Below are 222,913 nucleotides of genomic sequence, written 5' to 3'. Positions count from 1 at the left end.
TTAAGATTGAAGTCTCTTTTTCTCTTTTTTTTTTTTTTCCTGAAGTGCATCTGTTTGGCTCATATCAACCTGACCCTCACCATTTAGCTGGTTTTCATCTCACATATATGCATGCAAAAGATGCAAGAACATAAATCAAAACGGCTTCTTTGACAGGCACTCATGAAAAACATGCCTGTGCTTTTCTTTTTGCAGCCCTGCCGAATAATCTGGATCCCAGCAGGTCCCAGCTGCAGCTCTCCGTGTCAGTTGGCAGTGGATGAGACCTCACTTCAGGCTAACCTTTGCTTGTTTTGTTTGTCAGGACAAATGAAAGCAGCTGCTTTTTCACCCAGGTGGATGAGAGACACTGGAGTACATCCACAAGGGCAGCAGGCTCATGCAGAGAATGCAGCATCCCCATGGAGTGGGATCTCCTGGGATCACACAACAGCTCCTACAGCGGTTGCTTTCTACGATCAGAAACGAGGACAGCAAACCACAGTGGGCTCACTGTGAGGCCAGCTACAGACCAACAAGCTGAGCGCATTTCTAGGCATTCCCAACAAAGATTCAAAGTGATGTCAACAGGCATCACCAGCTCAATTTCAAGGTGGATGGCACAGGCAGCTCAAGGAGGAACAAGAAGATGCTGGGCAGCTTTAGTCCTACCACCTCTGTGGGCAGACATCCTCAGGAGCGCCGGGGAGATGAAAACCAGGCCAAAGCCCTGGCACAAAAGAAGCTTTCACAATTAGTACAAGGTTTTTGTTTTCATGCATAACTAAAAGAATCCTGAAGTACTTCCACTTCAAATCACCCAAGCTGATGACTGCTTTGTACAACAAGCCACCATCCCCATTCACCAAGGATGCCACCACAGCACAATGTGCTGATCTGGTTACTGATTTCACCAAACTACACGCTCTGCTACATCACTTTCCTTACGCTTTCAGTTCTCTTACATCTCCGAGGTTACGTAGGTTCATCAGCCCTGCACCACATCCTGAGCAAAACACCAGCACGAGCCAACAGAAAGAACCAAGACACTAAGGACTCAGCCCAAGTGATGGCACTAGGACATTTAAAGTACGAATGAGGAGAAATGTAAAACTGATAAGGCTATTTTGGCAAGGGAGAATATTAAAAAAAAATCAAAAAAAAGGAAAAAAATAAACACCATGGCTTCATGGCTTGAGTTACTGTGGTTAGGAAGAGAGAATAAGAGAGAGCTTTCCAAGGGAAGCCCTGGTGCTGCTTTGAAAAGGACTGCCCTGTGCCATAAAGCTTGGATAAGAGCTGTATTAAGAAGAAACCTCATCTGTCTGAACCGCCTGTGCCTCAGCAGAGCTCTCTCCAACCAGCTGCAGGATCATCTCTGGAAGCAATTTTCTCTCTCTTTCCCTCACCAAACAAACTCACATCACGACCTCCAGCACCCTGGTAGCACTGCACCTCACTGGTGCTCAGGCATATCCAGGCTCAGGCTGTACGATGGACAAGTGTTTCACGTGCAGTGACAACAAACTGCTGGTGCCCCCCACCATCCTCCTCCTCAGCAGGTTGCTGGGCTGCGGAGGCAGGAATGAACGAGCTGTGCATATTTCAGACACGCTGCTGGAAAGCTCAAGCTGACGTGGAGCTGCCCGCAAACACTGGATTCTTTATGCATTTTCTGCATGCATGTCGTAGGCAGCACCAGAAATACCGTACATATGGAAAAGTGGGGAAAATATTTCACTTGTGTGATATAGAAGGGCTCTCGGTGCCGTCCAGCCAAATCTGGCTTGGCTTGGGGCAGGAGAGCTCACTGTGCGATAGCGGCAATTCAGGAACACAGATAAGTTTGTTCTCTGTGGATAAATAACCTGTGCCCAAGCTCAGCCACTGTATCTCGGTGAAGGATAAAGACCTTGGTGGTAACACGCTAATATTTGTCTACTCGCTTATCAGACAGGAGCCTTATTACCAAGGCTAATTGAGGCAGAGATTAGATTTCACGTGTGAAGGAGCAGACAATAGCATCAGATATTCTTTGAATGCCAGTAAATAAGATAAAATGCTGTGAGTTTTCCCCTTAACAATGCCTCCAAAGAGCAATGAAAGGACACAGCAGAGCAGGCAGACAGACAGACCACCAGAACAACCTGAATGCACCCCAGTGATTTCCATGTCTCCAGTACTCACATCTACTCTAACTTCCTCTTAGTGCTGCCAAGCCACGCACATTATTAGCGTGTCGTGTTTCTTCTGTTAAGAAGCTGCAGTGCTTTCTTTTATCCTCACCTCCTCGTGCATATGTCCAAGCAGCTACAAGTAGGTCAAGCCTTAATACCGAGGTCTTAAAATTCTTCTGCTTGGAGGCAAAGAGCTGAAAATGTCCGTTTCCCCCCCCCCGAGATGAGACTACAGCCTTCCCTTAAGCCCAACTCCTATTCTTGCACGAGCAGTGCATTACATGTGGAGCCCTGAGACACGCTCAGCCTTCACCGCTTCCTGTCCAGAGCGTGAGGCTGAACGCAGAGCAGGAAGGAGCAGCCCCAGTGTGAGTTCCCAGGGCATAAAAAGGGTCCCTGCAACAACGAGCAACCTGCACGGTGAAATCACCGTGGTCTCCCTGACCCCGTACATAGTTCCCTAAAACAAGAAGGATTCCCAGCGGATTTCATTTGGTTTTGCTTTCCTAAGCAAACAGTGAAAACCATCCCAGTACCTCCAAATGAATTAAGTAGCCAATAAATCAAGAGAACAAAAGCACTTCGTTTTGGCTCACCTTCCGCCAAAGCTCAATGCCCCCACTGCAGCAACACGAAGGAGAGCAGAAGTTGCTCGCGGTCCCAAACCGCTGTCGTGCTCAACTGTGCCATCCCAGCCCTAGAAAAGGAAAAAGCTAATCCTCCTCAACACTTTATCATATTTCATTGCATAGACATCACCTCACTCTTCTCGGCCAGCAGCAACTACAAATAGCCTACAGGAAGCCACTAATTTCCTGAAAAGAGGGTTAACTCAGAATCATTGGAAACAGGGAAAACTGAAGCTGCTTCTAACACTTTGACAAGGCTAAGCATGTCATGGGAGGAAAAAAGGTTGATCAATCACGGTGCTGAGCCTGACCAGAGATCTGCAATCATACAAAATTAAAGAAGACCCCAGTTCATCCACATCATTAGCACAGACCTAGCAAAGCACTACAAGCATCTTCTCCAGCACACACGCCAACTGAAAGGCACAGTGCGTGCTCGGGTACAGTTTTAAAGTAGAACTGCCTAAAGATTGCCCAAAAATCTCAGTTACAGGAAGGAACAGAACTATCTTGAAACTCTGAGCATCCCACAAAATGAGAACATCTTGTGATGAAATGCTCTCCCCTAAACCATTACTTCAGCAGCTGAATAGTAGGAGAACCACAGAAATAACATTTGACTTCTCACTTGACCCTGCTTCCAGGAAAGCACACGCTTTGTCACTGCAGATCTTCAAACACCACCAAGTTTATACTGCATTCTGTGCTAACAGTGTAAAAATACCACTGCTCAGGAGCTCAGCAATGCGGAGGGATCTCTCTTGCTTGTTCAAACACTTATCAGCAGTTGTGCTGACAGATCCGAGGCACGTGGAAAAGAACTTCAGTGCTGTTGCTGCCAATCACTGTGTTGCTCCTTGCAGAAAAACAAACCTACGTTAAAAGGTGATGCTTTAATGACTCGGCAAAAAAATTGGTTTTAAAATGTCCCGATTGCCCCAGAACAATGGAGCACAACACCAAGAGGCAACACAAAGCACAACACGCATGCACCATCCAAAAAAGATACGAAAAAGTGATGCATGTAACTGTAATTATAATAGCAGCCCTCCAAAAGTGCAGGGATTTCACACTATCAGAAGCAGGAGGAGCAGGTGATGCACAAACACAGCCCTCCCAAGCAGCTCTGCACTGTGGGCTCTGTCACACAGGGGAAACAGTCAAGATGTGGGCAAAGGAAAGAAATGCGTGTGCAGTGCAGCACCAGCAGAGGAATCAGAACGATCCTGCAGTTAAAATGCCACTTGAAAAATCAAAATTGAGAGGGCTAATCTGACAGAAACAGAAAAAAATACGGGTCGTGCTGGTAAGGAGGATCAGCACAGACTGGGTTTTAGAGCTAAGATACCACCTCATAGTGTCAATGCTTAAAACCCCATCTATTTCTTGGGTTCGCTTGTTTGTTGTTTTTTTCCCATTAGCACACAAAATAGTGAAGATAAATGCTTTTCCCTTTCATCCACACTTGTAGAACTCCTGTCTCAAGTGCTAACCTCAGCTGCAGGAGTAGCTTCCCTCTGATCACAGCAATCTTAGCCCGTCTCAACTTGACAGAAAGCTGCAGCAAAAATATGTTTGTGTTGGCTTTTATAATGACTGCATCACTCTTTGTTTGCAACCTAATACATTCTTACTGCATTCATTTTACATTTTTATCCGCACCTTTAAGGCTCTTCCTCTTGTATAACTTGAGATCACTATCAAGAGGGTGACTCCTCTGCCAGCTCAGGATGCCAATCTCCATTTCCAACCCATTAAGAAGAAAACAGCAGCCGCTTTCATCGTTTTCCAAGAGTCTCCCTTCACACATCCAGAGAAGCAGCTTCTAAACATTTATGCATCCTTTCCACATTCTCTCAAGCTTTTCCCTTCTTTGCATAACACCTACAAAACAAAATCCCACAGTGAGGGCTGGAGGTGTGCCGAGACCCCGAGCCAACCCAGAGCCGCCTGCTGCTGTTTCACTGCCCTCCTGACAGCTCCTGTGGATGCACCTGAAGTGATGAAGCTGTTTGCAGTAGGTACTGTCTTTCTTCTGTAAGAGCCCCTGGGATGTAACTGGCCCCAGCTGCATCTTTCCCTGGTGGCATCATGGTTAAACTCCTCCTGGTGGAGCTGCTCACACTTTCGAGCTGTCTTGTAGGGATAAATAAGCTAATAAAAAAAGCACATATTGTTCGGAAAGTTCAAAGCAATCTTGGTTTTAACTGTAATGAGAGAAGCATCTCTACTTTTAGTTTGACCAGAATAATAAAGGAGAGAATGGGAGAACCTCTGCTGTTATTGTAATCTCGATGAGAGTGTTCCTCTAACCGTGCCTTTGGGAAAAGGCAATAAAAAATACCATTTTTTACCTGACACACTAAGCTCAGAAATTGAACTGAAACCCTAAACACGAGCTCTACAAACACAAGGAACTACAAGCAGAAAAGCTCTTCTGCTCTGTGATGCCCTCACAGACCTCAGCGGTGCTCCTCCAACCCGCCCCAGGTGGGCAGGATGCTCCGGACAAGACGTGCCTCTCTCACAGATGCCAGGAGAAGCCCTTCTCCACCTGGAGACAAATTGCCAAGAGTTTATCAAGAATTTCCCTAAGAGACGGACTCATCCTGCACATGAAAGGTTCCAGGACAAGAAAAACAGCCCCTGCTCAAGGAAAAGTCCTGGTTAACTCCGGTTTGAAAGCACGGCTGGTGCTTTGATGCGCTGCCAGCAGTCGCCTCCAGCAAGGAAGCCTGGGATGAGTCACAGCACCAGCAGAAGGAACTCGCCAATCTGGATTGAAAAGCAGGAACAGAACTTTGCATTTTCTCCCCGCTTTTCCTCCTCACTCTGCCATATTCATTCCTGCACAGTAATTCTGAGTAATTGCATGCTTCAGACCAGCAAAAGAAAGAAACACACCGCAGAGGCGAGGAGGGTCTGCCAAGCAGCACTTTTTTTTTTTTCCTAAAAGGAGAAAAATTGAGACAAAAGCGTGTTAACCGAAGAGGTTTTACCAACTTGTACGAATTCCAGTCTGCATAGGAGTTTATTGCATTCCACACCTGCAGAACTATAAGCCAAAAGCTCACACTGCTTCTGCATCACCTCTTTAAATACTATTTCCCCTAATCTAAATTAGTTCCAACATAAAACCAGAAAGAAGCTACTGAATCTCAAAGACAACCTCAAGAAAAAGCAGCGCAGCCCCAGCCTGCTCTCAGAGTAGGGACAAAACACGTCCCAGATTGATCCATTTTCCATTCACAGAAAACACATGGCTGAAAGTAGTCCTTTTTCTATCTGAAATACTGCATCTTAGGCTGAAAACCTTCACACGGTTCTTTTATCACACCCCCCATTACTCATCGGTTGAGGGCAACGCATTTCCTTGCCTCATTCAAACCACTGTCGCAAGCTACTGCTACTCAGAACCCTACTGAAGGAACAGCAGTGCTATCTACCTCAGCTCCACTTGGCAACGCTGGTAACAGAACTACTAATTCAACACGTTCCCTACTCACAAACTCAACCAAAATTGCAAATATCGTCTGCTGTAGTTGCTGACACGACTCCAGAAGAGCATCTGAAATCTCACTCTGTGCGTCTTTATTGTTTTATCTATCCAGCTGAACTAGTAATTTAAAGGAAACTGTGCTGGATGCTCTAATTGACCCTGTTCCCTTCCTTCCCCAGTCTGTCTCTATAATTAGCCCTTTTCCAGCTTAGCCTAGCAAACAGCAACAAGACCTTATGCAGGCACACCCTGCAGACCACAGCAACTGGCTCACATTGTTTGACCAGATCAGCATGCACACCAGCCACTTGGAGACAAAGAAAGGTGGGAAAAAACCCGAAAAACAGCAAGAATGAATGCACCTCCATCACCTTCCAGCATGACATGTGCCAGCAAACCCAAAGAACTCCACCTGCAATGTTCATCTGTTGGGCATCCCTTCCACAAACGCAAGCCAAAGCAATACAGAACCTGCTCACCTCAAGGTAATACCCAGTTGCACAACTGGCACTGAACTCACATACGTATGACACACAGTGCTTCATATTTGAACACACGTGAAGTGCAGAGAGTGATGCAGCTATGCATCCACCAAGGCACTGGGAGAACCCACACCTTATCTGCTTGAGGAATTGGAAGGCACGTAGAGAATGAGGAAGGAAAAACAAAACATTTTTTAAAAATAGTCTTATCAGCAACCAAGGAGTATTTACTTCCCCCCTTGCTGCTACAATAGGCTGACCAATGTTTTCTTTATGTTCAGGTATGGGTGCAGCAAAGAGCTAACTCAGCTTGCTGCTCCCATCTTCGCACTGGACTCAATCCCTCCTGCCATCATTCTGCACACAGAATGCACCACAGGGCGCTCTGTCTCACAGAGCTTTCTGAAGATGCATTAGCAGCACTGCCTACTTGCTGTCTAATGGCAGCTGAGACTGAAATTCTCCTCTTCAAATTCATCAGCACATAAGCTAAATATTTATTATTCTAGCATCTCAGAGCTGTAGCACACAAATATGCATACTTCCATAATTACCCCACAGCACTCACTCGCTTCAAAATGAGGTTTTTAGCACTGTGAAACATGAAGATTGCACAGAGTGGAATCCTAAAGGACTGCCAGTGGAAAAAGCCCCACACTGCCCAGACTCAGGCTCGCCCCGCGCCATGAAAACCTTTATAATTACATGTCACAGCTCAATTTTCACAGGGTGAGAGCCAGGACCCAGCTACTTCTCCTTGTGATCAAACAAGACATGCTTCTAAGTACGTATTAATTCCATCTCAAGTGGGAAGATTCTCACCTTTGTCTCTCTCCCGCTTCAGAAGTCTCTGTGCTTGTAACTCTGCAATCTTGGTCTGCAAATCTGCCAATCTCATACCTTAACATAAAAAGGCCCAACACAGCCTTGGCTATAAATGAACACAGGAGTGAGGGAGGATGGAGGGATAGGGATGGTGGGAGAAGGACAAGACCTTGCTGCAGCCTTCCAGTACCTAAAAGGAGCCTATAAACAGGAAGGGAGTCAATACAAGGGTAGATAATGGCAGGACAAGGGGAAATGGTTTTAAATTGAGGGAGGGAAGATTGAGGTTGAATACTGGAGGGGAATTCACCAAGAGAGTGGTGAGGTGCTGGAACAGCTGCCCAGAGAGGCTGTGGAAGCCCCATCCCTGGAGGTGTTCAAGGCCAGTTTGAATGGGGCCCTGGGCAGCCTGGGCTGGTATTAGATGTGGAGGTTGGTGGCCCTGCATGTGGCAGGGGGTTGGAGCTGATGATCCTTGAGGTCCCTTACAACCCAAGCCATTCTATGATTCTATGAAAAGAACTCCTTATTCAATGAAAGCATATGCTCAGCCCCATCTTAAAACCAACTCCAACATCCCCATGCAGCTGAAAATGATGTTTTTACAATGGAAACTGGTATGACTTCACTGCAATGGTCACTCCTCCTGCTCATCCTGCAGCATCCTGTCAGATACATCATGTCTCCAGACATCAAGAAGCTTGAGGGCTCTGAGAAAAGGTCATACCAAGATGTACAAAAGCGTATTCTGCAAGAAGGAATTCTGACATTAAGAAAATTAAACAGTAGCTGACAGGAGAGTCATTAATAACAGCAGGATCTAAAGCTGTAATGATCCTTCACCCAAGGAAAATTGTTCACGTTTTTTGAATACTTGTCCCCCCACCCACAAACAGCATACCTGCAAGAAAAGCACATATCCTAATGCCCCCAGAGAGCCTGCACAGGAGAGAAAGTCATCCCAGATCAAAAGTCTCCAAAAGCTTTTCGAGTCCCTACTCAAATAGATTCAACTCATAAAGCACACAGAAAAACTGCACCCAAAACACTTTAAATCCATGTCTACGTGTTGAGTTTTAATTTCAAAAGCCCCTTTTTTATTTGAATGAAGAAGCGCTCTTTCAAGGATTTCACTTTTACTAGAAATAAACATAATGCAAGAGACAAGATTGCAATCTTCCCACCAAGCATCAGACACAGAGCTACTTTCAACTTGAGGCTTAGAAGAGTTTTCTGTGTATAATTGAAAGCTGTCCATACTCAGCACCAGAGCTCCCATCAGGGCCATCCTTCACACAACAACAGCCGCACAAAACCTCTCCCTCAGCTTTAACCCCAACTTCCACAGGTTCCTGGACAAACCAAACACAAGAGCAGCGTCAGGACTTACATGCAAGGAGGGCAGCAGCACTGATGAGCAGCAAACCCTAACAAAGCACAAAAACCCCAACAGCCGAGCGGCTCTGCAACAGATGATGCTCTTTCTTTCCCCGCTTCAGTTTTCAGCTCATCTTTCTTTTCAGTAAAGACACAAAACAATTCTTAGCACTACAAGAAGGTACGCTCTTCACTGGTCCTTTTTTTGTCCTCTGTTCTGTTGCTCTTCCTCCATTCACAGGAGATGTTCTATTTATTTTCCCTCTGTTTATCGCATTGCTCACGGCAGCTGAATAGCGATGGCACTGGAGAGGTATTTAAATGAAATAAATGGTGGCAGAGGGATGGGAACAGAACGTGAGCTCATATGCATACAGTGAATCTGAGCTCAGAAACAATACTTTCAAAGGCAAGCTTTTTGTTCCCATTTTGTAATTAAAAAGGGATTTGAGCGTGAGACAACACACACAGATGCACAGCACTTCTAAAGAGTGGTAGGGGGAAGCAATGGGCAATCGCTGCAAGTAATCCTGCTTGGTAATTTATTGCCTAGAGCTACAATTACAGTCCTGCATGAAGAAATAATACTGCTGAAGGTTAATAAATTCCTTAACCAAATCACAGTGAGCTCAGAGATGTGTTTGGAGCAGCAGCACCATCAGCCTTGAGACAGGCCCTGCGTTGCAGGGAATTTTACAACTGCCTCAAGTTGAACGAGATGAGGGAAGCACAGTCAGCAGAAAAAGTTATTTCTGGTTCAGAAAATCCTACCTACAGACTCCTCAAATTGCTTTGGATAGTTGATTGTGCCTGTGATTTAGCCAGAATCTGAAGATTCTGCACCAGCATTAAGTTCCCAACTAGCAGCTTTCCACCTTCAGCTGGCAAGGAAACCCCCACGTTCCCCAGCAAAAAACGAACTGGCCTCAACCTGACCTATTTCAAGCATTTCTGGCTCTGCCTACACGCCCGTACTGAGCCCAGCCACAGAAGGCCCATACAGAACAAACCCTTTTTTCAGGGATTTGTCTGCAGCAAGCAAACGTGACCTGACCTCCGCTCCGCACCGCCCTGCTATCTCCGAGCGAACCTCCGAGGCACGGGGAAGCATCTCTGACTGTGATTATCCGAGGCGATGGCCGTGGTGAACCGCGCTGCTCCCCTGACACAAAATGCAAGCGTGTGCCTGTAGGGATTATTGGTGCAACAGTCTCCCCATAAAGCACGGCAGGATGAGCACGGCACGCATGCTCTTGTTGCTGGCTGCCGTGTTTCACCTCGCTGCAAGATGGCCTGAATCCAGAGCCAGCTGCCTCTGCTGCATCCTCCTCCGGCTTCAGCAAGCCCTGAGCCAGCACTATCTTTATACCCCGATGAAAATGAACAGAGTAACAATGGTCCTGCGTTTAAATGACGTCTGCCAAAATCCCTCTGCAAACAGGAGCTGTTCAGCTCTCCTCACCACCGGGAGCAGCAACAGAGCAACGTAACTGCCCTCTGCTCGTCGACTGATTGGCAAACTGGGGAATGCACATGCACAGCTTTTAATTCCTCAGAGAAACCCCCAAAAGGATAATTTACAAACAGAACCTCGTTCTTCCAACAGCACTAATTCCAAAGCCTTAAAAAGTTGCTTCACACCCTTTTAATCAAGCACTACATTTCTAATGGTCTATTGCATTCGATGGTTGGGTTTGGTTTTTTGTTTTGTTTTTTTTTTTTTGCACCTAATGGGACAGCATTCCACAACAATTAAATCATTTAGTAATTCCTTCCAGGGGAGGTTGTTGTCCTACACACCCAACAAGCACAAACCAACGTAATCGTTCCTTACCTCAGACAAGTCTTGCAAAACTAAAAATGTCAGTGTTACTGAGGGTTGTATTCCAGGCTACACACCTACAGAAAAACAGCAGGCTCACGGAAGTCGTCTAAAGTAAATATTTTAAGTTAACTGTTCTAAGTTCATCACTCAAAACAAAACCAACATGTAGATGTGGAATACAATAAAAGAATTCTTGGCCATCTATCAGAAAGATTCACGACGTGGGTTGGCGTGGTGCGTTTTTTTCCATGCAAGAATTTTTCAAAGATGGGTCAGACACACCGCTGCCATTAGCACTCAGCCACCACTGGTTGACACGTGGTGCCTGGGACCATGCTCCTTTCTAAAGGCCATTCAGCACAACCAATGGAATACAGCCGTGAGAATTTCAATGAGAAGCCAGCACGGATGCCGTCAGATGACCTGTGGCTGTCAGATTACCTGTGCTTGACAGACAGAAGCACAGACTGCAAACAGGCATGCAGAGAAGGAGCGACTCTACAATGTGCACGAGGTCATTTTGCAGCGCGCCAGATGTGATTCAAGGTGAGAAAACAGCAGTGAGATTCATAACTGACAGAGAAGTCCATAGATATTTCTCTTTGCTGCTGTTGCTGTTTTTAACATGAGTAAAGGCTTTCTCATCTAGCAGCACTCATCCCATTTCATTTCAAAGGCTTCGCTCAGGCTGTCGGTCACAAAAGCAGAATGAAAACCAGAAAATGCAAGTGCACAAGTTGCCACTAATCCCCTTGCAGCCCACCAGGCGGCACGTGAGCCAGCAGCGGTGCCCCACAGCCACTGCACGTCCCATCCCAAAGCCTAGCATGCTTCATCAAAAGGGCCTGGCCTGATGATTCACGACAGCCTTCAAGGGGAAACCAAAGGAACCCAGGAAACTTGGAGCCAATTCTCACTTGGAGGCTTTTCCTCCCTAGCGGAAGATGGGCTTGGCACAAGGCCCAGCCCCACCTATGGCAAAGCTAGGTGCTTCGCAGGGCCCTTAGAACACCCTAAAAGCAACTGACAACGGACACCACCAGGTTGCTGAGCAAGTCAGTACCAGAGAGCTGATCCAGCTGAGAGTGATCTCCTTTCCCTCGGCCATTAAACGCAGCCTGCTCAGATCCGCTTTCAGCAGAAGCTGGCAGCTGGATCGGCTTAATGGCATCAGGACAGCGTGGTGCCAGCATGACGGACCTGCGGGCACCGAGGGGAACCGTGTGCTCTCATTGAAGCTTCCCGACCAAGGCCAGGGATAACCCCGCTCTCCTCAGACACTTCATCCGAATCGTGGAGCCCAGAGGGTCATTTCCCTGACCAATGCAAACCAGCAACTGCATGAGCAGGATTTTGGAGCAGCGGCTTCACTGTAAAGGAAAACATCTAGAAAGAGCAATACACAATTGGGCGGCATCGAGCTTGTGGTTTAAACACAAAAAGCATTTCTCACAGTTCTCGCTCACATGTAAGAGCTTTCCATAGGTACCTGCTACGTGATTCCTCCCTGCGGACAGCTAACAGAGCTGGCATTTGAAGACAGAGCAATCAGTTCAGTGCTAAAGACTACTTTCTGCCAGGAGGCGTTCTCTTTTGGAACATTTTCTGAGGATGTGTGGTTTGCTGAGCTCACTTTTAGATTTTTGACTTCCCAGGTACAAAGGTTGAAGCAATCACACAAGCAAGAAATGTAACACCGTGATGCTCAGCCTGCCAAACACAGCAGCAAGACAATACTGAGTCCACCAGAGAAAATGAAGCCTATAGCATTTCCCTTTTTTATCTTCTGCATCATCATCTGTCAGGAGTCTCACAGTTTACACAGCTAAGTCTCGGACACCTGTGCTTTCGATCACCTACCCAAGTCTACAGACAAATTTTACAAGCAGCCAAACAAACATCCACGGTCACAGCCCCAGTGGGGACACAGCGGCGATGCTCTGCATTCCCCCTCACAGCCGTCGCAGCCGCCGAACCTGAGAGCGCAGCACAGCGTCTGCAAACGCCAACACGTAGCAGGAAGTGCAAGCAACCCGCGGGCTGCTCCTCGGAGCCAGGAGCCTTCCAGACACAGGCAAAATTCTCTCATTATCCTGCTCTTGCCTGAAGGAATGCTTGAGAAAGTATCAAATTTGCAAACTTTAAGCCACGTTTACTTTCAGAAAAGAGAGAAACCCCGTTTGCTTAAGAGGGAGTTAGGCAAATGTAGGCACGCAGGACCGCAGCCTGAGAAAATCAGGCAGCTCTTTTAAACCTCCACAATAAGAGCTCCTGACACCAACTCCTGCATGCAGCCCTGCCCCACCAGCAGCACTACTCACTGCTGTCGGCCCGACAGTGGGCAGCCCAGCCCTCTGAGCAGCTCCTGGGCTCCTGCTGCAGCCAGCAGCCCTCCTGCAGCACTCGGTTCATGACAGTGCTGCTCGAGGGCTTCACATGCAGAAGGAGCTGCGATTCTGAGTTAGTTATAAAAGAGCTGGGAGCAGGAATCTACAAATCCCATCAGACCAGCTAGGATGCTTCCACAGCAAGGCTCGACAATGCTCCTTCCCCCTGAGAAATGTACATTTACAGCAATTACACCCAACGGTTTGAACAAGTATTAGACCTTGCCAGAAGTCATCCTCCTAACCAGACACGCGCTTTTTGCTGTGCCCACCGAGAAAACACCACTCCAAACCTGACAAATGGCTTTCGGATTGCACTGGCAGCTAAAACTTCAGGAAGATGGGGTGGTCTCAGAGCTGCAAGGGCTGGCCCTGCTCCTCAGTGGGTGCGGTGCCAGGCAGTGGGAGCAATGCAGGGGATGAGAAGTGGTGCTTCCCTGTGCTCACAGCACTCCCCCTGTTGACTCCCTGGTGAGTCGGAGGATCCCTGCCGGGATCCCTGGGAGCTGGAGACCATCCCTGAGGAAATCAACGGGCAGGCAATGAGGAGCACCAGTGCAGCCGCACCTCGAAATGGGCAGCGCTGAGGCTGCACAGGTAACCCCGGGTTTCATGTTTCCCAGGCGCCTGACCTCGCATGCTTAACATTCTCAGAGGTTTTCTTGCAAAAGGGCTGAACGCTCACCAAAATGGCCACGATAACGATAACTCAGGAAGATGACATTTAGGTGCTCGGCAGAATGCGAGAGATGGAAGCTCAGTTTCAGCGTGAGAGACGGCAGCTGAGGCCACCATGGACTGGCACGGAACACAGGCGCAGTGCCTGCCCACGGGCTGTTAATCCAACACCCCATCCTCACCGCTGCACCGCCAGCATCGCGCTGAGCCCACGGACCAGGGGACAAAAGCTGACGGGCCGTGTGTCACACTGCTCGGTTCTGCCAGCCCCATCCAGCCCGCACCAAAGCCTCGCAGACCGATAGAGAAAAGCAGGGCCAGGAGCGAGGCAAGGCAAGGCTCTGCCACTGCCGCTATGGGATGTGGCTCCCACCGCCTGCTCTGTGCTGTCAGCTCCCTGCCAGTGACACCTGCGAAGCACAGCGCCGGGCAGGGACAGCGGGGATTGCTGGTGGGAGGGAGCATTCCGTTCCTCCTGGATTTTGGAAAATTCCAGAAAGAGACGGTGCCCGGAGTGCCTCCAGAAAGTGGGGGGGGGGGGGCAGAGGGTGACACGGGGATGGGAGAACAGGGATGGAAAGGGCCGCACAGGGCGGGTACCGAGATAAAGGGCTGCTGACAGACGGAGGGGCAAAGAGGAGAGGATGCAGAAGGCACGGGGGGAATATCGACACGGGGGGAAATAAAGAGACGGGAGAGAATATACACGGGGGGTGGGGGGACAGAGGGCTAAACAGAGGAGACAGGGGGCTGAATAGAGGAGGTATACGGACACAGGGGTGAAGGCAAGGGCCGCACGCAGAAGGCAGAGGGCCGCACACGGACGCGCGGTGCAGATGCAGGGACGCACCGCAGCCCCGGGGCCGCCCGCAGTCCCCGCCCGGCGCAGCGCTGTGCGGCTCGGACCGAGCAGGGGCAGGACGGGGGCGCGGAGCCGCGGTGTTCGGAGCGGGGCCGCCGCCCGCCGCGACGCGGCCGTTCCCCGCGGCGGACACGGAGCGCCTCGCCCGGCTCCCGGCGCAGATGGCGGCTGTCAGCCCGCGGGGACCGCTCCCCAACGACCCCCGCTCGCAACAAAGGCCGCGCCGGGGCGGGGGTACCGCGGTGCCCCCCTCAGCCCTCTCTCCCCTGCAGCCCTCAGCGCTCGGTGCTCACCTGGTCCCGGCGCGCGCCGCGGGTGGGATCGGGCAGCAGGGCGGGGGGTTGGGGGGGGGCGCCTCGCGTCGCCCGCCCGCTGCCCGCGCGCCGCTCTGAGGCGCGCGCCGCCACGGGGAGGGAGGGGGGAGCGCGGGGAGGGGGAGGAGTCGGCCCCGCCCGGCCCCGCCCCGCCCCGCCCCGCCTTGCCGCGCCCCGCCCGGCTCGCGTTACGACACCCCGGCGCGCTGCTTTACGGCGGCGCCCGGCGACCGGGCGATGAGGCGGCAGGTGAGGAGCGGCGCGCTGAAGGGCGCGGGGCGGCGGGCGTTGAGGGAACGGCGGGCAGCGCGGGACGGGCGGCGCGGGGCCTCGTGCGGCCGCGAGGGCCCGGCCTCAGCCTTCCGCCCGGCCGCTCCGGCGCGTCCTGCCGTTGGAAACGAAGGCGGCAGGAAGGCGGTGTGAGGCTTGCTTGTAAGGCAGAACTGCGTCATGTGCCACTCGGGGCCGGGACGTGTGGTGCGCTGCGCCCTTCCGTCTTACAGATCGCCACATCACGGCACGCTTGGGCAACGTGATTTCTAATTAAAATCCAGGAAGCTTACAGTAACCGGCAGAACGCTTACCTTTGGCGGGCCTTGCTTTGGTGACGGATATCTGGTGGACTTTCCTGCCTCGCTGGTACGCGAATTAGCGAAATCCCACGCAGGAAGCAGAGGGAATTGCCCCGGCGGCCCCCGCAGCGCAGAGCTGCTGTCCGTCACCCTGCGTGCTTCCTTCCCTTTACTCACTGCCGCTTTGCTCATCCTGCAGCAGCCCTCGTGCTGGGGGAGCGCACGGCCGTGCTGATGCCAGCCCTCGGGAAGCCCTCACAGACAGCGGGGCTGCAGGGTCACAGTGACTGCCACACCGTGCTGCGCCGCTAACCAGAATTGCTCTGAGATCGCCCAAGGGCGAAGATTGCTGCCGTGAAATTGGTGCTGTCCCACAGCCCGGCTCAGCCCGTCGCACAGCGCGCCTCTCAGCTCGCATCTGGCAGATGCTGCCCATGTTGATCCTTCAAATTCTGCTCTGGGAGACTCGCTGTGATGCTGGCTGCCTGCTGAGGAGGAACGTGAGATGTTTGTGGTCTCCTGTCAAAGGTGTAGTCGTTGTGTAATTCCTCTTCTACCCTTTCTGTCTTCCAGCTTTTGAAGTTTCCTGGAGCGCAGCGGCCCCACCGGGTGCAGGATGGACCCTGTGGTTCTCAGCTACATGGACAGCTTGCTGAGGCAATCAGACGTTGCCCTGCTGGATCCTCCGAACTGGCTCAACGATCACATCATCGGCTTTGCCTTTGAGTACTTTGCCAGTGACCAGTTCCAAGAATTTAGCGATCAGATTTGCTTTATCAGCCCCGAAGTGGCTCAGTTCATCAAATGTGCCCTTAGTCAGGAAGAAATAGCCATATTCCTTCAGCCGCTGGACCTGCTCCACAAGAAGCTGGTGTTCCTGCCCATCAACGATAACTCCAACCAGGCGGCAGGAGGCACCCACTGGAGCTTACTGGTTTACTTCAGGGACAAAAAGTGCTTCGCCCATTACGATTCCCACAGCAAGTGCAACTCTGTCCATGCCAAGCAAGTGGCAGGGAAACTGGAGGCCTTCCTGGGGAAAAGAGGAGGCAAAGCAACCTTCGTGGAGGAGAAGGCGCCGGCCCAGCAGAACAGCTATGACTGCGGGATGTATGTGATCTGCAACACCGAGGCTCTGTGCCAAGGGTACTTCAGGGAACAGCAAGAGCCTCTGCTACAGCTCCTCACCCCTTCCTACATCACACAGAAGAGAAGCGAGTGGAAAGCTCTCATTACCAAGCTCGCACAGAAGTGATCTGGGTGCTCTCAAGTCACCGCTCTCAGTGCCTGAGGGAGGTGCCCACGCTCAGGATTTTTCCCCTCAAGAAGAATGTAACTCCTTCAGCACGGTCCCAACCCACAATGCCCTCCTCACAAAGCCTTAGTCTCCTCTGGAAGTCACCGGCCTTTCAGCTTCCCACCAATGAAATCACTTGGCTTTCAAAAAAATCTCCCTGTCCATGCTGATTTTTACACTCGTTGCTGTGGCAAAATGGGGTACTAAAGAGACTTCTCCACCTCTGCCCAGCAAGCGACTCACCCTCATTAGGTGGCTTTAATTAGCTGGGGGCATTGCTGCTCCTGCCTGGTTTAGCAATGCCTGTTAAAACCAAGCACAGAATGCTTTATTGTGGACAGCCCTCATCTGCACCTCCAGCTCTGGGTGTTTGCAGCAGCAGTGCTGGAGTTCCCCCAAACACTTGACAGTGGAGATGTGTCCAGTGGTCAGACTCAAATGGAAATGCTGCAGTGAATTGCAAAATGGGGCAAAAATCGGTGTTCTACAGATAGCTGCTCCTTGCCTGTATGAAAGTATCTCTATTTTTTTTCTTCCTTTTTTTTTTTCCTCCTTTTCCACCCCTGCTTGCTCTGATTACAAATTAAAGCCTGGCTCTGAGCTGCTGGAAGATGAATAGGTGAATAGAAAGCTGAGAAAACAACTCCTAGGAAAGAAAGCTTAATTGAAATGGAAAGTGACGCTCTGTCTTTGAAGTCTTATTTTTTTCTTCATGATTTTAGGTCATCTCCATTTTGGGGGAGGGTGCTGCACCATTCCCCAACCCTCATTATCATTTGCTGTGCTTTCTGTAGCACAAAAACAGTTTTTGTATTACCCCAATTTAAAACAAACAAACAAGCAAAAACACGAAAAACAAGGACAACAAAGGGGCAGAATTTGAGGTACAAAAGCCAAAGATAACAATCTCCTTGAAGTTCAAGATGTTGGTCCCTAGTACCCTTCTGGCCACACTCAGAACACATGGGTGCCAACTGGATCGAGGAAATCCAGGTTAAAAACAACCCTCGAAAAGGCAGAGGAGTTCCTTTAACCTGCACCTCCCCACGCATCCCATTTGAGCACCAGCACAGCACGGCGATGGCCAGCTGTAGTGTGGGGCATAAATGTCTTCAGCTCCCCTTGTTTTTAAGAAAGGTAAGTAGGTGCAGCCTGACAGACTGCTCCAAACACACAAACACAGCGGGGCTCCGAGTCGTTGCCGCATTGAGCAGCCGGCAGCGTGCGGCTTTCCTCCTTGGAAAATCACCTCCACTGCTCGGATGGATCCAAAAACCCCAAAGCGGCACCAAATCCCTCGCTGAGGGAATTTCCTTTGGAGCACAGGTCCTACGTGGCCCAGCCAGCGCCGTTCCCCAGCTGTGACACCGCTGAGACGTTGCAGATGAGCTGTGCTTAATGCCAACAAATACTTGTGTCTGGTGCGGTGGCGTTAACTCCCCGTCTGTACTCAAGCGGGAGGAGTGGATGAAGGAATAAAAGTCCTGGGTCCCTTCTTTCTTGGGGGAACCACAAATAAAACTTAAAGTAAACCCGATGCTTGACTGAGTTGTGGTACTTATGCCAGCACCCAGCGGCACGGCTGTCCCACCACGTGTTCCTGTGCACCATACTGGGGGCTTTGACTTGCTGCTGGAGTCCTCCTCTTCCCAGGCACTGCTCCTGCAGCTGCTAAAGCAAAGTGGCACTACAGCAAGCCCAGGAACTGCGTGGTGTGATTGAAGCATCGCTTTAGAGGGGGATTGAGAGCAGAGTGGGCGGAGTGGAGGCTGTGAGCAGGCACTGCTAGGGGACATGAGGACAGGAGGTGATGGGAGAGAGGCTCCTGGAGTGCCTATCTGAAGGCTGTAACAGACAGCTGCCTCCCAAGCCGCCTCTGTCCTGTAAGGAGGGCAGGGCTGGTGGAAATGGCCAAGCTGCCAAGGAGGGTTGGTGCACCCTGAGCTTTTACGTGGTGTTTCTTTACATAAAGAAAAGCAAATAGGACCATCCTGGGCGTCATCGAGAGCAAACAGGCACAGAACAGGCAGGCAAACACCTGGAGGAGGAAACAACCAGCTTCCAGCAGGACGGAGCCCAGGCCTTGGGGAACAGCACCCCAACCTGGGGGAATGAGGAGCCTACAGGTGGTGCTGCAGTGCAAACACCGAGCTGGGCACGCAAGATGAAATAATAGCAAACCTCTAAAACTCATTTTTGGGCAACGAGCAACATTGAGAGGTCAAGCACCAACATCTTTTAATTAGAGAAATCCTAAACCTTCCCAGCAAAGCTGCATGGAAGACTGCAGAAACAAGGAGAGGCCAATTTCCAGTGCTGGGACATGGAAGAAATTTCTACAGAGCCTTGGGAGGGTTATGCTTGGAGTGCCCACGTGCACAGCTTCCCTCACCACCGCATGAGCACACGTGTGCTGCTGCACTGTGTTTGCAGAGCGGGCAGAGCCCTGCGGCTCCGGCTGGGCACCTCACCTTCGGGGCTGGGAAACAACGCAACCCAAAACGTGGGTTTGCTTTTTGCTTAGCAGCACTGAGAGATGGTTACGTACTTCCTACTTTGCTCTTCTTCTACCCAAGACAAAACCATTTGCCTTGAGTTCGGTCCCCAAACACACTCCCCGCTGAGCTAAAATCAGCCAGAACTGCACAAATACAAGGAAGTAATCCCAAGGAGAGCTCAGCTCTGCACGGAGAACCACTTTGAGTCGCTGAAAGAATCACCCTAGAACGGAGCTTGATGAGGTGTCATCCCTCTTTGTCCCCTTCGTACTGCATCCCGAAAACGTGCACCAGGGTCAGCGTCACACCGGCAGGGAACAGGGGCCGCGGCCGCTCGAGGAGGAGGAGGAGGAGGAAGGCTCAGCCCGTCTCTCCCTGCCGCTGCCCCCGAGCGGTTCCTGCCGCCGCCGCAGCACCGATCCCGCAGCCTTTGCTGCCACCTGGCGTAGAATTCGTCCCTGGCACCTTCCGCCCCGGGTTCCCCCAAAATCTGTCCTGGCCCCATCATTTAGAGAGACAAACGCTGGGGGACTTGTCCAGATCCCTACAGACCCACTCACTCGGCGCTGGAGAAAGGACTCGGAGCACCACACGAGCACACGGTGCCTCCCATCCAAAGGGACGCCACCATCCCCAGCCATGGCACAGGGACAGCCGGGACCACCCCAGCACTCAGCCAGGACAGGCCTCACATAGCCACGTCCTCTCCGTGCCCCCAGGGAACACAGCCAAGCACACAGGAGCACAGAGCATCCCGCTGCAAGCCTGGCATCAACACCAGGATGCTCACAGCACTGCTAGAAAAATCACCATTTATTATCATTTAAAATACGTTCACAGCCTCGAGCCGGACAGCCAGCTCTTCCCCAGGGCTCAGGGATTTGGCCCCATCAGCACTTTTAGTTCCCGAAAAAGAGGAAAAATACAACAGAGGAATCGCACAGGTATCCCCTATCTCCCCAGCACACCGCAGCACCGACATGTGAGCTCAGGGGAATGGTTCCAACAAATGGCTCCGCACGGTGACAAAGGCTGACACACGTACGGACACAACGTGACCCTGGCTGTTCTCAGCCAGGCCTTTTGGGACATCTTAACGAGGCGAGCGGGGCTAACGAAGCCTTGGTCCAGCACCATTCCCAGGCACGGGCTGCAGCAAGGACCCCCGTTGTGGAGGACCCTAAAGTGCTTTGTGTGCCCCTTTGCTCCAGGAAGGAGGGGCTCAGGGGAGCATGGCACCCCCCATCCCTGCATGTCTGGGTGGAAGCGGGGGTCACAGAGAGAAACAAAGAGCGGTGCAGCTGCATCTGCCCCAGCTTCACACAGGGCAGAAACAGCCCATCTACGTGTCACAGGGCTCACAGCGAGCCTCGGGTCATCTCTGAGCAAGAAAACCCTCATCTGGAATACAAACCAGTGATCGTTTTAGCAGCAAGTCTTACAGGGAGGCTTGTGTTCCCCCAAGCCGTCATCCCCCGGAGTGCCAGGGAGGAAAAGGATTGGCAGGGAGTTGGCAGCCATGGCCACGAGCCAGCAGATGGTCCTGCAGGGAGCAGGAGAGGAGAGTTTGGTCCCATGTTACAGCTGAGGGGACGCTGGGCCACGTGCAAGTCACAGGGTTCAGCTGGAAGACTGCTCCAGCCTCTCTGGCTCTGTACACAAAGTGCTACCGCCTGGTCCTTGTCCTGTGCAGAGGGACGGTCACCTGTGGAACAGCAGAGTGAGTGGGTGGGGAAAGCTGCTCTGTCTCCAAATATCCCCCAGCCTGCACAGCCCTGATGGTCCCTCACCTCCTGTGCCCGCGGGAGAGGTAGTCCCGGTTGAGGGAGCAGAGCTGCTGCTCCAGGCGGAAGATGCGGAATGCCAGGTAGGAGGAGGACACGACCAGCAGGCAGATCCTGGGTGGCAGGAACAGTTACAAAGCTCACGTGCATCCTGCATCCTCATCCCACCTCCCCCAGCACACTTACAGCACGATGAAAATCTTGAGGAGCTGGTAGTCGGAGGGTCTCAGCTCTGCCACGCAGCCCTGCTCTGCCTCCAGCTCCTCCTCTGTGTTTATTGCACTTTCTGCAAGGTGAGAGGAGTCAGCATGGACAGCTTCTGCCCAGTGCACCTAGCTCCTCCTGCATGGCATCTCCACCTCCTCGTGCCCAGCATCCCCAGCTCTCGTGCCCAGCGTCCCAAGCTCCTCCTGCCCAGTGTGCCCTACTCCTCCAGCCTGGCATCTCCACCTCCAGCCCAGCATCCCAACCTCTTCCAGCCCAGCGTGCCCAGCTCCTCCTGCTCAGCATCCCCACACGGGCACAGCCCTCACCTGAGGCCAGGGGCTCCTCAGAGGTGAAGCTCTCCTTGGCGCTGAGGCTGCTGACAGAGGTCCGGTGGATGCACTGGTAGTCAGCATCAGGCAGGGACAGGGACAGCGAGGCAGGTGACACCTTCCTCCACTTGCCCTCAGGGACAATCACCTCCTGTGGGGATCCCCAGGTGAACAGTGCCACCAAACCCCCCCAGGCACCCCTTGAGCCATAAGGAAGTGCTCTCCTTGCACGAGTTTTAGCAGGAGAGTCACGCAGAGCCCACATGGCCTATCCTGTAGTCACTGTCACCAGCCCTGCTTCAGCATGCAGGGATCCAACGCTGACAGCCCAGACCCCCCAGCCCTACAGCAGCACAGCCCCACTGTGGTTCAGTGATACTGTGAGCACCCCCAGAGCCACACACCAGGACCAGCACCAGCTGCAGCAGCTCCGACATCAGCCACGACAGAACAAGTGGGCTTTTGTCCCTTTCTTTTGGCTGATTCAGTCGCATGCCCAGCACATTATCAGTGCTGGCAGCTGCGAACTGCATCAGATCAGGAGGCCACAGTGAGAGCAGAGGCACTTTGCACACCGTTCAGAAGCTGTGCATCCACCACCGAGCCCCAGGGAGTGTCTGGGGGTGGCAGTGCTGCACTGGCTGCACACCTCCCACACTTTGGCCTTTGCTTTTAAAGCATCGCGACAGAGCCCTCAGCCTCCAGAGCATCCTGACCCTTACCAGGGACACGGCATCGGGCTCCTCCGTCAGCTCCTTCAGGCTCAGGCTCTTCTTACTCGAAACCTGGAGAGAGAACAAGACAGGATTAGACCGCCTTCCCTCTTCTTGCTCCAATGGGAGTTACAGAATTAGATTCTGAGGTTTTCAACTAGTGTGCTGTTATGCAAAGGAGCTGCTTTAATGCCTGCAACCTGGCATAGGGTGCTCAGAGAGACAGCGCTGCCCCGTTCCTGCAGACACCCAAGTCATGCCGGGGGGGCCTCTGAGCACCTGATGGAGCTGTGGGTGTCCCTGTTCATTGCAGGGGGTTGCACTGACAGACTTTAAGGGTTCCTTCTGACTCAAACGATTCCGTGATCTGACAGGGCTGCTTTCCATTTCCCCAAAAGCCCTACACAACACAGAGGAGATGAACCATGAAGAAGGAAAATAGGAATACTGGGAGCAGCTCCAGCACCGCTTTCCACGTGCTTCAAAGGCAGGAGAGCTCCCAGCACCTCTCCGCTCCAGCCCGAGGAGCGACGGGTTTCCTCCTCATATCAGGCTTTTTAATTCAAATTTTTACTTCGTGGCATTTTTTCCCACTATGTGAGTAAGGAAATCTGGGGAGAAGTCAGCAGTGCGCATAGTGGTGGAACAGGAATAGCCACCAGATTAGAAACACTGCCTCTCCACACCCTGCAAGGGCGAGCACAGGAACTCCGAGGGCTCTGTCCCTCTCATCTGTGACCCAGAACAGGTCACCGGGACAGGACACTGTGTGACACCCCAGGGACAGGGACAGGTCACATCCTGCCGGGATGCTGAGGGCAGGACTGGCCCTGTGAAGCTCAACAGTGCAGCCCAAAGCATGAAACAGCCAGCGGGATGCTGGGATGGCAAACAGGCAGAGCGGGATGGGAGCCACGCACAGCATTACCTGCAGGTGTGTGCAGACCCTCCGCAGCACATCGTACACACTGTCACGGGAGATGAGCGACACAAAGATGTACTGCAAGAGAGAGAAGGCAATGGGAGGGGCTCCCCTCCGCCCTGACCTCAATCCTTCCTACAGACCAGAAAACAGATTGATGTGCCCAGGAGTTTTTAAGCGCCGGTTCCCCATCTGCAGGGCAGGCTGAGACATCCTGCCCTCAAATCTGCCCCCCCATGGGAGCCATGTCCCCCTGCCCTCCCCGCACCACCTCCCTGCTCAGCTCCCCAGCTCTATTTTTGCAGCCTGCTCAAGTTTGGGGCAGATTTTTTCAGGGCCAGTTTTGTTCCCTGTGGCTCTGAGCGGCACCTGGAGTGACCAGAAGGATCCCAGGGACAGCAGCTCACATCACCTCGGCAGTGCAGAAGGGCTGCAAAGGGGCAGCTGGGCTGAGCAGCCCGGGGCCCACGCTGTGCCATGGTGCCACCGCAGAGCGCTGCCAGGAGCAGGCGCAGGGCACCCAGCAGGGCTACGTCAGCACATTTCAGTAGGCAACAAGCAGCGCATGTTAAGAGCTCAGCCACAGCTCACACTCAGCCCATTAACCAAGTTCTGTGCCAGCCTAATTGTGGCCCGAGTTTATCCCCTCCTCGGCTGTAAGAAGTTTAAAGGTTTATCAGAGCCTGGCAGGGATTGGCTGAGCTCGGACGAGTTTCGCTCAGTGTTTGCTTCGGACAGAAACAAAGTGAAATACAGAAACAAAAGCAGAACTCCACGTTTGCCCTGGCCGGCTGCCAGCACAGAGCTGTGCTCAGTTCCCCAGCAGGACGGAAGGCCCTGACACTGCAGTACCTTCCTGCTGGCGGTGGTGGTGATGGCCAGCCCGTTGGGCAGCAGCCGCGCCGTCTTGTGCTTCTTGATGAGCTGCACGGAGACCACAGGGATCACGACCTGCAGGCGAAGCACACGGGGCGTGCAATCACTTTGGGAAGGCAGGGACACGGCGAGTTACGTGGAGAGCTGGCGCTCCCCAGAGACTGCTTTGTTTTCATTAAAGGTCATGGCAACCCCCCAGCGTTAATCTCGGCTTGGAGTCGGTTTCTGCCTGACCAAAACTGCGAGAACACAGGGAAACCACCGTCCAACATAAACACAGTGCATCCCAAAAGCTCACTGCGAGAACTCCCGCAAGCAGGGCAGCAGTTAAGAACAGTCAGGATGCAATCTGCAGAGCTGCAACGCGCTCAGCCCGGCGAGCGATGTGCTGTGCCTCCGCAGATAGATTTGTTTCAAGCTGCCGACATAAATAATGCAGTTCCGCAGCCCAGCTTGAAAGGAAGTCGCTTCCCTCAAAGATCCCCGTCAGCCACAACATTAGTGGGGAACGTCAGCGTAAATCAAGCAGAAATGTCAGAAGAGATTCACACCCCCTCCAGAATCCTCTGGAACTTTTCATCTCCCTTCCAGCCAGGTTCTGCCTGGGGGAATCCTGCTCCAAAGCAGTACTTGGCTCTCCCAGGCAAAGCCTGCAGGTCACCAGAGGAAGAAGCACAGCCAGATTCAGTGCAAAGCACTGAAGGGAACGTCAGTGGCTCATGGGGAGGGTGAGGTGTGCTGCAGTGAGCTCTCTGGGATGGAGCAGTGGGCATGGGGGAAGGGCCGCGCTGGGCACCACATTACCTTAATGTCCTTCCCAAAGAGGTTGGCGTAGAAGCAGAGCCAGTTGGGGGAGATGTAAAGCCGTCCCTGGATGAGGATGTCCCTCTGCAGCGCACAGGAGCAGACTGCAGAGCAGAGCGGTGTCAGAGCCCCGTGGCCCCGCACCTCCTGCCCCGCACCGCACCGCACTGCCCACCTTTCAGCACGCTCTCCTCCGTCGGGATGTCCTTGAACAGCTTGTGGTACTGGGAGTTGTACTTGCTGGCAGCCTGCAAGAGAGCAGAGCAAAACAGTGAGGAGGAGGAGGAGATAGGAGCACTGGGGGGAGGACACCAGCAGCCAGCTCTGAATGGCTCGGGACGACGATCCCACAGACATTCCCACCGGTAGCTAAGAGCTATCTAAAGAGCTGCTGAGCCTCCACTCGCTCTCCACCGCAGCAGTTATGCTGCTGATGGATGTTTCTCCCTTCTGTCCCGCAGGCATTGCCACACTTGCTTTGCGCCCGTCGCGCCGTGCCATGGCAGTCTGTGTCACAGTCCCTCCTTGCTGCACGGCGGCAGGAGCAGTGGGCAGCTCGGCAGCAGTGCGCAAAGGTGCTCAAGTAACGCTCTATTTAAGCTAAAAGCACGGCAGAAGCTCGGTGACTTGCACTAAATCCACTCAGGCTGCGCAGGCAGGTTTTTGCCCCCTGCCCCTCCGCCAGCGCTCGTGGCACAGTTGCAATCCAGGCAAAGACCCGAGGGAGACAGCGGGCAGGAAGAAACGCAGCACAGCCCTGCACCAAGGTCACCCCTGCACCACGCACCTTGCCACCGGATCAGTGCGGCTCAAAGAGGATCAGGCTGAGCATCACCTGGGGGCAGGCCAGACACCCCCCATCACCCTGCTGCTCCGAGGGCACCGAGCTGCCCTCCGCCCCAACACAACAGGAGAAGCACCCGGCTCCCTGGCAGCCTGCCTGGCGCTCACAGCCCTCCCAGATTCCTCTGAATAATCAGCAAAATATTTTGCTAAATATACATCTGCTCTGGGACAGGGAGCTGCTCCCCGCCAAGCATAGAGCCAAGCCAAAGTGGGGCAGCCCTGAGACTCTGCTGTCCCCTGGCTGCAGGCACACAGTGCACCTGAATGCTGGCTTTTGCTGCACCCAAGCCTCTCCTTGCCGCGGGAGCAGGACACGCTCCAGATGTCCACCCGCTTGGCGTGGCTTTGGATTACCGGGCTGATCTCCCGCGTCACGATGCCAGCTGGAGAAGGTTCGGTGGCACCGTGCCTACACATCCGTGCTCCAAGCACACACAGCGGGGTCGGTCCAAGTCTGTTTGGGCAGCCCTGAGCCCCGGGGTGCTACTCTGCGGGAACAGCGGCTGTGTGCAGAACGGGTGCTCCCTGCGCCGTTCTCAAAGCACCAAACCCAACGGGGAGAGCTGTCCGCAGCTCCTTTCTGTTCTCCTATCCCTTCGGGTTGTAGGTGAGGAGAAAAGCTTTACCGCGGGCACAACGCAAAGAACCAGACGGGCTCCATAGAGAGCAGCAGGATGCGCTCGCAACCAACATTTAGCTCTGTTTTCAGCCCCCACAGAGCCCAGCGCGGAGCTCCGCTCCCCCGGCGCTCCCGGGTTCGAAGCCGCGCAGCGACTTACCGCTTCCCTCTGGCACTTCTTGATGTCCTCCTCCTTCAGGGCCTCGAGGCTGCGGGCAGAGCAAGGCGCGGCTCAGCGCGGGGCCGGCTCGCCACGACGGGACGGGACGGGACGGGACGGGAGAAGGCAGCCGGCACTCACCTGCCGTCCGGGGCCTCCGCGCTGCGCTCCCTGGACGCCGCCAGCAGCCTGTCGCGGCCCGGCATGGGCTGGGGGCTCCTCGGGGGGGCGGCCCGCTCGTGCATCGGCGCGGCGCTGCGGGAACAGCCCGTGAGCCCCGTCCCGCGGCCGCGCGCCGCCCGTCTCTCCGCCGCCGGAAAGCAGCGTCGGGCGGACAGAAAGGGGCCGCGCTCGGCCGGGGCTGCCGCCGCTCGGCGCCTCGAGGACGCGGGGATCTCCCCAGGGCCGCACGAAGCAGCGCCGTGACCTTCCGCGCTCGCCTCGCGGCCCGCCGCCGCCCGGGACGGGTCGAGGGCCGCCCGCCTTCCCCCGTTCCCGGGGAGCGGCCCCGGCCCCGCGCCTCCGTCCCGCTCCCGCCGCGGGTTCCGAACCCGGGTCCCGGCCCGCAGCCCCTACCTGCCCGGCGGCCCCGCGCTGCCCGGCGCCGTCATGCCTCGCGGCTCCACGCCGACCGTTCATTCGTCGCCCGCCGCCTAGCCCCGCCCCCGCCCCGCGCTCCCATTGGTGGCTGAGCGGCGCCGCTGAGCTCGATCCCTTCGCACCAGCGGCCCGCCCTCCAGTAGGATGAGGGGGGGCCTGTCGGACCCACGCCCCCTTGCGCAGTTGCCACGCCTCTTAAAGGGCCCGCGTCCCCTTTCCGGGTGCCCCCCTGTGGTGGCCCCCCGCCTCTCCACCCCCACGCGCGACCCCGCTGTCGCGCAGCAGCAGCACAAGAAACAGTGGGCAGGGGTGCTCAGCTCTTTATTAACGTGCACAGTGGTGCTCCACAACCCCGTACACCCACCGGAGCAAACAGGGCGCCCAGACAGAGGGAACGCTCTCAGGAAAGGCGACAACACAGACAGACACCATATAAGGGCAGGTGGCTGCATAGAGATGAAGCGTGCGTCCCCCACCCATCCTGCACCCCAACAACCAGCAGGACTCCACCTGCACCCAGGGGCACAACGAGCAGCACTCTGGTTTGGGTTTCTAGTAGGAACCGCGGAGCACACCTTTGGAGTGTAAGCCCAGAGGGGACAACCCATAACCCCTCGGGGACAGAGGGCACCAACCTGGGGGAGCTGCGGTGTGCAGCAGCAGAACCGTTTACCATGAGTGCCTACTCCTTCCCCATCACCCCACAGCCGGGGCAAGGAGAGGCATCAGCCACACCCTGAGGACAGTGCTAAGCTAGGGGGACACGGGGAGTGCAGGGCCCCGCTCTGACACAGCTAACTACAGGCAGAGAGGTCTGGAAACAACTACACACTTCAAGTATTCTGAGTGATTTAAGGTCTCTTCCCCCGCTGCTGCACTCGGTGGTGTTGAGCAACCTAAATCCACGCTAGGGACGAGGAGAACATCGCAAGCGACTGCAGGCCTAATGCATGGGGAAGGGCGCGGGGGTGGAAGAGGGGAGGTGCCGGCAGCTCATGGCACGGGCACCACCCGCATGGTGTTGGTGTAGCCGGAGCCAGGGCGCCAGCCTGTCAGCACGATCACCAGGTCCCCAGTCTTGAAGAATCCACGGGCTTTGCCTGGGGAAAAAGGAAAAAGCATCAGCACTCAGGTCTCCTCACACCTCCCTTCTCTCGCTTATTAAAGCAGAGCTGGTTTCCTGCTGGCAGCTATTTCAAAGCTGCCGTGACGAAACCACCGTCCCATTTCCCCGTTAGATGCGGTGCACTTACGCAACCGTGGTCCCTCACATTCCAACAGCAGCACCGACACTGCTGCAGGTCTTGCTGCAGCCCCCAGAGCGAGGCAGGGGCGCAGCACTCACCAACATTCATGCCCAGGTTCACACGGAGATCCACATCCTCTGCCCAGGCATCATGGGCCGGCTGCTTGCACAGCACGGGGAAGATGCCGCGGTACAGGTGTGCCTGGCGTGCTGTTTGGTCATTGCGGGTGACAGCGATGATAGGAGCCCGCGGGCGGTACCGGGACACCAGGTGTGCAGACCTGCAAGAGGGAAAAGAAGCACAGGGTGAGGCACAGCACTGCAGCACAGGCACAAGCAGAGGGGCACCCCTGCCTGCAGCACAGGCCATCTCCCATCACCCCGGAGAGCTCTGCCACTTCTGGAAGTGTGCCGGGTTGAGACCAGGGGATGCTGGCACAATATTTTGCAAGAGTCAAGTTCTACCAGCAGAGCTCAACAGTCATTGCTCAATTTAGCAGTGGGGCTGAGCAATACCATGAGGCAACAGACCCTAACGGGTTTTGCAGGTGAGACTGTCGCACCCCTGGGTTTCAGAGTGCCATCTGCATGCTTCGGCCCAAACACAAGCATTTATTTGTCTCTGTTGCTATGTGAAGGTGGCTAGCTGCCATCTATTCTGTCCTCTGCAAGCTCTCCTCGGCATCTCAGCAGGATCCCTGCAAGTTTTCACTGTTCTTGTCAACCCCCACCTCACGAGGTGGAACAAGCCTGTGTCAGCAGCAGTGTGAGGATGCTTCCAGAGGGCAGAATCCATGTCAGGGAAAGGCAGCCACCCCCAAAGTTGGGTCTGACTACAGCTCACTGATGGGTTTAAGTCTCAGAGAAGCAACCAACATTTAATCCCACGTGTTCATCCCAGCTCCCCCCCCCCCCAAAGCAGATGCACTGCTGGAAGCAATACTGAAGCAAGTGCCTTCATCTGGTCTGAGTGTGGGGAGCACGGGGTTGCTCTGATGGAGGCTGACACCCACATGCAGAGACCAGGGACACCAGAGCCTCCATACAGCAGGCAGCAAGCACAGGGTGGCAACTACAGCCTCCCCTCCCTTGGGCTCTGCTTTTAGAAGCAAAAAAAAAATAAAAGCTGCACAGCCACGCCATTTACAGCTCCATCTTTCTGACACACTTGCTAGCAGCTTCGCTAGCTTTTGCAAACCTTGTTTTCTGGAGCCAAGCTCAGCAAGAACCTGGTTCAAAAGCCCCCAATCACACATGCCAGCTCTCAGACAATCCTCCCCACACTGCCCAGCAGCTCTAACACACGCAGGTACTCCAAGGCTGTAACAGAATCCACAGCTAAAAATATTCAAATACCAGAGTTCAAATCTTTCCAAAAAGGTCAAGTGTAAGACTGGAACCTTTCACAAAGAAACTTTAGAAGGGTATCCAGAACTGTGCTCATGCAGTCGCTCCTCGTCTTTGCACAAAGTGGCTACTTCAAATCACTCTAAGCTGTAAGTTTAGGTTAAGGGTTCTTGAGGTGGGCCATGCCCAGCACGTGCACAGTCATGTTTCCATTGCAGCACTAATTCTGCTGCCAGCTCCATGTAAGATACTCAGCTTCTCTTCTAGAAAGTAGTTTGAGACTTATGGTCCACCGCCCTCTGAGCGTAGCTCCTCTAGATGGAAAGCTGCTCACAGCCAGGCTGCAGCCCTGTGCTTCACTCTCACCCAACAGGAAGAGCAGTGTATCATCAGCACAGCTGGTTCAGAAATCCCTCCCTACACAGCTTCAGTCTGCGTTGCTGCCTCACCTGCAGCCACGGTGCTGAGCTCACCCAGCTGGACACCTGCTTCTTCCACAGGACTACTCACAGGCAGGCTTTGGGAAGCTTGTAAAAACTTGCAATGCACTCATTTCCCCTACCTGACAATTCTGATTAAGCATTCTTTCTTCACCCCTCTTGTGCTTAGGGGAGCTGGGTTGGTGCCTAGAAGGTTCAGCAAGGTAGCAGCCGAACTATAGCTCTTTCAAGAGGACAAAGCCTTGATAGAAAGGACAAGACTGCATCGGCTCAACTTTTAACTCTACTGCTAACTTGAGGACTTCTTGCTAAGAAGGTGGAAGCTGCAGCAGTTTACTTTTCCCCTCCGCTTTTCCAGCCAGCAATGCTGGCAGAGGTGCTGTGCAGAGCAGGAAGAGGCAGGGCCTGGTGCTGATGCCACGCTGGCAGGTTCGGGAACCCAGTGCCACATGTGTGCAGATGTTTGAGATGTCTGCCACCTCCCCAGGAATCGTCGCTGCCAAACCTGGGCTCCGCTGCTACAGCTTTATTTCAAGGCACTCTGTGCAGGTCTCCTTCCCCCAGCTCGGTCACGGAGCCGTGATCCGAGGGAACCTGCGACCTCCTACCTTCCAGACTTGGTGAGGACAATAATGGCCCCGCTGCAGCACTTGAAGGACGCTTCCACAGCGCCAACAGCAGCGGCCTCGGTGGGATCGCAGTTCAGGGGGGTCAGGCGACGCAGCTCCTCGAACAGCTGCCTGTGAAAGATGGCGGCCTCCGCCTCACGGGCGATCTAGAAGAGCGACACGCATTCGGGAAGACAACACTCGTGTCAGTCACTCAGCACTGCGTAGAGCGAGGCGCTCAGTCACAGAGGTGTCACACAGCTGCTGCCAGCTTCTGCCTTTCAGAAGAGTTGCCAATGAGCCAAAATTGGCTTCAGCACCACCTTAATGAAGAGCAATTTGATCCTCCAAGTTTTTCTCACCAGTTGGTGGCACCTCGCCCTGCTGGGCCCGCACTCAATTGCCATTCATGCCCAACTGCCAGGCACTCTTGCTCTGCTCCTACCTACCTGCGGCCCTGCGGACACCAGAGCTGCACGCTGCTTGCTGAACGCCTGCAGTGTTAAGCGTGGTCTCTCATTCACGCAACGGCCGGCACGCAGCACGTATCTAACCCGCATGCTGGGAACAAGCATCAGTTACCTTACCCAGCCTAAGCCTCTCCCCTCTCTGAGCCCTACCTGCCGGACTCGGTCATAACTATCAGAGCTGCTGCTAAGCATTTAAAGGAGGCCTCCACCGCGCCTGCTGCCATGGCATCAGCAGGCTCCCTGTGATGTACATTGTGGCGTAAGATTTCTTCAAAATGAAGACGATGGAACATTGCGGCCTCAGCCTCACGAGCAATCTGCAGTCCCGAGGAAGAAGGGCAGAGAAGAAAAGAGGAAAGAAAAGGAGGAAAGATAGACCAGAGGAACATGAGATCACGTTAATTTGCTTAATTGTCATAGTAATGCATGCAAGAGGACACTAAAGGTCAGGCTGCGGAACACTCTTTGGCTCTCAGGTGCAATGCTGCATGTCACAGCACAGCTGCACTGCCTGCCCCACACCACCCGGCTGGCACGGTGCCTTAATGGCAGCACTCTCGCTGTATTTAGGACTCTTCTCAGAGCAACCAAACGCAGTTTGCTTTTCAGGGATTATAGCATAACCCCTCAGACCACTCTCTTTCTTGTGGCTGCTTATTTCACTTCCCAGTAGTTCTTCCCTGGAAAGGGAGATGTGCGCCCTCCTAGCTTCACCCAGTTCAACTAAGAGCCAAAGAAGTTTCACCTCCAAGTGCTGTACCAACTTATCTTTCAGAGACAGAGGAAAAAGCAGAAGCAAGCCTTCCTTACAGGGCTCTCTCACCACACAGTGAGGAATTTATGCCAGGCTCAGACAGGCCAGAGCTGCACAATTAAAGGCCTCCTGGTCACAGCCTAAGCACGTGCAACAAGCTCCATCATTTATTCATCCCAGTAGCATGAGAATCGCTCACATGAAAAGACAATTCCCATCTCAGAAGGCTGCACTCGCCCTTGACAACCTGATAAAGAAGGCTTGCAGAGACTAGAAAAGCATGCAAAGGCTGATCTTCTCAAGGTCTTCACCCCCTTACTCCCAAAGCTGAACAGCTGCCACACACTGCACTACAAGCTGATGTTAAAGCAAAGACTATAGTGCCGTTGTCATAGAAGCTTTGCACTTGGATCCCCTTTCCAATAAAAATTTTGCTACTCTGGTGCTAATGGATTATTTTTCATGATGCTGGAATTATCCCTCTTCCACAGATACCAGTTTAAGCCAAAGTAGTTAAGTGTCTTATGTCTAAATATAACAGGACATGTGATAGATAGGAACACGAGTCCAGATCCAATACACCAGTCCTAAAGCACTCAGTTTTGTTTCTGCTGGCTTCACACTGTTAGGTCAAACGGAATATGGAGTATACATCCCTGCCTGGAAACACTGCAGGCACCAGCAGGCAGGCAGCATGCCTTCAGCTCCCAGGCCAGATGCAGGTAGCTTTGCACTACACGCAGAGTGAACGTGAATTTGGTGGGAAGGCTACTTCTCCACTGCCAAGAGTCGGAATGCGACTCAGTGCTCAAGTGCTTGCTCTGACAACAGCTTCAGAAGGGCACAGCAATTCCTCACGGCACATCACAGCTGGCTTTACGTGCATGGAAACAGTTTGTGTTTGTAGTTAGCATGAGGGTAGAGACTGCAGAGTGGAAGTGAGAGGAAAGGAAGTGGAAGAGCTATGCACACTGTGGTCCTGTTAGACAGAAGGGCCACATCAGCATTTCATAACTGTAGATCATCAGTTGGAAGTGGAAGGAAGCCCATTTCAAGAAGTAGGAAACAGTCTGCTCAACATTTGGAAACTTGCTGCCAAACTCCAAGCACCTTTTTTTATTGCAGAGAAGCCAGTGAGGAAACAGCTCATTGCTGCAGAGCTCACTGGAAAATGACTGCTTTGTGAAACCACACAGCAACCCAGCAAAACTCTGGGAGAGAGCAGCTGAAGGCATTTCAGTGGAGCAAAGGGTGCAGGCCCTGCTCATTCTCAGTTCCGCTGATGACCTTCCTGCCTATGTCTACATACATTAACGATAAATCTGGATTTGCTCCTCCATAGAGCAGATAAAATCTTTCAGTTCACCTCTGTGGGCCTGGCAGAAGGAGCACCATTATCCCCAGCCCTGCAGGAAGAGGGAAGCACACGCAGGGGGGGACGGAGCCACAAACTCAGTTTGTGCTGTAGCTAACTATGCTTTCAGGCCAGAACTGCAACATTCATGGCATTAAGTTTCCAAATCTTGGTAGGAAGACTTAGCCCTCAATGTAGGGCTGAAAGACTAAGGAAGGAATTTGAGTTCACAGTTAGAATTCAGTTTGTAAGCCAGCAGTCACTGCCCAGTAGTTAAAAGTCATGTTTTATTTGCCATGTGAGAAAACAGCACTCCATACTGACCAGATAAAAGATGTTTAGATAATGCACTGCAAACAGAAATGCTAGCTCAGTGCCTTCATCTGTATCACCTGAACTGCAGATGAAACTATCATGATTCACAGCCCTAGCAAGTGGGGAAAGCCAGTACTTCTAGATGTCTGGCATCAGGATTTTTGATGAACTGAAACACAAGCTGGGTTAACGTGAAGCAGAGCAGAGCCTTCTGGCAGTTCAGGCATGTAAAAACATGGTGCTGTCGTGCAACAAACATTCCCACCACCAAATGCATCAGCTGCTGGATGCAATACCTCAAGCCTCCTCCTTCCCACCCTTCCCAGTCCCTCCCTTCCCCCACAACCTTGAGGAGTCAGCTAACACTTTGTTATCTAGAGACACTGCTTAACAAGCAGCTTCCTGACCTTGGGCAAGTTTAAGGCAATTAAAACACTAAAATGCACAAGGCATTCAAAGAAATTCATACCAAGGTAGCAGCCAAAAAGCCTGTACCTTAGCCTTAAATCAAAATGAAGGTGTTTCAATTTTTAGTTTTAGAACTAGAAGTTTTAGATCTCTGAGCACTGCAATGCAGCTCTCAGCTCTACCTGGCAGCAGCGTGCAGCATTCAATGCAAGGCTCCAGACCCTCAGGGCCACGCTAGGTAAAGCAAACCCCACAGTGGGAGCACGAACCAAAGAACTGCTGCTTTATGCCACTAGGTGCTGCCACCTAGCACCAGGCATTCACATCTCCAGGTGTGGGAAGGCAGAGCACTGCCACTTGCACCAGGGGGGCTACTCACAGCGTGCTGCATGCGCACAGCCTCCAGCGGGTAGTCTCCCTTGGCGGTCTCCCCAGACAGCATGATGCAGTCCGCTCCATCCAGAACTGCATTGGCAACATCACTGCCCTCAGCACGGGTTGGGCGAGGCTTCTTGATCATGCTTTCCAACATCTGCAGATAAATGAGTTCAGAAGAGTCAGGATACAGCAGGAGGAAGCAGCTGGTTTTGCACTAAGGCACCTCCATACACGCGTAAGGTACAAGTCAAGGTATAACCTGACTTCTGGTAGTAGGGAGAGACATTCTCCTGTAGAGGGGCCTGCTCCCTAACAAGCTCTAAATTAAAGCAAAAACACACAACACGTTTTCTTCCCACTCTACACTTACTCCTTTTCTGAAGGGCTTTAACTCACACAGCACCACAGATATTGTATTCTCACTTTCCAATTCGACTTCTCAGCACCAGAGCTTAGTCCAAGAAACTCAACTTGGAGATTTATTGCAGCATATGCTCCTGTCCCTTTCTGAGGTTGCTACTAACATGCTGTTCTGGTTGGAAACACGTGGCTGGTACATCCAGAATCTCACCTAATGACTGCCTAGAGTCAACCTGCACTACCCTAGCAGAGGCACACAATCCCACAGCAAGTACTGCTAGTCAGCCCTGCCAGTGCCTGAGGACTGTCTGCGTGTGATCTGTACTGAAGCTGCAGTGTCAGCTTCCTCCCCTCATTTGCAGTTCCGAAGGTAATCATATCATAGATCATATTGTTTTTTCAGTTCCTTCTAATGCAGCAGAATGAGTGCAACTTTCAAACGACCCGGGACACAGCAACTCGGAGCAATCCTTCTGTTAGATACAGACATGCTGCTCTAACCTGCATTTTGCATCTTATTTTTCCCCAAAATTTTTTGGACGCAGCCCAAAAGGCTCATGTAGTGTAAGGTTTTAAGGAGTAGAGCCTTCAGCAGCCAAGCCTTAATGGGGAAGACCCCAAATCCCTGAAGATGTGTTGTTAAGCCACTGCAACGCCTCTTGGCTCTTGCTTCTCACCTGCTAACAAATGCTATCAAAGATCTGCCCCAGACTCTCCGCAGCACACAAGGACAGCTGCTGACACCCTGCCAGACCCACAAACACCCAGCAGTTATACAAGCTAGCTTCGTGTTCAGAGCACCTGAGTGGCACAGATGATGGGTTTGCCAGCCCTGTTGCAGCGCCCAATCATCATCTTCTGTGCGAGGAAGACTTTTTCAGCAGGGATCTCAATACCCAGGTCACCACGGGCCACCATAATACCATCGCTGGCCTCCATGATCTCATCAAACCTGCAACAAGAGGAGAGATTCATTATCCCCTTTGTTCTGAGGGTGTCCTCCCTGCTGTCCTCCCTTTTCTGAAAGGAAGCATCACTCGGAGCCTGATGCACAGACACCCTATCGACACGCTGACCTTCCAGGTGCCATTTTGGTACCCTGTAATACCACAGCAGGAGGAAGGAACATAAGGTCAAGCCATAGGACAGTTTCTTAAGTTATACATAAACAGATTTTAAGAAGAGCAAGAGCTTATCTGAGACATTTCAGTCTAATAGTTTGTCACATATTTGGTGATTCCATGCATTAGCTCACCAGTTTGCATCCTGAGCACTGAAGTCTGAAATCACACTCACTACAAAGAGTGATGTACATTTCTGAGGAGCTACAGCATGAAAGGGCCGTGTCCTCCTGCTGCTCCAGAGTGAAGGACTTGCAGTGCCACTCATGCAAAGCTCACCTGCGCACACCCTCGTGATTCTCAATCTTGCTGATGATCTTGATGTGCTTTCCCTTTTCCCCTAGCACCTTCCTGACAGCATGGACATCGGCAGCTTTGCGGATGAAGGAAGCAAACACCATGTCCACGTTCTGCTCCACACCAAATTTCAGGTCCTGAATGTCCTTCTCTGAGACCGCAGGCAGGTCAACCGCAGCACCAGGGAGGTTCACCCCCTTCTTGCTACCAAGCATGCCACCATTTTCAACCTCAGTCATGACAAAGTCCTTGCCTGAAACAGATGCATTCCCACAGTCAGAGCATAGCAGGGTGAGCTCCCCACCACCAGCTCCCACATCCCCTCCTGCCAAAGCTGCCTGAGAACCACAATGTTTGCTTCACAGCAATCTCAGCAGAAGCACAACACTGCTCTCCTTGAGACTCCCGTAACACGTGAGCTTGTAACGTACCCGTGAGAGCACGGCACAAAACCACTGTGTGCTTTAGGGAAAGATGCCTCTTTTCCCCACCATGCAGGAGATTGGGGCTGCTTCCCTCAAAGAACTAGCAGGCTACATTTCTGCATGTGGGCATCCCATAATATCCAAGCACCTCACCCGCACCTCCCTGCATGCTCTGGAGTTACAGGAGATACCTCCAGGCTAGAGCAGATTTTTGAACCACCATGAAGGAAACACTGGGAAATTAGTTTTCCCTTGCACTACCAGTAAAGCTAGTTCAGTTTCCAACCATAAAACACAGGATCTTGTTATAAAATTTGCTCAACTCTGAGTAGGAAGTATGAATTAATATAGTTTAATAGGCATATGCATGCCCCCCACGTATTCATCTGTGAGAGGGGGTTCTGGATGACTAGTGAATGCCAGCTCAAGCTAATTACCCCAGCTGAGCCACTTTTTTTTTTTTTTTAACTATAACATCTCACTGCAGCATTAAGTCTTAGATCTCAGCGCTCATTTCTTTAACTCAGAACTTAAAGAACCATTCTGGAAGGAAGGAAGTCACAAAGATTCTTAGGGAAGAATGAACAAGGAGAGCTAGCAAATGCTGTGAGGGTTGTTACACACCTTTCTCCTTAACCAGCAGGGAAATGAGACCATCATCCACATAGATTTTGCTGCCCACATCTACAACTTTGATGAGGTTCTTGTAGTCCAACCACAGGACGTGCTCATCACAGTTTTCCATGAAGGCATTGTCCAGGGTCACTTTGAGAGCTGCGCCCTTCTTGAGCTCCACCTCTGCTGTGCCACTCTGTGTGTCAAAACAAGTGTTTCAGAAAAAAAAAAAACATGAAAAAAACAAGCACCCAGCTGCCTTGCAGCTTGCAGCAGTTCGTGCAGACTCTTGGCACAAATGCCAGACAACACATACAGTTATTTTGTTCTCATAAGATAATCCTGGTTTGGGAAAAGCAGGCCATGGGAACATTATCTAATCTCAGGCACTGGAAAAGGTGGGCATAAAAAGAAAAAGGAGTAACTTACTCCCTTGATGAGTCCAGTTCGGATTTCAGGTCCCTTGGTGTCCAGTGCAATAGCCACAGGTCTGTAGGTGATTGGGTCAGAGGCAAAGCTCTCTGTAGCCTCTCGCACGTTCTTAATTGTGCCCTCATGATACTGGAAAAGAGAGGGAAACTTTCAGCTCACTTCTACTCCACTGCTTGTGCTACATAGCCCAAACACTACTCAAGCATGATCAAATAGCAGCAGCTGGAGGACTGCATGTGTGAAAGGACAGAACAGCAAGAAAGCATCACAGCTAAGGGATGGTTGCACATAGCTGCTGTCCTCTTCCCTTCAGAGCTTGAAAGTGGAGGTGCCACACTGCCCCAGAGCCTTTCAACCTCATCCCCCACTATCAGTCCCACCAACACAACCAAAGCGAGGACGTTGCTGTCAGGCACATGGGTGGACTCTTTCACAACTCTGACTCAGATTTCCGCTAGGGATAAGGGATTTACTCAGAGGATATTACCCCTTTACATATTTGCATTTTATTTTGAGAGCTAATGCAACTGCAGCCAGAAGTTCAAGGCTCCGTCTCCGCACAGCACGCTCCAAAAACCTTCCATGGGTGCAAGAGCATTTTGCTAGTACTGCCAATTTTGGGACAGTTTCACAGGGAAATTCCCATCCCAATCATCTCAAACAAGCTTCAGATGATCATCAAGTCAGGTTGCTATCTAGTTTAAACAACACTAGAGATAAGCTTGACAGTTATGCAATACTTGGCAGGCTCCGGAAGATAAGAAATGCCCTTTCCCCTCCCTGTGGCATGGGCTGACAGCATGCAGCCTGGATCACCTAGCTGTCCTCACATCACCTGCCCTGAGATCAGGAAGGTGCATCTGCAGCAAGCCGTGCATGCCCTCAGCCAGAAATACACCACAGCTAGCTCTCAAGAGCAGAAAAAATTAAGTTTACTGATCAAGTGCACAAGTGGAGACTGAGAAGGCACCTGGTCCTTCCACATACCCCAGCTGTAACAGGCAGCACCAGAAACATGCCTGAGCAGAGCCGTGGGGCTTATCAGTCACCTGGGATGTTTTATTACTTGGTACAGATCAATGACCAGCTCCCAGGAAGTCTTCCACAAGAATTACACGTGATCGGAATGCTGGCAGGGGCTGAAGTAAAAGCAGACTTCCTCCATGAAAGAGCTTCAAGGTCTAGCATCTGGTTGCAGCTACTAACTTGAGCCCTGTTATGTGTTTTAGGATGAACATTGGAACTGAAATATGGACAGCACGCGAAAACCTCAAGCAACTGTAGTGGACAACAGAGTGCTTGAGGAACCAGATGGGAACTCAGCCTTGCCTGGTTACTCAGCTAGCAATCAAACTGGGCAGCAGACAGCAGTTGGTTTTGCTGCAATCACCTAACCTCCATCTAAACCAAATATGCAATTGGGCTGCACTTCACCCAAAGCCAAGCCACATTCCCTGTCCTTCACCTCAGCAAGCAAGCACACCAACCACAGCACTGTGCTAGGACAGCTAAGAAGGTTCAAGCTTGGCCACCAACTCCTTGCTGAACCTCCTGGCTGGGAGCAGCACGCGACCACTGAGGAGTGAAACCAGTCCATACAGCCCTTTCCATGTTTGAATTTTGGTCAGCAGCAGCCTGTGCACTGCTGCTACCACAGGCTAATGCAGTCATGGTCCAACGGTTGTGCGCAGCTAAACACCAGACCTTTTGATTTCTACAGTGCCCTGTGGCCTTTAAAGGTCGAGCCGTTACGCACCTCAGGGCTCACAGCTCACTAAGTAAAGCCACCGATAGCTGTCATTTGGTTACAGTTTGACATTTTGAAAGCAGGAGGGCAGCCAGCGTAAGAACTCAGTCTCAACGCTAAGGGTGGCATTCCGGGCAACCTGGAATGGGATCCTTTGCTCCAGCAGCGTTGCAGAGGATCTCTTCTATTTATATCAAAAAGGGCTCGTCCACCACAAGCAGTGTTGATTTCTTCTGACCTTACTCCCAGAGGATTTTTGCCCCCCACAAGTGACAAGCTGCTAGCTTCATGACTACTAAGGACATAACCTGAGCAGCTGGCTAGCCAGGCAAGTCCAGAAGCGCAATTCTTCCAGACACACACAGTAATTACTTCAGCTGACTTATCTTTTGAGACGAAGTTATTCGCTAACCACTTGCAAAACCTTCAACGGTGAAGCAGGGTGAATGACTGTGTACTGTGAATGGCTGCGTACTCCTGCGGAGGTACACAGGCAACCCAGAAGCAGCCTAGCCCTAAAGCACATGCGAGTTCACTTCCCCATGAGGATGGGGAAGAAGCAAAGGAACTCATATCAGCTACCTGGCTCCCAGATAGAGGTAGGTGCAGAAAAGGGTGTGGAAATAACTCAAGCTGCTTCCAGAAAGCATTGAAACGTTATCAGGAATGTTGCAGGCTTGGTATTTACAGCTGGCACACTTCCCCCAAACATAAAGTTTTGTCTTCCTACACTACCACAGCTGCTCTGGAGCAAGTTGGATTTCCCTTGGTCTCGTCTTGCAGAAAGGAAGGAAGGGATGAGCAGTCACAAGTTCGGGACAGCGTCAGTCCCACCCCCATCCTTACCTCGTGGGTGCCATGCGAGAAGTTGAGGCGGGCAACATTCATTCCAGATTTAATCATTTCCTTCAGCTTGTCCACAGTGCGGGAGGCTGGGCCTAAGAGGAGGAAACAGTTTGAATATTAACCTGCTATAAATAATGAGATAACCCACAAGCATCATTCATGTGGAGGGGATAACTGAGACACAGTGGATATAGACTTGCTCAACACGAAAGGAGCTCCTTTGTCTTAACTTGACTTTGGGAGCACATTTGAACCCAACCGGTTCAGACATGGATTTACTACTAGCAATAAAAGCAGGCAGACAGGCATGGGAAAGTTGTGTTGTTTCCACAGACAGGCACAGCCTTGGCAACAGATGAAGGCTGAAGCCATCCCACATTCCCACAATGAGTTTCACCAGCACAGGCATTCACAGCCTAACGTGAGCCACAGTTCCCTGGGATCTGGGAGCCACGTACCGATGGTGCAAATGATGCCGGTGTTTCTGGCAATGGTCGGCTCAGAGTCAATGTCCAGGCGGCACATGTGCTCCAGAAAGGTGTCTGCCATGGCAGCGTGCAGCTGCTGGGTCTGGATGAAAGCGGTCCCTGCATCGTGGTGCTTCGACATGGTTACTGGAGTTCGGTGTCTGCAAGAGAAGAAAATGGTGCCGTGTTTAGGGATCACCCCTGCTCACTCACCATGCAGAGACACCAACACACCCACGTGATGAATATGGAGGTAACGAGAAAGCTGCTACTGGGTCAGACTATCGTCATGTTCCTACTTGAGAGTCTTAGATACAGGCAAGACACACTTCTATTTAAATGTTATTCCCCATGGACACCACCCAAAGCTCACCTGCCTTCTATGCAGAAGTTCCCTTCATAGCTTCTCTTCATTGCCAGTCTTCCCCTGCAGCTACACAACGCAACAAAATTCAAGCGCTTCAGTGCACAGGCAGCGCGCTGCCCACTGCCTGCCCGCTCTCAGCCCATCTCTGCCAGCAGCCTGGGGACCGGGCGGCCGGCTGCTGGCGTGACTGCAGGCATGCTGCACGCGGGGACACACCTCAGCACACCAAGTGCACCTAGGCTTAACCCGGCCTTTAAGCCTGCAGATAATCAGACTTGAGTTGATTGAGCACAACGCCGGGGCAGACGATGCAAATAAGACTAAAGAATCCTTGAATGTCCTCAAGGGCCCTCTTCCAAATGAATACACCACTACTGCAGTCCACGCATTTGCAGGAGGCAGGAAGACTCCGACAGGGCTTGAGACCGGCTGCTTCTGGGAGTAAGAAACTCCGTGCTTGTCTCCACGAGATGAAAGCATCCCCAGAACAGCAGGGAAGGTTCTGAGCACACAAGAAAGCTGAAGTGAAACCCACAGTTGTGTGCTGCAATGGGAGGACCCCCACTGGGAATTCTGTCCTCAAGCAGCAATGCAGCTAGAAGCCACTTATCCTCTCCTTCCTGCGCGCCTTCCTTCTGCACTTACACCCAGGTAAGATGGGACCATGTGCCTGGGCAAGGCTCAGCTTCTTGGTGTGCTGCTCCCCAAGGTGGGGGGACGGAGTACTGAGGGTCAGCAGTCCATCCATCAGCACACTGAGCCGTGCAGGGATGCGCTCCATCTGCCACAAAAAACAGAGCTCACCGTGCACCTCCAGCTGCCAAGGGCATTAATAAACCAGCAGCTCCACTAAAGCTGGGCCGAGCAGAAGGGCGCAGCATCAGCACAGAGGTCCCCCGCCAGCCGCTCCCCCCACCTACGTGCCGATCCTCTCGCAGGCAGCCCTGACTCACCATCGCCTCATCGCTGCGCGAAATGGAGCGCAAAGACGGGCCAGCAAAAACCATAATTTGTCCTGGCAGGCGTCCTTCACCTCAGCCCTGCCAGAAGCTGCTGATTCACTCGAGTCAGTACAAGAAAGCCTGCCCACATAAAAGCCTCAACAAAGGCGCCTTATTACGGGGATGCCCGCTGCTCAGACCTGAACATGGGTGTTTCAGCCCTCTAACATCTGCTGGTGCATCCTGGAGCACCTGCTGGATAGCACAAAAAGCCTCTGCCGGGAAACTGCCTCTGCAAAGAGCAGCAAAAGGGACCGCGTGGCTTTGGGGAACAGGGTTGGGAAGAGACGAGCACTGAGTGCAACTCCTGTGCTCCCACAGCGTTGGGCAGGAGCTCAGCCTCCCTGCTTTGGAGACAGCTTCCTCCTCGTGAAAACTCCCCACCCACTCAAGTCATTTGTGAGTGTGATTTCCAAGCCCTGAAGGCTTTATGATTGTATAAAAAGGGAGGAGAGTTAAATTGCTTTGAGTCAGAATCCCCAGAGATTCTCCGACAGACTCAAGGAGATAAGAGACACAGCGACAGGGCTGTGCTGTGACCTTGCTCATGGGGGACAGAAGAAACACAGCAGCAAAATAAAATCCCAGCCACCATCTGCTGGGCTGCAGGGAGCCCCACATTCTCGTTCTTCCTCCTGCATCCCATTTGCAACGGATGCTCAAAGGGCGAGCGGTTTTATAACCCTAAGAGGAATGTCTGGCATTTCCCACTTTTTGTTTTTTAAAATCAGCTCCTCAGGAACACCTGAAGGCACTGTGAGCTGAGCTAGGAAGGGGGTGGGGGAGTAATACCTTGCAAAGCCTGATTCCCCGCACAAAGCTGCTTTGCTTTCTCGGGGCGTAACTCGGCGTAACTCTCAAATCCCCAGAGGTATCACCCCATTTCAGGCAAGGCACGCTCAAGATGGCCGGTGCCTCCTCAGCCGCTGAACATTCCAGAAAGGCAGAACCGTTGGAAGGCAGCGGGCCGGGCTGGGCAGCGGGGTGACTCAGTGCGAGCTGCAGCACCCAACCTCCGGCTGCGGCATCCCAGCTGCGCCCCGGGGCAGGAAGGAGGCACAGCCCCACCGCCATCCCCACCCACAGCCACGGAGCCGGGCGCTCAGCAGGCTGCCAACACGGCGTCCCCCCTCGCTGGGAGGGGAGGATGACTCCGACTGCGGGAGGTTGCGCCGCAGCCTTATGCAACTGCAAGATGGCCTCCCAAAGGCAGCCCTCGTGGGGCCGGCCGGGATGGGCCTTCGAGCCAGCAGGCGGGGGATGAGCGTCGGGCACCTTCACTGCGTGTTGTAACGCCGCGTCCGCCCTTCCTAGAGGACAAGGGCACGGAGCAGGCTTCAACTAAAGAAACGAAGCACAGGCGGCAAACTTATCAAGAGAACACAGTCGGAGCGTGCGCACCTTCCATCCTCACCGCGCAGCGGGCTGCGCCGGCACAGGACGGGCAGCTTCGCCGCACAGCGGCAGCGGTCAGAGCGCCGCGCTTCGGAGCCTTAGGGCAGGAAGCCCCGCAGGGCGCGCCGCAGCAGCCCATGCCGTACGTGCGGACCCGCACAGCGCGGCGCCGCCCCCTCCCCCCTCCCGGCCGCACGTGGCCGCGGCGCTCGGCCCCGGGGCACGGCGAGGTGCGCGGCCGCTCCTCAACGACTCGCAACCGTCTGTCCGAGCGTTGCTCCGGGTGCGGGGCGGGCGCGCAGCCGCGTGCTGACGGCGGCATTTTCGGCCCTGCGTTGGGGTGCGGTTCTCCGGCTGCCATCCTCCCCTCCCCCCCAGACACACACCGGTGCCAGCACGTGCTCTGGAGCCGCCCCCGGGGCAGCAGGGTGCCCGAACCCGGCCCTGCGCACCACCCGCTCCCCAAGGAGCGCAGTGCCGACTCGGAGTGGCACGTAGCGGGCTCTGCATGCCGCCTCTCCGCTTCGACGGGCGGCCGCCGTCCGCTAACAAAAGCCCCATTCACGCACCCCGAACGCTTCAAAGCCCGCGGCAGGGCGGGGGGAGGGGCAGGCGGCCACGCGGGGATGAACGGAATCCCAGAGCTGGGAGAGCACGGAGCCTCGGGAAGAGCCGAGCGGGGCCCCAGCACGTGGCCGCGGCGCCGACGGCTGACTCAGCCCGGGCGGGCGGAGCGCTGCGGGCACCCACCCAACCAACCCTCCGCCAGCGCCGCCGTGACCGCAACCGCGTGGAGCCCCCCCTCCCCTCAGCGCCCCCTCGGCGCCCTGCCCTGAACGTAACACTCCCGCCTGAACGTCGGGTCCGGCGACGATGACGGCGGCCTCGGCTGCCCGCTGGCTGCCCGCTGGCTGCCCGCTTGCCGCCCTCCTTCAACGCCCTCCCTGTGCGGAGCCGGAGGCCGCCGTTACCTCCTGGTGCTGCTTCCGCCTCCGAGACCGTCCTGCCTGAGCGCCGCCGCCGCTCTGCACGCCTCCCCGCCGCGCCGCCAAGGTGATCCCGGCCGAAGCGCCGCCCCGCGGATCCCTCCGCCCACTGCGCAACGGGGCGAACGGCCGGGACTCTTTTTTCTAGCGGACGCGCAAGCTGCGGAGGAAGCGATGTGACTCTCACGCGCAGCGCAGCCAATCAGAGGGTGGCACAGCCTGAGCGCACGCGGCGGAAGAGTGGCCGCGGCCTTAAAGGGACCGCGCTGCTCTTAAAGGGACCGCGCTGCTCTTAAAGGGACCGCGCTGCTCTTACAGTCTTAGCTCCCTTCGGCTCTCCCACCCGCGCCCCTTGCCCACGGTACCTGCAGGGATGCCGGACGGCCGAAGGACGCCGTGAAGCGGCTTCTGCTGGCCCCTGAGCCACCCCATGATGTCCCCCATATGTCACTGGGGTTGCCCCCAAGTTTGGGGGACAAAACAGGTGTCCTAGGGAGAAAAAGTCAATGCACCCACGTGGCTTGGTCACGCATAGACCCCCCAATGCGATGACATCCCACGGAAGATGGAGGTGCAGGGGAAGACGTGCCATCCCCCTGCTGCCAACCCTGTGGTCTGGGGACAGAAATAGACATCTGGGGACAAAAATAGGTGTCTTGAGTTACAGAACAGGCCTGGGTGCCCAAACTTGTCAGAAGCCGTCTTGTCAGTGGCTCTGGGTAGCATGGGGTGAGGTGTCCCCATGTCATCCCAAAAATGGGAGAGAGAGGTGAGGGCATGAGAGCACTGTGCTGGAATTATGGGGATGTCGTTCCCGCAATGTGGGGACTCTGTGCTGGGACTGTGGGGACACTGCTGAGGGCATGGGGGGACCCTACCTGGATGTTCTGCATTGGGATCATCAGGAGACTGTGCTGCAGACATTGGGAACAATGTGCCACACCGCGAGGAAGGGCTCTTTATTGAGGTCCTCTTGGGGTCCTTGTGACAGTAATGTGGCACCCAAGGTGGGCACCCAGTGCCACATCCATGTGACGCTGTGCTGGGGACACTGGAGGTACTGAGTCGGGAGCATGGGGACCCAACATGGGACCATGGGGAGCCATGGGGACCCTGTGCTGAGAACACTGAGTGAGGACTGCAGGGACCTAGTGTGAGGCTGTGGGAACCATGGGGACCCGCATGTGGCCATGAGTACCATGGGGGACCATGGAGACTCTATGCTAAGGACATTTGGGGACACTGAGCAGAGACCATGAGGCCCCAGTATAGAGCCACAGGGCATCCAATGTGAGGCCATGGGGACACCACATGGGATCATAGAGACCATGAGGGACTGTGAGACACCAGAGGGACCCTATGCTGGCAACACTGAGTGCAGGGACCTGATATGAGGCCACAGGGGACCATGGGGACCCAGCATGGGGTCATGAGGACATTGTGCTGGAGGCAGAGTGAAGGCCATGCAGGCACAACACGGGGCCATGATAGGACTGCAGGGACCCTATGCTGGGGACAATGAGGGGAGACTGCAGGGACCCAATGGGAGGGCATGCGGGACTCAACATGGGGTCATGGGGGCCACGAGGGGCTGTGAGGGACCACAGGGACAATGAGAAGTGCAGGGACCCAACGTGAGGCCACGGGGACCAAAAGCGGGCTCCTGGGGACCGCGTGCGGGGGACACTGAGTGAGGACTGCAGGGACCCGGCGCGGAGCCCTCGTGTGGGGACCCGGCACGGGGCCGCGAGCACCGCGGGGAGAGTCCGCGCTGAGGACATTCGGGGACACTGAGCAGAGCCCATGGGGACCCGATGTGGGGCCGCGGGGGTCCGCCGCCCGCCGCCATCCGCCCGCCCCGCTCGAGACGCGGCCGGGACGGGTCGGGGGCTCGGGGCCGGGGTCCCTGCGGTGACGTCACCGCCCGGGCGGCGTTGCCGGGCGACGGAGGCGCGGGGCCCTGACGTCAAGGCCCGATGGCCGCCCGCCCGCCCGGCGGCATGGAGGCGGCAGGGACGGGGCCGGGCCGCGGGCAGCGCTGAGATGGTGAGGGCCGGGGACGGCCGCGGGGACGGGGGGACGCCGGGCCGCCTCGGCAGCGGGGCCCGCGGGCGGCGCCGGGGCCGGGCCTCGCGCGCAGGCCGCGCCGCGGTCGGGGGTACCGAGGGGGGAACGGCCGCGAGCGCGGGGCCGGGGTCCGCCGTGTGCGCCTCGAGAACGCTGGGAGCCCCGAGCCGTGTGAGCCCCGCGGGTGGAGGAGGGAGGGGCTGAGGGAGCTGAGCCCTGCCCATGGGCTGGGGGGTCTGTGCGGGGTAACGGCTGGGTGCCCCCCCGGCCTGCACCGCTAGCCTGCACCACTCGATCTGAGCATCTAAACCCGCACCGTGCAAACCTGCACCTCCAGAACCCGCGTCTCTCATTCTGCACCCCAAACCTGCACCTCTAAACCTTCATCCCAAACCTGCACCTCTAAACCTTCATCCCAAACCTGCACCTCTAAACCTGCATCCCAAACCTGCACCCAAACCTGCACCTCTAAACCTTCACCCCAAACCTGCACCTCTAAACCTTCACCCTAAACCTGCACCCAAACCTGCACCTCTAAACCTTCACCCCAAACCTGCACCCCAAACCTGCACCTCTAAACCTTCACCCCAAACCTGCATCCCAAACCTGCACCTCTAAACCTTCACCCCAAACCTTCATCCCAAACCTGCACCTCTAAACCTTCACCCCAAACCTGCACCCCAAACCTGCACCTCTAAACCTTCACCCCAAACCTGCATCCCAAACCTGCACCTCTGAACCTTCATCCCAAACCTGCATCCCAAACCTGCACCTCTAAACCTTCACCCCAAACCTGCATCCCAAACCTGCACCCAAACCTGCACCCTCAAACCTGCATCCCAAACCTGCAGCCTGCAAATCTTCACCTCCAGAACCTGCATCCCTAATCCTGCACCCCAAAGCTACATCTCCCAATCTGCACCCCTACTCTGGCAACCTGGAAAACCTTCAGAACCTGCATTCCCAATCCTGCACCCTTCACCTGCACCCCAAACCTTCACCCCCTAATATACCTGCCAACCTGAATCCCAAACCTGCACCTCCAGAACTTGCACCCCTAAACCTGCTCCTCCCAATATGCACCCCAAACCTTCTCCCCTAAACCTGCACTCCAAACCTGTTCCTCAGACCTCCACGCCTAAACTTCTTCCCCTAAACCCACATCACCCAATCTGCCCTCTAAACCTTCACCCCAAACCTGCACCTCCAGAACCTGCACCCAAACCTTCACCCCAAACCTGCACCACTCAGTTTGCACCCCCAGAATCTGCACCCCAAACCTGCACCCCAAACGTACACCTCCCAATTGCACCCCAAACCTGCACCTCGCAATCTACACCCCTAAACTTGCACCCTAAGTACCCATATCCCAACATCTTTACCCACAACCTGGACCCCAAATCTGTACCCCATATCTGCTCTGTCAGAACTTGAACCTCTCAATCTGCATCCCCAAAACCTAGTCCCCTCGATCTGCACCTCGATCTGCACCCCTAAACCTGCACCCTGCAAATCTGTAGCCCCATAACCTGTACCCCAAACTCGCATCTCAAACCTGCATCCCAAAAACCTGTACCCAAAAATCTAACCCTTAACCCAAACTTCTAAACACGCACCCCCTAATCCACACCCTGCACATCTACCCCTCAGAAAATGCCCCTTAAACATGCACATCTAAACCCACACCCCAAATCTGCACCCCCAAGCCTTCCTCCTTTCTGTACCCTTAAATTGCACCCCACCAATCTGCTACCTCAAACCTGCAGTTCTCAATCTGCCCTCCTTCCTGCACCCCAAAACCTTCACTCCCAATTCTACTCCAGACTTGCCCCCAGAATCCTGCAGGCCCAAAGCTGTCCTGCAAATTTGGTCACCCCACATAGACCTACACTCCTCACTCTGCACTCCCAACTTGCTACCTCCCACCCTGCACCCCCAAATGTACGCCCACAGGTCTGCCCCCAAACCTGTACTTTCAAATCTATCCCACAAACCCACAACCCCCAAAGCAGTCTCAGTGCATCCCTTCATTTTGTGCCCTGCAAACCAGCACCTCAAACCCAACCCCCCAAAACCTGATCCCCATCCTTTTCCCCTTGCACTCTCCCTTTCCAACTTCTCAATCTGCCCCAGTCCACCCCAGCAAATTCCCCCACAACAGTCTTCCCCAAATTCTCCCCGCTGACCCTCAGCCCTCTTCCCTCAGGACCTCAAGGGCCAGTACTGGACGGACGATGACTCCGATGGGGACAATGAGTCCGAGGAGTTCCTCTATGGGGTACAGGTAAAGCCACTGGGGGAATAGGTGCCACGGGGGCGATCCTGGCCCCCTCTGTGGGGCTGTGGGGACACTGGCTGTGACGGTGCTGTTGCAGGGAACCTGTGCCGCCGACCTGTACCGACACCCACAGCTGGACGCCGACATCGAGGCTGTGAAGGAGATCTACAGCGAGAATGCTGTGTCCGTCAGGTGGGTGTGCCTGTGCTGTGACTTCCTGGGACACCTGGCTGTGACAGTGCCTTGTCACCCTGTGGTGGCACCCCCAGGACCCAGACTCACACCTGCCACCGTGCCACGTGTCGTTGCAGGGAGTATGGGACCATCGACGACGTGGACATCGACCTCCATGTGAACATCAGCTTCCTCGATGTGAGTCCCCGTGGGGCAGGGGGGATCCGGTGGGGGGGCTCTCGGGTCCCCACATCCTACTTGATGTCTCTGTGGCTGTCTCTCGGCAGGAGGAGGTGGCAACAGCCTGGAAGGTGCTTCGGACTGAGCCCATCGTCCTGCGCCTACGCTTCTCCCTCTCCCAGTACCTCGATGGCCCCGGTGAGTGGGGACGGGCGGTCAGGGGATGCCTGCGTGGCTGTGAGTGCTGTGCTGACCAGCAGCTCTGTGCCCACAGAACCGTCCATCGAGGTCTTCCAGCCATCCAACAAGGAGGGCTTCGGGCTGGGGCTGCAGCTGAAGAAGTAAGAACTAAAATGCGGGGTGGCGGGGAGGGGCAGGTCACTTTTCATAGAATCATAGAATCATTTGATTTGGAAGAGGCCCTTAAAGGCCACCAGTCCAACCCCCCTGCAATGAACAGGGACACCTGCATCTCCATTAGGGGCTCAGAGCCCCCACCAGCCTGACCCTAGCTGTTTCCAGGGACAGGGCATCCACTGCCTCTCAGGGCAAACTTCATCTCCGGATCACCCAGGTCCCACATGTCCCTGTCACGCCATGTCCTCTTGCTGGCCCTACAGCTCCAGGACAGGCTGGTCACTGGGTTTCCAAGGGGTGGAGTAGGAGATGTGCTCAGCTGAAGCACCCACCTGGGCACCCATGTCACCTCTCTGCCAGGATCCTGGGCATGTTCACATCGCAGCAATGGAAGCATCTCAGCAACGACTTCCTGAAGACCCAGCAGGAGAAGCGGCACAGCTGGTTCAAAACGAGCGGCACCATCAAGAAGTTCCGAGCCGGCCTCAGCATCTTCTCCCCCATCCCCAAGTAAGGTTCCAGTGACGTCCCCACCTTCCCCAGTGCCTTGTTTCCCCCATTTGCTGAGGAGAACAGGAGCTTCCAAAAACCCCAAAAGCAGGAAGGTGAAAATTCAGTGCTGGATGTATAGGAACAGAGGAGCTGGGCGGGAAATGGCCCTCTGGGGAGGGTGATGGTAACAAGTGTCTCTTCGATCCCATGCCCGCAGGTCTCCCAGCTTCCCTGTCATCCCGGACTCAGTGTTGAAGGGCAAGCTGGGTGCACCCGAAGTGCGCGTCAACCGCCTGATGAACCGCTCCGTCTCCTGCACGGTGAAGAACCCCAAGGGCGAGGTGTTCGGCTACACCCCCAGCACCCAGGCAGGTGTTGCTCCCTTCAACATCCTGGTGGGTGTCAACCCCGGCTCGGGGCTCTCTTTGCTCTCCCTCCCCTTCCCACGTGGCGTCAGGGGTGCATGTCCCCACTGTCCCTGCGGGATGGCCTTAGGGCCCCCAGGGCTTTCGGGAGATCCTGATGCTGTGTGAGGGGTGTGGGAAAGGGGTAATGCATCTGGCGCCGCTCCGGCTCCATCGCAGGTCGGTGGCCACTGTAAGAACATCCCCACGCTGGAGTATGGCTTCCTCGTCCAGGTGAGCACCCCACGGCACTGTCCCCACAGTCCCTTTATCAATCTCGGGGCCACCGTGGGGCTGACCCTGCGCCTTATCCGCAGATCATGAAGTATGCAGAGCAGCGCATCCCAACGCTCAACGAGTACTGCGTGGTGTGTGACGAGCAGCACGTCTTCCAGAACGGCTCCATGCTCAAGGTGCTGCAGTGCTGGGGGACAGGGGTGTGTGTCACCCTGTGTCACTGTCACTGAGTGCCTGTCCCCTCTGCAGCCGGCTGTGTGCACCCGGGAGCTGTGCGTCTTCTCCTTCTACACCCTGGGTGTGATGTCCGGTGCAGCAGAAGAGGTGGCCACAGGCGCTGAGGTACACGGGGAGTGACATAAGTGGGTGACACGAGGGTGGAATCTCTGGGGTGACCCCGTGTCCATCTTGGTGGCCAGGTGGTGGACCTGCTGGTGGCCATGTGCCGCGCTGCGCTGGAGTCCCCCCGCAAAAGCATCATCTTCGAGCCTTATCCCTCCGTGGTGGACCCCAACGACCCCAAAACACTTGCCTTCAACCCCAAGGTAAGCAGCAGGGTGGTGTGCCCCAGCACTGGGCACTGACACCCTTCTGACGGCCACCCCGCTGCTGCCCCACGTGCAGAAGAAGAACTACGAGCGGCTGCAGAAGGCGCTGGACAGCGTGATGTCCATCCGGGAGATGACCCAGGTATGTGGCAAGCCCTAGCTCTGCATCCTGGCGCCATTTTGGATGTCTGCATGGGATTTTGATACCTGTTTCCGTAGTGGGTTGGTGACAGGGTTTTTCATGGTGCTTGTGCCTCTGCCAGGGCTCCTATCTGGAGATCAAGAAGCAGATGGACAAACTGGACCCGCTGGCACATCCCCTTCTGCAGTGGTAAGACTGAGGGGTGCTAAAGAGTAGGATGGGATGGGATGGAATGGGATGGATGGGGTGGATGGGGTGGGATGGGATGGGGTGGGATGGGATGGATGGGGTGGGATGGGATGGGATGGGGTGGGATGGGATGGGATGGATGGGATGGATGGGGTGGGATGGGATGGGATGGGATGGGATGGGATGGGATGGGATGGGATGGATGGGGTGGGATGGGATGGATGGGGTGGGATGGGATGGGATGGGATGGATGGGATGGATGGGGTGGGATGGGATGGGATGGGATGGGATGGGATGGGATGGGATGGGATGGATGGGGTGGGATGGGATGGATGGGATGGGATGGGGTGGGATGGGATGGGATGGATGGGGTGGGATGGGGTGGGATGGGATGGGATGGGATGGGGTGGGGTGGGGTGGGATGGGGTGGGGTGGGGTGGGATGGGGTGGGATGGGGTGGGATGGGATGGGATGGATGGGATGGATGGGGTGGGATGGGATGGGATGGGATGGAATGGGATGGATGGGGTGGGGTGGGGTGGGATGGGATGGGATGGGATGGGATGGATGGGGTGGGATGGATGGATGGGATGGGATGGGGTGGGGTGGGATGGGGTGGATTGCAATGGAGTGAAATGTGGTGGAGTGGAGTGGGATGGGATACAACAACAGAATCAAAGAATCATTAAGGTTGGAAGAGTTCGCTAAGATCATCTAGTCCAATCATCAACCCATCCCCACCATGCCCGCTGACCATGTCCCTCAGTGCCATATGTCCAGAGTTCTTGAACACCTCCAGGATTGGTGACTCCACCACCTTCCTGGGCTGCCTGTTTCAGTGCCTGACCACTTTCTGAGAAGAAGTTTTTCCTAATATCCAAACTGAACCTCTCCTGGCACAACTTGAGGCCATTTCCTCTCATTCTATTGCTGTTACCTGGGAGCAGAGACCGACCCCCACTTTGCCGCAGCCTCCTGTGAGGGAACTGTAGGGAACAATAAGGTCTGCCCTGAGCCTCTCCTCTTCTTCAGGCTGATCCCTCCCAGCTCCCTCAGCTGCTCCCCATAACACTTGCACTCCAGACCCCTCACAGCTCCGTTGGCCTTCTCTGAACATGCAGGGCCTTAATGTCTTTCTAACAGTGAGGTGTCCAAAAATGAACACAGTAGTGTGAGGATGGATTGCGCTGTGATGCAATGGGATGAGATGCAGTGGAATGGGATGGGATGTGATATGATGGGATGTATGGAGTCAAAAGTGTTTAGGGACTAGTGGGACTCAGGTGGGACCGCTCTATCTCATCTTCCTTCTATCCTGCTCCCACAGGATCATCTCCAGCAACAGATCCCACATTGTCAAGCTGCCCCTCAGCAGGGTAAGTGGCATGGCCAGAGCTGTGTGGGTGTGAGCTGTGCAATATAAGGTGTGGGGTGTAAGGTACGGGGGGTGGGATGTGCAGTATGGGTGTAGCTACAGGTTGTGCAGCCACCGTGTGAGATGGAGGATGTAAGATGTGGGATGGAGGATGTGGATGGAATATGAGAAGCTGGAGGAGGGATGTAGATGTATGGGTATGGCATGGAGGTCTGAGGGCATGGGATGCGGGTTGTGGGATAAGGGATGAAGGACATGGGGTGTGCACTGTGGGATGCAGTATTGGGACACAAAACAGGATGCTGCAGGAAGCAGTGGGTGAGCTCCTAAAAATGCTGGCCCTCCTGCCATGGCCAAGCATCTGAAATGCGCTGAGGTGGGAGCAGGGCTGGGGGCTGCCGTGCATGATCTGCGTCCGTCTGTCTCTCCTCTCTCCTCGTCGGCGCTGCCTTTGCTCTGCCCTTTCCACTGGTAGCAGCTGAAGTTCATGCACACCTCGCACCAGTTCCTCCTGCTGAGCAGCCCCCCAGCCAAGGAGGCCCGGTTCCGCACCGCCAAGAAGCTCTACGGCAGCACTTTCGCTTTCCAGTGAGCAGCCGCGGGGCGGTGGGGGTCTGCGGGATCCCTATGGGGTGCTGCAGGGCCGGGCGCCGTGGGGCTGACGCCGGCTCTTGCAGTGGCTCTCACATTGAGAACTGGCACTCCATCCTGCGCAACGGGCTGGTCAACGCGTCCTACACCAAGCTGCAGGTACCGCTCGCCGATGCCGGTTCCGGATCCGGGCAGGTGGGGAGGGATGTGGGCAGCCCCAGGGGTGCTGTGGCCGTGCCTCGTGCCCACGCTGCCGTGGGTGCCGCGTTGCTCACCCCGGTGTTTTCCTGCAAGCTGCATGGAGCAGCCTATGGCAAGGGCATCTATCTGAGCCCCATCTCCAGTATTTCCTTTGGATACTCAGGTAAGAGGCTGCCTGCTCCGCTGGTCCCACCTGTGCTCCCATCCCGCTCCCTGCATGGCACGGAGGAGCCGCGTGGCATTGGGATACTGAGGTGTCCCAGCCACATCCTGCATCCTTCTCCCACACCGTCCTCTCCCCAGCAAATCGGGGCATTCTGATGCACCTGCTCGGTTATTAAGGGAAAAAGAACAGAGAATGGGCATTTCCTAGGCTGAAAAAATGACTTTAAGGTGACACGACAGCTGCTTCTTCCTTGTGCCGACTCCAAAAGGCACTGCCCCCACTGTGGGGGTTTGGGTTTGCCTGCAGGATGGAGCTCCTGGTGTGGCCAGGGGTGTCTGTGACACGTCCTCACCACTGTCACCCTGCGTCACCCTGGGGTGCTGCTGCCCGGTGGCGGCCGTGTCCCCAGCCCACGGTGCCAGGAATGACCGCTGTGTCATTGTCTGCAGGGATGGGGAAAGGGCAGCACCGGATGCCTTCAAAGGACGAGCTGGTGCAGAGGTACAACCGGATGAACACCATCCCCCAGGTGACGTGGCGGGGACACGGGGCTGGGGCTGAGAGCGGGCAGGGGTGACACCAGTTGCTCTCCCTACAGACCCGCTCCATCCAGTCCCGCTTCCTCCAGAGCCGTAACCTGAACTGCATCGCGCTTTGTGAAGGTGCGGGGCCGTGGGGGTGACGGGGTTGGGTGTGCTGGTGTGACAGCCCCCACATGGCGCCCCTTCCCTCCGCAGTCATCACCTCCAAGGACCTGCAGAAGCACGGCAACATCTGGGTCTGCCCCGTCTCGGACCACGTCTGCACCCGCTTCTTCTTTGTGTGAGTGCCAACCCCATCTCTGCGCTCACGGTCGCCCCGTGGGCACGGCTAACGCTTTTCCCTCCAGGTACGAAGACGGCCAAGTGGGAGACGCCAATATCAATACTCAGGACCCCAAAATCCAGAAGGAGATCATGCGTGTGATCGGGACTCAGGTGTACACAAACTGAACAGCGGGGACCCTGCTGCGGGGTGCTGAGCGACGGCCCCGGTCAGGGATGGGCGCGTGGGGTTGGCAGTGGGCGCTGGTGTGTGGGGATGCCGGAGGGTCGCAGTGGGACCACGGCTCCCCCCTGCACATAGGCGAGCAGTGGGGAGCGGGCTGCCAGTTCCCTTGTTCCCTACACCCCATCCCCGACCCCGTGCTGGTGGCCATCCCTCCTCGCGTTTGTGGCGATGGCGTTTTTATCGATGAGAAACCGAAGCAAAAAAACCCCAAAGGAATAGATACAAACAAACAAACAAAAAAAAAAAAAAAAAAGAGGAAAGCGAGCTGTTGTGGTGGCGTGAAGTTCTTTGAGCGCATCGCTGGGCTGAGGGCACAGGGAAGGGGACATGGGGAGAGGATGTGAAGGCAGAGGGATGGGGACATAAGGATGGGATGGAGCTGCGAGGAGCGGTGGGCACACGGGAAGGGATGGGCTGTTGAGAGATGCGATGCGGCCGCTCCAAAGGGATCAGTGTGGTTGTGCCACGTGCTGTGGAGCAAGGGTTGCATCACAGAGAGCATCTGCTATCTGCTGTGCTCTGGGGACACCGGAGGGACGCCGTGGGGACAGGAGCAGAGACACACCAACAAGAGCTGCACTGGACTGTGCTTTATTTCAGCCGACACAGACACCAACAATGACAGAGGTACAGACGTCAGCCCGCACAGCCAATTCCCACTGTGTGCAAACCCCGAAGAAAGCCCCTAGATGGGGGGCTTGGCAGGGTGGAACAGAGGCAGCTTCACACTGAGATTAACCCAAACTAAATCAGCCCGACAGCCCGTGCCTTGCCTGCTCCTGCTGCTCGGCCTCGAGGACAAATTCCTTTGGGAAATGGCGATTCCTGGGAAAAACACAAAGCAAAATCCCCAAAGGAGCAGCTGTGTGCGCAGGTCGGGTCCGCGTGAGTCCGCAGCATCTCCTCCTCCAAACACACGGCTGGTGTCGGCCCGGCTCGCGGCAGCCATTGCTCCAAAGAACAAACCAAGGTGACGATTTTGACAAAATAATTTTATTTCACTTCGCTTTGTTTCTGCCGAAACCTCACATTTTTTTATTTAATCGTTTTTGGCTGAAAAACAAAACAAAAAAAAAAAAAAAAAGAATTCACAAAAGAGCCAAAGAAGCAAATCGCTTCGCCGTCTCCCGCAGGCGACCAAGGGCTCTTTTGGCCACGTTCACCCCCCAAAATCCCCTCTGCGTCCCCCCCCGGCGCTTGGCCACAAACTGCCCCCCACACCGAGCCCTTGAGCCGTACTCCTCCCGGCGCCGCTCGCAGCTCATGCGCCTGAGGCGTTTCATACACTTTTTTTTTCTTCCTGTTTTTTAAGTTTGTGTGTGTGTGTGTGTGTGTGTTTTAAATTAATTTATTTATATATATATTTAAAAAAGCAATAGTCCTTTGGTCCCTAAACTCTAAGGAATGATATGACTCTGAAACAAGTAATCCTATGTCCCTGTGCCAGTGACAAGCAGGGGGAAGCGCGTGTCCCGCTGCCCTGCTCCATGGGATATATATATATATATACTTATTTATATATATCTTCTATAAGTCCAACATCCTCTTATCCTTTTTCTTCCCTCTTTTTCCCAGCCAGACGTGGAAAAAAACCACCAAGATTTCCCTTTCCAAACAAGCATCCTCCAGGTGAATCGCCCGAGGCCGGTCTCGTCCCGCTGGCTTTGGTTTATAATCCATCCGGAGCCTCTTTTCCTCATTCCTCTTGGGAAATTCATAGCAGCAAATGAGTGCTTATAAAAGGTAGCTCACATCCCGGCTGCCCGGGCCTCAGTCCTCTCCCGGCAGCAAATCTCAGCCCCAACGCCGCGTCGCTCTCCTCCTTCCTGCCTTCCTCGCTCTCTCGTTCCCGTTAAGAAACAAACAAGACCGGTTGGAAAAAATAATCAAAAAAGAAATAGAAAAGCTACGACCAGAATGGCTCTCTTCTTCGCTTTTTTTTTTTTTTTTTTTTTTTTTTTTCTTCTCTCCATCAACTCTTCCTCTTCTCCTTCCTCCTCCTCCGGGATATGTTGCAAAGAAAGAGAGTTACGGGTTTGGATACTGCACTTGGGGAAGGGGGAAGTCGGCAGACACCGCGGGACGCCCGACCTGCAAGACAGCAAACGTGCCGTGAGCGATCCAGGCAACTGCTGACCCACGAGATCCCACATCAGCGTGGTTTTAACCAAAACAGCCGCTCTTTATCCCAAGATAAACAGGCCTGCGACGCTGCCAGGTGCCTTCGTACCTCTCTGCGGGGCCAGGGTGCCAGGGGTCAGTAGGGTCTGTTGGCATCTTTCGGCCGCTTTAGCTGGACTTTTAGCCTCTTCATGCCGATCTGGAAGCCGTTCATGGCCTGAATGGCTGCCTGAGCGCTGGTCGGATTGTCAAAACTGACAAAACCTGGGGGTGAGGAACAGGGTGACACAGGGTTTGTCGCTGTCAATGCCACACCGAGCTGCTTGACTTCAACAGGGTCATGCCATAACTTCACCACGGGCCCCACGTTCCCCACAGGTGCTCACTCAGCCCAGGAACGGCCTCTGGAATGTGGGGCTGCATGGCACTGGGTGATGGCACCTTCAGGAACACGAGGTTTGTGGGGACACTGAGGTGATGGGGTTCGTGGGGACTCTGGGGGAGAGGATCTAGAGGGACACTGGGGCGATGGGATTGGTGGGGACACTGCAGTGATAAGGCCCACATGCGGTCCGCAGGGAAACTGAGGTGACTGGACTCCCACAGACACAAGGTCTGTGGGGATGTCAAGGTGAGCAGGTCTGTGGGGACAGTGAGGTGACAGTGGGGACACCAAAGGACATGGGTTTGCTGGGACACTGGAGGATGAGATCTGTGGCCACCGTTGCATCAACAGCACGAGGAGTGTGGCAGCAGGAGGGTACATCCTTCTGTCCCCACACGGTGTGGTCCTTCAGCCCCACGGTGACAGCCACCACGCCGCTCTGGGCTTTGCTCACACAACGACTTACCAAAGCACTTGCTCTGGTTGGTGGCACGATCCACAAAAACTTTGGCAGAGATGACATTGCCAAAAGGCAAGAACATCTGTGTGAGCTCCGCATCCCCGAACTCCTGGGGCAGGTGATAAATAAACAGGTTACAGCCCTCGGGACCTGGGTGACACACAAAGGACAGGGCCACACATCAGCTGCCAGGCGGGGGGCCACCGGCAGCGCGCGGAGCGCGGGATGCCCCCCTTACCTTCTCGCTGCTGCTGCGGGATGATGGGCGCTTGCTGGGGGAAGGCTTGGCTGATGGGTGCGTAGGCAGTGGGATATGCTGCTGGAACAGAGAATGTGGCACTGAAACCCCGACGCAGGATGGGGACTGGCCCCCACAGGGACGTCTCCTGCTGCTACGCATCCCCAGAATGCTGGGTTTGGTGGCACAGAGGTTCAAGCACCCATGGGCACCGCTCTGGTAGCTGCTTTCCAAAGCCTCGTCTCTCCCAACCACCTTCTATCAGGAAGCAGAGGGTTGGCACAGTGGGATGGTGCAATTGGGGTTTAAAACTCTTTTTGAGGTGTTTGCTCCCATGGTGATGGACATGGGAATGGCTCTCCCAAGGGAGATGCTGTCAGCACCAGGAATGTGCCATTACTGAGGAAGAAAGCAGCACATTCACTTGATTTTTATCAATGACCAGGGGTCAAGAACTTGGTTTTCCGGTGAAAATTTTGGAAACCAGTGCTCCTAATTAACTTTCCTCCAGCCTGTCTCCAAAATCTGCCGCAGCACCAGCGTGAGGGCAATAGGAACGCAGTGGATGGGATTAGGGGACTATGCTCTGAATGTGAATCGCCCCCATCACTGCCCTGCAGCTCCCACACCTCACACTTGCATCAAACACAGTAACGTGAGCCCAGTTCACTCCCAACCCGCAAAGAGCAGAGAGGGGAGAGAAGAAGAAGTGCAAAGCCCAGTGTGAGACCTGCATAGTGCTGCATGCCCGCGTAGGCTTGCTGGAGGGGATCTGCCACTGTGGGGCTTTGAGCTAGGAAGAAAAAAGGGAGAAGGAAGAGAGTAAGCAAAGGGAAAGCAAGGACGGCTCCCGGCACTTGCTGGGAACGTGCCTGAGCCCCGCGGGGCGCTACCTGGGTAGGGGTGGATGCCGTTGGTGTAGATGGTCTCGGAGGCGGGCTGCCCGTTGGTCTGCGGCGGCAGCGGGCTGAAGCCATTCACGCCAATAGGTGTGGCGATGCTGGGCACGGGCGCCGTGCTGATGCCAGGCGGGGTGCTGGTACCTGCGAGAGGACGGAGGGCGGCTCAGCGCCGCTGCGGCCCCGCGGCCACCGAGGGGGCGGCCGGAGGGAGGGTGGTCCTACCTGAAGAGGGGGTGAGGGGGGCGGCCACCAGCCCGCTGACGTTGAAGGCGGCCATCTGCTGCATCTGGGCGGCGGCGATGGCGGCCATGGGGTTCAGGCAGGTCCCCTGCGCCGCTGCCATCAGGGCCGCCTGCTGCTGCATGATCTAACAGGGGACAGTTGAGGAGAGAGGGAAAAGTGAGTGAGGCACAGAGGAAAAAAGGAGCGAGGAGGGTAGATCAGCACGTTCTGGCGAATTCCCCCCAAAAATCAGGTTCTGTCCCACGAGGCCCCGTACCGCCTGTGTGTAGGCCCCGTAGGCGCCGAACTGGATGGTCATGGGGTTGAAGATGCCCAGCTGCCCCGCCATCTGGTGCATCCGCCGCAGGGTCCTCTCCTTGTCTGTGTCCGCAAATTTCACCACCAGGCTGGATGAGGCGCCCTGCGGCACAGCAAGGCAGGGCTGAGCGGGGCCACGACCACATCCCCACCACGTCACCCACGGCAACCCCAGCACAGGGACACCCTGCAGCCGCAGCACCCTGGGGATGCCGCCTGGGCTGGCCGCAGCACGCAGCAATCAATGCGGGGTTTAATTACAGCCCTATTCCCTCCCGGCAGCTGCTCCCTGACCGCTGTTTCCTTTCCCCCTCATCTGCGGTGTTGACCTTCGTTGTTAATTAAACCACACCTTTCTCCCACAGCCCCGCATGCCCACCCCTGGCATGCGGCAGGGATGAACCCTAGGCGATCCCGGCAACACACCGGGATTGTGATCCAATTAGACTGATCAAATTAGCCGGTGATTGGATTAGGGGACAGCGCGGCCAGCACTTACCGGCATGGTCTGGCTGCCGTGCAGGCTGCTGATGGCGGCTTGTGCCTCGGCATGGCTGCTGTACTTCACAAAGGCACAACCTGCAGGCAGAGGGACAGGGACAGTGACAAGAGGTGTTCGGGCAACGCCTCGCTGCCAGGCTCTGCTCCGTGCTCCCACCTTTGCTGGCCCCATCGGGCCCACGCAGGATGGTGCATTCCTCAATCTGTCCGAAGGGCTCGAAGAGGCGCCGGACATCATCCTCGCTCTGCTGCTTCCCCAGCATGCCCACAAAGAGCTTCCTGTCTTCTGGAGGCAAAGCAGAGCTGTTGGCGGGGGGAGCTGCGCGGCGCCCATCCCCTTCCCATCCCCAGTGTGCAGATGGCTCACAGAGGGAACAGCAGCACCGCAAAACCCAGTGGTGAGGATGCACAGCATCCTACAATGTGTGTGCGTGGGGAAACCTCTCCTGCTGGGGGTGAGGCAGAGCTGGGGCTGTTCCTGGAGACCACGATGCCGTCCTGTACCACGGATATGCGGCCAGGAAACAAAAGGAGCCCCAAAACGCCAGCAGTGGTGTCTGTGTGACAGACCATCGGAACAGCCCGCGGTCCGTGGCCATGCCCGAGGGACATCGATAAGCAGAAAACGAGGGAAGGGAGAGTAAATAATGAGGAGTTTGTGATTACTGCCAGCATCTGCCTCGCGCGGTCACGCGCTCCCACCGTGCGCTAATGGCATCTGACAAAGAAAATAAGGTGCCCTGTCGGAGCGTTGCCGGGGAAATGCAGAAATAACGGCGGGAGGCGACAACAGCGCGGCCGTCAGCACACAGGGAATCAGTGCCGGGATTGGGGCTACACACTGCTGGTTACACATCAGCCAGCATCTGCCGAGGGGCCCTGCAGCTCCTGGGCAAGGGGCCGGAGCACCTATCGACCTGCAACCCGTCCCCAGCTAGACACCGCGTGGGTAATTTGCTGCAGGTCCTTCCAAGGCTCACCCAGACCGTGCTCAGGACCAGGTGCTGAGCGCACGCACGGCCGCACTGCACACAGGGATGGGCACAGCCAGCCATCAGCCAGCACCCGTGGTCACAGTGCAATTGCGGCGCTGCTGCGGTCCCCCAGGGCCATTTCCAGCCTCCAGGTTCCATCGGTGTGATGAGAGGATGCCAGGTCTCAGCCCTCTCCCCGAGCTACAGGCTGTGGCTCAGCCCACCCCTGGGTGCCGCCACCCCATCGCCCCCAGGTGCCTTGGGGTGGCTGTTCCTACCTCCTCGTCCCTCGCTGTCCGCCGGCTTCACCTGGATGGGGCGGTTCATCTGCAACACACAACCGGCAGCGGGCGGTCAGCACAGCGTCACATCCTGACGGACGCTGTACACGGGGCAGGGTGGGCTCTGGGGATGGTTTGCCCCCGGCCCCGCAGAGCTGGGTGTGCTTTGGGATGGTCAGATGTCCAGACCCACCTGACACAGACACGTGGTGGCTCCCGTCACCCTGCAGCGGGGCTGTACGGGTGTGGGTGTGACACACGCCTGGCACGACGTTGTGCCCACACCTGTGGGTGTGACACGTGTGCCCTGGGACAGGGGGTCAGCACTTCCCCATGGCTGTGCCTCCCCACGCAGCCCGGGGCCACCCTTCCCCACTTCTCCCCCTCCTTTTTCCCCTTTTTCTTCTGAAAAAGTGCGACAATTACGGCCGTTTCCATGGCAACAAGCGTGCTTCCCCCGCGCTGATGTGCTTGATAGGGTCGTCACGGCAACAGCCGTCACGCGTGATGGGGCACACGCCTGCAGGGCTGGCACGCGTGCAAGGAGCGTGCAAGCGGTGTGCGGGCGCTGCACCCCAAAATGCCACCGTGGGGCACCCCCAGAGCCGGGTGGGGGCAGCGCCAGCCCCGGGTGGCGATAAGGAGGTGGAGGAGGAAGGCTCAGGAAGAAGAGGAGGGCGGTTTCCACGGCAACCGCCTCGTCTCCAGGGAAACACGGGGAGGAGATGTCAGTGCGAGGCAAGGATGCTCCGGGGAGGGACCGGGCTGGGGGGGACCTCAGCCCTGTGGTGGCATCGAGGGACACAGGGATACTTGGGTCCCCACCGCAGCTGGCAGGGGCGAATTCCATTTTTGGGGGGATAAAGGCGCTGTCCCTCAGCCGACCCAGCAGCCACATTCACCATCACAACGGCCATTGCTGGAAGGCCATGGGCATCAGCCCACCTCCCCCGCGCAGCAACCGCCCCGCTCAGGCAGCTCCAAAATGAGGTCTGGGCAGCGCTGCTTGCACACACACCCCCGTGCACAGCCCTCCCAGCACAGCACCCCCTGTGCACGCTCACACCCACACGCTGCCGTGTGTCCACGTGCCACGCACACGTGTGCACACGTTTGCACACCCCTGGGGCACAGCTGCACCCACACCGTTGGTGTGAACCGGGTGTGAACGTGCGCGGCACACGCTTTCACACTCACATGTACAGTTACACGGCTGCACACCCGGCACCACCAACAGATGCTTGCATGCTCAGCCATCCCAGAGGCAGAACCGTGCCCGGAGCGGCGCACAGCGTGCGTGCAGCACCTCTGCGTGTGCACCCCTCGCACTCCTCTTGCACACCCCTTGCACACACACACACGCACGCACGCAGGCTGGGCTGCGGCCCCCCCGCAGGACGGGACCCCCCCCGGCTCCACCCGCCGCCCACCCCCGCCCCCCGCGGTGCAGCCGCGCTCCGCACCCACCCGCACAGCCCCGCACCCGCAGGGATGCACCCGGCCGGGCGGGGCCGTGCCGGCAGACAAAGGCGGGGGCCCTACCTCGATGCAGAGCAGCTTGGAGCCCGCGGGCACCCACAGCACGGGCGGCCGCGGCCCCGGGGCTGGCACCTGCGGCAGCTGCATGGCTCGGCCCGGCTCGGCTCGCTTCGGGCCGGCCCGGCCCGGCTCCACCCAAAGCGGCCCGGCTCGGCTCGGCTCGGCTCGGCCCGGCTCGGCTCGGCTCGCGCAGCGGCGCGCGCGGGAGGCGGGGCGAGAGAGGGGCAGCCGCAGCCCCACCGAGCCGAGCCGAGCCGGGCCGGGCCGGGCCGATGGGCGGGGCTACGTGAGGCCACGCCCCCCCCCCGCCAGGCCACGCCCCCCCCCGCGCCAGGGGCGGGATCCGGCCCGGGGGGTGGCGAGCTGGGGGGTGTGCAAACAGCAGCACGGGTGTGCAAGCACAAGATGGGGGTGCAAGCACCAGCACGGCCGTGCAAGCACAAACCTGCAGACGCGTACCCACTCGGTGTCACACCCATGAACAACAGTGCGAGCACAGCGTCACGGCACCAGCACCACACAGCGGTTGTGCACCGTGTGCACGCGTGTGCGAGGACACGCGGTGCACGCACTGCAAAGAGGCGGATGATGGGCACGCGTGGCACTGTGCAGGGCCGCCCTGGGGCTGTTCACTCTGGAGCCTACTGATGGCGGCCAGGCCGCGGGGGGGGGCACGTCCCTCCCAGCCGTAACAAAAGGCCTCTCCGCATGCCCAAGGTTGGTATTTATATTTACGGAGCCCGTGCTTTCCCCAGCCAAGCGGCGGCCCTATTGATTTTGATTTAGAAGAATAATTAAATATTTATTTTCACTTTGTTAAAGCTCGGGAGGTCAGAGCCCGCAGAAAGCACAGCGGCACGCAGGCGGGAGAAAAATCAATGCTTGGTTTGCGGCCGCTGGAGCAGCTCCTGTCCGTCACACTGGGCCTGCGCTGCACCCCTGGCATTGGTCACCCACCAACCCTGGGCGCTGGGGAGGGGGATTGCTTAAATGTGATGAGCCCGTGTTTAATGAAGCCACGTTTGAGCACACGCTTGGGACTGACGAAGGTGGTGTCAGACTCGGTCTTGTGGCCATGCTAGTGTTGTCCCCAGGTGCTTGACTGAGCTCCCCAGACTCCTCACAGCAGTGACAAAATCACAGCTGAATCCTTGAGGCAAAGTGATGCCTGTGCACATTGCCTTGGGCCCAGTGCAGCATCCCATGCCATCATGGGTGGCCAGTGGTAGGGCGATCTTGTGCCCCCAGCCCAAACCTCGCCCTGATTCCCTGCCGTCACTTACCCCTGGCAGCGTCTTCTGCTCGTGCAGAGCGCTCTGAGCCTTCAGGGCCGAGTCACGGGCGCAGTAGGTGAGAAAGGCACAGCCTGCAGAGATGGGGAGGCAGCATTAGTGGCCGGGAGACACCCGCAGCAACCCAAATCCCACCAGCCAGAGGCTACTGCAGCACTGGGGTGCACCGGCACCTGACCACCCTAGCACCTGGCACCGCACCGCATCACCCATCCTGGGGCCACATGTGCACAATAGAAACTGCTAGACCTCAGCTCAGCCCCAAAACGGAGTGGTAGATATGAATGCAAGAAAGGCAGGATGCAAGGAGGAGAAAAGCCAGAGCGTGCAGCCCCGAGCACAGCACCAGGGAGCCCTGCGGGAAGCCGCAGCCAGCGTTCTCCAGGAAGCGCATTTCCAAGCGTCGACGCCGCGCACCCCAGAGCTTCCTCCTTGCTGCGGATGGCGACGGCACTCCGGCTCCTCCAGCATCACGTCGCGGCACTTCAGGAGCAGGAACGTGCCTGGGGTGAGGTTTTCCCAGGCCAGCTCACACTGCCAAGCACTCAGACCCCACAGCTCGCGTTGGGGGACGGTCGGTCCCTGCCCTGGCCCCGTGCTGCCACGTCGCTCCCCATCCGAGGGCTCCTCGGATTTACCGAGGTCACATCCAAAAGCTTCGGAAAGTGATATTAAAACAGCAGCAAAACAGTTTCCCTTCAACAAAGTAAATATTTAATGAATAAAATTGACATTGATGCATTTTTAATATTGGCACAATTAAATCCGCCAGCTGATTAAGTATTAATAACTCTTAATAAGTACAATCAGCGTGCCTCGGAGGAGAGGGAGCGCAGCAGCGAAGCGGGGGGCGACGAGGATGGGGTCCTTCACCCCCCTTGGGGCAAATCTGCGCTGGTGGGAGCAAGGACAGAGCCCTCGGCTAAATCTGAGGTGGAGAGGGGAGGTTGATGCTGCGGCTCGCTTCAGCCCGAGCGCCGGGTCCTTCCCAGCAGCCTGCGTTTCCAGTGTTTACCATCTGTAATCAAGCTGGCTTCCTCCGCTCCGCTCGCCTTGCCTTTGATTTTCCTCCCTGCGGGCAATGATGGGGACAGTGCCCAGGAGAAGTTCGGAGGGCAGTGACGATGGCAGCAATTGTGCCCGGAGGCTCACCCTGAGCACGGATGGCATTTGAATTAGAGCAGCATCCGCAGTCACGTCGTGTTCCCGGGCCATGGTGGCCAAAGCTGATGCTGGATGAAGAGCAGAGGGGCAGCACGATGCAAAGCCCCCGGCTTGGGGCACAAACACGGCTTCAGAGGCATTTTAGAGGCCACGGTGCCAAGAACAAGGGAGTCTGGTGGTCACCCCACCTCATCGGCACATTGACATCCACCGGTGATGAGTTCCAGCTTCCAAAATATTCCCAACGAGGCAGGCGCTGCCCACGGCCTGGGGACACGCTGACAGCTTGCAGAGGAGCACAGGGCCCTGTCCAGGTGGCAGCCGGAGCTCCATGGTCCCACGCTGGTGCTGCAGATCCAGGCGGTGCTCCCAGCTGCGGGGGGCTCTGGCCCAGGGTGCTCCTATAGCAGCTCCCAGCCCCCAGTGAGCGTCCCCATCCCGGGGATTCGTTCCTCTGCTTCAGATGGGCGCCTCCAGCTCATGGTGCCCCACCTCAGGGGTAAATAACCCAACACAAGGGTACGCCTCCACCTCACGGCTCCTTCACTTCAGCGGTGCCTTCCCCACAGAGGTGCCTCTGTCTCATACCTAGGGTGGTACGCAGGGGCAGCTCCACCTCAGGGGTAACGTCACCTCACGGTGCCTTCACTTCAGGGCATCTCCACCTCGTAGTGCCCACCTCAGGGCCGTACCCACCTGATATCGCCCACCCCAGGTCTGAACCCACCTGGCAGCGCCCACCTCAGGGGCATCTTCCCCTCACACTGCCCACCCCGGGGACGCCCCCTCCTCACGGTGCCCAGCCCGGCCCCGGCTCCCCGCCGTACCTTTGTGCATGCCGGTGAAGCGGTCCTTCAGCACGGTGAGCTCGTAGATGCGGCCGAACTCCTCGAAGAGCGGCTTGAGGTCGCTCTCCTCCAGGTTGCGCGGGATCTGCCCCACGAAGAGCTTGATGGCGTCGTGGTCCTTCATGGCGATGGCGCCGGGCGGGTGGCTCAGCCCGTTCACTCGGCCGCTGTTCGCGGTGCTGAACGCCGCCCCCGCCGGGCCCGCCCCCGCCTCCGCCGCCGCCACGCCGCTGCCCGCCGCGGCCATGGCCGCTCCGCCGCCGCCGCCGCCGCGCCCCGCCCCGCCGGCCCGGCCCGGCCCGCCCGCCCCGCTCGGCGCCGCTCGGAACCGTTCGGAACCGCTCGGCGCCGCTCGGCTCGGCCCGGCCGCGCTCGGCCCCGCTCGGCTCCGCCGCCGCCGGCCCGCTGACGTCAGCCGGCCGGCCCCGGCCGGGCGCGAGGCATTAGCATAATGAGGCGGCGGCGGCCAATCCCGCGGGGGGGGCCCGGCCCCGCCCCCGCCCCCCCGCCCCCCGGAGGCGGTCCGCGGCCGCCGGCAGCTCGGCGTTAACAGCCGCGGCGCGGAGCGGCCGGCCGTGCTGCGAGCGTCCCCGTGCGCCGCCGAAGCCGTTCGTGCCCCCCCCGGGCCGGCGTCGCTAATCGCGATTTTGGTCTCGTTTTGGACGCGTTTCGGCACAAACAGCCGTGCCGGTATTTTTTTCCCACCCTCCTCCGGTGCCGGCCCCGCTCTCAGCTTCGCCCCGCGGCTGCCCCGTGTTTGTGCCGGGCGGTTTTGGGGGGCCGGGCAGAGGCAGCTGCCGCTCTCCGGCACCGCTCGTGTTTATTTTTAAACCCGTTGGCCCCGAGTGATTCACACGCTGCACGTTCCCGTGTTCTCCCCGGCAAGTTTTACATGACAAATCCCGGGTAAAAATAGATGTTCTCGAAGGAAGCCGCAAGGACGCGGCGGGGAAACGGGGGGACCGGCGGCACCCCGACAGATGGGCGCCCCGGCCCCAAAGGGACCCCGGCCCAAAGGGACCCCGCCTGCTGCCCTGCGGGCTCACGGCCTCGGGGCAAAGCTGCCGCAGATCGCCTGCAAAGCCTCGTAGGGGAGAAGGAGCCGTCTTACAGCCTCCTCTCGGAGCTCTCTGGGACTTGACAGCACGTCAAGCTATTATTATTTATGACTCTTGTGTTAGGAGTTACTCAAGTTAAGAGAAACGAACGTGCCAGGAGTGACAGGCGATCCTGGCTTGCCTTCAATGTCCCACCTGAACCATTGGGCCCGGGCAGAATTTGTGATTAAAAAAAAACAGAAAACAAAAACAAACAAACAAACAAAAACAGAAAAAAGGGATGTGAGCTTCCCAGAGAGACTCTGAGGAAGCAGAAGAGCATCTTCACTCAGGAAACAGCACATGGGCTCTCAGGAGCCAGCAAAAATACCCATCTTTCCCCTGACCTGGCCAGCAGCTAAACATCATGTGCTCCAGCATGCTTTCTTTTCCCCTAGAACTCAGGGGCTCGCATCACATCAGGCAAGAACTACCCAGGCATTCTTTCACAGGAGAGTGAGAAACACAAGGCTTGATGATTTAGGAATGATTTTAATTCCAAATTAATAACAACAAGAAGTTTCCAGCCATAAGAGAGAGCAAACAGCAGATCTCACTCATTTCAGACCAGGATGAATACACAAGAGTCCTGGCTTTAAGGATTTCTCCCAGAGAGATCCTCATGCTCACACTGGTTGGGATTTCCAGCAGGGCAACCCTACCCATCAAAGTACCAGAACCATGACTGTCCCTGCTCCTCAACATGCCAACAGCAGCCTCTTCTCCAAGGAAACGCGTCCAAACCAAACCACTTGGCTGCAGGAGAACCAGAAACGAGCTTCTCCAAGCTCACTACAGAGCAGCAGCAGGACAGATAATTTGGCCAAGTCCTCAGCAGAGGCCACAGCTGACTGAAGAACTGAGCTGGGACTCCATGACATCCATGCACCCAGCTCAGCAGGGCTGCGAGGTCTGTGAGAGGCTTCGAGTAGGAGCAGACAGGGTTTGGGGCAGCAGAGACGGTGGCTTGGAGACAGGCCTCCTGCTTAGACACAGCTGAGGTACAGAGAGATGAGACAGAAAGGACAGGAAGCAACAAGTGATGCAGCAGTGTTGGTGTGCAGGAGACCACAGAAGCAAAACCAAGGTGGCAGCGACATCCTGGTGCTTGCAGGCCAGTTACACATAGGATTCTCCCCTGCACACACTGCTGTACAACTGGACACCACATTCTCTTAGTAGAGATGAAATCTGGGATACTGGCAGAGACTAAGCACAGCTTATCCAGCTGAGCAGGCATCCAGTAAGCTCCAGAGACAGCAGGGTGAGGCATAGCCAGATGCTCCTCCACCAACATCTCTGGAACCAGCCTGCCCCAGAGCGGGACCTATCCATCTCCTGCTAACAAAAAGCCCTGGTGTGGTGTTCCCAAGCCCCAGCTGAGTATGAAAAGGCATCTTTTTCTCTTTGAGGTCATTTATTTATAGATTTAAAGAAACCAAAATAGAAAAAGAGGCAAAGAGTGCACGCTAAGAAAAAAAATGTCCATTGCAACAATGCAAACGCAGAAGCAGGGGTAGGAAAGGGGTCCCTTTACCATGCCAGCAGCTTTTGAGAGAGCAAGAGATCATTCCTCTGGTGTGCACAGAGACTGAGGGCAGTGGGATTCTCCTTTCAAAACCCGCCGAATTCATGATCACAGTATCCTACGAAGAGAGGCTCTGCCTGGACACCCCGCCTGGAAGTGGAGCAGAGGGACAACATTACACAGGGGACACTGAACAGTGCCTGGTGCTGTTCAGCAGGGGGGTGGCAGGAGCTGACGGATGCCATTTCCTCAGCACAAAACTCTTGCCTCTGTGGAGCTACCAGCCCATGCCAACAGCACGGGCCCTCTTCCAGCACAGCACACAGCAAGCTTTGCCCTCACGCAGGCACAAGAAATGCCGTGGACCTCCAAGGGTCTTTTCACACAGTCGAAAGCTTACCTCATTTTCAGTCCCCCTCGCTGTTCTACCCATGCAGAGCTGATCCCCTGAGGCTGTCCCTTGCACTGACACCACAAGTTGGCAAGGCCCAGCAAGGAGGGACGGTTACCTGAGAAGCTCGCAGCGGAAGTCAGCCAACCGCACATAAGCATCTTGCAGGTTCCTCACTGTTGCATTACTCCAAAGCCTCTCAGCCACAGCCCCGGCTCTCGGCCTTGAAGGAACATGGGACAAAGGCAGGTAGGTCAGAGAAAGCTTCTCCTGCAGCGCTGAGCTCCCAAACATCTCCCTGACCAAAGTCCTTTGACACATAAAAGCACATGGCTTCTGTACATCAAAAGATACATGCCTAGTCAGGTGCAGAGCAGATGACAGGACAGACCAGCATTAAACGCAAGCTGGTAGCAGTGACAGGTGGCACAGGAGTGCGTTTCATTCTTACAGACAGCCACAGAATCTCATTTAAGCCTCAGAGAAGTTGTTACTACACAAATATGCTACCAGAGGACAGAGCACCTTGAGACCAAACCAGCAGCAGTGGGTGCACATCATGCTGTGCTGAAGGAGTCGAGCTAACCCTCTCTAAACATCTCTTACCAGAGCCTGGGGGTCAAGTTGGTGACGTCCACGTATTCACCCCACATGCACGCCTCCCCGCCAATCACCAGATCCTTCTGCTTAGTGCTGCCTGCCAGGGGACAGAGCATTCAGGTGACCAGGTGTTGTAAGACAACTGCATCTTCCTGCCCTGCCCAGGGTGGGGACGGTGACAACCGAGGGCTGGCTGAGCTGTAGAGGCTGTCATTTGTCCTTCTGGAAGCCCCTGCCTCAAACTCTAGGCAGGGAGAGAGCTGAGGTGTTTCCTGCCTGCAGCGAGGGAACAGCATAAAGCCCAGGAGCCAGGGGCACACTGATTCGAGCACCTTCACACCATCAGCAAGAACGAATGACCAAAAACATCAGCCCTTGCACCACCTCTGAATGAGCAGTCAGCAGCCAAGAGGGGATGTGACATAAGGAACGCACCACTGAACTTTAAGGGCTCCACCTGGTAGGCTGCCATCCAGTCTTGCCCGTAGGAGATGCGGTTGAGGTACCAGGGGGCAGAGAGCAGAGCCCTGTAGCCAGCCTTGGTGACATTTGCCATCTCCTCCGCATACGGCAGATTGTTCTTCCACACGTGGATGATCGTGTCTGGCCTCACCTGGCCCCACAAACACACATAAAGCCTGCGTACAGCATCAGTGCAGCAACAGAACACCACCTCCCCTCACAAGAAGGGTTCCCCCAAGCCATCCCAGCTCCAAACACCACTCTGGTGAGCAGGGTTCTGCACCAGGAAGAAGCCACGACCAGTTATAACAGTGAAAGCTAGAACTACACCTGCACCCCTGTCCTGACTCATCTATTCCCTCCAAGGAAACTGGATTTTGAGCCAGGTCAAGACTCACTTGAGTGAGTTTGGCATGGGTGCTGACACCGTTCACCCAAGTGTTAGGGAACTGTGTTAGGGCACGTGAGCAGCTCTCACCTTCACTCCATTGTCAAACACCTCCTGCCACACCATATAGCCCTTGCCAAGGGAAGAGACGATGTCCAGGAGTCTGGAATGGAAACAGTACTGAGTTTAGGGTCCTCCCATCCCTCTTTTCTGGTTCACTGATACAGCTAACATCCCCCTCACAGAACTTTTTTCTCCCTCAACTCCAGGCCTTTTTGCAGTCAGTCTTCTGAAAAAAAAAACACAACTAGGTTCTCTCTTTAGGGACAAAAAGGTAGGACCAAAGGGACAGTAGAAGACATTTGTGTCTGTCACATATTGCAGATGCTGGCTCAGGATGCAGCCACCCTTACCTCTGGATGTAGTATGATTCTAATTTTGTGTAGTCTTCACCAAAGCCCATCTTCTTCATGAAGACAAGAATTTCTGGATTGGACTTCCTGTGTACCAGAGAGAAGAGAATAGAAACCTCAAGCACCAACTCACAGAGCCTCTTTCAGAGCCCAGGGGAGCAGAACACCCAAGATTTATAGGTGATCATGGCCAAGAAGCAACTGGCTGGGATGTGGGGATCCTGTGCTAGATTTCCTTCCCTCTTGCTCTCTCCTGCACATGAATAACCCTCTACTTTCCCCCTGCCTCTTCCTGACACTTAGGTGGCTGCTCCTTAAGGTACCCATCCACAAGCACGTGCTAAGTGCCCAGGCAGCAGAGCACTGTTTCGGACCCCAGTCTCCAGCCTGACCCATCTCCGCAGGAATCACTCACCAGCACGTGAAGTCCACCTCATCGCCACCGAGGTGAATGAAGTAGTCTGGGAACACTGCGCTGATCTCCTGAAACAAACTGGTCACAAACTGGTAGGTGGTGTTGAAGATGGGGTTGATGGGCCCATAGGTCCCAGAAGGATCCTTGCCCAAATAGCAGGGAGTCAGGAGGCCTGGAGCACCTGGGTCATAACAAAATCAGCAGAGTGAGAAGGGACCTAAGTGTGGCCATATCTCTTATGTCCTACATCCCAGCTGATGGCTTGCTCTTCCCCAGAGACAGCTTACGGGATGCCAAGCTCATGCCACGCTTTTGTGATCCAGATCACAGAGATCCTTCCTCCACCAGGTACAATTGCAGCCCTCCTCACACCCAAGCCCTCTGGTGAGGGTCTGTTCCTCACCTGGACCCCAGGAAAGCGTGTGCCCAGGTGTGTCAAACTCTGCAATGACTCTGATGCCACGGAGACGAGCATACTCGATTACTGTCTGCACATCACTGGCTGTGTACACATGGGTCATGGCATTGAAGGCTCCCTGGAGGAACATGAGGAATTACAGCATCTCGCTCACAAGCTCGAGGAGCATCCAGCATTCCCTGAGCTGTCTGGGGAGCTGCACAACCATCAGCATGGGTTACCTGCTTGCTAAGCTCCGGGAAAGTAAAGCTCTCATACGGGAAAGATGGATCGTCCACAATGTGCCAGTGGAACACATTTAACTTGTTGTAAGCCATGACGTCCTGGGAAGAAGCAAAAACATGGGTAAGCACACCCTGCTCCTTTTGAAAGGTCTGTCAGCTTGAGGAATCGAATGACTTCAGGTCCTGGACAACATAATATCCCCAAATGCTCCCAAGGACCTAAGAGTGATGCAGACATCTGTCAAACACATTGGCAACACAAAGAGCTGAGAAGGGCCATTAGTGGTTCCAATCACAATAAAATCCCTATTCTCTTTATATTAGAGCCAAGGGTTGAGATTTGGAAGTTTAATTCTGGCTGGTACAGATGCGGGACCTCTGCCCACTTTCATCTAACGCAACTAAGCAAAAGGCAGTGCTCTCCCCTGCCTCACAAAGTAAGCTGGGCCACAGGAATCTGAGATACCTCAGGGTTTCCTCCTCCCATGTAGGAAGGGAGCTGTGAGTGACACCAGGAGCAGATACAGATACTGCACTAGGGAGGACCAACGGCACAGAAGCATTTTTCTGTGATTCACATCTGTGTACAAAGAATTGAGGTCACACAGCTATCTCACCCCAGCCTGTTGCTTCATCTAGACACAAGTAAGCATGCATTCTCCAAACGCCTAGGTTTGGCAAGCTCTTCCTTGACGAGATGTGATTACAATGACCTATGCTCAGATCTTTAGAAATGAGCAACACACACAAAAAAGTAAGAAAACAGGAAGGCAACTCAGGGATGCTCATTTATCACAGCAGGACACCTGATTAAAGTGCTCCATCCCCCTGTGGGGCAGCACACATGCCTCCCACTACGGGTTTCCTACCAGAGTTTCCAAGATGGCTTTCAGAGGCAGGTAGTGGCGAGAGGTGTCCAGCAACAGGCCTCGGTGAGGGAAGCGGGGAAAGTCCACAATTTCTGTCTCATTGATATAGTACTGCACGAAGAGAGAAGACAGGGAAGAAGTGAGCAGGTCTGCAGGTAACACAGACATCAGCAGGAGGCAATCAGAGTCATCTTCATCCCCAGGGCTAGCAGGACTCATTGGCTTCAAGCACAGCTTGTCCTCAGGAGCCAAGGCAGACTTGCATTGCCACGGGAACCACGTTGGCCAGCCCACATGTGAGCCACCCACTCACCATGCCGTTCTCGTCTCTCCCAACAAGCTGGCTGAATGTCTCCAGGCCTGGGGGAGAACCACACACAGTCACTTTTGCAGCTGAACAGAGCTCAATTAAATAAGTCTATGGGGAAAGAGAGGCACAAAGAGATGTCCTGATGTGCAGGCAGGGTGGGAGTGACCAGCAGAAAGCTCTAAGCACACCTCACCTCTAAGAGCTCCCCAGACAGCGTTGGCATAGAGCAGCATGGAGTCTCTTGAGATATTCAGTTTATCTGAAACACAGCATCAGATCAGATGGCACAGACATTATGTTCATATTCTGCTAAGGGGCTCAAAACCTTAGCTGCAGGGGTGCAGCTGGATCAGGCAGTGATTTTGGTGGGGAACTGCATCCTTGGGTCCAAGGGAACTGATCTGGGGGTAGGGCTGTAGGTTTTTTTAAAACCTTTCCCACTGCTTTATCAGCACCCTCAGCTAAGTTGCTCCCTCCCTGTCCCAGTTTCTCAACCATACAACAAGGATCCTGCCTCTCCAGAATTAGGATTAAGTGCTGTAGGGTGCTATTTCCAACCAAGGAGCATAGAAATACCCATACTCCTGTTCCAGTCACTTCTTCCCACACCCATCCTGATTCTTACAGCTCTCCTTGGAGTCCAGGTTGGGAAAGTCATTGCAGCCTGGTGTGGCAACCGAGACGAGGAGTTCAGTGCAGGATGTCCTCCAGGGCTGCTTGTTCTCTGCAAGGCACACAGACCACAGGCATTAATTCCCCTGCTGCAAGCCTCCCAGCCCAGCCAGCAATGGGGACATCAGGCTGGTACTGCAACAGCTCCCAAGGCTTCCTGGACACCAGCTGCAATTACTAAAGTCTTCTCCAGGGAGGATGAAGCAGGAGCTCTGGCTGACCTTCCCTATCTGAAAAAGCATTTTTGAGTCCTGAATATTCATTGGCACACAGGGGAAATGTTGCCCTGACTCCAAAGGGAGGTGTTAAACCCACCCTGAGATAAGTGGGTCTGCCCATAGCTGTCCAGGAGCAACGTGGGTCACAGCAGCACCAGTTCACATCTATAGCTCTGTGGCATGGCCAGGGACAGGCTGAAAAACAGAATGCTTGGTTTTGAGTGAGCCTCATCATAAGATGGTTACCGAGCAGGCTTCAGAGAGACTGTGGCACCACCAGTATTAGGGGGAAACACAGAGAACACAGAACCTCAAACGGGGTTCAAGGAAAGAATGGTGAAACCTCTGTGTGCAGAGGAGAAATGGCTCCAAGATATTCCTCCATTCTGAGGTTTCCTCAGTTACAGACGAGCTGGTAGCCAAGGCAACCCTGCAGCCGTGCGAGCTGGCACACGGTGCACAGCAAGACCTGCTCTCTACGCCTGGCAAGGCAGAGGCTCACCAGGAACGGCCACTCAGACGCCTGGAGACATGAGGAACACCTATCTTCCCCTTCCTGGGATGAGCACCTCCCAGCACGTCCCTCTCACCTCTACCCAGATGAAGATTTTGGTTTCACTGCTGCTTTAGGGCAGAGAGTTGATCACATAGCCCCACTTCTGCTTTCATGCCTGAAGCCCAGCAGAACTAGGGCATCATCTACAAATCTCCAAAGTATTTTCAAACCCTAACAACTGTCCCTTCAAGTGCGATATGGTAACAGACGTTCCTAGCATCATTCCACCTGGGGCAGTAATTGCTTTCCCTGCCCAAGGAGAGGTAGAAAAATGCATTGAGAAGTACACTCTAAGGTCACAACCCACAGAAGCGGTGCCTCCTGCTCTCCATGGCTCTCAGGAGGGGGTGCTACAAAGCCGATCAGCTTGCACAGGTCCACAGAGGTAAGAGAGGACGGCACCGAAGCATTTGGAGGCTTTCAAGAGGACCTTAAACTTGTTCTCCTGAAAGTCCAGCTGACAGACCAGCGCTGCCCTGGCACACTCTGCAAATGGCTCAGGAGAAGATGCTGATGTCTCCTTAGCTCTCTGCAGCTCAATCGGCGCGCTTGTCTGTTCAATTGGACAGAATAGTGGCTCTCTGAAACAGGAAGAAAACTGTTTCTGTCATATACTATTTCTATTAATAGAAACTATTTCTTTCCAGTCAGGGTTTCCACTGCCTGTTATTACTAATCACTTGTGGAAAAAGGAAGGCAAAGAGGAAAAAGGCCCTAAAATTAAGCATGCAGCATGAACTTCACATATAGGAGAGCACACGGAAAACTGAGTATACACAGAGAGCCTGATGTGGCGATCACAAGAGATTGCTCCAAGTCATGGGGTGGTCAAATTTCCCTGACAGAAACAGGAAAACGTGAGTAATTACAGCAGCAAATTTAAGAAACGATGTGTTCTTTGTAACTTGCTACTTAAAATAATAAATTTTTAGAAATCAAATAAGCCAAGTGTTTCTTCTGAGTGTTTCAAACTCACTTTTGCCACAAGGCACTGGAAACAAAGCAAAGCAACTTCCATTGCTGTCATCCCTTTTCTGCTCCAATCCATGTGAAGCACTGGGGAGCAGATCTACAGCTCTTTCTGAAGAATGGAGCACAGGGCACACAGAGAGCTGCTAGAAAAGATGAGCTCAGACTTCGGAGAGGATATGGGGCAGTTGCAACACAGGCAGCAGCTTTGTCACGAGAAAAGGAAGCAAACCGCAATGCTGCTGAACTGAAGTGAGATCTGGAGATAAAGCTGAGATAAAAAGACCAACCTGACTGAAAACCTCCCTGAAAGAAATGCATGCAGGCTGGTGCTCACTGTGCCTCGCAGGGCTGGTTTGGTTCCACTTTTACTATTTGAAAAACACGAGCACAGCAAAGCACTCCTCTGCATGTAGCAAAGCAGCACCAGCCTCTGCTGGGAGACTCAGTTCAAGCAGCTGTGCCACAAGACCACAGCCTACACTTCTGTCAGCCCCAGCTGAACTAAAGAAAAGAAGGGGAAAAAAGCAACACAGGGGATTCCACCTGAGCCGGCAACGTGCCCTGAGAGTCCTGGACAGGCCGTGGTGACACCATGAGCAGATCGGGACACCAACCAACGAGTGGAAGTGGAATGAGCTGCAATGGCAGAGGTTTCCGCCGCAGCGCTGGGTCAGCTCGTGCCCTTCGGGAGCAGAGCTCCACGCGGAGTTCACAGCAGACCCGGCCAGCCGGGGAAGCCGAGCTCCGGTCGCACCCCACGCTCTCGGACAGAGACCTTTGCTTTATTGCGGTGCGGAGTTTAAAGGTTCCACTGTAAGAAGGCAGCACGGCTTCTACGGAAGCAGCGAGAGAGGAGTTCGGCTTTGGGGACCGAGCCCTCCCCAGGCGCACACCCCCGCCGCCCCTCACCTGCGGGCCGCGCCGCGGCGAAGATCAGTGCCCGGTACCGCTGGAAGGCCTCGTCCAGCACGGCGCAGCCCGGCCCCACGGCGGAGCCGGCGGCGTGCGCGAAGCGGAAGCGGGCAGGGGGCAGCGGGCAGCGGGCGGGGGCCGGCGGGGAGCGCCGCAGCTGGGGCTGCGGCCATAGCGCGGCCGCCGGACCCACCGTGGCCAGGAGCAGCAGCGCCCGCGCCGCTATGGCAACGGGTGCCATGTCCGTGCCGAGGGGAGGGCCGAGCCGCTGCGCCCGCCCCGCGGTGCGGCCTCAAGAGCGCGCCCGGCACAGGGGGATGGGGCTGAGGGCTGTAACGGGAAGCCGGTCGGCCTCCGGACCCGCCTGCCCCGGCGTCGTTCGAGGGACCGGCCCTCGGGTGGGAGGGATGGGGTTCGGCGTTGAGGGCAGCAGGGAGGTTTGGGGGAAGCTCAGCCCATATCCAGCAGCGCAGCCTTCCGCAACCACGTGGGGCACCGCGGGCTGCCTGTACGGCCGGGGGAAGCTGAACCAAAACCCAAGGATGGGCGCAAAGCAGGCGGCAGCGCCAGAGCCAGGAGGACAAAGCGTGGTGGTCTGCAGCCACTGCGGAAAAGTGAGGGGCCAGCTGAAGTCCGATGTCAGCCTTGGGCAGCCTGGGAGCACATCCCCTGCAGCACAGCTCCAAAAGGAGGTGGTTCCCCAGGATGGAGCTCCTGGAGCGTGGGCTCATGAGCAAGGCCCAAACGGGGCTTATTGGGGGCACGTCAGGGCAGCGGGTGCTCTGACAAGGGGTGCTGTGGCTTGCAGTGAATCCTTATTTCAGTTTGTGTTGGTTGGCTGTTCACCAGACTTATGTAAAACGCTGTGATCACGGCCTGCGGTGAAAATATTCCAGTCTTTCTGTGTACTCTGTTGCTGTTGCTATTTTAGGGGCCCCGATGTCTCTGGGGGATGACTCAGAGAAGTTCGTTCCTAGCTGGCCAGCGTTAATCCAGACTAACGGTCTGAGTCAGGAGTGCATCTTTACATCAGAAAGCTGATGCCTGTTGCAGAGATACCTGCGGACACCCCGTGTTGGTCTGCAAGGGCTGTCCCGTTCCAGGCAGAGTGCAGCGGCTGAGCGATGTGCAGAGAGCTGTGCTCTCCACCACGGCATGAGGTAAAGATAGAAATTGGTTACTCTGCTGTAAATGGTGATAAAGCTGTCACGCTTTGGGTCTTTCTGGTTTGCCCACTTTTGTGGCCTTTGGGCTGTCAGTGGAGCTCTGTGTAACACTGCATTTTTTTATGGATAAAGCCATCTATTACGTCTCCCAATTCCCTGTATCACTGGCTGCATCTGCATTTAATCAGGTGCTAATTAACACCACTCTTTCTCTGAGTTCTACTTTTTCCTCATCAGATGAATTGATATCCATCTCCTTGTCTTTACTTGTATCTCAATGATATGAACCGTCTTCTTCTGGATGAAGAAATCTTTCCTCCCTATTGATCTCCAGTCCCAGCTCCATTTTCTAGTTTTTGATACCCCACTTCCTACTTTCTGCTTCCTAATGCCCTGATGTTAATCTCTTCTTACCTCTGTAGCTCACACAGCTGTGACAGCCTCTTATCCCATCAAGATTTCTCTGGATGGGAAGGAGAGTCGTACTGTCCTTTCCCATCTCTGCTCAAAGCATTTCAGCCACTCCTCTGAGCACCAGCTGCTATTGACTCCTCAATGATTTTTAGCTGTGAAGATATAAAATAACCTATTCTCTCAACACTCTCTAACACTGCATTTTTTTTATGGATAAAGCCATCTATTACGCCTCCCAATTCCCTGTAACACTGGCTGCATCTGCATTTAATCAGGTGCATGTTTTGCATACAGATTTCTCTGCTGGTGAGAAGCACGTGAGCCTGTGAAAGGGGAGCGGGGGAGGCTGACTGTCCCATGGCTGCAGTCCATCCCAACACCTGCTGGAGTCCTGCTGGATCTGAGCACATGCCTGGATGTTCTGCAGCGCTGAGTCCGACCCGTGCTGCCCGCTATTAAATCTGGCTGCCTCACTTTCTGGGATCAGTTTGCTATGCGTGATCATGGAAACCTTCGCAGGGTGCTCCCAGGGCTTTCCTGTTTGTTTTGCTCTTTCAGCCAAGTGTTATCTAACACTCTTGTTCCTGAACGAAGCCAGCTCCCAGGTCAATGGGCCTGCTGCTGCTGTGGCTAGAAGAGGGCTCTGGAGAACACAGACCATCTTCTGCAACTGCCTGCAGATCTCTGACTTTAATGGTTGAGGACTCAGAAGCTTTCGAGGCCAACTTGCTTTCTCCACTTGGTTGTTCATCGATGTGTCCATCGATTTGCACCTTGACCACTGCAAGTCACGCTACGTGCTGCCACTGAATGGCTTGGCAGATGCACGTGGCAAATGAATTTCTCAGCACAGTTCAGCGGCCTTGCCAGGTGACAGAGCACATGCAACAGGAGCAAGTATGAGAGATTCAGTGCAGGAGTGAATCTCAGCTCCAGGTGCTTTGTGAGGAGGAATATTTCAACAAATATGATCTTAAAAGCAGAGTCTAAGGCAAAGTGCTTGAGGGCAAGATGTGTTAATCACTCTGAAGGATTTGGGTTCCTGACTAAGTGCCACACAGCTCAGCCAGGTGGTATTTGCACTACCAGTATTATTTGCAAAGCCTTTTTGCTCTGGATTATCTCCAGCTTTTCAGTGGCTGAACAAACCTCTGTGATCTGAGGGGCATCTCAGCCCATGCTGATGGTGCAGGTCTTTAATGGGTGTGCAGGCAGCCAAAATCAGCCCCGAGGGAGGAGAGCAGAAGCTGGGCATGGAGAAATCTCCTGGGTTTCCCTTTTTCCACTGCAGCATCTCCACAGGTCTCAGGTGATAGAGTGTTTTTTTTTTTTCCCCAGGGATATCTGCTCAGCCCCACATGGGTCAGGGAGCAATGGAGCAGGAGGGAGGCAAGAGTACCAGCACTTTAGAAGCATTTTGGTACAGCAAACAGGGGCTCAGGGGTTGCTTGTGTCAGGGCCGTGGGGCTGCATGGGGGATCATTTAAACATCAGGCTCTGCATGGTGCTGTCAGATAGAAGGGAGACTGCAGTGAGTTATTGTGGAGGCTGAGTATTCGTGGCTGCTGTCCCTGGCTGCTCTCAGTCACATCTGCGGATCTAAGCAATCAGCTGAACTGGAGTCAGTCAAGCACCCATGGATGTGCGGAGAAGAGTTCCCCTGTCTGGAAATGAATGCAGGGAGGCCCTGCTCCTGTAAATCCCTTAAGCGTGTGCTGAACTTCGTGGAGCAAGGTGATTGCAATGCAGTATTTTACTCTTGTCAGCTTCAGTGTTAACAGTAGAATCACTTGTGTAATTAAGCTCTTGCAAGAATAAAATGAAAAAGCGCCAGGTGCCTATGGAGATCTAAATCATTTTTCAGACCAAGTAGAACAGCAGTTTTCAACTTTCCTCGGTAGTTGGAGTCTTAAAATTCCCTGAGGCAGCACAGATCCCCTCATAATGAACTGAAGCAGCAGCCGTGCTTCTTGTGGGTACCATTCACAGCCAGTACAAGGGGAAAGTGGGAACCCAGGGCTCCGCAGTGACGATTGAGTCAGAAACTTTGTAACTTTTGCAAAAAGCAGGACTAAAATTTCACACCAGTGAATACTTTTAAGAGGTACGTATTAGTGTTTTAAATTTGTTTTGTTTTGGACAAAACAGACCAGTTTTGTCACTAACACAAACTGACACATGCAGCTCTGGGCACAACGAGCAAAATTATCAGTAATCAGCAAAGTGCTGATTGGTATAGAGCCAAGGAAGAAGGCTGGGACCAAAGGAGAACCACATTTGTGTGTTGGCATTCTTCACTGCACAGAGAAGATCCCATCACTGTTTATAAATGTTTGTCACTGGAACCTGTTGTGAAAAAGGAATCAATAGAGTCTGAAAGGCAACAATTGTCTGACATCAACCCTGTGCTGGGTAGGAGGAGGAAGGCAACAAGAGTGTGTGTGCTGCAGGTGTGGGGAGCTGCTGTGACTGACAGTCCTCGCCAAAAGGTGAAGTTTCATTAACGCCTGGAGATTAACTGGCACACTGTGAGCAGGAAGTCAACCTGCCTTCCTTGATATATCTATGTGCAAGAAAATGTAAAGGCATTTCTAAATGGCTCTGTTGTGTGATGCAGTGAGATTCGCCCTGTTCCCGATGTTCCGGTGGAAGGCATCATTCCCATTCAGGGTAGGACAGTGACGGTACCTCGAAGAACTGCACGAAGCAGAAGGGGCATAGGGCAGCGAGGAGGCTTCGACCTCTGCAGCGTCGGCAGGGGCCAGGAGAGGGCAGCGAGGAGGCACTCACAGCTCGGGGCACGCCGACACCCGCGGCGAGGATGCTCGGGTGGCTGCAGGGCTGCGCGCCCGGGTGCAGGGCCCTCCCTAGCAACAGGAGGAAAAAACAAATTATGACACCTGGGTAACCCTGTCCCGGAGAGAAAGGTCATCTCTGGCTACGGGTTGGATCCGCATCCAAGTGTAGCCCTGAGGAAGTTCCAAAGCTCTGACAAAGCAAAATCCTACCACTCAAGCACCTTTCTCAACTCCTTGGGGTTCATATACTTGCTTACATGTAGGCGAGGACTCATGTCACCAGCTGGATAGGACACTGAGCCCCTGGGGTGACAGTCACCCTGGGGACACACCACTGCTCTGTGACCCTTATCTGCCAGGACACAGGCAGAGCTGGGCAGTCAGCCACTGCCTGGCACAGAGGGTCCTGGAGATACGTAGTGGGAGAGGATGTGAGACAACCAACCAAGCCACTGTCACTTGACACATGAGGTGGCACCAGCCTGGCAAATGTCCAGCTGGTAAGTCTGGAGCTAAACAAAGCCGGTGTTATTTATACTTATGTAGGACAGGATGATTAATGCCCAGGCCTTTGCCATTCCAAATAAGTCGGATAATTAGGGAGCTGACTTTGTTTACTAGTAGCTTGGCATAAGGGAATGTATATGCCCAGCCCAAATATCTCCCCAGCCCCACGTGCACCCACATGTGTCACTGCGATGCACTCCTGACCTGGCCATCTCAGGGCAGCTCAGGGACAGCAGGCTGCCAGCGTGATGCTCTTGGATGGAACACAGGCCTTTGGCAGGGTCCCCAAATGCAGGTGTTGCCCCTCCTGCCTTCCTGGCGCAAAGCAGCCATCATTTTGCACTGCCAAGCACTTTCTCCTTCCCCTGGGTGCCCATGGGATCTAGGAAGAGAACAGAGCCTTGGCATGAGAGGGGTATTTGCAGGGCTTTGCACAACTGTCTGGGGAGGACATGGGGCAGTGAACTCATTGGGAGCAGCTGTGATGCTACAAAACACACAGGGTTGATTTTTGGCACTGCTTGTATATCCAAAGCTGCAGACTGGTACCCAGAAAGGTTTCCAGAGAGATTCTCCCAGGAAATCAAACACCTAACCTGCTTGGATCCCCAGGGACATCTACCTGCGTTACCCTGAACTGAAGTCCCTGACACTGTAGCTATCATTATGCTTTATGTGCTCCAGCAGAAAATAAACATCTCATTTTCTGCACGTGCCTCTGTCTGTTTCACAAGGTATTTATTGTTTGTGCTGCATAAAGATGGTGGAAGCACAAGCAGGAAGTGGGATCCTGTTGTGCCAGGTGCCGCACAAAGTGCTGCAATGACTCCTGCCCGTAAGAGCTGATGAAACTCATCACACCTACACTGTGTATTGTGAAGCAGAGTATCCCCCGCCCTCAGGGCACGGGTCATTTGCCTTCAGGCAAAGAGGGTGAATAATGTTACCACATCAGAATGAACTGCGTCACCCAGGTAGAAATAATTCCCCAGGCTAAGAGGAAGCAGAAGATTATTGCTGTGGAGGGCAAAAGGTGGCCCTGGAGTCCTCCTGGGGCTGCACAGTCTCCTCACATCCGCAGTGAACAGCAGTGGAGGATATGGGATCAGCTGGCTCTCCTATGGGCCAGGCTGCAGCCTGTTACCAAGCCAACCAGAGTCCCTTGCGCTCCCCAAACGGCTGCAAACAATAAGCCCAGCTCGCCTCCCCCATCCCTCAGCTGTACCAGGCTGAGCACGTCTGATATCGGAAATGGAGAGGTCTGGAGAAAGCCCACAGGTTGTGGGCAAGCTGAGCGGTCAGGGTGCTGCAAGATCTGAAGGATGCTCAACTCCTGCAGCATCCTAGCATCCTGGGAACCATCTCGGTGTCTGTATCTACCCTGCGAGTGTCCAAGAGAGACCCTGCAAGGGACGGAGCCACCTGGGAGCTGCAGCCCCATGTCCCTGACCTGCCCAGAGCACTCTAGAACACCATTTGCTGTTTGCAAAAGGTCTGTTTGTGACCATGTGACAAAGGCACTAGTGCATACTCTGTCTCCTGCAAAATGCCAGATTCAATAATAAACAGTGACAAGGCACTATGTGATGCTGCCCCTTTTTATAGCACCTATCCTGTGAGATTTTTTGGGGGGTTATGCAGCCCATTGGAGAAAGGCAATCTAGCCCAGCACAACTGTGAAAAACTGGGTATTTTTATCTCTGCTGACCAGACGGAGCACAGAGGCACCTGGCACGGCTGGGGTCACACAAGGCTTCATGGCTGGGAACCAGTGAAAAACATGTCAGAAACACTGCCTATCCCTGAGCCCACAGGGAGGTATTGCTGTTCAGCATTTGAACACTGTCTGCTGCTGTGTGGTCTTCCCCACAAGCAGAATTACCTGCATGGCCCATGCCAAGTCAGTTTTCCTTGGGAGCTATGTGTGGATCTGCTCTCCTTGGAAAATATCGTCTGTGCACAGAAACCCACTGCTCGCAGTCCTGATATCCAATCCCTTCCTGGGACACTGGAGATGGCATTCTGAAACACAGAGATAGATAGGTCTGATAGATCTTGCTTGTGAGGCGCTGCCCCCAGCCTGCACGGCCAGGGCAAAGCCTTGCACATCCGTTCTGGTGCTAGCACATCACTGAACATATTTTCCCTCACATCTTCCTTATAATTCCCTTTCATTTTCTCACATTCCCTTATCATTTCCCTCACATTCCTCTCATGTTTCCATCATTTTCCTTCTATCTTCCCATCACATTTCATTCACAGTTCTTTCCTTCACATTTGTCTCATACCTTCATTTCCCTCACATTTATATTGTTGCCCTAATATTTTTCTGTCATTTCCTTCACATTTCTCTTGTTTCTTTCCTTCTCATTTTTTTTATTTCCACATATTGTCTCCCACATTTTCCTGTCAATTCCTTCACCACTTTTCTTCACATTCCTTGGTTTATTTCCTTCAAATTTCCATTTCCACTTTTTTTTCCCCTCATAATTCCACTTCCTTCACATTTTCCTCCTGTTTGCCAATTCCTTCAAGCTTCCCTCACATTTTCCTCATTCACCTCACATTTCCATCATTTCCTTCACATTTCTTTCCTTCTCATTTTCCTATTTCCTATTTCCATTCATGTTTCCCTCACATTTCTTTCCATTTCCCTCACACTCCCTCATTATTTCTGCTATTTCTGTTGTACTTTCCTTCACATTCCCCTCACATATTGCATTCCTGTTTCCCTAATTTCTTTCCTTCCCACTTTCCTACTTCCCCATCTTTTCTCACATTTCCCTGCCATTTCCCACATTCCTCAGCAATTTCCTCACATTCCCCTCACATTTCCCTATTTCCTCATTTTTTTCTCTCGCATTTCTGTCCTTGTTTCTTTCCCTCACATTTCTCTATTTCCCTCACATTCCCCCCATTTTTTTGCCACTTCCCTCCAATTTTACCTTCCCGCTCCCCTCTCATTTCTTTACCTACGTTACCTACGTCCCCCACATCCCCTCACACCCCTCCTGCTCATCCCGCACAACGGCAGCGCGCACACCGCCAACCCGCCCGCCCCGCGGGCCGAGGCGGCCTAATGCCACACTCAACATGGCGGCGCGCCACACCCAAGATGGCGGCGACGGGCGGGAAGAGGCGAGCGGGGCGGCTCAAGATGGCTCCCGGCGGGGCGAAGGGAGATGGCGGCCGCCGCGCACGCGCGGCGCGTCACGCCGCAGCACGTCACGCTCCGTGCCGTGACGTACCGTGCGTGCGCGGCGCGCGGTGACGGAGCGGGTCGGCCGCGTCTCTTTGTTGGCGCTGAGGCGGCCGAGGCGCGGCGGGGCCGGGAGTGAGGGTGGGGGGCGGGCGGGAGCCTCCAGTTCACCGCCTCGCCATGGACTCGGACGAGGGCTACAACTACGAGTTCGACGAGGACGAGGAGTGCAGCGAGGACAGCGGCGCGGAGGAGGACGACGAGGACGACGAAGAGGACGAGCCCGACGATAACCTGGACCTGGGCGAGGTGGAGCTGGTGGAGCCCGGCCTGCGCGTCGGCGGCGAGCGGGACGGGCTGCTGGGCGGCGAGACGGGCGGGCTGGGCCCGGGCGGCGGCGGAGGGCTGGGCGGCGGGCCGGGCCCCGGCGGCGGCGGCGGCCCCGAGCAGGAGGAGGACTACCGCTACGAGGTGCTGACGGCCGAGCAGATCCTGCAGCACATGGTGGAGTGCATCCGCGAGGTCAACGAAGTCATCCAGGTGCGGCTCCGCTCCGTCGGGGCGCTGCGGGCGGGCGCCGGGGCCGAGCGGCGGTTGCGGGCGGTGGAACGCGGCCCCGGCCCTCCGCCCCGCCGCCCGGGGGGTCGGGGTGCCGGCGGCCCCTCCGAGCTCTTACTTCTAGCCCTATTTCTGGGCGCTTGGCTTTAGGCGTTGAGTTGAGACAAACGGCGTCGCTGCCTTAGGTAAAACCGGCCCGGCTGCGGAGCCCCGCGCTGGGGAGAAATGCGAGGCTCCGGGCCCGGCACGCCTCCCCGGCGCACGCAGCTTTCTGCGGCCGTCCGCTTTTCCTGCGCTTTCCTTTTGTTCGGGTTGACGCGGTGTTGCTCGGAGGCCCGGCGAGCGTATTGCCGGCGCTGCTCCTTGTCCAGGAATGTGGTGCGGAGCGGTGTGGGGGGGGGGATCGAATTCACCGTGTGAACTCGCGGCGCCCCGAAACCGGGCGCTTTCAGTGCTAAATGCGAGCTGCTCCGGCGAGTGGTGCTGCCCGGCGTGCGGCTGCTTTAACGTCTTTAAAGTGTTACGTGCTGTAAAGCGAGTTTATGGGAGCTTGCTGCAAACAACAGCCCCGGTGCTCACGTAGGAAATTGGTAAACGGCACTTCCGAAGTCAAAGTTCATAACTTTAATAATAGCTGTGTGTGCGTGGGACTGTGTAGAGACTCTTGCCTTTTGCCAGCGTGCAGCTAAGGAAGATCTCCTGGTCGTGGATGGATATTTCTGTGCTCCCAGGATCCTGACACGTTATTGATCTTAATGTAGGGAAATGAAGACTTGCAAACAGGAAGCAGACATGCAAACATTTGGTAACTTGAAGTTTTTCGCACTGAGGTAGTGATTAAGGTGGTGACTATTTAGTGAGTAAGGCTGTGATAATCACGAGCTGTGTTGGACAGGCGCAACCGTTTGACCTGCGTTTGCTTAAGTGAAGTGATGGAAATGTTCTGCCAGTGAGGAGTGCTGAGCAGGATCCTGTTTGTGTGTTTCCTAAGTCTGGTGGATTCACCTGCGGGTTCTTTAGGAGCTGACTTATTAAACAAGCTCCTGTTTTCTGGCCTGTGGTTTCTCTTCTTCTTTATGCTGCCCCTGAGCTGTACAACTTGAGTGCTTGGCCTCAGTATAGCAGAACTAGTGACCAGAAGTTGATAAAGGTGAAAGGACCCTTTTCTTTTTGTACCCGGGGAGGTGTGACCCTGCCGCAGCTGGCTCTGTGGGATTCTGCACAACGTAGCTGATCTGCAGAACTGCCTTGGCTGCAGCTGTAGATCTTGCTGTTGGATTTGCTGTAGTTATTTCTGGTTTAGAAGAGTGAACAAAGCCAATTTGTTTAGAATGTCACGAGTAAACCTGGGACCTAACGTCAGCTTAGGCATCACGATGCATCGGAAGAGGGTAGAAAAACATTCAGTTGTTCCAAACTCCTTTGAAATGGCACCTTACTTCTACTTCTAGTCTGTCTGGAGGTAAGTGGACCTAATTCAGTTGGTGCTTCAGTATTTGCTCATCCTCACTTCTCTTGCTTGCTGTGAAATCTTCCAGGGCTCTGTTCTGTATATTTCTTTCTTTTGGCTCCCACCCAAGATTGCTGCTGCTGCTTTTCTGGTTCACTAAACCTTTTCTGGAGTCACGTTGGCTCAGGATCCTGCTGCGGATCCTTGGTTGCAGCGCTGTGATTCACTTGTTCCAGTCTAGTGCTGAGTGGCCGGTCCATGTGTATCTCACTTTGGTTCTTGTTATCAAATGGTAAAGGTTGTGGCTGCCTGTTGTGATGCCTGGAAACTTAACTTGCTTGCTGCCGAGGCGCCAGATACCTGGAGGCTTTGGCTGTGGGGCGTGTGCCCTCTCATCAGTGGCACTACCGGTTTCTGGTCAGAAGTAATTAATAAAGCAGGCTTTTGTTTTTCAGTTGATCACTTTGCAGTTGCAATGAGAAGGAAGGGTATCAGCGGGCCTTGAAGCATCTGCAAGGAAGCCACAGCAGATGTAACTTGCACGTGCAGGGTGCCCTTGTCCTGCAGAAAACACAGTCCTGCAAGAGCTCTTCGCTGGCTGGGAGAAGTACTAGTAGAAGGAGTTGAATTTATTTGCCCATCCATTTTGCTGCTTCCCAAATGCAAGCTGTGCAAGAAAAGCATGAAGTTCTCAGGACAGGGATTTGATGTGATGAAGACTTTGCTGAGGCTGTAGCTGACTTGTGATCAACTTCCTGGCTGCAAAGCGTGTAATTTGTGCTGTTAGCGCGTAATGAAAACGGCTGCTCAGCACCGAACTGGTGCCTTTTTGTCCTGTGGCCTCCGAAGACCGCTGAACTCGCAGCGAGCTCGGGCAGTTTCAGTGTGAGTGACTCAGATGTTCAGCATATTTTGCATTCGCTTTCTTTTCTCAGGGCGTGAGTTTTCAGGTGTTTAATGATGATTTTTGCAAAGTATTTAACATTTATGCTGATGACTTGATTTGATTCTGCATTTCACACTCTTCTCCAAGCGCGAAAATAGGGATGTTAATACACCCCTAACCTTGTGCTGTGGGGTAAGAGAGACTTCAAAACTCCACCTCAGATCTGAGCATTGCTTTCTTTAAATTACACAGCGTGGAGAAACATTCCATGGGTTGCTTAGGGTTTTGTTGTCTGAGTAAGTGGGCAGATTTCTGGCATCTTTATCCAAGTAAATGGGCGTCTTTTGTCCAGCTGCTGGCAGAATAACTTAACTGTGAAAACCTTGATGTAAAGGTGGTATGAAAAGGCTTCCTCTTCTGAGAGGTATCTTCCCTCAGTTGGATGCTTTCCCTGTATTTTTCCTCTCCAAACTTGGGGATGAGGGATTGTCCAAAAAGTTTCTACCATCATTACATCTTCATATATATATATCACTGCTATTTCAATCTTTGCTGTAGATTTTCTGAAAATAAACTTGGTAGTGTTCAGAATAGCACGTTTATTTCTACTCTGAATAGAGCACGTGATGCTCAGTGCCTCTCTAGTCCTGCTTGGCTCTGCGTTTTCGCCCTGTTATAAGCTTGTGCAATTTTGGTATTTGTGAGTTGCGTTCATTTTCCCTTTTGGCCGCCCTTTTCTGCAGGCTTTGGCGTTGTTGTGATGTCCCTTGACAACGTGTGTTCCTTCTGGACTTTGTCACCGTGAAGTGTTGAAAGTGATCAGGGTGCAGCTCTGAGGTGGCTGGGATTTAAAACAAAATTCTGCGATGTCGGAATTTCTGTGCTGAATGTTTGTTCCTATTTAAAGGATATTGCTTTGGAAATAAGCGTCCTTGCTGGATAAAAGTGTTGATGTGAAATGAGTCCAAACCAGCGGACTGCTCTGAAGTTACAACATTGTGCTTGTTTGGCTTGGTAAGGAGCAGATACCCCAAATGCTGCTCTGCGGCTAAATCCAGCTCTGTTACAGCAAGCTGAATCCAGTGTGGCTCGGGAAAAGCGATCTAATTAAACACTGGCCTCACTTGCTTGGACAGAAAGTGCTGAATTCCAGTTACAGCTGAGGAAGTCTCCCCAGCAGTGGTGTAATGCAGTGCTATTGGCAACGTGTCAAAATATGTTGTCCGAAATAGGAATGACTTCCCAGTGAGCAACAAGAATCGCTCCTGTCATGCAGGGCTGTGCTGAAGACTGTATTTAATGTTAGAAATGTCATCTTGAGACACCCTGACTGCTTGAAGCTGCTTGACAAGCATTAGGTAGGAGGCCGTGGGAGGAAAGCACTGGAGGCTGATGCTGCTCGCGTTCGGGTCTGTTGCTCTGCCTGCACCAGGTGAGCTTGCCAGCCTCTGCCTTCTCATTCTGTGTGGTTAGTTATTGATGATTAAATCCAGTTGGGACCCTAAATGTTATGATGCTGGAAGGAAATGCATTGTTAAACTCCACGGTGCTGTCACACGGCGTTTATAAGGTGTTTCATTATTGGAGGAATGTGTTCAGTGTTTCCAAGGAACGGAATAAACTTCATTGTGACAAAGAGCTCCTGAAATCTGCTACAAGTCATCACTGTGAGGCTTTTGGAAATGACATTATCTGTTCCCTGGCTGCCAATTCATGTAATTCTGAATAGAATAACTTTTTTTTAGATCTATTATAAATTTCAGAACGTCAAGGTAGAAAAGCCTGTTCTATCTGGGAAGTCTCCAGAGTAAGCTAAACCTCGTGCTTCAATGACCCGTTGGCTTCATGCTTTAGCTTTCTGTTTCTCTTAGGCCAGATGTAAATCTCATGGCTGGCCATGAGTGAAAGCTGATGCCGGGCTGCTCTGTTCCCCCAGCGCTGTGCAGAAATGGCAACAAAGCGGGCAGCTCTGATGGGCCTGTGGCTGCAGGGTGGACTGGCGTGTTTTGGGGGCAGTTGCAAAATGAAACTGAAAACACTTTGTTCTTTTTTTTTAGCTCCTTTAAAACGCTTGTTTATAAACGAGAAGAGAAACAAATAGTAGCTGCAGCCATTGGTATTCCCTGTGATTTAATTCTGTTTGGCGGAACCGCAGGTGCCACACAAAGCAGAAGCTGCATTTCTGCTGTATTTTGGGGGTGGGTGAGTTGCAGCAGTGTTTGTGGTCCTTGATGTGAAACAAGAACTGTTTCTGGCTGTTAGAAGCGTAATTAAATACAAAACAATAGCTCACATTTTTATACTTATCCCAGTCTCCAACTCCTTAGTGTTATACTTGCAGGAATTAAAACCCGATAATAGGAAACAAACCCACATTCAGGATGCTTTTTGTGTTGCTGTGGCATGGCATGGGAGGGCAGTGCTATGTCTGTTCAGACCTACTTGCCCAGTGCTCTCTGGTGAGCTGTGCTAGATTTGGGAGCGTGGTGCACAGCATTCCAGTCTGACAGGGCTGCTTGAGATGAGAGCTGAGAGCTGGAGGACCGGGGCTTCGGTTTGATGTGATGCCATAAGCTCGTAAACAAGAAGCAGCTCCCCGTACTGCAGCTCTGCAGGGTCCCCCTGCCACCTGTTGAATCCTTTCCAGTTCTCTGTTTGGAAAACAAGCTCTCTCCTCTTGCTCCATGGTGAGATGAAGCAAACGAGGAGGGTTGGTGCCAGCTGTAATAGCCTGCTTGGAGGGAGCGACCTCTACACTCTGACCTGTGCTCCTGGTGTAATTGTGAGTCACAAGCCTTCATGCAAAAACAACGTTGAAGAGTCTTTTCTTTCAGGGTTGTGCTAACATGGGATCTGAGAATATTGCAGGCGGTTTTTCTCTTGTTTGTGGCTGTCTGTGCTGTGTTATTTGGAGTCCATGAAGAATGTTTGGAGGCTTGTCTGTATGGGTGTGCAGTGCTGCTGAATTTCGTGAAATCACTCCAGCTTCTGCACTTGCAAGAGATTGCAGCCTCACTTATTGTAAAGTGAACCTGCCGTGTGCATAGCTATTTGGGAATGCCAAATGGTGCATTTGAGTGCAGCCTGGAATACAGATGCTGCGTGTTTGAGGAAGGAGCTGGTGTGGGAGCATGAAGGGACTGATGTTGTCTGAGCCAGAGCAAAATCGTCGTTCTTAATTTGGTGGTGGAAATTCTGATAGTGAAATCATCGTCGTGCTGGGATTTTTTTGTTTGGTTGGGAATGTTGAAAGCCTCGAGTTTGCCCGGCTCCTGCTTTGTTCTTCAGCTTCCTTTTAGCTTTTGATCTGGAGCTGGGATGGCTACTGGCTAAATGAACGCTTTGAGAATTGCTGTTGAAGGCGCCCTAAGAAGCTGATCTTCATGTGTAACTTGGCTCAGCATTGTTTGTGCTTCCCAAATTGGGGCCTTTTAGAATCTGAGATGTCCATATAACTCTGACAGTTTCAAATGAGGTCCCTTGTTTACATGGCACAGTACTGCTGAGTAACAGGTCTGGTATTCAGGGTAGTTTGCTGCGGTGTCTGTTGTCATTCAGTGTGAGCTCAGTGGGTCACACAGGTATCTGCACCCTCACAGAGGCTGAGAACTCTTGGTCACATCAGGAATAATTTCAAATTCTGAGTCTAGGTATTTTCAGCAGTATTTGGAACAAGGAGGAGACTAATAAGCCATGCAGAGACTTTTTTTCAGGAAAAATACTGCTTTCTCTTGTGGCATAGCCCCCTGCTCTGGTCACGTTGGTGTGCCCTGTGTTATGGGTTGCATTGCAGCACCTCCTTGGCCACCTTGCTGCAAAACCAGACAGTCTGGGAAGGTGATTGTGACTCAAATGCAAGGGAGAAAAGGGCTTTCTTCCAACCCACTTGGTTATCTGGGGGGCTGAAGTACCCTCTGCCTTCTGGGGCACCGTGAACGTGTTTCTTGATGTGGGGAGGGATCCAGCTTTGATTGCTTTGTATTTTGAGGAGTTTGGGGACTGGAGAGTGGTAATCTCTAACCCTAGAGATTAAAAGCTTGTTTATTTGTTTATTGTCTTTATTGCACATGAGGAAAATTCCCTATACTTGCTATCGATAATGTTCTTTAATAATGTTTTGTTTGTTGCTTCACCAGGGAAGGGATGCCAAGGTTTAACTCTTTTCCAGCAGCTGAGCAGGACGGAGCAGGAGCTCTAGCTAAGAGGATTCTGCCTCGGCACAGCTGAAGTTCTTCTGGAGTGGAGAAAATAAGTGCAGAATGAGAAGGGTTTGTATAGTTGTGCCTGAAAATAGTCAGCTGGCAAAATAACTTCCTTGGGTCACAGTGCAAAGATTTCAAACTTAAGGCTGCTTGTTCTTAAGGAGAGAGCAGCAGGAGACTTTCTTTCCCAGATAAACAAAAAAAAAGGAAACTAGAAGTGATTCTGAAGGTTTTCACTTCTACCTGGTGCTATGAGCTGGGTTGGCCTCTGAAGGGCTGTGCTAAGGAAGCTGCATGAGCTGTGCTGAGTGCAGCTGACCTGTCTGCTTGAGCAAAACCTCTTCAGAGAGGAAGTAGTTGGTATCTGAACGTGCCTGTGATGTAAAAATCACAGGAGAGCACACTTGATTCTGCTGTTCCTGTGCTGCATGCATGCGTGGATGGGGATGAAACAGAATGAAGTACTTCTTTGGGTCATTTCCTTCCAGGTAAGGGATGGGATCGGTGGTTAAATGCACTGCTTCTTCCCAGCCAGCAGCCAGTTTGCTGTTTGACCCTGTGCAGTCACTTTGTCCTGTTTTCCTGACTCGAAGTCATAGTGGTTGAATGGTTGGCAGCAAAAGAAATCGTGTAAGCTGGAGGCTGAGCTTTGGTAGCAGATTTGGAGTTTGTATAGAGTTTGTTCTAGGTACACTGTAACTTCTGAGAGTGCTCTGGATGACTGTTGTAAACTCAGATCCCCTCTGCAGCTGATAATTTGGGATTGTGTGTGTTGTGTAACACAATAGGAAGGCAATCAGTGTTCCTTTGTCTGGCAAACAAATGTGGAGAGGGATCTGGGGGGAATAGGAGAATTCTCATGAGTGAATGGCCTCCCTTGCGACACAGGGTGAGAAGAATAACTGAAGTCTTAATGATTTACATCCTGTTGAGGCTCTGGGATCTGAGAACCAGGGAGGTGGAAGGAGTAGTTTGGAAATAGGAAGAATTAAGGACTTTGTTTTTAGAGTAAGTGAGCATATGTCAGATCTATGTCTCGAGGGACCCAATGAGTAGGCTCCCAAGGTGTCATGAGATGCCAGAATAGGAACTTAGGAGTGACAGAGCTTTGCCAATCAGTGTATTCCAAAGCTAGATTGAGTGCTGACTTGTTAATGAAGAGCTGGGAAGAACACTCCAGCATGTAGTCAGCTGTTTGGATTCTCTTCTGGGTGCTCTTGCAAACTCAGGTAAGCCCAGGCAGTAAGTTCTTGCTGTAAAATGAAGAATGCAGGTTCTCACTCTGCATTCTTCAGTTCACCCAATAGGTGCCATTAATGTGGAGCTGGTTTTTGTGTGAAGTGGAAGTCTTCAGAGTGTAATTTTACCTGGTGTGCACATCCAGAAGTATTAAGCAACAATTTCTAATTACTGTGAACATCCAATGAACAAACATGTTTAATGTCCTCGTTTGTGTAATTAGTAATACTTCTGTGATTACTTGAAAGGCTCTCTGAGCAACTTGAGGCTTTCTTTTTCAATTTTATAGATATTTTATTTAAATAGCATTTATTATTTAATGCATGTTTTATGTGCATTAGCGTATTCTGTAAAGACTCTTCTGATGCTCATTTTTTTAATCTTACTTGGGGAAGTGATGTATTTGAAACTTCCTTGTTTGTATTGCTAGGAGCTGAAATTAATAGCTGAAGATACTTTTATGTTTAACCAAGATAGCCCATAGTAAATGTAAGCGTAGTTAGGTAAGACAGTGACCATTAAGTAGAGCTTGACACGGGTCCTGGACCGTTGTACTTAAGAAGTGAAAGATAGTTTATCTTCAGCTGGGGAGGTAAGCTGCAGATGGTTTCATGGTGCTACCAGGAAGCTGCTAGGAGGCAAATGTAGTGCAAAGCAGTGCTGGTTTTTGGGATGCCTCATACTGAAACTGTGTAAGGAGCAACTTGGGGGTGTTTGGGATCTGTCATCTGCAGGCACCAGGGTGTAATTCCCTTAAATGAGAAAATGATGGGAAGAAAATGGGAAGGGTTTCTTATTCTCCCCCACTGCTTTGTGTTTTGTTGCTGTTGTGCAGAATCCCAGCGGAATGCTTCTCCAACTCAGGTGTGCTCAGGTAGCGAGCGCAGCAGATGGAGGCTGCGGTTGCGGTTTGGTGTTCTTAGAGGATGGGAATGAGAATGAGCAAATGAACTGCCAAACCCTTCATGCCTCCAGAACGGCCCTTCTTCAGCAGTGGCTTCTGTTTGAGGTGTGAACAGGCAAAATTGCTTCTCGAGTAGAAATTTTGGCTTGTGAAATGGGATGTTGCTGGAGCTCTGTTTTGCTGGTTATGGAACTAAGGCTAAATGAGTGTAATATGGTGAATAAACTGCAAAGTCATCATTATAAATGGTCTGAGCTAGAAGAGGCTTGCTGGGGAAAGGGTACTGGCAGGCTTTCCTGGTGCAGATGCAGTTTCTGCCAGGAAAAAAAAAGTGCTTTTGCAGGTATAGCTTATTTTCTATGGGGAAGTGATATATTCTATAACCAGATCTGCTCTGGGGCTTTTGCCAAAGTGCAAGTGTTGCCAAAGATTACATCCCCAAGATGTATCTGTGATCGTTTCATGGGTCTATCTAGTTTTAAAGTGTTAAGATCACTAATTCTGTCTGTTTTTGTAGGCTACACTGTGGGCACTGCCAGAGTGGACTTGCTTCTTGTTTCTTAAGGTTGACACCACATGTGTGCCAGAGCACTTACAACCAGTAGCCAGCGTGTAAAGGAGCCCAGGGCCTTTATGCAGCGATGGGCAAGTCAAGGCAGCCCAAGCAAGCTGTTTCTTTTTTTCCTAAAGAATTGTATGTGCATTGCTGCTTTGGTGAGTGGGGGAAATTTCCTCTCTGTCTGAGTGTTGTAGAGAGTGAGCAGCTTGTTAAATGTGTGCTGCTGTAGGGAAGGAACAGAATCCGAAGCAGTTAGGGCTGGAGAAGAGGGAATTGTCACATTTGGATCCTCACCAAACCGAAGCCTGGGGAGGAAAGATAAGATGAAGGATATCAAGGATTTCTGCTTCCTAAGAATTCTCTTATAAATGCTACTGGCTAAATGTTCTTCCACTAAGTCTGTATTTCTCATCCCTTGTGCATCCCTAGAGAGGTTAACAGTTGCAATCCCTGGTGGCTGTGTGTCAACACATATTAGACAGCCTGATCTCTGCAGTGAAGGGTTTTTCTTTTAATTGGGGTAGTTTTTGTTTAGCTTTCCTGATCGAATTTTAACTTAATTGATTTCTGTGAGTGCTACTCGTATGCTGCTCATCCAAGAAGTTACTTTGGCTTACCACTTTCTACTTCCTGTCTGTCTTCTCTGTTGGAAGACATTAATTATAATGTTCTGAAGTGGAAGTCCAGATTGAGGCAGAGCCTACGTAAGCAAGTTATTTATTGGGAGGTTTTTGCATAATATTTCACCTCACGAGTACTGGTGAGTCCAAGAGCTCTGACTCTGATTGCAGAAGTTAGCCTTTGCTTTTGTTCTGATTTCTTAGAAGACCAAAGCACTGGATAAGCAAACACTGCAACAGCTGCCAGGTGAGAAGCACGCATCTGTGTCCGCCGTGTCTTCTGGGTGAAGATCTGTGCACAGATCCCACGTTTTGTCAGGGTAACCATTGATTTTTGAGGAGTTGTGGGGTGAACTCGAGGCAGCCCGCGGTTGGGTTGGGTTGTCTTTCACCTGTGATAAACATCTCATCTGTCTGTGCCCTGCTGGTCTAGATGCTCTCCTAGAGCCCAGTAACAGAAGTAAAGGGAGGCAGATCATCTGACCACTGAGTTTTAACTGGTGTTGGGAGACATTTAGGCTGAATATCCATGGGATGTGATCATCTGCTTGTGTGCCATCTGAAGACAAGTCTCTCTTTCTTTAATCATCGCCTGGGAAAACTGGTGAGACCAGCAGAGGAGTGATCTGAGAGGCCAGAGGCTTTTCCAGAGAACTTCCACACTAATCCAGGAAATCAATTAGTTATTATTGTTCTGGCATACATTTGACCCTACAAGCAGATCTGCTATGGAAATTGTCACTTGGGGGTGGAGGGGGGAAGAATAAAAGCTGTCAGGAATTTACCCTTTCCAGTTTGTGTGCTGGTGCAGTGGCTGTCAGAAATGCTCTCATCATAGCTGTTTGCCTGACTTCTACCCACTTGAAGCATGCAGTGGTATTACTTCTTGAATGCACAGTGTTTTTTGTCTTCAGAAACATCCTGGTGTTCGGACATCACGACATACTATGGGATACTCTTCCAGGAATTACTGCAGTGCAGACTTTTTTTTTTTAAAGTGTAACAGATTTTTCAGTCAGATACAACTCCAGTACAGCATGCAGATTTTTAATGTACAGTAACTGATCTTTGAGAATGAAGTGGTGGTTTGGTCTGTTTGAGAAAAGCACGGAGGATATTCTTGTTTTGTGTAACTGCCCTCAGAAGAGCAGATTTTCATACTTGTTCTGTGTGGTTGTATGGCTGATGCAGCACTGATGTGCTCCCCAGGAGAAGCCCAGTTTGATACCTTCCCAGGTACACTCACAGCACCCTCCTAAGGCTTTTACTGTCTGTTCAGTGTTGGAGTGGTTTGGCCAGGTGCTTAAGCAGCAGAAAGGAAGCTGTACTATCCATAGGCTGTTCTGGCCAGTCTTGTATTCATCTGGATGAGATGTGAGCCTTCTGAATGATGTGTTCTGGGGTGAGTGCTGAAGTTGCTCGTGGGATGACGCAGGAGAACAGTGGCTGTAATGTGCACCAGATCGTACTTTGGTATGTTTTGAAGCCCTTTGGGACGTGGAAATCTGGAAAGCCTGTTAACACGGGGAGAGCCCAACTTGGATGTGCTGTGTGGTGCTTGGGAGGCTGATCTCACAAACAGAGGCTCGTTGGCAGCAAGTCCCTCTTGTCCCAGTTGTACCAACCCAGCTGTCTGGCCTTGTTTTGATCTTGGTTCTGGCTCTGGTCTGGGTCAAAGTAAACCAGCAAAGCCCCTTTGCCCAGCTTGTTAATTCCAGCTGTCATTCAGGGTCGTCGTGTTAAAAAATGCTTTCCTGTTCCTCTTGAGCCAGTGCTGTGCGTTTCCCTTCAAGCCCCACATAAATGAACTGTCTTACAGGTGTGAGGTAAGAAATGAAACAATAACCACGTGTGTCTTCTAGGCTGCTGTGGAACTAAACATAACAAACAGTGCTTCTTTCTGCTGTTGGAGATGCTTATGATCTACAGAAAACCAGCAGCTTTCTTCTGTCTGGTATAGTTGGATCCATTTGCAGTATGTGGAGGTAAACAGTAAAAGTTCAGTGTGTGTATTGTCAGGTGGGAGTGGGAAGTGATGAAGCCGTGGGTCTTTGACTTCAGGGTTGCCCTTATATAGCATAATCACTGGGCTGGATGTGGTTTTCTTCCTCTGCTGTGCAAGATCTTAAGGAGCCACTGAAATAGTAAATGACTGAATTATAAAGAGATGATACCAACACCTTCTCCTACTCTTACGGCAAGTCTTTGCGAATCGGTGGGTGGGAGGCAATGGGCTGAATTACCCTATTTTGAAGCACACCCAGCTCCCATGTGCTCCCACTCCGCTTCTCTCGGTGTGTCAGCTGTAGTCGCTTGGTGGCAACTTAGGAAACTATAGATGTGACACGTGGGGATTTCTCATGATGGGAACCACCAGAAGGAGCAAAGTACTTGGTGTGGTGCTGCCTCTGAGGGCAGTGAAACTACAGCATGCTGTGATCTGAGTGAGTTGGAAGTGGGATGTTGTTTTGTGCACGCTCAGAGAGCTCAGGTAATGTACAGGGGCATGACTTGCCCAGGGTCACAGTGCCTCAGCCTGGGGTCTTTGTTCAGTAAAGAAGAAGTAAAAGCCAAAATGTTTTTCAACTGAGATGTGTCAATTAGTGATTAATATCTCTATCAAACCGTACATCTCCTCGTATAAGGTTGATCATAGTTGAAAACATTCAGTACAGCCTTCCCCAGCACTCAGTTGTGCAAGTGTTGAGCTGCTGGTGGAGCTTGTGCAACTGTTGGAGAACACATTTGAGCATAGCAAGTGTGTCCAATGTTCTTTTATTCAGAATTAGAATAATTTAGATTATTTAGTATTACAGTGTGAATTCAGCTTCGGCATTCCCAAATTTGCTAATTCATCCCAGAGTTGTTGCTTTAGGATTTTTTTTTTTTTTTTTTCAGATTTAAAAGCTTTGTTAGACAATGGTTTTTTGTTGTGGCTTTTAATCATTAACCTGAAAACTTTCCAAAAGGCTCTGAGAAAATGTGAAGCAGCTGACTGCTTCGTTTTTCTCTCTTGAACCAATTAACTCAAGTAATAGAATTTTCTCCGAAGTTGCTTTTTATTATCTTCCTCTGCTAGAAGAGTGTGTGTTCATCAGCTAGAAACAATCAGCAAAGTGCAGATAGGTTACAACAAACTGAGATCTTGATATCAAGCTACTATGTGATGCCATCACGTAATGGTCCTAATTCAATAATTCTGCAGAACTTAATTTTCAGAGTTAGAGATGATGTGAGAAGGGCAATTAATGAGATGAAGTCAGATGTTGGAAGCCAAGGAGATGAGGCTGAAGTTGATGGATGTATTGGATATGCACTGGATAGCAGCTGGGGGACAGCAGCAATAGCAGGGAGTTAGCCTGGCTTCGTGCTGAGTTGGTTGGAAGTGCAGGAAAATGGTAAATTTGGGTGATTCTGTGCTATAAACTGTACTTCAGCGTGGCTTTGGTACGACTGTAGGATGCAAAGATCAGATCGTGAGTGGGATGTAATGTGAAAGGTTCAGGTTTCTTTTCTTAGTAAGGTTTCTGGCAGACTTTGGAGGGGGTCCACGTGTGCTTGTTGTACCCATAAGCTGTGACGTGGCTGATGGCAGCAGTGCACTGCGACGTGGATTTCTCCCAGGCCTCAGGGATGGCAGAAGAGAGGATGGGTGAGCAGTGGTGGACTGATGCGTCGCGCTGCTGTCCTCGTCTTCTCACAGAGCGCACTCGTGGTCTGTAACTGAGCCAAGCTATATTAGGTTACACAAAAGTTTTCTAGCAGCTTTTCAGAGCACTCGGTGTTCTTGAAAACTAGTGAGCCTGAAGATAAACCCTTCAGGAGATCAGCTCCTGGAAGTGCTCCATGCTTAGATCTCATCTTCTGCGTTTGGCTCCTGGGAATTTTATTAAGCTGCTAGAAATGGGTTTGTTTGTGAGATTTCCTGCAATTGTCTGGTGTAAGAATAAAGGGGAATGGATCTTCCCAAACAAAGGTCTCTCAGCACATTTGTGAAGCAATGCAAACTTTATGGTGACAGTGCTTCTGTAATGCAGTTTTGGCTAAAAGCTTGTCTTAAACACTTAAGGATAAACATACAGAGTCCAGAGGTTACCTGTATGGAGCTGGGAGGCATGAAGCGAGGAGCAGTGGTGGTAGAACAGAGCAGGTGTAAGCCTGGCAGGGTTTGCAGTGACTGAGTGATTGTTGGGGTGTTTGGCTCCTGATCGGTGGTGGCATTAATGCAGATGAGTGTTGCCTGTGCTGAGCCATCCCTTGCAGCCTGGAGCCATCCTGAGGGCAGTGGGGACGGCACACCTGGTGCATCCAGTGCTGAGCTGCAGTGAAAGGCAAGCCAGAAGTCTGGAATGGACCAAGAAATCTTCCAAACCTTCTCATGGTGAAATTGCTCCTAGTTCACCTGCTGTCAAATGTGGCATGTTGGTTATTTGGGTTATTCTCCCTTCTGTGGCACATTGCACACGGCGTTGGGAAGCCTGGGAGATGCCGTTCGATCCTGCACGTGCTCAGAGGGCAGCTGTAATTTCCACTCCGTGCTCCTTTGCTGGCAAGTGCAGTGTTTTTCACTGATGAAATATTTACAGTGGTGGCATGACACCAAGCAGATGTCTGCCTGGTTGTTTCACACAGGTGGAATTTTGACCTCTTTTTCTGTGGCAACCCGTTGCTTTCCCACCAGTTTGTGTGATGTTTCACTAGCAAGCAGAAGTCTTCATCTTTGCACTCAAGTACTTTGAAACCAGGTGCTTTCCTTCATGACTACTGGAGCAGCTTTGTTGAAAACCAAACTGGAAGCAGCATCAAGTTCGTATCGATGGAGCAAGTCTTAGCAAGCTGCTGCTAGTAGGAAATAAATCCTGCAGCTAGGATGAAAACTCTTGCCATGATTAAAGGGCAAAATGCAAAGCCATGGAATGGAAGGAAACAATGAATTCATCAATACCAAGCGTGAGGGAGATGGGAAAGTCTTCTGTTGGAGGATGGGGCTTAAGATGAGCTGTTAGTAAATGGTTTTTATCTGGAGTGAATGCTCCAATTGGAACAGCAGCTTACTCCCAGCACGTGCTGAGAAGCTGGAATCTGAAAGATGCTGTTGTCTGGAAAAACCGTGCAGCTTGTCGTGACAGATGAAGACACGAATGGATCAAGCACTGCAAACTGTCATTCAGCAAACTACTCTGCTTGGAAATACACTTTTAAACTGATGCGCTCGTAATCTTTGATTTATAATTCACTTAATGTCTTTGTGCATCCAGGTTCCTCCTTTCCCTTTGTGCCTTTCTTTAGGTGGCCAAAAAAATGGAACTCGACACTTGTGACCCAACTCCTGAAATCCTGCTGAATCAAAGAATTTCATTTCAATTTGTGCTGCTTCTTGGGAGAAGTCCAGATGTGACTTCTGGACTTTGTAGCTTCCCTCCGTATCCAGTGTGCATCAGCAAGTCTAAGAATCGTAGGATAGATACAGATGGTGAGTGTTAATACCTCCCCTAGGAGTGGGAGGTGGAATCTGTTTGAAGCAGACTGGGACCTGGCTGCTTTGTGAGCCTAAACAAAACCCCAGCTGCAGCCTGCCTGTGTCTGACTGGGCAGAGCTGGGTGTTGTGGCTGCTGGATGTTGTGACAGCATGTCTCCGAGTGCCCGGAGGATTTCAACAAAATGGCTGCGCTCCTCAGCTCTCATTTCTATCAGGATATCAACAGGCTCGCTGCCCCGAGCTGCAGCCAGTTGTCCTCAGCTCAACGTGGAGAATTTAATAGATGCCTGTTGTAAATGAGATCTACTTCAGCTCTCGTCAAACCATGTCTGAATGAAAACGGAGTGTCTGAATGCGTCAGCTTTCCCTTAGTTTCCCATCTGCTTCTGGCTGTTTCGTTCAGTTGTTATTTTATTTTTTGTTAAACAGAAGATGCTCTCTGTGAGAGCAGGCATCTCCCAGTGTGGCAGTAATCCTGTCTGAGCAGTGCTGGGGCCTGCTCGTGGTTAATCCCTGCGTGAGCATGATCGTGCGTGCAGGTGGGGAGCTGTCTGGTCAGGATGGGAGGGAGCCACTGTGTGTGTGACACCAGCATCCGCAGAATGCTTCGGTAATGCTTGCAGGTGTCCCAAGTGACTGCTGATGTTTCACATGGTGCTGCTGCAGAGCTGTAACAGGACCAGTATCAAAGCAGGGGTTGGAACCCAGTTATTTTGGTGTTGTTCTAACCGTGGATGCAATGAGTGTGTCTTAGGACCCTGGTAAGGGACGTGGCTCCTCTGTGACTCTCATTGAGGTGGGTGCTGGGATTTACATGATCCGGAGCTGCTCCCAAATAACTGAGAGAAGGATGTGTGTGCAGGCAGTTTATGCTGAGCAGCTGTTACTGGCACTTCCCAGGTGTGCCTGGCCACGAATTAGGCCAATCCCTCATGCCAGAGCTTTTTGCATTTATCTGGGACTTGTATTATGCAAACCAAGCCTGTCATCGCTGCCTCCCTCCTCTCCTTGGTCTTCCCTGCGTGACGCAGGCACGGATTAAATTCCTGCATGCAATATAACGAGGGCAGAGCAGTGTTAGTCCTCTGTATCAGTGAAACACCTCGTGAGGTTTTACATTTCAGATTGTGGATGGGCCAAGCAGCTATTTCTGGTAGGAACTTGTCGTGCTGCTGCTGTTTCCTTTTTTTTTTTTTTTTTTTTTTTTAATTCAGTTAACATTGAACAAATTGTGCTGTAGCTGCATGAAGCTGAAGCCCAGCAAGCAAGCCACTGAGAGCTACTGATTTGTGTTGGATTTGTGATGCTTGATACTCACCGCAGATCAATTTATTTCCTTGCTAACAGCATAACTTACCGTTCGGAACAAGGAAAACTTGTCTGCCTTCTCTTCTTCGAAAGAGAAAACCCAGGCACTGCACCAGTCACCCCCTTAGCCTGCTAAGCAGTTAATAGGCAGTCCCCACTTGTAGCTTTGGAGTGGTGTGGGCGAGGGACTTGAATTACCAAGTTCCTTACAGCTGTGTACATCTGTGTAGGGCAGTACATTGAGCTCTGCTTCGAGGCAAGATGCATCTTAGAGAAATGGAGATTTCCTCAGAGCAGGAGTTGTGCTGGCGCTGGGTGTTCAAACCAGGGTCACTTACAGATCAGCTTGCTTGCTGAAAGATGAATGTTCACCTTTCATTACTTGGCTCTAGAACGCGTGCATGTTCAAATGAGCTATTCTGAGTTTCTAAAGCTGCTTTGCTTCATGTGAGTTTTTTAGGCTGGAGGATTTTCTTATTTTTGGCCTTAAACTGTACTGGTATCGATGAGCATATGAACACACTGAAGAGGGAAAGAAGTGTGACTTATAGCAAAAACTGCAAGGCTAATTCTTTGTGCTCACGTTTTATCTCTGAGGCTCTGTTTCAGTGACTGTTGGTGTTGCTGCTGGAAAATGCTGTCATGCTGGTCCTGAATTCCTTATTCCTGCTCTGTCCCATGTGCTGCTGCAGCTAGCTGTGTGGTCAGGCAGTAAAAGAGACTGGGGACAGATTAGAGGGGAAAAAAGTCAATTATCAAGGTGGTAATTTGCAGTGTTGCAGCATTAAAAAAAAAAAGTTGCATTCCCGTGGGATGGTGAGTGCAGGATGTGCAGATGTGTGGCTGAGGGTGGGACTGATGCTCGGGCTGGCAGAGCTGGCTTCTGGCAGCTTGAAGTTGTAGCTATAGCCTGCAGGTTCTGAAATCACATTGCTGTTTTGTGTCCTACTTTCCAGCAGCCTCAGAGTCTGCTGAAAATCTGCCCCGAGGCAAACTTCCATTTTGGTGTCAGATGGCAGAGGACGTGCAGCCAGTCCTGGGGTGCTCTGCTGCCTGCGCTGTGTGTGAGCAGCCCTCACACTGAGCTGGAACGGCTTGGGTTTGGGGAATTAAGGCACAATTCTGGGGTGTAAGAGATGGCTTCTGTTGGGTTCCTTGGCTGGAAGGGAGAGGTGAAGTTGGAGGAAAAACTTGTGGACTTTATTTCTGGACCAGTTGTCCTTTCTGCATTGTAGCAGCATCCTGGTTTTATGTTGTGTAAGCACGTGGGGCATTGAGATGCTGGGCCTTTTCTGTCTGTCCAGACAAACTCTTTTTTCCAGTGTATGCTAACGTAATTTGTGCAGACAATATGTTATCAAACGCATTGGCATCCTTATTATTTAAAACTTCGCTTTGGATTTTCACAGTGCCGTTTTAACATGCTGAAACAGTTATTCAATTTTCTTTTTCCTTCTAGAATCCAGCGACTATCACTCGAATACTGCTTAGCCATTTCAACTGGGATAAAGAGAAGCTGATGGAGAGGTAAGCAGCCGCATCGCACGTTAATCCAGTAATAAATGTTTCGGCAGGCATGATGTGTAAACAGATGAATTGCACGGTGTGTGGCAGAAGAATCTCTTGTGTAAGCTGTAAATGTTTCCTCCTTTTGTAACTCTTAGTGGCTAGGTAACTCCTGGCTTTAATGCTAATAATGCCTGTTAGGCTTCAGAGAAGTTTCGGGAGTCAGTTGCCCCTTGGAAGAAGACATACCTTGGTTTGATTACCTGCAGCCGCTGGATTTTTGCACTTTGGACTAAAGCAAGCAGGAGCAGGTTCCTGTTATCTTGCAACTGTTTTGGGTTTGGATTTAGTTACTTTTTGTATGTCATCCTAGCATGTATGTTCCTGACTTGTTTATTCCTCAGTCTTGCCAAGACCAAATTCATCTTGATGATGAAGAGTGCTGGTGAAGTGTATCTGCCTTATCTTCACCTTTGCAGCACTAGTTTTTTTTGCATGGTGTGTATAAATAATGGCTGGAATGCTGTCTCCCTCTGAGCAGAGCAGTTTATGGCTGCTTCTCATCTTTGATGCCTAGCTCTTGGAGAGTGTTGCTGGTAAAAGTACTTTCTAGTTTGCTGGGTTGAACCCAGTTCAGTGGTAAAATTAACTTTTAGTTTTCATTGATTTTGTTGCACTGTTGCTGCTGTTGAGAAGACCCTAAGGGAGCTAGAGAAGTCTGCTTGCTTGTAGAAGCTGGGGAAAGAGGCTGGATCAGAAGGAAGGCTGCACAGTGACTTATGGGTGGTCTTTGTACCAAGTATTTGAGTGAGCACTGAAGGACTCTAGGATTTCGTTACTGCCATTTGCTTTACCCAGTGATCAGGGTTAGAGAAGGCAGGATGCCTTGCAGTCCGTAAAGCTGTGCAGAAGGAGTTGTAGTATTGCTGGTTGCTACCAACAGGAAGAGCAGGTCTGCAGCAGTCTGGCTGGTGGTTCTGGAGCTGGAATGTTTTCTGACAGGGTGAATGGTGTGTTAACATTTTCAGGTAGTGCTGGGACATCCCTTATGTTTTGTTTGGCTTAGATTTTTTTTCTGAACTATGTTTTTTTTTTTAGTTTTTTTTTGTTTTTTTTAAGCTTTTCAGTCTTTGCTTTATATTTGTTAGATTGATGACCTTTATTAGGCAGTGCCTGGAAGTATATGAAAGCTTTGTGCTGTGGCTGAATATAGTCTCCTTGAGGATATTTAAATTGACTACAGCTGTTAAACATTCAGATTTAGTTCCTTCTGTGTAACTTCTGTCTCTTCATTCTTTCTCTTTAAGGTTCTTGCACTGGTTCCTTTGGTTGGACTAAGGTTTACTCTGGCTACCTCCATCTCATTTGGAGATACCCCACAGAAGTGTATCAAACCATCATTTGTGTATTCAGGAGAATTTTTTTTTTTTTTTTGTCCTTCTCACTGAAAGTTTGCTTTAAGCATTGATTTGAAAGCAAAACAAACTTGAAGGGGGTGTCAGCCACTTCAGTGGGAGGTATTATTGTTAAAAGAAAGCTTTTACAGGTTGCAGCCAAAATATAATTAAGCACGTGTAAATATTTACAAAGGTCCGCAGGTAAACGTTTACTCTCTGTACACATTCATTAAAATACTTACCTTAATTCTATAGGATTACCCCTGTGAGAAACGTAATGTGTGGCCCTTGCTTATGCAGAACTGTTTCATGCTGCCCATAGTTCCAGTGCAGATACCCCCACTGGATTAGAAGAACACAACAGGGTTTTCTCTCTGGTAGCTATTGCTGCTTTCTGTCACTTCTTCATCAGACAGCTGTCACCAAGGCCATGGCAGCCCTCTGCTGACACCACGTTCAGCCAGGAGCAGCATGCTGACAGCTGGCTCTTGGTAGAGTGGGGAAGAAGATGTTGTAATCGCTGCAGTGTTGGGGTAGGAGGCAGGAGATCACTTGGACAGACAGGAAGCAAAACAGTCAGTGTGAAATGGTGATGGAGCTGGAAGTGAAGCCATGAGCTGGCTACAGATGGTGACTCTTCTTTTAAGCACTTGAGCTCTTATAAATTTGGCCTCTTTCACTCCTAATAACCATTAGGAAAGCTTCCCAGGAAGTTCCTGTTGTTGCCTGCTGTTTGGATGGGTTTACTGCTTGCTCAGATATAAAGTTTGGGTGCAGGTTCAGGTATTTGATAGCACACCAAGCCTGAGCTTGAGCTAAGTTGTTTAATGGTGTGTAGGGAGAGCTAGCCAGCATCTCTTTTGCCCTGGTTCATCGTGAATCAGCAGGACCTGGCAGGCAGCTGTATCAGTCTTCGCCTGTAGCAGAGCAGATAAGCTAAGTGGCTTCTTTTTTTAAAGTGCTGTGTGTTATTTACTAGGGCTCATGAGATGAGCATTTCCATATTTTAAAACGTGAAAACCTCTGTGTTGCTTTGTTGTTGCATACAGTTCTTAATAAGCGGGTTACTGCTGTCTGTGACAGCTTTATCATGAAATAATTGCATGGAGTTACTAAAGGAGCAGGTGTGTTACAGGTATTTGTTCCACTTGCAGTGAAGTAATAGCCACAGCTGAAACTCTTATCTGCTGATGAAATACTAATTATTTGACTGGGTCTGAAAGCCAGATTGGTGTTTTGGAGTGGGATAGTCTGAAGGATATAGAAGTGGGCAGTGCAGGAAATGCTCCAGTTCCTGACGTTCTACACGTGTCTTGGGGAACAGAGATGTTAAATTGTTTTGAGGAGAATTAATTCAGCATATAGCCAATGCCTGATTTAGTTGCTGGAGGTACAGAGATGCTGAAGTCCAGCACAGGTGCTTCTCTGTGTGGCTGTGTCTCTGCACTGATCTTAACTTGGTGGCTTGGCTGCTAGCTCTGGTTACCTCTCCTTACTTCTGTGTCCTGTCTGTAGGTCTGCCTGTCTCCTTTCCTTGGGGCATGCAGGTGCTTAAGGCTATTCAGCAGAACTGAGCAGGTTAAAAACTACAAAATAAAATACTGTTCGTGGCCAGGTATTTGATATGAAGATACACTGTGAGTACACTGATGCTGTGATGTTTACAGTGCCCTTTCACTAATAAATAGCCTCAATAGTGTACCAGAAGCTTTTTTTTTTTTTTTTTTTTTTTTTTTTTTTTTTTTTTTTTTTTAAATGGAGAGGGTTTTCATGTTAAGTGTTTCCTTGGATGTAATTTTATTATGCAGTTACCAACAGCAATGTCTTGGTTTTGGTAATCTGAAGAGATTATAGAAGAACTTCAAAAGTGTTTTCACTTGTGTGGCTGTTCAGTGCAAAACAGCAGAGAAAGCAACTCCATCTGTTATGAAATAAATGAACTTCATTAGCTGGTTGTATTAGTTTATCAGTCAGCTCTATTGAGCAAAATCTGATGTTGAACAGGCCGCAATGGTTCTTGAATGCCATTAGTGCTAGAATTACTGGATTTCTTTTGTGCGGAGAGAAGAAGAGCATAAGGGATTTAATTGCTGGGCCTGTGTGAATAAATACTAATGTCAGAAGGAGGGAAGAGGTGCTGTTGCCCTCCTCCAGGCTGAGAAGGAGGACCGAGTTATGAACAAGCAGCCCTTTAATAGCCAGGGCTTAGGGATGGTGCCAGAACAGTCGAGAGAATCAGACTTTGGGGTGGAGGAAAGCTCTGCAGTGAGGATAAGGCACAAAGCAAATCTTCCAGTTTCCATTTGGAAATGATTGTTGTCACATGGCCCACACCAATCTGGTGGGGTAGGAAAGGAGATGAGCATGTGTGCAGGCCAAGCAGGTGTCAGGGCATCCAGGTGAGTGGGAGAGGAGCGATGGGTGAAGGGCTGGTATAACCTGGAGCTTTCAAGGAGGAAAGATGGGAATTTAAAGGCTCTTTCTCTAGGAGGGATAATGGCATGGATGAAATCAAATAGGAAGGCATATGTTATGGATACAGAACTTTGGGTCTGTGCAGAAATACTTTGCTCAAGAGAGGAGTCGCAGAGCAGATGGAACCTGTTAATAAGTCCCTTACTGGTTAATTGGGGGGTGAATGTTTGTTAAACTTAACAAGTGTCTTGTCGCAGATCTGTTCAGAGCATTCAGTTCCAAGGAAAATCCCGATGTCGCACAGGAGAAAAACAGACAGCTGGGAGGGTCCTAGCAATGGAAGTTGTACCAAGAGTCACAACAGGTCTCATCAAAAGAGACGGAGGAGACTGTGGAGTTTCCAGTAGATGGAAAATGTAGCTGCTAGCAAGGAGCTCTTGAGAAGGACAGGCATCCCATAGGATGCAATTGGTGGATATCTGCAGGAGGAACACAGGTGAAATTGTATGAGATTGCTGTGAAATCTTGTTGGAGCTGCATTTGTTTTCTCATCTTTGATTTGAGAAGGATGAATGGAGATTGAAAGCAGCTGAGAAGCTCTGCTGGGACAGTCAAGCAGAGGAAGAGTGTTATGTGAGTAGCAGACTGCAGTGCTGTCAAGGCTGCCACAGCTACCAAATACAAAATGGTCTTGAGGAAGAACGCAGGGCAGAGGGGACCTGCTCAGATGTTTGGTCTGTGCTTAAACGCTTAAACAAGTGGAGAAAAAGGTGTGGTAATAGAAATTGAGTCATTCTTAGCCATGGAAGGAGCTGGAATAATCTATGGGTAGGGTTGAGAGTGTTGACACAAGGAGTGGTGGAGTGGTTGGAAGACTGCTGGACTTTACTCTGGAGTTCCCATTTCAGCTGTGTGTGCTTAGGGAACCCCAGGTTTTTCCTAGGCATTGTATAGAATTCACATTTTCTTGCTGCATGATGACAGTCAGAGACAAATAGTTGCAGAAATGACTTGCTGAAAGCATCCTGGCACAAGGAAGAGAGCAAATGCATTAGAAGAAAACATCTTGCGAGAGGAGGAGGACCCAGTACCCCATTTCCCTTCAACGTGGATATGGTTTGCACAGTTTCAAAGAGCAGAGCAAATGCTATGCAAAGTAGCAATGCAGCAGTTCTGAGGGCAAAACTAAGCCTTTTTTTATTATCTCTGTGTGGTTTGTTAATCCTTTGTGTGGCTGTGCTGAGTTTCTCAGCTGCCTCATTTGTTTCCTGGGGAAGTGTAGGAGAGACCAGGTGCTTCTGAGGTGGAAATATGGCCTATGGATTAAGTACCAAAATGTAAGCACCTGAATGTTTAGCAGTGCATCAGTGCTTGAAAATGTTTAAATTGGATACAGGATTTATGCATGTAACCTGAGTTAGCTCTACTGCTAGCCTTGAGCCCAGTGAAATGGTGAGCTCCTCTCTGTTCTTGGGAAACTACTGAAAGGCCAGGAAGAAGATGGGCGTTCAGAGTTGGCTGCTGATGGTATTTGGAGGGGGGAGAGAGTTCCAGGTGAAAAAACAGCTGCTGGTGTCATGGCTCCAAAGCTTTTGCAGATTTTGTGAGAGGAGATCTACCTAATGACAGTGGCTGAGCCAAGTTCCCGTTTGTGGAGATGTCCTTGAAAACAGCCCACCATTACAGATATCCCTGGTATTTCCATGAGCGTTGAGCCAACCGTAAATGCCAGCAGTAAGGCTGCATCATGGGATTTGTCTTGAAACTTTTCTTTGCAAACATAGCATCTAACTGCCTGCTCTTTTCAAATGTAGGATGTTCTATGCTGCTTGTGCTGCATACAAGAACAGTTTGAATGCTGGAAGCATTTTGTGGAGTTAAATATTTATCTGTGACTTCAGCAAACAGGCGTATAACAGAACTGCACTGAATTCGCTTGCTGAAGCTTTCTAGATATTAGTAAACCTGAAGGCAAGCCAAATACCTTGGTTAAGCTAAATCCCTCAGCAAACACCAAAGAGCAGTGGCAACCCTCGTGTGCTTCCAGAATACACCAATACCTTCAAAATTCAGTGTCATGAAAATTGAGATGTAAAGTACGTGAACTGCATTAAGAAATGTATGAAGCAGCTGTGAACCATTTTCTGTGGTGCACTGACTCACGACATAATGATCTGGAGGGCACTGCAATTGGGTGGTTTGGCAGAAATGCCAAAATTCCGTGTTTATTTTAGCGAGGATGGAGTCCTAGGATTCAGGTGGTATTACCTGAGTGCTCTTTGGTGACAGATAGAAGATAGGAGCAAGAAGAGTTAAAAAAAAAAAATGTCTGAAGTAGATGCTGCTTCATATCGATGTAACTTGCTGGTGATGGAAAAAGGGAATGGAATGGCTTGTATACTGATGATGGAAAGGAGATGTACATGGAGGCAAGGTTAGCTGGTTAATTGTCAGATCTCATTGGTTCTTTCTAAGTGCTGCAGGCAGAAAGATGCAATCCCTTGGTATTGGGAAGAGGTTGGCATGCCTGCTCGTGGTTCTTTCCAGTCTGACCCTCCTCAGGACCTCTTTAAGGTGCTGAACATATACTAAACACACTGAGGAAAATGCAAAGTACAGGAGCTAGGAATGAGCCAATCGATGGGTGTTTTTTTTTTTTTTCTTGAAGCATTGAAGCAACTTTGTGTGTTTAACTGCAGCATTTAAAAAACAAGTTCAAGGGAAGTAGTTAAACTCTCACTTTCTCCTGTGTTCTGCAGGTACTTTGATGGCAACTTGGAGAAGCTCTTTGCGGAGTGTCATGTAATTAATCCGAGTAAAAAGTCTCGAACGCGCCAGATGAACACAAGGTCATCAGCTCAGGATATGCCTTGTCAGATCTGCTATCTGAACTACCCAAACTCGGTGAGTGTCAGCATCCAGAGCGCTGGTTGGCTGCTAACTCTCCTGACTTTGCTATCTGAAGCTTCACGTTTTGGCAGTTCTGTAAGGACTTAACCAACAGCATTTGAAAAAAGCCTTAAAAACAAACAAACAAACAAAAAAACTACAAAACAAGCTTTCATTTTTTGATTGAGCTTTATCTCTAGTTTAAGCCTAGAAAGCACCATTCAAGGTTGTCTCTTAATGCAATAAACAGTGTCTTGTGGTCTGTGTAGTACAGTAGGGACCGTGGAATGATGGATGCTTTATGCATTGTCTTACTTCCTACTATGTGCCTCAACAGACTTTTTTTTTTAAGTAAACTTCAAGAAGTAGTGGTTAAGATGGAGTGGTGTTGAATTTCAGTGTTTTCTGCAAAAACCTTGGAGGATGCTGGGCTCTGGGCAGTGGGGTGGTAAAGTTATTCAGGAAAAGGCAAGTAGTGGATCAAGTGATTTTTGAAAAGGTCAGGTAGCAATTGAGACATGTAAATAAATGACAGATGAAAGGGGAAAAAGTAGAAAGCCTGACAGGCAGAGGGATTTATTTAAATAGAATGCCAGGAAAGGAAATGGCTTCTAAAAGAAGTAAATAATAATGTAAAGTAGGCAAGCTACAGCATTCAGCATAAAACCAGGTGAGTCTAGGAGTAAAATGAAGCTGTGCACTTCAGAGGATGCAGTCAGTGATATTTCTGTCCTGTTCTTTATTGTGCTACTGCACTACTTCTGTAATGGGAGAAGATTAGGGTAGAAGTACTTGTGGGAGCCCTAATTCAGTCTTTCAGTTTATGGTAAGATTGATGAGAGCACTTATTCTTTAGCTATTCACAAACACTAAATATTCCAATAGCACTGTTCAGAGATCCAGGGTTCTACTGCGTTTTGCACAGGCAAGCAACTTGCAGTTGGCTTCTCTGGGGTGGGAAGTTCAGGAAGAACAGAAGTGGAAAAGTGAGAGTCTGTCAGTGGTTTTGCCCAAAGGCAGAGTGCTGACATAAATCAGGAGTTCTTCCTTCATGGGATCTTGCCATTCCTGGTGGAGCTGTTTCAGCTCCCTGAAGTACCATAGCATTTACCTGACCTTTAAAGAATGAAACAGCCCTTTCCTAAGACTTCCACTCCTGCTCAGGGAGTGTTTTAACTTGCTTTTCAGCAGCAATGGAAACCATGATGAGCTTTGGGGAGCCTGGAGTTGAGTGCTCTTGCTGTCATGGGCTTACTTGTGAGCCTTTTCCTCACTCAGGAGTGAGCAGAGCAAAACTCAGTTTGAGGCAGAAGTAATGCTCAGTGCTAAGATAGCTATTGGGCCAGTGACCACAAGGCTTTGTGTGTCTCTTTTTAAGCCATGTGTGCTTATGATTTCCTTTAGAGAATATTTGCAAAGGAGGACCGTGGCTTGCTTTGTATGAAGAAGTGCTTTTAAAAAGAAAGATGTGTTTGAGAAGTTGTTCTATTCCTCTACCTCTAACTCCTATGTAATCACTTTTCCATGTTAGATAGTGAGGAAATAGCCATTCCATGGCCACTTAGGCTGTGGAACATCTTTGAAAACAGGGCAAGGGGCAAAACAGTGAGAAACTTCTTCCCCAAATGTCCATCACAGGGAAAGGTCCTTTCGAATTTAGGTTTTATTCCTTAATGAATTGCTTACCTTCTTTTTAGTGTAATTGTGCCCAGCACTTGCAACTGACTCTTTTAACTTTATGCTGCCTGAGAAGCTGCTGGAGAGAACTGCACAGAGCACACCAACACTTCTTGTTTTTGTAGTTCCAGTAGCATGTAAAAATAGCACTGGCCCAGTTATGAGAAGAGCAGCTCTTAACTGGAGCAGTAAGGCATTGCAAGGGAGCAGGGTTTCTCTACATTGTTAGTGTTGATTAACTTGGGGTATAGTTGAGGGAAACCTCTTGGTCTGCCTTATCCAGAAGCTGGAGTGTACAGGGAAATCAATGCTTACAGTTTCTGTAAAAGGCTGTAGTGTCTCTGTGTCTAAGGAGACCAAATTCCATTTGGTTCAAGTCTGTTTTGAAGCTGTTTTAGTCCATAGGATAAGTGAGATATCTAACCTAAAATCTCAGCTGTTAAATTCTCTGCTTTGGTCAGCTTTAACTCATTGTTTGTCCCCAGAAAAAGCTGTGCTTTTCCTGAGAGCACCTTTCAGCCCATGGAAAGCTGAGAGTTGCACCTGTTAAGAAATTTCACACTGCAAGGCTCTTAGAATGCAAGATTCTTGAATATTGACCCTGCTGTGTGCCTTTGCAGGCGATGCTAGTCTGCTTTTTGAAATGTATAAAAGGGCAAATACACCTCTGGCATCTCATCCTTCAGATCCCATGAGAGTAGGGCTGGGTGCTTCAGTCTTTTTGCTTGTTCCCTTGACATCTGCAGTCAGCTTAGCCAAAAATAATTGGGAACTCCCTCAAAATAAAGAAATGAGTTAGAAGATGCTCCAAATTCCTTGCAGCTTGGGAGGAGGTGTGGTGGCTGCCTTTTGTGCAAGCACTTAGCAAATCTTTTTGCTGCCTGAAATAATACAAAGAGTCTCAACTGAAGGTAAGCCGTTCTGGAGCACTCCCCTGTGTGTGCTTGCTGCAGGAGTATTGAAGTTTGCTAAGGATGATCTTAGTCCTTCAGATGGACTCTTCTCTCCTTAACAGTCAACATCCTGCTGTTGTTTGAGGCCCTTCTGTGGAGAATGCCAGGTCTCTTCTAATTTATGGAGATTTATGCAAGATGATGGCATCTTGGGGTGGAGCTCTTGTTTTAAGTGAGAGTAAAACGGTGTGTAAAGCTGAGCTGTGCTGTAAGTACTGTAAGCGAACTGCTTCAGGTAGTTTGTCTCTGCTCCTGGCTCTCAGTGTGAAATAAATTTCAAGAAGATCATAGAGAAGTCACTTATTTCACTCTTTCGACAGCAGCATTTTCTTCCCCACCCCCTTGTGTAACTGTTCAGCTCCAGATGCTATGTTGGCATACTCTGTGTAGGTGATCCATTCACAGGTGAAGTTGTCCTGGTTGCTGTTCCCAGCAGCTGATCATTATTGAATTTTATTTAGTAACTTACACCTGCCACTTAGCGTCCTCGTCTGATGAGCATCTGAGTTTCAGAGGGAAGCCTAGCAAGCAAGTTGGCAAACTTTGTGTGTGCATTAAAATGGAAGTGTACACACTTGTATTTCTATTGCTCAATGCTCGCTGATCTCCTCTCACAACCTGTACAGAGGGAGCTCAATTAGTGCTTGTGCATAGCAGGTATGCATATTATGGGAACTATGGGCAGCACCCGTGTGTGGTAGCAAGCCATGTGGACCAAGAGGAGGAAAAAGGACTTGGTGTTATCATGTAACTGCCACCTGTTTGGTGGTGCTGCCTTTGTTTTATTATTTTCCAAGAGTAAGATGAGGGGAGAGCCATTTTAAGATGAGGATCCATTCAAATGGGCAGACAGGATGGAAACATCAGCCACACCTTTCCTTGCTGCTAGGGCTGGGGATTCAAAGTCTGACTTTGAAAGCGTGTCTAGAGCTGTGTTAGCAGTGTTGTGAGGTGGTGATGATACAAATAAGGAGCAGAGGCTCAGATTTGGTTTGGGGATGAGCGATGCAGTCAACTGCGCGACACTGAGAAAGGTGAAATGATGCAGTGAATTTGTGGGATAAAATAACCTGATATGTTGTGTTCTCTGTCATTGCAGTACTTCACTGGCCTAGAGTGTGGACACAAGTTCTGTATGCAGTGCTGGAGTGAATATTTAACTACCAAAATAATGGAGGAAGGCATGGGACAGGTAAAATGTCAACTTGTACCCCATGTCTTCAGAAGATTCTGGGTATGGGGAAGGTTCTTCACTAAAGATTAAAAACAAACAAAAGCAACAGAAAACCCAGAAGACAGCAGTGACAAAGCCCTCATACCTGAGAACTTTGAGAGTTACAAACTGAGAGGCTGAGGGAGCTGCATGCAGTTGGTGCATGCATCTTTGCTGTGAGTGGGAGGAATCATGCTGTGCACAGCGGAACATCTGGGATGTGATGGTTAAGCCACTCGACTGTCTTTGTTATGGATTGTAGTGAAGTCTGTTGCCTTGAAATTCTTTGTGATACCAAAATAAAATAAGCAGTGTTCCTTTTATGATCTTTCTGTTTCTTTTTTCCAGACCATTTCATGCCCTGCTCATGGCTGTGATATCTTAGTTGATGATAACACAGTTATGTAAGTATTGAGAGTTGCTACTTCTTGGCTTTCCTCTCTTTTTTCATTTTGCTATTAACGTGCTATTCAGATGTTATGAAGAGCGTACAAAAAGCTGTGCAGAACTTTAATGTGCCAGTGAGGTTGGTGCTGAAGTGTCTGTTTCGATACTAAACATTTTTTGACTTGTCTAGGTCTGAAAACTCCATGCCACAGAACATGAAGGAAGGACTTCTTGACCAATTTGGTCATTAAGGCAGTAGGATAGACATGAGGAAGTCTTTCCAAACCCTGTTTAACTGCTCTGTGTATTTAGTTTCCTTCAGTTTATGTAGCAGTTTGACTTCTCACCTGGTCAACTTGCTGGTTCACTGCTTCCTATACCTACCTAGTTGGTATGTGAGTCAGAGGAAGTTGGTCCTGTGTGCTGTGCGATGCAGGGGATGTTTTATGCCTTCTGATAGAGAGAAGTTGACCCTCAGACATAAGATTTGATTAAAGGGGTATGTCAGACTGTGTCACTTGGCTCATTAACTTGTCTGGCTGAAGGATGACTGCTCACACACAGCGAAGCAATGAATTCCTTGAACTTCTTTCTCTTTTATATTGAATGATGTTATTGCATGAGTAACATCCTTCATAATACTGAGCCTTGATGAAGTTCATTTTAATTCTTCATGCTAAAAGGCATCTAAACAGGAGCTCATTTTTTCTTACCTTACTCCTTCCTTCCTGAAGTCTGACTCACTCATTGATACTAATTTGCTGTTTTTTCTGTCAGTTGCTCCCAGACTGGTGGCTTCCCATCTCCCTCTGCTAGCAGCTCTGTTACTCACAGTGTGTAGGCTGCAGAGAAGCAAACGAGCTGAAATGCTCTCGTGTGCTGTTGAGGGGTGCTTTGTGGAGTTCAGATAGTGGAAGCTAAACCTTAAGTTGTCAACTCATGATTGAGATTTTTGTTTACTGGAGTCTGAACCCAACTTGCGGTGTGGTGCATTCACAGTGGGAAATTTCTCAAGGGTGTTCTTGGTTAGAACAGTTTGTGAGTAAGATGTGTTGTGTATCTCTTCACATAGGCAGCTGAAGGTGTTGGAATTGGTGGAGACAGTGGGTGGTGGCAGTAGCAGGATGGAAGAGGAGGAGAGCAGCTCTGGCTTTATTGCTGCTGTGTGATATTTAACAGTAGGTCTGATGAGCCCTGTGATTTGCTTCATGGTTACTGTAGTAGAAAGAACCACAACCACGTGCTGTGGGATTCTCTCACCTAGAAACAGGAGGAGCTTCTGACAAGAGAACGATGCTTGTTCACTAAAGAGAACAGATTTTCCTGATCTAAATGGAACTTGATATGGAGGTGAAAGCCTACTTGTCCCTGGTCGTATGGGGACTCCTGGGATTTCTGGGGGAAGGAAGGTGCATCTTCTGTAAAATCCTCATGTTTCGCTTGAAAACAGAAGATGATAATCTGCAGCAATTCTAGTAAATGGCAGGAACAAAGACATAAGTAATACCATCTGGAATCTTCACCCTCCCCTCCAATGTGCTTTTCTCTTTTTAGTTCTTTCTCTTTTGTAAAACCTCCAGCTCTAAGCTTTAGAAGCCAAAGAGCAGTGTGTACTGTCGAGAGACATTAGAACCTCCTTATCTATCACGTAGGTTAGATAGGCCAAATTATTCATTTATTCCTTTCTCAGTACTCTGTCTCAACAGAGCAGTACACGTGTAAACTGCGTTCAAGTATACAAGTCCAAGCTGAGCAATCCAGATGACTCGCCTTGATTTGTGAGTTCTCAGCTAGCAGATTGTTTGTCGGTCTTCCTCCTCCTCCTGTTCTTGCTGAGCTGAAGCAGGGAGGCTTAGAAAGGGCCCCTTTCAGCTCTCTGGAGACCTTTAGACTAGGTGAAGGTAATCTGCTTCTAGCTCTTCTTCACCCTTGCTAAAGGTGCTGGTAATTGCTTTAAATTCACATGTAAAGTTTACTTTTCCAGCTTACTTTTCTACCTTGGCTCCTAGAAGAATGGACCCAAAGGGGGGTTTGTGGGCATTGGGAATGGATTTCATCTCTTAATTCGTCATCTTTGTTTCATTATTTGTGGGGAGAAAAAAAACCCAATAGTACTCATCAGAGCCAAATGTAGAGCAGGTGAGGGTGTTGACACAGACAGGTCTAGGGAGGTAAGCAGAGGCAGTGGGTTGTGTGCTCTATGTGCTCCATGTGCTCTGGCCAGGTGTGGCTTTACTCCTCACGCTCCAGTTCCTCTTGCGTACATTAAATGTCTCTGATAAAACTTACTGCATTTTTTAATGCTTTAGAAGTTTATGTATAGAATAAGAAAGCAAGTCTTGGAATTCACGTGGCATGTTAAAATTCAGGGTTTTTTCCCTTTTTTGATTAGTTTTGCTCTGAGATTGCAGACTTACCACAGAGAAGGGCCTGATGAGATGCTTTGTCAGTCGTTTTGTTTTTATTCTAGCACTGGGAATTTGGCTGTCACGTGCTGTGTTTATGTAATAACTGGCATGTCGTTTGTCAAGGAGCTCCTCGACTGCTCAGGGCCAGGGTTTATGCAACATCCCGAGGTCACGTGCTTTCCTTGGTGCACGTTGGCATCATAACATGCAAGAGCACACTTGATTGTGGCTGCACCCCGAAATGGTGAAGTAATTGCAGTATTTATGCGGTGTGGTTCTATCAAGCTGAACTCTGGGTTAACTTAAAACAAATACCACAAAGTGCATCCAGCTTTATGTTGTGAGGCTTTGTAAGTGCGGATGTTTCTTTCATAACTTTAAAATGTGTATAGTGGTCTTCAGGAATATATAATGAAAGAACTTACAAGATATATAGCATGGATAGTCTGCAAATACCTGCTGGGTCCCTGTGGCCAGGACAGGAGTGGTCACCGTGCTCTTAGAGGATTCCTGTCTGTCTAGTTTTCTTTGCCCTCTTCCTTCTGAGCTGACCTAAAGTTGATGTGTATACACCCTGTGTGATGTTGAATTTAAATCAGTTTTGAATGTAAACTGACTTTGGGATTTCTGGTGAATACAACAGAATTACAGCCACATTGATTTTAAAACTGAAATGGTAGCATTCCTGTGAATCCCAGGTAACGTTGGATCTATCGGAGTCAATGCAGCACTTCTTCTGAAGACTTGCAAAGGAGTTTGACACAAAGTATGGCTGTTCCGTGTGGATGAGCTGGTGAAGCTGTTTGCTCTGGTTCTTGGTCTGTCAAACTGTTTTTTGAATGAAGATCACCCTCACTCTTTAGACAGTATTTCTCTTGGACTATGTGAGCTTTCTATGTGATCTTGTAATTAATATTAGAAGTTAAATACGGTACCTTTCAATTTCATAGTAAGAATAAATAGCAAATACAAAAAAGAAACCTGCAAGCACAGAAGGAAGAATCAAAATCATTTGTCTTGACTTTCTGGTTATGTAGGGAAGAAAGGAGTGTTCTACTACAAGAATGTATTTGTTTTTTCCTTTTCTGCAGGCGTCTGATCACAGATTCGAAAGTGAAATTAAAGTACCAGCATTTAATAACAAATAGTTTTGTAGAGGTGAGTTTTGATTTGAAATTTGTGATGGCTGCCGGAGTGTTTTTTCTCTGTATCTCTGTATTGAACCAGAATGAGGCTTCTTTATAACTGTAGAGCAGGTTTTCTGTTGTGTGGTCTCTAATCAGATGTAATACAAATCAAAGGCTTTTCAGGGCTTGTTTCGTAGCTGATTTAGTTACAGCTGTAGTTGTAGGAAAATAGTCAAGAAAATCTGTAGGACTGCAGAGGTGTTATGTAAAAATACAGTGAATATCTGTAGATAAGAGATGACAAGAGCTATTCAGTGTTTATTTTCTTAGAAGCACTTAATGTTTATGGTTATTGAATGCTATCTAAGATGCTTCAGACTGAAAATCATGAAACACCATTCTATAAAGAATAACGTGCCTTAAACATTTGTCATGTGAAGTAAAGCTGTAAAATGTCTTTTAGCAAACTACTGCTAGTTTCACTGCTCCCAAAGCACCGTTCTGAGTTTATTCTGATTTTGAAGACTTACCTCTGTCCCTGTTTCCTGGTTGTACGTGTTCAAATCCACTGTATTATCTTCTTTTTCTTTATTTCGTAGTGTAATCGGCTGTTAAAATGGTGTCCTGCCCCAGACTGCCACCATGTTGTTAAAGTCCAATATCCTGATGCTAAACCTGTTCGATGCAAATGTGGACGTCAGTTCTGGTGAGAGCAATAAAGCAAAAGAAGTCAAGGTCGCCTTTCACTTAACATGTTGAAAGTGTTAATAAAATGAAATAATGGAAGCTGATACAAGTTAATAATTAGTGAACTCAAGTGTCTTTCCCAAGCGAGATCCTTTTGTTCACCTTCTTTGTTTATAAGATAGCTAATTTACTTTGCAAGGTTACCTGAGTTGCTAGAAGGAAAATAAATCCCCATTGAATCTAATATTAATACCCAGATTGACGAATGCAATGTATATCCAATTATGGAGTTATGGGATTTGAGGGTTTTTTTTAATATGGGTAAGGTTTCCTTGGGGTTTTCCATATTCTTTCAGCAGAGCCTCTCAGAAGAACTCCCATGATGTTAAGCAAATTAAATAAAAGTATAGCTGTGTACTTCATTTGCTGTTTTCCCCTTACAGCTTTAACTGTGGTGAAAACTGGCACGATCCTGTTAAATGCAAGGTGAGCATCTCAAAGTTCTTTGCTAAATGTGTGACTTTGAAACATTTGCAGTCAACTTATGTGCAAGACATGCAGAAATGAAGCACAGGATTTGCAGCTGCTCACATCGAGAAGCATTTTAGTTCACCTGTTTAGATGGTAACGTGAAAAAAATTAGAGAAGTCTTCCTGGATGCCTTTAGGATGCTTCACTTTATTTGTTAACCTCAGCCATTTGGGAAAGTGCCTGGAGGAGAACAATATTCCAGATGAGACCCTCAAGAAGAATTAGAAAGCTTCAGAAGCGAATGCTTCGCTTTACAGAGAGTGTTCCTGTACTCAGCATTTCTGCAGGTGCTCAGGGCTTCCGCAGGACTGAGGTTTGTGACATGGAGGAAGTTGGGTCCTGGTTCTGGCACCTGCTTTCATACAGCATCCACTGCTTTTCTTGTGAAGCTGTCCAAAGCTGTAAGCAAACCTGGGATCCCGTGGCCCGTTGTGGAGCTCACAGCAGACGTGCTTTGTGCCTTGAGGAGAGCAGTCTGTGCATCTCCAGTGATGAATGCAAAGAAACTTCCTTGGGGAATGGGGAAGGAAGCATCACCAAAGGTGTTGTGCGTTCTCTGGGAGACCAATCAAACCTGGGTCAGTTTGTTATCTCAGAGGTACAGGCAGGCTTTTGTGATTGTGTTCACTTGATGGAGCCGTGCTTCCTTTAAGTTTAAGGAGTAAAAGCCTGAGTACGTGGCCAGGACACCAGTGGACAGTGTAAGTCTAAGGAAAATGTTGTGACTTGATACGAAGCTAGCACAGAGGGCCTGACAGCAGTTTTTGTAAATCACTCTTAGAATAATTCTAACAGTCCTGTGTGAAGTTTTTCTTAGTTGAGCTTAAGAATTGCCAACTCACTGCTGAAGTGTTTGTGCATCAGCTGCACTGTGATGGTGCAGCAGGAAGCATCTGCAGCTAAATGGATTGCTCTGCACTGCTTCCCCACATCACTTCACTGTTCTCCCTACCCAATTTACAGCAAGGCAATCCCCAAAAGATGGGATTTGGGAATAGTAATAATGGCTTAGAGTTCTGATCCTTTCTCCTCCTGGCGTGTGTCTAGAGAGTGAGACAGAAGATTTTTATCCACTAAAGGAAGCTTTGTGAAGTCACACCTCACCTCATTGTGGTAGCACTCAGCTCATGGTGGCTGTGCATTTCTTGCCATCACCTTAATGTAAGCAGCTCTCCTGGGGACCTTTACAGTTCCTCTCTAACTTCTCCCTTGTTTTTCTAACAGTGGCTAAAGAAATGGATTAAGAAGTGTGATGATGACAGTGAAACCTCTAATTGGATTGCAGCAAACACAAAGGTGAGGGTTTTTTCCTTGTATTTTATATGCACTATCTAATTCCTCAGTTCTAGGATTGCTTTTTTTCTGTCACGTGTCATGAAGAACAAACATTAAAATGCACAATCAGTGCTTGTTTGAAGTGCAGCTGTAGGTGTTACTGCCTTGAATCAGGTTAAATAGGTGTGTTTGTGTGGAGGAGTTGATCGGAGACCCAAAGGAAACTCAGGTTTCAAGTCTTGGGGCTCCTGTCTGGCACTGGTGGCTTCCCCAAGCAAATCAATGCCTCACTCCAAGTGTGTGAAACATGTTAACACCACCTGTGGCTTGATTCGCCTGTGATAATTTACATCTGCCTTTAAATCCCCTGGGCTGGTCTCTTGAGGAGTTGTTCATTTCCGCTGGGCATTATTCCAGATAGAGCCTGGCAGAACAGCTGTTAGGATTTTATTATGTAAATGTCTTCGTTCCAGCTAGCTCAACTTTGCATGAAACTTCAGCTTGTCTGCATTTGCTCGATTTGGGAGGAATAAAAGCAAGGGTTGGCACAGCAAGGAGGAAACAAAAGAAGCAGATGCCATCAGGGCCAGGAGCAGACCTGGGTCTCGTGGCTGCCAGAGGGGTGGAAGAAGGTGGGGAGGGTGTTAGGAAATGGCTGCTTTGTTTTCTTAGCTCTGTTGTGTAACTGGTCAATGGTATTGTTTGCAGTGGCGCTGCTTCTTTCTGGGGCTGGCTGCATGTTTTTCATTGAACTGGAATGTTGTATTATGCAGAAACACCCATCGGTGAAATGCACAGTTAACAGACTGCACAGTTTCAGCATGATTTTGCTTTTTTCTGTTTCATGGGTTGATATTTGTGTGGTCCCTGCTTGGAGGCTGAATATTGCTCAATAAAACGAACGTGGCTTTTTCTGGGAATAACGTGCTCAGAGATGAATTGTAGCTCCAGAACTAAATCACATTTATTCAAAGTTTGCTTGGTCTTCAGATATTGCCTATGCTAAACCTGAGGAAGAAGAGCCAAATCACTTGGGAGGGGTTGAGTATGCATGCTGCTTTTTTAGCCTTGGGGCCCAAATATTTGGAATATTGCCATGTAGCAGCCTTATTTTTCTTGTGATTAAGCCTCGGGGCTCAGGTGAGCATCTGCTGCCCTCAGGGTGTTTCTGGTCATGGCTTTAAAAGCTCTCATCCCATCGTTTTAAAACCAGCATCTAGACTTTGCCATCGAGGAGCAATGCTAGTGGTATTTAAAGCATAGCTCAGAAGTAGGATTGAATGTGAGCAGTAATATCTGTTTTTGTGGGAAACACCCATTCAGAGGATGGTGAACAGAGGAAATGAATGTGGCCAAGCCGTGTTGGCATCAGCCCAGCTTATCTGTTAGCTCCTGCAGTCTGGTGTCAGTTGCCCTTGAACACCCCTGTCTAAGTTACTTCCTTGAGATGTAAGAAAATGCTTTGGATCTCAGGTGCATTGAGTTTCTTCGCTTTGAAAAACCTAGAAGGGGATTGGATCAGATACCGTCAGACACTATTTTCAGTTGCTCCTGCTGTCTCAATTTCTGGCATTTTTCAAGTTCTCTGAGCATGGCCCTGAGCTGCTGTCCTATCCCCTGTGGGCTCTGTTCAGGGAAGAACGCTTCCCAGCTTCTCGTGGTAGAGATGCAACCAAAAACACCAATCTTCTTGGAATGCGTGTGCTTGAAGTCTGGGTAATGCTTTGCAACAGGGGGACATGAGATAGGTTTATTCCACCTTGCTCTGGGAGGAGGAATGGGGGAGGAAACATCAAGCAGCTCTTGTATGAGAGAGTAGAAAAATGAGCTGAGTTGATTTCTGTTCACAAACTGGAGTGAAGCGATGCTTTTTCTGGTGAGTTTTGTGCAGTGATCTGAATGAGAAATGAGTTTAAGGAGCGAGTTTTGTGGTCTGCAGTAGAAGTTGGGTATTGCATGGTTGGTTCTTAGGAGGCCTCTATGCTATTTAACTTGCCTACACAAAAGATAGCAGCTCTTGCAGTAGCATGGGGTGCAGTCGGTGGCCTTGTACAAAGATGAGCTGTGTTCACGTGTGAGATCTGTAAACTAAATTAAAATTGAAGCCAATACAAGTGTTATCAAGCCTTTAATTCTCAATCTTTTTCAGACAAAAGGGTTGAATTGTTCAAGGTTTTGTGCGTTTCTTTTTCTCGCTTTGTTACACAGACTTGTTCTTAAATAGTTGCTTTCTTGGATAAGCCTGGCAGCTTTCTGGTGCTGTGTGGTTTCTGTGGCTTTGGGAACAAAGAAACCATGCAGATCAACTACGGTTGAACCTTCAAAGGATGAATGAAGAAAAACACAATTTGGATTTGTGTATTTTAGGCTCGTAAAGTGTATCAGGACTGCCTGAAAGGAGCCTAGGAGGAAGAAGGGGAACAAAACCGCTGGAACAAGGGTTTTGAAGTGGATTTTTCTATATTAGTCTTTCAGCATCTTTGAGTATTGAGAGAAGAAAGATGTTAACAATCTGGTATTCACCCAAGGCACTGTTTTTTGTTGCAAAATTAAATTGATGGTAATGAAAGTTGTTGATCTGATACTACAAGTGCCCCTGCCTTACTGCTTTTGGCTCCATCTCATTCTCTTCTGGGCTAGACAAGACCTGAACATCTAATGTGTAAAACAAGCAGTTTTTTCTTCCTCCTTCACAAAAACTATTGGGCTTTTTTACCCTCCAAGAGAGATTGTAATGGCACGAACCCATTTCTCTTTTCAGGTCACTTTTAATGCCTCAGCATGTGCTCTCACGGTACTTTGTGGAAGTCCTGCATTTGTTCTAACGCGGCAGAATCCTGGCTGCCAGCTGATCCTCCCTGGGTACCAGCAGCTAACTTTGTTCTTCCATTTCTCGCCAGCATGATGTTGTGCCAGAACCACAAACAACATTTGCCCCAAGATGTCACAGTGCCATCTTTCCTCTCACATGAGCAGGTGTTGAAAGTGCCCTGCTTTGCTCCCTAATTCTAGGTGCTGTCACACTGTACGGTTTTGTACTAACTGTAATTAAGATCAGTAGTGGATTTAGTTGAAGTGCTTCATGAAATCTGTGTGGCATTGAGGATTCATCTTTTAGGGGAGGTTACAGGCGAAGGCGTTGCTGGCAGAGCAGCTGATGAGCACCACTTGCCTCTGGGAGCCCTGGAGAAGGCTGGTCTTTTTGCCTGCACTGACCTCAGAAATGTGTTTCTATTTAGCCTTTGTTTGCAAAGTGCCTTGTGGTGTTTTATGAACATGCAGCTTTTTGTGACAAAATAGAGATTGTTCTCCTTTGCTAGGTTTGCTTGGGCTGTTGTTTTGAAGTGCAGTGTGCGAGCGTAACACCAAATTGTTTGGGATGGAACGATGCAAATGAGGTCACTTCTGCATCATGATATGATAGATAATGTGCAGAATAATCTGCTGGTTGAGTAATTTGATTTGCTGGCTGTGACTTTGCTGCACTGCTGTAACTCTCAGTAAGATCTGCCTTCCTTATCCTCCTTGTGTATAAATCTCCCTCACTCGTTTCATTATTGGCTTGAGTGGTTGCTGCTTTTTTCTTTCTGCTGCTGTTCAGACTTTCTTTTGCGTGTTCTTCTCATGGCTTTTCCTTAATTTTTAATTATGTTCAACTACGATGAGCTCATCAAGCTGGGATTTTCACAACTGTGACAGGTTAAGCTAAACTTGAGTCGTGGTGTTTGTGCAGGACTGGAAGAGTAAGAGGGGCTTCCTGGAGAAGGCAAGCAGACAGTGTACTGGTACTCTTCTGTGGAAACCATTTTTTGACTGAAGCTCACAAAACTGGATTAATTAATTAGGAACAAGCTTACCTGACTGGACCTTCATCTTACGGACAGTCCAGTGGAACTGGTGTGAGAGGGCTTGCAAAGGAGCTACTCTGCTTCATTTACTGTTTGTAGCCAGATAAGCATTAGTGGTAGGAAAGAAAGCAGGGCTGGATTGTTTTCCTTTTGTGCTTGCTTGCTGCTCAAACCTATCAGAGCGCCAAGCCAAAAAAGCCCTGGACCAAACAAAATAACCAGCCAGCTTGCGTGCGGCGTATTTCAAAGCACAAGAACAAGAGTAACTGCAAAGAAGCCTTCATCAGGCTCCTGCAAGTGTTCTGCTCCCGGATTTGGGGAATCTCATCTACGTGAGAAGCCCAGGTTAGGAACTGGACTTAGTCCTTTTGCAAGCTGCTGATGGGATGGAGTGCTGCTGTTCTCTCCTGGCAGGATGGCTGGGAGAGCAGCACTCTCCAATCAAGAGCCCTAATAGCGTTATGGTTCCCTGGCTGTGCCCTTCTTCAGGAAAACCTTGTTGGTTGTGTGATGTCATGTGCTTCTGCTGCCCAGTCCTTCATTCTTCCTCTTCAAAAGCAGACAGAAGGAGCAGAGCAAGGCTTGGAAAAGACAGAAATGAAATCATCATTGAAGAGAGGGGGAATCACTCACTGTTTTGTGTTGAAAAGCCCCTTTGGATGTCATCTTGCTCAGCCCTTCAACTCAAATATAGGCTAACCTCAATATTAGGTGAGGCTGTACTTACGAGACTTGAGTTTTGCAAGAAGGAAAAGTAGCTCAGCACACTTGAACCGTATTGGCCAAAAAAGTTGTGATCTTTCACGCGAACCTCTTCTCCCTTTCCCGTCTTCCCCTTGTAACGTATTTATCCTTTGGGATGAGTCACTTCTGATCCGTGTTGGACTCTTGCTCCTTTTGAGTTATTTTCTGAGCACTTCTCAGTGTGCAGATTCCACTGTCCCTTACAGTACCAAGAGGCAAGGTTGTATGCAAATCTTGCTCGTGGTGATACCTGAGACACCTGGAGTGAGAGTACAGGCATCGGTTGGATTGTGTCCTATATAAAAGTAGCAGTTGCAGACTGATGTGTGTTAGTTACCTCCTTTACTGAGAATGATCAATACTGAATGTTGGAATAGGAAATCGTGCTCACAGTGTCTGCTCTGGTTAGCAAAAGGTAACGATGTGTTCCTGACTGGTGCATCTGCATTATGTTACTATGAATAAAGTGCTGCAGGGGCAGGAGCAGGTGGCAGAAGAGCTGGACTGTCTTCCTTTGCTTGTAGGGGCAGCACAGGGATTTCTTTTTTTTTTTTTTTTGCTGTTCAGCCTTTGTGTATTCAGTAGGATAAAGAGAAATCTTTTCTTTTTAGTGTGCTACTTGAGTTGAATACTGTTTTAGGAAGTGGCCGCGCTCTGCTGATGTATGAGAGGGATATTTTAAAATAAAAACAGCCTATTCCCCAAAGATTTCACTGTGCTGTGCTGCTCTTTGATGTGTCCTCCTACTTGGCAGAGGCCTCATACCTGGAAAGGAAGCCCCACGTGGGCTTCTGTAGAAAAGTCTTCAGTGAGCTGTCACGTGAAGAGGAGAAAAGGAGCCTGACAGGAGGTGTAGAAATGCCGCAGGAGGAGAATTGTCTTTTTAGCTGACAGAAGCTTCTTTGAAGCACAATAGATTCTTGCTGCTAGTTTTTGGATACTTCTGGGATGACATTTTACAACTGCAGGTGTCTCAGATTGATAGCAGTGTGGTACCAGCTCACTGTTAAGCTTGTTTCAGGCTTGAGTGCTGCAGTGAACCAAACAGTTGACAGTGAGGAAAGCCAGATGCCTTCCCCTGGGCAATTATGGATCATCAATCAATACTACTGTAATTTTGGAGAAGGTTGTGAAAATAACCCATCCAGTTTACTGCTAGGGATGTGCAATAGCAGTGTAGATGAAATGTGTTGTTCCTTAGAGGTTTAGGTTTTTGGTGGTTTTTTTTTTTTTTGGTTTGCTATCCGGTAGCTCTGAGTTTTGGTATTAAAGACGTGACTTGGAAGAAGAATTTAATGATCAAAGGGGAAAAGGAAATTGGGTATTTCACTTGATATGCCATTTCTCGCTGCTATGGGAACCTTCTAACTTTAGGAGGTGGTTAAGAGGTGCCATGCCTAAAAGCCCCGGTGCTAAACCTGTTTTGCTTCCCCTGCTAACTGTACTCTGTGTACTGTCAACAGGAATGCCCAAAATGCCACGTCACCATTGAGAAGGACGGGGGCTGCAACCACATGGTCTGTCGGAACCAGAACTGCAAAGCTGAGTTCTGCTGGGTGTGTCTGGGCCCCTGGGAGCCTCATGGATCTGCCTGGTGAGTTTGGAAGTGGGCCTTGTGGGGAGGTGAGGAAGCCGTGAGAAAAAGAGCATTTGTTTGAACTGGAGTCTGGCATCTTTGTCCCTGTTACAGGTACAACTGCAATCGTTACAACGAGGATGATGCAAAGGCAGCAAGGGATGCGCAGGAGGTGAGTCCATAACCTTTGGTGGTAAGGGAAATCAGCTCTGTGCCGTTCTTTCAGGCTGTCTCTAAACAGACATCAGCCCCAAGGAATTTCCTGAATTTGGGCATGAATCCAGAAGGCACCAGCAGCTTTGAATTCTTGCCTTGTGTAAGGTTCAAAATCACTTTAGCCCATTTTAAAGAACGTGGTAACTCAGCTGTTATCTGTCGTGCTGCCTTGTCTATTTCATAGCAGCTCTTTGCATGAAGTCATCTTACTGCAGATCAGACAGCAATCCCAGCACCCTTTGGAAAATGCTCTTTGCTGCAGAGTTCTTAATGCTAATCCTGAAGTGTTTAAGCACAGCAGACTTTTTTAAGTTATACAGCATAGACTTCAGTTATTCCACTAATTATACTTGGAGACCTGACGTAAGGAGAAATTGAGAGCGAAGCTGCAGCTACATTGAACTGCTTTGTGAATATGGCTAGCCATAGCACAGCCAAAACCCCTGCTAACTTTTAATGGGGAGGAATTGCGTGCTGTGTGCTGCAGCTTGCAGAAATCATTTCCTGCACCTCTGTCAAAGTACCGTTACAGCCAAGAACCCAAGTATTTCCTGCAGCCCCACCTCCTGCAGATAGGATGGCTTGGCCTGATGCGTGCTGCCCTTGTACAGACTCTGTGCAAGTTGAACCATGCCCATGTTGTCCTTGTTCTCAGCTGATCTGTCAGTGAGAAGAAAATGAGATTAATGATTGCGTATTGAGTCATCTTGGATCTCTTGTACTGCATAGCACGTGGCATCTTCCCCTGCCTTGTAATTGACGTGCCTAGGCAACCTAAGGTTGCCCTCTTAACACAACCACCATAAATGTTTAATTAGAGTTCCTTAATAGCCAAAAAAGGAAAATCTGCTTCTGGCTGTTTGTCATGACACTGGAAGCATTTAAGCCCTCGTAACTTGAGATGGGAGGCTGAAATTAAAAACTTCAGGCTCCAGCAGTGTGATTCTAATTATTTTTGAGGCTGGGAGTGAAGATGCTGCAGCTGTGCTGGGAAGTTCACCACATGACAGCAAGCTGCAATGGGTCTGGCCCCTCCTCTGGGCACAGAATGGGGGTTAACAGTGCTGCACATTGTTGGCCAGCGAGAGGAGTGGAAGCTGCTTTGGTGAGGAAGCTTCTTCTTAGTGTTAGGAAGAGCCTTGTGAAGGGTTTACTTCTCTCGCAGCCGTTACTTTGTTTTAACTATTTGTTTTCTTTTTTCCTAATGGGAATTAACACAGAGATCCAGAGCAGCCCTGCAGAGGTACCTGTTCTACTGCAACCGCTATATGAACCACATGCAGAGCCTGCGCTTTGAGCACAAGCTCTATGCTCAGGTGAAGCAGAAGATGGAGGAAATGCAGCAGCACAACATGTCGTGGATTGAGGTGCAGTTCCTGAAGAAAGCAGTCGACGTCCTCTGCCAGTGTCGTGCCACACTCATGTACACTTACGTCTTTGCCTTCTACCTCAAAAAGAATAATCAGTCCATTATCTTTGAGGTAGGAGCAAACATGGTTCCCAGGAGCTCAGATAACAAAGATGGGTGAAATAGGGGTTTTCAGTTTGGAGAAATGGTTCTCTGCATTTGCGTGGAAGTTTTCTGAGTTTTCTGTTTGCAGTACAGCAGCCCTGCAGGGCATTGTGTAGGTGCTCTGCTGGCAGAGGAGGCGGAGCTGCAAGTTGCCACACTCTGAAATAAGAAAAAGGATCAAAGTTCTGGCTTTGAACTGGCAAAGAATGCACAAAAGCTGAAAGCTGGTGTTTTGCATTTCCCTGGTCTCTTTCTAAGGGCATTATCATTAAAATTGCACTTGGAGATTTAAATGATCTGCTTTGCAGGTGAAACTGTTAGCTGTTTGATTTGAAACAATCCTTTGCTGGTGCACAACCCAAACAGAAGGCTTCTGGGCTGTGTGCAGAACTACTGAGCAGCAGTCCAAGCTGTGCTCTGATGCTGCAGTGCTTGTACTAGGAGTCAGCAGAGGCTTTGCCAATGCTGAGGATAAACAAATACACAAGGGACACAATGGGAGATAATTTGGCCTGTACCACACTGTACTGCTAGTAAGGAAAAGACTTTTCAGGCTTGCCAAGGTATTCCAGACTGAGAACGACGTAAGACTTGCTGGTAAATACACAGATTCTGTTCTGATCAAAGGATGAAATTTCTGCTCTTTCATTCATGGTTCTCAGACCAGGTTACCTGAATATTATGCAGTTTCACTCATCCTGTTTTTTCTTTCATTTGGACTGATGAAAGAAATTTCTTCCTCCTAAAAAATACTTTTTTTTTTCTTCTTCCGTCTTTGCAGAATAACCAAGCAGACTTAGAGAATGCTACAGAGGTGCTTTCTGGGTACCTTGAGCGAGATATCTCCCAAGATTCGCTGCAAGACATAAAGCAGAAAGTACAGGATAAGTACAGGTTTGTTCCTGAACAGCTATCTCAGAGCTGCCCTACCTACTGTATTGTCATCCATTGTGGTATGCTGTGGTGTGGCGCCTCGCCAAGTTGGTGTTTTCTCCAGTCATGTCCCTGGGAAGCTGCGTGGTGTCAGCCTCCTGCTGTGCTTTGGGATCCTCTGCCTGCCCCTGAGCCACAGCAGAGCAGTGCCCTGTGCCAGCCCCTGACATCTGGTGACCAAAAGCAGTGGCTCTCCATGCACTGCACAGAAGGAGCGCTGAGGAGCAGCCAGGGCTGAGACAGACCTGCGCAGGCAGGTCTAGGGAGAACAAGGAGTGACTTTGTTGTTCCCAACCCACAATTTTGGCCTAGGTGAAGTTGCTGTAATAAAGCAGTCAGCTCTTTCCATTGTCTGTTGAGTCTGCTTGCACAGCACGTCCCTTGAGCAAAAAGCGAGTGCAGAAAAGCTGTACTGAGGAAAAGGGAGAGAACTCGGGAAGAGAGCAGGAGAGCGAGGGCCCAGGTGATACAAGTGCCAGTGCTCTTTGTAGTCCTGGGGGAATTGCTTTTGCGCAGTGGAAAAATACAAAGATGTAAAATGCGAATGAGTCACAGGATTATGACTTTTTTTTTTTTTGAGGCGTTTTGCCAAAGTCACTAAATTTCTTGCATCTAACTTGGGGAAGAAATGTGCCCAAGTAGTGTAAGCTGTAGTGATGAAGGGGGCGTGAGGACTGGAAGCAGCCATTAGCCTGCAGTGGGCCAGTAGGCCGTTGTGCTGTGCGGGCTGGCAGCACAGCTGGCACTGGACAAGGCTCACAGGAGACATTTGATAAATGGCCATTAGGCCGGGTTGGCTGTTTGCTTTAGGTCCTGTGAAACTGAATGCTCTTCTAGGAATGATTACATCTATCCAGAAGAAATTAGAGCATAATACAGCTTGAATTGCCTGAAAACAGCATCCCAAACCTGCCTTCGTATTTCTGGAAAGCCCGTGCATATCTGTCAAGCCTGTGCAGGTCCCAGTTAACTCGTTTGGTCACGTCTTAACCATGTCCTGCACAGTGCTCTTTGTGTACTGCTTATGGAGTAACAATGCAAGATTAGAACCAAGGATGTTACTGAGGTGGGCAGGTGGGGTTTAAAGAACTGGGAAGCTCATCTCCTGCTTCACAAAAGCTCTTCTGGAAAGCAGGATTAAACCCCCATCACTATAAAGGAACTGAAGTTGGGAAAGCAGGAACTGTTGCACGTTGGCTATCACATGCTTTGTTAAATCAATGGGACTCTGTGTGTGATGGCTTGTGTTGCAGCAGCTGACAGCAAGGGGAAAAGACAGAGCAGTTCTGTGCACATAAATCTGCCCCATCTGATCAGGTACTAAGCCGTGTTAGAGCTTAGAAACTAACAGTGTTAGAGCTGCTCGTTTATAGTTTGCTCCTGGAGCCTGAATACTTTCAATGTTTTTTCTGCTTTTATCTTTTTAGTTGGCTAACGCACTCAAAATGAATATGGCATCTTTTGATATGTTCCTATGAAATCCCTTTTCCTCACTATCATTCTTTCTGGTAGGACCGTACTGAAATCTGGAATCAGTTTATTTGCAGCTGTATCAGTTGAAACGAGTGTAGGTGTAAAGAGTTTGCAAGGCACTGGAGTTAGGGGGTTAAGCTTCTCTTGCAGCCAGGCCAGTCCCCTTCCTGTAGTCTGCTGTCAGTGCTTGGCCACATCCATTGGGAACCAAGCAGGGTCAGCATTCCCAAGATTTTGCCCGGCCTGCTCTGGGTTTGTCGTGCGCCAGCTCTCCTCTGAGCGCGCTCTCTCTCATTTCAGGTGTCAGTGCTAAACTGTGCTTTGGCTTTTCCAACTAGCAGCTGCCACTTCTTCATTTTTCAGTTATTAAAGCTCTATTATTCAGTTATTTCTCAGCTCTAGGGACTTCGGGGATGCTTTTGCATGGGGAAACTCTCTAAATTTGCATGATGTTTTTTCAACCAGGGACTTGGAGCGAGTGACTGGAGTAACTGAAGTCTTAATTAGCGCTGTTAACTGGCTACAACTATAAAGCCCTTCTCAGGGGATACCCCCTTTTGGAAGCAAGGCTTAATTTAGGTTTGCATTACTCAACGCTGGGAAAGAACTGTGCCTCCTAACCTGCTTTCTCTGTGCTGTCCCCCCTCTGCTGCAGATACTGCGAGAGTCGACGAAGGGTTTTGTTGCAGCACGTGCATGAAGGCTACGAGAAGGACCTGTGGGAGTACATTGAGGACTGAGAGTGGCCCCGCATTAAACGAACTCTGAAACTTTTACCATCTAGAGCGCTCATGCGATTAAAAAAACACACACAAGGCACTGCGCCTGTTACACCGCTGGTCTGTAGAACCGGGATTCTGTTTTGTTAACGGAAAATTTAAGTAAATTATATTGTAATAAAAAAAAAAAAGGTAGATAAACCATTGTACAACAGTATTCTAGGCGGCCAATAAGAGTGTGACAGACTCACTAAAAAAAAAAAAAAACCAACAAAAAAAAAAAAAACAACCCTCCAACTTTAACTTGTAACGTAGCTTCATTTTCCAAGCCGACTCCTTTTTCTTTTCTATCTTTCTTTTCCTGTGTGTAGTACAGATGAAATTTAAACAGTTTCTTGACACTGCTTTTCATGTCCAAACCAGCCATTTTGATGTACTTTGGTAAGGGGGGATGCCTCCTGCCCCCCTCCTCCTCTCTGCCCCCCCCGCCCCCCCCGTACATGGATGAATGTTGATTGGCTCCTTGTAAAGATGACTTTTTGGGGAGGGGAGGAGGGGGGTACACAGCAAGGAAAAAAACTTTGTATATGACTTTTAAAACAGAAAAAAAAAAAAAGAGGACAACACAGTATTTTTCAAAGTTGTATATAGCGCATATGCATGGACAAAGAGCAAGCGTGGCACGTGTTTGCATAATGTTTAATTACAAAAAAAATATTTATTCTTTAAAAATCTTCAAGATTATGTCTATTTGCTGTGCATTTTCTTTCAGTTTGATTTTTCTTTTATTTTTTTTTTTTTTCCTCTTGTTCTGTTTTCCCTGGGATGGGGTGGGGGAAGCGTGTGCTGGCGGAGTGACTTATTTTTGAAGGCGTTCACCAGAGAAGCTGGAGTTCTCCTCTTCATGCAGTTCCTTTACATCCGTCGTTCTGTGCCCGTTGCTGGTGACGGACCCGTCCCCCTCAGCTCCTGGCACTCGGTATCCAGGTGTGCATTGCATTCATGAAGAGTGTATGTTGTGATTCAGGATGCTTTGCCTTTTTTTTTTTCCCTTCCCCACACTGGTACTGCTTGACCTGCCCCAGCCCAGCTCTGCTGTTCCAATCCACGCACACAGGATGCTCTCGGCCTGGAGGAGCTGTGTGTGTGTGTGTGCTTAGAGTTGTTTTCTTATTTCTCCGAACTCCGAGGCAGGAAAAGGAGGGGTATTTTGCACCACTTCTCCAAAGACTATGGCAAGATTTCGGCTGTGGATCTCCTCTCCCATCCCCTCTCATCTGTCCAACGGAGCGTTCCTTGCTGTTCAGTTTCACTTACGTTATAAGAGTCGTAAACATTGAAAAGGAGAGATGATGGAATTGTCTTTGTGTTTGTTTTGGGCTCAGTTACCGGGCGCGGTGTCCCGGCCACTATTTAACACTCCATCTAGCGCAGTAGAAATTGAAATCGAGGGGGTATTTTTCAATTCAAAGGGGAAAGAACTAATGAGCTAGCTGCTGAGTCCATTTTTATGATTTCTGTAACAAGAGCTATGTTAAAGTAAACGATTGGTGGTGGTTTTATTAAATCTACTCCTGTATAGGATCTCCTCCTGTGGTATTTTTCGCCAGGCCTCGAGCTCTGTGCGGCCTCCGGGGGGAGGAGGGGCCGAGGGCGGCTCCGCAGGGCAGGGCCGGCTCCGGGGAACGCCCGCAGCGCCGCCATGTTGCGCCGCGGCCCGCGCCGCCCTTCTGCCGTCGGAGCGGCGCCGGGCGAGGGGGGGCGGGCGGGGCTGCGGGGCTCCCCGCGCCGGTTGGACGCTCCCCGGCAGCGCGGCGGAGCGCGTGAGGGCGGGGCTCGATGGAGGAAGCCGCCGTCGTGTTGAGTGCGGGCGGGCCTTAGCGCGGTCCTGGTCGCAGCCCTGAACCGACGGCCGCCCGGCCTCCCCGCGCTGCTCGGCGGCTGCCCGCCCCGCCCCGCCCCTCCCGGCGCCGCCCACCGCTCCTCTCACGGCCTCGCCTTCCCGCCCCGTCACCGCGGCAACCGCGCTCCTCCCGCCGCCATGGCGGAGCCGCAGGCCGGGCCGGTGAGCTGAGGGGAGGGGAGGAGGGTGGGCTGCGTTGGGCGCGCATTCGTTTTGCCTCTGTTCGTTTTATTTCTCTTCGCTTTGCCTCTGCGTTCGCTTTATTGCCCCCCCCCCCACCCCCAAAAAAAAAATCTTCGCCGAGTAGCCGAACTTGTTGAGAGCGGCGGGAATCGCTGGGGGCCGTGCCGCCCTGCTAACGCCGCGCTTCTCTCTTCTCAGGTTTCTTCGTCGGCAGCGGTGGCGGGACCGCCAAAGCCCCATCCTAAAAGAGGTTGGTTTTCAGATTTGGTTGTTCTTCTCGGGCTGGTTGGTCGTAAGATTTCTTTTAGAAGAAGTCTAGCAAGGATCCAGTGCTCTGTGGGAAAAATGAGGCAAGCGCCTCGTAGAATCGTGGGATGGCTCGGGTTGGGACGGACCGCAAGGATCGCGGAGCTGCACTCGGGCTGCCCGGGGCCGCCCGCGTCCTGGTCGCCCCCAGGGATGGGGCACCCGCAGCTCTGGGCAGCAGCGCCAGCGCCTCACCGCCTCTGTGCCCGCAGTGTTCTCCTCACACCTCACCTCAGTGTCCTCTGTTAGTTTAAAGCCGTTCCCGCTCGTCCCATCTGTTGCTGTCTGCCATGCGTACAGAGCCACTCTTCCTCCTGTTTTGAGCTCCCCTCAAGTCCTGGAAGGCCGCACTGAGGTCTCCCCGCAGCCTTCTCTTGCCCAGGCTGAACACCCCCAGCTCCTCAGCCGTCTCCATAGCAGAGGTGCTGCAGCCCTGGCAGCATCTCCGTGCCTCCTCTGCCCCGCTCCAGCAGCTCCGCACCCTTCCTGCGCTGGGGGCCCCAGGCCTGGGCGCAGCACCGCAGCTGGGGCCTCACGAGGGCAGAGCAGAGGGGACGGTCCCCTCCCTGCCGCTGCCACCCCTCTGTTGGTGCGGCCCAGGATGCCGGTGGCTTTCCGGCCCCCAGTGGACGCTGCTGCCTCGTCTGTGGCTTTCATCCACCAGAGGTACTTTTTTATAGGGTCTGTGCAATCACTAGCTTGGTGCTGTTGCTGGCTGCTTACTGTATGTACAGAATGCTTCTTGCAACCGGAGAGACTTTGTTTTATTGCATACGTATTTCTTGGGTTGTTAATGGATTTGATCGTCATTTATCTTTTTAAATAAAGAGTGGCATTGTACTTTCAGGTTCTGTTGATACTTGCATCTATCCACACAATGTCTTACTGTAAAAATGATCTTGAGAAACTAACATCACGTGCTGTTGATATTCCACGTTTGCATTTCCAAAGTTATGAAGTAAAAGGGATGTATGAGTGAGATCAAACCAGTCAGGTTGGGACATAGCTATCATTTGCTATGTTATTTTCTTATTTAAGGTGTAGTTCTGAAATTTGGGTTGAATCTGACCTGGAACAGTAACAATTTCAGTTACCGTTTCAAAAAGTCTGACTAAGTCCTGGTATTTTGTAAAGGGTCTCCTAGAGCCCACTCAGCTGTGCTCACTCTCCTCATGCAGATCTGCTCAATATAGAGACCAGTGTACCTGCCTGGGGGAGATTTGGCTTTTGCAGATTTCCCTTCCTCCCGCGTCCTTCCTTGTGGGGTGGCCATGCTAACTGTGTGCAGCCCTCGTTTCACCTAACTTTGTCAGCTTGCCTCTGGTGCATTGCCTGGAGTTGAGAAGGGACTGCTTTTTCTTCAGGCCTGAACTCAAGTGAAAACAGACTTTGGTTTTATCTCCACTACCAACTCCTCTGGGGTAAGGGCGGCTGTTATGTTTTCCCTGGAGGCACTGATTGACTCCACAGCGAGATGGTTTGTCTCCATCCTTCTCCATACAGATGATGACTCTGGGCCCCTCATCCCCAGTAATCCCACATCATTACCTGTGATGTTTGCAGGCTGGGAGGCTGTGCCTTCTGCCTGTTTTTTTCAGCACACTGTGTGCCTTCAGATCTCTAAGGCAGCTACAAGACTGATGGTGTTTGCCAGGTGATGGGCTATCACCGCCATGCTATTTCCTGGCTCTATTAAGTCAACTCTGCATAATTCATGAGTGAATGGAATAGCTGAGAAAGAAAGATGGGGCCATCAACCACACAGACAAGCAGTAGGGGTGTGCTGCGTGGAAGCTGCCTTCCCTCTGTCTGTGTGCTTGTTAAACCATCAAGGCTTCCTGCCTTTAAGTGTGCAGGTTTAGTATTGATCATCTGGGAGGGCGAGATGAGACAGTTGTGACTTTCTTAACAGGAGCATTTTGCAGATCTTGCTGTTTGATGAAGCATTACTTGCTCGTCGCTGTTGTTGAGGAGCTTTCTGTCATAATTTGGCATTTTGCATTGCAAGCCTGAAACTGAGCTCGATGCTTTTTTAGTGCCACCAGCACTTGTTGGGGTTTTAAGGCTGCGTGGAAGAATTGCTCTGTCCCCTTCACCACCCGATGTTCTTCCACCATCCTTGATTTGGCATCAGTGTTCATACAGCTGTGTGCCAGAGGGGAACAACTAGTAAATGGAATTCAGTTCTTAGTGTCCCTGGATCTCCCTGGAGTGCCAGTGTGATTCTTTGGTCAGAAGTAACAATCACAAAGACAAAAAAAGAAATCTAGCTTGGAACTTGTGTAATTATGTCAGCATGCCAAGGTGAACGCGGCATCTCCAGTACGTGGGGGCAGCCGTGGCAGTTCTTAAATGAAAGGGTTTGGGGACCTTTGCCATTAAGTATTTGACTGCACTGCCTTCTGTGCAGTGGGCAAAAGCTGGTCTGAGCTGCTGGTTAATCCCTGGGAAATGAGGGCAGCAGCAAGATCTGTTGGGGAATGTCGCTTGAATTTATCTCGTTGTGTCATGAAAAATTCTATTTAGAAAGTTTACCGCGTGTAACAGTGTCCTGTGCCTGTAAGTGTGCTGCTGGGGCTGTGTCAGAAAGGAGAAACAGTGAATAAAAGCAATGCTGTGTGTTCTGTGGGGAGTTTGGCTTCTCTAACCTGTGGCTGGTTTTTTTTTTCTTTTTTTTTTTTTTTTTTTTTTTAAGAAGAATATTTCTAGGATTTCTTGTTGAAGTCTCTCTTCCTACATCACGCCTTGAAGGAGCCAGGCAGATCTGTGTCTGTTGTTTTTGTGCAGAAGAGTGCTGCTAAATTTACTCTAAACTGACATTTAGGAGCACTGAATGGTAATTTTCTTTGCAGCAATTTGCCTTTTTAACTTGCACTGTATTTTCAGGAGGGATGCAAGAGAGATTCTAAAGCCAGCATGAGCGCAAGCGAGTTGATGAGATACGAAGTCGCTGTGATGTGGCAGCATATGGCCCTCTGCAAAAGGTTTGGTGCAGATTGAGTTTGTGCCTGAGCGGAACACGTGTTACAGTAACCACTGACAGCACTGTACGCAAACGGGGCAGTGTGGCTGCTGGAGTCCTAACCGGAATTGTCACCGTGGGGAATCCAGGCCGGTGCAGCTGCCTGTGTTTGCACTGGGTAGCAGAGAGGGCTGAAATAGCTGCTTCTGGAAACGGTTCGGATTTGCAAGAAGTAATTTGAGTGACGAACTGCAGATGTGCGTTTGGTCTCTCGGTGGAAGGATTGAACGCAAACCCCTGCGAGTGCCTTGCCGTGGCACTTGGGGACGGTCATTACTCAGTGAGTGACACACTGATAGCTGAGACCATTCATTATTTTGTCCTTTACCCCTGTGGGGAGAGCCACTCAGAAAGGCAATTCCTTTTGTTGCTACATCAAGATCGTAGCTCTCCCTCTGTTGATATTTTGTCCCCAAGCAGTGGGTCAGGGAATAAAGGGAGCTCTGTTCCCTGAAGCAGTGCGGAGTTAGCATCAGCCTGCCCAGGTGGGGTTTGAATCTCCTGGCTGCATTTTAAATTCATCGGGTGCTGTGTGTTTATTATATTCGACCTTTCTTTCGGGTGTTTTCCAAAAGGCTTTACTGGTTTGGATTGAACTGGTCTGGATGTGTCTCCCATCCTTCCTCTTTCCTTTTGCCACGCAGGCAGCCGAGTCTGCTTGCACTGATAGCGCTGTGGTGGAGAAAGCTCTTTTGTATGGCTGATCTGTTGGGGAATGTCGCTTGAATTTATCTCGTTGTGTCATGAAAAATTCTATTTAGAAAGGCAGTTCTGGGCTCTTGTGTTAGCTTAGTTATGGTTCAGGGTTGAGTGGGGCAATTTTTAATGTGTTTGGATTTCTACACAAATCTTAGGTTTTGTGAGATACGGTGGTGGCTTTTTAATAGTGAGATAAAAGGAATAAGTAGAAAGGTCGAATATAATAAACACACAGCAGCAAAATAGAGTGTGCTTGGGGTCACTGGAATAACGGGGGCCCGTCAGGCTGTGAAGAAGGAGGGTCCCAAATGGCTGCCACCCACCTCTGTGCTCACCCAGGGCACGGGCAGGTCGGTAATTTCCACAGAATCACAGAATTGTAGGGGTTGGAAGGGACCTCCAGAGATCATCGAGTCCAACCCCCTGCCAAAGCAGGTTCCCTACAGCAGGTCGCACAGGTCGGCATCCATGCAGGTCTTGAACATCTCCAGAGAAGGAGACTCCACCACCTCCCTGGGCAGCCTGTTCCAGTGCTCCGTCCCAATTTCCACAGAGAAGCTGATCCCTTTGTGAGCTGCAAAGGCATTGGCAGGGATTGGGTGTTCTTCCCTGACCTGGGCAGCGGGATGGTTTTTGGATGTGTGGCAGGTATGATTTTTCTGGTTTGCAGGAAGGAATTCTGATTAGCTGTGACCCTTGGCCAAGCGTTTCGGCTTCGTTTTTTCTCATTTATCAGCCAGTGGATCGCTTTAATCCTAAGTGAAGCTACGTGAGTGCTGCAGGTTTCCAGTTTGCGATGCGTTTGGAGGCGCGAAGTGCAAACTGCTGTTTGAATGCATCCGTGGCGCTGCGCTGCTGGGGATGGCGGGGCGGAGCAGAGGGGAGGAGCGCCGTGTGCCCCGCTCAGCTCTGACTGCGGGCCGTTTCAGCGGCTCATCGCTTCGCATCACAGCGCTTCTGCACAGCCCGCAGCTCTACGGCTGCTGCAGGGCTCGGGAGGCTTCGTCTCCTTTGCTGTCCTAGGTGGGTTCCTCTTCTGTCTTTTGTAATTACAGTGTCACCAGCCGGGATGTGTAGTGGGCCTCCAAAAGGGAGGAGGTGAGTCATAGAATGGCTTGGGTTGGAAGGGACCTCAGAGCTCACCTGGTTCTGACCGCGTGCAGCTCTGATGTTACTGCAGAGGAAGGTGCTGACCCACAGTTAAAGCGGTGGTGAGGTGGGCTTCTCACTGGTAACACACGGGTGCTCAGGGTCCCTCTGTAAGTGACAGCCAGGTTTGATTTAGACCTGGCTGTTGGGAGTAAATCAGCAGAGGTGGGAAGCGTGTGTTTTAAAGCTGTGGTTTCAGCCCATTCCTTTGTGCTCTTTTACCACTCAGAAAACCAAGGTGTGGACAGATGACAAAGATGCTGCGTTTCTGCATCTCTCCAGTGTAGTTTCTGTTGTTTCACTGGATTTTGGAATACTCTCAAGTGATGTTTGTTATTCTTGTCCAGCTGAATCCCACAGCAGCATTCTGCTCAAGCACTGATAGTGTTGTCCTTTTCCTGTAGGTCCTCATCCTTGAGGATGAAGATAAAGGCAGAGGGTTCCAACAACAAATAATTGCAGGTGCCACTTCCATGGGCAGTAGAATTCCCTTTGCCTGGTACTGACTTGTTGGGAAGTGCTCACGATGCTCTCAAAGTGTGACTGTTGGTTAAGAAATAACTACAGCATGTGCAGAAATAGACAGAAGTCTTCAATGAGCTGTGCTGTGGATGCATCTTGCTTTGTCCCCAGGCAGCTGACACAGATAGCTGCTGGGCATCCCTCCTGCTCCTGCCTGTGTGATGAGGGCAGGCTGTGGTGGTCCCTGATGAGCAGGCATTGCACACTGCTGGCTGGGCAGTTCCAAATTCCTGATGGGTTTTCTTCAATCAGTATCAATGCATTTCCTGAGCCAGCTTCAGAGCTGCCTTTGAACTGCTTAGAATGAAACTACCCGAGGAATCCAGATAAAAAATTAAGGATACTTCTGACTGTGTCAGAAAGGAAGGACCTCAGTGGAGGCGTTGTGTGTGTGGGGAACAAATGCATTTCCAGGTGTCTGGATGTACTGGATTGCTCCTGTTTGCCCATCTGCACACCAGCTTCTGGAGTCCGTTTCAACCTTCAAACTTGGTGTAAGAAAATGATTTCTAAATAATACAGATTAGGTGGTAATGTCATCATTGTTCTGTATGAAGATATGGTATTTTTCTCTTTACAAGTGGGTAGCACTGCTGCAGGTATTTTGTTCATTATGTGCCACAGGAGGTTTTTATTTTGGAGAAAGGCAATTGATCATTTTTTGTGTAATTAAATTGTATACAACGTTTCGCTTCATCCCTTTGGCCTCAGACCAGCAGCTCAGGAACCCCCGTGTCGTAAAGAACTGCAGGCGCTGCAGTTGGAATGTGCTGGTGCAGCTCTGCCCTCTTGTGTGTGCACATTAATGTCTGCGAGAGCACATGGGGGGCCCTGGGATGCAGCACGGTGGGGGTGTTGTTCTCTCAAGGCCATGACATGCAAGCCTGCTGCAAACTTAGGCAGTGAAAGGAAGCACCAGCTCTTGTAGCAAGCGGGTACCACTGGAGCGTCTTTTGCTGATTTGGTAATTAAGAAATATGCAACACTGGGTTAGGGGCAGCAGGTGGGGGAGGTACAGCTGCAACATGCTTCTTATAGAACCACAGCATCGTACAATGGCTTGGGTTGAGAAGCACCTCAAGCTGAGATCAGGCTGCCCAGCACCCATCCAGCCTGGCCTTAAATACTTCCAGGGTTGGGCATCCACAGCGCCCCACCACTGAGTTTCCTTTAAAAGCCCTTGGTGCTAGGCAGTGCCTTCTGTATTTTAAAGCCATTGTGTGCCCGAGGTACTGCTTATGGAGGAAATGGCAGCTCCTAGTGGGAGTCTCCAAGAATTATAGCAGCAACAGTTTAGACACCTCAGACGTGGAGCTCCAAGTTGGAGCAGGTCCCCTATTGCTAGCTATATATATTGTATTATATTATATATACAATTATAATATATTATAATATATTAATATATTATTATTAATATATTAATATTATTAATATATATTAATATTAATATATATTATTAATATTAAATATATTATAATATATATTATTATATTATATATATAATATATAATATATAATTATATATTATATATAATTATATATTATATTATATATTAGCTATAGCTAAGTGGGAAGTTGCATCTGATGCCACTCCTCTGCCCTCTCCCGTATCAGGATAAGGGGAATCACCCCAGGGACACGTCTTCCTCTCCAATACATCTGCACAGCCCAAGCTGTAACTCGAATGCCTTAATTTTCAGATGCCTAAGTTGTGGGAGGTGCATCATGCTTGAGAATGGCAGAATTGATGTGTGTGCAACCTCAGTCTTCTGTCACATTATTGCATGCTGGCTTTTGCCCAGCTCTCTGACATCATCTGTTACACAGGAGTGATGGCACCCACTGATAAAGGAGCGGCTCAGTGAGAATTTAAAGTAATAAAAACCTCCTTCACGTAGGACACAGCCAGGATTTGTGTTTGCCTTCAGCACAGATGAATTCTCTGGTGCTGTAATGTGCTTCTGTGTCGTACTCCGTGTGTTAGATGTTAAAGACTCACAGGACAGTGTTTGTAATGCTCATTGCCAACAAGAGGCGAGAGAAGAAAGTTGGAAGTGAATCAAATTTTGGGCATACAGATAGTGGAGGGCTTGCTTCTGTGGGGTGATGAGCTGTGTGCACCATGACACCTCGGTGTCTGGGACATCACCGTGTGTGTTGTGTGGGGAGACAGCAGTGCTGTTTTGTGGCTGCCTTTGGGCAGCTCAGCTCGGTGCTTTGTCCAGCAGCAGTGAGCTTTTGTGTCTCATAAGCATCCTCTATGCCTTAACAAAGAGACCCGGGTGCTGCAGAAACCCTGCTGTATAAACACTGCTGGTTCACACTGTGTAGTGACTTCTGATTTCATACAGCACCTAGCTTTGATTTATTCACCCTGTTTAGGCTGAGGCAGGGCATCTGCTGAAAACACCCGTGTGTCCCTGTAGCTGTAGGTGCACACGTGCAATTAAAGACGAGACAAACAGTGGGGAAAACTGACTGTGGAGGCAGCGTTTACTCTGGGCTGCACATCAGAACATCATCCTGAGCAGCGTGTGTGCAAAGCTGTGTTCGGAACCGGGCTCTTGTGGCAGGAAGCAGCGTGCTGTCACACACCCAGCTGCAAAGCATGCTTTGTTTGCAGGGATGAAATGAGGACAGGATCTTCTGCTCGCTGCTGAGTGGGATGTTCCAGAGGCTGTCAGGACTGCACTGCGCTGCTCTTCCTTAATTTTGTTTTACTTTCAATCAGGAAAGCTGCTTCTTACGAAAGCCTTATACCAATTTAAGTTTCAATTTCCATGCAAAACACCTCGTGCTGTAGATAGAAAAAGCCAGAGCACACATATTTAAGCCAAAGGGAGGATTAGACTGGAAATCCTGAAAGCGCTGATCGCTGCCATGCTCCTGATACAGGAGTTAATGAGAAGCTGGTCATGCAGGTTACTTTGGGAGCAACTGCAGCCAGCATTACTTCTTTTGTGGGGGAAATCTCTCCCGTCCTTGCTAACATCTCCAGCCTCCCCTGCTACAGATAGGGCATTTTGTTCTGTGCTCTGTGCCTCTCTTATTGAGGAGCAGCACTGCCAAGCACCACCCAAAGGCAGCCTGCTCCTTGCCTCCCAGGGTGCTGGCACAAGGCTCCCAGCAGGATGAAAGCTTTTCAGGGGAGAAAACAGGAGAGGGCTGTGCCAGAGGTTCGAGTCCTCCAGCATCTCCAGGTGTAGAATCCAGTCCTCAGGGACACAAGACCTGTTGTCAGATCAGCCTCTTTTTGTCCAGATGAGCTTGAGTTTAAAAGAAAACATGGCAAAAACTGTTTGAGTCCCCTGGTTTTCTCCTTGCAGCGTGTGTTGCTGCTCAGCAGTCGGCACTGCTGGTCAGAACTGATTTGTGCAGAGGACACAGGCTTTTTATGAGTTTTGGTTTGGAGGTACGTGCGCGTTACTCGATTTCACCACAAGGTTGCTTGCTGTTTCGGGTTGGAATCGTCTGTGTTGTGCCGTGACGATCAGGCTGGTGTATTTATGGCTCCTCTCCACCGCTCTGAAGGCATCAGCACTGCAGAGCACTGCCTCACCAGCTTCATGCTGCTCCCCATATCCAAACTGCTTCTGCCGCTGGCAGCATCATTGTGGCTCCGGGAAGCCCACGGTGCCCACAGACATGTATTTACGTCTATATCTTCCCCACTGTAAGATGCCTGTAGTGAATAACCAGTGCAGCTGTTGTCTTGCAAAGAGGAACATTTTATCTGGAGCAACTCAGAGCTTGAAACGTCATCCAACAGAAAGTGCACAGAAGTATGAGCTGGAACTCTTTGTGATTGCTGTGGTGTGAACTAGCAACGGGAAATGCCTTTTATTTATTTTTCTTCCTAGTGTATAAATCACCTCCAAGACCGAATTTTCAGCTCTTCCGTGTGACTGTGGCTGATGTTCCTGCAGGGGGAGGTGGAGAGTCAGAAATGTCGCCTTTTTGTTCAGCCCCGCTGCTATTAATACCCGATCGTCAGATCGCAGCCGTGAGTTATGGCTTTCCTGACAGCATCGGGATTGTGTCTGATGAGTTTTATTAACCCCAGCTGACTGTAAATAACGAGGAACCGCACGGGTCTGTCATTTGATTTAAAGGTGTTCCGGCAGCAATTTGCAAAAGGGAAACACAGGATTCAACAGGAAGGGCGTGCGATGCCAGGAGAGGGTTGCAGAAGGCTTTCTCCGTGTTTCTGTCGTGCGTGTGCATTTTGCAGGTATTTGTGTGCACAGACACCTGCAGCCTCACATATGAGTGTCACTCGGTGCAAACAGCCGCCCTTGGGCCATGATTTTCTGAACCATTTTCATCGTTCCTGAGCTCAGGGTGCATTTGATCTGCATTTATGCTGGTTTCAAACTGCAGAGCTGGGCTGGGTGTGGGAAGGGCAACGTTCCTCTATTAGTTTCAACTCAAAGCTGTAATGTATTTTCCATCACCAGGAGCTCAATTGAAGCCTTTGGGTGCCTGAGAGAGGAGGAGGATTTCTTACTGCATGTGTCTGTGCACCAGCCCAGCGAGGAATCTGTAGGGTGCTTCACTGCTATCAAAGCAGTCTGTTCTTAAATGTAAAATCCTTCACTGAGGGCTTCCTTTCTCTCTAATTTCTATCTTTGGAAAATGCAGTTCCATGGCAGTGGTGCTTGATTCACAGTAGCTGTTTGGATTTTTTCCTTTTTATTTTAGTGTTATTTTTCCTTGAAGATGCTCATCACCTCTCTCCCACCAGTTTTCACTCTTTGCCTCGCACTGGCAGCCTGTGCTGCTCAAGGCAAAAGGGAGAAGTGCGCAGCTGGTTTCCTCTCTGCCTTTCCCTTCCTATCAGCATTTAATTAAACACAGTTGTGAAAACACCGAGCTTCATTTTGGATTGCAACCACAGCCATCCCCAGCAGCAAGCCTTCCCGAACTCAGAGTGACTGTAACCCTGGTAATGGTGTCAGCCAGGGCCTCGAGGAGGCTGAGCTGGGAGTTGAGGGATGCTGTAGAATGGGAAATGAACCTCGAATCAACGAGCTCAATCCTGCTTGTGGATGTTAGTGCCAGCCTTGCCCTCTCTGATGAGGGGAGATAACACTGCTCTCTATGTAGCCAAGCTTCCTCTTGGCTTCTTTCCATGAGCAAGGTGCACTTGACTACATTTTTTTTCCTGCTAGTAGCAAAATGCTACATTAGTAAGAGACGTGGGGTGTTGCATCTGTGCTTATTTGGTTTGGAAGTAGCTGTGTACTTTCTCAAGGCTGGAGGGTTTGGCTTCACAGCATCTAGGTTTTGGGAGTGGCAGAGTCAGGACCCAGAGTAGGGCAGTCTTCCCACATCCCTGGTGCTGACTGCACTGTATCCGGACACTGACACATGTGGTAAGTGTAATCAAATACTCCTTAAAATCACTTTTCTGAAGTTCTGCCCTCTCCTTGCTTGGTGTGTTGCCTGGGCAGTAGGTTATTATGCATTTTGGCAGGGCAGCAGTCCCTTCCCCCTGGAACACAGTAGGAATCTACGGATTTCTTTGTTTGAGCTCTTACCCCCTCCCTGCACTACAACAATTTCAAAGCCTTTCATTAAATCCGAAGGCCTCTTTTTGATTGTTCATATCTAAGCCATAATTACCCAATATCAAGGTACCATTTCATAGGGGGGTTCTCGCAAGAGAGAATAACTCTGATTTGATTTCTTTCCAGTCCTTTGAGAAAATCCATAACAGGATGAATCTAGTGAAGAGTGATGATAGCGCAGCACTGATACAAACCTGATGATCTTCCCCAGGTTCTGTGGGGGTTTCCGCTCCAGCAACTTCCTTAAGGCTGCCCTGTCAGAAAGAAAAATCGCGTTGTTGGCAGTGGGTTGTGCAATCAATCACTGGCCACAGAGAGAGGGTGGATCAGATGGATTCTCAGTGGAAACACTGCAGAGGAGCTGGCACAGCCCTTCACCCAGGTACTTAGTTGTGTTTGGTGCCTGGCTCTCCGTCACCGTTGCTTAATGAGACTAGGCTGTTGTAATGCCAGAAAACAGAGGTAGGTAGGTAATTACATAAGTTATAAATCCTTCTCACTTACCAACTTCTTGGATTATTGTGTTTTCTTTGTCTGGCCTGAGAGCAGGTTTATATTCAGAAAATGCATTATTTCACCACTAGAATGGTCTAAACCACTGCTTTCCTAACCTGTAGTCCGTGCTGGGCCAGGGCTATGCAAGAAGTGGCAAAGAATAGTATCCTTCCGTGTGCTCTGCAGCAGTTACACACCAGGAACTTGTGAAGGTCTGTATATTGGAAGAGGTGGAAAATTGCTTTGCAGACAGCCTTAGGGATGTGATGAACACACTCAGCTCCTCCTGCTCGAGCCCAAGCTCCTGACCTCCCTCTGTACAGAAAGCTTCTGAGCGGCTGTCTGTGTTCCAGTGCCTAATTAGGGTAGGATTGCAAATGGCCACGTGCCCTGTGGAGCAGCCGCTGTTCCCCATCATCCCTGCTGGGAGACTGAGGGGCGCTGCCTCTGCGTCTTTCTCTGCTGCTGCTTGGGGGATGCTGCAGCTGTGTGACGTGTGTCACCTGGTTTTGTTTGTAGGTGTTTCATGGGTAACTGTTAAACTTGAAAAAATGCATAGATAGTAGGACTGGCAAAGGTTGAATCGGGTCCTTTCAGAAAGGCACAGGATGTCGTCTTCTCTTCCTCCCAAGCAGAGGGGGGACTGGCCTCAGAGAATGCAGTGACCCCTTGTGGTGGGACAGTCCTTGTCTGCTGGCTGGGGGGCAAAGGTGATGGAGATAAATGAAACAGAAGCATTTCACTGCTTTTGTGGTGCAACAGGAATTCAGATTGAGCTGGCTGTGGCTCTGCAGAGATCTGTCAACAAATGGCATTAATTCTTTGCACCTCTGAAAAGAATACAAAGCCCAGCTACCAGTGCTTTGCTGCCCATAGCCCCTTCTGGGGGGATTAGACAGGTTCTAACGTTGAGTCATGTATCAATTTCCTCACAGTTTTTGTCCTTCCACTCTTCTGTGTCCTCCATGGCATTCACACCAGCTTTGGTTCGTAATGTTTCTCTTGGATTCCTTCAGAGGAAGGGTCAAAGTGTTGCTGTTTTCTTCTTCGAATAGGCTCAGGGGCTCGACCTTCAGATTACTTGTATCTCCAGAGTAATGAAGGCACCTTTTCAGAAAGACATTGGAGTTTTTTATTTGTCTCTTTTTTTTTTTTTCTTTTTTTCCCCGATTTGTCTTGGGGAAAAAGAAAAAAGGAGGCTGATGTATTCTCAGTCAGGTGTGTTGCTATTTCCAAATGAGTTTTACGAGAGGAAGAACTCTATGTGTTTTCCCAGCTCCACGTGGTTCTCCTTGGAGACAGCAAATTGCCGGGGGAAGCAGAACCCGTTTCATCTCTGCAGATGTGGGTGCCGTTCACTTCTGTATCTCATGGTGGTTTTTGCTTTCTCTTGGTGTACCTCCAGCACAGCTCCTCAGCTGGGCTCTGCACATGGTGTCTGTGAAATGTCTGCGCCCATTTTATCCTTTTCTTTCCATTTCTGCATCATTTCTCAGCAGCAGGACGGTAGCAAAAAGGAACGACAAGCACAGAAGACAGCTCTGTGGCTCTGCCTGTCTGTGCTGTGGGCACTGGGGAGCAGGCCTGAGCCCTCTGGGTTTTCTGTCTATTGCAAGAGTTAATGGTGCTCTGTTTCTTTTTAACCTCTCGGCAAGACCTGCGCTGTGCCAGGTATCGGGCTGGAGACTAACAGGGTATGTATGTCTGGAGGGCCTTTGAACGTTCTCCATTTGAAACAGATTTCGTTGTAGTGGTAAAGGATGTTGTAATTTGAAGCTATGACAGTAGGTGCAAATGGATAAAGCGTACTTTAATTTTGACTGGAATCAAAATCTTTACAATTAAATAGAGCTTATGATGTCTGCTTTGAAGTCCGTGCTTACAGAGGGGGGTCGGAGCGGTTCTGTGTGCTCCTGTGGTTGATACCACGCGGTGCCAGGAGGATCCTGACCTGTGCTGCAGGCAGGCAGTGGGTGCCATGAGCCTTTGGGAATGCCACCTCCTGCTCTGAGCTGCTGGGAGCTCAGCCTGCAGCTCCTTGCACAGCGCTGTGGGTCTGCGTGCTGCTGGGGTCGGGTGGCCCTGCCAGCCCTGTGGCCACAGCTCCTGCAGCAATCTTTGCCTCATGTTGCCTTCTGCACCGGTGTCATAATATTGACTTGCAAACACCGAGCTTTTTTTGCCAGTTGCTATGGTTACCTTGCAGCCACCAGCATCTGAGCTGTAGAAGCGAGTAGGAAGCAATACATTCTGAGCCTTAATGAAATGCACAGCAGTGTGTTAAACTTCTAAACCCAATGTAAGTATTACTAAGCAACATCTGGCCGTGCTGGGCCGTAATTACTGCTGCAAGCTCCTTATGGCTGAAATACTGGAGTGAGGGTTATGCTATTCCACTGCATCAGATGCATCTTTCTGCCAGTAGCCTCAGCTGCCTCAGTGATGTTTCATAGTCACTTCACAGTTTCAAAGAACTGAGTTTGACCTCCCAAAGTTACTCACGCCTTGCGAATGGCAGCATCTCCAATATCTCTTCTTGTGTGTGCTGCCAGTTTCCTTCTCATTCTCTCCTAGAAACTGATTTTTAAGGAGTTTGGTTCTTCTGCCTCAGCTCCAAAGTACCAATCTAACTCATACCCCTCAAGCTGCTGCTTGTGTACCAGTTTGGAACCAATCTCATCCAATCAGCATGAGTGTTGAATTGAAATTAGTCAACGTGCTGCTGCTTGGTGCAATTGGCTCCCATAACTGCCCCAGGAGGAGCGGATGCCTTGAGCCTTCAGAGGTGGTAGATTTTTGTTCTCAGCTGAGGGCCCTGATGTCTGTGTCTCATGCAGTGCATTTTACCCATCATTTTGAGAAATGGAATGCAGCTGGGCGCTGGTTGTGTGTCCAGACTGCAGGCTTCAAGTCAGGATATCAATTGTGCTGACGGGTGCAATTGCTGTTTTCAAATTAGTTGCATTGCACTTGCAGACCAGGCAGTTCAGAATTGCTCTCATTCTCTGCTGATTAATCTGATTTTGTGTGTTCTGCTAATATTGTACCTGCAGTGCCGGAGATACCCATGCTAGAGAGGAGGAACTGGTTCATCTATCTGCTGTACGTTCGCAGAGAGTACGACGAGTGCAAGGTAGGAGTTGCTTCTGAGACTTTGCACTGGAAAGGATTTTTACTGCTGTTAGGAAATGGCAGTTTTCATGCCAGGACAGAGCCAGCTGTGCTGTGATGGGTGTCCCAGGTCACCTGGTGAGCCAACAAAGGGCCTCTCCTTTCCCATTAATCTCTATGTCTTCAAAATAACATCTGTAGTTTGAACTAAGGCTGTCCTAACCACCCCCTCTCCTTACTTCTCTTGGACTAAGGTGACTAAGAGAGAAACAGCTCAGACAAGGCTTTAATTTTCTTCATTCCTCAGCTGTGTTCAGAATTCATATGTGCATTTCTCTAGATCTGTCCACGAGCTGTTGATGATAGGTTTGGAAGCGGTAAGAATGAAAGATCTGCAAACTTTCCTTGTTCCAGGAGGTGAGTGGTGTCCTCCAAACTGATTATAAGGCAGCTCTAGTGCAGGTCTCTCAAGGGTACATTTCTACCAACTCTAAAATACATCTTGGCTATCCTAGAACGAAATTCCTCCATTTTGCATGGTACAGCACTGCACGCTTTGATTTCTCCTAGGTTTAGGGTGTAGCTTGAATGGAGTTGTTTGATTTGGGATTGCAACAATAAATGGGCTACGGAAATGGTGAGATTATTAAATGTTGTGTTTTCCTGACAAGAACACAAGGCATTGAAGGTGATGTGCCAGTGGGTGGGAGGAGGGTGTAGGAGTGGTCTGTTTGTTTTCCTAATGTGCAAAGTCGATCTGAACATACTTTTTTCCTCCTGAAACACTAGGATTGGCCAGGACTTGTCCCTCTCTCTGTTGGAAAGCTCTTGGGGGTGCTTAAGAAAGTGGTAGGCCAGAAGAAAAGCATTTAGCTTAATTAATGAAGCTGGAAGGCTGCATCATCAACAGAGCCATTTCCTCTCAGATCTTGGTTTAAATAGCTGTAAACAAAAGCTGGATTGGTAATCTAAATAGGAAGTTGCTGTCCTTTTCTGTTTCTATTTGGTCCCCTGTTTTGCATGTGTACTGTTGCCATGAAGGGGTGTAAGACTGTGGCGTGCAAAAAAAAGTGTCCAGCTCAGGGGAGCAGGGAAAACAGCCATGTGGATGCTCCAAAGGGAACACTGCCTTCTCCAATCTCCATCAGTCACCAAAGGAAGCAAAATATGGGGAAAAATGGAGGTTTTGGCACCAGACCACAGCTGGCTGGGTCACCTTCCATCCCTCTGCCCAGACACGATGCACGCGTGCTCGGAGGCCTGGATTTGTCCCAGAGAAGTTAAGAACATGCTGGATCTTTCTGCGCTCTTCAGAGGTGGCTGTGTCCCAAAGGCAGTCTGCTCTTGGATGGGCTGAGCTGCCCTCTGGGGCCTCCAGCTCTCGCTGCTGTTCTGTGGGTTGCAGATCTGAGCAGGACGCCCAAGGTGCTTTTGTGCGTGCGCAGGGCTAATATCTTCAAAAGCTAAGAAAGTCTTGTCATCTCCAATGCCTGACGTTGCTGTAAACTTACAACTCCAAAGCTGTTTGGGCGTTCACTCAGGTCTGTTAGTTTTCTTTCAAGACTCAGGTAAGAAATGAGTGATCTGTGTTAATTTTTTACTGTTAGCCCCTTTTTTCCATTCACTGCTTTCAGAGGCATCATCTCTAGCTCCCCTGTTTGCCAGTGATGTAAAGCACCTAGGAAATAGTGTTTGTTTGCTAGCATCGTCTCCCCAAAATCTGATGGGTTGAATTAACCCTTACAGTGCCACTCTGTGTGCTCTGGTGTTGCCAAACTTCTGACAAACTTCTTTTGCTGCTTATTACAGCGGCACATTGATAACGGGCTGCTTGATTCTGCTGCCCAGCATGATGCAAAGCAGATATCCTCCAGGATGAGGATGCAGCACCCCTTGCTATGCAGTCGGGGATGCAGGATTTGTGGGGTGATGTTGGAGAGTGTGGGGACCGGCCCTGCTGAGCAGTCATCATCACTCAGCTTCACATGCAAAGCTAATGAGCCGTGTGTTCTGCTCACAGCCTCAGTTCTTCCTCCTAGCTGTATTTTTTACAACAGAAATAATCTTCTGTTATGTGTGAGGGAAAGATTATTAAAATTACCAGATGCTTTTAATTAATTAAAATCGCTCATGCTGGTTGGTCTCCTGCCAACCCATCTGAATTCTGACAGCCGGTTAAATAAAGCTGGGAAGAAACGCTGGGATTACAGATCATCCTTCTCAGCTTCAGGCCTTTTGCTATGGGATTTTTAGGGTTTGAAGAATTAATCAGCTCCCTCTGGAAGGTAGCTCTCTATTGCCCTCTCTTGCTCTGAGAGACTGCGTTTGTGCTGATGGAGCAATGTAGTCTGTCTGCCTTCAGGAGATGTTCGCTTGTGTCCAAGCTGAGTGTCTGATAGCAGAGTGCTTGGTGAAGACCAGAATGCAGGCGTGTGGAGGGCTCTGGCTAGGAGATGGGTAGGTGCAGACCCCAGGGGAAAAGCACCTGGCTGCTTCTTTCTTTTCCTTCCTCTGTTTAATTCTTTTTTTATGACGGAGGCTGCTCAATAATAACTCTCCTTGCCTTCGCCCTGCTTTCCTTCTATGTGCTGCATTTGAGGTTCAGTTTCCCTTCTTGTTTTCAGAGGCAGGGGATGGAGGTACAGAGCATGCCAGATGAACAGCGGGCTATTGCTAGCCTGGGAATCCTTTCCCCCTTTGTCTCTTCTACACTGGAGCTCAGAGAGGAGGCTCAGAGAGCAGAAGCAGTGTGTTTGCTTCATGGTCCCAGTTTGCATCCTCCCAGAAATCACTTTTTTGGGGCTTCTTTTACAATTTCAGATCACGTGTTACTGTGGAATAGAGCCAGACTACACCTAAACTGTCAGCTTTATAGATGCAGACAACAAGGATTTACATTTTCATCAGTTTTCTTCCCTTCTTTTCCCATGCTCTCTTTGTTAGTTCATTCAGCTTCCATTAATTCAGCTACAGTTGCTCCAGTTCAATTTATTTCTTCACAAAGGGCTTAGAGTAGGTGCTGTTATCAGCAGAGGATGCTTCATAGATTTCTTGCAGCGTTTTCCCCAGGTGATATGTAATTATCTGTAGCAGTAGGAATGAGCAGACAAATACTGCCGGGCCTGCAGTGTTGTTGGCACTGTGCTCTTCTCAAGCTCTGACCAGTTTGCACTCTTTACCTGCACTCTTGTTGTTCCAAACACAGTCCTGTGTCTTTGTTATTTGTGTGGTTGCAGTTTCTGCAACTGAAACAAAATCCCTTTCACTAGCTTTGTTAAAATGTTGGAAGTTTACCAATTTTGTACTGTTTTCTCACAGTATATTGCAAAAACTAGCTGCAAATTCTATCTTAAAGCTGATTTTTCCAAACACAAGGTTAGATTAATCAGTATTTCAGAGACTGAGGTTACATTTGCCATATACATTTGCACTTCTTTGTTTCAGGCTGTCATCAAAGAGCAGCTCCAGGAGTCCCATGGGAGGTGTGAATATGCTGTCTACGTTCAAGGTGCGGCGCGTGAGGCCTCTGAAAGGCTTCCTTTGGCTAAAGCCAGTTACTTGTGATACAAGATAGAGAGAGCACTTGGGGACAAATGGAAGAAACAATTATAAAATTCCTGTGTAAATATGTCTGGCCCTTTTTGTAATGGACAGATCAGATTTTCTGTTTTCTCTGCATTGGTGAGTTTGTCATCAGCTCCTTGGGTTGTGGGCTCTCGGCCATTGATGCACTGCTCTTCCATTGGGTTGTGTTTTGCTGTGTGCTGTGCAATGTGTTACAGACGTTTGTTTTCTGCTAAAGCAATGTCCTTGGGTGACTCATCTTACTCTATGAGCATCTTCCACTTCCTGTCCACCCTCTGTCCTCCCAGAGGCGTCCCCAGAACTTGGCCTTGCAGTTCAGAGGGCTGTGTGTCTTCTCAGCAGTTGCCTGGGGTGGGAGAAAAGGGAGAATTTTTGGCCAAGGACATATTGCAGCCTGTAGAATTAGGAGGAGAGCGATCCAGACTGCATCTTAACAAACAGTTGGCCAGGGTTTTAAGATGCCTGAACCATAGAGAACAGAAATGTTTCCAAGCAAGCATGAGTCCTATGTGTGCGTTTTCCTTCTGCCTCAAGTTGCTGCGAGAGGGGAAGGACCAAATGGGCATTGTTGTAATGTATCTGTACTCCCTGTTCTTTCCCTGCTGTCAGAGACACTTCTCCTGCTGATAATGGGCTGATTTGCCTGGTATATGTTTTCTTACAGCTTTGATATTTCGCTTGGAGGGGAAAATTCAAGAATCTCTTGAACTGTTTCAGACGTGTTCCATTCTGAACCCTCGAAGTGCTGACAACCTGAAGCAGGTGGCACGATCGCTGTGAGTGGTGTTTGATTGTTTCACTTTGATGTGCCACCCAGGACCTTCCACGTTCTGTTCTTCTCCCAGGCATCAAGCAGAATCCCTGGCTGCTTAATTCCAAGCATGCTTCCTCCTCATCAACACTTGAGTTGCTTTCCAGGAGCGTGGGCCACCCTTTTAAGCACAATCTCTGTAATCTGCCTGGCTGCTATTGTTGTATTTTATTTGATTTTTTTCATTTGTGCTTTAAGCAAGATAAATAGCACACCAATTTCCAGATCCAGAGCTAAAGGTGCTGCCTGGAGCTGTGTAAACTTGCCCTGCAGACCCCTTTCTGTCTCTGAGTGTCCTGTTTGCTTTTGATCACCTGTGTTTTCCCTTTGAGACAAAGGCAGATGACGGAGCTTGCGGATTCATTCCTTGCATCTCCAGTCACGTAACAGAGCGCAGAATTGATGACCTTGGCTCTGAAAGGGAGCAGTGCTGACTTATTGCTCAGACTACAAAATTCTCAGGGTTTCTCACTCCAGTCTCTGGAGAACTAGCAAATAGCATCATTTCTCAGTGGCAGAGGTGGCGGTGGTCACACAGCAGGGTTTCAAAGCAAGAAAAAAGTAGAAATGGAATTGCTTTCACAGGTTTCTTCTGGGGAAACACAAGGCTGCCATTGAGGTGTACAACGAAGCAGCTAAACTTGATGAAAAGGACTGGGTAAGTGTTTTGTTGCTTTGCAGGTTGCTGCACAGTGCAGATGGTTCTCCATTTTTCTGAAAACAGCTGCGGATGCATTCCAGGCAGAGATAAGCTGATGTTGCCTGCAGTGTGAGCAGAGGAGGAGCTGCAGGGCCAAGAGGCATCACCTTTTAGCATGGGCTCTTGAGCACTCAGGCTCTGCACCCTCTGGTTTGAGGGTTTCAGCCTGCAGATTTCAACCTACACATCCCACACCTTGTCCTGGGGCACAAACAGACGATCAAGCAACGTGTTTGAATCTTGCTATCAGTATTAACATAGCCATTTATAGTATAAAGAGCTGAATTACCTTCAGGAAGGGATGGAAAATGCTTCCCTCCCTTAACATTATACACTCAGTTAGCATTAGAACTTACTTTAGTAATTGGGAATCCTTTCATAATGCAAAAAATGAAAAAGATTACCCTCAAGTTAGCTAAGAGTTACTTCTTATCTACCAAGCATTACCTGCTTTGAAAAAAATGTAGGCTGATAACTACAGGAGCAATAATTAAATTAGCTCTTTCAGGAGGGAAAAAAAAAAACCATGAAGGAAGAACACTGCAGAGGGAAGTGTGTGACAGGTGGTGAGAAGAGAGGGGACGTGGCTTCAGTTAGTTGTGGGCAGCCTTTTGCAGGTGACTTTTGCCCGCAGAAGTGTTGTTTCTGAGACAGGCTTGCGAGGTGTGATCTTATTTCTTAAGACATCAGGCTCTTGCTGACTTTTGGTGCTCAGCAGGTCTACAACTGAGGCTTGCTACAAGGATACATTTGGTATTATTCTTCTTGTCAACTCATCCTGTGCCAGTCAACTTGGAAACCTTGCCATGGATTTTCTGTGAAGTCTGTCTTCTCTTAGCTGGCCTGGCTGCCTGCAGTATGTGCTTGGCATGGCTATAGCTTTATTCACAGCTGCAGCAGGCAGCCTTCATGGGGAGTTTTGATCAGTTATTTCCTGCAGCTGGCTCGGACTGGCAGTAGGGCCAGCCTGTGCTCTTCCCTTGTGCTGTTCTGTTCTACAAGCCGCAGTAACAGGAAGCGGCTCTTTGATTCCTTACTGCTCTCCACAGATGGAGAGACTGCACTGAGGCAAGTGTTCTGCATGGATTAATGGGTAAATAAGAGAGTTTCCTATCAAAGGTCAAGTCTGTCTAAACTGGTGAAGCTTACCAGAATAGAAACGAGGAATTGTGGACCCTGCTTTTCAGCTCCCCAGGACGTGCCAGGGTGAGGAAGATGACAAGTAGCTTGGCAGTGACACTGCTGGCAATGAATTAGAGGCGTGATGGTTCCCTGAAGTGTCACCAACGTGTTTAAGATGCCAAAGTGATCTTCCAACTGTGTTGCAAACACGTTTTAACTGCCTGCGATCCTGGATTTCAGCCCTTCTGCTCCTTGACTTCTGTTTCTTGGGTTGGAAGGGACCTTAAAGATCATTTGTTCAGCCGAATGCCGTGTTGTGCAGATCTCTGTGAGTGTACAGGTAGGTGAGGAGCCACCTATAAGGGCAGCAGGCGTCAGCTTCACAGATCTCACTGGGAAATGAGTCAGAAAGCAGCCTTTCCTTCTTGTTCTCCAAAGAGACCTCTGCCACTCTGTGCTTCAGCCTCAGTGGGCTGTAGACTTGCGTGTGCCATCACATGTAAGCTCTGTGGGTTCCTGAAGCAGCTGGATTTCATAGGTTTGTTTGAACGACAAAGCCTGCTTGTGGGCAGGTACAGAGGTCTCCCTGTCCGGGCGGCCAATGACTGTTGTCAGGGGTAGGTTATGTAGTGCATCTCAAACCTCATCCTGATTTGGTTTTGTGTTGTTTCGTACAGGAGATCAGCCACAACCTGGGCGTGTGCTACATGTACCTGAAACATTTCAACAAGGTAATGCAAGTGCTCGTCTTACCGACCTGACAAATGGGAGACAGGGCTTCCAGAAGTGTCACTCTGGTAGTTCTGAGGTGGATCCTTTGCAACTGTTGGTGCCAAGGAAGCTTTTTGCTTCAGTGTTCGTCTCTGGAATCAAAAGATCATGAGCTGTGTCTGTTCTTGTCTGTGTGTTGAATTACTGAGTCAGCTGAAAAACTGTGAGCTTGGGTGAGAGTGAAACGAACCTGAGCTTAGCCTTGTAGCTGGTCAGGAGGCATTTTCTGAAGTAGGGCTTTTCAGAGAGTGTTTTTAAAGAGGGTGTTCAAGGAACCTCAAAGAGCTGCTTCAAACTAGATGGAAAACCAGCAGTGCTCCACAAAGAGCTGCCTCTGTTTCAGAGCCTTTTAAAACCAGAGTTGTAAATGTAAATGCTGCTTGTTTTGTGAGCGGTGGCAATACCAGTTCCATCTTCTGGAAGCAAGACAAGTGTGATGGTTGAGACCGCAACTTCTTTACCAGCATATAGCTCAAACTGCTGCATCTTATGCAGAGTTTCTTTGATCTGAAGGAGCACTTGCTGCCCCATGTCTCTGGCAGGACTCAGTGGGCTATGGAGTCTGTGTATTGGAGGTGTAGCAGACTCCCCTTTCCCTGCCCTCCATATGCAGGATTTATTTCAGTGTTTGAAGCTGGTTTTGCACCAAGCCTGGAGTAAAAGACACAGAGAGGCCTAGCTGGAGTGTGGGCAGTGCTGCTCATGCTTTGTAGCCAGTAAAGAACTTGGAGTGGAGTTTTGGTCCCTCGGCTGAGGTGATTGATTCCTCTGGCTGATCTGGCAATCCGTGCTTGCTGTTGGAGTAAGCACTGTAGTGAGGAATAAAATGTAAGATACCTAGGTATTAACCTAGCAAATCTGAGGCTTCCCTCTCCCAACTTCAAACACGGGAACTCTGGTCCTCTCTTCCTTGGGAGGTCACTGCCTCTCCTCTTGGCTCCAAGTATGCCACTTGGTTTTTTCTGTCCCAGAAAGCAGGTGGTTCCTGATGCAGAACTTGTTTCAACACTTAGCTGGGTTGAGTTTGCTAGCAGGGCTCTCTGAGCTCAGGGGCTGTTAGCTGTTCCCTTTCCCTAGCTGCTGTGGATTGCTTTTGGGCTGTTGCTTTGCTCTGTAATCACTGATGATGTTTTTATTCTCTGTGGTTGTGTGTTTAGGCACGAGACCAGCTAAACAATGCCCTGGAGATGAACAGACATGATCTGACTTACATGATGCTGGGAAAAATTCACCTCTTGGAGGGGGAGACTGAGAAAGCCATCGAAGTCTATAAGAAAGCAATAGAGTAAGAATGCATACATATATATACACACACACCTTTTATTTTATTTTATTTTATTTTATTTTATTTTATTTTATTTTATTTTATTTTATTTTATTTTATTTTATTTTATTTTATTTTATTTTATTTTATTTTATTTTATTTTATTTTATTTTATTTTTTTTCTATCTGTCCATGTGCCAGCAGGAATTTGATGGTGTCCTAGATTTGAATTGAGGGCACAATTAAAAAGTTAATGGGGGTTCTAGTGTCTCTGTGCAAAGCAAGCACTTTCTGAGCTCTTCAGCTGTCTCTGCTCTCAGCTGTAGTCCTCCTCCTGCTGACAGCGTGTCAGGGAAGAAGGGAGCTGCTTGAAGGTCTGCCAAGAAAAAGTGGAAAACAAATGGGCAGAAATGCCTGGGAGCAAACACGTCTCAAGCTGACTTCATAAATCCCAAAGGCTTATCTACCAAAAAAATTTCACCCCAGCTGTCTCTCTAACCCTGTCTGTCTCTCAAAAATCAATTGTTGGGTTTCGCATGCTGTTTTTACTTAGAGTGATTTGCGTTTGAAGGAGAGTGAGTAGGCAGAAAGGAGGTGGGCTGGTACACTGTGAGTTTCTCCCAGCCTGTCACCATTTCTCAGTACTGATCTGTCTTGTTTTAGGGCATTCCTGAGTGCCTGATTTAGCAGTGATTTTAAAATGTAGGCAGAACACTAAAGGAAAGCAGGAGCACGCCAGAAGCCAGAGGGGGATCTACAGTTTCTACTGGCTGTTCTCGTACGCTGTTTCCTTACACACCTGCTTTTGGCTGCTGTCTGACAGTATGTTGGGTTGAGTAGATGTTTGAACTAATCTAGAATGTTCATTACGTAAACAATCCTTGCTAAGCATCTTACCAGCTTTATATTGGTTACCGTGGTGCCCCTTTCCCTCCCTTTTCTTATCTGCCCATGACATTTTGCCTGCTGTTAGCAGCTGCTCTCTGGGTATGTACCAGCAGGCACAGCTTTTGCTCAGGTTGAGATTGATTAAGATTTGACAGCAGGGTAAGTGAGGCCACAAACGTACGGTGCCCTTTTATACTTTTTTGTTATTGTTGTCCTTTGCAGCCTATTTATTTAATCCAAACCATCTGGGAGTGGCACTGCATTTAGCATTCACAACATTGCCTCAAACTAGCAATGAGGGTTTGGGAGTTGCTTGCAGTAATTGAAAATGCTAAGGATCTGTTTCTCTCAAGCCTTGCTGTGCTGAACAGCGGCGTGTATCATCAGAGATGTGTTAAGCACCACGGTGGTGCCTGTCTGAGCACCCTGAGTTGCAGTGCAGCACAAGGCTGTGGTGAGCAGGGAGCAGCTTGGAATCTTATGGCAGAGTGAATTGCAAGTGTGGTGATGAACGTGTAGAATCCATCAGAAGCACTGAGGATTGCCTCTCATACGTGGCCCGAGAAGCTGGCAGTGGATTTACAGGATGGTTTATGAGGGGCGATGGGAAATCCCATTTTCTATTTCCAGGTCACTGATGCAGGCTCGCTGTGGAGATTAATAAAGCCACGTTATCTTATTGTGCCACCAGGTCTGTTTCACAGAGCTACCTTCACTTCCCATTAACATCCATAAGGCATTTTGGAAGCTTAGATGTACTGTTGGTCTCTGTGATGGTAACTGCTGTAGTATTTGGGTTTAATGGTTAATTTCCTGGTGTACTACTAGTGGAATGTAGCAAAGTGATTCTGTTTTTACCTTGTTCTAGAGGGGCCAATAAACAGTGCAGCTCTCTGGCTTTTGTATTTCAGATTTTCTCCAGAAAATACGGAGCTCCTTACGAAACTGGGGTTAATTTACTTGCAGGTACTGAAAACTGCTAACTAGTTATTGTATGAACTTATTTATTTGAAAAATGATGAGTTAATTTCTGTCTGTCCTCAGCTGACTTGCACACACTTCTGTATTTCACACGACAGTTTGCTTTTCCGTGTCTTCCTTTTTCCTTTTGCTGCTAACAGCAAGTTGATTTCCTGGATCTGAGCCAGAGCAGGAATTCTGTTTGGCAGCTGCCTTCATTCTGTTATAAATCCTCCAAGTACAGTCATTACCTTGCTGCTGGAGCTGTGGTCCAGCAAGTTAATCTGCTACAAAAGCAGCCATGAAATGGTTAGCACCAGTGCACCATAGAGGAAAAGAAGGGAGACTTCTTTCCATGTGAGGATTGCCAGGGGCCCTTGGGGGCACTGTGGTGAGGATTTGCAGAGCAGCAATTTGTTTTATGGCGGAGGCAAAGGAGCAGAGGAACATCGACTTGAGTTCACCATATAGAAATGTCAGAGCACAGACAGTGCAGAAACCTTTGTTTTGCTCAGAACAGTGAATCCTGCTCAGCAAAATCCATGGTTAGCATTTATTTAGTACATTACTTAACGACACACACACCTTCTTGTTTGATAATCGGAAGCACTGTAAAATTCACTTTTCTGAGTCCTTGTTTTAATTGAACCAGGAATTCTGGTGTCCAGAAAGTGTGTTCTCTTTCTGAAGCCCTTATTGCTGCACTTCTCATCCTTGCTTCTTTTCCCAGCTTGGCGATTACCAGAAGGCTTTTGAACACCTTGGAAAGGCGCTCACTTACGACCAGGGCAACTACAAGGTATCAGGAGTGGAAATGAACCGTTGTAGTGTCTTCCCATCTGCTGTTAATCTGTCTGTGCTTCCAGCTGTTGAATACAGGTGTGACTTTTCCTTGGCTCTGGTCTGGAAAGCCGAGCTTGGCATCTAGGTATCATTCCTGGCTGTGAAAGCGCTTCCCTTTTTGGACATGCTGCTGTATTTCTCTGTGCCTCCTTCTCCTCCTGTAGGACGTTAGCAATGTATAGTATGGAAACGTGTGGTTGACAGCTGATGCATGAATACAAGCCAAATGCTATTGTGAAAACACCTTTACACTTACAAATTTTACTTGTCACTGTGGTGTACTATAAATTGTTCAGCCAGCTTATTGTGGTTTAAATATAGTGTGTTGCAATCGCTTGCCTTCCCCTCCATGCATATTTCCATTAATTTGCAGTATCATCCAGTCAGTGTGAACTAGGCTAGCTTTGCTTGCTTGCTTTTTTTTTTTTTTTTTAAACTCTCCTGTTAAGTTACACCAGCCCCATTTCTGTCTGTACTTGTTGGTGAAACAGAATGGAGTGCATAGATCTGCTCACAGACTCAGGCTCCAAAGGCACCCTGCAGCCCACAACATACCCTGCTACATACCATACCGTACTGAGCACTTCTCACACTGTAGTGTTTCTGAGGCACTTATGATTGGGATAAGGCAAGAAGTGGGCCTGAGTCCCTCCTCGCCCTGACTTCACTTTGTGCTCAGAGATTCTAGAGCCCCAGGCTGTTGGTCTCGGCAGCTCCCAGAAGGAAACATGTGGAAGAGCTCCTCTTGAGATGGCTTTAGTTTAGGAGCTCTGTCCCCTTGCCTTCTTGTTGTGCTTGGGGAAGCGCACGCCCTCAGCTGGTCTCTCTCCTCCTGAAGGCTACGTTGGCAGCTGGCAGCATGATGCAGGCCCACGGAGATTATGACGTTGCCCTGTCCAAATACAGGGCAGTGGCCAGCAGCATGCCTGAAAGCCCTCCCTTGTGGAACAACATTGGGATGTGCTTCTTTGGCAAGAAGAAATACGTCGCTGTGAGTGTGCTTTCCTTTCTCCTTTCACCTGTATGAACCAAGAGCCCTGCTGGGGCAGACAGGAGGTCTCTGGGTGCACTGCTGTGCAGCACACCTCTTCCTTTGCTGCAGGCTATCAGTTGCTTGAAGCGGGCGAACTACCTGGCTCCTTTTGACTGGAAGATTCTGTACAATTTGGGCTTAGTCCACCTCACAATGCAGCAGTACGCATCTGCTTTCCACTTCCTCAGTGCTGCCATCAACTTCCAGCCCAAGATGGGAGAGCTGTATATGCTCCTTGCAGGTAATGAAGGACTGTTGCCAGGCTCTGGTGTGTAGCCAGCCTGGGAGATCAACGTGTTTCAGAGGGAAAGTTTGGGCTGAAGTAAACAAGTATTGGACACAAGTTGTACTTGTGAACAAATGACATTATTATCCTAAAAGTGAAGTCCTTGTGAAGCATCACATCTTCTGTATGTTTTCCTTTGGTACAGTTGCTCTGACAAACCTTGAAGATATTGAGAATGCAAAACGTTCCTATGAGCAAGCTGTGGCATTGGACAAGTAAGTCTTAATCATATTGGTCAGTTGATCACGTTGCTTTTCCTTCCTGCACCTGGTTTCCTTCACGTGCTTTATCCCTCCCTCCTCTGACTCTTAAGTTTGCACCAAGGAAACATTTTTGTTCCAGAAGCAGTGCAAAGCAGCTTTAAAACCTTCTTTTTTTCATTCAGTTCTGAGAAATGAAAGAAAATTTGAGACCAAACCAAAGCTGGTTTTTATTTTGCTGTTTATTTAGTGAGTCAAGAGATGATGGCTTTGGATTCTAGTCTTTCTACCTGGGAATATGGAGCAGATTGAGTAAACCATTCATCCCAGAATATTTTGTAACTGAGCTTGAGCACTGCACAGAGCACTGAGAGACTTCTGGGATAAAGCCTTTCTGAACTGGGCAGAGGGAAGATTTTAGCTGGAAAAAATGTGAGGAAGAAACCAATACAAAGCATATAAAAGGGAGTGTGGTGCAGCCCTTCCTCCTCTGTTTTACAAGCAATGTCAGTATTGGGAATCTAGCTATTAAGGTCAGAGCACCTGCTTTCAGAAATGTTAAAATGAGCTTTTCAGTATTAAAGATGGTCATTGCCATCGTTTCAAGCAGAAGAAAAACACAGTTTTGTCTCAAATCTATGAATAGTTTTGGCTGCCTGGGTCTGCTTTTTCTTTTGTTTTACTTTTCATGTTTTACCTTTCAGATATTAACTATTAGGTGATGCTCCTCCCCAGCTTACTGCAAATATTGGCATGCTTTTGGAGCAGCCAGCACAGTGCTCCTGAGCCCAGCAGTTTGTGTGCTGGCAGCAGAGCTGCAGGGCAGGCTCTTTCCATCTGCAGTCACCATGAGGTGGCATGTATTGGTGTGTTTAAAGGAATACTGCTCCCTGTCCCCTCCAGCCTAGTCCACACCAGGCTTAATTCTGGAACTAAAGGGTTCTGGAAGTTTCCAAGCCCATTAAAACAAGCTTCAGGTTTCAGAAATTAGCACTGGACGCCGTAGTGCAGTTCTCTTTGTAAATACTCTGAGATTTTTGTTGAGAATTGCATGGCTTGCATGCAGGACAGAGCATCCATCTGGTACTGGGGTTCTGCATGAGTTATGCGTCGACGCAATCGCTGAGTAGATCTAAATGTTACTGCTGCATCCATTCTAAGTGTCATTACGTCTGAGCAGCCTCAGAGGAGCTGAACCTGTATGAGCCATCGTCAGACATTTGCAAATGCATTGCAGTGTGAGAGCATTTTGCAGTCATGCATAGACCTTTCCTACCAAAATTACTGACCAACGTCCAGTCGACTTCTCTGCCTGGCTTTCCTGGTCAGCCTAGCAGGGGTGCAGGATCTGAAGATTGCTCAGACAAAGTTGTGGGTTTCTGCGCTTTGATCAGAGAGAAGGAATAGAAATGTAGCTCCACTACTTTGCCTAAGGATTTGGCAGAAGCAAGATGCTACAGCTTCAGTTTTACTGGGAAAATCAAACCCAATCAAAGCAAAAATGAACCCCAGCTGCTAGTGGCTGCTGGGAGGAACATCCAGAGACTGTAAGGCCTCGTTCAGCTGACGTGCCTTGCATTTCCCACAGTTACTTAATGGCTGAATCCCTGTCCCCACAGCCTTCCTTCCCTGGCAGGTCAGGAACTGCCTGGCCCGGATGTGTTTTGTTTTTATTGCAGGATCACTGTTCCAATTTCTCTGCTAAAGGAAATCCAATGGTTATGAATGCTATCAGGTTTCTCTAATGGTCTCTTCCTTGCAGCCCCATCATATAACTTAGTGAGGATGGATGGCCTTGGCCTGCAGATGACACTTGCTATTTATTGAGCGCTAGCGGCAGCCTTCTCTCCTGCGCCTTTCCCCAAGGAGGCGCGGTGCCAGAGACCTGCACGGCTCCAGCCGTCCCAGCCGTGCTCCAGGAGAGGGCAGCAGTCCCTCGCTCGTGTTTCTTGAGCAAAACGCACAAAGCGGCCCTTACTCTCCTGTGTGCAGAGATGCACGTCTGCGCCTCGGTCTGGCCACAGGCGGCCTCTGCTTTTCCAGGGCTGAGCCTGGGTGAGAGAGCAGGAGCTCCTGGGGCAGAGCCTGTGCCCGCCTTGCATTTTTCTGTGTCAGACAGTACCTGTGCGTTCTGCTTCTCTGGATGTTCCCCTACGGCAGCATGCACACTTTTACATTTTACCGGGGAGGGAGTGAGAGGAGGCAGGGAAAATGAATTGTAAACTGTGTTCTGTAGTGTGTCAGCCTGTGGAATACCATCAGTGAGGTGCTCCTGCTGAGCTGACCCACCCCGAGCGCTCTCCCACCAACCAGCAGAACTGTGGGTAACCTGAGGTAACCAGCACAGAGATCAGCTCTCCTCCCACAGTGAACACAAACGTGCTGTGTGTGCTGCAGGTGCAATCCCCTCGTCAACCTGAACTATGCCGTGCTGCTGTATAACCACGGCGACAAGCAGGGGGCCCTCTGCCAGTACCAGGAGATGGAGAAGAAGGTCGTTGCACTGAAGGAGAGCAGCACTCTGGATTTTGACCCCGAGGTATGTGCTTGAGAGTTGTCAGCGGGAACTAAATGGCCACATTAAGGCTGGCAACAAACAAGGGGGAAGTTTGACTTTTGAGTCCAATTATTAGGAAAAATTCTGCTTATGAGATTTTCTAAGACTGCTCTAAGTAGAGCAGTCACCTGCTGCGAGCTGCGTGCTTCATTTCTGCTCTTTGAAGCCCAGTTCTTCAATCAATACGCAGCAAGACAAGATTCCCTCTTAATTAAGAGAATGAATTAGTGGAGATGTTTCCCTCGAGCACCAAGGCAGTTGCCAGCCCCGCACAGCTCTTTTTCTCTGTTGACTTCATTGTTGTCTGAAGTGTCCCTGTCTATGAGGGTCTTCTCTTTTTGTTTTGTTTGATAAGATGGTGGAGGTTGCCCAAAAGATGGGAACTGCCCTGCAGGTCGGGGAGAGCCAAGTCTGGACGAGGCCTGCTAAAGAGTCTAAATCCAAGCAGCGAGCTGCTCCGTCAGGGAAGCCATTGGGCTCCAACCAGGCCTTGGGTCAAGCCATGTCCTCAGCTGCTGGCTATGGGAAAAGCATGCAGCTTCCATCAGGTACCTCTCTTTTGCATTGCTGTGAAGTGAAACCATGGGAAAGGAGAAGAGAAACCTCTCTCCCTTTGGTTATGGCATGTGTTTAGGGAGGTATTTACTTACTGTTCAAGGAAAGACTGGATGTTGCGTTGAGGGACATGGTTTAGTAGGAGCTATTGGGAATAGGTGAACGGTTGGACTGGGTGATCTTCTAGGTCTTTTCCAACCTTAGTGATTCTATGATTCTATGATTCTACTTACACAGAGCTCCCTTCAGCCTTATAAGGCTTAGGCTGATAGCTGTATGTGCTGCAGCTTGCTGTGTGGGAGCATCTCCTGAGCCATCGCTTGCATCCTGACCTCCTTTCACCCCTCAGCTTCCCAGGAGCAGGGCAGTGGAGACAGTGCTCACTGCAGCGACGTTCTGTCTCTCTGTGTTTTGTTTCCTGTGGTTTGTGGCACAGGAGGAAGGTTGTGTAATCCAGGCCATTTCTGTGGCACCCTAAGGACCTGCTCCATTTCTCATGGAAGCTGAAAAATAAAAACGTGGAAATTCAGGGGTTACCCAAAAGGCCTTATCATCCACATCAGCAAAGCTGGCTCGTAAGATTAGCTGTCAGCTTAGATATAAGTGTAGAAACAACTCTGGTGTGGCGGTGTCCTGCTCTGATTTTGTTCTGTAAGGAGCTGCTAACCGCTGGGAAGCTCTCCCTGAGATTGCTAAAACTGTGAGCTGAGAACTGCGCTGTGGCTTTGGTTACAGTCTGAGTACAAACCAGATGCAGTGGAACTATTTTCCCTACCAAAGCTTGAGTTAACTCCTGAGTTTCTGCTGACTTCTTGTGGCAGCCCAGCTGAATGAGAAACTGCCTCAGCTTCTTTTCAGCAGAGTTCCAACTACTGTCATGTCTCTGGCTGGGTAAGTTGCAGAAGAGTTGAGTGCTGCTGATAAATTTCATGCTAGGCAGAAGAAATCAGAATAAAGAAGAGCTGCAGTTGTTTTGTGTCTCCACGCTGCTCAGCGGTACCAAAGAACACACAGAATGTATGCAATCATCCCTTCACTTCTCTCCCCAGGTGCTGGAGCATCCACTCCCCTCGCAAAGCCTCCCTCACTGCCCCTGGAACCAGAGCCAGGCTCACAGCCAGGCCCAGAGGTGACCTCAGCGCCAGCAGAGGCCGAGGAGCAGCGGCAGGAGAAGCACAAGAGCCGTCAGGCCGCAGAGTAGGATGGGCAGGCGTGGGCCTGACCTGCGGGGCAGGGGACCCGGCCTCCTGTGACCTGGAGTGGCTTCATCCCGCTGTCAGTTAGTGTAGAGGTGGCGTTTCTGTCAGTGATTTTAGCACGAGGTCTCTGCCTGGTCCCGGGAGTCACTGAGGCAATCAGCAGAGGACACTGCGTGGCTGCTGCGAGTGCAGTCACACCTTGCTTCCTCAGGAGTGGGGAGGATGGCGGCTCAGCAGGGAGTGTGCAGCGGCACAGGAGTCAGCCAGTCCTAAATTCCAAATTCTTTGCTGAGAAACAGGGTGAATGAGGCTCAGCGAAGCCCTGTGCTCCTGTGATTGAAGTTGTTCCTTTAGAATTAGTATTGCCCAACATGGGGGAAAGGTTGGTTTCCGGGGAAAATAAAGATCTTTTCTGAGAAGGCTTGCCATGGTCAGCTTCAGTGCTGAATTTCTTTCAGTAAAGCTGCAGCCATGCTCTGAAGAACGGAGTTATGTCCTCTTTGTGAGTCTTTCAGGAGATTCAGTTCTGCGAGCTGCAAGAAGGCAAAGTAGCCCCATGGTGAGCAGAGCAAGAGATCTTAATGTCCCTGTGCTACTGAGATGTTGGAGAAACGTCTTTATTCTCAAAGAGAAAAATCTTAGCCTTCCTTTCTCCACTCCTGTCAGTTTTTTGCATCTGGGATTTATCCAGAGCTTGACATAGGCCCTCAAAACAACTGTGCTGGGGAACTAAGCTGAGCCTGTCATGCTTTACATAAGGAACCAGTAACTGGGTTAAGTAAGTGTAGTTTTCACTCTTCCTCCCCGCTGCATAGAGTTGTGCTGCTGTGGGACTTGGGATTTCGCTTTTCCAAGCAGAAAGTGCAGTGCTTTCAGCCCAAAGAAGCTGTAGCTTCAGGAAGGCTCGGCTCATATGCTAATAAGCCTGATGAGCTTTTAAAAATAAGCTCCTGTTTTTTTTCATGGTTTCATAATCGACACATCCGGTGGAGTGAGGTTTGTAATGGAAACCTCCTGCAGCAGCCTGCAAAAGCAGCATGACCACGGCCCTGGATACCTTAACGTCCTCCAGCAGCGCTTTCTGGCTAGCTGCTTTTATCCAGAGTGATGTTGATGTGTTTTTAGAGTGCAGCAGGGATCCAAAGTGTTGCCCTGCTCCCCTGGGGCCACTAAAAGTAGGATCCCTTCGCTTTGTCTGTTTTGATTGCCAAAACTACCTGCTTACCTCAAATGTGGCTTCTTTTCGTTTCATCTGTCCTCTGCTGCTTGGCTTTCTATCAGTCCATCCCTGCAGCAGCACTCCTTTAATGCTTTCCTTGTGCTAGAGCAGAAGGAATCAGAGGTTTTGTGCAGCAGCCGCCAACTGAAACAAACCAGACGAGCTGTAGTGTAATTCAGGCACAGTGCAGCTATTTTATTTGCATTAAACTTTTTACACTGCAGATCACTGCGGTGTCAAGGAGTGTCTGTGCAGGAGGCCGGGAGTACAGAGCAGGGGGGGGCTGGGAATGATCTCTAGCCCCTAAAGCTTTTGTTCGAGGTGTATTTTTCTGTAGCCATTGCTTGTCATTGTTTGGGCTTACCATAAAGGGTGGCAGGTTTGGGAAGTTCCATTCAAGGAGCAGCGGGTGGAACAGAGTGGTCACAGCACTGCTGACACAGGGAGCTTTTTTCTCCAGCTGCTTGTTGTAAGGAGGGTAGGTTTAACTTCAGGACTGTGGCATTAAGGAACTGCTCTGGGGGAGCAGCCTCATCTCATAGGTGGCCATAGGAACCAGGACCACAGCCTGCCTGAGGCACGTGAGGCTCTTTGCTCACCCAGTCCCACCTGGGCCACCTGTTCTCTTCTTGGCTGCTAGGGGCTCTTATAGGGCAAGTGCTGTGTGTTACTCATGGGGCGTGCTGCTGAGGGAGGCACTGTGAAGGTGTTAGAAATATTCCTTCAAAGGTACAGAGCTTTATGCAGATGATTAATTCTCTGTGAAAAAGAACCTTGTTACTTTCTGCTTTGGAAGGGAGCAGAAGGGAGCTTCATGTCTGAGGAGGTGTTTTTAAATATGTAATTGTGTTGGATAATAAATATTACTGCACTGCTTTGTCCCGTCCCATCTCCTCTTCCTCCCGAGGGCTGCAGCGGCAGCATTTGCATACAGAAAATTCACAGTGTATTTATAGAAGCTTTCTGTGCTCTCTAGTGATGGGAATGAGGTTGGACTGTTCCTTCAACTGAAATAAGCAAGGGGTTTTTCAGCAGGCCTGTACCAAATCACAGAAGGAATTTGGAAAGCACCACTTGCGTTCCAAAAGCCGCTTCTGGCATCAGCCATAATTCTTACTTTGGCATTGGTTTTATTTTTCCCTCCTAGCTGAAAACATAAGATGGAAAAGAATAATTAGCTGAATTTCTAGGGAAGCAGAAGCCACCCACTTTAGGACATTTTGTTTCCCTTTTCAGAAAAAAAAAAAGTTCATCAGTTAATAAGGTAATTCAAAGCGCTTACACAAGGCGCACTGTGACTTGACGTCCTCTCGGGGAAGAAACAGGAGACGCCGCAGCTCTCGAAGCCTGGGCAGCAAAAGCTCGCTTCAGCCAGGAGCAGCGGGATGCGGGCTGATGCAGCACCCAGCCACTGCCGTGTTTGCCCTCTTGTGGTCACGGCAGACGAGGTGAGCGAGGTGGACCCTGCCTTGCATAGGCCACGAGCGTTGGGGATTTCCCTCGTGGCAGGGGCAAGGACTTTTCTGCAGAGGCAAACAAACCTCAGCGCTGAACGGAGAACAGTGAGCTTTACTAAGGAATAAGTTCCACATATTGATACACTACAAAAGGACACAATACAAGTGATTCGTCTGCCAGGACTGGTTTCTATGAAAGCAGTTCCACCACAAGGAAAGCCTGCATCACCCTCTGAAACCAAACTGCACTAAAATGAGTTTTCTGCGGTGGTTCTTGAAACAGATGAGCTTTGAATCCAGTTTTAACCAGGCTGCACTAAGCAGCTCTCCTGAGAAGATCACGGGTGAGGCTTTCAGAATATTTGTTTCCCCCACTTGCATTTTAATGCAATTGTTCACCCTTAGCTGCCAGGGTTTGTTTCCTTCAGCTGCTATGAGCTCAGGGAGGGCTGGTAGCAGGTTCACCTTCCAAGGGGACAGTGACTGTTTGGCACCAATGCCTCTCTCAGGTTTCTGACGCAGAAGGCAAAATGCCCAGGCGTGCTGTTTCCAACCTGCATCTATCGAGAAGAGATTGAGAACTTAATCTGACATCTCTGAACAGAGAAGAGAGATTGTTTTTGCGTCTACAATAAAATTTGGCTAAAGAGTTTCATCAGACTCTACTGCTAGAGAGGAAGGCAGACAGGAGTGAGGTCTGGGAGTGTGAGGCTGAACATGCAGCAAAGAGGTTTGCTTCCCAGCCACTCAAACCTTTAAAACAAAGCACAAGGACAAGCTTCAATATCCCCATTTCCCTCTCAAATCTCCTCCCTGCCTGACTGTGGGATGTGAGACAGACTTAGTTAAGGGTTCTGCTCCTGCTATTTCAACTATTTCTACAGGTGTATTTAGTTTTCCCCACAATGAAGCTACTACTGTGGTATGATCATTGAGTTTAAACTTAATTCCGTACTTTTATCCAAACTTTCCCTGCTTCATGCCACTGGTTCTCCAGTCCATTAAAAACCACTGAATACTCATAAGACAAACAGGCCACAAAAGTCCTGCCAGATGCGCTCCAGCTATGTTTCACAGCAAAAACAAAACAAAGCACCCAAGCAACAGTAATGCAGTGGGGATGGATGAAAACACCAGTCCAGGGACAAGTTCCAGCCCTCCCACTTAAAAAGTACTTCAGGGGAGTTCTTTCATCCTGTGCTAAAAACCTGCTGCCCATTTCCATTTCAGCAAGGTGTGTGAAAGCAGATTGAATCTAAACTCGTAATATTTGTGTTGAGTACAAGCCAAAGTTACCCTTGGGACAGTTACCTGACTTTAAATAGCCAAAATAAGCTACCACAGCCCAACAAGCCTCCTATCAGCAAATGTTTTTGGAAGAGAGCTGGGAAGCCAAGCAGCAGGGCCAGCGCTCGTGACAGCTGTGTGTATTTGGTTTGGTTTGCTTTCCTTTCCCGCTTGAGAATCCACGCTGCCTGGTCCGATGCCAGGGAAGCTGCTGGTGGTCCCAGCCAGCCATGATCAAAGGTTACACAACGCCCCTGCTGACGGCCTCAGACCTGCAGACGGTTGTCAGGAGATGTTTTTTATTTGTTTTTTTTTCCTGTAGGAAGACTAAACCAGAGCTCCGAGTCCCGCGCTACAGTTTATAAATAATAACTTTTAAAAAGACACTGCAGAGAAAGGCGTCCAGTCTTGAGGAGATCCTGCACTGAGATACATACTGAGAGTCAGCAGGAGGCCAGCATGGGACACACCATGGGAAAACACAGCACTGACCATTTCTCTCGTCTCACAGACGAGAGAGGGAGAGGAGCAGTTAAATACATGCTGACAGATAACATTTTGCATGGCGTCCATATAAGTTCAAGCAGCTGTCAATCTTTGTCCTTACAGAGCATTCACAATGGTGTTTTCCACCAGGAGGACATCACTAAATGCCATACAGCAGCCTTGCTGAAACAGGTCGCTCCAGCCTCGGTGATCTTAACTCTCCTCCTGCTGCTCGGATGACCTACGATACAGCACAGGTTTGCACAGACACATTTAACGGTCACACTGAAAATATCCGTATGATAGCTATGGAAATAGGAACTGGAAGTGGCAGAGACAAAGCTATGCTGGAAAAGAGACAGAAAGAATACTGATGCTGTGCAATCAGTGATGGGCTGTTAGCAAAAGGTAAAAAATATAAATAACATATTAAACAATACACAGATTAAACAAGGTTTCTAAACTAGCAAGGCCATGACACTATTCAATTTGACTGATAAGACACAGCTCTATTTTAATTTTTTTTTTAATTTAAAAAGCTGTCCAGAGCAAAGACAGTGACCTCATCAAAGGAAAAAAAGCTCCCATCAGCCTTCCCTGCTAAACACTCAGAGCTTCTGAGGGCCCTTCCCTAATAAATCCATCTGAACAGAAGGCAGCAAAACTGTAGAAAACTGCACAGGAGTTCCCAACAAAAAATTAGTCTCCAGCACTCAACAGGTTGCTGTAAGCTGTACAGCACCCCATAGAAACAGCTGTTAGCAAAGGGAGCAAGCAGCGAGCCCCTGTGGCTGTGCTCTTGGGGTTTAGCACGAAGCAGACACAGGTAACGTTTTGTTGTTTACCTGACAAAAAAATAAAGCTGTCTCCCCAAATATAAACCCTGAATATCTTCACTTTCAGTTGCCCCAAGACTAACTGCAGGCAACGAGTCGAATCCTGTCAGTCACAGAAAGAACAGATACCCAAAATAATTTAAACTGCCTTGAGCCCACCTGTGCACTGAAGGAGCAGGTACAGCGTGCATCACATTTTCGGGCTCTGGCTCCCTCCGCCGCAGGGGCACTGAGGTTGAGAGGTAATTTTGTCAGGAACAGATTTCATCAGCACATGGAGCGAGCGGAAGGTTTGCTCCTGCCACCTAGCCATGTGCTGGGAGGAGATAATGCAGGAGTTTTCTATTTTTACTTCATCATAAGCAAGACAGGGCTGAGCAGCGCTGCGCTCTCCCTGGGATCCATGGGGAGGAAGCTCTCAGGGCTGCCACATTTTCCAGCACTAGCAGACAAGGCCCACATGCAGTTACAAAGAGCAGACCTCCTCCAAATGTGGATTTTGATTGTGTCCCCCCCCAAATACTTAAGACAAAGAAAAGCCACTTTTCACATTAAATATGAAAACCTCTGCACTTAAATGTGAGGTGTTCTAGCCACTGCAAAGCGACTGGAATGTATCCGATGGTTTACACCTGGAATTGTTCTTTGGCTCTTCTGTTATACCCAGAAAACACACCGCACCCTGACTCTGTTCCTATATCAGCGCCGGCTGAAATCCTAGTGATAACAGCACGGTTGGTTCCTCAGACACCGTACAGTACTGGAGACAAAGGGGACCTCGGTCTTCTACTGAAGATTTATTTCTGAATATAGCAGTCCTTCAGCTGAGATAGCATCCCCGAGTCCCACGGTCCGCACGGGATCTTTGCACACCAGAACAGGCGTGAAATGGAAGGAGATGCCTTCTCTGTGCCAATGCACCACTGGCTCGTCTGGATTTAAGGATATTTTGGAAGGAGCCTCTATCTGGGAGGTGACAAACTCCAGAGGAGCTTTAAGAAAGACCCTGCTAGTATCGATGGTTTCTGTCGCGCAGGCCTGCGCCCCTGCCGCTCTGGCGCCGGCAGCCACGGCAGCCACCTGGTTGCCCCAGTGCCCGTCCACTGTGGCGAGGATGTGGTAGGCCAGCGTGTGGAAGTGGATCCGTGTGAGATCCGAGGCCCGGTCCGCAGTCTTCCCGTGCTCCTTCAGGATCCAGAAGAGGATGTCGCTGACGGCACCCACGTCGGGGACGCCGTTCCAGGAAGCCAGGGAGGCGTGGGGACCAGAGGCTGACTGCGTGAGGAAGAGCAGCTCCTGCTCGTTCAGACCGATGGAGTTCACCAGGGGAAAGACCTGCTAACAGCAACATGGGAACAGGATTTTTTCTCTCGGAGAGAGATCGGTTCTCATCCATTCTACAGAAGTGTGTTACAGTCTGCTGACTATTGTACATCTTGTGCAATTAATTTTCTAGACACACTTTAAGGAGCAATTGAGTATCAAATCCACACGAAACATTCCTAAGACTGGGACTGGAGCCATGTCAGCTTTGACAGTGGACCATCAGGACTGGCAAGAAGGAAGGACTGCAGGAAATTTAGTTTGTTGAAATTAAAAAGCTCAAATTTAAATAGAAATCTGCAATCCTGCTAAATCTAAACCAACTGATGGTACTTGTACCTGTGGAGTTGTGACATTCTCCTTGGTCATCTTTCCCTGATGGCCAAACATCTTCACCAGAGAGAACAGAGCCCATGCTATGTCTACACAGCAAGTTTGTTGAACAGCTGCTGAATAAGCTCAGATCTGCAAAAAATGCTACTCCTTGGTGAAGGTGACCTGATAATCAACCAATGAAACTTCCAAGGAGACCACACTCTGTGAGCTGAAAAAAACAGATCTGTCCTCTGCTAAGCCCCAACTCACTGCATTGAGCTGTTAACATCAGCAGAGAAAACTCAAAGTGTTCAGAATGCATCAGCTGGCATTAAACCCACGTTCTTAATTTTTCATCAAAGGGACTAAGAGAACTAATTTCCAGTTTTCCTTTCTCTGTTCATCCACCAGGCTGTACACTGTGATACTAAAGAAAAGGAAACCCATAAAAAGAGCACGTCCTCTCATTTTTGTTACCTGATGCACAATGTTGCTCATAAAGTCCTGATCAGTCATACTGGCCAGCTCCAGGTGTATAGGAATGTCAGTAGGAATGTCAGAGATGGAGGCTACCGCCTGCAGGGGCAAAGGCAAAAACATCTAAAACACATTCCTGCTAAAGGGAATAAGAATGACTTCAAACAACTTGTGTTTTTCAGAGTTCCAGAGCTGAGCTGGGGGTTAGATTAGGTTATAATCAGTTTTCCTGCAGTCTGTTTCAGAAACGTGAGATGTCTGAAACAGCCATAAAACAGTCGATGTTAGAAGAGGAAAAAGACTAGTGCATTGAGATGGGCACTCAGGTGTGAGACAGGCAACCTGGCACAGCTCCTTAGGGCTCAAAAGCAGATGTTGGCATTTGGGTTATCTAAGAGATAACACTTAAAGAAGTCTTGATTATAACCTTGATCATCTTAGCACGTGGAACAGAAGAAGTGTAATCAGCCACTATCCAGGCTCCAAGAACGATGTCAGTCTGCCCAGCCAGCCAGTCAGCACTAACAGAGAACTTCTTTTGCTGTAGACAACCCACGGAATCCAACAAGACTAGACTGTGCCATCCTTCCAGTTTGCATTCTTCTTGTAGCATGCAGAGACCTGAAGATGTGGCCTACTTACAACTTCAAGCCTGGGAAGCCAAAAGTTTGCTGAGGCGCATTTGCTGGAATGGAAGTTAAGGAGATGCTGGCGTTTAAGTGTCTTACCTCCATAAGACGTCTGTGCCGCACCTCCTTGCTCTGGCCTTCCATCATGTGCAGTCCTGAAAGTACCACGAGATCAGGTTGAAACTCCTCCAAGCTGGACACAAACACTTCCAGCATGTTGAGGGCCCCATTTGAGAGGTCATGGGAGAAGATGAAGCGGTTGGCGTTGGGTGCCTTCGCTTGTCCCCACTCTTCACCTAGGGTGGGACAAACATTCAGAAGAGAAGCAAATCAGACCAGGTATCCAGACATTATTTTGGGGGATAGCCTGCTGGAATCTGGAGGCACGATTTCCCAACTAACAGCTACTGCCAGCTCAATTGTACCTCCATGTCTGCTTAGGATATCAACAAAGTGCAAAGTATGCTTCATTTCTGTAGGCTGTAGCACAGGAGAATACAGAACCAAAGGGATGGCAGCACAGCAGCATGAGACAGCATTTACAGTAACTGCATTACAAAGAAGTAGAGTTTCAAAGGAATGTAAGATGTCTGTTTACCTACCACAGCTCCCTGCAGCACAAGGAATTACCAGATTAGCCCACTGACAGCTGCCAGCACTGATAACTTACAGGGGCCTTTTGGAATTAATTGATTCAAAAAACCCCACGACAACAAATCAACAAACTTTAAAACCAGGAATATCTTTGCGACGCCCAGGGTTCCCATCTAGCATTCAGCCTTTGGCAAGGTACCTGCTTGATACTCCAGGATAAGATGGAACTCATCTCTTTCCTGCATGGATTCAGGTGGCACAACCACGTTGTCATCTAGTAGCTCATGGAGCTTGGGACCAACTGGGCCACAAAGGAGGATCTAGGAAACAAGAAAACCAATCAAGGATCCCCTGCCAGTATTTCAGTTCATAGAAGTAGCCATCTTATTCTCTGAAAGCCACTCCATGTATGCATCAGTCTCAAATTTGTTGATCTCAACAGCAGCTGACGAGTGAGACAGCTCTCATAGAGGAAAATGTATTCCCTTCAGTGTTTGGTTGCTCACTTTACAGAAATCTTGACTTAAGCCAGCACAGCTTTAGAACCACCCTCTGTTCACTTTCCCAACCTCACTGAGGTTCTTACACCAATCTCTTTCAAACAATGTGGTCTCCACACGACCACCTGAAAAAAGAAACCGGCTTCTACTAAAACAAGAGAGCAAAAATTGAGAGGATTAGGATGACACAAGGATTTGTATTTGTTTTATTAGAGGGAACGTGAAGACAAAAGCCAATAACTCAAAGGGAGTAATAAACTAGCAACCATTTCCTAGACAACAGATGTGAAATATTAAGAATTAAACAAGTCAGCTGTGCTTTTCAGTCTATAAGGCCAGCGACGTGTTCCGCTGTACCCTAAGAAAATCTCCCAAATCTCCAGGGATGTACTTTAAGCCTCATTAAAGATGAGCAAATAGCATGAAATTCTTGGAACACCTACCTTCAGGTCTGGATTTGCTGCAAGCTTCTGACCAATGAGAGCAGCGTTGCCTCCAACGTAAAGCTGTAAAATACAAGGGCAGGTATGGGCACTGCCTTGCTCTGATAGCTTTACACATGCTTAGTCACCTGCAGAAGACTCAAGATTGTAGCATTTCAGCAAACGTCCCAGCATGAGAGAATTCAGCAAAGCTCACTGGGGCTGATGGCAACACAACTACAATTCTGCCAGATGTCAACAGATTTCATGTTCTCTGTTTTTTTTAAACCTAAGTCTTTGTCCTCAGGTAAAGCACAACCCTCTAACGAATCAATTAATATCTAACAAACATTCCCTCTCATATCTCTGCAAGTTTTCAGGTTTGTTTGTTTGTTTAAATCAGCAAAGCAAACTAGCAGTCATTTAAAAGTTGCAACAATATTTCATCCAGTTTGCAGGCAGGGTTAGAAGTGCTACCTGTGCCCACACAACGTGAGCAGAATTGTGGAAGCTGCTTCTGCATTTGGGACAAGGAGCTAACTGGTACCAGGTAGGTTCAGAAGACCCAGTGTAACCAGAGCAAAAGAACTTTGCTTCTGGAAAGGCAGGCTTCAGGTAAATTAATTCCTTCTTTTCATCATTACCTCATCTTCTAGGGACAATTTGAACCCTGCATTGAAGTGCTGAAGCTAACTGGAGTGCTCTGAACACTTAATCCATTTCCTTCCTTGCTTTCTGCCTCATTACAAGACTTTGGAGCCTCTCTGATATCATCAACCCCATCTGGCTCCCATGAAACATGAAAATATCTCCAGTAGAATTCATATAGAGCCATCTCGGATGGACATTTTGGTCTGAAGAATGCAAGCAAAGCATGGGCTATTCTAAGCCCTGCTACTCAGTGCAGAGTTCTGTTCTTAGCTATAGCATAGCTTCTTCCCTAAATGACTCGTGCTCTCCCTAGGCAGAACAGAAGTCATCAATGATGCAGAAGATAAGAAAGAAGCTTCTCAAACCTCATCTTCATGGGCAAGACGTACCTGTGCCCCAGGGTGCTGCGAGGCAGTCTGTGCTATGTGATGGAAGGACTCTGCGTCGCTGAAGAAGCGTTCGGCAGCCGCTCCTTTCTCCATGAAGTGAGTGAATGCTTCTCTCAGGTCCTGTCTGGAGTTCAGGACGTCATGATTCTTTCCCAACCCAGGTTTAAGACCAAGTGCCTCCAACAACTTCACGCCGGACAGAACCACGTCGACGCAGGCATTGACACTGAAACAGAGAAGGAAAACACATACTGGGAAACCACTGTGTGCTGGGGCACTGGTGAGACAATACAGTGACATCACTTCCCAGCCAGCGAGTTCTGGCAGCCCTCAGGAAAAAACAACCAACCAAATGAGAAAAGCAAGAACACAGAGATACGAGTTCCCTGCAGTTCTGAACTTCGGTGCTCTCCTCTTGATGTGTTTTAACTGTGCTGCAGCACAGGGCCGAGGAGATGGATCTCTGAAATTCCAATCAATTGAAACAAGAAAGCATAAGCTGCTTATTTTCAGTGCTGGCTGTGTATGTTCTAATTTGTTTTACACCTCATTTGCTGTCCTAGGCTTGCTCAAAAAAGAGCAGGCACAATAATAACAGCATTTTTAATTCCTAGAGCAAAGACATTTTTATTGTCTTAGTTCTGGATTAAGACCCACAGGCAATTCAGAACTGTTAAAAAGAAAGCTGGAAGTATTTAAATCTACCCATCAACCTCTCAAATTTCAACTACCAACTAACAAAAAGCAGAACCACCTACATGACAGCCCATACCTGGACCAGCTCTGTTTACAAGAAGTGAGACACTTTTCAGTTGAAACACTTAAAGACCACAACTTCCAAAGCACCATCCTGAAGTTCTACAGATAGCCCACCTCCTCCTCGCAAACAGAAGAATCCAGCACCAGTTGGGAAGTTATAAGAACCGACTTAGCAGACTTGGATGAAATCACACCCGTGGCACAAGCCTTCCAGTCCCCACCCCTTACAAACTACAGCGATTTAAGCACAGTGAATCAAATACAAAGACAGCAGGAAAGTTTCTGGGCTGGAACCAGGTCCCCAGGAAACATCTAGCATGCATTACTAGTGTATTTCAGGGCAAAATTATGAGCACTTGTTCCTGTTCCTGGGTTTCAGAGAGACATTGATATAAGCAACATGTTTACTAAGCTCACATGAGCAATTACTATAGCATTTTCTGGGGCCGTGCAGCCCTGAGATGAGAAGGCTCTGGAGACATGAAGTGGCCTTTCAGCATCTAAAGGGGCTGTAAGAAAGAAGAGCACAGACTCTTAGGCAGGGTCTGCTGTGACATGACAAGGGGAAATGGTTTCAAACTACAGGAGGGGAGATATTCGCTGGATGTAAGGAAGTTTTGCACGCTAAGGGCAGTGAGGCAGTGGCACAGGTTGCCCAGAGAGGCAGCGATGCCCCGTCCCTGCAGACACCAAGGTCAGGCTGGGGGCTCTGAGCACCTGATGTGCTGTGGGTGAGGGGGGTTGGACTGATGGCCACTAAGGGTCTCTTCCACCTCCAACGTGGAACCATTGAACCATTCTGTGGTTCTGGAACTACAATTCTGTGTGCTTTCCCCTACAATTCTGTGGTTCTGTTCCTCCATCCCATGCTTCCACAACAGGGATCCAAACAATCTGCAAAACTTTCTCAATATCTCCAACCTACTCAGCATCTGTCCACAACACTCTGAGTACCGCCGCCTGCTGCATGCCAGCTCAGAACACACAGCCATTCCTCCTCGTCAGTGACCTTTGATGCATGACTTGCTCCCAAGCACAGCGAGGCTGCATCGTACAGAATAAAGGACATGAAAAACCTCAAGGGTTTTCAGTGCAGGTTGTAACACATATTAGAACAGAAATCCTCTGTGCTGTGCATCAGCTGATATGCTAAAGAGAGAAAAATCCCTTCGCCTCGCAGAGAAAAGCAAAGAAGCAATGAGCATCAGTGGCATTTTAGCCAGTCTCGCCGCAGCAAAAGGTCAGCAATCTCATGTTTTAATGATCATTAAAGACACGAGGAGACCTAAACCAAGTAACAGTTCTTTCAAGTGAGACGCTTCTAATCATCTTCCAGCTGTCTTCCCTCTCCCTGCTCTGCTAACACACTTCTTGCTTTCAATAAACTCCCCCAACAGCAGGAATGAGCTACTAATGAACTGCTTCTGCTGGTGAACTTTGAGGCCCTGGGTGTCTGGTGTGGGCATCTGTTTTATATATATACACATACACAATCAGTCCCTTTAAGGAAAGGAAGGAAGGAACAAACTGAAGTTAACTGTCTCTTCCAGTGAAGGTGTGGTGAAAGAGAAGGCATGAGACATTTGAAGAAAAACTATCTGCAACTATCTATATTCAGGGCAGAAAGTCTGCATCAACCATAACTCAAGAGCATGACAGACTGTAACACTGCATCAGCTCTGTATTCATTATGCTGAATAACTTTTTTCAACACTTGAAGGTTGAACCTCATGGTCAAAGACAAGTTATTCTGTCACGTCCTTCTATTCAAAAGAAAGTGAGTCGAGCGCTACATATAATACCAAATTTAATGGTCAGATTTAAACCCTGCTTTTCAGATCGATGTGACATTCCTGAACTTTCCCCAACCCTCTTTCTTTGCTGGTTAAAGAGTGCTGGACTTCACCAGGCACACACAGGTGTTTTAATGCCCACTGCTCTTTCCTATCCCCTTCCTTCTCTCATTTCTTCCCTTTGATTCCATTCACAGAATCAAAGAACTGTAAGGGCTGGAAGGAACCTCTAGAGATCATTGAGTCCAACCCCTGCTAAAGCAGGTTGCACAGGTAGGCAGGCGTCCAGGCATGCCATAAGTATCTCCAAAGAAGGAGACTCCGCCACTTGTCTGAGCAGGCTGTTCCAGTGCTCTGTCACCCTGACTGTAAGTTCTTTCTTGTGTTAGTACGGAATTTCCCGTGTTTAACTTTGTGCCCCCTTGTCCTGTTGTTGCACACCACCAAAAAGAGCCCAGCCCTACTCGCCTTCTGCCCTTCAGCCTTCTCCAGGCAGAACAGCCCCAGGTCTCTCAGCTTTTCCTCACACAGGAGATGCTCCAGGCCCCCACACATCTCTATGGCCCACAGTTACACTTTCCAGAAAATCTCTGCATTTTTGGAACTGAGGAGCCCAGAACTGGACCCAGCACTACAGATGCGGCCTTAGCAGGGCAGAGCAGAGGGCAGATCGCCTCCCTCGACCTGCTGCCACGTTCTTATCGCTTATCACTCAGGTAACACCGCTCTTCTTCTCCCCACCTCTACCTTTGCTAGAAGGCCTCGCTCTGTCCAACCAGCCCCCTCACACCCATCAGCGCCGCCAGCCGTCCCTAAGTCACCGTGTCAGTACACGAAACCATTTCACACACAGCGAAGCGGGGCGAGGCGTCCCGAGGCACAGCGCACAGCCCGCCCCGCCGAGCGGCCCTCAGCGAGCAGCAGCCTCATCCTATTCCATCCCATCCCATCCCGTCCCGCTCCACTCAGCGCTGTGCCACGCCTGCCGCTGGAGGCCCGCGCACGCACGGCGCCCTACACGACGGCGACCTACCCGACGGCGACGCGCCCCCAGCCCCGCGCCGGGCGGACGATGGCCGCCTGCCAGGCCGCTACCATGCGGCTCTCCAGGGAGCCGGCGCGGCTCAGCCCGCCCAGCAGAGAGGCGGAGAGGTGCTGTAGGATGGAGGGGGACGGCCGGGGACCAAGTAGGCAAAGGTAGCCCAGCGCCAGGGCCAGCAGGCCCACGCACGCAGATCGCTGCCACATCGCGCGGCCCTTCCCCCACCACGTCTGAGGGGGGAGGAAGGCGGGAGGGATGGACGCGGGGGCCCTCCTTACGCCGCCTCCGTGGCGCCCCGCCCCCTCCGGGCCCCGTCTGCCGTAAAGCCGCTTCGGGAATCGGGGCGGGCTCTACGCGAAACGCGCAGCTGCTCCCTCCCTGCGCCGTTTGCGTACCGCGGCGAGGTGCGGCTGTGCTGCGGGCGTAGCTGAGCTACGGGAATAAGGGGGGAGCGCAAGCGCTGCGGTGCTTCGTGAGGGGAAATGGCGGGAGGAGCGGCTCCGTCACGACCGTCGGGGCTTCGGGGTGTCCTGGGGCCCGAGGGAGCCCGACCCCCGCCCATGGGGCGTGAGTGCCGTGCTGTGGAGACCGAGGAGCGTCCAGGGAGCGCTGTCCCGGTGCCTCCATCAGGGCTCGGTCCTCACAGGATGGAGCTGCGCTCGTTTTCGCCTCCCTCAGGCCGCCCTTTCTCCTCCGTCCCTCGCTGCCCTCCTCCTCTATGGGCTCACGGGCCATATTTCTGCTCTGTGTTCTTCAGCCTTTTCCTCAGTAACGCAGCTCACGATCTCAGCCCCCAGCCCCGGCTCTGCCCGAGCTCCGCACGGACCGCTGCCCGCCTTGGAAGCGGGGCTGTGAGGGGAGCGAGGGGAGCCGGGCTGCTGGAGCGGCAGGAGCGTCAGCTGTGAGCCTGCGACGAAACGTGCGGGAGTTTGACAGCTGCGTTGGCTGAGGGCTGATAATTCCCTCACTCAGCTCCGTGTTGTGAATGGCTGTCACTTTCTCGAACTCTGACAAAACAAACAGTAAAGGAGATGGAGCGGCAGAAGGCTTTTGGGGTTCTTTCGGTAGGACTTTCCATTTAACTAGTTTACCCTTTTTCCCTTTGGCCCTTTTCCTGCTGCTGTATGTACCATGAAATCTTGCTGCCTTGCCCCTGGGCTCCCCAGGTGCAGCTCTTGGTTAATGTGGTGCTGCTGGAGGACACAGCCAACACCACAGGAGCCCCTAGCTGCTCAGTGCAATCAGGTCTTCACCTGTGGGAGCCTGTGTATTTATAGCCTTGTCGCAGAACATCATAATTAGAGTGCCCATAAGGCACCTGCAGCGCTGACACTGCTCAGGGACTCTGTGACTAGTGCTGTGCCACCAGAGGGTTGGACAGTGAGCAGATAACCCATCCAGTAGTGTAGTATGTCAGGGAATTAGCCTTGATTCCAATTTGGGGTGATTAGTTTTTCATCTGATGCTAATGCTGTGTTCTGTATTGCTGCTCTGAAGACTAAAGTTGTCTTTTTTTATTCCCAGAACAGGTCCAGTTTCCACATTAAACCTGCCTGGGAGGAACCACTGCTACTCGGTCTCCGCAAACTGCTGATATTCTGGCTCCGTGACCAGTGTTGTTAGTGAACTTGAGAGAGGCTGCAAAGGTAATTGAAAGATTTGTTTTATGATCTTGACTTCTGCAAGACAACAAGAAGAAAAGTTCCCTTACTGAACCTGTTCAGTCACAGAGCTAACAAGCAGTTTTGATGCATACTTGTTTTAACCTAGTGCAGATCTAGATTTGCCTGGAAAAGGTAATTTAGAGGTGAAACTGTCAGCTCCCAACCAAAATGCAGCACCCTATGTCTCGTCCCTCGAGCTGCCCACCATCCCACAGACTTCAATTAGAGGTGATGGGGAGGGGCGCAGGGCTGCTGGATTCATGCAGTGACACAGAATTGAGTAGAAAAGTATTAATTAAATTCCTGTTTAATTATCTCTCATTTAGGTCTGTGTGTTATTTTAAAGGTGTGACAGAATGATTTTAAGAACTTTTGCTGGAATACTTCCTAATATAGGAAGAGTTGGTAGATTTCAAAACAGAGTTAAAATGTCACCTCTACAGTTATTCTGCATTTCTTCTTCTTGGTTATATGAAGTCCTTTGTGTAAGAAGTCCTTTTCTTGACACAGTTTCGTGGTATGAGCTGCTTGTGACTTGGAGGGGGTGTACAACAAAGGCAGTTTTAATCAGTTTTCAGTTACTGGAAACTGAATTTGTTCCCTTTAGCAAAAGGAAGAAAAAAAAGAAAGTGAGGAGGGGGGAACTCTGTCTGCAGGAGGCAGACAAACAAGCAGGCAAATGCTTCTTTTGAAAATTAGCTATGGAGAGTTGCACACGGAGCATGTGCTCTCAGCAGCCACTCAGTGCTCACAAACCTTTATGCATGAGCTTCTTAATGACCTTACTGAGTTTGCTTTTCTGATCACAGGCTCAGTTTTGAGACATGGGGGTTTGCCAGAATCCTATTAGGCAGGAAGTGAGAGGAAAGGGGATGAGGATAGGCAAGCAGAGGAATAACAGGGAGGGGTGAAAGCCAGAGCTTTGGGTTCCCAAAGGAACTGTGGAGAAGTGTTTTTTGTAGCTTGAACTCACAAGCAATTGTTTTTACTCCTTATTAAGTTGAATTTACATATTTAAATAGAGTCATTCCTTTTGACCTACTTTGGCCAGCTTAAACTGTAGGCGTGCGCACAATGCGGGAAGGAGTTTTTCTCAAACGATGAATTCCTTTATTGTTGGTGGGATCGGTCATGCATATCTTTAGTGCCTGGGATTGAATCTTTAGCTGCACCTAATAAACATTAGGTAGTGCTCAAGGCAGGATTTGCATTGCAGATGGCTGCAGTGCTGTTGCCTCCTGTGGCAGCCAGCACTCCCATCACATTACTGCGTCTCTGCGCTCCCTTGGCTTCCTGAAGTCAATTATTCAGGTGTTGTCTGCGTGTTCTCTGAGATCAAGCCTTCCCCTGAAATCCCACACCCTCCTCTCTTTGATTGCAGGCCTTGTTTAATCCAAGTTTGAAACTCATTAGAGCAGCGATCTGTCCAAACTCATGGAATTACTGCGGATGTTTCTGATGCTTGACCTGTGACATTTAGTGGGAGCCAGTAACAGAGTACATGAGCACGATTGCTTGCTGCTAGAGGAGTGGGAAAAAGTGGAACATAGGCTTTTTGGGTGGGTCCTAGTAGTGGCCTGGAAAATTCAGAAGAAAGTTTGCACTGAGCCACGCAGATGAGCAGAGGAACTCCAATTAAAATACAGACTCTGTGCTATGCTCAGAAATTGGGCAGCATTTCCCATCTCAGCTCTGCCAGCATATCTCAGTCCTGGACTTGAGCACCCAGTGCTTCTCTGCTCCATAACACACGCTCAGCTTGGCCACCGCATCTCAATCTTGATCTGTAACACCTCCCGCTGTTCCAATTCTGGGGCCTTTTTGAGCAGAAAATACCATCTCTCTCCTAAATTGTGCCAAATTGCTTGGTTTTGGCCACAGAACTAATTTTCACTTGTCACCTAACGGGTACCTAGAGACTTTCATCTAGCAATGTCAGTGCCAGAGGAAAAAGAACATGAGAATACCCAGCCCCCTGCTAAGTCCCCTAATTATATAGTGATGTGTTAATAACAAACACGCTTTCATGTCTTGGCAGTTGCAAAACACTCATCAGTAGTGCAGTGCTTCAGAACTAGAGTCGCACAGGAAAGATGCAAGTCCCCATTTAAATTACTTAATTAGGACAAGCATTGTCTGTATCCAGGATTAGAGTTTGGAAGAAATGCTAGTGTGAAGCTGTCAGATGCCAGTTGTTTGGGTGTTCTGCAGAATCTGAGCCACCACATAAGAGCCTTGCTGTTGCAGAAGCAGTCTTTCTGTGCAGAGAATTTTTCTTCCCACTCCGCCTCATGATTATAAATCTGTCTGATTTGGAGGCCTCGCCATCTTTTTTTGAACTCAGCAGTGGGGGGTGGAACGGCTTCCATCTTGGCTGATGCATCAGGGCTGGAGCTGGGAACATCCAGATCCAAAATGATGTGCTGCTTTCAGTTTGAGCCAAATTGCTGGGATTTGCAGTGCTGATTGCTCACACCCTGTGGTGACGAGCCTGCTTTCCAGCAGAAGGCCCCAGAGCTGGAGCAAGAGTGAACCACCAAGAGTGCTGGTGGATACCCTGAGCAATTTGAGTTCTTGGCAGTGGCAGCCTGTGCACAGGAAGTATCGCCCTGTTACTGGAGGAAATGATTCAGATCATCAGAAATTGAGGGAGTCTTGACCCTTTGTCAGAAGAAGATGGGTTCCTCTGACCCATCCTTGATAGGAAATCTGTCAAGGAATGTGTGAGAAAAAATTGATTTGAGGAAGTCTTGATTGCAGGTATGAGACAACCAGGGGATCAGGTCCAGCCTGCACAGGTTCATGAAACGCAGCTGCTGCTTGGCCGATTGCTCATTGCCTTCTGTGACCAGGTGTCCTGCCTAGTGAAGGAGGGAAAGGCTGTGGATGTAATCTACCTAGATTTCAGGAAAGCCTTTGGCTCTGTCTCCCACAGCACTCTCCTGGAGAAGCTGCAGCCCATGGTTTGCACAGGTGTACTCTTCGCTGGGTAAGGAATTGGCTGAAGGGGTGAAACAGGGAGCGGTGGCAAATGGAGTTCAATCCAGCTGTGGACTGGTCATGAGAGGTGCTTCTCAAGGGTCAGGGCAGACCCTGCTTGATATTTTTATCAGTGATCTGGGTGAGGGGACTGAGTACATCCTCAGTAAGTTTGCAGATGATACCAGGTTGGGAGGAAGTGTTGATGTGCCTGAGGGCAGGAACAGAGCGATCTGGACAGACTGCATCGATGGGCTGAGGCCAATGGGATGAGCTACAAGACCAAGGGCCAGGTCCTGCACTTTGGTCACAACACCAGTGTGCATTGCTACAAGCTTGGGGCAGAGCAAATGGCAGTGCAGAGGGAAAGATTCTGGGGCTGTTGGTTGATGCTCAGCTGAACACAAGCCAGCAGTGTGCCCAGGTGACCAAGAAGGCCAATGGCATCCTGGCTTGTGTCAGGAATAGGGCAGCCAGCAGGAGCAGGAAGGTGTGATTGTCCCCCTGTAGTTAGCACTGGGTGCTAACCACGCCACGAATGCCGTGTTGTTTTGTGCCCCTCACAAAAAGAAAGTCATGGAGGCCCTGAGTGTGTCTGGAGAAGGGCTACAGAGCTGTGAGAGGTCTGGAGCACAAGTGTGTATGGGAACTGCTGAGTCACGGCCTGAACCTCTGATTAATCACCTGAGGTGAGCCATGAGTCAGCCAGAGGAGCACAGGTGAAGGCAATTCACCTGTGCTGCCGGAAGGGGTGGAGCCAGGCTGCACCCCTCCTAGACCTATTTAAGAGCTGGCTACCAGAGGGGAAGGATCTCTTCTGGAGATCCCCTCTCTTGGTGTCTTCTGGTGAGCTCAGCCGAAGGGTAAGCTCTTCTGCTTATTCTCTTTGTGATCATTGTCTACCTTGCTTGATTCTCTCGATTATATTGTGATTACAACATCTTGATATCTGTTGATTAAACAACTATATTGCAATTATAGCATCTTGATTATACACAAGTGTTACGGGGAGTGGCTGAGGGAGCTGGGATGGAGGAATCTAGGGAAGGCTCAAGGGAGACCTTACCTCTCCCTCCAACTCCTAAAAGGGAGGCCGTGGTGAGGTGGAGGTCAGCCTCTCCTCCCAGGTAGCTGCGATATGATGAGAAGGAATGGCCTCAAGTTGTGCCAGGGGAGGTTCAAGTTGGGCTATTAGGTGAAACTTCTCTGAAGAAGTAGTACTGCAGTGGCACAAACTGTCCAGGGAGGTGATGGAGTCACTGTCCCTGCAGGCGTTCAAGAAATGTGGAGATGTGGCACTCAGGGATGTGTTTACTGGGCATGGGGGGGGTGGGCTGATGACTGGACTAGATGATCCTAGTCTGTTCCTGCACTAATAGTTCTCTGATTCTGTTCTTGTTCTAGTGAGACTGCAAGTTGGTACAGCAGCACCAACTGGAAAAGGATCCTCTGGAAGTAAGGGGGAAGTTAGGAAACCTGGAAAGTATTAGCATGTGGGATGATAGGCTTAGGGGAAAATAGAGAAGGCTAGTCAATTAGAACAGCAAAAAGAAGGGGAGTGAGGTGGGAGAGGTTTCCTTTTCAAAGGTGGACAGATGTGAATGATGGGTGTGTCGTGTTAGCTTCTGAGTGTTAAATTGAGCCGAGTCTGAAGTCCCTACTTGTAAATGCAGCCCGTGTGCTGGCTTTGCTTTGGGGCCTGGCATCAGCTGCTTGCCCTGCCTGGCAGGGCTTCGGCCCCCTCCCTGCAGCAGATCTGGCTGTGAGCAGGGCTGCCGGTTGTTGAGAGCTGCAGAACAACAGGCCAGCTAAACACCTCTTTATCTGACAGGTTTGGCCCTGTAAACAGCCCTGCAAGATCTGTTGGGTGCTGACATTGTATAATGACCTGGAAGAAAGGATGGATCTACTTCTGATATGAGCAGGATAAAGCAATGCTTTAAGTGCTTTCTTCTATTCCAACTTCTTCGGCAAGGTAAAAGATGAATGACAGATGCCCAGTCTTATCTTGGGAAAGGAAATCTGAAAACAAAGCTCATGAAATATTCTTCAGTCCACTAGATCCATCCAATTTACATAGCAACTGGGGAGCGTTGTGTGGATTGTATCTCATTAAACATACTTTGCGTTCTTTATTATATACACTACAAACTCTGTTCCTGTCATGTTGGTGTCACTGAGAGTGAGTTGGTTTTAAAGGTTTGGTGGCTCTCTAGCATTGCAGCAGTGAGGGCACAGGCTGCTGCTAAACAATGTTATCAGCACGTACCTCTACCAGATGGGAGTAGCACCACCCCATCAGCAGAATTATACATCTCAGATGGATCGCTTGTTTCTGTTACCATTCAAGAAAATTCCTAAAAATTGGATCTCTGTGATGCCTTTCATTTGCAACCCTTTAGGCTTTAATTTAAGCTCTCGCTGTGGTGGAGGACTGTGAAGAAGGCTGTAGGCACGCCTGGATAGACTAGAACAGAGGAACCAAGTGTTTGCTGTCCTTAGTTCTGCTTACTTGCAGAGCTGTACGCGAGGGCATGCTGAGGTTGCTTTGCCAATGGGTAGGGCACACCTGGGTCACAGTTCTGTGAGCCTAAGTGAGGGAAGAGGCACGATCTGTAGCTGACAGCCGTGCAGTTTTACCAGCAAAGTGTGTCTTCTAATCACAGCTGTGGTAGAATTGCATTGGGTAAAGTGTGGCACAGGCTGCGCTGCAGCTCAAGGAACAGGAGGGCTGCAGCAGAGTGGCTCTGCGTTCTGACGGGCGGGCGATGTGCTGACTGATGCAGTGTGCCTTTCTGTGCTGTTCTGAGCTAGGCACAGTCTAACACTCAAACTGAAGCCCCGATTTGTGTTTTGCAATAAATTTGTGTATTGCTCTACTGAGAGGCAGCTGTTGGAAAATTTCACCAGCGAGACTGCCAACACTATTTGTATATTTCATAGTTCATATTGTAAACTACTCTTATGATCCCCGTGCCATATATATTAACCGACACAGCTCACAAACAGTGGTGTCTAGCAAAACTGTCTTCTACAGGTCTGTCTGCAGAGGTTTTAGCAACAGTATACTTGCTTTAATGAAGTTGTGGTGGTATTTTCCTTCTGCGTAAGGTGTGGAGGTCTTGGTGTAAGGTGGTCCAATGATAGTGATTGTCTGTGAAAACTGATTGGTCTTAATTGGCAGAGGAGGGCAGCTACTTCTGCTCTGCTAATCGGCAGAGGAGGGCAGGCAACACATGGAGAAGTTGAAGCTTCTCCAGAAGAAATGTGGCTGAGTAAAGTGATGTGCATGTGAAACACTCAGAAAATGTTCTATGAAACAAAAAGGAGGCAGAGGAGCAAAAGGGAGGTGAGACTGATTATATGGGGAGTGGGTTGAACAAATTTCAAAGCAAGTAGTTTCTTATGCACTAGGAATAATAGTAACTCAATCACAGAAATCCAGAACAAAATCTGTGCTATTGTAAATACTGTTTGATGTCTGTTCTGACTTACGCTACCGTGCAGATACTACTGAGACACTGTGAGCATTAAATTCATTTTCCTTTGTAGTTCTGAGGCAACTGTAGCTCCTGTGAGGGTGTGCTGCCTCTAGGCTAGGCAGCGTGTATGACAAGGAGAACAGCTAACCAGAGGAGCTTGAACTGAGCCAGGTAGATTCCCAGCAAAATGCTTTGTGGCCATGTGGCTGACTGACCCGTAGATTCCAGAGAGCTCCTTCCAAAGGCCTGCACGTTATTTTGTGCTGTTGTATTCATGTTATGAACTCAGAGATGATTCTTCATGAAAGCTATTTTGCAGTGTCTTCAGGCTAATTTAAGCGGTTGGGCTCTTCTCACCGACTCAGAGCAAAGCTCATCTCTTGCACGAGGGCTGTTCAGCTCATAGCATTGAAGGCCCACTTGGTGGCGCTCTGGGAGACAAGGCCCAGCGGGCCGGTGGGCTGACAGAGGAGAGAAAGCACTGACAGCACCTCTGTGCTGAGCGTGAGAGAAAGACTCTCCCTCCCTCATGTTTACAACTATGTAGAAGAAAGCAAAGTGTTCCATTTCTACCTTATTTCAGACATAACAGCTGATATATTTACTGTGCTATAGTTGTCAAAGCAGCTAATTGTGTCACTTTATTGTTTCATACTTTAACTCCAGCTGAAATATCAAGCATGCAGAAGAGCTTAACAGCGAGTGATGAGTCCATGTTGTGTCTCTGAAGGAAAGTGATTAGACCTGTGACTTGCTCCAGAGACAGCTGCTAATTCTGCTTGGCTACAAGAATAGTTCTGGTTGCCCGTTAATCTCAAAAAAGAAAAAAAAAATATTTTATATTTAAAAAAATAATAATTTCTTCAGAGAAGAGCAATAAGGATGATCCAATCCAGCTTCTGTACAGAAGCTAAACTAATGGCATGCTTCAGTATCAAGCAAAGATGCTCCAGAGAAATGTCATGGCAGGTTATGAAGCCACTTGTCTGGAGGGTGATCAGTGAATGATTGCTCACTGTCTCTTTCTCAGGCATCACACTATTCAGCACTGTCAGAGAGGAGATAGTGGTGCTGTGAATGTGTAGTGTGATGTGCCGTGGCAGTGCTGTGTTTTGTTGTGGAGTGTTGAGGTGTTACTGAGCATGGTCTTCTCTTCAAGTGAAGGCCTGAGATGTCAAACAGGGAGAGGTGTCAGAAAACACATCCCAAACAGAGCCCTCTTAGGGAAAGGAGCTGATAACTGTGGAGTCTACTACTTGGTTTAGCATTCAGTAAGCAGCTAAAGGTGAAAAGGACAGCTGCCCTGAGACACTACAACTACAAAAGGGCACGGTGATGCACTAAGCACTTGACCAGGTTAGCGAGTTACCCAGGTAGGTGAGGCAGGTGAGGAGCAGGAGCCCTGCGGGCAGCTGGAGTTTTGGTGGCAGTGCATGTTATTTTTTTCTGTTCAGCTGAAGTCACAGGTGCTGCAGTGCTTCTTGCTGGTAGGCTCTTGAGCTTTCAGCCGGGCACCCATCCAGCCATCCGTCACTCTTGGATTTTGTCCACGGGAAACCAAATGTGATCTGAGAGTTGCCACCGCAGCAGAGACATCAAACAGACACCTGGCATTTAATACAAACTGAGTAAATTCGATCTGAAAATAGAACCGGGGCGTGCCTTGAGTGCCAGGCCTGCTGTGGGGCTTCTGGCTGCTCCCTGGGGGCTGGGTCACAACCTTGTAGGTCAGCTCCAAGCAGCAGGCAGAAACAAATGTTTGGATGTCAGTGTAGAAAAGCCAACGTGGGGCAGCTCGGAACCTCAGGTACATTGAAAGCCAAGACAGGCTTTTTTTTTTTTTTTTTTTTTTTTCCCTCCACAGTGATGTGATCAAATGAGGAAGAATGGAGCTCTTTTGTTCTTTGTGGCACAACTGACAGATAACGTAGGGGGAGGAGAGAGTGGCTTTGTTTTTTAACTGTGAAATCCACGAAGGGCTGTGTTCTTTGTGAATTAATTAATTTTGAGAAAATGGAATATAGTGATTTGACAAAAGATTCATTTCCACCCACTTCCCAGCTGGCACCCTAGCATGGTTTAAACATAGACTGTCACATTCTTAGCACTCGTGCATGTTTGGATAGAAATAGCTTGTGAGTTTTGGAGCAGTAAGTAGAAGCAGTGCGCCCTGTGCTGCTCATGGCAGCAGGTGGGACTCGGTGTTGTACCCAGTGATATTCTGCAGGCAGGTGCAGATACACATTAAGGACAAAAGCTGTGGCAGATCATAATCATAAACTCATTAGTCTGCTAACAAGAGCTGGGAGAATAAACCTGAAATGAAAGTGTAGCTTGCTATAATAGCATGCGGCAGGCACCTGCTGGCTTCCCGAGGTCATGACTTCACCTTGGGAACTGATAATAAGCCAGCTCAGAGACTGTTAGGATATGTAAACTCCATATTTCCTCCAAATCATTTAACTATTGGCAAATCTTTAATTAGATCTACCAAAGAAAGCTGTTTTGGAGCCTTCTACGTCAAGATGATGCACCTAACCCACAGCTGATCTGATCCCTTCATGAACTGAAGGTGACTGTGTCATCTGCTGCCAGCAAATGCAGTGGCAGGACAGTGATGTCTTTCCTTTTAATGTCACCACTATCAACAGAGCTAAGATGCCTCTAAATAACACAAGAATGTTTAGCAATTGTCAGTCTCATGTGAAAAGTTCAAGCTGTATTTCAGGGACAGAAGGTCTCCCAACTAAAAGGAGATCAAATCCCCACAGGGCAGTTGTAAAATGCCACTGTTAGTGCCCTCAAAATGCCTTTAGCTTATTTTGCTGAAACTGCATGCTGCAGCTTTCATCTGTAAGACAAGAAAAGGACAAAAGTGTGCCCAGTTGGGACCCTTGGCAACTTTTCAGATCATAAATACAGCAAGGCAAAAATAAAAGGAGGTATTTCTTCTGAGCATAAGAAAATGCAGAAGACAACAGCATCAGCCAGGCTGTGCGCCCATTTTGGGTGCAATTAGAAGGAATCTGAGAGATTGTGCAAGGCAGCTCTTTAATTGCAAATATTTGATACTCTGTCAAGATTATGGGACACCAGAGAAGTCCCATTTACTGTCTGCAAGTGCTTAATATAGTGTGAGCCCCAGGAAGTGCTGACCTGGGAGTTGCGTGGCAGAAGACAGGTGTTTTAGAGAAGGGGAAAGATTCAGAAGGGCAAGCAAGGCAAAAACCTTTGTGTCTCAGGCAGGACTAACCTACACCCAGTGAATCTAGATCTGTTCCTCTGTTCACTACCTAAAACAGAAAATATATATATTTTTAAGATTCCTTTTGTCAGTTCTATGCCTTTTGATTTTTATCTGCAGTCACCCAAGAGAAATCAACTGTAAACTTCAGTACCTGGGAAGCTGGAGCTCTGCATGACCGCAGCTGTCTTAAACACAGTGAATCTAAAGGGAAGCCTTCAGGACTGTCAGAGTTCAACGTGCCAGCCTGGCACGAAGTTTGGTGGCAGGGTGCATGTGTGTATGTATATGTTCAGCGGTAGTCAAGGGCACGTAGACCTTGCCTGTGTCTCCCTTGGGCAGTATGAAGTTGACTTGTTCCTGTTCCCCTGGAGCCCGCCAAGGAGAACTTAATGACCTTTTGGTATCTATCTGCCCTTATCTTCTCTGTGTAACCATAGCCAGCAGTGGAGGAGGGGCTAACAAAAAGTGGAGAAGGACAAAGGAAAAACAAAACCTTCTATCGCCAGCACACAAAAGACCACCTGGAACTGCCACCAGGAGATCCTGTCAGTGTTAGACTGGTTGGGTTTTTTCCCCAGGACAAATCACGCGCTTGGAAGCCAGCAGGATCTGCGGAGCAGATAAATTCTTGTTCGTATAGCCTAGCAGTAGAGAGTCATATATTTCACTGTAACCACAAATACATACACTCACTGCAAGTGTGAGATGAATGAGACTTGGAGGACAGTGAAATATGCAGCCTCCTGGGGCTTGATCAGCAGCACACAGAAGGAACGTAGGCCTACCAGCTTGCTGTAGGTTTTGGAAAAGACTCTCAGCCCTGTTGCAACCAGCCAGCCTGTCACCTTAGGACTGGCTTGCACACACCCACATCTAGCCTCCCACACAGTGTGCACAGGATTTCTCATAGTGGTAAGGAAGGAAGGAGCAGTCTTCCTCAGCACAGCAAAAGCTGTGCTTGTGCCAAGTATGCTGAGCTAAAGTAATGTGTGAAACAAGGCTGGTGATGCATGAAATGGTTTGGCCGTGCTGGGATGGAGCTGGGGACCTTCTGCAGTCCCTTGCAGGGAGGAAGAAGAGAAATGTTTCTACTTTGTTTCTATGTTTGTTTTGCTTTTTTTCTTACTGTGCCAGCCAGAAAGACATTGCTCCTTGGAAGTGTTGTTCCTTGTGAAGGAAAGCTGAGTTCTCTAAGGCATCATTCCTGATAGCATGGAAGCACCAAGCTTGTTTCTTCTAGGCCTGACATCTCAGGCAGTGCTTTGTGTCCAATGTTGTTGTGTCTAAGGAAGAGGTCTGATGCTTTTCTGCATCTCCTGGAAGCGGGGCACCTCACCTTCATCCACTGGGAAGGTAAAATGGCAACTGTAGATGAGCTTTATTTATTCTATCCATGCAGTGTATCTACATTTATAAAGCTCTTTTATTCGTACCCTTGTCTTCCAGCACTTGTCCTTTAAAATAATTCCAGACCAACCAACCAAGCAACTTCCTACCGAAATAAAACATGTCATCATTTTACCATTGGCTCTGTACAAGATCTTTTGCATTTCTTCTCCTAAATCGCTCTCCCAGGACAGGCTGGGCGCGGGGATGGCAGGAGCCAGCTGCTGGGATGCTCCTGGTGTGCAAGGCTCAAGAAATACTCTATGGCGAGGATATAAGAATGGACTGCTGAGTTATTTCAGCTGTGCAGTATGATGCAAAGTGCAGTCAGACCTTGGGTGATGAGCACTCCACACTCCTATGAACAGAACTCGCCTTTATCTGGAGTGCCCAGCAGTTGGTAGAAAGCGTGCAGGCAGGCAAGGATTTGTGCCTTTGCTTGGCAAAAAGCCACAGGCCTTGGCTCAAGGTGCTGACAAGTTATCGTTAGAAATCCTGAGTGCCGCAGGGATCGGCCCCTGTGAAATGTCAGCTCTGCACATTCGGCTGCTGTGCGCCGGGCAGGAAGCTGGGAGCAGGACGGCACCCCGACAGCAAGCGGGGCGTCGGGCTGCGGGCGCTTCGGCGGCACCGCGGTGCCCGCCTGGCTGTGCGGCACCGAACCGCGGCGGGCGGCCTGCAGGAGAGGGCGCTGCGGGCCCGTGCTGCGCAGCCGGGCAGAAATGCGTGCCTGCAGAGCTTGCAGACAATGTGCAGCGCAGCGCCGACGATGACGGGCACGAAGCAGCAGCGGGGTTCACCCTGGAGCCCCGAGATTTCTTCCTTCGCGGGGCAGCTTTGCACCGAACAGCCTAAAGAGGGGAGAGAAGAGCTCGTTGCTAACCGCTTGTACAACAGGGAGCCTGTGAATTTCTGAACTGTGTTTAGTGCTTGTGATGGGCAGAGGGCTCTGTTTGCCTTGGAGGGTGTTTCTGGTGGATTAACGCGCTTTAGAGTTCAGTTGCTGCTCACCGGAAAAGCTGGTGGGTTTTGGTTCGTATGATCAGTTGTTTTTTCCTTCTCCTTCTGCATCAGTTTTTCCTGCGAAACATCCAGGCCCGAAGGTTTTTGGTAGGAAAGAATGCTAGAAATGGTCCAAATCTACATCAGAAAAGGGGAATCGTGTCACAGGCATTTGTTCTCTCCCATTTCCATGGAAACATGCTAGCAAGGACTTTAGTTTCAGGCAGAGCAGCCTGGCAAGGTCTAGTTGGCTCTCTGGGATGAGCTGCTGGCAGCAACACACAGAAAAGTGGCTTGGACTCGTCAGGTTTTGAGAGACCAGGTATACCGGTCCTTCAGAAAAACAGTGCTTAGTATATAGCATCGTAAGCGACAGATGTAAAAAAGATTTGATTCCCAGCCCCCCCCCTTCCCGTCCTTCCCTTCCTTGTCCCACTGCCCCGTCCAGTCCTGCTGAGGAAACAGCATACACCGCAGGCTACAATTTTTAATTTCCTGGGGGTGGAGAGCACATCGTATAGCGACTGACAGGCTTTTTTGTTCTGCGTCAGTCCTTTTATTAACCCCCTGCTAGATCATTCACTCTCTCTGCTTAGCCGCCCCTGCTGCGTTAGTGATGAGAGCGTTTGTAACAGCAGGCCTGCCTTGGGAGATTATGGGGATCCCGTGGACAGGGAGCAGTGGGTTGGTCGCTGTGCGTGCACAGATTGCTAGCTGCAGCTTTGCCTCCATCTGCCCTCTCTGCTGGCCCGCATACCTTTCATTATCCCTGTAGCGACAGCAGTCGCCTGGCCGATCCCCCGGGGCAGCCCCGCGTTGCCCCATTGGCGGATTTGCTGTCCCATCTGTGCAGGAAGGAGCTCGGTGGAGGCAAAAGCGACCCTTTGTCATCCCGGGCAGTTATTTCCTTTTTCTTTTGGTTTAGGCCGTTGGTGGTGGTTGGTTAGTCAACCTAATTTTGGGATGCTCACACAAGTTGTAATTAGCTGCAGTTATTCACTTATTTCCTTCCTGCTTCCCTCCCACATCACTCAGAATTCAGAAACACCCCCCCAACGCAGTGTGCCTGTGATAATTGTCCTCCAGGCCAATCCTGAACCTTTCAATCTGCGATCAATACCTTCATCTGTCAGCCACGATTAATTAAACGGAATCCCACTTTCAGGGCTTTGATTCATATCACCCCAGAACAGCTTACTATGTGCTATAATCCAGACGTGATTCTAATGCTGGCCTCGAGTGAGAGGGAGGGGCTGACTGATACATCAGAAACAACTTCATTACAAAGCTAAGCGATGCACGACCCCTTGTTGTAAGGCAAGTGCTAAGTAGGTGGCACCGTGGTCTTCTCTAGAGCCTGGCTGCTTCATTTGGGGGAATAATGCAACTGAAACCAAAGGTGTGAGCTAGGGTATTACTCTGAGAAGGGGAAGCAGAGTTGGCCCCAGTACCATCGCTTTGATGTCAGCGCCATGTGTGTGGGTGTGTTCTGCTCTGCAGAGGCAGAGAGAGGCTTTTGGCCAGCGGTTGTGGCTTTGGAATTTGATCTGGTTCTTCTGAACAGTAATTTGGTATCTGAAGGCTGTTCTGAGCTTCCTGGCTCTGGTTTGTGGTGGCCCAAGCCAGACTGTCAAAGATGCTATAGTAAAATTCTTAAGAATGGTAGAACTGTTTTTTACTTAAGATCCTTCTGATGCATTTAGTAATTCTCTTCGCAGTGCACAGAGTGGCAAAAGTGAAGAGGGGTGTGAAGCCAAGCCATGCAGTGGTGAAGCAGGGACCGAATCCAGGATTCATGGCTCCTTCTTCTTTGCTGTCTTCCTTGGACAGAAAAGGAGGTCAGATCAAAAAAGGGTAATTTGAATCTGTGCTAGGCCTTAAACCAGAGAGCCATGACCTTTTTCGCTGATGCTGACCATGTGTCCTAACCAGACAGCATTTTCTCCTATGATTTCTGGTTGTTTTTTTTTTCTTCTTTTCTTTTCCTTTTTCCCCCCATCTCTGATTCACAGGCAGGCTGTCACTGTCTCTCTTTCCCTGAAACACATCCCTTGCACCTTTACCCTCAGGACTTCAAATGGCCTCAGATCCAGCCCCGAGGAGTCTGAGGGCAGATGTTGTTATTCAGAAAGGGCAGGCATCTCAGCAAATCTTCAGGTGATAAGAGATGATGTTTTCTGGCTTCCAGCCCCCTGGTAGAAAACAAAGTTGATGATGATGCAGAGTCATGACCTCAGGACTGGGAGCAGCAAATGCTTGAGCTCTCCAGCAGTCCTCAGTGCCCAGTTTCATCTGTCTGACTATCTGGGGGTTTCCAGGATGTTCTGCAGCTTCCAAATGATAGATGTGTTTTGTTTCGTGCCCTCGTAGCACAAATGACTTTTGAATCATTACTCAAGAAGAATGCACAGGCTGTGCAGGATCTGTGCTGTACGATAGAGGGGATTGCAGTGTTTGTCCAGCACAAGCAGGAGCTTGTTCGCAGCGCTGGAGCTGTTCGGCTTGTCCTGCCTGGCAGAATTTACACCTCAGTGGTACGTAACGGGCAGAGGAAACAGCAGGAACACAAAGCACGCAGTGGGCTGGACACTGAGTTTGCCTCGCTGACAGAGCTCACAGAATTTCACAATTATTTAGCAGAGAGGAAAAGCCAATATGTGAAACTTGCAAATTAATTTGTTGGGAGTTTGTTGTGCCACTGTTGCCTTTTGCTGACGATTGGAACAGTAACAGGGCTGTTACGTTGCCTGCACTTTAAGCTTTGGTTTGTAAATAGCAAAATCTCTGTGAACAGAATGATTTTAGGTTCATGTAAGCCAAAAAAATGCCAATTTCTCTGCTACCCCCCTAGGAAAATAGAGCAATGGGATTTAATGGAGCAATAAAACACAGAGCCTTTGTGGGTGAAAAGTGTTAGCCTTAGGTTCATTGGAAGATACAGGAACAAAGGCCACTTTGCTTTCGTCAGCCACTTGAAGAGTACAGACCCCCCATCACACTCACAGGGTGAGAGGCTCTGCTGGTAAAGCTTTATTGCCAGTATAAAATGAAAATTGCCCACAAAATATAGGAGAGAAAATTCGTATCTGTGCATTTGAGTGCTGTGCCTGGTATGACATCACTGTTAGCCAATCAGCAAGCTCCCTTTGTGTCTGGCTTTCTAATAAAAGCCACTTCATCAGAGTAATTTGCAATAGTAATTTATTCACCTTCTAGGAATGACACCACCTGACTCTTAACAGGCAGAGAGAGCACACAGGGATCTCAAGGGCAGGTGCTGTAGCTATGCCCTGGACAAGTATATCTCTAACACCAATGTGCTAAGAGTTGTGTTCAGGTTGCAGTTAATATGATTACTTATATTAATTAATCGCCCTATGGTTGGGCACTCCTAAACATCCTCAGCACTGCAGAGCAAAATGTCACTGTGGCAGTGGGAGAAGGGAGTAGCACTGTGGCCATGTAGCTGGTCTCAGCACGCTAGGGCAGGGTTTGATGGCTTCCCCACGCTTTGCAGGGCTGCATGGAACAAGGTGCTGTTTAGAACGGAAACTTGGATGAATTTGGCCATTTTGAATTTCAGGTTTGCCTGAATGAGGGACAGGGAACACTGAAGTGGAGGCACGGAAAGAGAGAGGGCATCAAAGTGTTGTGTACAGCTCACTTGCCTTGTACTAAGCAGGGAAGGATCTGGAATGCCAGAGTGGTGCGGATATGGCCTCGGGCTGCTGTGTGAAGAGAAACCTCCTTTCCAAGCTGTGATATCCCACAGGTCTTCTGTGATATGAAATGTGGCAGTCCAGTATTGTATGTGAGTAACAGCCCTGTGAGCATGTGTAGGCATGGAGATGCTAAGGTATGACAGCAAGCAGCTCTAAAAAGAAGTCCCTGAATCGTAAAAAACCAAAACATTGCTTAGAGTGAGGTCCTGGAGAGCTCTGGGGCTGAGTCTGTGTTCTGCAGGTGTAAATTACCCTTACCAGACTCTGTGTAGGCAGTGCAGCACACAAAGGCACGGAATAGGCACCAAAACATGAAGACAACCAGAATAAGAGATCACTTCTGCTCTGAATAATTTGCTTTATTGCACAGTGAGAGAAAGCAGCAGAGCTGAGAACAGCAAGCAGATGCCCTGAGTCAGTCCAAGAAACGCACCAACATAACCATGGGCATGCTGGTAATGGAGATGTCAATTGGGAATGCAGCTGGGCTAAACACCAGCAGCTGATAGGTGGCAGAGTGATGGGATGTTGTCACAGCAGCCCTGCTTTCTGGTAGAGCTGGCAGCATTGCTGCCTCAGCATCACCAGGGTATCTACACAGTGTTTGGTTTTGAAATTAAAAAACAAAATCTGAATAATTCAACTAGTGCAATTAATTTGCTCTATAAATCTTCTTGCAAGCATGTTAAAGTAGGCTTTTTGTCAGGAGCTTCTCCAGGAGTTTACCCTCACCCCGTGTGCAGCATTGATCCTGGAGAGCAGGACAGCTGCACATGATGAATAACCTACCTCTCACTATTCCTTAATGAAGTGTTTAGCCAACAGTCCATACTGCTCTGATGGGGTCTATTATGATTCAGGTTGGAGGAGCCACTTAAGGAGGCACAGCCTTGTTAGCCTCATGGAAAGCTAACGAAGACCAGATCCTGTGCCTCTGTGAGTGCTGGAGGAGCGGGGAGTGCTGGAGTCACAGGCAGTAAATGTCTGCAGGGGTGAGTAAGTATTCCCCTTGGATTCCTAAGGAAATCTACCAGATATGCTTTTCAGTCTCTCACTGGGGCTGGAATGTTTCTTCAGGTATTTCTAAAACAAACAGGGCCATCTAAAACAAACAGGAGACCATGTGTGGCACAGAGGATGGCAGTGAGGAGGATCTATTCCTATGCCACAAGATGCCTTCAAGCCTGCTCAGATCTGTGCTGCAGCCAACATGATGAGTACTGGCACTTCTGAGCACTGCACAGCTCCCTGTTCAGCCAGGCCTTAGCTCATTCTCCCGTGCTGTATGGTGGCACTGGGATTTCAGGAAGGGCTTTGCTGTTTGGATCTTGCTCGTTTTGTTGGTTGAGTTGCATTCATCCTGTTTAAAGCAGTGATCGGGGCTGGGCGAGTAAAGTGGAGGTAACTGAGGAGAGAGAAGGGCTCTGGTGTCTATAGGACTGTTTTAAGTGTTGTTTATTGATTTGCTTTGAAAATATGTCCTCGGTCTCATCTGAGTGCAATGAAAGGTGACAGAACTCCAGAGCAGAAGAGTTTATAACATATGTTCTAAGAATTGCTTGTCATACCTGAAGGGAAAATGGAAGGGTAACATAAACACGCACAAAGCTTTAGGGTAATGGCTATTACTGTGCAGAGACAGCAGTCTCAGGGTCTGGAATGATCTGATGAAGTCTTGTAATGGGAATTTGGACAAAAATATGTTATACAGCCCTGATTCTCTTTGTAAATGAAGCTTCATAGGAGAATCTCAGAATTTCTGTAGCAGGTAAGTGAACAATTTTTGAAAGAGTGGGCCTTGTTGTCCTTACTGTCCTGCTGCTCCTCTTGGAACCTGGCTTCCAAATAACCTCTGCTGCTCAACCCTGAAACCAGCTCAGCACAGAGTACCTGTCAGACAAGGAGGATTGTTGTGTGAGGAGTTTACATTTACTGTCTTGTAGCACTGGGAGAGAGGCAATCACTTCTTGGGATAGCTCATTTATGAATCAAGGCTGCGTAACATCTTGCTTCCATCAGGATTTGAGCCTTAAAAGCAGTTTGCCTTTGCTGTGCACATGCAGACAGAGATAGAACAATGTCTAGACCACCTACATAAGTGGTTAGATGCCTCACCTGCTCTTCCCCATTGCTTTGGTCCTGCATTTCCAGGCATTAAAATATCTGACTCTTTGTTGTCCTCAGATCAGGCAGCAGCGAAATTGCCTCCACCTGGTTTAAGTGCCAGAATGGGTCCTGTTAATACAACCCCACTGGTACATTCCCAGTGCCCTTTTCCCCTCCCTCTGGCATGCAAGACTTACAGAGTGTCTCTACGCAGCTAGAAATGGATTCTCTTTGTTCAAAATCTCTTTGCCTTGGGCTCTCAAGGCAACTACCTAAAACCTGCAAAAAAACCCCAAAAAAACAAAAAAAACCACCCACGTCTGTAAGTTGCATTAATCCCTTCATGACAAATTGGATGCTGTTGTCAGTGACAAGTTAACCTAGCTGTTCTCTGCGTGCTGTCCATGCTTTCCAGCCAGCAGTCTCAGGTAAGTGGGCAGTTTCAGAAAGCAGTGTCTGGTCAGCTGGTGCACAGTCTAGGGTCAGGTGTGATTTTCAGGATCCCACTGTTCCAGCCCCTGCACATCACAGACACTACCCCTTCGTTCAGCACCTGGGTAGCAGCTGGGACATGTTGGATTGGCACAGTTGCCCAGCACAACTCCCTGCCAGCTATAGCTGTGATTCCAGTCTATGGCCACCACCAATGTGTTTTCCTCCTCTGGTTGGGTATGGCATTGATCCTGTCACTGTCTCTGGGAGGGTTTCACTCCCCTTTCCTATAGTGTAGATGTCAAGAGTTCAAACAAGGATATGACCTCTTAATTTGGAAGGTCTCTCTTCTTCATGGGAAACCTGACTTCCCTGTGCCTGCCCTGCTCAAATCTTCTGCATCAGTTAAGTCTTCTGCATCATATTAACTGCACCAGTGGACAAGGGAAGAGCCACTGATGCCACCTATCTGGACTTCAGTAAGGCCTTTGACACAGTCTGCCTCCACATCTTTTTCTCCAAATAGGGAAGATACAGATTTAACATGTGGATTGTTCAGTGGATGAGGAACTGGTTGCAAGATTATACCCAGAGAGTGGTGGTTGGTGGCTCAATGGCTGGGTGGGGATCAGGGATGAGTGGTGTCCCTCAGAGGTCAGTCCTGGAACAGACTCTTTAGCAGGCTCTGTTGTGATAAGACAAGGGGAAATGGTTTCAAACTACAAGAGGGAAGATTTAGATTGGATGTAAGGAGGAAGTTTTTTACACTAAGGGGGGCTGAGGCACTGGCACAGGTTGCCCAGAGAGGCGGTATGTGCCTCATCCCTGCAGACGTTCGAGGTCAGGCTGGACCAGGCTCTGAGCACCTGATGGAGCTGTAGATGTCTCTGTAGATTGCAGGGGAGTTGGACTAGGTGACCTTTAAGGGTCCCTTCCAACTCAAATGATTCTATAATTCTATGATTGCAGTTCTTTACCTGCCCCATCACTCTCCATTCTCCCAGCCTTTCTCTTTTCCTCCTCTGCATTCCCTCTCTGGGTGACCTTATTTACACATTTTGCATATGTAATGTCCTGCTGATGACTCAGAATGATCACTTTGCTCCCTGCCTGTCCTGTGCTGTCCAAATTAATTCAGTCTGTCTTTCTGACAGCACTCTGTGGATACCTACCTACTGGCTTTAGCTCAACACAATCAGTGCGAAGCTTTTAATCTTCTCTTGCTTGCTCTTCTCTCCCACCTTCCTTGATGTTTCTGAGCTTTCCTATCATCCTCCCAACACCTGGCTCCTCTCTGACTTGGCCTCCCTCTAAACATCAGGACCCTGCCAAAAACTAGCCAGTCCTTCCTGCAGAATATTTCCAACATCCAGCTCTTCCTCCCCGTCTACCTGAAATCCTCTGAGGTGCCCGGGTTTTCTGAGCAGTCAGATGACTGCCAAGCCTCTCCATTCCGCTTTAAAAACTCAATCATGCTACATTGCTACCAGCAGCGACATACTTGATGCCTACTGCTGTTATCCAGCATCTGCCTTTATGACTGTCAGTGCTCTTTAGCTCGTGTGTGGCTTTTTGTTGCATTTAAATGTGTCCTTGGGATGTACACACATACACACACTGCTGAGCATGGGACTCTCCCTCAGTGGCATCCTTTCAGCATGCTTAGCAAGGTGAGACCATGGCTTGTGTTTGCTCCTGCGATAGAGCCTATAATGAGGGTGCAAAGGCATATTACTTGGAAACCTAAATTATTAAGGCTTGTCATTTGTGTTTCTTGGAACAGTGAACGTGATACTGGTTTTAATGCTTCCAAATATTGTTCGTATGCTTCCACTTCCCAGGCACGTTGCAGTTGTGTTGCCTCTGTCAAATGCAGCAACTTTGGTTCTCCTCCCACAGATTTTCTGGGCATGTAAATGACCTAAGATAGATACACTGTCATTTTCTCATGCTGTGATTTTACTTACACCCCCTCTGTGGTACATGACAATAAAATTACCCTTCTAGTTCCTTTCCCACAGACAATCTTCCAGGCTTGCCAGTCAGCATCACGTGCACAGCTCTCCTTCAACTGCATTTGGGACCAGGGGGGTGATTTGGGACAGTCTGTTGTGCTGTATTTCACCCTTAGGAGAAGAATTGTGGTTTCCATGCTGTTTTCTCTTTCTTTCTTGTGTGTCTCTTTGATCACAAATTGACTCCTCAAGCTTTTGGAATTAGTTACCTTGCAGGATTTGCCTATCATCCTAGTGATGTTGTTTTCTGACAAGCTCCTCTCTTTACAGGCTCTGAACTCCTGATTAGCTGATGGACTGTGTCTGTGCTGTTGTCACAGATTTCCTCTTTTTCACCTGTATTTAAGTGTTACTTGGGTCTAAAATGCTTCTCAGCTTTTCTGTCACTGTCCTCTGTCACCTGGCCTTTCATGTTTTCACTTTAATATAAGAAAGATTTCAATATTGGATCCACTTCTCTCTCATTTTTGTCCCCACTGACCCTTCTGCACGACATACAAGCAGACCTGCACCAGCAATAATTCAGCAGAGAGCCTGCAGGTGCCTGCTGCACTCACCAGCGCTTGTTAACAAGGCTCCTGCCTTGAAAACACAAACAACAGAGCTGTGATATGCCAGCAAGGTCTATGTCAAATAAAGCCCTTATGCTTTCTCATATTCCTCCCCCAATGACTTTATATATAAGTGTTCGCTCTCGGGGCTGAGTTTGAGCCAGTCAAGCCAGGATTAGAATTGCTCCCAGGCAGTAAGCATTTTAATCAAATGTCTTCCCTTTTACTGCTTATCATGCAGCATGTACTGACACCAGAGGAAACGGGAGCCAGGTATCAGAGTGGACTGCCAGCTGCAAGCCAGCTGGCATGTTCTCCTTCCCAGCACAGACATTAATGGTGGGATGCTCCTGAGTGATGTCAGTCGAGTGTGGAACTGCCTGAGGAGTCCTTATCTGTAAGAAAACCACGCATCGTGCAGAGATGTGGATAACGAGTGGTTGTGGGTGTCAGTTTCTGAGCATTTCGGTATGTTTCGTGGATCTGTCAGTTCAGCCTCGAGGAGGGCTTTTGGAAAAGAGACAAGCAAGGTGCAGTAATGGTGATTTTCAACTCTTGGGCTGTGAGGGACTTCTGTAGAGACACTTTTTTTGTCTGTGGGCTGAACTGCACAGTGCAGGGCACTGCAATCTACATCAGGGAGCTTTTCAGAGGCCTGAAAACTGAGCGTCTGAGCAGACTTCAGAGAGAGGGAAGGGAGAGCAGCTATGGACTGCAGAGGATGCTAAGCTGTGGGAAAAGAAACCTCCTGATCACATGTAACAGCTCTCCTTGCTCTGCCTGCAGCAGAGAAATGACCCTTCAGGTTTATTTTCTGGATGAATGACCCAGCATGAATGCTGGAGCTTGGTGTTCCACATGCTTCCCACATGTCTTGCCCTCTAGAAGAGACAGAGAAGCACTAATGGAGCAGCACACGGATGCCAAGCTTGCTCTCAAAGCAGTAGCCAAAGGAGATCATTGTCAGCAGCTCTCAGACTGAGCCCTCCAGCTGGTCATGTTGGGGTGTAAAAGGAGCAATGACCTCTGCTTTGACTTTGGAAGCAGAATGTCCAACTGGAAACTTTAAAGAGCAGACTCACAGAGCTTTGCAAGGAGTTGCTGCACTTTCTTCATCCCAGGTCTGGCAGATGGATCAAAGCTAGTTCTGCATCAGATACCCACTGTGTACTGAAGAGAGGAAAGGATAGGGAAAGGGAAAGGGAAAGGGAAAGGGAAAGGGAAAGGGAAAGGGAAAGAGAAAGAGAAAGAGAAAGAGAAAGAGAAAGAGAAAGAGAAAGAGAAAGAGAAAGAGAAAAGGAAAGGGAAAGGGAAAGGGAAAGGGAAAGAGAAAAGGAAAGGGAAAGGGAAAGGGAAAGGAAAGAGAAAAGGAAAGGGAAAGGGAAAGAGAAAAGGAAAGGGAAAGGGAAAGAGAAAAGGAAAGGGGAAGGGGAAGGGAAAGGGAAAGGGAAAGGGAAAGAAGGGAGACGGAGAGGGAAGGGAAGGGAAGGGAAGGGAAGGGAAGGGAAGGGAAGGGAAGGGAAGGGAAGGGAAGGGAAGGGAAGGGAAGGGAAGGGAAGGGAAGGGAAGGGAAGGGAAGGGAAGGGAAGGGAAGGGAAGGGAAGGGAAGGGAAGGGAAGGGAAGGAAAACCTCATCTGGTTCTTAATGTTCTGCCTCCACATTCACAAAGGAAACAACTTCCATTTTCTGTAACAATTTCAGTGTTTCAGTATCAGTAGTGAATGACCTCCTGGTCAGATATTTCAAGAACTGTGATGACCAGCTGTAAGAGGGGACCTTGCCTTTGCCTTGTATCTTCCAGGCTTGCATAAGCTGCCTAACTCATTACTGGCACGTACAGCAGCACTGATGGTACCTGGGGGTTAGCAAGGTAAAACTTTCCTAGCTCCTTCTCCTGCCTGAATTCTGGGCAAACGGGGCTCACAAGTGCCTATTTATACAGGCAGAAAATGTCATTATTCTGTCCAATTATAATCCCAAACTTTAAAAATTAATTGAGGTAGGTGTTAAATTAAACAGGTTTTGCTTGAGTAAATATTTTCCATTGTGGAGCCTAATCTATTCACTTAATAATCTAAAGCAATGTTATTAATTTTTTTTTTGGTTTGCAGAAAAAAAGAGTCTGTTCCATTAGGAACTGCCACTGGCTTAAGAGGATTTTACTCCCTTTTTATGGTTTGACTCAAAGAAAATTTATTCCCGCAATAGGTTTAATGATTCTTAGCCAATGTTGTCTTCCCAGCTGCAATTGGGCTGTAATAAAAAAAAAAAAAAGGCTTTTGTTAGACATGCACATTCTTGGCTGTCAATAATGATTAATATTTCCCTACAAGATCATCTTATTTCTTGGGTTTGACTTAGAAGCTGCTGTTCCCTCTGAAGCTTGCTAAGGGTTTTCTCCCAGAGTGGCTTTGATGCAGCACAGGTGAGAACTGCAAAGCCTTTCTTTGTAGTCTATCTTTGCCCCTTGATTGCTGACCTGTGGCACTATGCTTTCTAGGGTCCTCTGCACAGGAATTCTATTTTGGGGTGACAGAGAATTATTTGCAAGAGGAATTTTTGAAGAATTCCATGTGGGGAGAGGCCCTCAGAGGTCCCAGTGAGGAGGACTGTCTGGACAGCTTGGTGAGCAGAAGAGGGATGTAGGGCTGACTCTGACTCCTCTCCAGTGTTGGGCAAGTCACAGAGGGCTCTGACACTCACTCAAATAAAGAGCAAGTAGTGGTAGCAAGCTAAGACACTGCCGTTAGAAGCCTTTTGCTGCAGGGCTCCATCCCTGCAGTGCTCAGAAGGAAGGACTGCATCCCAGCCACCCTCATGTGGTGTCTCCTGTTAATCCTGTGTCTGTCCCCCCTCGATGCACGGGCAATGATGGGTATATCCAATGATGGGTACATCCAATGATGGGTACATCCAATGATGGGTACGTCCAATGGTGGGTACGTCCAATGATGGCTACATCCAATGATGGGTACATCCAATGATGGGTACGTCCAATGATGGGTACGTCCAATGATGGGTACGTCCAATGATGGGTACATCCAATGATGGGTACATCCAATGATGGGTACATCCAATGATGGGTACATCCAATGGTGGGTACATCCAATGGTGGGTACATCCAATGGTGGGTACATCCAATGATGGGTACATCCAATGGTGGGTACATCCAATGATGGCTACGTCCAATGATGGCTACGTCCAATGATGGGTACGTCCAATGGTGGGTACATCCAATGATGGCTACATCCAATGATGGCTACATCCAATGATGGCTACATCCAATGATGGGTATATCCAATGATGGGTATATCCAAGCTCAGAGGTGCAGGAGGAGGATGGAAGAATAGGGCTGGGCTAGGTGGATATTTTTTTCAAGTGTTACAGCAGAGATTTTGGGGCATCGCCAAACATATGGGGATGGAGCTTCACTGAGAAAGTTTGCGTTCTAATTCATGGCTATTTTGGTAGTGCTGTAATGGTTCATAGTAATAAAAACCCTGGGAACAGGAAAGGACAAGATGCTTAGCCGGCTTAAGAGAGACCTTTGCCATTAGCAGGACATACATGCTTTCAGATGAGCTTGTCACATCAGTCCTAAATTCATTTGTGATTCATGGACTTGCGAGGCTCTCTGTGCCTTTGTCAGGCAGATCTTTTGGACAGTATGATGACACCAGAGATCTTGCATAAAGGAATCTCTTCTCTCTTCCTGTTCTCTGAAAGGCAGCTAATTTCAGGACAGAACCTGGCAGCTGATTGTAGGAAAAGAAGTGATCATCAGTACCAGCAATTAAAATTGAAGTGGAAAATGAATGAGACAAAATGCTTGGACTAGCATCTGGAGTTCCTTTGGAAAGCAATTGCAATCTGATACAAGTTGTAACAGTATTGTTAAGCTTGCTAGTGTCGGTTGATGGATATCCCTGCCCTGCAATTTTTGTTTAGATAACAGAAAGAGCTGCGTCTCTGAAAACCAAGGCGATAAGGAAAGTCTGCTGAGTCTTTGCACCAAGGAAACAGGAGGTCCTGCTTGGATTTGGTCACTGAATATGTAACATACTTCTGGGAAACTCCTGCATACGTAACGTACCCACTGGAAAACTTCTGCTTATGTGAAACGAGACATGGATATATACTGCACTGTCTTGTGAAAGCTCAACAGGACGATTACCCCTATGCATCCAGCACTGATATTAAAGAATGTCTGCTTTCTAACCCTCCAGCTTGAGTCTTAGGGAGTTTCCTGATCAACTGTCTTGTGGTATCAAAACAGTCATGAGTGGTCAGAGCCATTGTTTTACTTCCATCAGAGCCCTGCTGCATAGCAAAGAAAAGATTCCTTTTCAACAATGGCTGTCAGCACAAAGAGCTGCAGAAATGGTGCTAATGCAGCCTCGCACTAAGCCAAGACAAAGACAAACTACTTTCAGCATCATTTCAGAATCCAAGGTTAGACGTCGGGCTGGTCCAAGCAGGTTTTATGAACAGCCCTCGCATAACAAACCTGTGTGGGTGCAGAGGGGGAGCATAAGTGCTTTTTGGAAAGGAGAATTGCTTCACTTTCCAATTTCTAAAGGCTCACGATAAATCATAGCCTGAACACTCAAAAACAGAAACCCGATGGCTTTTCTGCTCATCTCGTACTGAAATAACGGGTGCTGAGGTGAGAAAGCATCGCTGTGAGAGACACTGAGTCACCAGGAAGGAAGCAGGAAGACACTAGCTTGAATTTCAAACAGTGTCTGCTGACCTCCAAAGTGGGTGAACCAAGGCTCAGGGAGCACTGGCAGAGCCCTACAGGCTAACGCTGCTTTGAAAGGACCTGAATCTGAAGGTCTTCTCACTGCAACTGAGCCGTGTGTGGGTCAGGCAATACTATTTGCAAAACTGCAGTCAGATTCAGCTTGGCAGGAGGGTTTGTCACACCTGGACCTGGCAGGACCAAGAGGTGCATCCCAGTGACAAAGTTGAGAGCAGGTGTAGATGACCATCATTTAGAACCACAGAATCTTTTGAGTTGGAAGGAGCCCTTCCAACTAATGGTTGGTTTGGTCATCTAATCCAGCTCCCTTGCAATGAACAGGGGCATCTACAGATAGATCAGGTTTATTCACTGCTTTTGTGAGCCAAGTGATTCCCGTGCCCCTCTTCAGTTGGTCTTCAGCACCAACTGTGTGAGTATGCCCTCTTTTCTTTCTCTTTCAGCCTAAGTTGGATATCAGGATAAGCTTCTTTACAGACAGGGTTGTGAAGCACTGGAATGGGCTCCCCAGGGAGGTTGTTGAGTCACCATCCCTGGGTGTGTTTAAGAACCATTTGGATGTGGTGCTCAGGGACATGATGTCGTGGTGAGTTGTTAGAGTGAGGGTGTATGGTTAGCTTGTGGTTGGACTCGATGATCTTTAAGGTCTTTTCCCAACCTGAGCAATTCTATGATTCTATGATTCAATCACTGCACCTGTATTCCTATTCCTGGATTGGTGTAACCATATCATATGTGGAGAATATGTTTTTGTGTTCCTGCTGTTCCAGCACATTACCCATCCTCACATACACCCCTCTGATGCTATTTCTGGGCTCAGCACTTATCACCTTCGTTGAGAGATGCCCCTAATTTCTCACATCCTTTTCAGCTGTTCAGGTAACTTAACAAACGTTTCCTACTGCACAAGGATCTGTGAGTGCAAGGCATATTGTGAGAGGCTCTGGGAAATGATATGTTTTACTTTTAACCCATCTCTTTCTTCCACCGAAGCCTTTCTTGTCATGGAGTCAGCCCTTGGACTGCCTTGGGCCCACTGTTGTCCCGGGGGGGCGTGATGGCTGCGATCACGGGTGCTTCAGTCGAGCTCACCAGACTGCGCTGACGCATTGCTGTGCACAGCCATTTGAAAGAGGTTTGTGTGGACAGGAAGTGGGGCAGATTAGAGGCACACTGAAGCTTTTGTTTTATGCCAGGACTTCAAAATGTTCTCGCTGGTATTTGTGAGGTCCCATTTTTAGCCACTTTCTACATGTGTATAATAGAACAGGAGACCAGCCATACTGCTCTTGTGAGCCACATACCGAGTTTTCATGGGGTGAGAGTCACAGGACACTTCATGTGTCCCAGAGAGCCGACGGGCTCCTGAGGATGTGCAGGACAGCCTCCTTCAGGTCTGCTTCCTACAGCAGCTGGGAAGCAGCTCACCAGCACCCCCCTGACCAGCTCTGCCACCCTACACATTGCTCTGGAGCTTGAGCTAGATTTTCCAGGTGCCTGTGTCTCTTCTAGCCGTCTCAGCCATACCACTTAGAGCCCTACCAGCCCTTCCAGAGCTAGTTGAGTGTGTGTGCACAGAGGTAGTCAGAGATCCTGGCAGGCTGTGGGTGGTGCTGGGATTTTGTTGCCTCTCCATCCCCCCATACGTTTCCACCCTTTCTAGACATGCATCAGTTCCACTCCCACAGGAGCACTGGGAAGAACATGCTCCAGCTGCTGTTCCTCCATGGTTTCTGCACAGCAATGTAAACAGTTTACAAGGGACTTTGTAAACAGCAGATTTGTTTAGGATATTGTCTGCATTCCCTCTTCAGTGTCCCCTTATTCTGCAGCATAGAGCAAACATTGTTTGCTCTGCTGGTTTTAGGTCTGTGCCTTGCATCATCAGAGGGAAAGATGCTGGTGACCAAGAGGAAGGAGCAGTGTATGCTCCTGCAGTCCATGTGAGCCTGCTGGGTTTGGGGGATCCCTCCAGGGTCCCGTGTAATGTTGCTATGAATACAGAGGAAAGATGGCATGGGTTGAGGCTGCTGCTGAGCCCTTTCCAGGACATGATTGCATGAGAGAACAGAGTTTATCTGAGTGGAGAGCTTGCTTATGCTGTGCCCAGGGCACTGGGAGATTGATGAGAAATCCTCAAAGACAGGGTCTTCATTTCCTATTTGAGAGTCTCAGAAAGTCACTGGCTCCCTGGGGAAGCTGGTTGTCCACCCAGGAAGTAAGGATTTTAAATCTACTTGGCCTTCATCCCATGGAAGTAATATCTGAAGATGTCTGTTCTCCCTTCATATCTGTCCACATGGGGATTCTGCCCATGCCCATTAGAAGAGCAGCTTCTCTCTGCTTCCCCTTGACCTTTGTCAAGAAGTAGAGAATGGAGAGAGCAGTTCTACCTGAGTTTCTGCTTCTGCCACAGGAGCTTTGTCAGATCTGAGCTGTACTTACTCCCTTGTAGCTATTAAACCTCATATACTGAAACTGGACATGAACAGTTGCAGAGGTGGATGGGGGAAGCTCAAGATAGAGGCTGACATGCAAAGAAAATGATGTAGCAGCAAACAGAAATGTTTAGAAGCAATCAGGGGCAGCTGGGTGAATGAGGGACAATCCTCAAGCACCCAAAGGTCTGAAGGGTGGGTCTTCCTTTTGCTAGTAAAACATTACTTCTGCAGTGTGGCTGGGGGAGGTAGATGCCCAAACAGGTGAGCTTGTGAGGGCCTGACTTTCAAGAAACATCTAGGGATGGTCAACAGAGCAGGAGGGAACATCTTTTGAATGTTAATTACAGTGTGCCTATTGTCTGTTGTCTTTGATTTTCTGCTGTCATACTTAGGCCTGAGCAGCCTCCTCTGTTAGCGTGACCATGTGAGGGGCTGTTTGACCCACTGTGGCAACATCCACATTATTGGGAATGGAATGTTTATGATATTCCAAAAATATGGAATTATTGGCAACATCATTATTGGGAAGAGAAGGCCAGGCAGTTCTTCCAGATGAATGTGCTGCTTCTTCCTTCAGAAGCATGATGTATAGCACGGACTCAGCATGGCCAAAGAACAATCATGAGGGATGACTTTTGGATGTCCCTGGATTTTTTAGATACCACGTTAAAACCCTGTTTTCCTTTGGAGGATGTTGGATAGTTGAGTTCTATCCAGCAGAATCTTGGCTTTCTGGTGAGTTTCAACTGTAAATATTTGAACAACAAAATGCCTCGTCTTAGCCTTAGCAAAATTTAATCTTTCTGTACATAATGAAATCTGGCTTAAGTCACAAGTGAAAGTGAGAGTAATAGTTTCAGGTGTGTCCCTGTGGGTGTTTGCCCACATCAGCACAGAAAACAGCGTGTAGCTCATCACGGGTGGCAGCCTGCTCATCGGGAAGGGGCTGAAGGGGCAACTGCTTGGCTGAGCTTAATGTACTCTTGAACAGGAAAACAGGAGGGCTTCAGGTCGTAATGGATGAAGTGAGACAGAAGGTAGAAGGCACAGGGCTGTCAGGAGAGTAGCCAATTCTCACCTTTTTCTGTTTCCTCACAGTTTCTGTAGTTTGCCTGTAGCTTGGCACCAGTTTTCTGTAAACCTCAAAGCTCAAGCAGATTGTCATCCCTGCCATAGGTAAAACCTCCCTCTGTTCAGCTTGCTTGTCTGCTTCATTCCCTCTTGAGTGGACAATGCGACATTACAGGAAGGGTTCTGTTCAGTTCTTTTTTCCCTCGAGCCCTCACCTTGATCGTGCAGAAGGGTGAGAATAGGAGGCAGGAAGCTCTGCCTTCCTCCCACCCCATCTGCCCAACATGTTCCGGGAGAGCTCTGCTGCGACCCAAGTTAGGGACACTGAACTCCCAGAGGGCAGAGCTGAGTCTGAGGAGTAGGAGAGGAGTGCAGATTACTGAGGAAAGGCTGAGCAGATGTGTGGAAAGAGACAAGCAATGCCAAAGCAGGAGAAAGAAGAGGGAGAACAAAATGTACGTGGGGGCTGGGAGGCATTTGGCTGTGATGAGAATGCTCCCGCAGCCCCAAAGGACCACCCAGGACTTGTACACAAAGGAGCTGTGAGGAGGCAGAGAGGTGCAGTGCTGCCAGGCAGAGCCAAGCGTGCAATGTGATCCTCATAAAAACAAATTTCTTACATGAGAAATCTGAGGGGGCTGGAGTTTCTTGGGGCCAGCAGCCCCTGGTGGTGCAGGAGGTGAGCGGAGAAACAGGTCAGGAAGGAGGGGCAGAGCAGCTGCTGGAGCAGCAGGTCAGGACCAGGGCACTGGCAGAAAGTCTCTGCAGTTCTGCACAGAGAATACGTTTAAAGCATTGACGTTTCCAGATGATCACTGAACTGACAGCTGCCTCCTGCAGCCATCAAGGGCCTTGAAATCCTACCTTCCTTTACAATAAGCAGGTGCCTCACTTAGATGTTTTGAGTAAAAACATCTGGAAACCCCCAGCCTTCACCCCAAATTCACCCTGCTCAAGACACCAAGCAGACAAGTTTGTTCCTCCTATATGCAGCCCCTCTGCCAAAGGCAGTGAGTGCAGGCTGTGCTCCTTTGTTTTGGCCTGGGCTGAACTGTGTGTGGGAATCCATCCGGTCCAGTCACACCCCAGTGCCTGTTCAAGGCCTTGGATTTGGCACAAGGATCAACTCCTGCTGCGCCTTGTGCTCCTGCCATTCCTCTGGTGGAGGAGGCAGGTGAAAGTGATTGGCAAAACCTTTAGGGGTCCACGTGTCTTCCATCCTGATTTCAGTGCTGCAGTGGTAGGAGATCCCCACCTCTCAAACTACAGAGAGGACCAAATAAAGTAAGTAAGTAAGACCAAATAAAACTGAAGGACAGTGCCAAAAAGCATTGCCTGTGTGTCAAAGCAGTGCCCCCAGTTGTAAACTACTGCTGCCAGGTGACAGAGCCACCTTGGGCCCAGCAATGCTTTCTGCCTTCTAACTCTACCAATCCTTTTGTCACAGGGCAGCCAGTGAGGTAGTAGTGTGTCTTGTGACCAAAACAGTGCCTGTACAGCTGAGCCCTGCATCGCTTCCAGGTCTTCTGACTTCAGCATGACGAGTGGTTCGGAAGGTAGGGTTGAGATGGCAAGTGCAATCGAATTAATAGGGAAGATGATTGTTAATAAACCGGGCGTGATAATACTTGGCAGAATGGGAAGGGCTGATGAATGTTTGCCGAGCCACTTGAAACTCTGAGAGTGCCTGGCATGCTGTTAGGTGTGCAAAGTGATTTCAGGGAGGGACACATGCCTTCATCTCTCCCTCACAGCCTGCGAGCTGGTGTTGGGGGCTCTGGCAAGCTGAAACAATTCCCATTTAGGTTTGACCTTTTGCTGGATATTAAAGCCTGGCTGTGGCTCAGTGAGATGAACGCTGCAGCAAATGCAATTCCTCAAGATGAAATATCTCTCCACTGGGTAATTCCAGCCTCATTTTGAGGGTTGTTGTATTATTTTTTTTCTTTCCCGCTGAATCATTTATTCCCAGTGTCAGGAAGGTGCAGAATGACTTTCCCCACTGGCTTTCAGAGCTTCATTGATTCAACTCCCACTCCTGCAAATGTGCTGGACCAGCAGCCCTTGGTCTCTCTGATTTTCCCAGGGGGGGATGGGGAAGGCAAGAGTCTCAGGGCTGGGGGAGCCCTTCAGTGAACCCATTCACAGCCTAGGTGAGATGCTATTGTATATTAAGCTCCACAGTCCAGAACCTGTGCCTTTATTTGCAGAGTTTTGGCTTTAAATGCCCGCTCAGCAGTCTTCACGGGGAAGGGGAAACAGGGCACATTAAAATCACTGGTGAAAGCAGATTTTGTTCTGGAAGAACCAGGACCCGCAAGACCTGAGCTACCTTGAGCCCCTTCAGATACTGCCAAAGGTCACTGAAGGCAGCACAGATTGTTGTCTGTATGCGGTGTTCAGAGAGAAAAGGGGCAGGATGCGTTACAGCACTTTTCCGAGAGCAAGAAGATAATGGCAGATCAGTGGTAGAGAGAGGAGAGGTGAGTAGGGTCATCTACAGCAGGTTGTGTGCAGCACCTATGGGAATGCCTGAGATTGTACAGAACACCACAGACCTGTGGCCCTTCCTGCTCTCTGGTTCACTGTTGCAATGTAACTCCTTTGCACATGCAGGTTATGAATCCAGTCCTTTCCCTTCAGCAAAAGAAAGCAATCTACTCCCACAAATGTGTAGTGAGCAAATTCAATCACTTGTGTGTCTACTAGACAGAAGTGAGTGAACCCAGGCCTCTGCCTGTCATCATCAATCTATCTGCAGCCCTGTATCTGAGGTCACACTTTACGCTCTCCGCTGCAGCTCCCTTCTCCAAGTGAGATGGGAAGAGAAGGAGCAGTGCAACGACACCTGGAGAAAGCAGGGCCCAGGGTCCCCTAAAAATCTGGGAACCCAACCCAAAATGTACCAATCATGTACTTGTGTCCCAGCAACATTGTTCTGAACACTCAGCTTTAGCGTTACCGAAATTGTGCAGACACCTGTGTCCTTGCTGGTGTTCTCCAGGTCCCTGAGGCAGGGTGCATAACTCCAGTAGTGCAGCAGGATCTCTCCCTTGGCTTTGCAGTTCTGAAGGCATAGGTGAAATCTCAGCTGCTTCTGACTTGTTCAGCTCTATAGGGTTTTGCTTTGCACTGTGATGTGCTTCTGCCATCTCCTGAGGCTGTTTCACACCAGACCCTTTGGAGAGGACAATCTCTTTATCTGTGAACATTTCTGCTATGGGAGCAGAGCTGAGTCACTGCTGCTTTGCGCTTGGATACAGTGCTACACCAGCTGAGCAAGGTGAGGAAGCCAAGTGGGTGTGAAACACAGAGCACTGCTTGCCCCCTTTCCAGAAGAGGAGCAAAGAGAGCAGGACAGCTGTGATGTTGGCTCAGTGCTTAACGCGGGGCTAGGTGGATGCCTTGTCCTACAAAGCTAGTAGCCAGGCACTTGCTACTGAATTCCAAGCTTTGACAGAGTTTCAAGCTGTCTGACCGTACCCATTCATTACAGGTTGCAAGATTCCCCTGCCAAGTAGTTGCAAATGTTTCCATTTGTTCTCTGTTTGGTCCAGTTTCTCATGTTTATTATCCTAAACTTGCCCAGGACATGACTCTGACATCCCTTTCTAGCTCTCATTCCAATTCCGTTTAACTTCTACTTCATCCTGTGAAGAAGTGACAAGCACTGTTCAAAAGGACAGAAGAATTAAGATGGGTCTTTGCACTCTTCCTTCCATGGGATCACACGTGATGCTCTCACGTCTGTTGGGCTCAGGCAAACCTAAAAATACCAAACAGTGCAAAAGGGTGCTGGTGTTGACTGCAGGGGGCTGTGGGCTGTAAAGGAGCAAGGATGCTCAGTGCTGGTAGATATTTGAGTCACTGTTTATTACAGTGCTACACAGAAACAAAAAAAAGATCAATATTTATTAGTTGCAGAAAGCATAATTTTGCATGAAAAGCATCGATCAGCACGTCAGCCAAGACAATGTCATTATATCTTCTTTATGATTTGGTCAACATCCCTACATGAGTGAGGACTTTGTTCCCCTAGGCAGATAGAGCTGGGGCATGGTTCTGTGTTAGAAGGGAGCAGACCCTGCAGAGGTTGTGATGCACTGAGATCTGTATTTAAAAATCTTGTCTAGCTGGAATATCCTTGAGTGCAGCCTCCCTTAGAGTTTTCCAAGTCAGATCCTAAATTTTTAGCCTTTTATCCCAGTGAAATAAGCTGCTTGCCAGCTGGGGTCAGGGTGAAATCTCCCTCCAGAGGGTAATACTGCGCAGTTATGGGCATTATGGGATGCTGATGCCATCCTTTCAGTCAAACCAGCATATGTGGGGAGGATGCCTGTCAGTCCCAGGAGTTACTGCGGTTTTATAGCAAGATCCCCTTATTCTTCTACAAAAGCAGTTCAGACCCTACCATTTCCAGAGCAGTTCTGGCCCCAGCAGAGATACAGGAACACCAGGACGGCCATGTAAGCAGCAGGCTCTACGATTTGCAGAAAACCAGGCTCAGGGCTGCTGGGCCAGGGTTCCCAGCAGCACTAGTGGTTCCTTTAGGGCAAGCCACAAGTCAACCACATGCTCTGCAATTGCAGAATTTGGCTTCCACTTAAACACCAAAATAATTGGCTCAACAAGATGGGGGTGTAGTGGCTTCTCAGAAAATCCTGCTGTAGAAGTCATGATGGGAATTCTTTGAGACCAAACCTTGTGGTGCATCTGAGCCAGGAAAGTACACCCCTGGATCCTGACCAGTTCCCAGACTGGTTGTGAGACTTAATCTAGGTGTTTGTAGATTGAAGGTATTGTCAAATGAAGATGAATGGCCCTGTCTGGCTATCTGAGTGATGGATGAGTTGTTGTTCCATGCAAGCAGAAGGGATCTCCATGTGGATCCTGAAGTTTTTAAGACCGTTGTTCTTGCTTCCACAGCCAGCCTGACCTTCTGACAGCTGTTTTGCCAGAGGCTGGGTTCCTGTGTGGGACATGAGGACCCAGATCACCCATTGGTGCTGGGTAGGAGCTCTTCATTGTTACAGTACCAGAAGTCACAGTCCCATCCCTGCTCTCAGGCAAGCAGGGCTTTCCTTGTGCCCCACGGTGCTCATCTGCCCTGGGGTGAGCATCTTAAGGCAGAAAGGTGACCCCATCAGAAATAAAGACAGATTGTTTGCACCTTACAGCAGGCTGGCAGTGGGACTGGGCATGGTGGCACTCCAGGAGCTTTCAGAGTTTTTGGTCGCACTCTTGCCTTGCAGATGTGATGCACAGAGTGAGCAGTTCTGCTGTGTGATGTCTCAGTGATGGAACCCTTAATTTCTCTTTAGGACATAACAAATGTTTGGGCTGAACAGACTGATGGTCCTCCCAGCCCAGTACTGTGTCTCCACCAGCAGCCAAGGCCAGATGCCTTAAAGGAAGGCATAAAAATCCCATAATGCCCATAATTTTGCATTACTACCCTATGGGGGGAGATTTCCCCCTGACCCCAGCTGGCAAGCTGCTTGTACCCTGAAGCAGGCCAATCAATAGCTGTTATGATTTTCATTTGAGCTACTGTCACTGCGGATGATGTTCTTATTCCCATAAATGTCTGATCCTATTGTGAAACTCTCTAATGATGTTTGTTATATTGGTTTTTTTTTATATCCTGGTGAGGAGCTGATGTTCTCAGATACAGTAGTCAGGGTATGTCATGGATGACCTGCTGCAGGCTGCTCTTGGGATCCAGAAGGGGAGCTTGGCCCCTTCCTCACCAGCCCAGCCAGCTCCTGCTATTTTAAACTGACTCTCCTTTGCTTTACGGTGACCACTTAGGGAAGGAGAATGACTGATGAGTTCCATATCTGTATGAATTTTTGGTTGAGGCACTGCCCTACAAGCAGAAGTGTACCGAAAGTAGATTTGTTTCCCTCTGGAATATTTGCAGGGTATTTCTTAGGGACTGTGAGGGCGATGGCAGACTAGTTGATCTTTGATCACCAGCTGTTTCAGGTGATGGAAACAGTTTCTTGTCTGGCAGTGCCCTGTCACTCCTTGTCTCCTTGGACATCCTGGCCAAAGCTGTTAATGCCAGCCTCTGAGCGGGTTGGCATACAGCAGAGGGTCCAGAGGACCAGAGCTCACTGCAGTGTCTGGGAGAAGACCCTGATGTGACTAACTCTAAATGAGAACTTCTGTAAAGTAAAAGCTTTCATCCAGAGAGGACCCCCTCCCAGCCATCTTTAGGGTGAAATATCCAGCCCAGAGACTGCCTTTTCCACTCTGCCTCTTCCGCCCACTCCAAGCATGGGAGAAATTACAAGGAAGGCTACCCACGAAGGAGCGGCAGAGGTGTGTTTGCCTGCTAGCAAAACAGCAGAGGGGAATGAAGGCAGGAGAGCAGGTCTCGTCATGTAGAAAGGGGAGGAGGTGACACAGCCCATGATAATTGGACCATTAAATCTAGCAAAGGCACCGACACTTACACAATGTGGCTCAGGGAAACAAACGTTCTGTAGTAACAATAACTCTTCAATAGCAAGCAATAATAAGCAGCTGCAGTCATTTTTATTTTTTTTCTGCTGACCTAGTGCTTAATTCTGTTGTTCAGACTCTGGGTCAAATTGTTCTAAACTGCTCCATAAAGGCCAGATAGGTTTGCAGAGATGTGCAGGCGGGACTGAGAGGAAATTTTGTCTCTGAGATAGTTTGCAAATGCCTCTCAAATGTCTGCTTGTGTTTTCTATGCTTCCTCTCTTCCAGCTTCAGAAATCTCTGCACGGAATAGAACCACCCCAGTCCCCTTGGTCAGATCCCCTCTGTTCAGTGAGTCACCAATTACAAACGATGCCAGAGCTGCCTGAGACAGTCACAAAATTGGCTTGAAAACCTTAGAGGTTACAAATCTGGCTTTAACTCTTCTTGTTTGCTGTAGGTCTGGGGAGTAGGGTTTTCATCTCAGAGCCACTTTCTCAGACTTTTCAGTTGTGAGAGCTGAAATGCCAGTTTTGTACTAACAAAAGTGGAATTTAGCATGCGGAGCTGAGGACTGGAGAACAACACCCTATTTCTGAAAGCTTCACAGTAAGTCCAGACTGTCGAGGCTTCCAGAGCTGCTACTCATAATGGATAGTGTCCAGATGAAACTCCTGCTGGTGTCTGCGTCTGAAGGTGTTATGCCCTGGTAAAAGGTGTGTGTGGGAGCAGAGAGGCCCCGGACGTCGCTGGAGCTGGCTCTGGTCAGGTATTTTCTGCCGATTCTTACCAGTCTTGTGGCATCCCCAAATGAGGCCCTGGGGATTGCAAAGCAGTCAGCTTTCATTTAAAGCCTGACCTTGGCATCAGGCTGCTAGCATGGCAAGGAAGAGAGATGAGTTAGCTGGCAGGCTGCCTGTATGTGGCAAGGGCTCTTTAAAAGCCTCAGAGGATGCATTAGTTTGATGTCAGAGGCTTTGTTTGTGGCGTTCCCTGGAACGGTTATCCTCCCTCTGTGTCTGTGCACATATCTCCTCCCTGTCTGAGTCTCTGAAGCTCCCCCAGCCCATGGCCGAAGAACGCAGGGACAGATGGAGATGGATCCCGGCCTCTGTGGGGACAGCTGCATCCCTGACAGTCCCCTCTGGTCGCACACCTGTTAGGAACTATACTTAGCATGGGAAAACTTTCCAGAAAAAAGAAGGCATGGGAGAAGTGGGGAGGCGGAAGGGCTGGGAATTTGGCCTCGTTCTTTGCAGCAGGTCCTCAAGCTCCAAAATGCCTTTCAGCGATAGCATCCAAAGATGACAATCAGGTGAAAAGCAGGCAACATATCAAGGCGTGCTGGCACTGTTCAGAGACAGCCTGAGTGCGTGATGGCTTCATAAGTCCTGGCTGAGCCGCCAGGAAGCCCGGTGTGTTTGTCCTGCCGGGCCCAGCAGTCCAGATCACTCGGCATATGGGAATGGAGGGTGATACTGAGGGAAGCACGTGCTAGGAAGGCACAGGTGGAACATGCTTTTGCAGCATGTGAGGCAGCACAGGCTTCTTGTCCATCATGTCACCCAGGATTGTTGCAGTACTTCCAGCAATTCAAGCAGTTCTTGGTTCTGGAACACGCAGCAAGCTGTCTGCCTGTGCTTCAGCTTGCCTGCAGCATTCACTGCCATCCATCCACCTGCCCATCATTCCACTGTGTATGCTCCTACCCCTACAGCTCACAGACTGTATGGAATGAATAAATCCTCCACTTGTGGAATGAAATCCTCCTCTTGGTGCTGTGCAAGGTGAGGGAATGGGAAGCATTTCAGTTTTTCTTCTGTGTATAAATGAGGAGCCTGAAGCTAGTGCTCCTGCTCTGATGCTAACTGAATGTACAATAAGCTTGCTTGCCAGTCCCCCCTTCTTGCAGCAGCAGTGGAGGCAGCAGATCCAGGTAGGTTTAGAGCCCATGTTTTCTTTTATCTTCCTCCCCCTTGCTGAGCAATGAGTTGCATTTTCACTACACATGGCTCCCGTTGGCTGATGCCATCTCTGCCACATCACTTGCAGAGTGCAGCAGTTGCTGATGAAAAGTGAAGCCCTACCAGCGCTTCCTAACTGCAGGAGGCTCATGAGGACTGAGAATCCAGCAGCTCTCAATGCCTCCAGAGCTGTCCCCCAGCTCCCAGTGCTGCTGACAGGTGGCATTGCTTTCCTGGAAGGACTCACTGTGTGCCTGCCTGCATACCATGCAGGCAGTTAGCATTTCAGTATTTGTGGCCACCTGGGCTGTTGCTTGGCAGAGGGATTTGCTGTACTTAGATGAAAAATACAACAGGAACTTTCATCTGCACTGTGGGTAAATTGAGCTCATGTTTTCAGTCTCTGCAGCTCTCTGCCGTGTTGTTGTGTCCTCTTAGCAAAAAGTTCACCAGAGAAAATGATTACATTGTACTTAGGAGTCACAAAACACTCTGGGAAAACACTAACCATTTTTCCTGGATGATATTCTTAGTGTTTTCCTACCCTCAGGGGAAAGATCAAGAAAAGAAGAGAGAATACCACATATTCTGAGGACAGCCACAGCATCTCCAGCTGATTGGACATATGGGCAGTGTTCCTGATGGGATAAATCTGTTGCATTCCTGACTGCCTCATCAGGCTTCCTGTGGCACTGGAAGGATTTGCATCAAGCCAGATAGCACAACAGCACTGCAGCAAGGCAGGGGAAAGCTAACTTCCCTGTTTCACCAGAGGAAAAGCGATCACCAGAGGAGAGGTGAAGACCAGGAAGGCTGTGGTGCCTCTGTGGGGTTATGCAGGGTATCTACAGCATAGTTGAAAGACGGGCCTGGGCATAACATCATCCTTTTTGAGTGCCATCAGAAGTGGGATGAAGGCTCTCCTGGAACTAGAGGCACCAGTCAGCACAAACTGCTTCTGTCGATGTGCTTTATTGGACTAGAATCGATGAAGGAGTTTAAAAAAGAAAAAGAAATGCCCCCCAAAATGGGCTCACTGAGCCAGACCAAGTCATAAACAGATTAGAATGCTGTGGAGGTCAGGTTTCAGCTGGTGTTCATGAAAACAGGGGAGTTCTGGCATTGTTGGAGGGTGATTCATTTCACTGGAATATTTCAGGGAGGAGAACCACACAGGAGTTGGGAGCACAAACCTGCAAAGAGAGGGGTCCTGTGTCGAGTTTCTGCCTCCAACTTCGCTGTTGCAGATTTATGCTGATACCACGTCTATCAGGAAAAGTTATCTGTTTCTGTTTAACTCACATGAAAGCCCATGTGTGGTTATTGCATTCTAAGTTTGCTAGAACTTGTTAATAATTTAGGATAATAAAGTCAGTCAAATTAATTCACCTCTGAAATTGAGCTTATTTGCATTGGCTTGTCTTTTTTGTAACAGATCTCTCTGCGGGCATATGTTTGTATAAGCTTTTTGTATGTGCTCGAGAGTGTTTGTGTGCATATGTAATTTCTTACGACCAGAAGAAGCTGAGCTGGATTTAAACATTGCACAAGAAAAATAGTTTCTCCCTGCCTGTGAATATATTCAGGGAAGGTCCACCCCAAAGTGAAGCCAAATAGAGGGGAAATAAATCCATGGGAAAAATGGGGTTTGTAATGGAAATGCTCTCTTGTCTTAAATTATAGCCAGGCATATTGTGAAGCTGAAACACATGCTGAAGCATCCAGACAGTGCCTCAAGCTGGCCACGCGTTCCCAGAAATAAAGAGAAACACCAGAGCCTACCTGCAGAATGACCTTTCTCCTAACTGACTTGCAGCTCCAAAGCTTTTGTGCTGGAAGAGATAGGGTAAGATACACGAAGTGACAGATTGCTACTGACAGTGAAAGGCTCTTTCAGCTACATTTCTCTGCAGCCACAGTGATATATCCAAGGGCTTGTTAGAGAAAAACAGCACCAGCCAATAACCAGTTGGTCTAAGCCCTAGAGATAGACCGTATGTCCCACACTCTGTTTCCTAATCAACGAGTGTAGAGTGAATTCAGCTGCAGTATTGCTTCTCTCTCACGTGTTCTATGGGAGGGGAACGCACCCGTGTATTTATCTGTGGCAGTGCCTCTATCTATAAATAACAATGTTTGTGCGTGCGTGTGAGTGCATATTTATGTGTGTATGTATTTACTGTGGGCGAGGCTGGCTGTAGAGCGGCCCAGAAAATGGAAATCTTTTTGTGCAAATCATGCTTTTGGAGGAAAGGAGAGCCAGGAGACCAGGGATGATGAATTGGCCCTGAACTGTGAAGAATTTTTTTTTTTTTTTTAAAGGCGAAACAATTTCAGGGAAAGGGTCTCCAAAAAAGTCCAGTTTTGGGAGGTAGCTCAATTGAATTTCTGGTTTCTGGCTGCTTGCCTGGAGGGCCTCTTGTCACTTCTACTTTCTTCCAACAAGGCAGAAGGTGGAATTGACAGCAGCCTTCCTGCCAGGCTGTTAGAGAAGCAGTGAAGCCAGATGCTTCGCCTCCCTGCTCCCTCCCCTTTGTGCAGCCCAAGAGCTGGAGAGTGAAGTTGCTTAACTTTTCCGTCTTCGTTCTCCCGTGTTCCTGCTCTTACCCAGCAGAGGTGCTGTGGAATGCAAAAATCAGCGTGTCTGCACAAAGGGGCTCTCAGCTGTTGAGGGATGGGAGCACACATGTTGCATGGCATTGTCACGCTTTTGTCTACAAAAATAAAGTCACACTTTTGTACACAGTGTTGAAGCAGAGAGGCGCGTTGGGAGAGGGGCTGGCACACGATCCCCTCCCCTAGTGCACAACCACGGCAAATCATTGTGATACGTAATACGTCATGTAATGTTTTCAGAGCTTCCATTCCACTCCTTCTAAACCCGGACTCAACCCGCGCTGTTTGCGTAGCTGCATAAAGGTTACATTGAAGGTGATACCTGAAATATGATTTCTTCTACAAGGGCAATACCTTCGGCCCTTCTCTTTTCATCTTTTTATAGGGTTATTGCCTTTAGATGGTACGAAATTTTAAAAGATTTCTGTTGCTGTTGAATTACCAATTCTATATGCATCATTTAGCTAGATAATTTGCTGACTCAAAAATTTCTGTGTAATCAAATTGGTTGGCTGTTTTAACATTCATAAATGCTGGTTAAAATGATGTGGAGAATGGGTTCCCTTATTTAGATTCAGCGCAGTAGCAAGGCAAGGTTGTCTAATATTGTTTCTTGAGGTCTGACCTGCACCAAGTTAGGGGTTGTGCATTTCCCAGCACACAACCCGCAGAGCTTTTGTTCTCCCTTGTCTCTAGAACCCATTGACTTTGCTGAAGGCATCCAGACATCTCAAAAGCAGTGAGATCATAGGGCTTTATTAAAATGCACACAGCCCTCTTCTCCTTGCTACCCAGAAGTTGCATCACCATCTACCCAGTGAGTGTTTGTGTTGTTCTTCCTCCTGCCACTGCTCTCTTGGTTCCTGTGCCACTACCCTGGGAAGGAGAGTTGTGATGGAGGCAGGCTTTCCTCCTTGTTTGGCATGCACTGCTGCTTGTGCCAAATCAGGCAGGAATGAACATCAGCCTAGGGCAAACCACGAACATTTGTAGCCTGCAGCAAGGCAAAAAAGGATTGCCCAGAACAGCCTTTGGAAATATTTTAATTATCCTCGGTGAACTGGCAATCAACTAACTTGAGGGAAAGATCACAAGTGGAGACAGAATCTAAGGGGAATTTTATGCTTGGAGTCAAATTTCAGCAACATTTTTGAAGTGTTTCTAATTGGTATCATTTACAGCCCTCACCAAACATCCCCAAATCTAACAGTTTGGATGTGTGTGGAAAACAGATCTCAGTTGTGCAGGTCTAGTGCAGCGTTGTGAGATGGATGAATGTGGGGCTTATAAAAGAGTCTGGATATCAGCCCAACCACCGAGGTCTTTCTGAACAGCTAGATAGTCAGGAGACCTTTTTGATGGACTGTGAATCCAAAAATACATTTTATTTTTTGTATCTCCATACTTGCCAGTGAAAGAAGAGCTTGCATCTGCTTAATGTCTTTTGGATCAAGTCATCTGCCAGCCAAAGCAGTCTCTTCTTGCCTGCTTCCAAGAGGCATGAGCTTAAACAACTGGTCTCAGAGTGGGGTATATCTACAGTCTCAG

General features: G+C 49.8%; 9 protein-coding genes across 32 annotated transcripts; 4 read left to right on the top strand and 5 right to left on the bottom strand.

The window, feature by feature from the left end:
* Positions 1-16,222: 16,222 nt before the first annotated feature.
* On the top strand, positions 16,223-16,861 carry SENP8 (SUMO peptidase family member, NEDD8 specific; the record flags this gene model as incomplete). The annotated part of the gene is made up of 1 exon (XM_079540612.1): positions 16,223-16,861. One exon carries the CDS (start codon positions 16,223-16,225, stop codon positions 16,859-16,861), a length of 639 nt encoding a protein of 212 aa, XP_079396738.1.
* Positions 16,862-21,187: 4,326 nt separating this feature from the next.
* Positions 21,188-27,272, bottom strand: GRAMD2A (GRAM domain containing 2A; the record flags this gene model as incomplete). Its single annotated transcript, XM_079540619.1, has 11 exons — positions 21,188-21,299; positions 21,372-21,471; positions 21,719-21,872; positions 22,444-22,506; positions 23,363-23,434; positions 24,209-24,307; positions 25,037-25,140; positions 25,212-25,284; positions 26,662-26,710; positions 26,803-26,916; positions 27,238-27,272. 11 exons carry the CDS (start codon positions 27,270-27,272, stop codon positions 21,188-21,190), a joined length of 975 nt encoding a protein of 324 aa, XP_079396745.1.
* Positions 27,273-27,570: 298 nt separating this feature from the next.
* Positions 27,571-41,048, bottom strand: PKM (pyruvate kinase M1/2; the record flags this gene model as incomplete). Of its 3 annotated transcripts, none has more annotated exons than XM_079541159.1 (10): positions 27,571-28,361; positions 28,607-28,788; positions 31,523-31,689; positions 34,583-34,735; positions 35,743-35,893; positions 36,342-36,612; positions 37,409-37,595; positions 37,829-37,960; positions 40,425-40,516; positions 40,883-41,048. In XM_079541159.1, the coding sequence occupies 10 exons, from the start codon at positions 41,031-41,033 to the stop codon at positions 28,255-28,257; spliced, it is 1,593 nt and encodes a 530-aa protein (XP_079397285.1). In that variant the 3' UTR covers positions 27,571-28,254. The 3 variants fall into 3 exon arrangements, with proteins under 3 accessions (XP_079397285.1, XP_079397286.1, XP_079397287.1); XM_079541160.1 differs by lacking the exon at positions 31,523-31,689 and adding an exon at positions 30,903-31,069; XM_079541161.1 differs by lacking the exons at positions 31,523-31,689; positions 37,829-37,960; positions 40,425-40,516 and adding an exon at positions 30,903-31,069 and having other exon boundaries at positions 37,409-37,593; positions 40,879-41,033.
* Positions 41,049-46,443: 5,395 nt separating this feature from the next.
* Positions 46,444-55,033, top strand: PARP6 (poly(ADP-ribose) polymerase family member 6; the record flags this gene model as incomplete). The annotated part of the gene is made up of 22 exons (XM_079540819.1): positions 46,444-46,878; positions 48,914-48,991; positions 49,083-49,177; positions 49,297-49,357; positions 49,447-49,537; positions 49,614-49,680; positions 50,057-50,206; positions 50,406-50,583; positions 50,773-50,826; positions 50,910-51,005; positions 51,079-51,171; positions 51,249-51,374; positions 51,454-51,519; positions 51,641-51,708; positions 53,036-53,084; positions 53,559-53,671; positions 53,761-53,833; positions 53,969-54,038; positions 54,491-54,570; positions 54,640-54,703; positions 54,779-54,863; positions 54,931-55,033. The coding sequence occupies 22 exons, from the start codon at positions 46,444-46,446 to the stop codon at positions 55,031-55,033; spliced, it is 2,295 nt and encodes a 764-aa protein (XP_079396945.1).
* Positions 55,034-57,348: 2,315 nt separating this feature from the next.
* On the bottom strand, positions 57,349-66,583 carry CELF6 (CUGBP Elav-like family member 6; the record flags this gene model as incomplete). 20 transcript variants are annotated; one of them, XM_079540929.1, is made up of 12 exons in its annotated part: positions 57,349-57,476; positions 58,064-58,207; positions 58,296-58,376; positions 59,026-59,088; positions 59,189-59,338; positions 59,420-59,564; positions 59,697-59,840; positions 60,237-60,316; positions 60,396-60,524; positions 61,491-61,539; positions 64,316-64,398; positions 66,316-66,583. In XM_079540929.1, 12 exons carry the CDS (start codon positions 66,581-66,583, stop codon positions 57,349-57,351), a joined length of 1,464 nt encoding a protein of 487 aa, XP_079397055.1. The 20 variants fall into 20 exon arrangements, with proteins under 20 accessions (XP_079397055.1, XP_079397071.1, XP_079397073.1 ...); XM_079540945.1 differs by having other exon boundaries at positions 58,124-58,207; positions 61,461-61,539; positions 66,316-66,487; XM_079540947.1 differs by having other exon boundaries at positions 58,124-58,207; positions 59,420-59,561; positions 61,461-61,539; positions 66,316-66,487.
* A 2,464-nt stretch (positions 66,584-69,047) lies between these two features.
* HEXA (hexosaminidase subunit alpha) lies at positions 69,048-77,145 on the bottom strand (the record flags this gene model as incomplete). The annotated part of the gene is made up of 14 exons (XM_079540950.1): positions 76,779-77,145; positions 74,077-74,175; positions 73,645-73,710; positions 73,455-73,501; positions 73,142-73,252; positions 72,270-72,371; positions 72,034-72,166; positions 71,631-71,811; positions 71,216-71,302; positions 70,893-70,965; positions 70,388-70,565; positions 69,959-70,049; positions 69,471-69,575; positions 69,048-69,111 (listed from the first exon to the last, which is right to left on the bottom strand). The coding sequence occupies exons 1-14, from the start codon at positions 77,020-77,022 to the stop codon at positions 69,048-69,050; spliced, it is 1,581 nt and encodes a 526-aa protein (XP_079397076.1). The 5' UTR covers positions 77,023-77,145.
* Positions 77,146-85,045: 7,900 nt separating this feature from the next.
* Positions 85,046-132,232, top strand: ARIH1 (ariadne RBR E3 ubiquitin protein ligase 1; the record flags this gene model as incomplete). The annotated part of the gene is made up of 14 exons (XM_079540928.1): positions 85,046-85,405; positions 103,531-103,598; positions 110,149-110,293; positions 114,008-114,100; positions 114,470-114,525; positions 118,008-118,074; positions 118,643-118,749; positions 119,174-119,216; positions 120,486-120,557; positions 126,592-126,722; positions 126,819-126,876; positions 128,141-128,401; positions 129,215-129,327; positions 131,495-132,232. The coding sequence occupies 14 exons, from the start codon at positions 85,046-85,048 to the stop codon at positions 131,577-131,579; spliced, it is 1,659 nt and encodes a 552-aa protein (XP_079397054.1). The 3' UTR covers positions 131,580-132,232.
* A 1,367-nt stretch (positions 132,233-133,599) lies between these two features.
* Positions 133,600-165,294, top strand: BBS4 (Bardet-Biedl syndrome 4; the record flags this gene model as incomplete). Of its 2 annotated transcripts, none has more annotated exons than XM_079540961.1 (16): positions 133,600-133,623; positions 133,843-133,894; positions 148,461-148,540; positions 151,963-152,026; positions 152,768-152,879; positions 153,500-153,572; positions 155,414-155,467; positions 156,665-156,792; positions 158,571-158,625; positions 159,350-159,418; positions 160,301-160,453; positions 160,565-160,736; positions 160,927-160,996; positions 163,379-163,520; positions 163,894-164,086; positions 165,143-165,294. In XM_079540961.1, the coding sequence occupies 16 exons, from the start codon at positions 133,600-133,602 to the stop codon at positions 165,292-165,294; spliced, it is 1,593 nt and encodes a 530-aa protein (XP_079397087.1). The 2 variants fall into 2 exon arrangements, with proteins under 2 accessions (XP_079397087.1, XP_079397086.1); XM_079540960.1 differs by having other exon boundaries at positions 133,843-133,933.
* A 6,069-nt stretch (positions 165,295-171,363) lies between these two features.
* On the bottom strand, positions 171,364-179,677 carry ADPGK (ADP dependent glucokinase; the record flags this gene model as incomplete). 2 transcript variants are annotated; one of them, XM_079541177.1, is made up of 7 exons in its annotated part: positions 171,364-171,915; positions 172,693-172,791; positions 173,421-173,617; positions 174,115-174,235; positions 174,859-174,921; positions 175,878-176,103; positions 179,463-179,677. In XM_079541177.1, the coding sequence occupies 7 exons, from the start codon at positions 179,675-179,677 to the stop codon at positions 171,364-171,366; spliced, it is 1,473 nt and encodes a 490-aa protein (XP_079397303.1). The 2 variants fall into 2 exon arrangements, with proteins under 2 accessions (XP_079397303.1, XP_079397304.1); XM_079541178.1 differs by having other exon boundaries at positions 171,364-171,912.
* Between the last annotated feature and the right edge of the window lie 43,236 nt (positions 179,678-222,913).

This window comes from Tetrao urogallus (assembly GCF_951394365.1).
Source record: "Tetrao urogallus genome assembly, chromosome: 11".
Classification (NCBI taxonomy): domain Eukaryota; kingdom Metazoa; phylum Chordata; class Aves; order Galliformes; family Phasianidae; genus Tetrao; species Tetrao urogallus.
This window is presented reverse-complemented; position numbering and strand designations above follow the sequence as displayed.